At 53.9% G+C, this 273,375-nt stretch overlaps 19 protein-coding genes, 1 non-coding gene and 1 pseudogene across 28 annotated transcripts in view; 10 read left to right on the top strand and 11 right to left on the bottom strand.

Annotated features, from left to right (window-relative positions):
- The window catches only part of CELSR2 (cadherin EGF LAG seven-pass G-type receptor 2), a 19,059-nt gene extending 8,431 nt beyond the window's left edge, over positions 1 to 10,628 (bottom strand). The window contains 9 exon segments of the mRNA XM_067310466.1: positions 131 to 297; positions 375 to 500; positions 1,230 to 1,393; positions 1,479 to 1,636; positions 2,316 to 2,404; positions 2,486 to 2,601; positions 3,347 to 3,569; positions 5,297 to 5,941; positions 7,982 to 10,628. Coding sequence (XP_067166567.1) covers positions 131 to 297; positions 375 to 500; positions 1,230 to 1,393; positions 1,479 to 1,636; positions 2,316 to 2,404; positions 2,486 to 2,601; positions 3,347 to 3,569; positions 5,297 to 5,941; positions 7,982 to 10,628 — 4,335 coding nt within the window.
- Positions 10,629 to 14,047: 3,419 nt separating this feature from the next.
- On the bottom strand, positions 14,048 to 22,407 carry SARS1 (seryl-tRNA synthetase 1). Its single transcript, XM_067310680.1, has 11 exons — positions 22,223 to 22,407; positions 19,900 to 19,970; positions 19,470 to 19,550; positions 18,648 to 18,806; positions 17,790 to 17,933; positions 17,136 to 17,291; positions 16,341 to 16,562; positions 16,116 to 16,245; positions 15,254 to 15,411; positions 14,822 to 14,951; positions 14,048 to 14,570 (listed from the first exon to the last, which is right to left on the bottom strand). Exons 1-11 carry the CDS (start codon positions 22,356 to 22,358, stop codon positions 14,413 to 14,415), a joined length of 1,545 nt encoding a protein of 514 aa, XP_067166781.1. The 5' UTR covers positions 22,359 to 22,407; the 3' UTR covers positions 14,048 to 14,412.
- Positions 22,408 to 24,210: 1,803 nt separating this feature from the next.
- ELAPOR1 (endosome-lysosome associated apoptosis and autophagy regulator 1) lies at positions 24,211 to 33,799 on the bottom strand. Its single transcript, XM_067310489.1, has 22 exons — positions 33,668 to 33,799; positions 31,005 to 31,125; positions 30,723 to 30,915; positions 30,457 to 30,604; positions 29,457 to 29,537; positions 29,242 to 29,347; positions 29,027 to 29,176; positions 28,835 to 28,923; positions 28,580 to 28,757; positions 28,358 to 28,486; positions 28,181 to 28,271; positions 27,996 to 28,101; positions 27,773 to 27,910; positions 27,423 to 27,680; positions 26,182 to 26,355; positions 25,921 to 26,095; positions 25,725 to 25,821; positions 25,539 to 25,640; positions 24,924 to 25,050; positions 24,652 to 24,830; positions 24,408 to 24,573; positions 24,211 to 24,291 (listed from the first exon to the last, which is right to left on the bottom strand). The coding sequence occupies exons 1-22, from the start codon at positions 33,788 to 33,790 to the stop codon at positions 24,223 to 24,225; spliced, it is 3,000 nt and encodes a 999-aa protein (XP_067166590.1). The 5' UTR covers positions 33,791 to 33,799; the 3' UTR covers positions 24,211 to 24,222.
- A 3,093-nt stretch (positions 33,800 to 36,892) lies between these two features.
- Positions 36,893 to 37,223, bottom strand: LOC136994221 (small Cajal body-specific RNA 2). The gene has a single exon (XR_010886351.1). It is a non-coding gene; the product is annotated as a small Cajal body-specific RNA 2 (non-coding RNA).
- Positions 37,224 to 38,105: 882 nt separating this feature from the next.
- TMEM167B (transmembrane protein 167B) lies at positions 38,106 to 39,729 on the bottom strand. The gene is made up of 3 exons (XM_067310516.1): positions 39,668 to 39,729; positions 38,818 to 38,949; positions 38,106 to 38,718 (listed from the first exon to the last, which is right to left on the bottom strand). The coding sequence occupies exons 1-3, from the start codon at positions 39,675 to 39,677 to the stop codon at positions 38,636 to 38,638; spliced, it is 225 nt and encodes a 74-aa protein (XP_067166617.1). The 5' UTR covers positions 39,678 to 39,729; the 3' UTR covers positions 38,106 to 38,635.
- Positions 39,730 to 40,618: 889 nt separating this feature from the next.
- LOC136994170 (protein FAM107B-like) lies at positions 40,619 to 43,003 on the top strand. Its single transcript, XM_067310420.1, has 4 exons — positions 40,619 to 40,833; positions 41,390 to 41,521; positions 41,636 to 41,777; positions 42,542 to 43,003. Exons 1-4 carry the CDS (start codon positions 40,619 to 40,621, stop codon positions 42,656 to 42,658), a joined length of 606 nt encoding a protein of 201 aa, XP_067166521.1. The 3' UTR covers positions 42,659 to 43,003.
- Positions 43,004 to 43,092: 89 nt separating this feature from the next.
- GPR25 (G protein-coupled receptor 25) lies at positions 43,093 to 45,592 on the top strand. Its single transcript, XM_013951099.2, has one exon. The coding sequence runs from the start codon at positions 44,443 to 44,445 to the stop codon at positions 45,514 to 45,516; it is 1,074 nt and encodes a 357-aa protein (XP_013806553.2). The 5' UTR covers positions 43,093 to 44,442; the 3' UTR covers positions 45,517 to 45,592.
- Positions 45,593 to 49,936: 4,344 nt separating this feature from the next.
- Positions 49,937 to 57,053, top strand: LOC136994186 (innate immunity activator protein-like). Its single transcript, XM_067310508.1, is given in 11 exon segments — positions 49,937 to 50,107; positions 50,197 to 50,421; positions 51,395 to 51,458; positions 52,005 to 52,129; positions 52,239 to 52,358; positions 52,613 to 52,812; positions 53,924 to 54,039; positions 54,109 to 54,344; positions 54,346 to 54,500; positions 54,600 to 55,167; positions 56,632 to 57,053. Coding segments are annotated over 9 exon segments (1,659 nt in total). The 5' UTR covers positions 49,937 to 50,107; positions 50,197 to 50,421; positions 51,395 to 51,412; the 3' UTR covers positions 56,725 to 57,053.
- Positions 57,054 to 57,075: 22 nt separating this feature from the next.
- SHISA4 (shisa family member 4) lies at positions 57,076 to 64,279 on the top strand. Its single transcript, XM_067310740.1, is given in 7 exon segments — positions 57,076 to 57,083; positions 58,988 to 59,277; positions 61,938 to 62,109; positions 62,885 to 63,018; positions 63,966 to 64,090; positions 64,092 to 64,146; positions 64,233 to 64,279. Coding segments are annotated over 7 exon segments (831 nt in total).
- Positions 64,280 to 65,734: 1,455 nt separating this feature from the next.
- Positions 65,735 to 68,734, bottom strand: LOC136994206 (myb-related transcription factor, partner of profilin-like). The gene is made up of 2 exons (XM_067310615.1): positions 68,275 to 68,734; positions 65,735 to 66,499 (listed from the first exon to the last, which is right to left on the bottom strand). Exons 1-2 carry the CDS (start codon positions 68,732 to 68,734, stop codon positions 65,931 to 65,933), a joined length of 1,029 nt encoding a protein of 342 aa, XP_067166716.1. The 3' UTR covers positions 65,735 to 65,930.
- Positions 68,735 to 69,705: 971 nt separating this feature from the next.
- LMOD1 (leiomodin 1) lies at positions 69,706 to 92,831 on the bottom strand. Its single transcript, XM_067310614.1, has 3 exons — positions 92,446 to 92,831; positions 72,585 to 74,234; positions 69,706 to 71,970 (listed from the first exon to the last, which is right to left on the bottom strand). The coding sequence occupies exons 1-3, from the start codon at positions 92,704 to 92,706 to the stop codon at positions 71,944 to 71,946; spliced, it is 1,938 nt and encodes a 645-aa protein (XP_067166715.1). The 5' UTR covers positions 92,707 to 92,831; the 3' UTR covers positions 69,706 to 71,943.
- A 4,996-nt stretch (positions 92,832 to 97,827) lies between these two features.
- On the top strand, positions 97,828 to 108,613 carry TIMM17A (translocase of inner mitochondrial membrane 17A). The gene is made up of 6 exons (XM_067310501.1): positions 97,828 to 97,897; positions 102,190 to 102,289; positions 103,462 to 103,525; positions 104,939 to 105,067; positions 105,472 to 105,582; positions 108,268 to 108,613. Exons 1-6 carry the CDS (start codon positions 97,872 to 97,874, stop codon positions 108,336 to 108,338), a joined length of 501 nt encoding a protein of 166 aa, XP_067166602.1. The 5' UTR covers positions 97,828 to 97,871; the 3' UTR covers positions 108,339 to 108,613.
- Positions 108,614 to 111,016: 2,403 nt separating this feature from the next.
- On the bottom strand, positions 111,017 to 119,626 carry ADIPOR1 (adiponectin receptor 1). The gene is made up of 8 exons (XM_067310556.1): positions 119,553 to 119,626; positions 118,967 to 119,196; positions 117,938 to 118,054; positions 116,962 to 117,133; positions 115,269 to 115,455; positions 113,834 to 114,021; positions 112,113 to 112,306; positions 111,017 to 111,914 (listed from the first exon to the last, which is right to left on the bottom strand). Exons 2-8 carry the CDS (start codon positions 119,105 to 119,107, stop codon positions 111,786 to 111,788), a joined length of 1,128 nt encoding a protein of 375 aa, XP_067166657.1. The 5' UTR covers positions 119,108 to 119,196; positions 119,553 to 119,626; the 3' UTR covers positions 111,017 to 111,785.
- A 1,527-nt stretch (positions 119,627 to 121,153) lies between these two features.
- LOC106485626 (tetraspanin-18-like) lies at positions 121,154 to 124,446 on the top strand. Its single transcript, XM_067310810.1, has 7 exons — positions 121,154 to 121,285; positions 121,531 to 121,725; positions 122,090 to 122,164; positions 122,511 to 122,609; positions 122,851 to 123,030; positions 123,313 to 123,396; positions 124,004 to 124,446. Exons 1-7 carry the CDS (start codon positions 121,229 to 121,231, stop codon positions 124,049 to 124,051), a joined length of 738 nt encoding a protein of 245 aa, XP_067166911.1. The 5' UTR covers positions 121,154 to 121,228; the 3' UTR covers positions 124,052 to 124,446.
- A 95-nt stretch (positions 124,447 to 124,541) lies between these two features.
- On the bottom strand, positions 124,542 to 130,104 carry UBE2T (ubiquitin conjugating enzyme E2 T). Of its 3 annotated transcripts, none has more exons than XM_067310811.1 (7): positions 130,040 to 130,104; positions 129,162 to 129,274; positions 128,255 to 128,324; positions 127,546 to 127,651; positions 126,955 to 127,053; positions 126,406 to 126,489; positions 124,542 to 124,803 (listed from the first exon to the last, which is right to left on the bottom strand). In XM_067310811.1, exons 2-7 carry the CDS (start codon positions 129,268 to 129,270, stop codon positions 124,690 to 124,692), a joined length of 582 nt encoding a protein of 193 aa, XP_067166912.1. In that variant the 5' UTR covers positions 129,271 to 129,274; positions 130,040 to 130,104; the 3' UTR covers positions 124,542 to 124,689. The 3 variants fall into 3 exon arrangements, with proteins under 3 accessions (XP_067166912.1, XP_013799523.2, XP_067166913.1); XM_013944069.2 differs by lacking the exon at positions 130,040 to 130,104 and adding an exon at positions 129,430 to 129,449; XM_067310812.1 differs by lacking the exon at positions 126,406 to 126,489.
- Positions 130,105 to 135,229: 5,125 nt separating this feature from the next.
- LOC106485637 (cryptochrome-1-like) lies at positions 135,230 to 144,806 on the top strand (annotated as a pseudogene).
- A 10,734-nt stretch (positions 144,807 to 155,540) lies between these two features.
- On the top strand, positions 155,541 to 168,213 carry LRIF1 (ligand dependent nuclear receptor interacting factor 1). Of its 3 annotated transcripts, none has more exons than XM_067310641.1 (4): positions 155,541 to 155,624; positions 161,882 to 163,397; positions 164,976 to 165,254; positions 166,642 to 168,213. In XM_067310641.1, exons 1-4 carry the CDS (start codon positions 155,560 to 155,562, stop codon positions 167,107 to 167,109), a joined length of 2,328 nt encoding a protein of 775 aa, XP_067166742.1. In that variant the 5' UTR covers positions 155,541 to 155,559; the 3' UTR covers positions 167,110 to 168,213. The 3 variants fall into 3 exon arrangements, with proteins under 3 accessions (XP_067166742.1, XP_067166743.1, XP_013799496.2); XM_067310642.1 differs by lacking the exon at positions 155,541 to 155,624 and adding an exon at positions 155,692 to 155,806; XM_013944042.2 differs by lacking the exon at positions 155,541 to 155,624 and adding an exon at positions 160,721 to 160,756.
- A 10,421-nt stretch (positions 168,214 to 178,634) lies between these two features.
- Positions 178,635 to 195,201, bottom strand: DRAM2 (DNA damage regulated autophagy modulator 2). The gene is made up of 9 exons (XM_013944062.2): positions 195,151 to 195,201; positions 191,056 to 191,144; positions 188,673 to 188,830; positions 187,912 to 187,979; positions 187,213 to 187,352; positions 184,467 to 184,644; positions 181,443 to 181,525; positions 180,231 to 180,323; positions 178,635 to 179,790 (listed from the first exon to the last, which is right to left on the bottom strand). Exons 3-9 carry the CDS (start codon positions 188,801 to 188,803, stop codon positions 179,683 to 179,685), a joined length of 801 nt encoding a protein of 266 aa, XP_013799516.2. The 5' UTR covers positions 188,804 to 188,830; positions 191,056 to 191,144; positions 195,151 to 195,201; the 3' UTR covers positions 178,635 to 179,682.
- Positions 195,202 to 195,240: 39 nt separating this feature from the next.
- On the top strand, positions 195,241 to 226,420 carry CEPT1 (choline/ethanolamine phosphotransferase 1). 4 transcript variants are annotated; one of them, XM_067310795.1, is made up of 9 exons: positions 195,241 to 195,281; positions 197,083 to 197,484; positions 200,873 to 201,020; positions 202,079 to 202,220; positions 217,495 to 217,579; positions 222,205 to 222,336; positions 223,253 to 223,411; positions 224,705 to 224,830; positions 225,611 to 226,420. In XM_067310795.1, the coding sequence occupies exons 2-9, from the start codon at positions 197,089 to 197,091 to the stop codon at positions 225,728 to 225,730; spliced, it is 1,308 nt and encodes a 435-aa protein (XP_067166896.1). In that variant the 5' UTR covers positions 195,241 to 195,281; positions 197,083 to 197,088; the 3' UTR covers positions 225,731 to 226,420. The 4 variants fall into 4 exon arrangements, with proteins under 4 accessions (XP_067166896.1, XP_067166899.1, XP_067166898.1 ...); XM_067310798.1 differs by lacking the exon at positions 217,495 to 217,579 and adding an exon at positions 209,337 to 209,421; XM_067310797.1 differs by lacking the exon at positions 195,241 to 195,281 and adding an exon at positions 195,542 to 195,717.
- Positions 226,421 to 232,583: 6,163 nt separating this feature from the next.
- DENND2D (DENN domain containing 2D) lies at positions 232,584 to 243,341 on the bottom strand. 2 transcript variants are annotated; one of them, XM_067310808.1, is made up of 12 exons: positions 243,282 to 243,341; positions 239,322 to 239,512; positions 238,561 to 238,673; positions 238,382 to 238,451; positions 237,328 to 237,405; positions 237,093 to 237,233; positions 234,985 to 235,133; positions 234,617 to 234,794; positions 234,297 to 234,338; positions 233,846 to 233,936; positions 233,162 to 233,401; positions 232,584 to 232,652 (listed from the first exon to the last, which is right to left on the bottom strand). In XM_067310808.1, exons 1-12 carry the CDS (start codon positions 243,334 to 243,336, stop codon positions 232,591 to 232,593), a joined length of 1,410 nt encoding a protein of 469 aa, XP_067166909.1. In that variant the 5' UTR covers positions 243,337 to 243,341; the 3' UTR covers positions 232,584 to 232,590. The 2 variants fall into 2 exon arrangements, with proteins under 2 accessions (XP_067166909.1, XP_067166910.1); XM_067310809.1 differs by having other exon boundaries at positions 237,093 to 237,170.
- A 14,492-nt stretch (positions 243,342 to 257,833) lies between these two features.
- MYBPH (myosin binding protein H) lies at positions 257,834 to 268,102 on the top strand. Its single transcript, XM_067310427.1, has 9 exons — positions 257,834 to 258,068; positions 258,347 to 258,481; positions 260,623 to 260,790; positions 263,621 to 263,709; positions 265,245 to 265,440; positions 265,797 to 265,936; positions 266,105 to 266,264; positions 267,317 to 267,453; positions 267,893 to 268,102. Exons 1-9 carry the CDS (start codon positions 257,834 to 257,836, stop codon positions 268,100 to 268,102), a joined length of 1,470 nt encoding a protein of 489 aa, XP_067166528.1.
- The last annotated feature ends 5,273 nt before the right edge of the window (positions 268,103 to 273,375 follow it).

Raw genomic sequence — 273,375 nt, 5'->3', positions numbered from 1 at the left:
TGCACCCCCCCCACCCCGTGCAATGCCCCCCCCCCCCCGGTGCAATGCACCCCCCCACCCCGTGCAATGCCCCCCACCCGGGTGCAATGCACCCCCCCCCCCCAAGCAATGCCCCCCCCCCCGGCCCAACCTGCAGGGTGACGGCGGCCAGGGGCCCGGCGGCGGCGCGCAGCAGCAAGCCGCGGGGCTGCCGCGTGCGGAACATGAGCGCCAGGTGCCAGGGCAGCGCCAGCGGCAGCGCCAGCCCGCTCCAGGCCACCAGGCTGCTGCCCAGGAAGCGCTGCGCACCGGCCATCTCTGCGGGCAGCCGCAGCGTGAGCCGGGAGCCGTGTGTCCCCGTCCCCCCCCCGTGCCCGTGCCCCCCCCGTGGGTACCTTCCTCGCAGGTGCGGCCGCCGAAGCCCGGCGCGCACTGGCAGCCGAAGCCGTCCCACTCGTGCACGCAGGTGCCGCCGTTGCGGCAGGTGCCCGCGGCGCAGGAGGTTTTCTTGGCGGCGCAGCCTGCGGGCGCGGGCAGCTGCCGGCCCTGCGACCCCCCCACCCCCCCCACGGCACCCACGGCACCCCCCCCTCCCTCTGCCAGACCCCTATCCAGCCCCACGGCTCGGCACCCCCACAGCCCCGTATCCCCCAGCCCCACATACCCCCATGCCCAGGGGCACAGAGACCCCCCCCGGGCACTGCCCTGGCCCTGCACCCCCCAAGACCCCCCCCCCCCAGACCCATGACACCCCCCCCCCAGACCCCTAACTAGTCCCACGGCTCGGCGCCCCCCCAGCCCCATATCCCCCCAGCCCCACACCCACATGCACAGGGGCACAGAGACCCCCAGGCACTGCCCTGGCCCTGCACCCCCCAGACCCCCGACACCCCCCCCAGACTCCCCTATCCAGCCCCATGACCCCCCCCAAACCCCTAACCATCCCCCCGGCTCAGCACTCCCCCAGCCCCATATCCCCCAGCCCCACATGCCCCCATGCACAGGGACACAGAGACCCCCCCCGGGCACTGCCCTGGCCCTGCACCCCCCAGACCCCCCCCAGACCCACGACACCCCCCCAGACCCCCCTCTCCAGCCCCACGACCCCCTCCCAAACCCCTAAGCAGCCCCCCGGCTCAGCGCTCCCCCAGCCCCGTATCCCCCAGCCCCACATGCCCCCACACCCAGGGGCACAGAGACCCCCCCCCCCCCGGGGGAATTAACCCAGCCCCCCCCGCCGCCCCCGCCACCTGGCAGGGTGCCGTTGTTGGCCACGAAGGTGGCCAGGTCGACGGGGCGCTCGTCGACGTGCAGGTGCCGCATGCAGCCCACGAAGTGGCGGCTGCGCACGGGGAAGCTCTCGGGCAGCGTGGGCACGCCGCCCAGCAGCAGCGGCCCCGTCAGGTCCAGCGACCTGCGGGCGGGTGGCCGGCGTCGCGGTGGGCGCCGCATCGTCCCCCCCCCCCCCACCCGCCGCCGCCGCCACCACCCGGCCTCACTTCTTGGTGCCCGACTGGGTGCCCTGCGCGGCGCACGAGTAGTTGCCCAGGACGGCGCCGAACTTGAGGGCCATGCCGGCGTCGCAGTCGTCCACCGTCACCACGGCCACCTTCTGCTCCGAGGGGCCCTGCGGCAGCCCCGACTTCCCCAGCACGGGCTGCGGGCGCCGGCGGGCAGGGTTGAGTCTCCGGCCGCCGTCCCCTCTGGTCGACCGGCCGGCCACCTCTCCATTCCTCCATCTACCCACCCTTCATCCATCCTTCCAGCCCTCCCTCTGTCCTCCGTCCCTCCATCCAGACCTCCATCCCTGCTCCCCTCCACCCCTCCCTCTCTCCATCCACCTATCCTCCATCCATCCATCCTTCCATCCCTCCCTCCACCCCACATCCATCCATCTGGATCTCCATCCCTGCTCCCCTCCCTCTCTCCATCCACCTATCCTCCCTCCATCTTTCCATTCCTCCTTTCCTCCATCCCCCATCCATCCAGACTTCTATCCCTGCTCCCCTCCATCCCTCCCTCTCTTCATCCACCTATCCTCCATCCATCCTTCCATCCCTCCTTCCCCATCCATCCAGATATCCATGCCTCTCTCTCTCCATCCCCCATCCTCCCTCCCTCCAAACCTCCATCCCTGCTCCTCTCCACCATCCTTCCTTCCCTCCATCCATGCCTGTCCCCCATTCCTCCATCCTATTCACTTCTCCATCCCTCTGTCCACCCACCCTCCATCTACCATCTACCATCTCCATTCCTCCATCTACCCTGCTCCATCCATCCTTCCATGCCTCCCTCTCTCCATCCCCCATCCCTGCACCCGGCGCCCCATCCCTCACCTTGTTGTAGTAGTGCAGCTGCACCCGGTGCCACTGCCCGTCGCTCACGCCGCCCGGCACGAACGGCGACACCGTGGTCGTGGACTCGCCTGCGGGCACCGCGCGCGTGAGGCCGCGGCACCGGCCCCGGGAGGGGACCGGGGGGGGTGGGGGGCCAGGCGGGTGGCTACCTGCCGAGAAGGTGAGCTGGACCTGCTCGCCGACGATCTCCAGCGCCACGAAGTCGTGCTTCTCGTTGAAGCGCCCGTTGTAGAGCAGCAGCCCGTCCCGCTCCTTGGTGGCAAACCTGGGGGGGGTCAAGGGGGGGGAGGTGAGGGCCAGCCCCACGGCCCCGACGCCCCCAGGGCCCCGTCCCACGTGCGCCCCGTTGCCCCGTCCCCATTAGACGTCAACCCGTGCCCTGGTGTGTGGTGGCCCCAAGCATGTCCTCCCTGCCCGTTGCCCTGTGCCCCCCAAACGTGTCCTGCTACCCCGGGCCCCCCAGGCACCTCCCCACATGCTGCCACCCTGTCCCCTGTTACCCCGGACCCCCCAGGCATGTCCCCGCACCCTGTGACCCCCAAGGCAAGCCCCATGCCCTGTGTCCCCCCCTGTGCCCCATCACCCCGTGCCCCGCCACCCTGTGCCCCCTAGATGTCCCTTGGTGCCCCCAGGCGTGCCCCACGCCCTGTGTCTCCCCCCCCCATGTGCCCCATGTCCCCCAGGCACGCCTTGTTACCCCCCCCAGCCTTGCCCCATGCCCACTTACCCCGTGCCCCCCAAGGATGCCCCATGTCCCGCTGCCCCGTGCCCACCAGGACGCCCCGTGTCCCATTACCCTGTGCCCGCCGGGATGTCACATGCCCCGTTACCCTGCATGGATTGGGACACCCTGAGCCCCCCCAGGACGCCCCGTACCCCATTGCCCCGCACCCCATCACCCCATGTCCCCCAGGACGCCCCGCGCCCTGTCGCCCTGAGCCCCCCCGGGATGCCCCGCATCCCGTGCCCATCACCGCAGCGTCAGGCCGCATGGGCGGGCGGGCGCTCACGTGAGGGCGAGGGTGAAGTGGAAGCGTTGGCGCAGCCCCCGGTAGGTGACGAAGGAGTGCGGGGGGAAGCTGCGGGTGCTCATGGCGCAGAAGGGCTTCTCGTAGTGCCCGGGGGGGCACTCGCAGCGGAAGCCCCCCACCAGCAGGTTGACGCAGGTGCCCCCGTTGCGGCAGACGCCCGGCGCGCAGCGGCCCAGGCGGGCGTTCAGCTCGCAGCGCTCCCCTGCGCGACGCACCGCCTGGCACCGGCCCCCCCGGGGACTGGGGGGCACCCCCCCCCCCCTCCACGGGTGGGCCCAGGCGTCCTGGCCCCCACCCCCCACGGGGATGCTCCCCCCCCCCCCCCCCCGACGTGGTCTCCAAAGCTGCTTTAGCCCCAGCTCCGTCGCCGTGGCAACCGCCTCCCATCGCCGTGGCAACCAAGAGACAACCCCCCCCCCAAAAAATCTGGGTGCCCCCCCCCCTTGGTGTAAAGCTGAGCCCAGAGGGGCTCATCCCCCCGGGACGGGGTGTGGGGTGCCCAGGAGGCCCAGCGCGGGGCTGCCCCCAGTGTCCCCGTCCCCCCACGTGTGGCCGGGAGCAGATGGCCAAGGACACTGTGGGGGGGGGCAGCTGCTCCATGGGTGAGCCAGGGTCCCACAGGGTGTCCGGCCCCCCCACCCAGGGCATCTCAGCACCCCAGGGTGTCCCCAGCCCCTCCGTGGTGTCCTCGACACTCCAGGGTGTCCCCAGCCCCTCCGTGGTGTCCTCAACACCCCCCCAGCATCCTTGGCACCCCAAGGCGCCTCCAAGCTCCCCCGGGCATCCATGACCCCCCCCCAGGGTTTCCCCAGTCCCCCCAGCATCCTCAGCACCCCAGGGTGTCTCCAACCCCCCCCCACCACGGGGTCCTCGGCACCCCCAGGGTGTCCCCCAAGCTCTGCCCACCCCGAGGTGCCCAGTGGTGCCCATCTCCCCCCAGACCTGCTGCACAAAGCACTTTAGGATGGCGGGGTGGGAGGAGACAGGGATGGAGGGATGACAGAGGGATGATGGAGGGATGACGGAGGGATGACAAGCTAAGGGTGAGAAGGATGCGTAGATGGAGGGATGGAGAGAGAAAGGGATGGAGGGAGGAACAGATGGGATAAGCAGAGGGATGGAGGGAGGGACAGATGGAGGATGAGGGATGGAGCAGGGAATAGATGGAGAAATAGCAGAGGGAAAGGGGGATGGTGGAGAGCTGGACAAAGCTGACGGAAGGAAGTAGAGACAGGGAAGAATGAGTGGAGGAAGATAAAGTTGATGGAGACAAAGAGGGGAACGGATGGAGGGAGGGATAGCAGAGGGATGGGCAGCGGAGAGCTGACGGGGAAGGATGACGGAGGGATGGCAGAGAAGGGGAGAGATGATGGAGGGCTGAAGGGGAGCTGGATGAAGGGATGATGGGACGGATGACAGGGATAGCAGAGAAAGAGAGATGACGGAGGGCTGAAGAGGAGCTGGATGAAGGGATGATGGGAAGGATGATGGAAGGACAGCAGAGGAAGGGACTGACGATGGAGGGCTGAAGAGGAGCTGGATGAAGGGATGACGGGACGGATGATGGAGGGACGGCAGAGGAAGGGACTGACGATGGAGGGCTGAAGAGGAGCTGGATGAAGGGATGACGGGACAGATGATGGAGGGACAGCAGAGGAAGGGACTGACGATGGAGGGCTGAAGAGGAGCTGGATGAAGGGATGACAGGACGGACGATGGAGGGATGGCAGAGGAAGGGACTGATGATGGAGGGCTGAAGAGGAGCTGGATGAAGGGATGACGGGACAGATGATGGAGGGACAGCAGAGGAAGGGACTGACGATGGAGGGCTGAAGAGGAGCTGGATGAAGGGATGACAGGAAGGACGACGGAGGGACAGCGCAGGAGGGGACAGCCGGTGGCGGGTGCCGCCCCGCGCCGGGCTCTCACCGGTGAAGTCCTCGTGGCACTCGCACGTGTAGCCGCCCTCGCGGCTCCGGCACCTCCCGTTGCTCCCGCAGGGGCTGGAATAGCAGAGGTCGATCTCGGTCTCGCAGTAGTCGCCGGTGAAGCCGGGCGGGCAACGGCAGCGCAGGCCCGTCACGGGGTGGATGGGCCGGAAGAGGATGGTGTCGGAGGCGAGGAAGGGCGCCGAGCTGTCGAACTTGAGCACGGAGACGCAGCGCATGTAGTTCTCGCAGGGCTCGCGCAGGCAGACGTTGTCGTCGAAGGGCAGCACCCGCTGCGCCGAGATGGCGGCCAGCAGCGAGCGGTTGAGGTAGAGGCGCTCCTGCAGCTCCTCGGAGGAGAAGAAGCGGGCGCCGCGCGCCGAGGCCGGCAGCAGCACCGAGAGGCTCACGTTGAGGATGCGGGCGGCCCGCACGTCCGTGTCCGTCTGGATGTTGAAGAGGACGACGCGGTGGCGGGGGGCGGCCAGCACCGCCGCCACCCCCTCGAGGAAGAGGCTGAGCAGCGGCGAGAGGAAGCGCTCCTGCGACATGTCGGCCAGGCGCAGCGTGATGCTGTTGCTCAGCATCTCGTCCGTGATCACCGTCACCCGCAGCGTGCACTGGGCCGTCGCGCTGTGGACGCCGTCTGCGGGAGGCCGGAGGACGTTAGGGACGTGGTGGCCCGGCCACCGCTCGCCGGGCGGATGGGTGCCGGCGGGTGGGGGACACCCGTCCCGGTCCCCAGCATTGGGCAGTGCCACCGCTGCTGCCGAGCCCCGGTGCTGGGTGACACGGTGCTGGGGACCCTCCTTGGGTGTCCCCTCCCCAAGGCGGGTGGCCTCCCCCTCCAGGGTCCTGGGTGGGGGGCACAGGGTGCCTGGGATGGGGGGGACGGAGGGAGGATGGAGGGATGGAGAACAGGCGGAGGGAGGGACAGTGGCCGGACAGATGGATGGAGGGAGCACGGGGACAGGCGAGGGGAGGGAGGGGTTGGCGGAGGGATGGAGGGAGCGGGATGGGATGGAGGGATGGAGGGTACCAACGGAGAGAAGGTGGGAAGGAAGAAGGGATAGCGAGGCCATGGAAGGAGGGATGGAGGGATGGAGGATACCAATGGAGAGAAGGCAGGAAGGAAGAAGGGATAGCGAGGCCATGGAAGGAAGGATGGAGGGTACCAACGGAGAGAAGGTGGGAAGGAAGAAGGGATAGCGAGGCCACGGAAGGAGGGATGGAGGGATGGAGGAATGGAGGGATGGAGGGTTCCAATGGAGAGAGGGCGGGAAGGAAGAAGGGATAGCGAGGCCACGGAAGGAGGGATGGAGGGAGGCGAAGGAGGGCAACGCTGGGGCAGGATGGGGGGGATGCAGGGGGCCATGCCGGGGCGGGATGGAGGGGGGGGAATGCAGGGGGCCATGCCGGGGCGGGGGAATGCCGGCAGCGGCAGCGGCGGGACCGGTGGCCCGTGGCGGTGGCCGGGGGGCAGGTTGCCATGGCCGCGGCCGCGGGGGCCCAGCTATGGCCGGAGCTTTTGTTTGCCCCCGGCTCCGGCTCCCTCCCGGCTGCCCCCGCGCCGGCGGGGGGCACAGCCCGCGAATTGGGGGGGGGGGGGGGACACGGATGGGACCCTTTGTGCCCGGACGCCTGGGCTCCTGCCTGCCCGCTGCCTGCCGGGGGCAGAACCCGGCCGCGACGGAGGGGTCGGGGAAGGGAGGGTCCCGTCCCCCCCCCAGGGACAAGCAAGGGGACAACGGGGGGGTCCTTGCCCCCCCCCCCCCACGTGCCCTCGGCGGGGGCAGGTTAAGGGGGAAACTGAGGCAGGGCAGAGTCGGCCCCCGGAGAAAGGGACCCCGGGCGTCCGCTCCGGCCCCACGCGGGGAGGGGGGCCCAGGCGTCCTGCCCCCCCCCCCAACATGGGGCACCCATGGGAGCCCCCTGCTGCCCCGTCACCCCCAGCGCCACGCAGCACCCCCCCGGCAGCACCCATGGGACCAACCCCAAAATGCACCACGCGCCTCCCCCTTGGCCGGCTGCCACCTTCTTCCTGCCGGCGGCCCCCCCAAAACACACATACCGGGACCTGGGACCCCCCCCGAACAGGCACATCGGGGTGCCGGGACCCCTCCAAACCCATGCACCGGGCCTTGCCCCCCCCCCCCAAATAGCAGTGATGGGTCCTGCCCCCCCCCCCGGACACATGCATCTCTGTGCCAGGACCCCCCCCCAAATGCACTGCCGTGGGTCCTGGTGCCCCCCCCCCCAAACATGCATCAGGGTCCTGGATCCCCCCCCCAGAAAACAAGCACTGGGGTCTTGCCCCCCCCCCCAGCCAACACCCTTGAGCCATGGACAGGGATGAGGAAGGAAAAGGGGGTGCTGGGGACCCCAGTTGTCCCCATCCAGGATTTCCAGGCTGGGGGGGGGGGGGGGGGGAACGTCCCCATGGCCTTCCCAGCTGGACACCCACATGGGTGCACCAAAGGGCTGAGCCCCCCCACCCCTATCAGCACCACTGTATCGCGGTGGTGGGACCCCAAAATGAAGCACCCCCCCCACACACACACACACCAGGCAGGAGGCAGCCCCCAAGGTGGGGAGCACCCATACGGAGCTCCCCATCCCCAAACCTTGGGGGCACCCCCCCCAAATCCTCCCCGCCCCCCCCCCCCCGGCCACCCCAGGGCCGTACCTGACACCGAGACCTTCATGACGGCCTCCAGCGGGCGGTTGTTGTCCAGGGCCCGGCTGAGGCGCAGCTCACCCGTGCCGGGGTCCAGCAGCACCAGGTTGAGCTCGTTGCCCTGCTCGAAGGTGTAGGTGAGGGTGTCGGAGACGTCGGGGTCGTGGGCCGGGATGCGGCCGATGACGCCGCTGGGGAAGCTGCCCGAGCGGTTGGTGATGTAGTTGTTGAAGAGGATCTCGAAGTTCCTCAGCTGGGGGCTGTTGTCGTTGGTGTCCCGCAGGCGGACGTGCACGGTGGCCCGGCTCACCAGCGGGGCCGAGGTGGCCTGCACCACGATGATGTACTCCGCCTTGGTCTCGTAGTCCAGGTCGGCCAGCGCCGTGAGCTCGCCGGAGAAGATATCCAGTTGGAAGACCTCAGGGATGTTGCCCTCCACAATCTGGTACATGATCTGGGCGTTCGTGCCCTCGTCAGGGTCGGTGGCCGTGATGCGGGCCACCACCAGCCCGATGGGGCTGTTCTCCTCCACGAAGATGTCGAACTCATCCCGTTCGAAGACGGGTGGGTTGTCGTTGACGTCCAGCACTGTCACCTGGATTTCCACGGGTGTCCGCTTGGCCGGGACGCCCTTGTCCATGGCATAGGCCCGCAGGGTGTAGAGCGGGACGTTCTCCCGGTCCAGGCGCCGCAGCGTGCGGACGATGCCCGAGGTGGACTCAATGATGAAGTCGCCCTCACCATCATCGCCACCCTGGAAGGTGTAGAAGACCCTGCCGTTGAGCCCCGAGTCGCGGTCGGTGGCGGAGACCTGGAGGACGCTGGTGAAGGCTGGCACGTCCTCGTACACGGAGCCCTGGTAGCCATCGTGGAGGAACTGTGGGGCGTTGTCGTTGACATCGCTCACCAGGATCTCCAGGTAGGTGGTGTCGGACTTCTGCGGGATGCCGTTGTCCCGCGCTGTGATGGCCAGCGTGTAGGACACCTGGTCCTCATAGTCCAGTTCCATCTGGGTGGTGACAGCCCCTGTGTCAGGGTCAATCTTGAACTGGGGGATGCTGTCCTCCATCAGGTAGGTGATGCGGGCGTTCTCGCCTGTGTCCTCGTCTGTGGCACTGATGACCACCACCGTGGTGCCCACAGGCCGGTCCTCATTGATGTTGACAGTGTAGTGGGAGCTCTGGAAGACGGGCCGGTGCGTGTTGGCATCCGTGACATTGACGATGACCTGGGCCATGTCCTGGCGGGTGCCGTCGGAGGCAGTGATGGTGAGCAGGTACTGGCGCTCCAGCTTGTAGTCCAGGGGCAGGGCGAGGGAGATGAGGCCGCCGCCGCTCTGGCTGGTGATGGAGAAGCGGTTGCGGGTGTTGCCGCTGGAGATCTGGTAGGTGATGACGCTGTTGGCGTCGCGGTCGATGGCGGAGACGGTGAGCACGCTGGTGCCCACGGCCGCATCCTCGTTGAGGCGGGCGCTGTACTCCCGCTGCGTGAACTCGGGGCTGTTGTCGTTGACGTCGAGGACGGTGATGCTGACGCTGGCCGAGGATGCCATGGGGGGGCTGCCCTGGTCCTGCGCCTCCACCCCGAAGCTGTAGAAATCCACCGCCTCCCGGTCCAGCTCAGAGGCCACCACAATCCACCCGGTGCTGTTGTTGATGGCGAAGGGGAAGCCGGTCCCGGTCTCCAGGAGGCTGTAGACCAGGCGGGAGTTATCTCCCGAGTCGGCGTCGATGGCTTGGATGTGGATGACGGAGTAGCCCACGGGCACGTTCTCCAGCACGGTGGCCTGGAAGGGCGTGCTGACGAAGATGGGCGCGTTGTCGTTGACGTCCAGCACCTGGACGGTCACCAGCCCGCTGATGTTGGAGAGGGGCGGGCGGCCGCCGTCCTGCGCCCGGATGCGCAGGGTGTACTCCTTGCTGGCCTCGTAGTCCAAGGGGCTGACCACGTCGACGGCGCCCGTCTGCGCGTCGATGTAGAAGTGGCCCCGGGTGTTGCCGCTGATGATGCTGTAGTGCACCAGGGCGTTGCTGCCCTTGTCGCGGTCGGTGGCCGTCACCCGCAGCACGGCCGAGTTGGGCGCCACGTCCTCGGGCACCTGGGCCACGTAGCGCTTCTCGCTGAACTGCGGCGCGTTGTCGTTGTCGTCCTCCACGGCGATGCGCACCGTGGCCGTGGCGCTGCGCGGCCCCGGCTCCTGCCCTTGGTCGGCGGCCTCCACCAGCAGCTCGTAGGCTTCCACCGCCTCGCGGTCCACGGGGCCCCGGGTGCGGATGACGCCGGAGCGCGGGTCGATCTCGAAGACCTCGTTGGGGCCGCGGGCGTTGAGGAGGCGGTAGAGGATGTTGGCGTTGGGGCCGGCGTCGCCGTCGGTGGCCCGCACCGTCAGCACCTCGTAGCCCACCTCCAGGTTCTCCCGCACGCTCTCCCGGTACTCGGCCTGCTCGAAGACCGGGTCGTGGTCGTTGGCGTCGCTCACCGTCACCGTCAGCGTGGCCAGCGCCGTGCGCCGCGGCGTGCCGTGGTCCACCGCCGTCACGCGGAAGACGTGGGTACTCTTGCTCTCACGGTCGAGGGGGGCGGCGGTGGTGACGGCGCCGCTGGCCGGGTCCATGGCGAAGAGGGCGTCGGAGCGGCTGTCGAAGAGGGCGGCCATGGCGTAGCGCAGCCGCCCGGCCTCGCCGTCGTCGGGGTCCACCGCTGTCACCCGCGCCACCGCCGTGCCCGCCGGCCGGTTCTCTGCCACCGACGCCTGGTAGCTCGCCGGCTGGAACTGCGGTGCCGTGTTGGCGCCGCGCCGGCGCCGTGTCGTCCGCACCGCGCCGGCGTCCTTGCTGCCATCGGTGTCCCCGGTGCCTCCGGACTCCCTGGTGTCTCCGGTGTCCCCGGGGCTCCCGGGGCTGCCGATGCTGCCGGTGCCTCCGGAAGCCCTGATGCCCCCGGGGCTTCGGCTCCCCCTAAAGCTCCCGGTGCAGCCGGTGCCGCCGCTGCTCCCGGTGCCGCTGCTGCTCCCGGTGTCGCTGTTGTTCCCGATGCCTGGAAAAGTGCCGATGCCGCCGTTGCTCCCGGTGCCTCTGGAAGCGCCGGTGCCGCCGCCGCTCCCGGTGCGTGGGGAAGCGCCGGAGCCTGGGGAGGGCCCGGTGCCGCCGCCGCTCCCGGTGCTGCCGTTGTTCCCGGTGCCGCCGTTGTTCCCGGTGCCCGGGGAAGGCCCGATGCCGGTGCCGCCGCCGCCGCTCCCGATGCTCGTGGAAGCGCCGGTGCCCGGGAAGGGCCCGGTGCCGCCGCTCTCCGCGGTGCCGCCGCTATCCGCGGTGCCGCCGGGGCGCAGGGTCGGGTGCGCCCCCCGCGGCGGCGCGGCCGGCGGGCAGGTGCCGGTGCCGGTGCCGGTGGCGGAGCCGGTGCCGGTGCTGGGCTGCGCCAGCGCGGGCAGCAGGAGGGCGAGCAGGAGCGCGGCGCCGCGGGCGGGCGCAGCGCCCATGGCGGCCGGTGCGGCCCGGTGCGGCCGGTGCCCCCGGTGCGCCCGCGCCGCCGCCGCCGCCGCCGCCGCCGCCGCCGCCGCCCGCGCGCGCCCGCCGGGGCGGGGCGCCTCATTTGCATAGACCTGCTGCGCTCTTAAAGGGGCCGCGCCGCCTCCCCCCCCGCCCCCCCACCCCGCGGGCAGCACCTGGCGCGGCCGCGGCGCCCCCGCCCCGCATGGGGGAGGTGGCGCGGGCACAAGCCCGGGCGCGCGTGGGCGTGGGGCGCGCGCACACTGCCCACGCACTGCATGCGCACGGGGCGCGCACGCTGCCCACGCACACGCATTGCACACGCACGGGGTGCGCACACGCACTGCACACGCACGGGACATGCACACTGCCCACGCACATGCACTGCACACGCACAGGGTGGGCACGCGCACACACGAAGCCTGTACCAGGCACGCACACATGCACACACACAGGGTGCGCACACGCGTGCATACACATGGCAACACACATCACACACGCAGCATGCACGCACAGCCATGCATAGGGCTTGCACGCACGCACACACACACACACACGAAGCACGGGTGTGGGGGGCACGTGCACACACGTATGACCGGCACACGTGCGCACACATAGTGCACACACAGTCGTGCATAGGGTGTGCGCAAACACACGGAGAGCACGCGCGCACACACACACACACACACACACACTGTAACACCCCAGCACACCAGTGGTCACCCTGCAGAAGTGTGGACCCATGGGCCCTGCACCCCCAAACACCCCCCCAGTCTGGCAGCACCAGGAGGAGCCGCTCTTGGGGGCTCCGCGGGATGGGATGGACCTGCTGCACCAGGGCTGGAGGCACTGGGGAGACTGGGATGAACTGGGAAGGGCTGGGAGGCACCAAGGACTGCAGGCACTGGAAGGACTGGGGACACTGAGACAGTTTGGGAGGCACCAGGATAGACTGGGGAAAACTGGAGCCACTGAGTCTTGGGGCACTGGGATGGACTGGGGAGCACTGGAGGCACTGAGCTGGGTGCATGGGAGACTGGGGATGCAGGAGGGCTAGGGGGGACACCCAGGCCACCGCAGCAGCCCCGTCCCCAGGAGTGGGGACAGCAGGGAGATCACCCACCCAGGCCCTGGGGGTCCCTGGGATAGGCTGGCACCAGCAGGGTCCGGTGGCCTCATTGGGGGGGGACACCCTGGGGGCCCATCCCAGCAAGGCCCAGCTGCCCAAACCCCACGGCCACCGCTCACAGCCAATGGAAACGCCGGGATTTGGGGGGGGGGGGGGGCTGAGCAGGGAGCAGCCCTGCTGCACCCACCTTTGCACCCCCCATCGCACTCACGGGAGCACCCACGGTTGCACCCAGCCTTGCACCCAGCATTGCAGCTAGCCGCGCGCCCGGCATCGGACCCAGGGTGTGGGTGCGCGGCAGGAAGGCGCAGAGCCGGGCCCTGGGGCACCGGGAGCAGAACGAGTCGGACGGGTGCGCGGGGGTGGCGGGGGGGGGCCCTGGCAGCCGGGACGGGCGCCGGGGAGCCGGGCAGGGACCCCCAACGCCGGCGAAGGGGCCCCGGAGCTGCGGCTGACTCAGCCGGGGCCTCTCCTCTCCCTCCCTCGCTGGCGGCTCCGGCACCCATCAAAGAGGAGCCGGGCTGGCACTGCCAGGCGGGGAAAGCAGGGCGAGGGTGCGGAGAACCGGCTCATCGGGGTGCTGCGCCGCGGCAGGCCCGGCGAGGGGGTGGGTGGGGGCGGCCCGGACGCCTGGGCTCTTTCCCCGGCTCCCCGCGGGGCCTTGGGTGCAGCTTTGGGTTTCCCATGTGCGGCACGCGGCCGGGCGGGCTGCGGCACCCAAGCGTCGGGTGCAAGGAAGGTGCAACGTGCCGCGACCCTCCTGGGGGAGGGGGGGGTGACAGACACCCCCCGAAACTCCCAGCAGGGCCCCTGCTTGCAAGGTGCTGCACGAAGCCACCCACGGGACCCCCCTTTCACTGGGGGAAACTGAGGCACGCAACAGCCCCCCTCCGGCCGGTCTCTCCCCTGGGACACCCGTATCCCCCTGGCAGGACACGGCACCGAGGCCGGGAGGTGCTGGGGACCGTGGTGGCAGCTGGGCCAAGCGGAGGCCGGTGCGGGGGCCCCCCCGGACGCGCGGAGGGGCCCCCGGCCCCTCTTTGAATTACAAATGGGAGCCGCGGAGCGCGGCCTTTGTCTGGGCCTTTGTGTGGGGCCGGCGGCGGCGCGGAGGCCCCCGCCGCCCCCCGCGCCCAGCTGCTCCGGCAGGCACGAAGAAAGGGAAGAAAAAGGGGGGCGGGAAAACGTGCTAAAAATCCTTCCCCCCCACTCCGGCTAGGCGGATAAAAGCCTCCGTTGAGCAGCTCCTGCCGAGCTTGGTGGGATTCGGGCAAGCGTTTCGCTGGTTCCCAGCGACCACCGAGGGCTCCGGGGTCCCCCGCCACCCCAGGGTGCCCCCCCTTGCTGCAGCCCTCCATCCCAAAAGGAATAACCACCCCTCCAGCGGCGCCCCGCGTCCCCCCCGGCTCTGCCGCGATGGCATCGCGGTCCCCAGCTGGGCACACGCAGCCGAGCGGCTCGCGGAGGTTTTCCTTGCTTTATTGCATTGACTAGGAGAGAACTTTCCGCCCTGCGGGAAGAGCCGATGGTACAATAAATCCGCAGGGGACGGGGGAGCCCAGGCGCACGGTCCCCTCTCACCCTCCCCACCCGCCCCCGCGCAGGGGACGGACGGAGGTGCCGGAGCCCAAATATCATCAGTTCTCCATCCTGTCGGAGCATGATGGAGCGGAGCGGTGCTGAGCCACCGGCTCAGCAACCGGCAGCCCCCCGAAGCGTAGATGATGGGCGCAGCCCGAGGCAGAGCGGGCCGGTGATGAAGCTGAGATGATTCGGGAGGTCCCAAGGGTCCCTGGTGGCCTCGGACACGGCAGGGCCAGGCTCTAGGCGCTGTTCACGCCCATGTTCTTCATCTGCTCCTCCAGCACCCGCTCTCCTCCTGGCGACTTCTTCTTGCCGCCCTCTTGCTGCTTTTTCTGCTTCTTGGAAAGCTCCTGGTCGATGGGGGCTGGTTTCACAAACCGGATCATCTCTCGGAGATCTGAGGGAAGATCAGGCAGGACAGATCACACCCGGCTGCCCAAGGCTCTTCTGGCCCCAGGGGGTCAGGGCTGGTCACCCCCTCTTGCATCCCTGATCCCTCAGCTCCTTCCACTGCCTGCGGCCACAGCCCAGTGGGAAGGACAAGCCAAGGGCAGATCCTCCAGGCTCTGGGTGCCCTGGGATCCAGGCTGCACTGGGAGAGACCGGGAAGAGAAGGAGCATGGGCAGGGCATGGCAGCCAGGCGCTACCTGGGGGCATGAAGTCCCGGAGCCTCTCCGGTATGAGGATACCCTCCTCCGTCTGGTAGTTCTCCAGGATGGCGCAGATGGTCCGGGTCGTGGCGCACATTGTGGCGTTGAGCATATGCACGAACTCCACCTGCAGCGGGGGACAGGGACAGTGACAGGGCAGCCGCAGGGACACAAGCGGACAGGCCCTGGGCACCGGCATGCCCAGAGGGGCATGAGGCTACTGTCCGGCCGCTCCCCTCGGTGCCCTGCAGAGTTTCAGGGTCTGTTTGGCACCAGAATGTCACTGGGCATTCGTATCCTTGTAAAAGCAGCCCTGGATTTGCCCAGAACTGTGGGAAATCCCGCCCCCCCCACTCCCGCTCCCAAAATTTCTGCAGAGCTGAGAGGGAAAAGCCAAGGAACCCCGTGATGCAGGAGCTCGTCCCTCACCTTGTCCATCATCTTCTTGGTCTGCCCATAGCGGATGCGCAAGCGGCGGGCCTGGTAGTCTGTGCAGTTGGAGCAGGACACGAGCTCGCGGAAAGCCCCCGAGCCGGGGAACCAAGCCTCCAGATCCAGCTTCTTACTGGCAGCGTGGTTCAAGGAGCCTGGGAGACAGGAGGGCAACGGTTAGCGGGGCTTCTCCGAGGTTATCCCGAAGGCACCTGTTTGGTCTCATCTTCGATCTCAGAGGCTCGAAGCCTTCAGCGGTGCTGTGCCGGCGTTTTGCGCTTGCTCCCTGGGAAACCACGTTCCTGCTCTGCAGAGGGGAGGCTGGAAAGGGGATTTTAAATGGACGGGTTTTCCTGGGAGAGTTCCCAGGCTCAGCTCAGAGGAGCTGTTCAAACTGCTCTTCCTTTCCAGAGCGGCAGAGCGGGGACAGTCCAGGCACAGCGGGGCACCCGCACCCCCACTGCTGCCCCCCCCCCCTCGCCGGCAGACTCCAAGCAATGCATAGGATCTCGGGAGAAAAACAAATGTTTCTCTCCTCTCTCCCAACCTGAGGCCGCGGTGCCTCCTCCCCCTTGCCAGGCCTGGGGACAGACACCGTGGGAACGTGAGCCAGGGATGCTCTCGGACAAAGGAAGCCATGCTGGGAAGTGGGTCACCATCAGGGTGACACCCGAGGCGCTGGCGATTGTGGCTGGTCTCCTCGTAGGCTGCTGCGGTGCCAACGCGCAGAGACGTGGGCCGGGTGCTGGTCACACACTCCCGCACTGTGAAAAAGCCCTGATCCCAAAAACCTTCCCGGTCTAAGCAGGCAGGAGGAGGGGAACGCCGTGACGCCCAGCGCGGGGAGCCGAGCCCCTACCCGAGACGATGTTGACGATGTGGTAGGGGATGCCCAGGGACTGGTAGAAGTCCTCTGCCGTGGCGATCATCTCATCAAACATCTCCCACGACTTGTTGTCGTGCGGCGAGGCATAGACGAACTGCTCGATCTGCAGAGAAAAGCCCCTGTGTCTGCTCGGGGCTCTCGAAGAGGCCTGAATTCCCCGGAGGGCCCACGTGGATTCCTCGCTCCCGCCTCTCTCACCTTTTCAAATTGGTGCACGCGGAAGATGCCCCGCGTATCCCGGCCGTGCGAGCCGACCTCCTGGCGGAAGCAGGTCGACAGCCCCGCATATTTGATGGGCAGATCCTCCGGCTTCAGCCACTCGTCCCGGTGCAGCGCCGCGATGGGCTGCTCCGAGGTAGCGATGAGATACTTCTCGTCGATGGAGCTGTCGTCGGCCTTCTCGCTGCCCTTGCCGATCACCTGGGGGAGCGAGGAGGGAGCGTGGGGCCGGGGTGCCCGCGAGAGCCACCGTCCCTCGTCCCCGGCTGTTCCTACACCTTTAGGGGCAAAGACTCTTGGTCCCGGCAGATGCTAACGAGGAGGCAGCGCAGACACCCGCTCTCCCTGCCCGGTGCTGCCTGCACGCAGGCAAGCGGAGGACTTCTGGGGCCGGCGCTTAGAGGGGCAGGAGGGAGAGGACGGCTCAGAAATGGGTCGCGGGAAGGGGAGCAGCTGCTGCTTGCTTGGCCTCCTTAAGAGGCCCCCGTGGCCTCCCGCCAGCTCCTGATGGCAAAGCCGGGGACGGCGCTGTCTCCCGTCACGGCATCGCCATGACAACCGGCGGCGTTAGCAACCTCCCAGCGGGGACCGCACGTCCTTTCACGGCAAAAAGATGGACCCCAGATATAGGGAGCAGAAGGGAGGTGACGCGGAGGCATCCGCGGGGCAGAGGGGATCTCAGCCAGCTTCCTCCCTGCGGTGCCTCCACGCCGCGTCCCTGGTGGGACGCAGAAACCCGGCGGCTGTTCGGCGCCTTCCCTCCTCGCCGCTCACCTTGTACAGCTCCTCGTCGAACTGGCTCAGCTGGGCCACCTCCTGCATCACCTCCTTCCGCATGAAGAAGGGGGTGTAGATGGGAGTGTAGCCCTTGGCGCGGAGGGTCTGCAGGGCGTATTGGATCAGGGCCTGCTCCAGGAACACCAGGGGACCCTGCGGGACAAGGGAAGCCACCACTGGTCACACGCACACACCTCACTCCTCTGTCCCCGCTCGCTCAGTGGGTCTGGGAACACACCGAGGATAGGAGAGGGCCCAGGTCAGCTCCAGCCCCAAACTCCCAGTTTAACCCAGTGCAGCGCCCACTCCCCGCAGGCCTGTGCCATTCTGGGGCACGAGTTCAGCACTGGGAGCTGCTCCGGGCAGGATGTCGCCCTCCGACTGTGGCGTGACGTTCAAGCGAGTCTGCAGGGTGCCCGTGTCGGCAGCCCCAGGTCGAGTCTGTCCCACGCAGCGAGCCAGCCCGGCACGAGCTCACGCCTCCGCGGAGGCTCCTGTCTCAGCAGCAAGCTCAGCCCAGGGGACGAGAAGCCACAAACGCTCTGTCTCCCAGGTCCTGCTCCTCATTTTCCACATCACGCTCAACTTTCCCTCTGGCTGCGGTTGTTTCTTTCCCCCGCGCCCTGCAGGGCCGGTGTTCTGGGCTCTCACCTTAAGGAAGTAGCCGCGGCTTCCAGCGACGATGGCTCCCTTCTCTCCCTCGTAACCATCCACCATCACCACCAGGTCCACGTGGGAATACTTCTTCCTGCACGTGCAGTCCCCCCAGATCCGCTCGACCTTGTTGTCCGCGTCCTGCACGGAGAGAAGAGGAGAGGGAGACTGTCATCTCTTCTCCCAGGCCTGCAACAACACCAATCCGCTCCCCTCTGTGTTGCACTGGACCCAGTTTGGGAGTGTCCCACACTCCACCAAAGCGGCTGGCCTCCCTCCTTAACCTTCCCCAGCCCAGAGGAGCCGGTTCCCAGGCTTCCCCCAGCTCCCTCTGAGCCCCAGCAGCTCCAGCCCCAAGTGGATGCTCTCTCCTGGGCCAGGCTTTGCCATATAGACCGAATCCAGGCCCCAAGAGCCAGAGCCTGGAACCCCAACGCTGATCCCTGCTGGTCACGCATTACGTGGTCACTTGGCCACTTTCCCAGCTCGATTGTGTTCCCCCAGCGAAATATCCCCGCCGGATGAATGAAGGCAGCAGAGGGAGATCCCAGCCTTCGGCTCGAAGCGAGTTTCCCATGGATTCCCCGAACAATGGCTGCGCCCCGCGTTGTCTGAGCTGCTCTTTGTGCGCTCCCGGCAGGAAACGCTGTCTTGTCATGCAGATTTCATTCACCGCCTGCCGGATCTCGGAGGGGGACGGACGGACGGACCTCCCTCCAGCGAGCCCCGCTCGCTCGGCGGCAGCCGTCTCGCTTCGACGAACCCGCGCGCGGCTGGCCCCCAGCAGCCCTGCGGCTCCCCACACCTGCCCCACGCACGGCCGGGGAGGGAGGGGGGGGCGCGCTCTGTCCCTACCTCGTCATTGCTGATGGGCACCGAGGGGTGGAGGAGGTTCCCGATCTCCCGGAGGCTCTCGAAGCGCTCGGCCTCCAGCCTCACGCGCTCGGCATCGCACTTGAGGATGGCTTCGTCGATGAGGATGCGGACTTTCTTGATCTGGGATACCTGGAGAGCCTGTTACGGACAGCCGGGTTACGAGGGGAAGGAAAGCAAACCGAAGCGGAGAGGAGGCTGCCAGTTGGGTGCGGGACTGTGATTAACGACACAACTGACACGGGCTCTGGAGCGAAACCGTGAACCGAACACATCAAACAACAGCAAAAGAAGACAAAGGGCCAACTTAAGTCAGGCCCTGAAAGGCCCCGAGCAAGCTAAGGCGTCACACGGGGCCTGACAGCAACAGGGGGGAGCAGTCAGCTCCCCCGGCAGCAAAAGCCGACCGGCTCCATGCTCATTAAACGTCTCAGCTGACGAAGCGGGAAGGGGAACAGACAGGGAGGAAAAGCCTTGTGGAGGATACACCATGACTAAGGCTAGTCAAATCCCCAAGGGAACCGCAGAACAACCCCCCCACCCCGGGTGGGAGAACAGGCCAGGGAACTCGCTGCCGCACACCAAGCCTAAAACAGTTTTCGGATGAATGCCACTGAGCAAGGTCTGATTATTGCTGGCTCAGGACCGGGAGAAATAATCTCCCGGCGTTTCAGGCAGTCATTTATCACTTGGCGTTGGGGCTTTCAAACGCTTTACGCTGCCAACCGGGGCAATTACAGCCGGAGCTCCGGGCAAGCTGGATGGGTTGGTGGCACCCTGAGGGGCAAACAGAGTCGGACTCACCCCTAAAATGTCGGCCGTGAGCTCGTCGAGGTTCTGCACGTTCTCTGGTACAGACTCATCGGTTCCCACCGGCTCTTTTTTCTACAAAGAAGGGAAAAAACCCACCATTAGGTTCAAGGGGAAAAGCCACAGGGTAAAAATGTTCTTGAATGATGCTAGGGAGAGGTGCGGAGAGCGAGGGGAGCCCGCGTGGTCCCCAGCAGAGGCTTGGGAGAAACATCCCTGGTTAGTCACGTCCCACTGGTGGTAAATCCCTGCCAGAGCCGTCTGCCCGCGCGAAGGAGGCTCCACTGCATCGGGCATTTTGGGAGCCCGCTGCGAGCGAAGCCCTCCTCTCCCAGGCCAACTGCGCTGCGGTGGGGCAGCCCAGCGCCTCCTCCGGTTTGGGCACAGGCTCCCAGGATCGGGGCCGTTCCTGGCTCTCCCTTACCTTCATTTTGTCTCCGATGGTTTTGCTGCATAGGTTCTTCAGCTTGTTCAAGTTATCAGCCCGAAACCTGCCTAGAAGGAACAGCAGAGAAAGCCGTGAGCTGGCAGCACAGGCGGGAGGATGCCAGGACACCCAGAGCCGCTGCTCGTGCCGACCCTCCTGCCCTCTCCGTGCCGGTGCCCATTCTGTGCCGTCAGGACTCGTGCGGAGGAAGCCGTCTGCAACAGGGAAGGACCACGAAGGCTCGCGCAGGAGCGGGAGAGGGGAGATCAGCTTTTCCCCACCACCGATTTACTGCGCAAATCCAGGCAGGTGAAACTCGCCTTTCGGAGAGGCGCTGGGCCGCTATCTGCGGATGCCCAACGCCACTGACCCCGGGCATTTCGGAAGGGCAGGTCGAGTGTTCGCGTGGGAGCGTGTTTTGGGCCCGGCTGTGATTCAGGGCAACCACGCACGGAGCGGAGAGCTCCCACACAGAGGTTTCATTAAAAAACCCTGGGGGTGACCCTGCACAGGGACACGGAGACGAGGCCACGGCCACGCAGGGACCCCCACGTGGCAGCTGGGACCGTCAAGGCCTGGGGCTGTGGGCAGGAGCGGTCACAGCAACGAGATTTGGGCTGTTCTCATTCCTCTGCTGTTGCTTGGCAAAGCCCTGCAGCCTGGGCAAGGAGCTGCTCACTGGAGCGAGGCCTGGGGACAACAAAGGACCGGAGAGGACCCCCTTAGTGACCCCAGGGCTGGGCAGGGCAGAGCCTAGGACACGTCCGTCCCCTCCCGGGCAGCCCCGAGGGGCGCAAGAGGGAGGGAGGCAGGGAAGGGCTGAGAGCGCAGCCCAGATCGGAGACACGCTAACGCCAGGGCCGCGTCGCTCCAACATCGGAGCACGGAGGGAAGGTTTCGCGTCTGCTCGGGCGCTGCCCTGTCTCGTCACCGCGCAGGCAGCAGCCCCGGAATGGCCCCGGGTGCGGGGACAACTCTGCAGAGGGAAACCTGCCGGCGCCCTGATGCGAGACGAGTGACGTCCCCGGCTAAGGGCAGCACGAGACGCGCAGCAGGGCGGCTTTGATCCAGAGAGTGAGAAACGAAGGGGTTAAACTCCGAAAGGGTTTAAGGGGTTAAACGCAGGCAGGGAACAGGGAACGGCAAACACAACGCTGGAAGAGGCCCAGCGCCTTCCCCAAGGGCAGCGCGGACCCCACCAGCACCGGGGCAAACCTGCGACAGGATTGCATCAGCTGGCCGCTCGCCCGTGTCCTGCCAGCCCTGCGCCTCTCGGTTACGCACCAGCGCACCCCTCCGCAGCACCCACCACTGCAGGGACCGGAGAGATCCCGCAGGGACAGGGACAGGGCTGCGACCTGCCGCCACCGCCGGCCTTGGAAGCCAGCCGGTCCTGCGGCATGACAGGACCTCTGCTAAAATTAACGCCGCGATGACGGCACGGCCGGAGCCAGGGGAAACACCAGGCGTCATTAAGCTGGGCCGGGCTCTTTCACATCAAGGAGACCGAGTTGAAAGCATGTGGAAAGCTTCCCTTTCATCCCAGGGAACGGCGGCGTCCTGGGAACCGTGTCGCTGCAGGTCCCCGGGGCACCCGCCTCCCCTCCCTCCATGCCGACAGCGCCCAAACCCAGGGATCGACAGCAACTCCCAGCCTGACAGACCGGGCCAAATTCCCGCTCTCCCGCCCGGGCCGAGGGGCTGCTCTGGGGGGCACCGGGCAGCTGGCTTTGCTCCTGCCCCTCCCGACTGCCCCGACGCGGTTTCACCTCACGGCTGCAGAGGTGGCACCGCACAGGGAGCGGCTCCTGCCCTGCCGGATGCCGCAGCAGCACGAGGGCGGCGGGGAAGGGAGCAGATTCCCGGGGGCTGGCTCACCCGTGGGGATCCCCACGCAGGGCAGAGGGGGGCTCCTTGCGGGGGGGGGGCTGAGGGGGATCCACCTGCAGAGCCCGTGCCCGCTACGAGGGCGGCGGGGGAAGAGAGATCCAGCTAGGGACAGGCCCCTGGCCCGGGGGGGAGAGGGATCCAGCTGGGGGTCCCGCAGCCCGGGGAGTGAGGGGGTCCCCAGGAGGATGAGGGGGTCCCCAGGGTCCCCTTCTCCAGGAGGTGGATGAGGGGATCCCCAAGGTCCCCAGCCCAGGGGATAAAGAGGTCCCCAAGGTCCCCCTCTCTGGGGCGGGGGGTGAGGGGGTCCCCAGCCCGGGGGGGGGGTGAGGGGCCCCCAAAGACCCCCACCCCCGGGGGGGGGGGTTCCCCGCCCGGCCGGCAGGGGGCGCTGCCGCCCGCGGGCAGAGCGGCCCCGGCGCCCCGCACGTACACCTCCGCCAGGCGCCGTCCGCCCGCACCAGCGCGTCCACCAGCGCCGGGTCCTTGAAGCGCTTCCGCTGCGTGTCGCGCACCACGGCGGGGTCGCCGCCCTTGTCCACGCGGAACAGGTCCAGGTCCAGCACCATGATGGCGGCGGCGGCGGCGGCGGCGGCGGTAGCAGCAGCGGCGGCGGCGGCTCCTGTCAGCCCGCAGCAGGCGGCGGCACCCTCTCCGCACTGCGCATGCGCGGGCGGGGGGGGGCCCTGCGCGGCGCCTGCGCAGAGCGCGCGGGGTGGGCGCTCTGAGCAAGCGCAGGAGGCAGCGCCGCCCTCGGCCGCACGGGGGCGCTCTGGGCATGCGCGGGCGCCGCCGCGGCAGCGCCTCCTCGTGGCGCGGCGTCGCGCTGCAGGGCCGCTGCACCGCCGCCGGCCGGTACCCCGGGACCCCCCGCGTCCTGGTGCCCCGGGACCCGCCTCCATCCCGGGACCCTCCTGCATCCTGGGACCCTCCTGCATCCCGCTGTCCCGTGCATCATGGGAACACAGCATCACTAAGCATCCGGCATCCCCCGGTACCCTTAGCATCCCTGCATCCCTGAGCATCCCTGCATGTCCCAACATCCCTGGGCATCCCAGTATCCCTGAACATTCCTGTGTATCTCTGCACATGCTGGTATCCCCTTTCATTCCTGGACATCCCATCATCCCCAGGCATCCCAGTATCCTGGGGCATCACAGCATCCCTGAGCGCCCCAGTATCCTGGGGCATCCTGGTGTCCCTGAGCATCCTGCCATCCCCCTGCATCCCAGTATCCCTGAGATCCCATTATCCCCTTGCATCCTCAGGCATCTCAGCAACCCTGGATCCCCCAGACATCCCTGCATCCTTGGGCTTCCCCACATCCCCCTGCAATCCTGGGCATTCGTAGGCATCCCTGAATCCTCCTGCATCCCCACATCCCTGGGCATCCAAGCACATCTCCCTGCATCCCCACATCTCCTGAGCATCCCCAGCCCGGGGACCTGACCCAGCAGGGCCTGTGCCTGCAGGGAACACGGGGCTCCCGGCGCGGTGCGGGGAGCAGGGCCGGGCTCCCGGCTTCACCCCCCCTGCTGCGTCCCTTCGGCTGGTCCCGCCTGCCCCGTCTGTCCCCGCCGGACACCGAGCTGCCATCCGGGAGTCAGAAACGTTTGTCTTTATTGCACTGCCGGGGACGTGCGGTTCCTCCCTAGCACAACCTGGAAAACGCTGGAAACAGTGTAAAAAGGGAGTCTGCGGGGTCAGAAACCGGGGCTGGGGCTCGTCACCGAGCCGGACCACACGGGAATATCCCGCTGGGGCCCCTGGGACACTGAGCTCGCAGGCTGGGGATGGTGCCACAGCTGTGCACGGCGTCCCAGGGCCCCTGGGACCTGGCTGAGCCACTGGATGTGATGCCGGAGCCGCGGGGAAAGGCGGCACGGACACCTGCTCCGGGCGGGCGGTCGCGGCTTGCTGGCCGTGCCGGGGTGACGGGGGGCAGCAGCGGGAACACTGGTCCGACGTCGGGTGTCCCATACGTGTGCACGTATATGTGTGCACGCAAACCCACGGGCCCACCCACGATGCACGCTGCATGCAACACGCTCACGCACACGCGTGCACGGTATCGGCGTGTGCACGCGACGTGCACACGCTTACACACACGTGCCCATGCACACGCGTGCACCCCATCGCCCCGGCGCTGGCGCGGCAATGCCGGGGCACGTCTCCGCCGCCCGGTCCCCTCCGGCGGCGCCGGGCGCGGGATGCACAAACAGGCAAACATGGCATTTAAAAAAAAAAACCACCTGTATTTGGCATTTCTTGGCTTTTCTCTCACTGGGGGGGGGGGAGGCTTTCCGGGCGGGGGTATAGAAAAGCGATACGAAGCTCCGGGTCGCCGTGTATCCGTAAGGCCACGTGGGAGGTTTGGGGCGGGCGGGCGGGCTCGGCCGGGGCGCCGCGGGGTCGCCCCCCCCCCCACCCCGCTCACAGCTCCAGGTCGGTGCTGCCGGACGACGTCTTCAGCGGGACCGAGTCGAAGCCATCCGCCGTCCTCTGCGGAGAGCGCGGGGCGAGAGTGCCACAACCACCGGGTCGCCACGCGGCTGCGGCTTCTCCGGTGTCTACTCTAGGGTTGTGCTCAGCCTCCGGCCTGGGCGAGCGGCGCCTACCTTGGACGTGAACGACTTGATCTTGCCGAAAAGCGACTTCTTGCTGGCGAAGAGGAGATCGTCCTCGGCGTCTTCCCCCTCCATGATGGCGCAGCTATCCGGAGCAGGCAGCTCGCTGTCTTTGGCCGTGGAATTCATCACCAGTTTGGAATATTTGTACTCCAACCTCAGGGATGGAGAGTGGAGGGTGAGCGTCGGCGCGGGGAGCCGGGTGCTGGCGGCCAGCGCCGGCGTGAATACTCACCTCTGGTTCTTCTTCCAGAAGTAGCAGGCGAGGACGGCGAGCAGCACGGCGGCGCACGTGCCCGCCGCGATGCCCACCTTGAGCCAGAAGTCCATGCTCTTGCAGACGCTGACTTGCTGCCGGGGCAGGGCGCTGCCGCCGCGGCACAGCCGGGGCTCGCGCCACACGTACGTGGTCCTCTGCGGGGGCCGGAGGCTCAGCGGTGGCTGGTCCCCCCCCCCAAAACCCGTGGGCCCCCCCCCCCCCACCCGGGGGAGCCCCGGCCGCCCTACCTGGACGCCGCCGAGGCAGGCGCCGACGATGGCGCGGTAGTCGCCGGCGGAGCAGAGCGGACAAGCTTCCGCCGTCTCCCAGAGGAAGTGGAAGGTGCAGCCGTCGCAGGTGCCGTCGGGGCATTTGCTGCGGGAAAAGCCGGCGGCAGCGGCGGTGGAAGGGGGGGTCTGGGCCGGCCCCCCGCCAGGGAGGGGGACAGGGATGGGGACAGGCAGCGCGTGGCAGGTGACAACGCGGTCCAGGGTGAGGGAGACGGATGCTCCGGCTGCGCGGAGCAGGGACAGGGGATGTGGCCATCCCCGGAGCAGGGCGACACTGACCCCCCCCCCCAGATTTAGGGGTCTGCAAGGACCCTGCGGGAAGCACCGGATGGAGCTGAGCCGGAATGGGAGCAGCGCTCCCAGAATGGGGAGCTGGGACATGGATGACCCCAGTGTGTGTGTGGGGGGGATCTCTGCCCCTGTCTGAGCCCGCTCGCAGCTCGGTGCACGTGCCGCGAGGACGCACGGCTGCCGATTTCGGCTACCGGGCAGCGCGAGGACGCTTCCGCCTCCAAAACTGCCCCGGCCCGCGGCGTCCCCGCGGCTCGGCCGGCCACGGCCACGGCCACCTACCTGGGCACGGCCAGCGTCCCGGCGCCCGGCCGCAGCGGGTTGCAGCGCAGGCGGATGGTGGTGGCCCGGCCGGCGCCGCAGGACTGTGTCACCTCGTTGGACCTGCGAGGGGGGACACCGGACGGGGTGGGGGGGTCAGCGGGGCACCGGCGGCCCTGGCATGACCCACCACGGCCCCGCGCCCACCTAAAGAAGAAGACGACGTCGGGCAGCTCGGCGCCGGCGGGGGCGAAGTGCTCGGGGGGCGAGACGATGCCGTCCAGCGCGGGGCCCGCGGTGACGCCTGCAACAACGTGGCCCGGCGGCCGGAATCGGGGTGCAAACGGGGGGGGGACGCACGGATTTTGGCGAGGCGAAGCGCGGTGGCCGCCGGCGGACTCACCCACGAGGCGGTCGGCCAGGCTGACGGGCTGCGAGGACACGGCGCCCCTGTAGCCCACCACGTCGGAGGGCACCACGACGGCCTGGCACACGTAGGACGTCACCAGGCGGGAAGAGCCGGGCTCGGCGGCCCGGGCGTCCGTCACGTTGTCGGCGCACGAAGCCATCTTCCTGCCCTGGCGGAGGGGGCGGAGGCGGGTGACGGTGGGCGCGCGGGTCCACGTGCGTGTGGCCACCGCCGCGTCACCCGCCCCGGACTCACGTGGTTGCCGCAGAGGCTGACGTTGAAGTGATGGAAGTACTTGAGGCCCTTGGAGGTGAAGCTGGGCGCGCTGGTGAAGGTCGTGGCGGTGGCCAGCGCCGAGAAGTCGTAGCGCAGCGCGCGGCCCGGCAGCGCCAGGGAGAAGCTGCAGTCGTTGTAGCAGAGGGAACGCGCCTGCGGACGGGCGACGTTGCAGTCGGCGCCGGTTGCCGGCTGCCGGCGTCCCTCCGGGGTGGCGTGTCGCCCCTTCGGGGTGGCCAGGGGAGCTGGTGTCACCCCCTTGGGGATGACTAGGAGGGGTCAGCATCACCCCTCTGGGGCTGGATGGTGTCACCCATTTGGGATGGTTGAGGGGAGGCTGGTGTCACCCCCTTGGGGATGACTAGGAGGGGCTGGACAGTGTCATCCATTCAGGTTGGCTGAGGAGGGCTGGTGTCACCCCCTTGGGGACCACCAAGAGGAGCTGGCATCACCCCTCTGGGGCTGGAAGGTGTCACCCATCCAGGATGGCCAAGAGGACTGGTGTCACCCCTCTGGGGCTGGATGGTGTCACCCATTCGGGATGGCTGAGGAGGGCTGGTGTCACCCCCTTGGGGACCACCAAGAGGAGCTGGCATCGCCCCTCTGGGGCTGGAAGGTGTCACCCATCCAGGATGGCCAAGAGGACTGGTGTCACCCCTCTGGGGCTGGATGGTGTCACCCATTCGGGATGGCTGAGGAGGGCTGGTGTCACCCCCTTGGGGACCACCAAGAGGAGCTGGCATCGCCCCTCTGGGGCTGGAAGGTGTCACCCATTTCAGGATGGCCAAGAGGACTGGTGTCACCCCTCTGGGGCTGGATGGTGTCGCCCATCCAGGATGGCTGGCAGAGGCTGGTGTCACCCCCTTGGGGACGGCCAGGAGAGGCTGGCATCACTCCTCTGGGGCTGGACGGTGTCACCTACACGGGATGGCCAGGGGGGTGGTGTACCCCCATGGAGGACGGCTGGGAGGGATCGGTGTCACCCCCTCGGGGACAACTTGGGGGGGCCTGGCATCACCCTCTAGGCCTGGACGGTGTCACCACGGGGGATGGCCGGAGGGGCTGCTGCCACCCCCTTGGGGACAGAAGCAAGGTGCCACCATCACCCCTGGGGGGCTGCCGAGCGCCACCCAGCCGGGACGCCGGCTGGCATCCCCTGCCCCGGGAAGCCCGCGCAGCGTCACCCGCCGCGAGGTCACCCGCCACCCCGGGGGGGGCACCTTGTTGCTCTGGGTGCCGGGGCCACAGGGGACGCAGGCCCGGCTGCCGTCGGGTGGGTGACCGCGCAGGTAGGTGCCGGGCGCGCAGGGCCGGCAGGCGCCCGAAGCCGGCTCCACGTAGTGGCCGGGGGGACAGGCGGCGCAGGACGAGCCCGCCGGCTCCAGGGCGCACCGGCGGCAGAAGGAGGCCACGCCGCCCAGCACGTTGGTCACGTTGACGGAGTAGAGCTTGGCCACGTCGCTCGTGTACCGGCGGCCCTGGGCGCGGGGGAAGCCGCCGTGAGCGGCGAGCGCCCCGAGCCCCCGGCGCCCCGTGGGGACGCGTCCCCCCCGCCTCCGCCGGCGCTCACCGCCTCGTGGTAGGGGGTGCGCTGGAAGGCCCAGGTGAAGCTCGTGGTGGCGTTCTTCTCCACCACGTAGGTGTAGGACTGCTTGCCCTTGGCGCCCGTCCAGGTCTCCACCGGCGTGTTGGAGCGCGAGTTGACGCCCTGCGGGCGGCAGGGCGAGGGGCAGCGGCGCGGGCCACCGCTGCCACCCCCCCGGCCCCCCCAAAACGCCCGCCCCGCCGCTCACCACCATGAAGTAGAGCTCGCAGCCGACGCTGCAGACCGTCTCGAAGACGAAGGTGATCCTGGCCACCTCCTTGCTCTCCGCCTCCTCCGGCGCCGGCTGCGGCGGGCTGCGGAGGCAGGCGGACGGCGTCGGGCAGCCGGATGGGCACCGCCGCCCGGACGGGCGCCCGGGCCACCACCGCTCACCTGAAGCCGGGCACCACCAGCGTGAGGATCATGAAGTCGTTATCGGAGGCTCCGGCCACCGTGTAGATGTAGTCGCCGGCCACCTCCCAGCCTGCGGGGACAGAGGCGCCCGCTGAGCCGGACCCGGCCACCCCACCTTGGTCACCCCAGGGCGCCGCGCGGCCTCCCCGCCGCTACCTGCCATCCCCTTGTACTCGAAGTTGACGCCGCTGAGCACCGTGGTCTCCATGTTGGGCGGCAGCGTGTTCCACCACTTGTACTCCAGGCCCAGCGCCGGCTCCGTGCCGGCCGGGCAGCTGGCGCAGCCTGGTGACGAGAGGGGACGGTCCTGCACGGCGGTGCCCCGCCACGCCGAACCCCGAGATGCCACCACCGCCGCCGCCGCGACGCCCTCCTTACCGGAGCCGTTGGAGTAGGATCCGTAGGGACAGGGCTCGCAGGAGCTGGCGTTGCTCTTGAAGAAGCCGGGGTTGCAGGGGGGGCAGGCGGTCTTCGCCCCCGACGGCGGCAGCTTGGCCGCCCGCGGCAGCTCCTCGCTGCAGGTTTTCGGCTCGGCCCACTTGAACAGCAGCCGGGTCTGCGGAGGCGGCGGTGCCTGACGCCTCGGGGGCTGCGTCCCCCTCTGTCCCCCCCCCCCCGTCCCCCCCGCCGTACCTGGCCGTCGCCGTCGCAGGCGGTGTGCGTGTAGAAGTAGTCCTCGGCCGTGCAGGGCGGGCGCAGCTTGCAGGAGGCCGAGCCTGGCTCTGCGGGTGGGTGGGTGGGTGAGCGCGGGTGGCGGCGGTGGCACCCCCGGGGAGGGGGGGGGGGTCACGGTGGTGGCGGGGGGGGGGACGGCAGCGCTCTTACCCGCGTAGGCAGCCGGCTCGCAGGGCTGGCACGCCGCCGCTCCCTTGCCGGAGAAGGTGTCGGCGGGGCAGAGGCGGCAGAAGGACGAGCCGGCGGCGGCGGCGAAGGTGCCCGGTTTGCAGGGGAAGCACTCGGAGGTGTAGGCGACGCCTGGGGGGGGGGGTCAGGGCCGGGTGCCCCCACCGCGGTCCCCCCCCCCCGTGGTGCCCACCTACCCGTGATGCCCACGTTCCTCAGCAGCACGGGCTTGGGCACCTTGGTCCACACGGAGAAGGCGGTGGTGCGCCAGTACAGCACGTTGTTGCCGCGGCTCAGCTCCACCTGGGGACGGTGACGGGGACAAGGCGGGGGTTCAGGGTGGGGGGGACGGGGTGCTGCTGCCACCCCCCCCCCCCCAAAGCGCCGAGGGCCCCCCCGTCCCCGCGCTCACGCTGTGGAACTCCCAGCCCTTCTCCGTGGTGCGCATCCACCGCGACTCCTCCGCCGCCGGCTGGCACTGGTCGTTCTGCACCTGCGGGGACGGGCGGGCAGGGGACGGCCGTGTCCCACCCCCCCGCCGCCCCTCCACCTGGGACGGCTGCGTCCCCCCCCCCCCACCGCCACCATCCCACCCGGGAAGGCTGCAGCCCCCCCCCCCCCGCCGCGTCCCCCCCCCCGTTACCCTCATCTCCCATCACCCCTGTCACCCCTCAGGATGGCCGTGTCCCCCTGCCACCCTCAGCGCCCCCCCGCCATTGCTGCCACCCCCTTCCAGGATGGCCATGTCCCCCCGCCACCCTTTGGCCCCCCCCCCGTTGCCTCCCCAGGATGGCCACGTCCTCCCCACCAGCCTCATCCCCTCCATTGCCCCCTGTCACCCCCCCAGGACAGCCGTGTCCCCCTGCCACCCTCACCCCCCCCATCACCTCCTGTCACCCCCCAGGATAGCCGTGTCCCCCTGCCACCCTCACCCCTCCCATCGCCCCCTGTCACCCCCCAGGACACCCACATACCCCTGCCACCCTCACCCCCCCCATCGCCCCCCGTCATCCCCCAGGACAGCCGTGTCCCCCTGCCACCCTCACCCGCCCCATCGCCCCCCGTCACCCCCCAGGACAGCCGTGTCCCCCTGCCACCCTCACCCGCCCCATCGCCCCCCGTCACCCCCCAGGACAGCCACGTCCCCCTGCACCCTCGCCCCCTGCCAGCCCCTGGGACGGCCACATCTCCTGCCACCCTCGCCCCCCCCATCACCCCTGTCACCCCCTGGGTGGCCACGTCCCCTTGCCACCCCGCAGGACGGCCGTGTCCCCCTGCACCCTCACCCCCCACCAGCCCCTGGGACAGCCGTGTGCCCCCACCACCCTCACCCCTCCATCACCCCCCAGGACGGCCGCGTCCCCCTGCCACCCTGTCACCCCCCCGGGATGGCGGCGCCCCGGGCCACATACGAAGAACTCGAAGACGATGCTGCTGTCGGGGTAGATGTACTCGAAGGAGACGGTGCCCGACTGCTTGAGGTTGACGGCGTACATGAGCGTGGCCGTGCACTCGTCCGTGTTGGAGGCGACGTAGTCGCCCAGCGGCACCCACGTGGACCTGGGCCGGGCGGCAGCGCGGCCGTCGGGCGCCCGCGGGTCCCACGTCCCCACCACGGCACCCGCCGGCGCCCAGTTTCTCGCCGGCGGCGAAAGCGCGGCCGAGCCGGCGCACTCACGCCGTGCAGTTGGCGGGCGAGTCGCCGAAGCCGTCGCCCGCCTCCAGGTTGGCGGCCACGTTGGCGAAGCCGCGCGGCACCTCGTCCCACTCGTCGAAGCGCACGCCGGTGCCCAGCGAGTAGGTGCCCTCGGCGCAGGGCTGGCACGCCTGCGCCTTCATGTCGAGGAACTCGCCCGCCTTGCAGGAGAAGGCTGCCGGGGAGGGGGGGGAGGAAGGGTGCTCAGCGCGCTCAGCGCCCTCGCCGGCTCCTCGCCGCCGCCCGCAAAGCCCCCGCGCTTACAGCACTCGGTGCCCTTGACGGGGTCCGGCAGCCCGGTGCAGAGTCCCGGCGCGTGGGGCACGGCCACTCTCCAGCGCGATCCCGAGCTGTCGCACGCCGTGTACTCGTAGTGGTATTCGGACTGGATGGGAAAAGGTGTCGGGGTTGCCCGAGCTTCCGACGGAGACGTCGGCCTCGCGCTCGGCCCCCCCCCCCCCGCGGCGCGGTTCCCTCCCGGGCGCTCGCCGCGTTGAAATCCGTAGCCGGCGCCGCGGGGCTTGAACGCGGCCCCGCTCCGGGAGGGGATGCTCGGGGCGGCGAGCACCTGCTGGGCGCCCCGGTGGTGGGGACACCCCGCTGGGACACCGGGGTGCCGGGCAGGGAGTGGGTGCCCCCCCCCCACGGTGGGACCCCCCCCCAGGAGCTTTGGGCAGGCTGAAGGCGCCCGTTGCCGGAGGGCAGGGGTTACGCGGGGCCCCGCCGGTGGGAGCGGGGTGCGACGTGGCGCCCCGTGCCGGCGCCGGCCCTGCCGGAAGGGCGCCGCTCGCCGCGGGCGCTGCTCATCCGACAGGTTTCCCGGCGCTCCCGGATGCACCGTCCGGCTCGGAGCAGCCCTGGGATGCCACGTGGGGGGGGGGGGGGGTGCAGCCGGCGATGCCCAGGCCACCCTGGCGCTTGCAGCTCAGCTGCACCCCAGGGTGGGGGCGCGGGCGAGGTGCAAGGGGGGGCTTTTCCACGCCGGGCGCTACGGAACGAGAGGAAAAGGGGGAAGCGGAGCCGGCTCAAGGCCGGCGGCGAAGGCAACACCGTTTTCGATCCCCGCGCGCCCGGGCAAGGCCACCGCGGCTTTAGCGCGGCTGCCGCCCCGCGGAGCCGAGGCCGCGCGTCGGCGGCACGCTGGGGCCCTCGGAGGCAAGGAAGCGGCGTCCCCCCCGTCCCCCCCACCCCAAACTTTGCTCCCTGGAGGCGGCGGCGCTTGGACCATGCTGAGCCGCCCCGGCAAAGCGGCAGCCACCCGGGGCCTGGAGCAAAGCTCGTGCACGGAGGAAACTCGGCGCTCGGCCGTCCCCCCCCCCGGGTGCCGAGCCCGCGGTTACCCCGGCTGCACCCGGGGCGCGACGACCCGCGGCGCCGAGCAGCTACGATGAAAAACGCGGAGCAGCAGCCTGCAGATGTTAAGCGTTTGCACGCTGCAAATGTTTTTAAACCTAAATACAACCCCACGCGTCCCCCGGGGCGGTTTTATTAAGGCAGCGGCTCCGCAAGCTGGGAGACCCCGGCCGGAGCTGCAACCTCGGCTCCGGCATGCGATTGCAAGGCAACGCGGGAACGGAGGGTTCTCCGCGCCCGGCTCCGAGCGAGAAAGGATATAACCTTTCCGGGAACAAGCCCTCTCCGAGGTCGGAGCCAGCCGCAGCCTATTGTTTGGAGCTCTAGACCGTGCAGCGAAAAATGGGATCACGGCACGAATAAATAAATTAAATAAATAATAACGCCCCAGATGAAAAGCGGCATCAAGGCCCTGAGAACGGGCAGGGAGCCGGCAGCTGGCGCGCGGGGACAGCGAAAAGCTGCCACCAGGCCAGGGCTGGGGGGGGGAACCTCCCCCCCCCGAGCGAACCAGCGCAACCCCTCGACCCGAGCCACCGCGGTGCCCGAGAAGCCGTAAAGCCGCCGGGTTTTTCCTTGCCCGAGGACGGTTCGTCCCCGGGGCGGCAGCCGCGGGAGCCCGGACGAGCGGCAAAAGCGTCCCGGGTGGCGGCAGAGCCCGTCTGCACTCGTGTCACTTATTAACGCCTGCCTCCGCCTGCGGGCGGCTTCACGGAGCTGGGGTTTGCTCGGGAAAAACAGGGAGTGATAAAAAGGTGCCAAGAGCTGCCGTCAGCAGGGCGAAGCCGGACCTCGGATGCAGGCGCCTGCGGTTCCCTATAGGACGTTCCCTATGGGGGGGGGGGCGCAGACCCAGCGGGGGACGCGGGCTCGTCCCTATACCCTCCTCCGCGCAGGGAGGACGGCGGCGTCCCGGGGCTCCCATCCCTATAGGGGCCACCTGCGGGTGCAGGGCCGCGAGGGGCATTGCGCAGCCGCCAGCCCCGCTATAGGCACCTTGCGGGGGAGCCAGCCCCCTATTCCCCGTCCATAGGGAACCAGCCCCATATGCCCTGTGCCGTGGGGGTGCCTATATCCCCCCCAATCCCCTCCGTCCCCTAGGGGACCAGTCCCAGTTTTCCCATGCTATAGGGACCGAAGCCACCCCCACATCCCCGATGCCGTGGGAAACCCCCCCCCCCCGGCCCCTAAATCCCATTAGGGGGCCTATGGTATAGGTATGGTATAGGGACCCCTCCGCACTATAGGGACCAGCCCCCTCCCCACACCCTCTATGCCATGGGCCCCCCCTTCCCTATAGTAACCAGTCCCGGCCCCCCTTGCTATAGGAGCCGTTCCCCCCCCCCAGTGCTGACCTATAGGGGACGAGCCCTGTCCCATAGGGCACCAGCCCCGTCCCCTACGCCAGGGGACCTCTGCCCGGTCCCCTCCATCTCACCGGCGACCCCATCCCGCCCCCGGGACAGGGACGAGCCCTCCCCATAGGGGCAGCCCGGGGCTCGCCGTGCTATAGGGGCCCCCGCAGCCCACCGGGTGCCCCCGCCATAGGGCCCAGCCGCCGGTGCCGCCGGTACCTCCTTGCAGACGTGCAGCCGCTCCTCGGCGCGGCGCGGCGCCACCGCGGCCGCCACCCACAGCGCCAGCAGCACCCGCCGCGCCCCGGTCCCGGCCCCGGTCCCGGCCCCGGCCCCGGCCATGGCGCAGCGGCGGCGGCGGCGGCAGCGCTCGGCCCCGCGCACCGGCGGCGGCGGCCCCGCCCCGCCCCGCCCCGCCCCGCCCCGCCCGCCAACGGCCGCGGCCCCGCGCGCGCACCTGCCGCCACCTGCCGCCCCCGCCCCGCCCCCCCGCCGCCGCCGCCGCCACCGCACGGAGCCGGCACGGACCCGCGCGGGGCTCCGCACCGGGCACGGGGACCCGGTAGAGCAGCACCGTGCAGGGCTCCGCACCTTGCACGGCACCGGGCATGGGGTCCCGGTATAACGGCACCGTGCGGGGCTCTGCACCGGGCACGGGGCCCCCGTGCAATGGCACCGTGCAGGGCTCTGCACCGGGCACGGGGTCCCAGTGACACGGCACCGTGCAGGGCTCCGCACCTTGCACGGCACCGGGCATGGGGACCCCCTGCAATGGCACCGTGCGGAGCTCCGCACCGGGCACGGGGTCCCGGTATAACGGCACCGTGCAGGGCTCTGCACCGGGCACGGGGTCCCGATAAAGCAGCACCGTGCAGGGCTCTGCACCTTGCACGGCACCGGGCACGGGGCCCCGTGTACGTCATCGCGCAGGGCCTCCCGGTGCAATGGCACCGTGCATGGCTCGGCACCGGGCACGGCACCGGGCACAGCCCCCCGGGGTGCAATGACACCGTGCAGGGCAATGACACTGGGCGCGGGGCCCCGGTGCAACGGCACCGTGCACGAGGCCCCCCCTACCCCGGTGCAACGGCACCTTGGCCCCCCCCCCCGGCCGGCCCCTCCCGCCCCGTTCCCCGGCAACGGCGCCGCCAAGAGGCGCAGCGCCGAGCACCGGCCCGGCGGCGGATGGCGCCCCCCAAGGACCCGGCCCCGCGGGGCCCCCCCGGCCCGGCCCCCCCGCAGGTAGGAGCGTGGAAATTGGGGTGAAAGAGGCCGGGAGGAGACCGGGCATCACCGCGCTTCCCCCCCCCCCCCCACCCCCGGGGCCTCGCTGCCGGCCGGGCCGTGGGTGTCACGAGCTGGCCGTCCTCAGCCCCGGCCGGGCGCGGAGCCGGGGGGGCCCTGGAGCCGCCTGCACGCCACGGCCACGCTGTGCAGCGCCGCCAAGGCCCGCCGGGCCCCCGATGACGATGACGACGGTGGCCCGGCGCAGCCCCGCGGGTGAGTGGTGGTCGCCCCGCGTCCCTGTCCCCCCCCTCCCCGCACCGGCGGTGCCGGGCTCAGCCCCTGTCCCGGCTGCAGGGCGCCACGTGGGACCCCACCGGCGGAGCAGCACCTGGCGCGGCCCCCGGCGCGCCGCTGGGTCAGCCCCACCAAGGCCTCCGTGCACAGCATCCAGGGCGCCATCGGTAGGGTGCCACACCGGGCGGGCATGGGGGGGGGATGCGAGAGCTGTGGTGGCACGGGGACATGGCTGGGACCATGGGGGCATGGGGACATGGCTGGGACCATGGGGACATGGTTGGGACCACGGGGACATGGTTGGGACCATGGTGGCATGGCTGGGACCATGGGGGTATGTGGACATGGCTGGGACCATGAGGACATGGTTGGGACCATGGGGACATGGCTGGCACCATGGTGGCATGGGGACATGGCTATGGCTGCGGTGCAGGGACATGGCTCCATCCAGGGTGGTGCAGGGACACGGCTGGGACCATGGGGGTATGGGGACATGGCTGGGACCATGGTGGGGGAATATGCTTGGGACCATGGTGACATGGGGACATGGCTATAACTGAAGTGCAGGGACATGGCTCTATCCAGGGTGGTGCGGGGACACAGCTGGGACCATGGGGGTATGCGGACATGGCTGGGATCATGGTGGCACAGGGACAGGATTGGGACCATGGGGACATGGCTGGGACTATGGGGACATGGTTGGGACCATGGTGGCATGGCTGGGACCATGATGGCATGGGGACATAGCTATGGCTGCGGTGCAGGGACATGGCTCTATCCAGGGTGGTGCGGGGACACGGCTGGGACCATGGGGGCATGCGGACATGGCTGGGATCACAGTGGCACAGGGACACAGCTGGCACCATGGTGGCATGGGGACAGGGCTGGGACCATGGGGGCATGGCTGGGACCACGAGGACATGGCTGGGACTATGGGGACATGCTTGGGACCATGGTGGCATGGCTGGGACCATGGTGACATGGGGACATGGCTATGGCTGAGGTGCAGGGACATGGCTCTATCCAGGGTGGTATGGGGACATGGCTGGGACCATGGAGGCATGGAGACGGGACTGGGACCATGGGGGAACAGGGACATGGCTGGGACCATGGGGGCATGGGGACAGGGCTGGGACCACAGGGGCATGGTGCCATCCATGGTGGCATGGAGACATGGCTCCAGCATGGGGACACATCTCCATCCACAATGGCCTGGGGACGCAGCCCACAGTCTCGGCTCTCCGCACGCTCCTGGCCGACCCCATGTCCCCCTCCGGCAGAGCGTCCCCACAACGCCGCCACCAACAGCGGCTACTCCCGCAAGGAGAACGGCGGCTTCTTCTCCTGCTAGGAGCCTCCTCGCCCGCAGTAAACGCCTGAGCGTGGCCAGACCTGGCGTCCTTGCTCCCGCGCCAAGGACAGAGCTGCTCGGGGAGGGGGGGGGACACAGGCTGCGTCACCCCAGGCTCACGCGCCTTGCACCAAGCTTGCGCGCGGCTTGCACGGCCCCATGTCTTGCACAAACGTCGCGTGGCCCCGTGCAAAGCTCCCGCCTGCTGCACAGAGCTCGCGCGGCCCCGTGCAACGCTACTGCGCGTCGCACGGCCCCACACTAACCGCGCCCACGGGGCTTGCAAGGCCCCGTGTCCCATACAAACGTCATGCGCGCCGTGGGGCGCTTACACGGCCCTGTGCACGGCTCACGCTCAGCGCACGACCCTGCGCAAAGCTCCTGCACGTTGCGTGGGGCTTTCGGGGCCCTATGCAAAGCTTGCACGCTGTATAGAGCTTGCATGGCCTTATGCAAAGCTCACATGCGTCGCACGTAGCTTGCACGGGCCTTGTGCAAAGCTCACCCGTTGCACGGCCCCGTGCAAGGCCCCCGCACGCTGCACGGCCCCGTGCAAGGCCCCGGCGGCTGGAGCGGATCAGAATCGCCTCGTACTCAGGGGCCGGGCCCGGGGCACCCGGGGATCCGGCCTCGTCTATCTGATCGACTCATCACGTCCGCGCCGCCGGAGCGGTCTCGCTGCACAGCGCCCCGGGGGGGGGCTTCGCAGGAGGGGTCTTCTCACGCCGGGGGGGGGGGCCGGCCCCCCCCCCCGATCAAATAAGATCAACGTGTAGGGAGGGGGAGCGGCGCCCTCGCACGCGCACACGCACCCCCCTTGCACCCCCCCCCGCACACGCACCCCCTTGCACACACCCCCCCCCGCAATCACACCCCCCCTTGCAAGCGCACCCCCCTTGCACACGCACCCGCGCCGCCGCTCCGCGCGCGCCCCGCCCCGCCTCCCTTCTTATAGCGCGCCCGGGGCCCGCCGGGAAGCGGAGGCGACGCCCCCTCCGAGCGCGCCCCCCCGCGGCCGGAGGACTCGGTTCCGCAACGCGCATGCGCGCCTGGCCCCAGCGCGCCGGATGGTGGGGCCGCACACACGCATGCGCACCTGTCCCCGGGGGTGCACGGGCACGCGCGTGTGCGCTGACGCACGCGCGTGCACGCGGCCCTTGCACACCTGTCCCCGGGCGTGCGCGCACACGCACACGCACCCGGCCCTTGGCAGGGATGCCCAGGGTGCCCGAGGGAGGGGTGTGCACCCACAGACACCCACCCTGCCCTCGCACACCCACCCCTGGCGGTGCACACACAAACGCACACCCACCCCAGGGATGCACGCACACATCCTGCCCTTATACACCCGTCCCTGGGGATGCGCGCACGCGTGCACACCTCGCCCTTGCACACCCACCCACCCACATGCTCCCCCAGCCCTTGCACAACAGCCCCCTGCGTGTGCCTGCGAGCATGGGCACGCACAGCCAGTCCTTACACACCATGCTGTGAGCACACACGCGCATGTGCACAGCCCAGGCGTGCATGTGTGCACCCTCACTTCGCACATTCACTCCCTTGGTGTGTCCCCCCCACCTCAGCTGTACCCTGCCCCCCGGGGGGGGGGGGGGGCATGCCCACAAGCCCTGCCCCAGCACGCCGGTCCGCGTGCACACACACCCGGCCTTGCACGCTCACCCCGGGCGCACGGGCGGGATGGGGCCGCGGCCAGCCTGCGTGCGGCGACGTTCCCGGCCCCTCGCCCCGGGGACGCGCTGGAGCCCCAGGGAAGACGCCGGCAGCGGCAGGGAAACCCCCAGTTTTATTTGCACGTTGGGGTCCAGAGTTTATAAACGGGGGGTTAAAAAACTGCAGCTAGAGGGAGACGGGCGCGTCCCCCCCCCCCCGCCGAGGGACACAGCGCGGTCCCAGCGTAGCGAAGAATTCCTGGAGCTTAAATAAGAGCGTCCCTCCTCGCCGCCTGGCCCTGCACGGCAGAGGTGCCAGGGCGCCGTGCGGGGCTGCGGCTGGGCCGGCATGAGGTGCTCATGGGGCACGGCACGGTTTTCTCTCTCCTTGAGGAGTGGCAGGGCCTGGTGGGCTCTGGCCCCGCTGCGGGGCCGAACCCCTCGCCCGCTGCTCCATCAGGGAATTCCCTTTCCAAGAGCTGAAGCACGGCCCAGTGCCATCCATTGCCGCAGGGCCCCGTCAACGGGGATGAGACGGGCTTGAGCGCGGCACCGGGCCGCGGCGGCTCCCACTCGGGGCGACGAGGCCGAGGGCGGCAGGATCGGTACCGGATGACGCACCACGGTGTCCGGGCTGCTCCGGGATCACTTCACCACGAGGACGTAGAAAGCCATGAGGACGCAGGACACGGCCACAGCAGCGTGGAGCCGGGTACCGATGACGGCGGCTGCAGGGCCGAGGCAGAGGTGTCGGTGGCGGGATGGGCGCGAGGGGCCCCGCACGGGGGCCGGCCCCCCGCCCGTCCTCCCCGGCGCCCCCGGCTCACCCTTGTAGAAGACGCCCCAGACGCCGCGCTTCTCCGACAGCAGCCAGGCCTTGAGGCGCGGCACCTTCCGCAGGTAGGCGCAGGTGCACACGAAGAGCAGCCCGAACACCAGCAGCCCGTCCAGCGAGTACACTGCGGGGGGGGGGCGTCAGCGGGCCCCCCCCCCGGGGGGCACCCAGGCGTCCGAGGCCTCCCCCCCGGGGGGACCCAGATGTCCCAGCCTCCCCTCCCCCCCAATAGGGAGACTCAGGTGTCCCCGTTTCACCCCCCATCCCTCCCCCGGGGCATCCAGGCAGCCCAGGCCTCCTTCCCTTCTCCCCTGCCCGGAGGGGACCCAGGTGTCCGAAGCCTCCTCCCCGGGGGGACCCAGGTGTCCCAGTTTCTCCACCTCCCCCCGCCCCGGAGGGGACCCAGGCGTCCGAGGCCTCTCTCCCCTCCCCTCCCTTCTCCTCCCCTCCCCAGGGGCCCAGGCGTCCGAGCTTTGCCACCCCTCCCCCCCGGGCAACCCCAGTGTCCGAGCTGGCCCCAGCCCAGAGGGTCCCAGGCGTCCGAGCGGCCTGTCTGTCCCCTCCCCCCCAACTAGGGGGCCCAGGCGTCCGAGCCCTCCCTCCCCGGGGGGGCCCAGGCGACCGGCGCCCCCTCCCCCCCGGGGCCCAGGCGTCCGGCCCCCCTTCCCCCCCCCCCAGGACCCAAGTGTCTGGCGCCCCCTCCCCTTCCCCCGAGGATCCAGGCGTCCGGGGCCCAGGCGTCCGGCCCCCCTTCCCCCCCCCCAGGACCCAAGTGTCTGGCGCCCCCTCCCCTTCCCCCGAGGATCCAGGCGTCCGGGGCCCAGGCGTCCGGCGCCCCTCACCGTTGGTCATGGCGGCGGCGGGGTCCCGTCAGCGCCCCCCGCCCCGCGGCCCCGCCCCGCCTCGGCCAACGCGACGGCGGAAATTCCAGGCACGGCCGGTCGAGCGCCGATGGCTCTGGCCAGGCACAGCCAGCCGAGGGCCGAGCCGCAAGGCGAAGGCAGTCGCACCGGCCTGCGGGAGCAGGCGTGCTCAATCGAGCGCCTATGAGGGGATACCCACCCCCAGTAAGGGCCAGTAACGGCCAGCAGCAGGCAGCGCCCCTCCCCCCACCCCCAGTGCGCCCAGTCCCCATAACCCAGTGGGACCACAGTGTCACCGGTGGAGCTGGTGACAGCAGCGGGAGCCCAGTGGTCCCAGTAACACTAGTGACATGGGGCCCAGTGACACCAGCAGAGCCTGGTGACATCAGTGACACCAGTGGGGCCCAGTGACACCAGTGATCCCAGTGACAGCAGTGGGAGCCCTGTGACCCCAGTGCTCCCAGTGGCCCCAATGCTCCCAGTGAGGGCAGGGTCCCGGTGACCCGGGGGGGCAGCAGGGGTCCAGGTGCTGCGGCGGCAGGTGTCGGCGGGGGAGCAGCACCGCCAGCCTGGGACTGCTCGGCCTGGGACCCTCCTCCATGCCGGGGCTCGGAGGGGACAGCACAGGGGGTCCTGTCCATCCACCCCAGGACCTGTCCCCAGGTGCCACACTGATGTCCCGGAGCCCAAAGTCCAGCTATCCCCTTGCCATCCTTAGGTTCCAGAGTTAATGTGGGGGGTGGATGTGGGGAAGGGTGAGGGGAGCACGGGCAGAGGGGCGGCATGAGGCCATCTGCCCGGAGTGGGGCTCCCCCGGGATTGGGATGCCGGAGCGAGACCATGGGGACCCTGGGGGAAATGGGGACCCAAGGGACAATGGGGATATGAGGGGTGATGGAGACCCGAAGGGTGGTGGGGACCTGAGGGGCAATGGGGATCCCAAGGGATGATGGAGACCTGCAGGGTTATGGGGACCCCGAGGGGCCATGGGGACCCCACGGGGCAAGGGGACCTGAAGGGACAATGGGGACCCTGAGGAGTGATGGGGACCTGAGGAGCAATGGGGACCTGAGGGGTGATGAGGACCCAAGGGGCGATGGGGACCACAGGGTGGCCTGGGGACAGGGACAGCACACTGGAGCCAGGTGAGGGGAACCTGGAGGGCACCCGAAGGGGTTTGGAGGGCGCTGGGAGGTAGGTGGCACACGGGGACCTGGGCTGTGACAGCCGAGATGCCAGCCAGGGGACAAGGGGGCTGGCGCCCTGTGCTGGGGTGGGACAGCGTGTCCCAGCACGGGGAGACTGGCGCTCTCTGGAGTGGGACCTGTCCCCTGGGGCAGCCCTGAGCCCCCTCTGACCCTGGTCCTGCAGTGCCCTGGAGGTCACCCCATCCTTTGGTGACCATGTCCCCCTAGTGACCCCATCCCCGGTGACCCTGTCCCTCTAGTGACCCTGGTGACGGGGTTCCCCAGTGACCTCCTCTGTCAGTGACCCCATCTCCTGGTGACCCTGTACCCCTGGTGACCCTGTCCCCTTGGTGACCCCATCCCCTTGATGACCCTGTCCCCCTGGTGACCCCGTCCCCAGGGATGTCATCCCCTGGTGGCCCTGTCGCCTGGTGACCCCATTGCCCTGGTGACCCCATCCCCAGGGACCCTGTCCCCTGGTGACTCCCGCTTTCCACCCCAGAGGGTGATGTAGCCACGGCCTCACCCTGGCCCCAGCTGCTGATGGCCCCGAGGGCCTCATCCAGCCGAGGAAGGTGCCAAACCCTGCGCGGGAGTCCTGGCGCCACTGGGAGTTGCACTGGGAGCTGCTCTTCACTCATGGGAGGTAAGTGGAGCTGGGGCCAGGATGTGGGGCTGGGGTACGGGACGGTCCCTGAGTGGGGCCAGCGGGGTGGTGGGGCCGGCCACCACAGTGAGACCAGTCCCACCATCCCCGCAGGGGGATCCTGCCCCGGCACATGGCCGAGCTCCCACGGGTGCTGGAGAGCCGGCGGCTGAGGCAGCGGCGGCAGGAGGAGCAGCGGGGGCCCACCACGAACTTGGAGCAGCAGCTGAGGAAACGGCAGCAGAGGCTCGAAGAGGTCCGCGCTGTCCTTCTTGCCCCCTCCATCCGTCCCTCCGTCCACATGCCTGCCTGTCTGTCCCTCCTTCCTTCATCCCTCCGTTCTCCATCCACTCCCATCCATCCATCCATCCATCCGCCCATCTATCCATTCCTCTAGCTCAGCCGTCCTTCCTCCCTTCACCCTTGCACAGACCCCTCCATCCATCCCTCCATCCATACCTTTTTTGGCCCTTCATCCATTCATCATTGTCCCAGGGCCAGATCCAGGGGACGGCCGAGGGAGGCTGGATGTGGGGCTTGGCCGAGGGAGGCTGGTTTGAGGAACGGCTGGGAGAGGCTGGGTTGGGAAATGGCCAAGGGAGGCCAGGTTGGGGGATGGCCAAGGGAGCTGGATCTGGGGAACGGCCAAGGGAGGCTCGTTCAGGGATGGCCGAGAGAGGCTGGATGTGGGGCTTGGCAGAGGGAGGCCGGTTTGAGGGAAGGCCGAGGGAGGCTGGGTTGGGGAACGGTCGAGGGAGGCCAGCTCAGGGCATGGCCGAGGGAAGCCGGGTCAGGGGATGGCCGAGGGGGCTGGATTTGGGGAACAGCCGAGGGAGGCTGGATCTTGGGAATGGCCGAGGGAGGCCGGGTCGGAGGACAATCGAGGGAGGCCGTGTTGGGGAATGGCCGAGGGAGGCCGGATCCGGGGAACGGCCGAGGAAGACTGGTTTGCGGAACAGCCGAGGGAGCCGGGCTGGGGGCCGTGGCCACCCCTCACGCCGGCGGCCCCTCTCCCGGCAGCACGAGCGGGAGGCAGCGCTGGGCCAGGAGCCGGAGTGCCGGCCCGAGTTCCTCCGAGTCCGGGAGAGCCTGCGGAGGATCGAGCTGTCACCGGAGCCGGGCATCAGGCAGACGTGAGCGGGGCCGGCGCCGGGACCTCGCCGCGGCACCACTGGCCGCGCCGGGCACCGGCTGCCCCCGGCCTGGGGAGGGGGAATTAGCTCCCCGCAGCTGCACCCTGCCCGCACGCCTGCGCTTAGCTGCCTATAAATAAACCGTCCACGCTTTAAGTCGCTTAAGGACATCGGTAAGCGCGGTGGCACTGGCCGCGGGGCAGGAGGGGGCGTCCCGCGCCCCCCGGCCTCCCGAGAGCGAAAGCAAAAGCAGGGCCCCCGCGGGGGGTGCATGCCTCTCGCCCCGCCGCGGCGGCTGCCGGCACCAGCCGAGCTGCAGAAACCCCCCCGGGGCTAGAAAAACCCCGGGTATTTTTACCCCGCCGCGGGGACCGCCAGCCGTCCTGCCAAGTTGCGGGTTCGCCCCCCCCCCCCCCCCCCGTTTCGGCTCCGGCACGGCGTTCGTTGTAGTGCCGGGGCGCAGCACGGCGATGGAGCGTTGCACGCCCTGCAGCCAGCCGGGATTTGCACGCTCTCGCCCTCCAAAAATGAACCCCGGGGGGCTGCCACCCGGCGCGCGGCGCCCGTGGGTGCTGCACCCGGCATGCCGACCACGGCCCGGGCCGCGGCGGGAGAGCCCGGGCAGGGCGCCGGCTCCCTGCCCCTCCTGCACCGCGAGTGCCTAAGGGCTTCCCGTGCTGCAATCCGGTGGCACTGCCGCCGTGAGCCCCCGGCATCCCGGCGCAGGATGCTGGGAAACGCTTTCCCACCGGCGAGGGTGGTCATGTCATTCCGGGATGGCTTGTGGTTAGAGGCGGCTGCGGGTATGGCGCTTTCGGCGTCTCCAGGCGGTGAGAGCAAGAGCGCCCGGGGGACGCGGGAGACCGTAATGAGCTGGCAGAGCCGGGGGCAACCCCGGGGGCGGCTTCGGGCTCGCGGCGCGCGCCCAAAGGGCAACGGCCTCGCTCCAACCCGTCACGCCTGTGCACCTGGCTTTGCTCTTTTCTTTGAAACAAATAAACACTTTTGTCTGGCTTTCTCGGAGCGAACGTGCCCGGGGCCGCGCCGGGGAGGCTTTGCCTTGGTTTGCGGTGTAAATGCGCCGCGCAGGGCAGGGATCGGGGGGAGGATTTTGAGCTCGCTGGGACAAGGAGAGCTGCAAGGCGGATGCAGAGCGGGAGGTGGCCGGACAGCTTGAGTATGGCCAATTGCCCAAGCACCTATGAGCGCTTTTGGGGAGAAACGGAGCCAGGGTGATGCCCATCCCTGGGAGCCCAGCAGGCCCCACCGCCGTGGGCTCCGGCAGCCCATCCAGCCCCACATCTCACCACCAAAATGAGAAAACCGGGAATCCCTTGGGATTGAACAGCCACTGCCTGCCCCAAACTTCCCTGCATCTTCTCCAGCCCTCCATGAGCCTATGGGGCCTGGGAGAGACCTAGGTTGGGGTGGATTTGGGTCCACCTGGGGCATTTGGCCTTCACCTGCTGGTGAAGAGCCTTTCTCCACCCCCAGACCATCCTTCCCCCCTCCTCTGGGGGTTTCTTTTCTCTCTTTGTTTTTCTTGTTGTTTTTCTGTTTCCAAAATTAAATGCGGCTCACCTCATACCCTCCGGCACCCTTCCACCCTGCAGCTCTTGCCCCTGTACGAAAGGAAGTGCAAAACCGTTTGAGCAGGTTACAGATCAACAACCAAACCACTGGGCGAGGTGAGCACCACCCAGGGCAGCCGGGGAGGGGGCACGGTGCCACGGGGCCGAGTGCTGCCGTCCCTGCCCGCACTTGGGGCGAGACGCTGGGGATGCCGACATGGGTCCCGAAGCAGCCGAGGACCTCACGGTGTCCGCAGACTACTATTACCCAGAGGGGGACAACTCCACGGGGACAGAGGAGCATTCCTCCAGGTGGGAGTCGTCCTACATGACGATCTTTATCCCCATCCTCTACTCCTTCATCTTCCTCCTTGGCTTCGTGGGGAACCTCTTTGTGATTGTGCTGATGGCCAAGAAGAGAGGCAACAAGAGGATGGTGGATACTTTTGTGTTGAACCTGGCCGTGGCCGACATGATCTTCGTCTGCACCCTGCCCCTCTGGGTCGTGGCAGGCGCCTGTGGGAACCGCTGGCAGTTTGGGGAAGGGCTTTGCAAGGTGAGCAGCTATGCCATCAACGTGAACCGCTGCTCCAGCATCCTCTTCCTCACCGCCCTGAGCGTGGAGCGCTACCTGGTCATCAGGAAGGTGCTGGACACCAAGATGACAGGGTCCAAGAGGCACATCTTTGTCACCTGTGGGCTGATCTGGGTCGTGTCCCTCTTCCTGGGTGCACCATCTCTGGAGTACCGGCAGCTAGATGGAGATGACTGTTGGGACAAGGATGGGGAGGATTTCAGCCTGGCTATGGTCTTCCTCACCTTCATCCTGCCCTTGGTGGTCATCTTGTTCTGCTACTGCTCCATCTACTACCAGCTGCACAGGCACATTAGGCTGGGGAAGGGGATGAGGAACTCCCACCGGATCATCTTCACCATCATCGGAGCCTTCATCTGCTCCTGGCTGCCCTTGAATGTCTGCAAGGTGTTGCTCTTCTTCATCGCGAAGGAGATGCTGGTCCTCTCCGAGGTGGAGGAGGAGGCCTTGAGGTGGGTCATCTCCAGCAGCACGTGCTTGGCCTTCATGAATAGCTGCATCAACCCCATCATTTACACCTTGATGGATCGCCACTTCCGGCGCCAGCTGCTGCGCCCGGGTCTCCGGGTGCTCTGCCTTTCCCCGGCGGCGAAGGGGCGCAACGTGGCCACAACGTCCTCCGTGACCGAGTCCAGCCTCATCTTTGGCGTCAGGACCAAGCCGCCCACATCGCCGGGGCACCGTCCAGCAGCGTAAGAGGGGAAGGGCTGGGGGCCAAACCAGCAGGTCGTTTCGGGAAGGCTGAGCTTAAGCAAGCGCCTGGGCTTGTCGCAGGGTGATGGTTTCCCAGCGCCCAGCACCGTCCCTCCACGGCCGCCGTGATTTCAGACCTACCGTGTGATTATGAGCTTGATTAAACAAAGCCATTGCAGGTAGCATCAGCCCTGGCACACGGTGCAATTCCTTGCACCGATTCCGCTAGCTGCTGCACTTGTCTTGCAGCGCTATTGCTGCTCCTGTGCGATTTTTCTGTGCTTCTCAAACACATCGATAATACAGGCAGAACAACCGCAACCGTGTTCCTACAACCCAAAACTGTAGCACTCTCTCTCGGTTAAGTAATCATATGATCAAATGCTCTTAATAAGCTTAGCAAGTTAAAAGAAATAGGTTTGCAAGCAGGAATCTACGTGCCCACTTTGAGCAGTAATTTTAGGCTTATAAACAGCTATTTTTATAACCTGCTGGTGAAATAAATATGTTTTAATGCTCAGCTGTGGTTCAAAGAAACTTTGCCGATGCCGGGGCAGATGTCTGTGCGAACTGCTGCTTTCGGTGGCAGCACTTGGCAGCCCGGCTCCGGGCTGCTTGTGGAAATTTTGAGCCACCGTTACTCGATTAGAAACCATTACTCTGGGCTTTTTGAGACGGCCTTTCTGCAACTGTGCCCTTTCTGCCACGGCTTTCCCGCGCCCGGGCCGATGCGGGACAGCCATCTCCTAACGCGTGCCTCCATTTCACGGAGCCACCTCCAACGCGCGCCTCCAAAGCACGCGCCTTGCAAAACAGGCCGCTGTTTCCCAGTGCACGGACCGCGGGGGACATCGGGGGTCCCCGTGCTCAGGGACACGCACTCGCGGAGGAAGCCAGGACGTCCGGCCACCCCGTACAGGGGATGCGGCGGAGCCGGTGCGTCCCCCAGCACCTCCCCGTTGGCCTTGAGCGTGGGCATTGATGGGGAAGGCAGCAGCACCAAGGCCTCAAGCATTTTCCTTGCCTTCTCGCCCTGAGTTTTCCCCTGCTTGAACGGCTCTAAACCATTTTTCTTCACATTTACTTTCTTTCTACGTGAGGCCCCGCACTGCCGGGATTTCCTGCCTTGCCCCCTGCAGGGTTGCTCGAAGGGGAATAAAATATCGATCATCATACCAATAAAATATCGACATCCACGAGACACCCTTGGAAATGCCACCGTGCACCCAGGACAAGTGTCACTGCTGGCCTACATTTACTGACCAAGACGGAGAGCGGCGTGGGTCTCCCCAGACCTCGGGAGGGGACAAGCCCTGACTGCACGCTGGGGCCATCCTGCACCGTGCTTTCCCCTCTGACCACACTTTCTGGGTGCATTTCTGCTGTTTAAGGTGGTTTTCCCCTGGTCTGTGCCATCAGGGGTGGAAAAACCCAGTGGGGCACAAGGACGCTCTGCGTGCGGCCACCGGCGCCGGCCAGGCAGGGCCGTGCCGTGCCGCCTCCCCAGCGGGGAGAAAGCACCCGCGGTTTGGTTTCTGAACTCTACGTTTGAGTTAAAAACAAACAGAAACGACTCCCCCCACATCAGAAACCCAGGCAGATGCGTGCCAGCCCCGGCCGCACCAACGGCCCCAGGTGACTCTCCCACAGGCAGGCGATGGGCGCTAAATACTCACCCTCCGGCTGGCCTCGGCTGCCCGTTTCCTTCCCCGTTGCCTCCTCATCCCCAACCCCGCGCGCGGCCGTGCCCCGGGGTGTTACCTGCAGCAAGGCTCGGTGGGGGCACCCCGGCCTCGCGGGGCCCGGAGAGCCGTGCGCCTGGTGTTCGGGTCCGGGAAGGACCAGGGGATTGCTATACGGTTCCTGAAGGATTCACTGGTGTCTCAAAGCAGCAAGCGGATAAGAAAACGTGGATTTGCAGGGCACCTCTCCTGCCTGCACCCTGCCTGCATCCTGTCCCACCTGCATGTTCTCTGTTTGCACCCTTGCCTGCACCCTGCCTGTACCCATTTCCCCTGTCTGCAGCCTTGCTTGCACCCCTGCCTGCCCTTCCCCTGCCTGCACCCTCTCCTGCCTGTACCCCCTTACCTGCAACCCTGCCTGCACCTCCTATCTGCACCCTGCCTGCATCCAATGTGTACCTTTAACTGCCTGCACCCCTTACCTGCCCTGCCTGCACCCTGCCTGCACCCTCTCCTGCCTGCACCTCCTGTAGCTCTCCTGCTCACACCTCCCCTGCCTGCACCTCTGCCTGCGCCCCCTTACCTGCACCTCTCCTGCCTGCACCCCTTACCTGCACCCTGCCTGCACCATCCCCTGCCTGCACCTCTGCCTGCACCCCTGCCTGCACCCCCTTACCTGCACCTCTCCTGCCTGCACCCCATACCTGCACCCTGCCTGCACCCTTTCCTGCCTGCACCTCCTGTAGTTCTCCTGCCCACACCTCTCCTGCCTGCACCCCCTTACCTGCAGCCCTGCCCGTGCACCTCCCATCTGCACCCCTTCCTGCATCCAACCTGCACCCTTGCCTGCCTGTACCCCCTACCTGCACCCTGCCCGCATGACGCTGGGAGCTGCGAGGTGGCCCCGGGCAGAAGCAGCCCAGCTCCCCAGCAGTGCCTGGGGCTGCCCTTGGAGCAGCCGGTTCCCGGGGCACCCGCCAGCCCCCATGGCACCACAGAGCTCACTGCCCCCGGCGTCGCGCCCACGAACCGCCAGCATGTTGGAGCAGGCCCCAGTCACACGGGCTCAGCCGGAGAAGAACCTCCCTCCTCCTCCTCCTCCTCCTCTGTGGGCAGCAGCGATGCCGGGAGGCCCCCACGGCTTTCCCCAGAGCCGGCATCATGCTCCTCGCTGCCCTCCTGGCCGTGCCCACCCCCAGCCCAGAGGATCCCTCCCCGGCGTTGCGGATGCACCGGCCGCCGTGCTGGGGTGCCTGTGGTCGCGTGCGGGGCCTCCCCGGGCCGGCGGTGTCGGCGGCAAGCCGGGCTGAGGCAGACTTTCCATCACCTGCCCCAGCTCCCGGCGGCACAGGATGGGGCCAGCGCGACCGCAGCAGCCTGCCATGATTCATCCCGCGTCGGCTGCGAGCCCGCGGCAGCGCTGTTCCCACGGCCCCCGGGCAGAGCCGGCAGCGCTTGCCTGCCCCCTTCTCCTGGTCCTTCTTTCCCTTTTCCCGGCCCCTTTTCCTCTCCGTGTGACACCAGCAGCCCGGACTCTGCTGGTGCCTGTCCCGGCCGTGCCTCAGCCCTTGCTTCGTCGCGATGAAGATGAGGGTACCCGCCCGGCGTCGCCTGTCCCCTCCACCCGCTGCCCACCGCCCTCGCCACCTGGACTGTGATGACAGTGCGGGCACCCAGATGTGTCACTGCCCTGCGCCGGAGCGTTTTGGGGATGCCGGCTCCGGAGGGGATCCCCGCGGGGCTGCGGTGAGTGCAGGGCCATGGCGCAGGGTGGCTGCGCTTGGCCTGGCTGCGGCACCGCATCGAGGAGTGTTTTGGGAAGATGATGGCCCTCACCTGGCCTCCTGGCTGCTGTGGCTGCATTGGGGCTGGCGGCACTCGCTGGTGCCAAAAGGGAGCTGGAGCCGGAGCCGGAGCCAGAGCCGGAGCCGGAGCTGGAGCTGGACCGTGCCTGGTCGCTGCCCGGCTTTGCGGCTCCCTGCTCCTTGCCAGGGAGGAGCGGATGCCGAGATCCGAGCGGTGAGCCGTGGGGATGGCAAGTGTCCAGCGTGCTGTGCTGTGCCGTGCCGTGCCCAGGCCATGTTATGCCATGCCATGCCGTGCTGTGCCTTGCAATGCTGTGCCATGCCGTGCCGTGCTGTGCGGTGCCATGCCGTGCCATGCCATGCTGTGCCGTGCCGTGCCATGCAGTACCATGCCATGCTGTGCTATGCTGTTCTATGCTGTGCCATGCCATGCTGTGCCGTGCCGTGCCATGCAATCCCATGCCATGCTGTGCTATGCTGTGCTGTGCCGTGCCATGCCATGCTGTGCCGTGCCATGCCATGCAATCCCATGCCATGCTGTGCAATGCCTTGCCGTGCTGTGCCATGCAGTCCCATGGCAGGCTGTGCCACGCCGTGCCGTGCAGCGCCGTTCCACGCTGTGCTGTGCCGTGCTGTGCCGTGCCACGCTGTGCCCCCCGACTGCGCATCGGGGCGAAGGGCGGGAGCGCGTGGTGGCCGCGTGGCCCTGGCCCCTGGCAGCCCGGGGTGGGCAGGGAGGTGGCGCGGGCCTGGCAGCTCGGCAGGCCGGCTCGGGAGGGATCCGGCCGGGAAGGTGTTGCTCACCTGCTCCTCCCCTCCGAGTCAAGTCAAAACAAGTCGCCTGCTTTCCCAGGAGCAGGCAGAGCCAGGGAGCGGCGGCAGCGGGAGGCGCCCGGCCGAGCCGGCAGCCCCAGGTGAGGCATCGCCTGCCCGGCCCTGTGCCGGGGGGGTGCCGGGCGCTGCAGAACCGCCCCGGAACCGGTGTGGGGTCTCCGAACCCAACCGGGAGAGCGGCCGTGCCGTGCCGTGCCGGCGGTGCCGACCGGAGAAACCGGGACGCGGCCTGCACCGAGCGCCGCGGAGGACTCGGAGAGCTGCCGGGCCGGGGTGCGTGGGCTGAGCGGCGGCGAACCCGGCGGCGATTTTGGCCGCCGGCGCGGGGGTGACGCTGCCTCTCCTTCCCTCCGATCTCCCAGGCGGAGACGAGGGCCGGCCTCTCGCCAGGAGGAGAGAGAGAACGCCGTCACCCCGCGAGCCGCTGCAGCTGGGTGCCGCCGCCGCCGCCACCCCGAGGGCCGCGCTGGGGAAACCGGAGCGTCTCGCACCCCACTGCCACGAGTTCAGCTCCGAAGAGAGGGGGCGAAGCGGAGGGTGAAGCGGCCCGGCTGGGCTTTTGCCCTCCCGCGCTCGAGGAGCTTCAGGTACTTCCACCGCCGGGATTTTTGGAGGTCCCGCAGGAGAAACGAGGTGCCTCGAGTCCCCAGGCAGCCTGGCGGACCTGCTGTCTGCCCGACGCTGCCCTCCGGCTCGCGCGTTCCCAGGCGGCAGCGTTGCGCATGGGGCCGGGAGCCGCGGCGAGGCCGAGCGCTGCGGCAGCTCCTCCACCCTCGCCCCGGGGGCCCCTGCGGGAAACGGGGCGTCCCCGGGGGGAAGCAGCTTTCCCACGTACCGCTGCTGGGAAAACACCTCGCCCTCCGCGCGGGAGGCAGCCGAGCGCCCGCGCGAACCCCGGGCAGAAACGAAATAAAAACTGGGAGAGGCGCCCAGCAAAACCAGCCCGGCCGGGAACGGCTTCGCGCACGTCTGCCGGGCCCCGGCGCCTGCGGGACCCCCTTTCCCAGGTGGATGCGCCCTGCCGTGGGCGCCCCCGGGCCGCGCCGGGGCGAAGGCTGCCTTTGCACACCTTTGTTTATCGTAGGCCCTAGGAGCAGGCAAAGCAAACACGGACTCGCCTTCCTCCCCCCTCCGGCAACGACGCGCCGCTCGCCTGCTGCCGCGGGCGGGAGGGGGCTCGGCGGCCTCGCGGGACACCAGGTCCGGCCGGGAAAAGGCCAAGCCGTGGGTCGCCACGGATAAACAGGGTGCACGGGGTGGGGGGGTCCCGCAGAGGGAAACTGAGGCACGGTGGGGCCCGGCTGCTCCGCCAGGAGCAAACTTGGCCTCCGGCCCCGGAGAGCTGCTGCCGGCGAGGGGCTAAGGGTGCACGGGGGGTTGCACACGCGTGTGCAAGGCTGGCACGGCAGGTGCGTGGGGGTGTTGCACACGCGTGGGTGAGTCTGGGCACGCCGGGTGCATGGAGGGTTGCACACACGCATGCGAGTCAGCATGCCGGGTGCACAGGGGCTTGCACACGCGCGTGCAAGGCGGGCTGATGGTCTCGGCGTTCCCGCGCAGGTGCCCCCGGGCCCGGGCATGGAGGAGGCGAGCGACACGGACAGCGGCATCATGCTGCACTCGGGTGAGCCCTTCCCCTCGCTGCCAGCCTTTCCCGGCGCGGAGGCTCGAGCCGCGCCGGCGCCGCCGGCCTCCCCACCCCGCGCGCAGGTCGAGACAAGGAGCCGGCCCCGGGCCCTGTGGGAAAATGCAAAAAAAAGCCATTGGGAAAAGCGGGATTGCCCAGGTCGGGGCAAAGCAGTGGGGGGGACGTTCCCGCGCCGCGGGGCTCCCGCACGCCGAGGGCACGGCCGCGCCGTCACCGCCACCGCCAGGTCCCGGCACCGTGTTTGACTCAGCCGGGTTTCGCTCCGGGGCCGGCTGAGTCAGAGCAAAACCTCCCCCCACCTCCACCTCCCGGCTGGCCTTCGCCCTCCTCCTCCTCTTCCTCCTCGCGGGAAAAAATCACAGCTTTTCACAGCCGCGCCGGGCTCGGGGCCGGCTCTCGGCGTGCAAACCCCGCGGGCGCGCGCCCGCCGCCCCCCCGCTGCTCGCTCCGAGGGGAAACTGAGGCACGGGGTTTTGGGGGGGGGGACCGTGTCTCACCCCCCCCCCCCAATTTCGCCCACAGGCCCCGACAGCCCCGTGTCGCCCCTCAAGGACCTGACGCAGGCGGTGCGCAAGCAGCAGCGGGAGCTGGAGGCCCGGCTGGAGGCGTGCGTGCAGGAGCTGCGGCGCCTGTGCCTCCGCGAGGCGGTGAGCCCGGCGGGCGGCTGCGCCCCCCCCCCCCCGACCCCCCTGGACCTTGCGTCGCTCAGCCTCCTGGTGCCCTGTCCCCCCCCCCCCCCGCTTCTCCCTCCGCCAGGAGCTGACGGGGACATTGCCCCGCGAGTTCCCCCTGAAAGCCGGCGAGAAGCCCCCCAAGGTGCGGCGGAGGATCGGCGCCGCCTTCAAGCTGGATGAGACCCTCGTCCTCCGCGGGGCGGTGAGGAACCCCCCCCCCAAACCTCACTTTGCTTTGGCCCTGCTAAAAAATCTGCCCCCCCCCGCCACCCCCCGGGGCGTCCCCACCCCAGGGGCGCAGCCAAGCGGCACCTTGGAGGCAGCGTGATGCCTCCCCCCCAATCTCGCCCGCAAATGCAACCCGCTCCCCCCACCCCATCCCGTGCAGGGCATCCCGGTGCGGTTTGGGGCGGCGGGTGCCGAGCATGTCCCCCCCCTTCCCGTCTCCGTCCCCAGGACCCGCTGAGCACCCTGGAGCGGGACCTGGCGCTGCAGCTGCAGATCGCCAAGGCCGCCCACCGCCTCTACCGGGAGGAGAACATCAGCAAGCAGCTGCGCAAGCGGAGGAAGAGCGCGGCGCTGAAGGAGGAGAGGAAGCTGAAGGAGCTGGAGAACACCCTGAACGAGTGTCGCCTCCTGGCCGGCCGCCGGCCCCTGCCCGCCAGCGGCAGTGGCGACCCCACCGCCGAGGGTGAGCCCGCGCCCCGGCGCTCGCGCGACGTCCGAGCCCGGCCGGTGGCAGCTCCAGGGTTGCCAGCCCTGCTGGTGGCAGGGGGTGGCCCCTTGGGTGGCCGCTCGAGGTCGGGGCGCTCAGCGGTGAGGGGTTGTCCCTGGGGACTGCGCCCGATATGCTGTTCGCCGGGAAGGCACCTGGGACGCCCTGGGTGAATGTGCTCTGATGCACCATCCTGGGTGAGAGCACCCCAAAGCACCCTCCCAGATGGGTGCACCCCGGGATGGCTGGGTGAATGCACCCCGATGCACCCTCCTGGGTGAGAGCACCCCAATGCACCCTCCCAGATGGGTGCACCCCGGGACGCCCTGGGTGAATGCACCCTGATGCACCCTCCTGGGTGAATGCGCCCTGGGACACCCTGGGTGAATGCACCCCAATGCACCCTCCTGGATGAATGCACCCCGATGCACCATCCTGGGTGAGAGCACCCTGATGCACCCTCCCAGACGGGTGCACCCCGGGATGGCTGGGTGAATGCACCCCGATGCACCATCCCGGGTGAGAGCACCCCGATGCACACTCCCAAATGGGTGCACCCCGGGATGGCTGGGTGAATGCACCCCAATGCACCATCCCGGGTGAGAGCACCCCAATGCACCCTCCCAGATGAGTGCACCCCGGGACGCCCTGGGTGAATGCACCCCGATGCACCCTCCTGGGTGAATGCACCTGGGACGCCCCGGGTGAATGCACCCTGTCGGGTGTCCCCAGGGCATGACGCCGTGCCAGGGCACAGCCCAGGCCTCCTGCTTGCACCGGAGAGCGCTTGGCCCAGGCGGCTTTTCCTAGAGTCCCTGCGGCCGCAGGTCGCGCCACCCCCAAATCACCGCTTGGCACGTGCCAACACGCGGACGGGCCATGGGGCCGCAGGGGGACGTGGCGTGGAGGGCACCTCCCTGCTCCCCTCCGCTGCGGCTGCGACAACGCGCCCAGGCCGGGAGCTGCCCGGAGCGGCGGGCACGGACACTCGGCAGAGCCGGCCTGGCCGGTATTGCTGTGGCGGCGGCGGCAGCGCGTGTCGGGGCAGGCAGGGCGCGCGGGCCGAGCTCGCCGGCGGGCACCGCGCTCAGCCCGTCCGCCGTCATCCCCGCAGAGCCGAGCGCCTCGGACGAGAGCTCCCTGTCGGACGCCGTGCTGCCGGAGGAGGGTAAGGGGGCCGCGGGGATGGGCTGCCCCCCGGCACCCTGCCACCCTCATGCCTCCCCGTGCCCCGCAGAGGAGACCTCGCCGCCCCGGCCCATTCCGCCAGCCCCGGACCGAGCCACCGCCACCGAGGGTCGCCCACACTCGCCCGCCCGCTCCTGGAAGGAGACCAGCCTGGACCAACCCTACGAGAAAGCCGGGAAGCCCGGAGCCGACGCCAGGTAGGGGGAAACTGGGCGCCACCGCGGCGGCAGCTCTGCCCGGTCGCCCGCCATCCCCGGCTCACCCGTTCCCCCGCAGCGGCGACGTGGCGGACTCGCCGGCGCCCCGGCCGCCCCGGCCCGGCGAGATGCCCCCCTACCACTCGGTGCCCGTGCGGAGCCTGGTGCTGTGCCGGCGGCTGGGCTCCAGCGCCCCCAGCACGCCGGAGCTGCCGGGCCGGCGAGGACAGTGCCCGTCCCCGAGGTACGAGCGCGGGCTGCCGGCGGGGGCTTTGGCGATGGGCTTCGCCCGGATTTTCGGTGGCGAGGCGGTTGATCCGGCGCCGCGCGGCTTCTCGCCCAGGGCGGACGGGTGCTGGGAACCCGCCGAGCCCCGGGGCCGCGGCGCTTTGCCCCGCCGCCGCCCCACCTGCTACACCGTCACCGTGCCGGCGTACTGCTTCCCGCCGTCCGGCCCCACGTACCGCTCCGGCTCCGACGACAGCAATTCGGACGGCTCCGGCATCTCCCACACCGCCTCTCCCGGAGGCGGCGACGGTGGAGGCAGCCCTGCCGGCTCCTGCCGCCGGCCGCCGGCCGCCGAGCTGCCCCGCGCTGCCTGCTGCTCCCGGGGCGCCCCGCGGCTGCCGGGCGCTTTCCGCTACGAGCAGGATCTGGCCCCGCTGCGCTACCAGCGCCTGGTGCCGTCGCACAGCCGCATCGTGCGCACGCCCTCGCTCAAGGACTACGCGCCGGGCACCGGCCGCGGCCTCTCCAAGGCGGCCGTGTCGGAGGAGCTGCAGTCGTGGCACCAGCGCGCCCGGCTGCGCGGCGCCCGGCCCCACTCGCTCGACCGCCAGGGCGCTCTACGGGGCCGCGGCGGGCCCGGCCGCGAGATGTACCCGGTGCGTGGGAGCCAGCCCCGGACTCAGGTACGGTGCGCCGTGGCCAGCAGGGCAGGATCGGGGTCCCATGAGGGCTCCTGGGGCAGGATCGGGGTCCCATGAAGGTCCCCAGGGTAGGATGGGGGTCCCATGAGGGTTTCTGGGGCAGGATTGGGGTCCCATGAGGGTCCTTGGGGCAGGATGAGGGTCCTATGAAGGTTCCTGGGGCAGGATGAGGGTGCCATGAGGGTCCTTGGGGCAGGATGAGGGTCCCATGAAGGTCCCTGGGGCAGGATTGGGGTCCCATGAGGGTCCCTGGGGCAGGATGAGGGTCCCATAAAGGTCCCCGGGGCAGGATTGGGGTCCTATGAAGGTCCTTGGGGCAGGACAAGGGTCCCATGAGGTTCCTTGGGGCAGGACAAGGGTCCCATGAGGTTCCTTGGGGCAGGACAAGGGTCCCATAAAGGTCCCCAGGGTAGGATTAGGGTCCCATGAGGGTCCTTGGGGCAGGATCAGGGTCCTTGGGGCAGGATGAGGGTCCCATGAGGGTCCTTGGGGCAGGATCAAGGTCCCATGAAGGTCCCCAGGGTAGGATTGGGGTCCCATGAGGGTCCTTGGGGCAGGATCGGGGTCCCATGAGGATCCTTGGGGCAGCAGTGGGATCCCATGAAGGTCCCCAGGGCAGGATCGGGGTCCCATGAAGGTCCCTGGGGCAGGATCAGGGTCCCATGAGGGTCCTTGGGGCAGGATCAGGGTCCCATGAGGGTCCCTGGGGCAGGACAAGGGTCCTATGAAGGTCCTTGGGGCAGGACTGGGGTCCTATGAAGGTCCCTGGGGCAGGATTGGGGTCCCATGAAGGGTCCTGGTGCAGGACCAGAGTCTCATGATGGTCCCCAGGCAGAACTGGGGTCCCATGAGGGTCCTTGGGGCAGCAGTGGGATCCCATGAGGGTCTCTGGGCAGGTCCCTGGGGCAAGACCAGGTTCCCATGAAGGTCTCCGGGCAGGACCAGGGTCTCATGAAGGTCCCTGGGGCAGGAGCAGCATCCCGTGTGGGTCCTTGGGACAGGACTGGGGCCTCACCAGGGTCCCTGTGGGCAAGTCCAGGGTCCCACGAGGGTCTCTGGGGCAGAACCGAGGACACTCTGGGCAGGACCGGGGTCGCTCCGGGCAGGAGGGTCCTGGCACGGCGTTTCGGAGGAGGACGCGCTCGCTCCCCTCCGGACCCCGATGCCGGGGAGGGTGGGGGTCCCGCCGGGATGCGCTTGCGCAAGCGGCCTCCCCGCCTGGCCACATCCGCTCCGGCATGCCGGGACGGCTCGGCGCCCGCGGCGCAGCACCGAGGCCCACGCGATGCAGGCTGGGACCTGCCACCGCCGCTGCCTCCGTGCCGGCCCCTGCCTCTCCCTGCACCCCGGGGTGCTCCCCCCCCCTCCCCTCCAGGCCAGGGTTGGATTTGGGGCGTTTCGCCTTGCCCCGGCACCCGGCACCCGCCGCCCCTCGTCTCCCCGCAGGTGTTCCAGACGCAGGCGCTGAAGCGCTCCCCGGACGGGCTGCCCGCGCAGCTCTACCTGCCTGAGAACGGCGAGATCGTCACACAAGTGTAAGCGATGCCGGGCGGCATCGCCCCCCCCCCCGCTCCTGGCTCCTCCAGCCCGGGATGCCAGGACGCCGCAGCGGCCGGTCCCCACGGCACACGCGGCCTGGCTGGCCCAGGGCACCGGCGGCCGCAGGGATGCGGCCATCCCTAGGCTCGGGAACGTCCCTCCGGCACCGGCACGGGTGGCTGGGGCTGGCCCCTCGTCGCCCGGCCCGGGGCCCCCGCCAGGTCCGACACCTCCGAGACGAGGGAGGCGCCGGATAAAGACCCCGAGATCCGGGATTCGGGGCCGGGCTTTTTGTTTCCCCTCTATAATAAACGTGGTTGTTTTGGGTCCTTCCCTGCTGCTCCGTCGGGGATGCGACGGTGACGCCTCTCCGGACTCGTCACCCCGGCTCCGTGCCCCGGGGTGCTGGCAGGGCGTGGGGCAGGATGTGGCCCTTGCCCGGGGCAGGCACCGCGTGCAGCCTGCGGGAAAGCCGCTTCCTTGGAAAGGGGGGGGGATGAGCCAGGCTTATCCGGGGTCCAGGCGGAGCGGCAGCGAGGTGGGGGGGGGGGGGCTCGGGAGGCGCGAAAATGGGGTTTCAAGGCAGGGGCTGGCAGAGGAAGGGGGCACGGAGCGGTGCCGATGGTGGCTTCCCCCCTGGAGCAGCCGGGATACGGTCAAACCCTGCGGGTTGTGCAGGGATGCAGGGGAGGGATGCGGGTGGCCAGAGCAGGGAGGACCCTGTGGAGCCCCCCGTGCCGGGGCCACGGAGGCCGGGTCGGTGTGGGTGTCCCTGCGACCTGCCACGGTGGCGAGGGGCCGGCACCGTGCCGGGGCTCGGGGATGCCGGCGGCAGCTGATCCCAAGGAGCTCGCTGCTGAGGCCCAGCGTTTCTTCCCAGCCCCCAGGAATCCCTTGTCCCCCCTGCCTGGGAAAGGGGTGCAGGGGATGGCAAGGGAGGGGGTGAGAGGTGTGGGATGGGGTGCAAGGGAAGGGGAAGGGAAAGGGTGCAAGACAAAGGAAGGGGATGGAGGGAGGGGAAGGGATGGAGGGAAGGGAAGGGATGGAGGGAAGGGAAGGGGTGCAGGGAAGGGAAGGGGGTGCAGGGAGGGGAAGGGGGTGCAGGGGGGGAGGGGATGGAGGGAGGGGAAGGGATGGAGGGAAGGGAAGGGATGGAAGGAAGGGAAGGGGGTGGAGGGAAGGGAAGGGGTGCAGGGAAAGGAAGGGGGGGAGCAGGGAAGGGATGGAGGGAAGGGAAGGGGGTGCAGGGAAAGGAAGGGATGGAGGGAAGGGAAGGGGTGCAGGGAAGGGAAGGGGGTGCAGGGAAGGGAAGGGATGGAGGGAAGGGAAGGGGTGCAGGGAAAGGAAGGGGGGAGCAGGGAAGGGATGGAGGGAAGGGAAGGGGTGCAGGGAAGGGAAGGGGGTGCAGGGAAGGGAAGGGATGGAGGGAAGGGAAGGGGTGCAGGGAAAGGAAGGGGGGAGCAGGGAAGGGATGGAGGGAAGGGAAGGGGGGGTGCAGGGAAGGAAGGGATGGAGGGAAGGGAAGGTGTGCAGGGAAAGGAAGGGATGGAGGGAAGGGAAGGGTGCAGGAAGGAAGGGGGGTGCAGGGAAGGGAAGGGATGGAGGGAAGGGAAGGGGTGCAGGGAAAGGAAGGGATGGAGGGAAGGGAAGGGGTGCAGGAAGGGAAGGGGGGTGCAGGGAAGGGGTGCAGGGAAGGGAAGGGAAGGGATGGAGGGAAGGGAAGGGGGGTGCAGGGAAGGGAAAGTGGGTGCAGGGAAGGGATGGAGGGAAGGAAGGGGGGGTGCAGGGAAGGGAAGGGGGGTGCAGGGAAGGGATGGAGGAAGGGAAGGGGGTGCAGGGAAGGAAAGTGGGTGCAGGGAAGGGATGCAGGGATGGGAAGGGGGGTGCAGGGAAGGGAAGGGGCTGCCGGGCGGGGGTGCAGCCAAGGCCGGCACATCCCGGCGCAGGGCGCAGGCTCCGGGGCGGCGGCGGGCGCTGCCCGGGGGCGCAGCGGCGGCAGCGGCGGCGCCGGCGGGGGCGGCGGGCGGGGCGGCTCCGCCCGGGGGGGCGGGCGGGGGCCGGGCCGGGCCGGGGCCTGCGGCTGGAGGCGCCGCCGCGGGGGGGGCCCGGGCAGCCGCCGAGCGCCGCGGGGCTGCGGCGTCACTGCGGGCCTGCGCCGGCCCCGCCGCACCGGGCCGGCACCGGCACCGGCACCGGGCCCCGCCGCACCGGGCCGGGACCGCTGCACCGGGATCGAGACCGGGACCGCTGCACCGGGATCGAGACCGGGACCGCCGCACCCGACCGGGACCGCTGCATCGCGACCGCCCTCCACCGGGGCCGCCGCACCGGGACCGGCACCGGGACCGCCGCGCCGGCGCCGGCGCCGGCGCCTCCCTGAGCACCGGGCACCCCCCGGGCGGAGCGGAGCCCCCAACCCGGCCCGGCTCCCCGGGGGCAGCGGCGCCGCGGGCAGCGGCTCCCCAGGGCCCCGCAGCCAGGATGGGGCCGGCGGCACCGGGACCGGCTGGCCCCTGGCTGGCACCGTGCTGGTGGCCGTGGCCACCTCGCTGGGTAAGAGATGCCCGGGGGGGGCGACGGGGCCCGGTGTCCGCGGAGCGCCTGGCAGGGCTGGGCTGGGGCCCCGCTGCCGCCCCTTGCATCCATGGGGCAGCCTGGGTGCCGTGGGATGGGGCCTGGAGCAGCCGGTTGTGTCCGTGGGGCAGCCTGGGCGATTGGGATGGGGGCCTGGCGCCGCTCGTTGCATCTATGGGGCAACCTGGCTGGTTGGGATTGAGGCCCCGATGCCATTTATTGCATCTGTGGGGCACCCTGCATAGTTGGGACTGAGGCCCGATGCTGCTCATTGCATCAGTGGGGCACCCTGGGCAGTCGGGATTGAGGCCCGATACCATTCATTGCATCTGTGGGGCAAGCTGGGCAGCTGGTATTGAGGCCCAATGCTGCTCGTTGCATCAGTGGGGCACCCTGGGCAGTCGGGATTGAGGCCCGATGCTGCTCGTTGCATCAGTGGGGCACCCTGGGCAGTGGGGATCGAGGCCTGATGCTGCTCGTTGCATCTGTGGGTCACCATGGGTGGTTGCGATAGAGACCCGATACCATTCGTTGCATCGGTGGGGCACCCTGGGCAGTCGGGATCGAGGCCCGATGCTGCTCGTTGCATCGGTGGGGCACCCTGGGCAGTTGGGTTGGGGGCCCAGCGCCGCCTGTTGCGTCCATGGGGCACCTCGGCGATGCCGGGACGGGATCCTGCCACATTGGCTGCCCCCGGCTCCGTCCCCCCCGTGGCGGTGGGGTCGGGGTCCATGTCCCCTCCCCGGCACGGCCACAGCGGTGTCAAGCCGGCGTTCGCGGCCGTGTTGCCGCACCGGCACGGTTGCTCCAGGGGTTTGCGGCAGCCCGTTCCCTGCTGCTCCAGTCGCCGATCCCACTCGCCAAGTCGGGACTGTTTTCCTCCGCCTGGGAATTACCTTTGGCCGGAGCGGTTTTTCGGGTGCCGAGCCGTCTCAGCCCAGCGACCGCGGTGGATCCGGGGTAGGGAGAGCACTTGGAGGTCATGCCAGCTGGGAGACGCTTTCCCCTTTTCCCGGGCCGCCCCGGCTGGATCGTGCCACTTCCAGGCCCAGCCGATTGCCCCGGAGCTGCCTCTTCCCCGAGGGCATTGGGGTGATGTTGGCTTTTCCGGTCGGCGATGGCGGTTTCGGGACCTGGCGGCCCCGGGGGCCTGCGGGGCTCCCTGGGTGCCGGGGAGATGCTCTCTCCCTCCGGGGCCTGGTTGGTTTGGGATCCGCCAGGATGTTCCCAGCCATGTTTTTCCGGCTTTTGGTGCCGCAAAAGCAAAGCGCGGGTGCCGAGGGCATTTCTCCGCATGCCCTATGTGCCTCAGTTCCCCACCTGCGCAAGGGGCTCAGGGTCACGGCAGCCAGCGAGCGGCTCAGCCCCGTATTAGCCCCCAGCGAAGCCACTCGGGGTGCTCCGCGGGGGAATGGGACGCGCCGCCGAGGCTCCCGGCCGCCGCTCCCTGGGTGCCGCGTTTCCTCCTGCCGTTCCCGAAGTCCTCGTCCCCCAGGCTATTTCTGGGCTCGCAGGTGGCACCAGCCAGAAATAGAGCGGGGAGGCGTTCTTGTTCCCGTTCCCATTCCCGGACGGCAGCCGGGCCTGGGCTCGGCGAGGCCCGACAGGGCCACCCGGGGGGCAGGACGCCGTGGGGAATGGGGGGGTGTGGGCAGGATGCAGTGGGGATTTAGGGGGCAGGAGGGTGGGATGCAGTGGGGTGAGGGGCAGGATGCAGTAGGGAATGGGGGACGTGGGGCAGGATGCAGTGGGGAATGGGGGACATGGGGTGGGATGCAGTGTGGAATTAGGGGGCAGGGAGGTGGGATGCAGTGGGGTATTGGGGGCAGGAGGCAGGATGCAGTGGGGAATGGGGGACATGGGGCAGGATGCAGTGGGATATTGGGAGGGCAGCAGGGCAGGATGCAGTGGAACATAGGGGGCAGGAGGCAGGATGCAGTGGGATATTGGGGAGGGCAGAGGGGCAGGATGCAGTGGGGAATTAGGGGCAGGGAGGTGGGATGCAGTGGGGTACTTGGGGGCAAGATGCAGTGGGCAGGGGGGGCAGATACAGTGGGAAATTAGGGGACACGGGGCAGGATGCAGTGGGGAATTAGGGGGCAGGGAGGTGGGATGCAGTGGGGTATTTGGGGGCAGGATACAGTGGAGCAGTGGGGTTGGGGGGCAGGATGCAGTGGGATTGGGGGGCAGAATACAGTGGGAAATTAGGGGAGACGGGGCAGGATGCAGTGGGGAATTGGGGACACGGGGCAGGATGCAGTGGGGAACTGGGGGGCAAGGAGGTGGGATGCAGTGGGGAATTGGGGGGCAGGATGCAGTGGGCGGGGGGGGCAGGTTGCAGTGGAATGGGGGGCATGGGGCAGAATACAGTGGGAAATTAGGGGGCAGGGGAGTAGGATGCAGTGGGAATGGGGGACATGGGGCAGGATGAGGCAGGGATTTAGGGGGGGCAGGAGGGCCGGATGCAGCGGAGGTGGGGGGGGGGGCCGGATGCAGTGGGAACGCGGGCTGTGGGGTGCGTGGAGGGGGGGCTGCCGCGGCTGGCTTTTGGGGGCAGGGTCCCCCGAGAGCTGGCAGGGCTGCAGGCCCGGCGGGAGCGGCGCGCCCCGAGGCGCCGGTGACGGGCGCCTGTCCCCCAGCGGCGGGGGGCGAGGACTGCCTGTGGTACGTGGACCGGAACGGCTCGTGGCACCCCGGCTTCGACTGCGACTTCTTCACCTTCTGCTGCGGCACCTGCCACCAGCGCTACTGCTGCCGCGACCCGCTGCGCCTCATCACCGAGCGCCAGCAGCGGCACTGCCTGGCCTTCAGGTGGGTGCTGGGCGCAGGGTTTTGGGTGCTGGGCGCAGGGTTTTGGGTGCTGGGCGCCAGGTTTTGGGTGCTGGGTGCCGGGTTTTGGGTGCTGGGCGCTGGGTTTTGGGTGCTGGGTGCCAGGTTTTGTGTGCTAGCTGCCAGGTTTTGGGTGCTGGGCGCCAGGTTTTGGGTGCTGGGTGCCGGGTTTTGGGTGCTGGGCGCTGGGTTTTGGTGCTGGGTGCCAGGTTTTGTGTGCTAGCTGCCAGGTTTTGGGTGCTGGGCGCCGGGTTTTGGGTGCCGGGTGCCAGGTTTTGGGTGCTAGCTGCCAGGTTTTGGGTGCTGGGCACCGGGTTTTGGGTGCCGGGTGCCAGGTTTTGGGTGCCGGGTGCCAGGTTTTGGGTGCTGGGTGCCGGGTTTTGGGTGCTGGGTGCCGGGTTTTGGGTGCCGGGTGCCAGGTTTTGGGTGCTGGGTGCCGGGTTTTGGGTGCTAGCTGCCAGGTTTTGGGTGGTGGGTGCCGGGTTTTGGGTGGTGGGCGCCGGGTTTTGGGTGCTAGCTGCCAGGTTTTGGGTGGTGGGTGCTGGCTTTTGGGTGCTAGCTGCCAGGTTTTGGGTGCCGGGCGCCGGCTTTTGGGTGCCGGGCGCCGGCTTTTGGGTGCCGGGCTGCACGGCTCTGCCTCCGGTGCGGGGCTGGATGCACCGGGTGCCCGGCGGGTGCCTAGGTGGGTTTATTTTTTGGGGGGGGGGGTCGCTGCGCTGGCGGTGCCCCCTCCCACGCCCCCGGCGGCGCCCCGCAGCCCCAAGACCATCGCGGGCATCGCCTCGGCCGTGGTGCTCTTCCTCGCCATCGTCACCACCATCGTCTGCTGCTTCATGTGCTCCTGCTGCTACCTGTACCAGCGGCGGCAGCACCTGCGGACGCCCCTGCAAGGTTTGGGGGGGGGGTGTGGGGTGCGGGGGGGGGGGATGTGGGGTGCATGGTGGGGGCTTGGCGGTGCGGGCGGAAGGGTTTGGGGTGCAGGGTGGGGGCCAGCGGGGGTGCAGTTTGGGGGATTGGGGGTGCAGGGGGAAGGATTTGGGGTGCCGGAAGGGATCCTGCAAGAATTAGGGTGGGGGATTGGGGTGCAGGGAGGGAGGGGGCTGCAGGGATTGGGGTGGGGATTGGGGGTTCGGGGGGGTCCTGCAGGGATTGGGGTGAGGGGATTGGGGGTGCAGGGGGGATTTGGGGTGCAGGAGGGTCCTGCAGGGATTGGGGTGGGGGATTGGGGGTGCAGGGGGGGATATGGGGGTGCAGGGGGGTCCTGCAGGGATTGGGGTGGGGGATTGGGGGTGCAGGGGGGGATATGGGGGGTGCAGGGGGGTCCTGCAGGGGTTGGGGTGGGGGATTAGGGTGCAGGGGGGGATTTGGGGTGCAGGGGGATCCTGCAGGGATTGGGGTGGGGGATTGGCGGTGCAGGGGGGGATATGGGGGTGCAGGGGGGGTCCTGCAGGGATTGGGGTGGGGGATTGGGGTGCAGGGGGGGATTTGGGGTGCAGGGGGATCCTGCAGGGATTGGGGTGGGGGATTGGCGGTGCAGGGGGGGTCCTGCAAGAATTGGGGTGGGGGATTGGGGGTTTGGGGGGGAATTGGGGTGCAGAGAGGGTCCTGCAGGGATTGGGGTGGGGTATTGGGGGTGCAGGGAGGGATATGGGGTGCAGGGGAGTCCTGAAGGATTTGGGGTGGGGGGATTGGGGGTGCAGGGGGGGATTTTGGCGTGCAGGTGCACCCCTCGAGGGCCGCAGACACCCGCGGGCGCCTCCCGGGACACGGCGGGCCCCATCCCCAGGGGTGGCAGCACCCAGCCCCGCGTGTCCGTCCGTCCCCCCCCCCCCCGGCAGGCCCGGAGATCCCGCTGTCGAGCTACCCCGTCGCCCCCGGCCCCCCCTACGCCGCCGACCCCAAAGCCGGCCCGGCGCCCCCCCAGCCCGGCTTCGCCCCCATGGCCATGTACCCGCCGGCCGCCCCCCGCCGCCCAGTACCCGCTCTACCCGCCCGGACCCCCCGTGTACAACCCCACAGGTGAGACCCCCCCACCCCCCCCCTCCAAAATCCGCCGCTGGCCCTTCCGGGCTCCATTTGGGGCTAAATCCCAGCTCTTTCCGCAGCGCCGCCGCCCTACGTCCCGGCACAGCCCAGCTACCCGGGGGCCTGAGCACCCCCCCCCCCCCCGGACCCCCCCGGCATCACCCCCCGGCTGCACCCCGGCTGGGCTGGGGGCATGTCGCCCCCCCTCCTTTCCCCATGGCGGCACCGGTAAGGACGAGCCCCCCCAGGACTCCCCCCCCTCCCACCGCGTGCCGGGCCGGAGCCGGAGCCGGCGCCGGCGGCACAAAGCGGCTCTTGTGCGGGCGCCGGGTGCCGGGACACTGGGATCTTTGTGGGCACCTCCGCGGTCGGCAGACGCTGCTCCGGCCGGCGGGCGCCCGAAGGAGACGCTCCGAGGGGCTCCCGTGCATCCCCCCCCCCCCCCCCCGCTATCCCCTCTCCGTTTTGGGATTTGGCCCCTTTCTCCCACCCGCAGGCTCGTTCCCAGCATTAAAACGTCCGTGTCTGCGCCCTCCCGCCGGCGTCCCGTGTCAGTGCCTCGCTCGGCCACGTCTCCGCGCACCGGGAGGGATCCAGGGATGCACCGGGGGCACCGCCTGCATCCGGCCTCCGGCTTGGGAGGGATCGGGAAAGGTGGATTTATTTTCTATTTTAGTCCTTAGATTGGGTAACCACCAGCTCCGTTGCCGTCCCCAAGGGATTCGGTCGGGGGATCGGCCCGCAATCGGGAGCGGAGCCGCAGCGGGGAATCGCTCCGAGCTGCTCCCGGCTGCCAGCTCGGCCCCTGCCACTCGGGATAGAAAAATCAGCCCCGGTTGTAAATCCCAGCTCCGGGGATGCAGGACGGGGAAAAAGATTCACCCGGCCAAATTTAGCCCCCTCCCTGCACCGACGGAGCCAGGAATCGTCTCCCTTTATAGCCGGCGGGGAGAGCCGGGCAATCGGAGAGCGTGATTCACCCGGCCGCTCCGGGCAGCTGTTCGCGGCGTGATTCATCTCGCCCTCCGCCGGCTCCGAGGGGAGACGAGGCAAAACCCGCCGGCATCTAAATTTGGGCCCGGCGGATCCCCTGCTCCCCCCCCCCCCAGCGGCTTGCGCCGCTGCTCCCGCTCCCCTCCGCAGGCTAATCCCCTTCTCGCTGGCCGGCACCGATCCTGCTGCGATGCCCGGGCTGGAGAAAAGCCAGGTGAATCCCTCCAGAGCGGCCATGGAGGAGAGGGCTTCAGGAAAACCGGGAAAGTCCCGGCCCCATCTGCTACGCTCAGCGCGGGACAGCGGGACGCGGCCCCCCCCCCCCCCCCCCGGTCCCCCGGGATCGCAACCACCTGACGCCTCCGAAAAGCAGCCCCGGCACCTCCGGAAAAGCAGCCGCGCCGAGCTGGAAACAAGCCCAGGCGCTTCCCTCTCCTCCAAAAAGTGCCGGGGTTGAGGTCCCGTCTGCCCTGGCAGCTCCTAATTTTGGGCAGCCCCTTCCCAGCCCGGTGGCTTTTTCCAGCAGGATTCGGCCAGGGTGGGAGAGATCCCGGCTCCGAGCGGGAGCAGAGACGGGGGAAACCCCGCGGCCAGTTCAGAGTTTTATTACGGGGTGTGTGTGGGGGGGGAAGGACTAAAAGAAAACCGGGCGCGGGAAAAAGCCAGCCCCGATTCCCGCGCGCCGGGCCGAGCGGGCGCGCGCCATCCTGTGTCCGTGCGTCCCGGTGAGGCCGGAGCAGCCCCCCCCCCCCCCCCCCCAACCCCACAGCCAGCTGCGGGACGGCTCAGGGCTTGGGGGCCGCCTGCTCGCGGAGGTAGAGATCGCGGATTTGGGCCAGGCTGCTGCTGACGCCGCTCAGCGCCTCGGCGATGATGCGCAGGACGGAGGCCGTCTCGCGGCGGCTCTCGGCGTACTCGCGCCGGAAAGCTCGCACCTCCTGCACCAGCTGCTCGTTGGACTGGATGATGCGCTTTTCGGCTAGGCTGAGGCGGGCGCTTTCGGGTCCCCGCTCCGAGAGCGGCACGGTGCCGGCGCCACCCGGCTCGCCCACGCCGCAGTTAGTGAGGTGCTCGACGGCGTCCTGCTCGAAGATGATGCTCGTGAAATCGGAGCCCAGCGGCTCCTGCTGCCCGCCCGGCTCGCTGCCGCCGCCGCCGCCGGAGAGTTCGGGTTGCGAGGGGTGCGGAGGGCTCCGGCTCCAGCCTTCGCGCAGCTCGCCGGGAGCGGGGGCATTGCCGCGCGGCAGCCGTCGCTCCGGAGCCGCCCGCGCGTGGCCGCTCTCCGAGGTGGGCGCGTGGTACGGTTCGGTCTTCACCTCCACCGGCTCCTCCTTCACCGCCTCCTCCTTCACGCCTGGCCGGGGCAGAGAGAGCAGGTCACCACGCGCCGAGAGCGGCACCGGGTCCCCCCCCCCCCCCTGCTATGGGTGCAAATAAACCCCGATCCCTTCGGAGCCCCTGCGGCATCACCCCGGGGGCCGATGCCGAGCGCATCGCTTCGGACCGGCCGCACTGCCTGGGAAACATCCCCGAGCGTCGCCAGCCGTGGTGCAAACCGCAGGCACGGGGACCGTCCCCGAGCAGCTCCGTCCCCAGCGGTGCCGAGGGCATCGGAGCTATTCTGGAAGTGCCGCGAGACATGGAGGGATTAGCAACCCAGGAGTGCCAGGGGTCACGGCTGCGCTGGGACTCATCGCTTCCTCCACCTCCGCTTCTTTCCGGACGGGGGACGCCGAGGACGGCCGGGCGCCCGCGGCCTCCCACCTCCCCCCCCGCCGGGCTTTGCTCCGCGCGGCCCCCAGCGAGGTCCCTCCGGCACCGTCACCGCTGCCGGCCGAGGCTCGGCACGGATCCGCCGCCGGGAGCCGCGGCCTCGCCGCACCTGCGTGACGCCCTCCTGCTTGTCGGGGCGGCGGCGGCTAATTAGCGATTTGGGTCTGATCCCGGTGCCGAAAGACGGACGCTGGCACGGCTTTTTCCTCCCGAAAGCGGGGGCTGCCGAGGGGGGGTTTAACCCTTCGCTCCCCCGCGGGAAGCCCCGGCAGAAATACGTCCCTGAGGGAAGGGGACGAGCCGAGCTGCCCCCGCTGGGACGCTCCTCCCGGCTGGGGGTCCCCGTGTCCACGGAGGTGCTGTCCCGCTCCCAGACCTGCCCCCATCCCCTGTCCTGGTCCCTGTTCCCCCCATCCCAGTGCCGTGTCCCTCCTTCCGGCTCCAGTCCCTGCCCCTGTGCTGCTCCCTGTGCTCCCAAGTGCCTTGTCCCGGACCTGGTTCCCCCCCACGTCCTGGTCTCTGTCCCCCTGCACACCCCTGTGTCCCTTCTCCTGCCCCCCCCCCCCGCATGTCCCTTGTCCCTGTCCTGGTCTTGGTCCCCCCCCCCAGTGCCTGTCCCAGTCCTCCCATGTCACCGTCCCTGTCCTGGTCCTGCTCCCCCCGTGCCCTGTTTTGTCCCCCCCCATCCCTGTCCCAATTCCCCCTGCTCTGGTCCCTGCCCTGGTCCCCCTGTGTCCCTGTCCCAGTCCTGGTTCCTCATGTCCCCATCCCTGTCCTGTCCCAATTCCCCACATCCCAGTCCCTGTCCTGGTTCCCCGTGTCCCACCCCAGTTCTCCCTGTCCCAGTCCCTCATGTCCCTGTCCCCCCATGTCCCGGTCCCTATCCCAGTTCCCGCTGTCCCCCTCCCAGTCCCCCTGTGTCCCCATCCCGGTCATGGTCCCTCATGTCCCTGTCCCCCAATGTCCCGGTCCCAGTTCCCAAAATCCCAGTCCCTGTCCTGGTCTCCCTGTGTCCCTGTCCCAGTCCTGGTCCCTCACGTCCCCGTCCCCCAATGTCCTGGTCCCAGTTCCCAAAATCCCAGTCCCTGTCCTGGTCTGCCTGTGTCCCTGTCCCAGTCCTGGTCCCTCACGTCCCCGTCCCCCAATGTCCTGGTCCCAGTTCCCAAAATCCCAGTCCCTGTCCTGGTCTCCCCGTGTCCCTGTCCCAGTCCTGGTTCCCCTGTGTCCCCGTCCCCCCGGTCCCCATCCCGGTCCCTATCCCGGTCCCCCACGTCCTGTCCCGGTCCCCCCCGTGCCCGTCGCGGTCCCCCCCGCGTCCCGTCCCACTTCCCCCCCCCCCGCCCGCCGCGCACCCACCGTGCGGCGCGACCACCTCGACGGCGGCGAGCGGCGGCTCGAGGCCGGCGGCGGCGCGCAGGGCCCAGCCGGGGCCGGGACCGGGGCCGGGGCCGGGCGCGGCGCGGGGGCCGGCGGCGGCGGCGGCGGCGCGGGGGGGGGCGGCGGCGGCGGGCGCCTGCCGCTCCTGCCGGTGCCGGGTGATCTTGTCGTTGGCGCGGCGGCGCAGGCCCCGCCAGCGGTTCTTCACCTCGCCGATGTCGCGCTGGTTGCGGCCCGCCGCGTTGATCTTGTTGGTGATGCGCCACCAGATCTTCTGCTTCTCGTAGGCGTTGACGGTGCTGGCGGCGGCGCCGAAGAGCAGCTGCTCGTACTTGAGCACCTCGCTCATGAGGATGTCGATCTCCTGCAGCGTGAAGTTGGGCTTCCGCTTCAGCAGCCCCCGCCGCCCCGCGCCGCCGCCGCCGCCCGCCGCGGCCATGCTGCCCCCCGCCGCCGCCGCCGCCGCCGCCTCATGGCGCCGCCCGGCCGCCCATGGCCCCGCCGCCCGCGCCTTTGTCTGCGCCGCCGCCGCCGCCGCCGCCGCCGCCGCCGCTGCCGCCGCCGCTGCCGCCTGCGCCGCCGCCACCGAGCGGCCGCGGCAGCGGGAGCCCGAGCGGCCGCGGCGGCGGCACCGCGCCCCCTGCCGGCCCCGCCGCTGCGTCCCGCTGCTGCCCCCTGCCGGGAGTCCCGGTGCCGCCTCCTGCCGGTGGGTCCCGGTGCCGCCCCCTGCTGGGAGTCCCGGTGCTGCCCCCTGCCGGTGGGTCCCGGTGCCGCCTCCTGCCGGTGGGTCCCGGTGCTGCCCCCTGCCGGGAGTCCCGGTGCCGCCTCCTGCCGGTGGGTCCCGGTGCTGCCCCCTGCCGCCCCCTGCCGGTGGGTCCCGGTGCCGCCTCCTGCCGGTGGGTCCCGGTGCCGCCCCCTGCCGGTGGGTCCCGGTGCCGCTCGGCCCCACTCCGGGGCGGGCGCAGCGGCTCAGCGCCGCGGGGCCCCGGGGCCAGGATGGGGCAGCGTCGCCCCACGGTGCCGCCACCCCGGCAGTGCAGGGTCCCCGCTGCGGCCCCCCCCAGACGCGGCTGCTGAGGGGGCAGCGGCCCGACCGACCCCCCAAATACCCCGACGCACCCCAAAAGGTGCAGCAGCGCTCCGAGCACCCTGGGCCCGGCTGCGCCCATCCCGGCACCCGCCGGGCCCCGCGGCTGCCCGCTGCCCTGCACCTTGGCCACCCGCCCGCGCTTCGGCGGCGCCGAGGACGGAGGCGCCGCTCGGGCCGCCCTCGTGCAGAATGCCCAAATATAGGCATTTCTCCGGGTTTGGAGAAGCGCCTCCGGAGCCCGGCACGCCGCCGCCCTGCCCCGCAGCCACCCCCCCCGGCGGCGCCGTGTCCCCCCCCCCCCGTACAGCACGGCGGACGGGCAGCGTTTGGTGAGCTTTATTACGGATGCAGTGGCCGGACAAGTCGCAAACCGGTTTTGCGCCGGGAAGGCACTGAGAGCGGCAGCACCCGGCCCGGAGCAGCGTGGGAGCTTGGCCTCGCTCGGCCCCGAGAGCCGCTGCTCCCCGTGGAGCCGCTCGGCCCTCCTGTGGCACGTGGCCTGGCTCCGGGACTCTGGCAGTGGGGAGCTGTCGTCCCGGCTCCCCGTCCCCCGTGTCCCCACTCGGCAGCAGCACGGAACGGAGGGACCCTGGGCGCCTCCGCGCTGGCAGTGAGACCTCACACCTGCACCCTGCGGCAGACCCGGAGTGAGATGGTAGCAATAAGGCAGGCAACATCCCTGGCCCACCCCCCCCTTGCCCGCTGATGGATGTGTTGGTGGGGCTGGGGTGACAGTGGTAGCTGCAAAATGCCACCTTTTTGTCACCCCCCCCACCCAGAGAGCTGACCCTCCCAACTAGATCCGCTCTCCCCATGGAGGATTTGGTTTCCACCAGGACGGCTGCGGTCCCTCCACCGCGTGATCAGATCTTCCATCCTGCAGGAGAAGGTGGTGGGTCAGGATGAGGGGGGGGAGCCCAAATTGGGCCAAAAACCCCACACTTCACAAGTGCTCCTGGATGGACAGGGCTGCGACATTTCAGGCCTCCCAGAGGTGCCGTTTGGCCTGTCTGAACTCTTGAAATCCTCTCTGCAACTAACGGTCTTCTCAGAGAGAAAAATCACAGCCTTTGCGCTCCAGAAAGCTCTCAGGAGGGGATGGGCTGGGGCCACTTTGCTTTTTTCTAAAGAAATTGCGTAAAACACCCCGGGGGCTTTGGCTTTCGCTGAAACAAAGCTTGCTGGTGGTAAGCTACTTGGCAGCAAGCCCTGCTGCTTCACCCTGGGCGTAAGGACAGCTTTGGGGACGGGGGACACAGCCTGGCTGGCCCGGGGCTCTGTAGGGGATGGCCATGGGTCCCGGAACTCTGACCTTCCCAGCGATGTCCCAAAGGCACCATGAGTGGTGAAAGGAAGTGAGGAGGCCGCCACCAGCCCCGCGCAGCTGCAGCACCTCCAGCCGCGATGCCCAGAGCCCTCTCTGCTCCAGGCTGTCGCAGCTCGGCTCCATCTCCTGCTCCATCACCCCTGTCTTCTCTCTCTTCCTGGCTGCTCCTTCTCTTAGCCCCTTGCACGCAAGAAACACCTCCTGCCTTCAATCCTAACCTCTGGGACCTGGCAAACTCAATGCCTGTGCTAGAGCCCTGTGATTCTCCTGGCCATTTGGAGACCCTGTGGGAAGCCAAGGTGGGCAGCCAGCAGTGACAATGGTCTAGCTGTCTCCAGCCCCTTTGAAAAACAAGGCTGGCAGCTAGCCGGGAAGATATGTCCACTCTTCCCAGCCTGGACCACTGTGGGTCATGGTGTGAGCAGGGTCCCGCTGGCAAACTGGGCTGGAGGTGGTCACACCCCCTTTGACATGCTCTGAGGGAGCTTCCTATAAAGATTAGCTCTGCAACCCTCTATGCATCATTGCACAGCTATTGGCATCATGTTATACCTCGTTGGCTTCCAGCACTAGCTCCCTTCCACCACATGCTTCCTTTTCCCTCCCCAGGGGACCGGAGATGCTGATGCACAGAGGCAGAGGGAGCTGCCTACATGCCATCCTCCTGGACTACCTCGTCCCCTGTCCCACTGCTGCAGAGCTGGAGGTGGGGGCTCAGCCGAGCCCTTGCTCGCTCCCTCTTGGCAGAGGCTTCCCCGCGCACGTGCTGCTATGCACACGTAGAGCCACACAGGGCTGAGGCCCATGTGTGGACATGGATGTGACAGGGTGCCATCAGCAAAGCTCAGCCGGTGTCTTCTGTTGGATGTCCAACAGCTCTGGGTGGAAGCCGGAGCAACCCACCATGCCCTGGATTTTGCGACCCATCCTCTATCCTCTGCATCTCCAGGTGGCCAGATGGAGCAGGGCACAGTGCTGGCAAAAGAAAGAGCTTTAGGGCTTCACAAATGTAAAAATAATAAATACAACATCTTCCTCACACGCTGCATCAAATGACCGTGCTGGCCCTCCTCGGGCTCGGTCCCTCCTCTGTCAGTCCCAGAGAGATCACTGCTCCTCGGCATCAGTCACTGCAGGGTCCCAAAGGGCTTGTCATGGAAACAGTCACGAGAAAGGTGAGTGTCCTGGGGTCTGCCACACTGGGCTGCATGTGGGAGAGCCATCCCGCTCCCTACTGCAGCAGCTTTGGTACCTCCACCTGCCGGAGAAAATACCCCGTTACTGGGCAGAGCAGGGAGCAATGAAAGGGGTTAGGAGAGACGTAGCCCCTCCTGCCACCCTGGGGTACCCCCCACCACGGTTGCCTCTTGCACTCCAGGGATGCAGGCTCGGCTGCGCCGACGTGACAGCAGAGCCTGAGGACCTGCTGCCCTTGGAGACCTGCTGCGTGCATGCACTGGTCTGCACAGACGTCAGCCACCCGGGTTTGCATAAGACTCCCTCACTGCAACTAAGCTTCCTTTACGCACGGGAAGGTACTGGCTCCCCGTCCACCAGGGTTGTAGGTTAAAAACGGTTTCTTGCTTGTGTCCCAAACCCCAGACCAAAATCTAGCTGCTGGAATAAGGCAGATCTGCCCACTCTGCATGCTCTGCAGAGGGATGGATCTGCTGACCCCGTACACTTTGCAAAGGGATGGATCTGCCTATCCTGTGCTCCGCAAAGGGATTGGGAACGCAGACCCCATGCTCTGTACCCCGCACAGGAGGACAGCCCTCGCTTCTGCAGCACCCAAGTGAGAACGGAGTGACCTCAAATCTCAGTCCCCATGCTAACTGCACGAGTGCTGCCCACACTCGTCCCCATACTTGCCTTCTTGAGCTGTTTGAGGTTGCTGGAGCGGATGGCTGCCAGAAGTTGGTCCCGCGAGTTCTTCTCCTGGGCTGGCAGTGCCCGATCTGCCAGCTTCCTCTGCGTGGCTGGTGATAGCGAGTTCCTCAGGTTCTCATTGATCAGTGGTGGGGCGAGTGGAGGAGGAGGTGGGGGTGGTGCAGCAGGCACTCCCCCTTTCTTCGGAGAGCTTTTGGGGGAAGACTTGGGGGATGGCTGCGGGGAAGGCTTGGGGGATCCCTTTGGCAGAGCTCCGGGCTTGGGCACCTCCAGGAGGTCTTTCTTCTCTGCACGTTCCTGTGCCAGTTTCTGCTCCTGGAGGCGTTTTTGCCTCTGTTTGTCCATATTTCGGCTTAGCAGGTTGGTGACTGTCATGCGAGGCCCAGCCAGCTCAAAATGGTAGCCCAACTTCAGGAGAGTAGTGTTTTCCTTCAGGAGCTTGGCGATCTCCATCTCTGTCTTCCCCCCGCAGATGTGCCGCTGGTTGTGGAAACGCAGCTCCGTCAGTGTGTTGTTCTGCAGCAGTGCCCGGAAAATGGCCAGGATGCCCTTGCCGGTGATGTGGTTCGAGTCCAGGTTGATGCTTGTCAGCACTTTGTTGGCCTTCAGCATGATGGCGATGGCAAAGGCCACGTGGTCGTCAGCACGGGTGTTGGCCAGCGCAAACACTTTGACCACAGTGTTGAACTCCAGGGCCTCGGTGAAGCGCACCAGGGTCTCGTTGTTGATGCAATCTGAGTTGTTCACATTCACTTCCGTGACCTCAGCGTCATTGTTCTTCACTTTCTCGATGAGCTCATCAAAAATGCTGGAGGCCTCATCATCCTTGGCCTGTTCTGGGGGGCTGATGGTGGGCTTGGAGGTGCTGCTCTCAGTTGCTGTGGTTGTCTCAGCTTCCTGTTCTGGAGCAGCCTTCTCCTCCGCTGCTTTTTCTGGCTCTGGCTGGGATTTATTCTTTTCACCGGCCTTTGATTTCTTCAAAGCCAAATTCTTTTCTTCTTCTTTTCTATCCTTTTCTTTCTTATCTTCTCCTTTTGTATCTTTTCCTGCCTCTTTCTTTGATCCCACACCCTTCTCTTCCTTTCTATCCTTCCCTACATCCTTCTTTAATGCTGAAGCCTTCTCCTCTTCCTTTTTGTCCTTCCCTATGTCCTTCTTCAATGCTGAACCCTTCTCTTCCTCCTTTTTGTCCTTCCCTGTGTCCTTCTTCAGTGCTGAACCCTTCTCTTCCTCCTTTTTGTCCTTGCCTATGTCCTTCTTTAATGCTGAAGCTTTCTCCTCTTCCTTTTTGTCTTTCCCCATGTCCTTCTTCAATGCCGAACCCTTCTCTTCCTCCTTTTTGTCCTTCCCTGCCCCCTTCTTTAACACTGAACCCTTCTCTTCCTCCTTCTTGTCCTTCCCCATCAGTTTTTTCTCCATGGCCTTGACTTTGTCATTGATGGCTTTCTCCTCTTTGGGTTTTCTCTCAGGCTCAGCTTTAACTTTTGGGTCTGTTTTCTTAACAATTTCTTCCTTTTTAGAGACTTTCCCTGCTTCTATATTTCGTTTCTGGGCCAGGTCTTTGGAAGGAGCTTCCTTTCCCTTTTCTTCTCCACTCCTGGTTTCCTTATTCTTCTCTGTTGATCTGCTTTCCTAACAACAGAAGAACACAAAGGCGTTACAGAGGCAAATTTCCTTCGACCTCCAGACTTGCTACCCCAGTCCCATCGTCACAAACTCAGCACCTCTCTTGCACGTGGAAGGAGCACGTGAAGAACCACATGCAAGGGGGTCTTCGTCCACTGGCCCTGGTCCTGGGCCCGTGTGGGCAGCACCGCAGCTGGGGAAGGTGCACAGTCAGTCATGGGAGGATGCAGGCCTCAGGAAGGTCTTAGACTATTCCTATGAGGGATGAGCTGCCCTGAAACACAGTGGACACTGTCCTCTCTGCTACGAGGCCATTGAAGGGTTGGGTGAAGGGGAAGCTCTGGGAGGAGATGGGAAAAGCAGAGATTTTTCTCTAGCCCCAGCAGCACTCAGGATGAGAAATGGGTGAGATGAAGCACAAGTGATTTATGTGATAGAAGCCTCCTGGTGAGAGCATCACGCAGGGTGCCCCAGGAGGCAACAGAGAGAGCCTCTGCTCCAATCCAGGCTCTTGTAGAAATGAAAGAGGCAGAGATGTGGCTCTGTCTGTCCTCACTCCATGAGGACAGCTAATGCTGGGTCTGTGCTGGGGCAGGAGGAGAAGATCTGCAGCCTCGTGGTCAGGACTCTTCAGGGAGATAAGCACCCCTGACCTGAATCACAATGGTTTAGCCCCAAATATGGGCCAGGGTCTCGTCTATCCCAGCTGAGTGATTCACTGCTATAAGTTTACACACTGCTACTTTGTGGACGTGCTTTGGAAGAGGGAAGTTTAACCCAGCTGAGGTCCTCAGGTCCAGGGGAGGGCTCAGTGTCTGAGTGCCCTGAATGGAGACGGAGCCTGCAGGGCACAAGGGTGAGGAGGTCCCTTGCAGCTCTCTGAGGCCCCTCTGCTCTTCTTCTGCCACCAGGCCCTTCCCAAAAGGTTCCAGAAGTCTTGGTGATGCCCTCCTTCATCCCCATTGAATGGACAATAACCTAACAGACAATAACAAAATGCAGAACGCATCTCCCTTAGCAGACTGCACTGTTTGATCCCTTCCCATCATACCTCCTAGTTTATCCTCTTTTTAGTCATCTTTTTAACCAGGGGTGGATTTAACACCCATAGTCCGTGATCCCCAGATCCTTTTCTAAAATTTTCTAAATGACTTCCAGGCAGATGCCCTACAAATACGCCTGGTCTGGAGCCTGGAGTGCTCCTTGTGTTGGCCTTGGCATGTGTGCAAGCAGGAGAGCGTCCACAGCCAGTGACACAGGTCACACGCGCTGATCCAGTAGTCTCATCCAACTCCAGGCTTTCTGACATACGGCTCCTTTTAAAGTGAGTTTGCATGTTGAGCTCACAGCTCCCTGTAGAGAACCAGGCAAACTGGGACAGGGTGTTTATTGCTTTTTAATATATGACATTTACTCAGCATATCTTCTGGTGTTTTGTTCTCCAGTGGCAGCATAGGAAGGAAGAGCTTAACTGGGGCAGGCACGGGGAGGGATGCAGATCTGGTCCCCGCAGGGAGGGTGCAAAGGACCATGTGTTGTGTAAGGCAGTGTTACTGCAGCTGGCAGCCCCCTCCCCTGCATATCTGTAGTTGGGATCTCCCCAGCTCTCTGTGCCAAGCAGCTGATGTGAAGAAGTCATGCAGCAATGCCCTGGACCTCCTGACTTTCTTCTTTCAACTCCAGGCCAGCCAAGATGCCCACTCATTCCTTTGTGGGCTGGCAAACATCAGTGCTTTCATTTGGTCTGCAACTTTCTCTATTCACTCTTGAAATGCAAATTTTGCCTTTGCATTTTATGCTTACTGTGATGCTGCTGTTGTGTTTGCTGGACTTTGAAATGCAAGAGGAACTCAGTCTGCGTTTTCAGCTTTCCAGCTCTGACCTTCAGGCAGTGACTACATCTTCCCTTCACACAGAGGGCTGAAAACCCTGAGGCTTGATGACTATTTCCTTGCGGACTGCCTCTTCCAGCTAAGGATTTTCTTCTTTCCCTTCATGCTTGAGGGTTATTCGATCATTTGCCTCCTGTCAGTTAAATCCCCTTTTCTTGAGTTGTCATTAGATGATTTTTTGTACCTTTGCCAAGCAACTGAACCTCATTCTTGGTGCAGCCTCTGTTACTGCTCTAGCGGGTTCCTGCGCATTGCCACTGACTACAACCAGCACCAGCAGCTCCAGGATGCAGCGACAGGGAGTCTGCAAATGTCTTGTGGCAGCCTTCACCCAGGGCCAGCGGGGTGGGTAGAGTCTCCCACCAGCATCCTTCTGACACATGTTCTGCTTCATGTGCCACCAAGGCCTTTGATTGCAGCTCAGTGCAAGCAGCTTTCCAGCCTGCTGTTTTTTTTACAGCACAGGATTTCCCTTAGCTTCCTTGTGTGCCTCGGGAGATGTGGGCACGGGACCTAGATTTTGCACTATGCACTAAGAACTGGGCAAGGGGGCAGGATTCAGCTCCCTTAACATTAGATATAAGACACCTCTGCTCCCACTCATGGAGATTAATCAATACTATAAACAACTAAATTGAGACAGATCGATCCCTTCCAGTGGGGCTATGCAGGGTGAGGTCCAAACATAAAGTCTGCATCTGGTCTTGGTAGCTTAAACCTCCTTCTTGCCACTGCGTGGCCAGGGAGCACACAGCTCTTGCCCCTTGTGGCTGGCCCTGCTCTTCCTTGGTGCCTGGCTTTGGCAGCGCCGCTCGGCTCCGCGTGCCTGCTCGCTCCGGCAGAGGTGCAGAGCAGCCTCAGAGGGCTGTGGTTTTCTGTCTGGAGATAAGCAGAGGGCAATATGTTGTGACACCGCTAGCTGGGAGCCTGGCTGCGGAGCTGTCTGTTAGGTCAGGGCCAGATTTACTGCTCTGTGGGTTAATCTGGGTGTCTTCGGCTTGAACGCAGAGCTGGCAGCAATGCTGGCTGCAGGAGAAGGAAGCACCAAGATGAGGGGGTAGCAGAGCAAATGCTGTCTTTGACTGGGGACTTCAGGACTTCAGGGAAAAGAAGAAAAATGCTCCTGGGAGATGCAGATGTGACCCTTGAGTGAGCTCCCTGGACCTTCCCAGAGCTTCAGCAGCACCATGGCTTCCACCCAGCACCTTGACATCAGAGATAACCCCAAATCAGAGTCCAGAGACCCCATTCTGCAGCCAGGGCAGGCCTCCTCCTCCACATGGGTCTAGCCAGGACCCCACAGTGATGCCCTGGCTGTGGTGTCTTCCCCAGCCCAGACTCATCCCTGTCCTGGTAGCATCCATGCTGGGGCAATGTGCAGATCTGCATTCCCACTGCAAGGCACTGCTGGCCCTGCGGGACTGTTTTTTTGCGGAAAGAACTGGCCGCTCTGAGCGCAGCAGCCGTGGAGACTGTTTGTACCTGGCATATAAACAGATGCCATCTGGGACGAGAGATCTGTTTATTTAGTTAAGAGATTTCTTGGCTCGCTGTCGTGGACCTAAACACGCGACAGAAAGGCATATGCCAGGCTCCTACAGAGTACTACCCATGCTGTCCCCACAGCCCCACAGCGGTGCAAATGCTGAGGACTGTGGCCGGACAGGGCTCCCTGAGCTGCCCCGATCCCAGCCTCCCCCTGCCCGGGATCTGCAGGGGAGCAGGCGATGCCACCTCCTCCAGCATCGAGCAGGGCGGCCCCGCTCACCGAGATAGGCTCTGTTCCTGGAGCCGAGCTGGGACTGTGTGAGGCTGCTCAGCGACATCCTGAACCACCTTGGCAAAGGAGGAGCCACGTCTTTTCCGACAGGAGGCTGAGCAGAAGGCTTGAGGGGGATGGGGGCTCTGCTGCCTCGCTCTGTCCCTACACTGATGTCCCACACGCCATTCAAAGGCATTTGGGGATGTCATGGTCTGGATGTTTCTCCATGTCCCTGCAAGAAAAGACAACATCCCCCAGGGTTCTCCAGCCCTCTCATGTCCAAAGGGAAGGCAAACCCAGCTGAGCAGATAGCCAGCAGCTTCATTTCCATGCCAAGTGTTCTGAAAAGCCTTCTCCTTCCTGGCCTGAGCACGCGCAGTTTGGTAGCCCTGGGTCTCTCTAAGCTCTTGAGGTTGTTCCTGCAGCATCTCCCAGACTGTTTCCTGGCACGTCCAAGACCAAGCAGAGCAAAGGTTTTGGCCAGGATGGAGTAGGTCTTGGGAAAAGGGAGGCAAACCCTAGAGAGAAGGATCTACAGAGAAGGCAGCAGAAGGTTTCTCCAACCAAAATGAAAGCAGAGCAAAATAAGTAGTGTATCAAATCCCTGCTTAGCAAAGCCGCAGCAGCAAGTGCTGGGAATATCCTGTTATCACATGGTTCCTGCTGTTCTCGTTACAGCTGCGTTCAGTCAGGTGTTCCCATGGGCTTCCACATGGTGTCTATGACCAGTGGGGTTCCTGCTTGGTTGCTGTGCGCTTTCCCTCGCCAGGGCTCTGAAGAAGCCCATGACTTCCTCATCCCAGCTGCCTCGAAGCACAAGGCTGGCGAATGCTCGTGGAGAAAGGAGCAGGATAACCTGCTGGCTGGGAAGCCTGAGCATTGGCAGCGCTGGAGCCAGGGGGCTTGGGGTGCTGGAAATGGTGTGATCTCAGAGCAATGTGACCGCAGTGAGCAGAGCCAGCACGGAGCAGGGACCTGTGGCCAGTGGGTCACTCGATACAGCTAACAGCGAGGCCACATGTCCAGGTACTGCGGCATGGGACATGCCTGCGGGAGGGAGGGCACCGGTGCCTGCAGATCAGGGAGTGGGACTTGGAAACAGCACCGATGGAAAACAAGCCAGATGTGTCCCTCAGCAGGGGAAAGGGAAAGCAAGCTATGGATGTCCAGTGATCAGCTGCGGGTGTCACTATCATCCCAGGCAGCGTTTGCGGGATCACGTGTGCCTGGCGCTGCAGTCCAGTTCTGGATGAGCAGGAAGGATCCTGTCAAAGAGCTAGAAGTTACTGCAGGCAGCGCTGACCGGTAGCAAAAGGCAAAAGCCATTCAGGCCGTTTCATTTAACAGACAGGTCAAGAACTGCCTTGATCATGGCACCCTTGTCCCTGTGGGGAAAGCCCTCTGCAAGCGCCTGGCTCTGTCAGACAAGGAAAAGGGGAGAAATCGAGAGTAAAAACTTCCAGGCAAGAAATCAGGTCTGCGTCTCTGACACAGACTCAGTCTTATCCATCCACCACTGCCTACGTGACAGTCCCCATCCCTTGGTGGAGATTTGGGGTGTCTCTAAAGCCAAGTCAGAGGTTTTTTCCCAGAAGCCACGCTCTCCTTTAGGGGCTGCTGGCTGGTTTGCAGTGGGGCTGCTGCAGACAGCAGTAAAAGCTGCTCCTGGCCCTGACATGCCTTCGTCCCCTCCTGTCTTTGCACCCAACCCTAGGTCTTCTGTGAGCTTCTGCCACTTCAGGCCAGCCTGGGGTGGTGACACCAGCCCAAGCTTTGCTCACTGGTGACAGTGCGTCAGTGCTCACCTCCAGGCTGGAAGCACAAGCACACTGCTCCAGCTCTCGGAGCCGCTGGGACACGGCGAAGAAGCTGCGTGACAGGACGATGCGGAGGAGGAGAGAGAAATGCATCCTTCCCCCTGGCCCTGAAATCCTGGACCTCCCTGCAGCCACCAGCGCACCTTCTCCCGCAGCCGGGGCCACTGGCCAGGCTGTCTCCATCTGCGCTGCCCAGGGCCAGCCCTGCACCCTCTCGATTGCCATCTTGAGTCCTGCCTGCTCGCTCCTCTCCGCCGCGTTGACATATTTACCTTGGATACCTAGAAACGAGTGCCACTGCACCCCCTCCTGTGCTATTCCCTCTGCTGCAAGCAAGATTATTAGGGGAATATTTTTACACAGCGTGTCAGACCTTTAAAAATAAGCCTAATGAAAACAGCCTGGTACTTGGCTGATTAATCACCAGTGTTTTGATGAACTGAAATGCCTTCCCCTTTCCTCTAAATAGACTAAAATGAGCATTGCCATTGCTTGTTAGCAAATGTAACCCTCAAACCCACTCAGATGTTTCCTTAAAAGGCAAAGGAGACTGGGAACTTCTTGCCTGGAATCCGAGCGTCCGCAACACCGCTCCCGCCCCGGTGCAAACGCCGCGTCCCCCTGCCCGAGCGCTTCCCCTGCGTGGATGCCGTAGAGCTCCGCAAGCCGGGCGCTGCTCAAGGGCCTTTGCGAAGCCCTGGTGCCGAGCAGGTGTTCGGCATGGATGCAAGGCAAGGGAAGGGGTGAGAGCGGAGGGGCTGCCCAGCTTTGCTGCTCGCTCCCCGGCGGCTGGTGGGGATCGGCCGGCGGAGCAAGGCTCTCTCCTACCGCCCCAAACGCCTTGCAGCCCGTTTCTGCATGGACCGGAGGGCTCGCAGAGACGGCGCGTGGCGAGGCACCGTCACATCTTAAATGCTACAGGTGCAGAAACATGCTGCTAGGTGGTGGATATTAATCCGGCTGTTCACGTGCTGGGAAGGGCACCTGGAGTGGGCTCAGCACGGGGACTGAGAGCTGGCAGAGACAAGGATGACCCTGCCGTGCCCACAAGCAGGTTTCTAAGTGAAATGGGAACATGCTGAGGAGGAAAGGAAAGATGTACCCGGGGCCTCACAGAATCTGTACCCTGGCTGAAGAGAAGGGGCGATTTTGCGGCCTAGATGCTGCTGTTATGTCAGTCCCCGGCAGAGGTGACATATGGAAATGCACTTGCAGAAGAAATGTTTTGTCTTTGGAAGGGGCCAACTTTCACCAGTGTGCAGCTATTTTCAGAGGCAGGTCCTGGGAAGAGTCCCTCATGGCCCAGACTACCCTGCCGAACATACTGCCCTACCACACCAGTCATGTGCACGGGTTCGCTGAAGAACAAAATGCAAGCCTTGGAGGACACGCACTGCCAAGCAGCCAGTTGTTTGCTCTGGGGAACCATCTCCCATCTGGGTTTGAGGAGGGCACAGCTGAAAGGGGGAAAACATCAGAAGAGGCCAGGACCAGCTCCTCCACAAGGTGCGTGGCTGGGGGCACGTGGCCCAAGGAGAAAACAGGACCATCTATCGGCGTCACATCCCTCAGCAAAAGACCTCAGTGCCAAAACTGCACCTGTAGCTCATGTTTAAAATCCAGAAATACTGAACTCAGCTTGCAGGCTTAATACTGTCTCAGTCTCTAATGTCACCTGCAGCTTCTGGGGGCCTCTGAGAAGCTGATTGCAAGACATCATCAGGAGACTGACATCCCTCCCCAGCTCCTGGCCAAGATAAGAGCACCAAGAGCACAAGAGGGGAAGTCTGAGCCAGGCCAGGGTCCTTGGAGATGCTTGTGCTGCTGAGCGAGGACTCTGCTAGGATCAGACCCACCTCAGCCTTCAGCACCACTGGAAAATGAGGAGTTAGCTCCGAAGGGGCTGACGGCTCCAGCTGCTGTTCATTGGTGTTGGCAATAGGGACATGAGCTTCCCAAGCCCCTGAGCAGAGGGGCACCGTCCTCACCTGCATGTAGCTACGGGGACACCTGTTCTCAGGGAATATGAGTGGGGAACATGGACCCACTATGTGGGCAAAGTGAGAGGCAAGTACCTGCACATCCGGAAATTGCCCATGCATGGAAATTGCACCTATTTAGCCACGTTAGTTGAGCTGCACTTGGCCCACTTGGGCCTACAATCTTGCAAGCATCTAGCAAGCAGTTAGCACTGTTTGTTACTGAACTACCCTACACCAGCACACATTCCTCCTCAACCAGGATGTGGGCACCTGTCCAAAAGACAGCTGGACTAGCTGAACTTAATTAATCCAGGAATGATTTCAGTCAGCATGGGTTAATTTCTGCATGTAAACTGGAGCCTGCTAGAGCCCATGGGTCTTCCACTTGTGACTCACTTCTCTCCTCTCCTTTCCAACAACTCAACCAGCAGAGCTGTTTCTGTGGTGCTGGCTGTCTGGCATGTCACTTTTGTCACTTTTGCCACTTTGCCACCAACAGAGACCCTCTACCCAAGGCTGTGCTACTTGCAAACCAAGCAGAATCTCTCCTGCCTGGAGACTGTCAGGATGGGGGATAAAGTTTGGACCAGGAGACCGTCCCTTTCTCCCAGCCTCTGCTGTGCTAACAAATTCCTCCTGCAGGCAACAGGACATTTTCCAGTTTGCCTGTTGCCAGGGCATGGCTTGGGCATCAGGTACCCACCAGCAAAGCTCCATCAGTCCTGCACAAATCCTGAGTGACGGGGAATTTCGAAGAGATGGGAGAGCAGGGAAGTGGGGAACCGCCAGGGACTCTGAGACACAAAGAGACAGCTCTCCAGAGCTGTTGGTCAGCTGGGAGCTCCCAGATCAGACTGCCAAGGGAAGGAAGGTGACGTTGATTACTCTAAGGAAGGGGTTTAGGCACAATTATGGCTCCATAACTAACTGGCCAATCTGGCATCACTGCCTGAGGAGTTTCAGAGTGTCCTACAGATGCTAATTAGCCCTAAAAAGGTCTCCAGAACCACTACGAGACCCTGAGATCCAACCCACAGGTCTAACTTCAGGCATCTGCATCATCCTCTGGAGACATCTACTTAGTTGCATTGGCTCTAAAGGGAGCCCCCAATGACCCCTCCTTCCTGCCCAGTTCACCCGAATCCCATCCCCAGAGGCTGTGAGCAAGACACCAGCACCCCACCATCCCTCGGTGGGACTGTGAGTGAAGGGGGCTGAGGAGGCTGGGCACAAGCCACAGGAGAGCTCCCAGGGGACTGTGATGTCCCCCAAGACTGTTCCACCACGCAGAGAAGTCCCTCGAGATGGCCATTGAGCGAACACAGATTGTTTTGCATTTGACATTCCTGGGTATTTGGGTACCCACTGCTGTTATGCTCTAGGCATGTGGGAGGGCTGCTGGAGCCAAGCTCCATAACAGGGCTGGTCAAGCCGCTCCTTTCCTGCAGTCTTCGGCCAATTTTGAGCAGCCCAGGGACAATTCAGAGCCAAGGACATTCCTGGAGAAATGCTGTGTCCTTGGCTGAGTCCTGCAGGCTACTAAACCCAGACTGCCAGAGACCATCAGAGGAAGTGGGAGCACGAGGCTTCTGCAGACCCTGCTCACCCAGGACAGCCATGTCCGGCTCTACGCAACACCCACCTCAGTCACAAGTGCATCTAGCATTGCTCTACCTGCGTCAGTCCTGAAGCAGCCCTCCCAGCCATTAGCTAAGAGCAAACCTCCTGGGCTGGTGTTGAGTGATACAATGCTTGCACCCTCCTGTACGCCCCACAGAGCTCTTGCCCTGGTGGGCTCCCTGGTAGGACAATTCCCAGGAAGCAACTGGTTTCTCTCTTTGCATGTTTGGACATTTTTGGCAAGAAGCAGAGTGGTTCTAGCCAGGGCAAAAGGACCTCAGCTTCCAGCACTGCTCAGGGACGTCACTGTCATCCTTCAGACCTTGCATGACCCCCTGGCCATGCTCTATGTGCCAAAGCCCAGAGCGATGTAAACAACTTCTTGCCCCATCTGGCCTCATCTATTACTCTGTTATTTTAACGAGGAGCTCAGTTATTCCCCTTCCCTTCTGCTCAGACCCTTCTGACCCCAAATATCACTGTCTCTTTGCACTTCCCAGACCAATGTTTCTTAAAACATTCTTCTTCTGAGATGCAACGCTGTTCTCCAGAGACTGGACAACTTCCAGCCCTGACTCTCGTCTTGCTTTGCCTTCATTGCTGATTTTAAGGCAGATAACAGACGTTTCAGATAGGTTCCTTCTATTAGAATAGCTCCATCTCCTCCTCAGTAACATGAAGCAGTTTTCCAGAGAGCCCTTAAAGCCACTGGATACTTTGCAAATGGAAACTTTTGTTTCTCTATTAAAATCTGTTTTTAGAAATCTGTTTTTTTTTCTTCTACCCGTCATTTTCCCAGCCCCTTCTCCCAGCACAGCCATGGCCGAACTGGACATTTCCAAGCTGAGGCCTTTTCTCTGATCACCTCCTCTTTGGCAGAGGTTGCAAAGGGCAGTAAACTTCAGTGATTCACACCACAGCCACCTCGCGGATGGATTTCTGCCTGGCGAACTTTCTGCAGGCAAACATGAAGAACATTCCTCAGATTTTTTGGAAGAGAAACACTGCAAATCAGACCTAGTGAATCCTAAATCCTATCTCCTGTCCTCTGCAGCACTGGGTACAGGATGCTTGAGAAGCAAGGGTCTGGTTCCCAGTCTCCTGAGACTACATGGGAAGTGTCTTCTGGCCCCTTGATGGTGCAGGTTGCCCACAGATCTGTCCCACATCCCATCAGCCAGCCCATGGGGCCATCACGGCCATGGGCACCCAGTGTGGGAGGATGAATTGAAGTGTTTGAAGCCTATGAGATGAGTTCCAGACCCAGGTGCCTACCTGCCAAAATCTGAGAGCTGATTTGTTGGCCAAAACCCCTAAACAGCTTATGAAAAACAGGAGCATTGGCTCCCGTGTCACTTGGGCTCCTAAGTCACGTGGGGCCTGAAGTGCAGAATTCAGCACTTAATGAAATAAGGCAGGACACACCAGGAGTCATGATCTCTAGTTCTTGGGAACTGAAGATCTTCCCTGAAAGGAAGCAGACTGCATCTCTGGCTGCTCTCATCGCTGTGCAGGCCCACGCCAGTTCCTAGGCCAGCCACATCCACTTCCTGACCTCCCCCCTGCCAGGAGACAAGACCACTCAGGGTCCTTGGCAGCAGCCGGCATATTGCTGTGTGAATCCTGGGCTGCTCATCTCACATCTATAGCAGCAGGGTGGAAGCAAATATTGGGTCTCAGCTCTGGGCTATTCAACACAACGTCAATGGGCTGCATGCACCAAAATGTCTTTGCAACCCTGAGCCATGATCACTCCTGTTGTACTTCTGCAGCTGAGATTCCTGTTTGTTTTCACCCTTGTCACCACGCTTTGAGCAGAGGAAAGGAAGGGCCTGAAAAGACTTCTGTCAATTCATCGTGTGGCTGGTCCACCACAATTGCTGCGATCCATACCATGACCTCAAAACATGTGCCCTGATACTCCTCCCCTGTGGAGCGCTGCACATGAAATACAGAGTGAGATCTGCTCCCTCCACAATGCTGCAATTCCCACCGAGGCAAAGGGTGGGCTTGAGCGATATGACTGGTTAATCCCAGTGTCCTGCTGGGAGCTGAGTCACAGAGACCATTTTAGCACACAAATGATGTCATAACACTGTGAAAGACAGCGATATATAAAGGATTTTAGCTCTTTTCCTGCTCTGTAAGTCAAATTATCAGCTCACCATAAACAGATAATAAACTTTCCCATCTGTGGCAGCTCAGCCCATATAAACTAAACACTACAAGCATTTCCATGGATTTGTCTGCATCCCGGTCGTGGTTTATGTAAATATAGAAATAAGCTTTTCACTGTTGTTTTTTTAGACTGGCTAGAAATTCAGGGTTTTTTTCTGCTTGTGCCCTTAGATGGAACGTGCATCTTCCAGACAGAAAGTTTGCTTCTGGCACAACCTACGAGTTGCTGGGAACGCTTTGTGCTGCAATTCGCTCTGGTCACAGGAAAACATGATTTCCCAACAGCATTAGAAAAAACAGATCTAGCCACGCCATTCTTTCTTGCACTGTTTGTTCGAAAATGCAGTTCAAACCTGAGTGCATTGCCATCTCACTTGCTTCAGCTGTTCGTTAAACTGCAGATCTTTGGTTATCTGTCATTGGATCTTTCTTGCTTTTCTTTTTGCCTTGGAGGCCTGTTTTCTCTTCTCTTGCTAGCTGGGAACTCTTGTTTCTGATGCCTGTCCTTCTCTTTACAGAGTTGATACGTTTCCAGAAATGAAGAACTAAATATCCAAGCTCAGACAACAGCAGTTTTCATTTTTGAACAATAAAAGGTGACAAATAAAAGAGCTCTCCTTCACGGGCTCTTCTGCAGCAGGTTGGAGAAGTCACACAGCAAAATTCATCTGCGGCCTCCCTTAGAGACTACACTAGCACATTCCCTCTGCATCCAAATAGGAGCAACTCAATATCTTTGTTTTCTTCTAAAATATGTGAATATTTTGGATATCCCTAGCTATTGTCTGCTGGAGTAATGCAAAGATCAGAGATCCACCATCTGCAACTCACATTGTGTGTGTTGCTGGAGGGACAACACAGGTGTGACCCACACACCTGCACCCCCTGTCCTCCCCAGCGTGGGCCAGATGTCCCTGGGGAAGAGTGAAGAGGAAGGATACCCCAGTATCACCTACTCTTACACCTCTTCCAGAGGCCAGGAGCTAGACAGAACAGCAACATACTCTGATGAAGGAAGAGCAGGCAGTGAGATTGTTAGAGACCTGCTCAGGACACAGTTAAAAGAAGGGAAAGAACTGGGAATTGGTGATGACACTTTGAGGAGACAAGAGAACAGTCTTGGCATATCTACAGAACCGGCTGATAAACAGAACAGCAGAGTTTAAATACATTTGTGTTAGTCACAGGCTGGTAGGATGCTTAAAGGATGATACAACCATTTCTTTTCCCTCTTTTACGATTTCCCTGGAGTCTGTCTCAGCTATTCAGATATGGAGCTTGTTTTTTCCTCCAAATATTTTCATGAAAAGATGACAAGCTCTGGGCATTGATAGGGAACTAAATAGCTGACTTGGTCTTCCACGGTGTTGATGAAGGATTCACCGGTAGAGATCTTCAGTTTTTATGGTATCTCCCTCCACATACAGCTAGCAATAATACTGGATTAAATACCACCCGGTAGCAAGTGCCCAAGCCTACACACACGGGTAACAAGTTAGAAAGGAAGTCAGCATTTTTTGGAAGACCTTTCCAAGGAATTTTGTAATCCCTGTCAGTGGCATTAGGACCTGTGGGTGTGATGGCCCACTGGTCTCCAAGAAATGTCTGTCAGAGCCTGTGCTTGTCTTCTAACCCTTCCTTTGGCTTTGCTTGGGACGGGTAGGATACACCCACAGGATACACACACTGTATTCACCAGCTGCCCTCTGGCATCGGTATCCCTCAGATATGCTGCATCTGGATTAAGTAAACTCCCTCTGAGTTCACTGCTTTGCCTTTGCATCAAAACACTGCCATGAGGAATGGTGTCCCACCACTGTCAGTTGTATGTAGCCTACAGCAAACAGTGCTGCTTGGGGGCACAAGGACATTCTGAGGAGCACCGTGCCAGGGAAAGCATCCTGCAGGGATAAGGACACATGGATCTCAAACAGGATGGTGGCTTGCCTACGCAGGAGTGTGTGCAGGGAGTGGGAAACCTGAGAGGAAGAGGAAAAGTGTTTGAAAACACTTGCCTGAGCCGCCTCACCTTCTTCTGTTGGAAGGGATGTTTAAACTTCAGGAGACAAAAATATGGGGAACATATGCACTAGGGCTGTGCACATCTGCCCTGGCATCCAACATCCTCTCTTATTCAGAGCCTTCTCCTCCAAGAAGCAGGTCCCTAGGTTCACATATAGAGACATCCACCATGCATGAAAACACTTTGCTAAGGCAAGTATGTTTGTGGCCCTGAAATGAATCCCCTCCAACAGTAGGATGATGCATGCAATTTCCCTGCACTTTCCAAGCAGACCCTGCTCAAAGCAGCATGAAATTGTTACCTGCCTGTTGGGAGGTAGGACTGGGAGCACTGGTGGGACTGCGATGTCCACGTTCCCAGGGAGGGTGTTGGGGCCAGGGAAGGAGAGTACTAGGAGGAACTGCCCCTGCCACCAGGTGGTCAGTGTGTTGGGAGACATCTGGGTCCTGTAGTGAGGCCAGGCACGAGTCCAAGGAGAGCCAAGAATAGCAGCAGGTGGATTTTGTGGCATGCTTTGAAAAGTAAAACCAGTAACTCCTGCTAAGGACATGGCAACTGCTAAAGAGCTCTCATCCACAAAACCACCTGGTCCCACAGGATGTGTGGTTCGTGCTGAGCTATGGTGCTTCCCATGGGGTAACACTTCTTGGCCAGGTTCCTCCATGCAAATGTACTGCTGGGGGCATTTAAAAGTGACTGAATACCAATGGAAAAGACAGGGATATCCCCAGGGCATATATCATAGTGCTATATGCATATATATACATGCCTTTTAAAGCGGACGTCACAAATAGCAGAGGAAGAACTAGAAAAAGCCAACTGAAACAGCTCTCTCAAAACCCATCTCCTCATATAACTCAGCTGTCATTCAGAGAAAACCATCCAGAGATTCCTGCGTAGAGCCCCTATCTTGTGGCACAGCCAGCTTTTCTTCTTTTAAAGAGTAATCCCAGACATGATACAAAGATTTCAAGTCACAGCAAGTCAGCAGTGCCCCCAAGCAAATCATCCCAGTGGTTAATGCCACCGCTACAAATTTACAGCGTATTTCTAACCTGAATTTCTCTCTCATTACGTCCTTGTCTGCCACATTTAAGAGCCACGAGCTATTAGAAATCCTCTCCCCATTTATGTGCTTGTGGGTATTAGTTTCACTTTGGTTCCCTTGATACACGGACCCACGGGAAGGCCTTGTTAAGCGCATCTGAAGAGAGGCACTGTCCCAAGCCCCATCGTCGAACTGGGGCATATTTTCACTCACTAGCAACAGGAAATCAAGGTTAATTAATGCACCAGTAAGACGTGAATTTGGCTCCCCAGCGCGGAGAAGTCAGGGAGAAGCTCACATCTATTTTGGGCTGTTTATAAACAGCTTCCTAGTTACCCAAGTTTGCCCTTTTCGTTACAGAAAAAGAAGACGTGTTATTATGTAGTTACAATATTTCTAAATATACCCGCTCCTCCCAAGATTTAGAAGGGAATTGGGGTGCCTGGAGCTAGTCTGAGAATAGAGAAATGACTGCAAGAGAAACTCTAAGATTGGCAGAAATTGAACTTTTTCCTTTAAAATATCCGACTTTTCCCTTTGGAAAAGTTCCTGCACATCCCCACTAACAGACAACACTCCATGAGCAACTGCACAGAGAAACTAAAAGGGGACAAAGGAGAGAAGGGAAGAACAGGAGGAAAAATAAACGGGGAGACCCAAGTGCAGCAGCTTCCATCAGTGCGCTGCTGGATCAGCCTTGCCTGGACAGCTTCCCCAATCCCAGGCCTGGCAGGAAGGGGTTGAGGGGATCTGGGGCAGCCACTTTATTGCGGGGACTGCAAATTACTTTCTAGTTTTGCAAAATAAGTTTCTTAGGAGTAACAATATCACCAAGGTGCCACTCTGGAGCTTGACTGGGAACTCCTTAAAATTTTCTATCCTCAGTCCTTTTGTGCAAGGCAGCTACAGACCTCTAAACTCTCTATAGTTCAGGGACAAGAATCTAACCTCCTGTTCCTCCCAACTGAAGAGACATCACAGATGCAGGATAAAATCTTCCAGATGTTCAGAGGGCTAGTCCCACTGGGAGGACGTCCCATTCCTTCTGTGCCCTTGCACCCGCGCTTCCCACCCATGCTCACGCTTCCGCTTCTCGCTTGCAACGTTTTCGCCCAATGCACCTAATTGGGGACGCCGTGTGCTGCGTGGATTTGTGATGCACGGAGCCGAGAGCTGTCAAGGGAGACAGGCTGAGACGGACATCGACAAGGGTGATGTTTGCACCTAGCTGGGTGAACGCCGTCTCCTTCGATGCAGGGCCCGCGGGTGCGGTGAGTGAATCCAGACCGCAGCCACACGATGCCTGTTGGCAGTCACAAGTGCACGAGTGCATCTCAGCCCATTGCGACATGAAATCTACTGATAAGAAAGAGGGATTTGTCATCACAGGCCTTAGCGCTCTGAGCAGCTGGGTGAGAGCCCTGGGAGCCACCTGGGATGCTCCAGATGGCTCCATGTTCTCACTCCATCCAACACAGCAAAACACAACACTGCGACTTCCTCAGATGGAGGGAGGGAAGAGACTGACCCGATTCTGGGCTGGTTTCTGTGGTTGCTGCTGCAGTCAGATGATCCCCCTCCTATCCTCTGTGCCCGTGATGGTGCAAAGGCTCTGCTCCAGTATTAGCACAAACTGACCTGCCAGCACTGGGAGCTGGCATTTTCTAGGCGCTAATCCCAGGTCCTAACAATGCCAAGAAGGAAGGGGTTGAGGATATGTTTTTCTTTCCCTCCACGGATTGAAATAGAAGAAGAAAGTCAGTTCTGCAATATCCAGTTACTGCAATATAATCTAACTGGGCCAGTTTCACTGAAGAATTTGACCAGCAGCCAATTTGCTTTGTCTTCCATGGCCTAAAGCTACTAAAGTTCAAACGAGAGCAAAAAGAGCTCTTTTCTCAGGACCTCCATCACTGCACTCCCCGCCAGCCACAGAGCAATATACCCTCTCGCGGGGTACCTGTCCTCGCTGTGCTGTCCCTCGCCACCATCCTGAACCCTCTCCCATGGCATGCAGACACACGCACGCTCTCAGGCACCTCCATCCTTCCAGAACATAATGTTTAACAAGGGAATTTCCCAGCTTTCTTTTCCTGAAAAACATAGATTTCCTTCCTTCCTCCTGATCATGGACACTTTTCTATCCCAACTTGCAGTTGGCTTTTCATCTTCACACGGTCAAAAACAAAGTAGCATCACTAGAGCTGCCAAACTCAAGAGCTCTCCCAGGCTGAAAATGCAGCTTTTTCAGTGTCAGCTCAGCGCTGACTGGGAATCGGGATTACGTGCAAACCAGGGCAAAACCCTGCTACAGTGTCACCAGGATAACTGGTCCCACACGACTGTATTTCCCTTTTCAGGCAGGCCTGTCCTGCGGTGCCCATATTTTCCCAGCATGTGACAGCCAGCCAGTGGGAAAATAGAGCCAGCGCTCTCGTCGCGAGGGGCACGGGACTTTCTGCCAGTGGCAGCTAACCAGCTGGGGTGGGAATTGCTCCCTCAGCCCACGCTGAACGCCGCATATAGAAGGCGAAGGCCGAGAGTGCCTTGTCCTCGCAGTTAGAGGAAAACTCCCAGGCCGTATAAGCCCACACTCCCTGCTGTGGGCGGCCCACATGGAGAGAGGAGGGAAAGAAGTATTTAACCCCTTGTTCAGGTCTCCAAAGAAACGTCATTTATTTCTTCCATAACCGCAATTTTTCTCCTTTTCTCCCTGCTCGGATCCTGGCTGCACCTTGGGCCCCAGCCAAGATAGGACCCTCCTGTAATAACCTCTGTACACATCCATAAAGAGCTATTTCCAAGCGCTCACAGCCTAGTTAGAGCTCGATTACTCAGCTGGGAGATCCAGGGTATTGTCCAGGGTATTGCTGGCGACCTGGAATAGATAAGGAATCAGAGCCAGAACAATCTGTTAAAAGGGGTATTCACATAAGCCTCTGTTCTGCTTACGCTGCTGACGCTCTTCAGTCCTATCCCTTCACAGCAGACGTGAATCAGGCCTGGGATGCAAAATCTGACCGCGACTACAGAGATAAATAGCTTAAGAGTCTCATTCTTTCACTTTCTGGCTCAGCTTTACATGAAAAAGTAGGGAAACCGAATGCTTCCCAGCCTCCCACGCACGAAGCGCATACCAAATATTCTTAGTGCAGAGGTTAATAAATGTTACAGAGAAGTGGGATTGGCTCCCACCAAGGCGATGCACAAAAGACATGCGAGGAACTGGCATGAAGCTTTCTAGACCCAAGGCTCAAAGTGAGCCATTAAAGGACTTGCCGGGTGCAAAGGATATAAATGTATCCAAATCCTAATAAAAGAATGAATTTAAACTGAATAATAAACAACACAAAACAAATGGCTTAGGGCAAAACCTGCTTCTCAGGGCGATTTTCACAAAGCAGCAAACTTTTCTCTCTTTTTATTCCACAAGAGCCAGAGATGTTTTAAACTTTTGCACGAGAGGAACAGAAGGGACCGAGAGTCTGGAGATCTCCAAAGGGAAAAAAACAAGGGAAAAAGAAACACAGCCTGTAGGATTGCTGTCAGTGCACCAGACCCTGCAGCCTTCTCCATCTCCGCTACCAGCCCAGCTAAAGGATGTTAGAGCAGAGGCAAAGACAAAATCCCTGGCAGCAGCACAGATTTTGATTTTCTGAGTAACACCAGGATCTCATGAAATACCCTGTTCCCTCCCAGCGTGCCTGCAGCAGGTCCCTGCCTTATTCCTCTTGTCTCTACATGACAGATATTCTCTTAGCAAGCCCAACACACGTTTCTCAGGCTTCGTGTTTTCCATTTAGTCCCTTAAAATAGCCCAGCGGAGATCACAGGTGTGCCCCTGCCTTTCTCACGGAAGCGCCTTATAGCTCAGAAGTAGGGAGATGTGACTTACATCTATTGAGACGTCCCTCTGAATAGTTTTCTTGGTCTCCTTTTCGCGGTGATTGAGTGTTGCGTTGCAGTTGTGCGGGCCGGTTGGGTGCTTTTCTGTTTGGCTGTTCTGCTTGAGCTCCAGAGGGATGCTTCCATCCGGATCCACCACATCCAGCTCTTTCTCCAGCTCTTCCATCTCCTCTGGAGACAGAGTAGACAACAAACTATCAATATCTGGATCTTCACTAACTTGTCGCCGGTATTTGGCTACCTTGGACATCCTGGTGGCTCGCTGGCGAGACACGGTTGCGGTGATATGTGGTACCAAGGAGGGGGAAAAAAAAAAATCGAAGCCTTGACACGGCTTCCCCCAGCAGCAGCAGGTGCTGAAGCGTTAAATCTCAGCAGCTCTCAATCGCTGCAGCCCGGGATATAGTAGTTATAAAGAGGGGACACCCCTCGGTCCAAGAGTCAGCCAATAACAGGGCCCAGCCGCGATTCGGGTGCTGCGAAGCCAATGGAGCCCAGCGGGAGGCGGGGAATGGTGCTATCAGAGGAGCCTGAAACCCGAGGACATTCCAGGGAACCATGCAGAGCTGCATGACCAAATTTAGTCGGGAGCATTTAGCCTTTTAAAGGCAATGGGCCAACGTAGTGAGAAAACACGCAAAAATGCACAAGCTGGCAGGCTGGGGATCCGGGAGTGGGGGTGGGGAGCAGGGAGAGGCAGATCCCCAGCAGATGACCACCAGCGCTGGAGGGCTAATAAAGAGGTCAGCGTTGCCCCGAAGACATCGGTTGTCTCCTCTGTTACAGAAGGGGAGAGTTTCTGGAGCTCAGTTTTACGTTAGTGACAGCTCTTTGCTGAAATCGGCAATAAAATGCCAACCCCGGAGAAAGTTTTCATCTTTATCCGCCATCCCCTGCACTCTCTAGGCTCTCTGCAGTTAGTCAAAGTGTGCAGCCCTTGGAGAAAGAGATGAGGAGCGGTTATATTTTTGGTGCAGACTGGTTTCTTTGCAAAGGATGCACAAAGTCCAGCGCCTTTGAACCTGGGAGGAATCGGGCAGCGAGTGCCAACCCAGCCCGACGTCTGCTCCTCACTCAGCAAAGGCCAACTCCACCACCGTCCCTGGCTCACTTCATCAGTGCTTCCAAGGATTCCCTGTCCCCTGCAGGGGTGTTTCTGCAGGCGCTCCTCATCGCAGCCCTCCCATCTCCCCTTCGCCAAGCCCCAGAGACGTCCCTTCTTCTGCGCAGTCTAAATTCCCGAATGTCTCTTGCTTTTGTTTCGGGCAGTGCCCCAGGTCTGGGCTTTGGTTGGGGGCACCTACTTTCCTTCAACCTGATCAGAAAGGAAGCTGATTGGCACCTGTCAATTCTCCTGGAGGGAAAGAGGCAGATATGCTCTTCTCTCCAAGTTTCAAGGCAGTTTTGCCCCATGCATAACATTTTGTACCCATTTGTTATGCTGCCAGCTTCTCCCTTTCCCTTCACCCTTTATCATCCTCCTGATATTAACAGCCTACTGTCAGGTCCCTCTCGTTACTAGTCCAAGCAAGCAGCACTTTGCTCTCCTTCAATAAAATAAGCTCTTATAAGATTTTCCTCAACAGTCTAATCACCTTCTCTGCCTGTCTCCATGGCTCAGTTCCTGTCTTGAACGCAGGTACAGGATGCTCCAGGTGAGTCTTCCACTGCTTTATGTTACAGACTAAACATTTTCCACCTCAACGGGAAATGCAGACTCTTGTTGCATTCTAGGATTTCATTTATCCCCAGCATCACAGCACCCAGCTCCAGCTCCTAGCCTTCCTATGATTCACCAGCACAACTGAGATTTTTCCCAGATTGTAGCAGAAACTCTTGTTTTTAGTTTCCAAGTGCATAACCTTAAATGTTGCAGTATTGAATTTTATCCCATTTCACCCCATCACTTCTCTCTCTCTGATATCTGGATTCTCATCTATATTGATCATAGCAGTATCAGGAAACATGGCATGAACAGGAAATGTTATCAGCACACTCCTAATTTCTGTGCCGAGGTCCTAAGTGAAAATGTAAAGGTTGCTCACAAGATCGAACAGTGAGGAACCTTACTGGCAATCTCCTGACACTTCCTCCCTCCCCTCACTTCCCACTGCTGCGCATGGGGGCACACAGCAACAGATGCACTGAAACTGCACGTTGGATTCCCCAAGAAGCTGCGAATGCGATCTGGGAGGCCCTGAGTTTCTCCTAAAGTGTCATACACCCTTCCCTGATTTGAGAGTCCACATGCCCGCTGGGGTCTCCTCCACTGAGTTGCAAAGCTGGCCATACGAAGGTAAAAGAGAGTCAGAGTTCTGCGGAGAAATATTCCCTCATATGTAATAGTAGAGATCTTCGGGCAACAGCAGAAAAGCAAGGGGAGAAGCAGGGTCACCCCAAACTTGTCACAGTGTGTGTGTAACAGTGGATGGTCTCATCGCAATTTATCTTGGCTGCTATATGTCTCTTCTTAAACGGAGATAGCGTAGCTCTGAATGCACCATATTCCACAGAGTACCATAAAAACTCTGCAAACAGTTGACGTGTAAATCGGAAAGACAATTCAGTGTTTGCACCCCATAATATCAGAGGAGCTCTGGATAAGTTTGCACTGACTGCTCTTGCACAGGTCAGCAGCAGCCAGGGGCTGAGGAAGCGTGCGGGGAACGCTCCCCCCGAGCATCGCTCCGCGGCAGGCTCCGGCCCTTTGCGGCTGTGCCGGTCCGGGGAGCGTGGCACGGCGTGGAGAAGCTCCCAGCAGCCTTATGTCTTCACTGAGGTTCTGTCAGTCTCTGCACTTATCAAGATCCTCATCTCCATAGCAACTAGGCACCTCAGAGGCACTAACGAATATTTTTACACAACACTCCTTTGAAATGCGGCAATATTATTAGCCATGTCTAAGAGATGAGGAGAGAAGATAGAGTAAGATTTAGTGCCTTTTCCAGGCGCATGTACCGAGTCTGTGGCAGAGCCGGGAAAGCTTTTCATGCCTCCACCTCTCATTCCACCACCTCTGACCCTCCCTCCTCCCTTACTTTTTCCTGGTAGCTGACAGAGGAGGACTGAAAAATGGATGAATCTCTCCAATCTGTTTTACTTTCCCCTTCCTTCAGAGCCTGTAGGAGGAAAGGAGGTTAAATACACCAATCTTCTCTGTCATTTTATGATAAGATGTTCCTTGGGGAAGCAGGTGACATCTCCGTGGCCCTGCTTGCCTGGCAGTGGCACACAGCTGCCCTGGAACGTGCTGGCACACTTCTCGCCCTTGGCGAGTGAGAGAAACAGCATTTCTCTCCTGAGTCCAACTGAAGCTTCATGCAAAAACCTTCCTCCACAAAATACCTACTCACACGTGAAACGCAAACCCCGGGGCTTGGGTGCGTGGCTGATCCCTCTTTTCCCTCCTCATCTACCTGCTTTTTTGGTCTGAACTGAAAATGTACCCATGCACTGAAATGCAAAGGTTTTGCTCCTCAGCATTATAAATCAGGAAAGTAACCGGCTCCTGGCTGCAGGGCAATTTGGAAAACCCTTCCTCACCTTCCAGCAGCCTGCCAGGGGGATGCCACCGCTGTCCCTGACTGGTCTGCTCGAAGTCATTTTGGAGCCACCTGGGGCACTGCCATGCCCATGAGCTTGGCAGGGCATTTTGGGCCATCTTGAGAGCCCTCCCTCAGCCTGCGGGTTGTTAAAGGGATGACCAGAATTATTGTCCAGCCTGGTCCAATTATCCCATCACTTATTAGGGGAAAGGACAAGGGCTATTGAAAGAAATTGCAACCCTAAGAAGAAGGGTCAGATCAGCATAGAGCCAGTCACAATAACAGTGGAGAGGTCTGTTCCCAGGCTTTACAGGGCAACAAGCAATTGGGACAAGACTGATATTTTCCACTCTTCCTTTCTACTCTTCCCTTCTCTGCTTTTTATTCTTCCCTTCTCCCCCTCCCTTTTCCAAAGCAGAAGTCACAATACCACCTTCTGGTAATCTCCATTACTGCATCCCCATGCTCTTTCACCCACTGCTCCCATCCTGCCTTAAATAAGGACAAACATGCAATTGCTTCCTTCAGACCATGAAGAAACCTTTACTTTTACAAGGACTCTTTAAAAGCCTCCAAATCCAGCAAATTAAAGCAGGAGGAGCATTTCCGTTCCTTTTCATTGCTTCAATCCATGATTTATTTGAGCAATTAAGTGCCCTGTTGGTGCTCACACGCTGCAGCATACCACAATCTACACTGCGTGTTGCGACTGAACGATTTATTGTCCTTACAAAAGAGCAGTGTGTAAGGTTAAATTAGGACTGTGAAAAGGAGTGATTTACAACTTAGAGCGCTTGCAAGCATTTCTGAGAAAGGCTTTGGGGTGCTTCGCAGGCTGCCAGCACAGAGACTTCTTAGGTTTTCACCTATCTCCCTCTGCCTGCCCAGCTCCCTGGAGACACTGTCCTCTCCAAGTCACTGTCTCTTGACAGAGACCTTAAGGCCAAATTCCCTGCTTGCCCCCGCTGCCCAGGCACGGGACCGTGCCCAGGGACGCCTTGAGGTCACCCCAGTTGATTCACCAGCTTCAAGAGCGGTGCAGGAGACACCTGAACAACTCTGAGCGTCTTGGCAGCATTTCTGAGACGGACACGTCACCCTTCGCCACCCTGAGCAGACACGTGGCCCCTCTCCGTTGAGTGGGAAGTGGGCCGGGATGCGAACGGGTGGCCAGAAGGCTCTTTGTCCCCGTTCACATTGCCATTTCCAGGGTGTTCTCAGCATTTTCTGTCAGGACGTGTTCACGGACCGCTCAGCTGCCTGTCCACGGCCTGAAGTCACAAGATGCGGCAAAGCGTTTGTTAACATTTTTACGGCAGACACATCTCGGTCCGGGCACTATTTATTTATTAGATGATGTTAAGGGCTAAGTAAAAGCAGTTTTGTGTTCCCTGCCTTTATCGGAGTAACCTGACCTGGGCCTAGCCCCGACAAGGGCTTTTACGTGCCTTTTTTTCTGCGCCTGAGTCTTTTTTTGTTTTGGCCCTGGGCAGGGAAACCTGCACCTAAGCACACGTGGAGCATGCAGACAGCCCCAGAGCCACGCGTGGGGCACCCCAGCGAGGGCAGCCCCCACGGAAAGGCTCTCTCCCCTCCCCAGGGCAAGGACGGCTCCTGCAGCACCCTTAGCTGGGGGCAGCGTCGAGACAGCAGCAGCGGCGCCTCCCCCCGCCGCGGGGCAGCGCCCTCAGGCCCCTGAGGAGCCGGGGCGGGGGGGGGGGGGGGTGGAACAGAGCCCGCACGCGCACGCGCAGGCACCGCCCCGCGCGGCACGCGCTTCCCGCCGTGCTCCCGCCCTCCGCTCCCCATTGGCCGGCGCCGGGGAGCGGCGAGCCAATGGCGCGGCGGGAGGGCGGTGTAGCGTGCCAAGATGGAGGAGTACGCGCGCGAGCCCTGGTGAGCGGCCGCCGCGCGGCCGGGGAGGGCGGGGGGGGGGGGAGAGCGTGCGGCGACCGTTGGTTTTGGCGGGCTCCGGGGGCGCGCGCGGCGCGGGGGGAGGGGGGCGGCCGCTCCCTGCGCCCTCCTGTGCGCGGCGGCGGCGCGCGGGCGGCGGGTGACCTTGGCGGTGCCGCTGCCATGGCCGCCGCCGCTCGGCACGGGGAGGCGGCCGGGCACCTGCCTCCTCCCCCTCCGGCTCGGCGGGTGCCCGTTTGGCGTCGGGGAGCCAAAGCCCCGCACCGGCGGGGGAAGCTGCGGTGGGGCCCTGCCGGCTGGGAGGAAGGAGCCGAGCAGCGCCTACCTGCAGCCCGGGGCTGGGCTGCGAGCCTTGGCCCTCGGGCCCTTCCGCTGTACCAGCGTGTGGTGCCTCATGCCTATATAAACACACATGTGAATATATACGCGCTCCCCGAGTAGCACAGCCCTGCACGGAACCCTCCGAAGCGCCCCTCGGGGGCAGGGAGGTGCCTTGTGCCGCTCTTACCCTCGCTTTTATTAAGCAGGAAGGTATCAACGTGGACCCAGGCAAAAATTTGCCCACGTGGCTCCACGGGTGTCTTTGCTAATGAATTGGCAGCATTTAAGACCCATCGGCTTTCAGCAGGGTCTCGGCAAGCATTCACAGCTGTGTTTGTTACTATTTAAAGGTTTTATTTGTGATAATAAAGCATTTAAATGGAAGCTTGGGTTCAGAAGTAAGTATGCAGAGATCTGTCTTTCTCTACAAGTATTTATTTGTGCCTGTTCATGAGACTTTTCTCAAAACTTTGGGAAATGCTCTATTGCCACATTCTGAGTTTCTTTATAAACCTCAAGTCTGCATTTCTTGAGTCTACAGCACTAGGTCTGGGATATTAGCAAAAATCTGGTGTTTTTTTTTCTTTTTTCCTCCTCATTGTGAGCTACAGGTGATCTTGTTCTCACCTTAATAAGATCATGTGATGGCAACCTTTTGCTGCTAAGCTGTAGGATGGTTATCTGGGCCCCCAGCTTGCATTTCGTCCTGCTTGCTGCTGCTCTCTCCCCATCCCTCCCGCCCCCAGAGTTCCGGTTTCGGTGACCACCCCCGTTCTGGGACGTGACCTCCTTGGATGACGATGCTGTCTGATTTGGCTGTAATCTGCATCTTGGTCGCCTTCCTTAGCGTGGGTCTTCACGCGTCGTGACAGCGTCAGGCCTGTGCGGTTTGAAGTTACGCTTTGCCCATCTAAGTGAGGGTCCTGGCGTGTGCTGTCTCCAAGACGCAGAGTCAAAGCTGGCTTTTCTCACCCTGCTGGCACTGCCTATCGGACACACATCCTCTCTGCTGCCACGGTCCCTTGTTCACTCACAGTCATAGATTTTTTTTATTTTTAATTTCGCTGTGCTGTCAGTCACTGCAGTTCACTCGGGGTGCGTTACTGCGGTGTATGATATCCTCGGTGTGGACGTGTCCACGCTGGCTGATAACGCGTGGTTGAGCTGGCGTGTAGCTGCTCCCAAGCTCGGTGGCATAAATGAAGCTCTGGCCTTGGCAAGTCCCTTACCCTGAGCCCTCCTGGTCCCGAAACCATTCACAGGTGCTTTCAGTTGCCATCAGGAGCTGGGATTACTATGGGAACCTTGCCTTACCTTGCATGCAGCTGAGAGCATGTCACTTCTCCGTTGTGAGTGGTCTCCATAAAATCAGCGAAGCAACAGTAACATTAAGCATCTGTGTAAGTGCCAAATAAACAGTGGAATCATCTATTTTATTTTCTTCTGATAACTTATGTGAAGTACTGCCAGTGACGGTAGTGTGTTTTTTATATCGGTTTTCAGATACGTATAGCATCTCTGCAGGAGTTCAAAGGAACTTAGGTATGAAACATCAAAGAGATATTCTTATTTAAAAGCTCTTCCTGCAGAAGCTTGGAGGACAGTTTAAAAGCAAAATTAAGAACCCCCTGTTGCTTTACATCTGAAGCAGAGTTAAGATGGGGCGAAAAAAAAAATCTAGGAAATCATTTCATGGCTGAGGTCTAATTACTGAACCCTCTGTGAAAAAGTCGCGTTTTGCTAAATTGGAATTCTTTGACCTTGTGGGTAAATGGAAGATGGCTTGGCATAATCTGTTTATATTTTCAGAAAGCCTTTTAACGAGATCATTCTAATAAGCTAATACAGGAAGGGAGTTGTGATGAGATGTTTTATTCATAACAGAGTGCATCCAAATCTGGATAGGAAATGCGGAAAACAGATGCCTCCCCTCCCTGAAAAGAATGACACAGTAGCTCTTCTTCTTGGCATTGCTGACAGCAATGTGCCTGTAAAGTTCTGTACTTGTTACCTTTTCCTAATCATTAACACATATAAAATAAGGGACTTTGTGGAAAGACAATAAAACATGAAATGGAGCTAATTTATTTTTATTTTTATTTTTTAATTCAGTCAAAACCAGAGAGAATTTGTAAGGAAATGGAGATGAAAGCATATTACAGGTAGAGCAATAAAAATACCCTACCTGTAAAAAAAAAAATGCCGTGGTGGGAAAATTTTAAATCCTTTCACTGTTGCCCGGTTTCTGAATCGGATATGAGCTTGGGAGCAGGCCGTGGTTGTCTTCATGGAAGATCAGTGATGACGTTTGGGTGGGGTGCTGCTGCATTCGGAACAAGAGAGTAATGCCAGGATGCAAAAGTAAAGCAACAAAATAAGGTCACGTGTCCAAACAAGTGATTTATCTTCGTTTAGAAGGTGTGCAGGACTGGTTAGACCATCCCATTAAAGTGCCTGCAGCGTTAGGGAGATCCAGAAATAGGTCATGAAAATAAGTAAAGAGCCTGGGAGGATGTTTAGGTGGAGAGACTGAAAATTTTGGAAGTTTTTGCAGGAAGAAAAAAAGAATTGTGACAAAATCATGCAGTACAACAAGTTGTTTGGAGAAAGGAGATGATGTTTTCCCCCGCTTCCAGGGGAAAGAGCATTAACATGTTCTGTGAAGAAAAAGTGGCAGATTCAAAACTGATGAATGAAAATGTGTTCTCACATGCAGGAGTGTGTGATGACGGTGGAGCTGGATGCTATAGCGAGTTCTCAAGAACAGAAGCATTAAATTCAAAGTGAGATTGAAAAAAACACATCAATATTCATGTCTGCAATTGTTCTAATCGCAAGAGAACGACGTGGACATCGAGCTTGCCGTACCGTTCAGTTTTGTGAACGCACGTGTTATTGTGGTCTAGTTTTTGGTAGGTTGTTGGTTATTGCTAGTGCAGAAGTTGTAATCTGCTAGTAAATATTTAGATACCAGATGAAAGAATCAAAATAACTTTTGTTAGTGCGCCTGCTTTGAAATTAGCAGCAGTGGCAGCAGAGGTAATTGCTGGTTAGTGCTCGCCTAGCTTCGGAAGTTCAGTTTAGCGACAGAGAATTACAAGGTTCTAGCGCCTGGCAACGTTTTCCAAGGGGTTGGTGAACCCCAAATTAAAGCTCATCTGACTGTTGTCGAAAGCGTTTGCCACGAGGGAGGTATTCTCTCCGTCGCAAAGTTTTTCATGCTGTTCCGAAACATTCAGTTGCCCCCTGTTGCTGGAGGCAGGAATCCTGGCCTTTTGGACCTCTAGATAGATCTGTGTGAGCATTCCTGTGTTTCTGTTTTAATGAACTTCAGAGATCCAGGATGCAAGAAAAAGAACCTTTTCAGTTTCACAAAAGATGACTTTGAAGCCTCCCTTTTAAATAACCAGAACTAATGAAAAATATGAGCAATTCAGGACCGCAGAGTTTTACGCTAGCTGCGAACCAAGTCTTGTGTGCATTTGGCCACCTAAGTTTTCTGTAGGTTCAGACAAGAATGAGAACAATGAATTCAATTAGTTATTTAGATTGCGCAAGTAGAGCTGAGCTGATTATTAGCTGGAATTCTGAATAGGTTTTCCATGGTGGAAGCACATTTCTGTATCTTGTGTGAGGAGTTCAAGTAATTCTTTGCTCGATTTGATGTTTACCGTTCTAGGGAGACAAGTTGTTAGACTCTTGGTGAAAGTCGAGTTTGTTTTGCTATAATATTTCCTGTGCTTGCCTTTTGTTGATGTCTGTTCGCCAAGCTGGATGTGAGACACTGCAGCTGGCAGTTTTGATTTTTCACTCCATTTTTGGATGCTGCGACATTCATTCTGGTGGTAAATTTCCAGCTTGAATACATTGGATGTGTGAATGCTGGATCCGTTACAGTGACTTGCGCATTTTAACATGCATTTTAGCGTTTTAATGTTTGTTTTTCTTTGCAGCCCCTGGAGGATAGTAGATGACTGTGGAGGCGCTTTCACAATGGGAGCCATAGGAGGTGGCATCTTCCAAGCTATCAAGGGGTTCAGAAATTCCCCAGTGGTAAGTAGAACAGTTTGACGAGTGCATTAAGAGTGCAATCCTGCTTTCTTTTTCCCTCAACGGTGAAACTTGCTGCAGGAAGGTGAAAGAGAAGAAATCTTTGTGTGTTGAGCAGGAATAATGAATGACCTGCATGCCATAAATCGAAACCAGGAGTCTAAATCTGTGGAAAATATGCGGTAATAATTCTGTGGGGTCTTGGATGAACTCTAGCTGACCGGCAGCAATGCCTTAATGTGGGACAACTGGTGAGGTTGGATGTGTACAGTGCAAGTTAGTGATTATAGTTTTCTGGATTCGATCTTAAAGCCAAATTTCCTCCTGTTTGTGGATTTATGGAAGTGACAGTTATTAAAGAAAGTAATTTAATTGGCATTATCTGTCTCCTGGCTGTTTCTAGCTCAGAGAAGAAAAAACATTTCCCGTTTCTTAGTCGCATTTATTTTCCCTGCTTATGGAAGGCACACAGCAAAAATAGGACAAATCTGTTTCGTGCGTATCTGAGAAATGTTGTGAAAGGGAGAAAACACTTGTTTTTCCTCTCGTATCTGCTGGTTTGAGCTTAGGGAAGTTGCTTATAACTAAAGCAGATAAAATGCTCATAGAAATGTAATATTATAGTATGCAGTTTCCCTCTAGTGCAGTCCCATGGCACTCTTCTGGGTGGATTCCCTGCTCTCCATGGACAGTGTCCTCACTGCAGCTACATGCACCAGTTACCTACCTAGATGCTGCTGTTTGTTCCACTGGTGTCCTGTGCACAAGTTTGGTGAAGTAACCGGACATCAGAAAGGAAGAAATGATATACATGAAAAATAATACGCTTATTTTTCTAAAAGTGTTATTTTAAATGTCTTGTTCCTTAAAAAAAAAAAAAAAGTAACAGAAAAAATAAAAACCCCATACCACCACCACCAAACCAACCTTGAATTTAAATAGTTGAGTGTCATATCTGATGGCTGTAATTTGCACATGTATTATGGGCATGTGATAAATATCAATGTATATGTAAAATGCAGTCTAAAATGACCGTTTCTAACAGCTTCTGGCCACAGCTGTTGAGGATGCTCAGAAATATGTCTGGCCTGTGGCTGGTTTTGGCTATATACAGTCAGACTGCATGCAAGATTTCACTCTGTTTTATTCTAACTGTCATTTCTGGTTTATTGCAGGGTGTAAACCACCGGCTGCGCGGAAGTTTGACAGCTATTAAAACAAGAGCTCCGCAGTTGGGAGGTAAGTGTAATTTTGTATCATAGTTACAGTCACCTTTCCGTTGGCTGTTGATAGATAACCCAGTATGGGAATATAACGTGGCACCAGCGCAGAGGCGCCTGAGATGCTTTCCAGCAGGCCAGCTGTGTTTCAGCAGGGCTTGTGAGTCCAAACACCGCGTAAATATGGTTCTGTTGCATCCAGAGCTAGTTCAGGTCTGGGAGAAACGTGCTTGTATTCATGGGATGATAAGCCCCAGGGTTAATAATTTGACTTTGAACTTGAACCGGGTCTGTGCAGAGCTGCCTGGGAGCCTGTGCACTGTGCGCACGGTCCGGAGTTGACTGATTAGCCCAGGTCCAGCTCTTGCAGTGAGCTTAGACTGTTGAGAGCAAGGAGCACTGCAGGTGCCTAGGGAAGGCAGCCAAATTGCCTTTGCTGGAAGCAGCCCAGGCCTGCAAACTTCAGTGGTACTGTGGACAATGAAAAAAAAATGGATATCCTAGTTTCCCATCAACTCGCATTAGAGAGAGAGAGAGAGGATTTGTTTTAAAATGAAGATATTTGACTCGTTAGGATTTTAGACTAGTTCCCCTGTGGTCAGCTAGGTAAAGTTCACTCATTTTTGTGGAATGTGTAAAAAATTCAGAATCACGAAACTGTGACTTGAGTCAAAATGAAATTCTGACCTCTCAAAGGTGGTTCAGCATCGAAGTGTGCCCAAAGAGCTGCTCGTTTCCCGTTATGCTATTCTGACAGGCAAATTGAATTATGATATTATAAAAGGAGAAAATGGGAGAGTGATGCGGAGCAGGGGAACGTGGTGGCTGCAGCCTATGGTGACTGTGCAAAGAGAGAGGAATTCGCCCTCCTGTTTCTGCATGATTTTTGTCTAGTATTAAGCTTTCAAAGGCATTAAGACACTTTAAAATTTGCGTTCTGAAAACTGTCACATTCTCTTTGTGTCTGGCATATGATACCAACCAATACTAATCTCTTGAGATGCCAGAAACAGTATTAGGATAAGATGCTGAATTGCTGTACCTCATTCTCTGTGAGTAAATATGTTTAAAACATTACTTCAGTTTTTTCTATATGAAAGTTCTCTGGGTGAATGGACCTTCATTAGGATGGAAGTTCCATTATAATCACTGATATTTGGCAAGTTTTCTGTTATTAATTGGAATTAGAGGTTTATATAGGTATGTATGTATGTCATTGGGCAAGTTTTTTCTCAATATAGTTTTTTTTTTTAACCCATGTTTTGTTGATGGCTTTGTCTGGTTCTTTCTGCATTTGAATATACTTTCATGTCTGAGAGCAAGTGTGCTAATATTACGCCATCTCTTTATTATATGGCTCCAGTATAACAATAGCTGGCTTGCCTGCTTTGTCTAAACTGTTCTTTGTTTTTTTTTTCCAACTTTCTAATAGGTAGCTTTGCTGTCTGGGGAGGACTCTTCTCCATGATTGACTGCAGCATGGTAAGAATGAGAGGTAAAGAAGATCCGTGGAATTCGATCACAAGTGGAGCCCTGACTGGAGCCATATTAGCTGCGAGAAGTAAGAAATGAAGCTCTAGGAAGATATTAATTGAAAAAGTTCCATATTCTAAATGTACAGGTCTTGTCATTACAGTGAAGCAAAAGCATATGATATCTGGACTGGAATTTCCTTATAAGCACAGCAGATTGAAAGATAATCTTAAACCTTTGTCCTGTGCTTATGAAAGTAATAATTACGTTCTCAAACATTACCGGTGTTCTTTTGTTTCCTTGAGGCGGGGGGGGAGTTGCCTAGTAATTATCCTTTTATTGGTGATGTTAATGAGGCTTAATGGATGCAAAATTGCTGCTTCTGAGTCTGCTCATAGGAGAGATTATAACTATAAAAAGAGAACTATAATATGCCAAGTAATGCATCAAAAAAAAGAAAAAAAGGATGTGTTTTGTACTTTTTATTTTTAGATGGACCTGTTGCCATGGTTGGATCTGCTGCAATGGGAGGAATTCTCCTAGCTTTAATTGAAGGAGCCGGTATTTTGTTAACAAGATTTGCATCCACACAGTTTCCGAATGGTAAGGAACCATCAGATTATGGTATTGCAAGGCTTTTATAATGCAATTTGAAAATGTGCACGCTGAAGAATAGCCATTTTGAGGAAACAAAGTAAGCAAACGTCCTTTTCCAGTTTTGAAACTCCAGCATCTCTAAGAGCATGTTCCATTATATCTTTAGAGTCCAGTTCTCCAGGTGTATGTACAGTTGAGTTATTAAAAAAATGACTAGATAAATACTATAGGTGTGGATTTGCCTGCTGTGCACTTCCTTCTCTTTCATTTCAACATCTTTTATTTTTTTCTATTCCCCCACTTAACAAGCATTCTTTTAAACACTCAAGCATCCAAAAGAGGTATGGTGATAGCAATTCTACCGCAAAGCATGTGTGGTGCCCTACAAGTAACTTTCTGTTCAGTGGTGCTCTCTGTTTCAGCTTGTCGCCTAAAATAAAAAAGATGCTGATGAGCGTCGTAGGCGTTAACATGGTGTCTCTAACCAATTGTTTGGTCGTATAGCATATATAGAAATTCCTTATATATATTCCCAGGGAAAAAATGCTGAAGGTTTAGTTCAAGCATTATTTGTATCTGCGTGTGATTCATAAGGATGCAAACTGGCCCAAAGACTCTGATCTTTAGTACTGTACTTCTTCCACGCATCAGTCTTATAATGCAGTAAATCTGCTCTGCCAGTTGCTTAGAGAAGCTGCTCCGGAGGAGGAAGCCAGCTCATAAGGTTGGAGAAAGGCAGGAAGGAGCTGCACATGGCTGGTGACACAAAAGGTTTTCTAGTTTTCTGTCTGTGGGATGACGATTCTAGAGAAATCTGCGCATACTTGAACTGACAGACAAGATTGGTTAGCACGCAGCAGCGCAAAGGCATAGAAACGTGGTGTGCTCGAGGGTTTTGAAGGCCCAGTGGGACGCGGGTCAGTTCTGGGGCTTCGGCAGAAGGAGAAGATAATTTGGGATTCATCTGAGCAAAATACGCTGGTGTGGGTGGTGTTAATAGACACCCCAACCCCGTCCTGCTGACTCAAGCCCAGATGGGACTTGCAGATACTTGCCGCTGAGAGCCTGGACCCTGCCTGACAGAGAGCAGGGATGTCCCTGGTATCCACGTGCTGATACGACTGTGCAATCAATCTTCTGCCTTGTCCCCTCATACATCCACACAACCCTGTCGCATGGGGGCAGAAGTATTTTAGTCAGCAGGTGCGTCGTGGGGAACAGAACAGGTTTGAGAGAATAGCGAGCAGCAGGTTGTGGGCAAGACAGATTATTCCGGCAGGCTGGATATGGTCTCTGTGCAAACGTGCGGATGACCCCGGTTTAAATGAAGTGATAAGGATCGGTAGGCAGAGACAAATGAAAGATTTCAAAGAGGGGCAGTCGTCATGGTGATGGTGTTTTTCTTTTTTAAACCATTGCAAAAACTGGAGCCGCTTTTTTTTCTTAAAGTAAAATGCAAGCTGAGACTTCGGTTAGCCAGGTCTGTAACAACTTACATAAATACTTGTCCATGCAAAATACTAAATACTGGAATGGTATTCCTAGCTGCTGGTGTCCCTGCAGCCTAAAAACAGGGGTCTGGTTATGTTTCCAAACTGAATCATAACTGTTTTGCTGAGGAGAGAGTGCTTTTCATATGTATTCTCTAATATTTATACGGTAAGAGTGACCAGTCCTCTTAAAGTTCAGTGCGATGGGAAATCCTAGACTGTACTGACTTCTGCATTGATGGTATTACATTTTGTGTGTATGCACTTTGTGTGTGTTCTTTTGATGAGATTTTCCCATATTTTCCCATATTTTTACCCATATTTTCCAGAATGCAGAGAGGGGAAATAGGAAGTGTGATGGCTCAGGATATGCAAAGCTGGTTGACCTGTGGTTGTGTTGTGATAAAAGCTGTGTAGATACAGCTGTGTTTATTGTAACACCCTGGTTGCAGTAGTGCTGTGCGCTCTTCGGATAGTACGCGTCAAAGTAACGTGCCAGCCTCAGTTGCCCCACCTTATTTTGGAAGGAATATAGACAAAAACACTGGTCTAGAAAGGACTAGTACTAAGCCGCTAATTCCCGATAGAATCCCTCTTTCAGGTTTGTTCACTGGTGTTTTGTGCGGTCTAAATTATTGTAATTTCTTATCTTAATACAAAAACATTTTTAAAATAACCTTCTTTAGTGAAAGGGTATCATCCGAGTGTTACAATTTAATCTCTCTTAAGTTGGCGTACAGTAAAAAGTACGGCTTCCCTCTAGCAGCACGTTAGTAAGATGAGTCGGGAAGCTGACTCCACAGTCATTTGTTCCGTTCCACCGGCTTTCTTTATTGTCGGGCAAGTTACCGTGGGCAGACTTTTACAAGGTGCCCAAGTTCAACTGAAGGGCAGTAAGGCAGAAGTGTCTAGCTCCTTTAGGGGACTGAAAATGTGTACCTCGCCCTGCTCTGTCTCGTTTCCCTATATATAAAGGAGTAAAAATATCTTCCCTATTGGAATGAGACTATCGATGCGTAAAGCTCTTGAAATTCTCTGAATGAAAAAGTCAAATGTAAAGTCTTGTTATTGGCTTCATTAATTTCAGAAGGGATTTATATTAAAAAAAAACAACTGCGGATGTATATCATGCTTTTAGTATGAAGAATCTTTTGTCTTTTTGTATTTCTTATTCGCCTTTTTTCTATTGCCTTCTTCACAGGCCCTCAGTTTTCAGATGACCCCTCCCAGTTGCAGCCCTCTCCATTTGGCGACTACAGACAATACCAGTGATTATCCTCATTCTGCTAGTTCATATTGTTACGTGAGCTGTAATTTAAAATGCTGGAGGACCAAGATGCGGTATGTTGTAACACCAGTTGTAGGCTCTCACACAAACTATGCCAAGAGGACCTTCGGCGCTTTCCAGTGTAAAGCGGCACAGGAGAACTTTTAGAAGATGATCGATATATTTATTCGTAATAGATTCCATTGCTGTAATGTTAATACATGTCTGATAGAATACATGGAGATTTAAGACAAGGACCAAATGGAGTCTTGTAATCCTTTGGACGTGGACTGAAATGAATTTCTTTGGAGTCTTCTCTGAGCTGTGGCATTAACCATCAACGATGAAAGCATCTGGAGTTTAGCCTCTTCTCTGTGAGGTTTAGGTTGCAACACAGATTTCAGCTTAAGGCAAAGAATACATCTACATACAGTCCTGTTTTACACTCCTGAGGCGAATATCATTGGGAGGATATGCAAGCCAGTGAAAGTTACTTCCAGCAATATGTTTTCCACGTTTTTCTGTTTTCTACATTATCGCCATGCAAAATAAGTTCTTCAGTTAAAGCAGAATCTCTCTGTTGCGGATCCACAGGCTGCAGCGTACTTCTGGCCTTCCTGTAAACTGCCAAGGCCCTGAGCCCCTCTTTGCAAGAGGCGGCAGCTTGGTAATTCTGTGCTGAGACCAGAGCTTTGGCTTCAGCTCCGCTGCTGCTTACTGTGGCTCCCGCAACAAGCCCCAAAGGGAACAGCGTAGAAAGCTTCCCCTCCTGAACTCTTCAGTGAGGAGATGGCCGTAGGAGCCCAGAACAAAAGGAGATCAGAAAAAATACGGAGGTCTGTGGGGCCGGAGGGGTGAAGCAAATTCTACCTGTATTCATGCTGTCATTGCAGCCTCTCTTGCCCTGACGTCTTGGATCCTGTCCTCCCGCTGCTCTGGAAAGAAGCGTCAGTACAACATTTACTCCGTGTTTTTGTTCTTAAAACTCCAGGCGTGGAGGCATGTTCCCTTTTGCCAGCGGTTACAAAATTGTATCCAGCGGGGTTTTCTGTTGTACGTCCTAATTAACGCTACTGCTTGCTGGCAGTTTGTGGTAGAATATTCATACTCGCACACTTGCTTTTGTAATATTCTCTGAGCCACTTCGCGGCTTTCCTTCTGCCCGGGAAGGTGCTTAATCTCCGCACCCTCTGCGAAGAAACTAAATCAGACCTGTTTAATAGATGGAGAGGATGAACACAACACAAAAGTGGTCACTGTAATGTTTGGTCAACGGGTGAATTAGGATTGTACGGCGTGTGCATGCAGTAGTAAGATCCTGAATGTAGGGCTCCTATGTCCTGCCGTTCTGTAAAAGTGAGATTTGTCATGCCTGTTTCCATCATCTTGCCTGTCCTAAAACTCCTCCAGGACTACTGTGCCTCGCTTTCTGACCGCCGGGTACCTTAGTGTTTAGTTTAGTTGCTGCTGGTGTGTAATTTTCAAAACTCTTTAGCAAAAAACCACTGTATTGGCGAAGATGTTGTTGTGCTTTGCTGCTTACTTGGTTCCTCAGGTAGACAATTTTTGTGATTGACGGCGCTCAGCCGGAGAGTGCTTGCTTTTGTTCTCGGTTGGGATCCCAGCCATGAGAAGAGGGGGCAAGTCACTGCTACTTGAGAGAGAATTACACTCTCATCAGCGGAGCCTCCCCTGTCTAGCCAAAGCTGCATGTTAATCAGCAGATGTTTTTTCCCTGCGTTCTCTAGGCAGGATTAGCCTCTGGCACTGTTCAGATCCACGTGTCTCCTGGGGGGGCTGGGCAGCAGGAACACACCAGCCTCTGCGTAGCTGTCGTTAAGCCGCAGCTTGAGGATTTTATTCGCCAGCCACTTGCACCGCTGAAACATCCTTTGGGGTTTGCTGGGGAGGGGAAAATATGACGCAACTGAGGCTGTTTCGGGCTGCTGTTGTTGTTACTGCAATGCTCTGTCCGTTCCCCCCGCCCCATGGCACGGGGTTAGCTCATTCTGCCCGAGAGCTGAGCGATTCCCAGGATGGGCCACGTGCTGTTGCCATCCGCCGGGAAGAGCCAGGCCTGGAGGAGCTGTGCTCACAGCGCCTGGCCTTTTCAGCACAGCGTGCTCAGGGCTGGATGGGTGGTGGGGTAGCGGCTCTTTGCCCCTATTTAAGCAGCATCATGGAAACACGCGTGGGCGTCATCTTGCCCCTGGGGCATTTTGTCTGGGAACAGACTTTGGCCAGGTTGTGACCTGGGGGGTGTTGCAGGACTGGTGGTCAGTTGAGCAGCCTTCACGCTTCCCAGAGTCAGGCCCCATCCGAACACCTCCGGAAGGGGTCACCACGCACAGGCCACACAAACCATTGGAGCAGCAGCTGCCTCTCCCTGCCTGGCAGGCAGCAGGGACCTGCTGGGGCCAGGCTGGGACACAGGGGAGGAGGTGGCCCTGCCTGGCTCCTCACCCCTCTGGCCAGTAGCAAGCCCCAGCTGCCTAAGACGAGCTTTAGTCTGCCTCTAGACAGCGCTCAGGGAGACTTTGTGCTGCATCCCATCACCCGGAAGCACAGCCACAGCCATGCTCTTGCTGTACAGCTCCCCACCTCGTTTGTGCAATAGCACAGCTAGAGAGGAGCGTCTTCCAGGCCCCCGGACACCCAATAAACGAGACGGACGCTACCAGCATGACAATAACTATTGACCTTTTTATTTCAATCGGCTACAGCAGCTCTACATTCTCCTAAAACACTGTCCTTCCTTTACTACCACAGACAGCGAGGGAACCGAGTACACTGCAGTGGCAGCAAGTCTTTTTAAAGCTTAGTATTAAATATTAAATATTCTCTCATTTATGTTTACATTACTTTGTCAAGGAAAGGAAAAAAAAAAAAAGACAATTAAAACTTAAGTTACATGAATCTGTGCCCGCGCCCCTGGGCAGCAGCGCTGGGGGCTGCCCCCAGCAAGGCGGCTCTGCTGCAAAGGGATATGCAAAAATCTCCGGCCCTCGGCCTGGTAGTGCGTGACTGCTCGCTCCGGCGGTGAGCTATGGAAGGGGGTGCTCGGCTGTGCCGGGAGTGGGGTATCCGTGCCCTTTGCTTTCGGAAATCGGCAAGCCTGGAAAGGTCGGACAACCCCGGTGCAGCTAAAACACTGTCTGGAGGAGGCGAGGCCTTAGAGCACGCGGCAGGGCTGGCTGCCAGGGGCCTCCGTCGCCTCCCCTCAGCCCCAGCAAAGTGCATGGGAAAGGGGGTGAGGATTTGGTCGACAGGAATTTCGCTAAGAATTTTTCTGTTTCTTTTTCCTCTCTCTCTCTTTCTTTTTTTTTTTTTTAAAAAAAAACAACCCCAAACAGTTTTGAGTCTTCCTTTGACTTTTTTTTTTTTTTTTTTTTTAGCAAAGACAAGAGTTTAAAAAGCACTTAGGAAGCTTGTACTAAAATCACCGGCTGTTCTCAGAGGAGAGAGTCGTCTGTGCACCCCCCTTCGAGTCCGTAACGAAATTCCTGCAAGTTCGAGACGCCGTAGAAGTGGACAAAGGCTGCAGCCACCACAAGGACATGGAAGATCTGATGCGACTGGAACTGTGGGGAAGCAAAAAAGCCCTTTGAGTGAGTTAGACCGAACGGGGACAAAGCAACGCCACGAAGACCTCCTCCATGCTGCTCTCCGCACCACCTCAGAACCGTCCTCCGAGCTGCGCTTCACCCCCAACCTTGCCGCTACTTCCCTGGAACACCCTGCTCCTGCCCAGACTTCATCCTGCCAGGAGCCGCACTCACCCAGATGTCGAACTTGCCCGGGAAGAAGCGCTCGGGGATGCGGGCGGCGTACAGCCCCGCTCCCGTGATGTACATCACGGCCATGAGGAAGAACCAGCCCATCTGGCCCACGGTGGTGGCTTTCACGAACCCTTCGGCGATGGTGAAGTGCATCGTGGGCACGACGCCGCTCAGCCCCAGCCCCAGAAAGACGCCTGGGGCGGAGAGGAGACATCAGCAAACGGGAGCTCAGCGCGGGCAGGGCTCGCCTCCCGCCAGCTCCCCTCGCTCCCTTGTCCTGCGCAAAGGGAAGCTCCCAGAGGAACTAGCAGCTTTTCTTCACTCAGTCCCGAAATATCCAACCCCCACGGTCTCCCTCCTTCACAAAATGAGGGATTTACAGCTCTACGTCCCAGTGAGAACCAGTGCTGACCCCAGTGCCTGCTGGGCAGAGCTTGCCCTGCAGACATGCATTCTCCACCCCGCCGCAGGCTTGCCACAGCTCCGCTCCTGGCCATGGGAACGGCCCTTTCGGAAGGCGTCAGCCCTTTGGATTGCACACAAAGCCTCACAAGTGCCCGGAGCACGGCCCGCAAACAGCCCCAGCCAGCTGTTGGAGGAGAGGCGGCCGCCAGGCATTTGTTCAGCGAAGCTGCACGGAGCTCAAAGGGCAAGTGCTAATTAGCAGCGCTGAAATTTCCAGCTTTCACATCTAATTAATTCAGGAGAAAGCAAGCAGCGCTGCAGCTCGTACTCGCAGCAGGAGGCCGACTCCCCGACTCCCCAGCAGGCGGGCAGGATTTGGCCCAGCCAGCAGTCCTGCTGCACACCTGCGGCGGAAAGCAATCCCTTCCGCAAGCAGGGAGCTGTGATCCCGCCGCGTGCCAACACCAACACCCGAGAGGCCCCGTGCGAGAGTCTGGGCTGCCGTGGGGGTAACGGCAGGGGGCTGGGAGTCCCATCCTGTCCCCTGCCCTCTTCCGAGGGGGTCTCGACACGCTGCGCTCGTGTGGGTCACGAGCCCGTCGCGCTGCCCGGCCTCCTGCTCAGCACGTCTCTCGTCATGTAGCGAGGATGAGGCTACGAGAGACGTTTTGCTGCAGGACCCTCGGGAGGCGAGTGTGGGCAGAGGCGTTTTTCCAGGCTCTCTGGTGCTTAAGCGAAGCTGCTTTAATCCGCCGGGATCCGTTTCAGAGGCTGCAGCAGGGGCAACGCAGGGTGCGAGAACTGCCCCAGGGGCACGGAGCAGCTCTGCTCCCACTGCCCAGCCCCAGCTGCAGCCTCCAGGAAGGCAGGTACGTGCCAGCGCGTAGCTGGCAGGGCGACGGACAAGGGAATCTGTTCCTCCCTGGATGAGCTGCGGCTTGGTGCTGCCAAAGCGCTTCCTGGAGAAGGCGGCTTCGTGCGGCACCGCCCCAGGCCTCCCAACCACCACTTACAGGGCTATTTTTAAACTCTGCCTGCCTGTTCCAAACCTCGGGAGTGCCGAGCGCCAGGTGGAGCTCAGGCCTGCTGCGCCGGCCAGCAGCCGGGCCCTGCTCAGCAACAGATTCGAACCCCCGGCACAGCAAGAGGAGGAAGGAGACCTCTCGCCGCTGGGAGCCACTGCAGGGCAGCGTGATGGTCTGGGGGAACTAAGTCTGCATGTGCAGGTGCTAAGAGCTTTTTGGGGTACCCAGGAGCCTCGCAGGCCCTCTGGGAGCAGCTCTCCGAGTACAGGCGCACGCAGGGGGCTCTCCTACCTGCTCTTGTCTGCCTGTGCTTAGGGGTCGCAAACCGGTCCCACTGGGCAACGATGATCGCGGAGATGCCCAGGACGCAGACGATGGAGAGGTAGATGAGTCTTGGCTGCGGGGAGCAGTAGAACGAATAATAGAGCCACGGGACGAAGCTCCCCATGATCAGCAGTGCAATTCCTGAATAATCCAACCTGCAGCCAGGGTGCAAAGAGAGAGTCAGTCACAGGTGAGCCTGGAAACCCGTCTCCCACCTGTGTCCTCTTGGCAACAATGTGTTGGTACCCTCTACCCTGTCTGCACCCTAACGGAGTCACCACGGCCAGACAGGCAGCCACGGCCGCCTGGCTGAACGCGACTGAGAACTGAAGCAGTGCGTCCAGAGAGGAGAGGGGCACGTTCAGGTCTCATCAATGCAGAGGGGAGATAGGAGAAAGATCCCAGGCTTCCGAGGATGCAAGCGGAGCTTGGCAGGAGAGCAAGAGATGAACGGCAACTTGCTGGATACGCAGAAACCGCCCGGAGAGGATGTGCACTCAAGCAGCCCCAGCAGGATGCAGTGGGCATTAGCCCTTGCGCATACGGATTTGACTGCCGTCCTTCACCGCAAAGTGCTTTCGATCCATCGATCCAGGAAGCGTTTCACCACCAAAACGCAGCCACTCGTGTTACCCCTCGCCACCACGGCAGCTGCGCGAGTGCCCTCCCCGAGTACGCAAGGACGTTTCTGCTAAGGGCGCTGCAGCACTGTCTGCTTGGAAGACACGAGCCCGCAGGATCTCTGGGGTTTGTGCAACGGAGATCGGCAGGATTTCCCAGAAAGCAGCACAGGAGTAAACACCTTTGACAGCTGTGCGTGCGCAAGGTCTTATTTGAAAGCCTTGCTCTGTTCTCCCTGTGCCATGAAGGCTGAAGTGAGCTTAATTCTAAGAGCAGTCTGTGCGCTGACCTCAGAGAGGAGCGTTGGCCGCAGCCCAACGTTTCCACTTTGCTGGGAATTCTGTTTGTTTTGTTTTCTTCCAGTTTGGTTTCAGGCCAAGTTGGACCCGAACCAAAGATTTTTGAAAACATCCAGTAAACTGGAAGCTCCCTGCTCCCATGGCTGACCCGCAAGACTGAGGTCCCTCCTCATTTCACTGCCATGAAAGGCACAAAGGCCTTGGGACCCTTGGGAATCACAGCTTCCCGGGGTCCCTGTCCTCATAGACCCATATTCTCAGGGGGCTTTTGAGTCAGCGGCTTCAAGGTGCCCCAGCACAGGGCAGAGCCATCCAGGATCCAGCTGTGGTTCCCTCTGAACTCCACGCTGGACTCGCTGAACTCTCCCTTCCCCCAAGTATAAGACATGTGGGACTCAGCAGTGCAGCATTTTCCAAGAAGAAATGCTGTGAGAAGTCCAAACCGCCCACAAGACCACTCAACCACACTTTTGCTGACTCACTTTGAAAAAGTCCGCGAGACCTTCTCCGAGTGACAGTAGACAGTGTGGAAAAGCCAGGAGAAGCTGAGACACAGCACTGCTCCGAGGAAGAACATCCCAAACACCACCTTCTCCTGGAGAGGAGCCATGAAATACATGTTGGGCCGCAGCATGGTCAGGATCCCCAAGCAGAGGAACAACACGAAACCTGTGGACAACACACCAAGCCGGCAGACAGTTAGATGAGGTGGAACCAGGGTGGCCCAACGCACCCCGTCCAGCGTCGACATTGGGCGCGTGATGGATGAACCCCTGAAAGATAAGCAGAGCGAACAGAGTGCTGGCAGCAAGGCAGGGTGGGTGACGCGTGATGGACAGGGTGAGTCTCCCACCCAAGCACACAGGAGAAACAGCTCCCTGGGTTTGTCCCGGCACAGGGCTGGCCTGGGAACAGGCCTGTTAGCAGGGACAATTGTTACTGCGGACAAGCAGAGGCAAGAGGAACCTTGTGAGATGGCAGGGTCAGAGGCAGGGTTAGGCTCGGCGTTATTTTAAGGGCCATTAGCCCATTCCTGAGTTTCAGAAGAAAGTGTTATGAGGTACTGTGACACCTAACGTATATTTTTCCTTCCCTAGAGTAGAAACAGTTCACCTGACCTGTGCTGGCAGATCCACCAAGCAGCACCGGCAGAATAGCCACAGCGCGGCCTGGTCTTGCCCTAGCCAGCCCCTAAAGCCTCGGGTCTCTGTGCTGCCCCTCCAGGAAAAGGGTCCTCCGAGTCCTCAGCTCAAGTTGGGGCTCTCCACGGAGAACCAGGCAGGCACGTGTCCAACCAGGCCCCTCTTGCAGCCTGTCAGGCGCCAGCAGAGCCTGATCCTACCCAACCCGGCCGTCAGCTCTTGTGGAGCGTGGGCAAAGCCACAAACCGTCGCCAAGCTCAGACCTCGGGCCCTGCGATGCTGCTGTGGGGAAGTGCCCTCTTCTCCCCACACGGTCCCTTCCCCCAGAGCCCCAGTGCTTGTAGCAACCACACCCACCAGGAATCAAACTGCTTTTCTGGTGGTGCTGAGAGAAGGTGAAGCTGGATCCAAGCTGATTCAGAGCAAGTGGAATTGGCCCTGAAAGGACCTATTCTGAGGCTGTCAGGACTTCTTTAAATACAGTTTTTGGGCAAGAAGGGGGCTGGGAGGTTCTCAGGCATCTCATGACTGAGCTGCTTGTGAGAGCAGGACCAGGTGGGCACAAGCGATCCTGAAAGGGAGGCCCCAGAAAGCCTAAAACAGCAACCAAGGAGGCCTTGAGGCAGGGGTTTAGGACCCCTGGTAAAGCAGGAATTCCTTCTCTGGTGCAACACGCCAACCCCACTAGGACTGGCTGCCTCAACCACACGGGTTTTGCTTCATCAGCTCCGCCCTGCATCGGGAGTGAAGCACAGAGCGATACAACCGCTGTCCCAGCCCAGCAGCAGCCCAGGAACCCACGAGCAAAGCCACCACAAGCCGTGTCTCCTGCTCCTCTGCCAACAGGCTCGTTTGGAGGCAGCGAGGGAGTGAACCAGAAGACCAAGCCAGTCCCAATTCCTAAACAGGCCAGCCTAGAAGCAAACCCGGCCCTGAAAGGCCTCCCTTTGCTGCGTGCATCCAGGGCAAAGCATATCTTCAGCCCCACAGAAGCGCTGCTCAGCCCCACAGCTACCGACCCCGTCTTGGGCACCTAGCAAGTGCGTCCAGATGTTGCCCGTCTCGGTGTGTATTCGGAAGATGCTCTTGAAGCAGGCTCGGAAGGACGGCATCGGAGGTCTGTGTCCGTGCAGGAGGTAATCGTTATCCTTCAGCCAGTCGGGCAGCACGTCGTAGGGGATCACACGCCAGCGTCCTTCCCACACCTGCAACACACCAACCTGCGCTGGTGGCCACCGGGGCTGGCATGAAGGCAGCCCAGAGGCTCAGGTTTACTCGCCCCAGGGAGCTTAAAGTCACACACGGAACAAAACCACCAAGACTTCCCTCCAACCAAAGCTGAAAAGGCCCCTGTAACTCTCCCCTGGAAGAGGAAGTTCAACTTTTGCAACATCAGGCACCCTGTGGGACTCCTTAAATCGCCCACATCCTGCAGAGAACTTGCCACATCCCCCCCGGGGAGTTGGAGATGATCCGCACCGTCGCGTTTAACTCATCAGCACCACGAGCAACCTCTTTATTCTCTGCAGCGGGGAGTTGCCTTCGAGTTTGGTCAAGGAAAAGGGATCTCAGCCTGGGGACAGAACTGCCCTGGGCCTCAGCCTTATGTCACCGCTCACCCAAAATGGGGGGCTGAGAGCGCAGGCACCAGGCAAACCAGCAGCAGTGCTTCAGGCTCCCCTTCCCCACCCGGACGCACACAGAAGCTCTCCAAACCGCTCCTGAGGTTACTGCTTGTCCGAGGGGGCTGGGCTCAACCTCCAGCTGCCGCTCGGGAACGCCGGCGCTTCCCAGCTGCTGCCATCCACTTCCCACATCGCTCCCAGGAGACGCTGCTGGGAGTAGGCCCAGGCGGCGAGCGGAGCCGGAACAGACCGCAGGCAGAGCCGCCCGGCTGCGCAGCGTTCCCCTCACCTGGGGCCAGGCAGAGCGACGCGGACCCGGGGGGGCATTTGGGCTCTTCTCATTCTCCAAAATCAGGGTCAGGGGGTCACTACACACTCCTGTACCTTATACACAAACTCTTCCATCTTCTCCATTGCGTGGTGAGCCTGCAGAGGCAGAGTCAGCACACGGACCACCTCCTCCTCTTCCTCCCGGGTCACTGGGCATGGCGGGTCTTCAGCCTAGAGGGAGAAACGGCAGGAGGAAATCATTCCGGCTCACTGGAGGAACAAGAGCACCCAAGAACAGCAAGTCTTTACTAAGAGCACCCGGGGGCTTCATCCCTCCCTGAGGGGACGGACAGGACCCACCAGTCACCGCTGCTTATGCAACATGTTACTGTCTTAACCATCTCAGGCCGGCTAATCCCAGATTTATTCTTGTTTAAAGGCAGGATTACAGGGAAGGATTTTCATCCTTACAACTGCGCCTGCAGGCTGAAACAGCCACTTGGTCCAGCCAAGCTGACCGGCCCAGGAAATCCAACTGTCTGTCTGGGTAATCATCCTTCCCAGTGCTCTCCCACAACCGCTGGGAACAATCTGCTTGTCCGGTCTTGATTTCCTCTCTCCTCCTTTTCCATTAGCAGGTTTGAGAAGGTGATTTCTAGCCCTAAGGGCCACAAAGCAGCTGAATGACTAAGAACACCCCATTCGCTCCAAGCAGCCGTGCTGGCATGCAAAGACAGCACGTCTGCACAAGGTCTATGCCCGTGCAGTAAGAGAAGTTTCCGGGCCAGATTCTTGGACAGCTTAGAGCACGGCACAGGCAACTTGTCAGCTTTTGGGTGACGAACACCTCACCCCCTCTTTGCACTGACTCAAAGCAACTACTAACTTCAGGGCTTTGAAAAAAAACCCACTACGTTTCCAGCCTGCATCCTTCAAGCTGCTAATGGGATAAGGGACAAAGTTCTAGGTTAATCCTCAAGGACAGCATTGGCGAGCCAGAGCACGGAGGAGCGGATCTGGCTGCGACTCCGGAGCACGTCCCCGCTAAGGCCGCCCGTCGCCCGCCAGGCTCTGGGCCGATCGACGGGGTGAAACGCCGGCGGAGCGGGACGGGGTAGCAGACGCGGGGCGCTCGGGGCTTACGCTGGCCGAGCCGGCGGCTCCCTGGTCCCCCTTCTCCTCCAAGAGTGGCCCCAGCTCGGCCAGCTCCAGGTGGGCTCGCTCCCGCCCGGTGGCGGCCAGCCCGTTGCTCTGCCCGGCGGCGGCAGCTTTGCGGGATGCCATGGGGGCGGCGGGAAGGTCCTGGTGGCCGAGGGCTGGGGCGACGCCGCGGCTGCCGGTGCTGGTCCCCTCCGCGTCCGTGTGCCGCCGCGCTGGCAAGGGAGGAAGAGCAGAGTCACCGCCGGCGGCCCCGGCAGCCCCCCCGGTACCGGGCGCGGGCCCTCAGCGCGGCTCCCCCCGCTCACAAACCGTCCGCGACCGACGGGGACCGGGATCCCCACCCGCACCCGCCCCGGCGCTCCCGGCGGCGGCACCGACCTCCCCGCCGGGCCGGGCCGGGCCGGGCCCGCGCTTGGCCCGGAGCCGCCGCCGCAGCCACGACCGCGGGCGGAGCCGCAGCGGGGGAGCGGGCAGGCCCGGACACACCGCTCAAAGCCCCGCGGGGGCCGCGGCGCCGGTGCCGGCGGAGCCTCCGCGCCACCCCCCCCCGCGCCGTCCGCGCACTCACCGGCCGCTACATCCCGCGCAGGGGCGGCGGCGGCAGCACCGGAAGCGACGCTGAGGGAACGAGCCGCTTCCGGTCCGCGGCGCCCCGCCCCACCGCGCGGAGGAGGACTCCTGCGGGGGCGGGGCTACGCGCTCTCGTATTCTGATTGGCCAGCACCGCCGTCTCTCCCTCTCTTCCCGCCTCGCCGACCGCCGGCCGCGGTGATTGGGCCAGCCGCGGGGGAGCACCGCCCCGCGGGGAGGCGCTCTAGCCCGGCGGCGCGGCTCGCTGGCCGCGCGCGCGGCCGCCCCCCTGCGGGCGGAGGGAGGGGGGGGAGCGAGCGGGGGGCGCCACCTCCGGGAGTCCCGTGATGGCGGCGGGGATGGGGGGGGGGGGGGGGGGGAGCCGGGGCCAGGCGCCGGGAGGGGTCCCCACCCCGCGGCCCGACGGGGGAGCAGGGAGGACAGACACCGGGGGGCACGAGAGCTGGGCCTAGTGCAGCCGTGGGGCCTGCGTTACCGTGACAGTGGGCCCCGTTACCATGGCAACGCCACCCCAGGATGGAGACTACCGAAGCCCGGGCCCGCTCGGTGGCTCGGGCCTGGCGTCGTGGGTGGCGGGTGGCAGCGGCACCCGCTGAATATTGATGAGGCTTCCCCCGGGGAGCGCTGCCGCCGAGCGCCCGCCGCCACTGCCGCCGCCAAAACACCGCGCAAATGTCCCCAGCAATAATTCATGGCAAAGGTCGCCCTCGGCCCGCCGCCACCGGATCGTCTTTCCCCGCTCGCCAAGGGCCAGATTTAATTACCTCCACGCACGACAGCCCGGGGCTGGGCTCCCCTCCTGCCCTACATCCACCTCCCCGCACAATGGCGGATCCTGTTCCCCATCAATCATTCATGGCCCCGTCGGTGGAAGGGGTTTCTCGGGGGGCTGCTCACCTGGGGCAGGGAGGGGGGGATTTTTCCAACCTTTCTAGTGTTGAATAGACACAGTCAGTCCCGGAGCAGGTTGGAGGCAGCTGGGTCACCTGCTGCCGCTGTTGGGTGAGTGATGGTAGGGTGTGGAGGTGATCTAGGGTTCGAACCGTTTTGGGGAGCAGCGGGGTGAGGACAGGCAGATGGACCATGCTATAGGGCTGGGGAGATGTTCTGGGGACTTGGATTTCCGTGGGGCTGTGCCTCATCCCTGGGGAATTCGGGGGGCCCACTGGGCTCACCTCTTTGTGGGGATGCTGCAGCTCAACCCTGTCTGCTCCCGGAAATCTCAAGTGCGGATTTGGGGGCTCTCAGCACCCACACGAGGCACCGGCTGCGTTGGGGTGCTCAGGAAGGGTGCAGCACCTCTCCACGCATGGGGCTGCTGCTGACCAGCTCCCCATGGCTCCTTGGCTATCGCTGCCCCACGTAAGGAGCTGAGGCTGGAAAAGGAGATCTGGTGTGTGCCAGGGCAGAGCTGGGAAGCGTGGAGGACATTCGCAAGGAGCCAGATTCCTCGCAGCCCTTTCCCACTGCCTGTCCCCATCCATCTCCCTGTGGTGGCAAGGGAGGTCTCGCCTCCCACCGGAGCTGGGGCGCAGGATAGGTGTTGGGACCGGCCGCGGGCCAGGGATCTGCTCTCCCCTCTGCAGGGACGAACGCCGCCGCCGCGCTGCTGTGTCTGTGGAGTCGTGACCACCTCATCCCCCCAGCATCCCCATGGGTGTCTTGAGCTGCATGAAATACCTGATGTTCATCTTCAATGTGCTGGTGTTTGTGAGTCCACCTGGGCCCGGTGGGATGGGTGGAGGGGAGCTGGCACCATGCCGCGCCTGGAGCCGGAGATGGCTGGTCCCATCCGAGCAGAGCTGGTGCACGACCGCTCTGCTCTCTGTCAGGCTCAGGAGATGGGTGGCACCACTCTAAGGGAGGTGACCCCAGGAGACGTTAGAGCATCCCCAGTCCCCTGTGGTTTAGCCGGGGCTGGTCCCTGCTCCCCGTGACCGCGGCGTGTCCCACAGGCTGGGGGGACGTGCCTGTCAGGCGTGGGGGTCTGGGTGGCCGTGGACCCGGCTGGTTTCCAGGACATTGTGGCCGCCAAGGCTGTGCTGAACGCAGGCGCCTACCTCCTGCTGGCCGTGGGCATCACCCTCTCGCTACTGGGCTTCCTGGGCTGCTGTGGGGTCCTTCGCCGGAGCCGGCCACTGCTGCTGGTGGTGAGTGAGGGGAGTCGCGAGGGGAACTGCGGGATGTGGGGAGCCGTGCAGGCCGGGTGCTGCTGGACGTAGGATGTTATGGGATGCAGGGAACTGGGGGATATGGGGTGTTGTAGGATGCTGGGCGTCGCAGGACTCAGGGCAGCCCCGGGTGAGCTTAGAAACCCCTTTCTGAGGCAGATGCCACAATTTTTTTGGCCTTCCCTGACTCTGGCCACCGGTGCATATGCCACCGTTGGCCAGTCTCAAGGACGGAGGGGACGTACGCAGGCCAGAATGGCTGCAGAAGCAGGGAGGAACAGCCCGAGCGAGCTGTACTTGGAGTCAGGCTGGTTTCCGACCCCTCTGTCTCTCTGCCTTCCAGTTCTTCATCCTCGTGAGCCTCGTCTTCATCACGCAGCTTGTCGGGGCTGTCCTCTTCCTGGTGCACTGGAAACAGGTATCATCCTCCTGCCCTGCCGCGGTGCCCGGCCTGGCCGGCCCCACTCCTCCCCACGTCATGCCATGGGGCATGGTGCTGAGCCCACCAGCAACCAGACGTGGACGGGGACTAGTTTGGGGATGTCCTGCCTCGCCCTCACCTTCATCACTAGCACCTTGACGCACCTCTGAGCCTGGCTGGCCCAGCCATACGGAGGAGATGGATCCCCGTGTCCCCTTGGAGAGGTGGCGCCCTGGCTGGTGCAGCGCTGGGCGGGGGTGGGTGAAGGCGGGTGCGCGGCCCCCTGCGGCCCCCATCCCCGGTGCTGGTCCCATGGCACCTGCAGACTGCACCGATCCCACAGATCAGGCCGGAGCTCTTCCTGTCCGAGCTGCGGAGGAACTACTGCGGGGACGAGGACGCCGAGGTCTTCTCCACGGCCTGGAACACCCTCATGATCACGGTGAGTTGGCCGGGGGGTGGCCATCAGGCTGCCGAGGGGTGCAAAGCACCTGCAGGCCCTGCTGAGGCCCAGCAGCCCTCACCTCAGGGGCACCCTGAACGTGGGGAACAGGCTCATGGACCCCAGAGAGAAACGGAGCCACCCACTTGGCTTTTCCCCCCACCAGGATGCCCTCCGTCACCTCCGAGTGAAGTCCCTGGCGTTTTGGCAGCATGTTGACGGCATTTCCCTTCCATTTCAGTTCTCGTGCTGTGGCGTTTTAGGGCCTGAGGACTTCGGGAACGGGTCCCAGTTCCAGGAGCTGCACCCAGGGACGCCCTGGCCGCAGGCATGCTGCACCCGGGCCGGGCTCCTGCAGGCGGGCGAGCTGCTGGGCTGGGAGCAGTGCCGGGAGAGGAGCCCTGGCTACATCCATGAGCAGGTAGGGCCACACGGGCACCCGCCCTGCCCTGCCCCGTCCCTGGCCTCCCCAGCGCTTCCCAGGCACGTGCTGATGGGGCACCACCACCCTCTGCCTCCGAGCAGGAGCCTGGTGCATTGCCTGTGCTGCGGGTCCAAAAGCTCCCCACATCTCCAGCTCATCCCATCCCACCGTGGTGCTCTCCCATGTCCTGATCTCTCCCAGACCTTGGTGGCTCTCTAAAGCTCCTTGCAGCAGGCAAGCAGCGCGATGGAGCCCCTGAATCATCTCCCTCCACCCTAGGGCTGCTTCTCCACCATCGGCAGCACCTTCCAGAAGTACACCTCTGTCCCTGGGGCTTGCAGCTTGGCCGTGCTGGGCATCGAGGTACTCGGCGAGGGCTGGCGGGGATGGGGCTGATGGGACCGGTGGACACCCAGGACAGCGTGGGGAAGCAGGTCACCCCCCATGGGCTCTCACCCCCAGGAGAGGTGGCACACGTGGAGGGACCACAGATCTGCTCAGGCAGGACCCACCCTCCAATTCCCATGAGCACAGCCCCAAAGTGAGGCTGTCTCCAGGGTATAAAGCTCTTGCCAAACTCCTGCTTGCTGTGGAAGAGATGGATAAATGGAGGGATGGCTCCAGGATTGAGGGAAGGAGGAGGTTTATCTTGCTCCCCCAGCACAGGTCCAGGAGAGGGGGCGGGTGTGGGGGGGGTTGCTGCTCCGCAGATCTCATGAGAGCTCAGAGGTGCCTCCTCAGTCATGGCTTTCGCTGCGCAGCATACGGACAGCTGGTGCATGGACCTGTGAGGGGGGCACAGCCATCGCCCCCTGCCTTGGTTGGGCCGGGAACAGATGCCCAGCGGGGTCCTGTAGTCCTCCGGCTCTCGGATTCCAGCTGGTGGCCGCCACAAGGGGCTGGAGCGGTTGCAGGCTGCTCTTGCCCTGCAGCAGGGAGATAACCGGCTCCCCCTCTCCTTTTATTCCAGATCTTCGCCATGTTCTTTGCCTTTTGCCTTTATTACAACTTCGACTGAGCAGGACGCTAGGAGCGCTGCTCCACGACCGCTGCGAGCGCAGCGGAGACAGGACAAGTGCTTTGGAAACAGCAGCAGGCCAGCGCACTCCCCTCTCTTGCACATCAGAGCACAGCTCTTTAGTTTAGCACCGCGGTTACTTCCCCAGGCAGGCAGGAGCCTGGAGTCCTGCGTCTGCTCCAGTGGTTAGGTAAGGATGGCCTGACTCGCTTTCCTTGGAGCAGGGACAGGACGCAGGTTAAATTCCTCGCGGACAAACACGCAGACTCACTAGAGAAGAGTTTCCACAGTTTAGCGCTACAAACTAGTTCAAAATGCATCTACCGCTTAGCTTCTGCTTTCAGCTTGCTTTGATGCAGAGACAGCAAACTAGAAACTGCAAAGCTTGATCCCATCCTCCTTCCTCCAAGAGGATGCTGGAGATCAAAAGCTGAATTGGTATTTCCAGTCTTGCTTTCTTCAGCATGACAAACCAGAAAAAAAAGGCATATAAATTAAAGCTGTGTTTTATTTATGAGAACTATTCACAAAAAGCCAGGAAACAGAAAAAATGAAACCTGCTACTGCTACGTAGCCATTAAAAGATTTAGTTATACCTCTGTAAAGAGAAAAGAACAGTGCACAGCCACAAAAACCACTTAAGAATCCAGGCGAGATTTCTTCTCCTTCTTGTTGATATTACTCCCTTTTCTTTTCTGTGGGATAGATTCTTTGGTACTTGTTTCGCTTTGGTTTCTTTCCTCTTCCGAAGCCTGAGATGACAAGAAATAAAACTAATGGGTTTGAATAATTCAGTTTTACAAGCTATTAGCACTGTTGTGTATTCCCAGCGCTGCGTGGGTGTGTACACCTTAGAACATCCTGCACTCCGTGAAGATCAGCATGACTGTGCTTCCAGCGTTTATGCACCCTTAAATATCCTGCTCCCACTGCTGGCAGTTTTGGGAAGGGGAAAATGAATGGCACATCCAGCTCCAGTACTAGAGTCTCCACATGCAGAAGGAAAGCAGAGGGAGAATTTTGACAGGAAAGCAGGATCACAGTTCTGCCTAGAAGCGCTAGACACATTTATGAGCCAGGTCTCTATGGGGTTAAGTGTGTTACCGTAAAGGTCTCTTCACCTTGGGTCTTTCTAACAACCCACAGCAATTAACTTGCAAATGCGCTTGGTGGAGTCGGAGTCAGGGTAGTGAGCACCAGTCATGGAGCTTTCAGGTTAATAAACAAAAAAACTCCACCATTTCTTTCTCAGAAAGCACATTGTCCAAATGAGGTGCAGGGAAAGAAAGCAGCCAGGTCAAGGAGAAGGCCCAAACAGAAGCTTCAAAAGGTTTTTCAGAGCAGGTTTTTTTCTCCTGCTTAAATGCAATTTATTTTTATGCCACCCATCTGTGAGATGGGTCAGGGTGCAGAATGGAGACAAGAAAATAGGAAGTGTGATAGCAGGAGGGCTGCATTCCGCTGGGGATTAGGGAGACTAGTCAGTGCTGGAGAAGATATTTGCAGGAGGAGGAGGAAAACAGCACTAGCTGAGCATAAGGCACAACCACAGCAGAAAATTGAGTTTGGAAGGAACAGAGCTCAGGCAGAAGCAGAGCTGCAGAATCCCAGGGGAAGGGTTTTGTCAGACTTCAATCCCACTCATCCCTCATTCTTCTCGGAAAACACTGCAATTATCTGTGACAGAACAGATCATTTATTTGGAAGGAGGGATAATTTGTCCTCCTCACAGCCTTTCCCCTGCAGCTGCGGCTGCCCAGATATTTATCAAAGAAGCAGATTCTCCAAAGGAGACAGAAATCTTGCCTAGTTGGAGAGTCTGGGGAGCAGAAACACCACTCAGTGGCCAAAGGCAGCAGCTCCACCTGCCGTTACAGCTTACAGGTAATAAGTTGCAGCAGCTCAGCTATTCTCAGCGAGCTGAATATTTGCCTGGCAACAGAAGGCAACACTGCTAGCCAAAACAGAGAGCTGCCTTTGATCAAACTTCCTGAAAAGCTAATACAGGCAAGACATTGTACGAGTGCCACCCTTCGAGTGCTACGAGAACCCCAAGTAAGGATCCCTCCTAGCGGAGAGGGACAGAAAGGAGACAGCTACATCGCCCTCCTCCGTCCACAGACTTCAGGGCTGATGTTTTCAGTCACTACATCAGATATTACAAAGTGAATCTAATAATTTCATTATCCTTAATTTTTTTTTAATTAAGTACAGCATTCAAGAATAGAGGGGGGGGGAAGGAAAGAAAGCTGCTTAAGACAGCCTCAAAGTAATTGTAAGAGAGGCAAATTCAGGCAAGAAACTGTTTGCAAAGATTGAGCTACGCTCGGCAGAGAAAGCATAGTGTTTCTTACCCTCTTTTGCTGGCTTGCGTATTTCTTAGTCCACTCTTTGGCATTTATCAAGAACAGTTGCTTGTTGTACTTATACTCCGAGGACTAAATGTTAACGAGCAAGACAAAGACAGAGACTCGATTTAATACAAGCATCATGCAGCGCAAGATACGGAGAGGCTGAGACTGTGCTCTGGCTTTAGGACTCCTAGAACCATACCCAGAACACTACAACCACCTGACACAAAGCACTGATCCAGCTTAAAAAAATTCATTTTGCCTGTTTTGGTTTGCTTGGAGAATGCACACTACTGTTTGTACCGGCAGGCTTGATGGCAAGACCTTTATGATCTCCTTTCCACTGCTGGCATGAGCTCCCCATCACATGCCCTGGCTACTTTAGGAGAAAGGCAATCATGTGCCCAGGCCTGATCCAGATCAAAGCTGCACCACTGCATAATCCGCTAGCTAATCCCAGGCAAGCAAAGGAAGCACAGCCTAAGTCTAACATGCCGTTCTGCCCCCGTTTGTGCCCACAGCCCCAGGAAGGGAAGAGAGGAGATCACGTACTATGTCTGCCATGAGAGGGTCATCAGGGTTGGGCTCCGCCATCAGCAGCTGTACGGAGGTCAGCAGCGTGGAGATATTCAGGGAAGGCCTCCATGCACCCTTCACCAAAACAGGGCAAAAGAAACAGTTAAACAGGCAGAAACCCACACAAGCTATGCAGAGAAACGTCGGGATTTACAGCATTTACCCACCTCCACACACCCAAAAAAGGTGGGAGCTACCTGTGGGAAGCAGAGCAGTTAAACCCACATGGAAAACACCTGATCTGTTCTCAACACACAAGGTACAGCCTCTCCGAGGAAGCCCAACTGACAACCACAGGTTGCGTCCTACACATCTGTGCTGCATTGGTATTGGGATATCCAGGCTGCTTTTTCAGAGGGCTACTTAACACCCTTTGGCTCCCATCCTTAAAGCCTTTGAAGCTTACGTGGAACAAAGGAGATGCCGCACACAAACTTTACTCGTGTGTTCCTAATGTACATAAGTCAGTAGCAGACAGACATTTAATAAGGCTTTTACAGGCAAAAGATAAGGAGTTCATTATCCTCTTCAGGCTCACTTACCCATGCACAAGTAGCACTATCTTACCTTTGGTGGTAATTTAAGAACATCCAGGCAAATCCTTCCAGCGGAGTCAATGTTAGGGTGATAGATAGGGGTCAGAAAGCGAATCTTCGGGGGCTCAAACGGGTATCTATAAGGGATAAGCGTCAAGAAAAAAAAAGTCTTTTTATATTTGTACCCCATTCGCCACATCACCCATATTGCCATCATTTCTTTCTTTCAGCCTTTTACTAACTGATGTCCTTTCCCACAGATTTTTGGAGGAAGCAGCGCTATGCCTGACCACTCTGCCTTTGATGCTTTCAGCCGTGTCTGACTAGCACTCCCTGGATAGATAGCTTTCCACAAAGAAGCAAACATGATAGGAAGCTTTCTACTCATGACTGAGCTACTTTTCAGAAAGCTTTGAAACGGTACAGTAAGTTAGAGATCTTGTCAAAGCATTTTTGAATTGTTAATCACGCGCTTTGGTGCTTCCAAAGTGAAATAAGCCTATTAGCAAATGGAAACAACGGTTACATTCCATAAATGAAGGGCCTCACCTAAGCTAATCAACGCATTCTTTGCGAGGAGGCTGAAGGAAAGACCCAAGCAGCAGCACTCTGTGTCCGATAAGCTAGTCCTGCTTTTTAGCATGCTTATATCAAACATCTTACATGAGTTAACCTATATTTGAAGGAAAAACACTACACTGCCTACTTGACTAGAGTAACTAGAGTCACTGCCTACTTACCTTTCAGGAACAACTATTTCCAGGTTGAATATTCCCTTCTCATATGGCGTGTCTGCACTTCCTAAAATCTCTTTAAAAAAAAAAAGATTAAAACACAAGCATTACATTCAAAACACTTGAACTTGTCTAACATTTCCAAATACCACCCAGTTATGCAACTGTAACATTGCTCAGATCCACCAAAAAAAGTTGCCACCTTATGATGAAACCACTTCCACTCCAGTGTAGTCAAAACAGTAGCCAGACCTACAGAAGGTCCAAACAACATTTAGTTATAAAAGCAAAATTAAAAGGGATGGGGGGGGGGGGACAGGATAAAAGAAAACCAAGCAATGACAGGACTGCCACAGTCTGCATTACTAGTGCTCAGCTGAGTTATACTCTGTGCAAGCAAGTGAAAGGCTAGGAGGAGATGTGACATTTCACTAACTCCTTCTCTTTGAGCTTTTCTCTTCACACTTTGGCCAACTCTAGATACCCTCTCCCCGTTTGCTGCAACACTTTAAAGCAAGTGCCAATTTCAACTTTTGAAGGAGAGAAAGATCAGGTTCCAGTCTACAAGCCATGATAATAACAACAGCTGGAAGAAACAACAGAGAACAAGCTCAGGACCAAGATGTGACATTTTGCATAAAGGGAGGAAAACGTTTAGGGTAAGGAAGGGTAAAAACATCCAGTACTGCTTCTTTTAATGTTCCTTCTCTAACTCAGAGCTAAAGATGAACTGTTCCTAAGAGCCATAGGCTAAATTATATTAAAAGGAAAACTACAAAAGAGCCTAAGCATTTTCCAAGAACTCCACAACTCCGTGCAACCTATAAAGCATATGCCGCCCCCCAACAAATCCGATCTAGCAGCAAATTCTAGTGTATCCCTTACTTAAAGACCCCACCAGAAAAGTACATACGAGCTCGTAGATCATCTAGCTGGTTTTCATTCTGCCAGCAGGTAATGCCTGGAGGTGGCTCTGTGGACAAGAGAGCGAGCTCCCTCTTCAGTCGCGATGCTCTTTGCATTGTGCTGAAATCGTAAGAGACTGAATTTTATAGTTGGCAATACTGGATCTTCGTAAATAGCGTTTCATACCAAGACATTTTTAGCTACGGAGAATTAACATGGATTTCAAATTTATCCACACTTTAGTAGTTACCCTAACGTGAATACCAGACTCTCACCTCTTTGCAAGGCAAGAGCAGCACAGCTGAGCCTGTTCCTAGTGCTCTTCCCAGCACTTAGTGGGGGGGGGGGGAACCAAATCCCCCTTCCTTTATAATTAGTTCTATCACTTCAGGGTCCAACTGAGTCTAACAGCCCCTCCTAGTCCATGACGGCACTCGACACCCCTGAAGGGACTGTAACGCCCTTTCCCCACCCCGAAGGCGCTGCTCTACCCCTTCCTATGGGAAAGGATTCCCCCTCCCCCCCCCCCAAAAAGATGCCTCAGGGATGGGGATGCTCCCTTCAGGAACACCCCGACACCCCCACAGCCGGGACCTTCCCTCCGCTGTGCGCCCCCCACGGGCAGGGAAACTCTCCCCGGGCAGCGACACCCCCCTGCCCCAAGCTGAAATACCCTGCTGCAGACGTGACCCCCCCCACCGCGGACTGGGAGGCCCCCCCGGCCCGCCCAGCCCCTGGGACTCAGGGGGGCAGGAGCCCACCCTGGCTTAATGCCCCCAGGACTCACCTTTGCCCCCCACGGACTGGAAGCCCCCCTCAGCCTAACCCCCCTCCCCCCAATGGACCCGACCCCCCCCCCGGGACCCCCCACTCCCCCGGCCTCACCCCTCAGCAGGCGGCGGCGGCAGGCGGGAAAGCGAGACTTCCCCCAGCTGCCTGGCAACGGCGGAGCGTCCCACCCCCTCTTACGGCGCAGCCGGCGCTGATTGGGCAACAGCAAACCCCGCCCCCCTCGCGGCGGCCGCTCGAATTCGAAGGGAAGGCGCGCTGCCGTTGGAGGGGCCCTGCCGGTGGGCGCGCTAGCCACGCCCCTAGGGCAGGGCCTCGCCGCGGAGGGGGCGGGGCCCAGATCATCCCCGCCCCCTGTCCGTTGGGTGGGGGCGCGGGCGGGAGTGGTGGTGGCCGCGGGGGCCTGTGGGATACTGGGGGAGCAGGGCCGGCTGAGACCCCTGGGCCACCCCAGCCCTGAGCTGGACCCCGCCACTGGCCCGTCGCCCTGCAGCTCTCCCAGCCCCTGTGCTGCCGAGCCGCCCGCCACCCTCAGCCCCCAAATGCACAAAAACACCCCCCTGCCTAAAAAGGCAGCGAGAAAGCACCCAAAATACACACTAAATAAAGCAAGCGTTGGCCCTGGCGGCCAGCCGAGCCCCCCCAGCTCCGTGACCCCGGCGCTGGGCCGCCTGCTGCCGAGTGTGGTGCTCCCTGTGGAGCGGCAGCGGTGGCGGCCTGGGAGGCCCCTCCTCTGCCATGACAAATGGCCAGCGTTGCATAAGCTCCCGCCGCCGGCCTGGCCCGCTGCCGGCCTGGCCCGCTGCCCTCGGCCGCCAGCTAAGCGGCCTCATGCGGGCAGCTGGGCGGCACATGCGGGCCCCCGCGGCTCGCACGCCTCGGAAGGAGATAAACACGGACAGGGCTTTATCCAGCCGCGAGGAGACAGTTGCCTTCGGCGACGCGGTTGGATCCGCACTGCCTCCTCCGCTGCGAAGGGCAGCACCCACCGCTCCTCCCTGCCCGCTTCCAGCCCCTTCCCCTGCTCCGGCCGGGCCCAGCCCGACCCCTCCTTTCCCCCGTTCCCAACCCCACCATGCCCAACACCCCCGGCCTGCCCGGACGGGCCGCGGTGGGGTCTCCGGCCACCTGAGCCCGTGGCGGGAGCCGTGCACTGCTGAGGAGGGGCTGGGCCAAAATTACAGACGCGTCCCAGGCCCTCGGCGTTGCGGATCCGCTTCCCGGGGAAAGGCGCGACTTGAGGGTTTTCTTTGAGCAAATACGCGCCTGCACTTCAGCATTTCATTTTATCGCCTCATCTGGCGACAATTAATTAATTAAGACAAATAATTTAGAGGTATTAGATCAAAGCCAGCCTCAAGTCTGACTCAGTACTGAGACTGGGATTATATAATCCAATTAATACAGAAATACATTCTGTTTCAGGGCCAATTCAGGAATTGCTCGAAAGCCAGTCAAATTAGAATACAATTTAACAGCTTCATGGTGACAATAATTTAACTTCGAGAGCCCAAACCACAGTTTCAGAAGCCGGTTTGCAAAGCCAGCTGGCTGACACGCGCTTATTTAAAGCTTTATAATTACACTGCTATCACTTCCTCGGTGGACAGGCTGTACTTTAACTGAATAAACCTGGAAACTGAATAAACAAAAAGTGTCCCCAGGGGGGAATTTTATAACTGTTGAAGCTTTCCTTCCTAGAGGAGCCTGCAGGCCTCGGTTTGTACGTGGTCGGGGAGCGCTCTGCAGTCCTTCTCCTCTACCAGCGATTGCACAAAAGCCTCGAGTCGCTCGAAACGTCTCTGACACAGAATCCACCTTGACGCGTGTATTTACGCGCCGGTATTTAGGCGTGTTGAAACCTGGCCGACGAATTTCCCAACTCTTGCAGGAACGGGAGCGGCGAGGCTGGATTCGGCTGGTGACACTCTGGTGACCGCCGTGTCCCTCCGGCCGATCTCTGTGTACAGAGGGAAACGCTTCCCGGCGGGAGAGGCTCTATCGGTTGTCGTGGGGCTTCCCCTCTCCAGAGGAGATCCCAGCGGGTCGGGTGGCCGCCGGGTAACCCGCGAGGTTAGGCTCAGTCTTGCGATCTGGGGTGTTCCCTGCTCCGGGTTGCAGCACGCCTCTCCCAAAGCACGTGGATAAATCCGGTGCGAGGCACGTTTTCTCCGAGTTGGTTGATTTTCAGTTAAACGGAGGTAATGCAGGCACGGCCGAGAATCATCCCGCTCTTGCTGGGTGAGCAGCTGCATTTCACTAGTTCATGGAGAGTTAAAAGAATAACTGGATAAATCCCAGCACGGAGGCGACTGAGGGCATCTGCTCCACCTTCCCCTCCATCACCCCCGTCCCAGGGGATCTTCCCCTTGCTCCTGATGGGGGCAGCCCATTTCCGCGGGCCACATGCCTCTCTGGTGCAGTGTCGCCTCCGGTGTAACAGCCTCGTTTCTGACTGTCGCCTCCGGTGTAACAGCCTCATTTTCTGACTGTTGCCTCCGGTGTAACGAGCCTCGTCTCCGATGCCGCCAGCGGGCCTGCGCCGCTGATCGCTCTCTGTTAACTCCCACTGCTGCACCGGCTCCTAGCTCAGCCCCTTGCCGGTGTGGCCCAGCACGGCCCCTGCCTGGGACCCCCCCTGCCTCGGCTCCTGCACCAGTACCACCCATTACCCCCAGTATCTCCCAGTCCCGGCACTGGTGAGCCCCCGCTGCCCGCGGCTCTACCCCGCCCGCCCCGCAGGGGGCGCCCGCGGGCCGCCGCTGGAGGCCGGAAGGGGCTGCGGCGCCGCCGGGGATGGGCAGGTAGAGCCGCCCCCCCCCCCCGCCGGCGGGTGGAACGGTCCGAGCAGCCCGGCCGGAGCGGCGCGGGCGGCTCCATTCCCACAAGGCGGGGGCGCCCCCGCGGTGGCTCCTACCGGGGGGCCCCGTAGGCTGCGCGGGGCTGCGGCACCCTGGGCTCGGGGTGGCTCCGTACAACGTGTGGGGCCCTGAGCTCAGGGTTGCCCCATAAGCCGCGTGGGGCCGTGGGGCCCTGTGCTCACGGCAGCCCCATAGGTTGTGTGGGGCCCTGGGCTTGGGGTGGCCCGATAGGCTGTGTGGGACCATATAGGCTGCGTGGAGCTTCGAGCATGGGGTTGCCCCATCAGCTACATGGGGCTACAGGGCTACAGGCTTGGGGAGGTCCCATACACGGTGTGGGACCGTAGAGGCCGTGAGCGCAGGGACGCCCCATAAACGACATGGGGCTGTGGGGTCCCAGCCCCGGGCAGCCTCTCTGCGAGGCCAGCTGGTTCAGGCGGGCGGCTGTGCCCCTGCGACAGGACGCTGGGGACCGTTTTAGCGATCTTGCTGTGATTTGCTACCCAAAAGCGCCAGCCGGGTGCTGAGCAGCGGGAGAGTCGCCTCGTTTTTCCTCTTCTTCCACAATGAGCTGGCAGGGTGCTGCCACGGTCTCCTCCCCGGTAGCTTTAATGCCGGAACCAAGGCTCAGCACAGAGCTTCCTGCAAAGCCCAAATCCCCGTGCTTGGCCGTGTGCTGCGCTGCTGAGCTCTCGCAAGCCTGTGCATTTGCAGGTTTAGGTTATTGGGAAGTGGTAACGTGCTGCATCATGGCTCGGGAGCGCAACTGGGTTTGTCTCAATGATGCTGATGGTGTTTTGGGAAGAGGGCAAGTCGCATCATCTTTTATGAGGCTGGTAAAGCTCTTGATTGTGGGCTGAGCAAGTGGCGTAGTCACCTACTCGGGCCATTTAGGCGAGTGTGAATAGAGCAGTTTGGCTGCAGGAGCTGAACTGCATTAGAGAATATTGTTTGTTTCTGTGCTAATCTAATCCCTTAATTCTTGTTTGCCTGGTGAGGCTAAAAGTTAGAAGCAGGTGTGAACACCACCTTGGAGATGGGAAACGTTCTTCACGCCTTGCACACGGCAATAGAGAGAACATGGAAAAGAGCAGGTTGGGAAGGATGTTGTGGGGCTTTGGCCCAAACCCGAGGTGCTGGTTGCGTCTGTTTGCTGCTGTTTGCTCTGACTCCATCACCCTGTGAGCAGAGCAGTGAGCAGCTGTGGGGCAGCTTCTCAGACTGAGAGCCAAGGTGAGCCCTCCTGCAAGTTCCCTAAACTCAGCTGAAACAGTTCAAAGGGAAATTAATGTGTGTTAATTCTTACATCAGCTTTGGCTTAGAAAAGTGGTAGTTTTGTGCAGTTATTGTCATGCAGCTTTGCTATAGGGTGAGGATGGCTTTTCTCCTGAAATGTAGAGGCACAAAGTGATCTCCTGGGGCTAGGAAAGGTAGATAAAACCAGTGGGAAACCAGTGAATTCAGATGTTCTCTTGATTCATGTGTTTGAAGGACTCTTCCTCCAAGTTGCTCATGCAGGTTTTGCAGCCAGTCAGGGTAGCTCTCCTTAAAACAACTTAAAAGCCTTTTGGTGTGATGGAGAACATGATGTGTCACTTGGTGAGACAGTGGCGAACCTGAACTCAGGACAGGACCTTTCTCTCACCTCTTATGTGTTTTCCAACCAGCATCCTGAGTAAGAAAGCAATTTTGTCAGAATAGCAGTATGTGCTCTTGTATCAGTGTTGGGCTGTGCTTTGCTTTCCCTTATTTCACCTTGCAGCCCTACTGCTGTGTAAGTGAGCAGGCGTGTTGTGCCTTTCAGATCTGCCTCCTGTAGAAATCCAGAAGGGCTTTTTGCTCTAGAGCGAGTGCTGCGTCAGGTCTTTGAGGAGATGAAGGCTCCCTGCGAGCCCACTGTGCGCGAAAGGTGGCAGAGCTCCTGCAGCCACGAGGCTCTTTGTTCTTGGACCATCTTGCTGTTGCCTACGGAGGGTTTGCTGACGGATGCTGCAGGCCCTATCAGCGATGATGTTACAAGATGTTATTGCAGTAAATGGAGCTCCAGCGGCTTTGTCTGTTTTAATTCCTTCCTTCTGGCGAGCACTATCGGCATGTAACTTAATATTAGGGTTTTAATTTGGGGGCTTGAGTGATTCATCTGGGGAAGAACTGTTCTCTGTGCGGCTAGGTGGTGATACAGCTGCTGAATGGTGGGACCTAGCATGTAGGTATGTGACGGGGAGGAGCAGCTTGGTCCTATTTCTGCTTTCCTCTCTCATGAAAGCTTATTACAAAGCAGAACAGACTTGCGACGGAAAGGGCTGAGAGTTGTTCAGAGCTCTGTTTCTAACTGTTAATTGACCTTGTTCTCTGATAGAGATCGGGAATCCCAAAAGACAACGGTTTCCTTTCTCTTTTGACAGATCTCAGGAAGATGCCCAGGATGTCACATCACACCATTCATCTTTTCCGCAAGGGGCTCCGGCTTCATGACAACCCAACGCTCTTGGCTGCGCTGGAGTCCTCAGAGGTTGTGTACCCCATCTACATCCTAGACAGACAATTCATGACTCAGTGATGAACCCTGGGGCATTTTCTGCTGCAGTCCCTGGAGAATCTGCAAAAAACATGCTACAGCTGGACTCTTGCTTACTGGTTATTCAAGTAGAGTGTGAGTCTGTTCTTTGAGATCACGTCAAAAAGTGGAACATCACGCAAGTGACTCTGGATGCGGAGGTGGAACCGTTTTACAAAGAGATGGAGGCCAATATACAAAGTCTGGGAGAAGAGTTGGGGTTTGCAGTGCTTTCTTTGATCGGCCACAGTCTTTATGATGCCAAACGGTACGTGATTGCCCCAGACACCAAGGAGGTGTCTCAAGGAAGGTTTATTTTAGATTTAACAACCATAAGGGAGAAAAGGCCAAGCACTTTGGTCCTTCTAGATCCTCATGTGTTCCTTTTGAGAAAACAGGGTAATCTGAGATGAACCTGGTACTGCTTGCAGGAGAACTTTTGTGTGTTGGTCTGCTGGAAGCAAATGTGAGTAGTTTTGGTGGGTTGCACAGATGTTAGGATGTTGGGCTGTGATTTGAGCCTAAAGAGTTTGTTAATTTTCCCATTTTGACAATTTAATTCACATCAAATCCTTACATTAGCTACTCTTTTAAACAGAGTGGAAGGAAGAAATTCTTCAACACATTTAACAGGATTTTATATGAATTTTTGTGTCCAGTTTTTTGGATCTTTCTAAACAACTTTCACTGGGGTCTGGATACACTTGGATCCAAGACGATATTCAGACCTGAATGACTGAAGACACCGGAATTAAGAATAATTGGGAGGTAATCGGTAATAGTTAAAACAGTCTTAACACTCCAGTCCTGGAGAGTCCCTAATTCCTGCAAATGAATGGATGTGTGTGACTCGCTTGTGATTTCAAGCAGCCTGTTTGCACACGTGGTTGTTCGCATGGAAGAGCATTCACAGCCAGGAGCCTGTTCTTTGCGATCCAACTGCTTCTGGCAGCCTCAGACGTGTCGTGCACTGTGTGGGCTGCCGCTCTGGGAATATTTGGCAGAACAAAGCTGCTCAGCCGAGGCTGTGGCTGGGCTCCCAGTCCTGTGTTTGCTGCCTTAAGTCCTGAGAGACTGTCTTGGGATGGGTGTTCATTCACCCGAGGAAGTTTTACTTGTAAAATCTGTGACTTCTGTATTCACACCCACAAAGCGGGGCTGTTCCAGCCTATTCACTGACAGCTCCAGTTTCCTTCTTGGTTTATATTATTGTGAAAAATGATGTTGTTTTATTTAGGATTTTGGACCTGAACGGTGGGACTCCCCCATTAACATACAAGAGGTTTCCTCACATTCTGTCTCGGCTTGGGGACCCTGAGGTGCCTGTCCGAAACCTTGCAGCTGAAGACTTCCAGTAAGTAACACCTAGACAGCAAGAAACAACAGGTCCTTTCTATCTGAAAGAAGAGCTATGGCTAAATGATAATAGGGTGGTTTAGATGTTATGCTGCGTTATTTTTATACATGGTGGGTTGCAGATTTATATGTATAGGGGATATGAATCTACCGCTTATCCTTTAGCCTTCTGCTAGTGGGAGGGGAGAACAGATGAAAGGTGACAAGGTTCAAAAACTTAAGCTTTTGTGAGGCACATTGTTAAACTTCTACATAGCTGTAAATGTTTGTCTAAGAGGAATGACTAATGAACCATGGGTCTCTTTCTTAAAGGCATTCTCTAGCTCCCCGACGAGTCACAGATTCAAGGCAGGAATTGGATGGACGGTTATGGTTTGCTGTATGTGGGAAATTCAGTGGAATAATCATGCTGTTCCATTCCGGCTTTGTCTTCTCTCCTCCCCTCTCCTGTATGGGAAGGAGGGACCCAGCTCATGTCTCCCAGGACTTGAAGAAGCTCTAAGTCAAGGATGTTCTATGTTTAGCTCCGCATGAGGAGAGGTTAGTGATTCAAAGGGAGGAAAGATTGGGGTAGGAGAGAGCTGGCCACTTGGACCGGGACTGCAGACTGGGGACTTCTGTGTCAGGTGCCTCCTGTGCGAAACACCTCAGCTCTGTGTTAGTAACCTAGGCTTAGTTCTTCCAGTCTTGGGGGATCCCATTAATTCCTGAATGTTGCTCCTAGATAGTCCAGTGATAAGAACCATGCAAGTATTGGGATAGATAGGTTTCTGGAATTTCTTGCACTGTTTTTTTCCCCTACTTAGTTTATTCCTTTTTTTTTTTTTAAACTGATGAGAGATAAGTGGTTCACGTGTTTCCTGGCAGGCCTGTGTCATGCCAGTGCTGTGAGAGCTGCACTGACCCCTTCCTCTGTAGGTGTCTGCACCAGAGCTGAGCTCATTTTTTCCAGGTGAGTCTCTGATCTCATTTGTGGTCTTGCTGAGAAGTCTGGATGCTGCCAACACTCTCCTGACCCTCTTTTTCTCTTCTGTCTTTTGCAGGGGGAAAACTACACGTTGGTGCTCTTCCACCCTCACAGGAGGCAGAGGCCTTGGAGAAGCCTCAGCAGCTGTGGCTGCAGAAGAGAAGTGGGGGGACTGCTCTAAGCCACAGGCGTAGGAGAGCAGGAAGCCACTGGCTGGGGCCAGGAGAGCCCCCACCTCGGTTAGGAAGAAGCAGCTGGGGTGGTGGCACAGGGAGCTGCTCTGCCTTCTTCCCTGCGAAACCTCTCCCAGAGCGACCTCTCCCCAGAGACACGGGAGCTGGAGTGGGACAGGCCCTTGGAGGCAGCACCAGTGCCCCATATTTATGTTAAGAGTCTGAGGGGGCTCTTAGCTCCCTCCCAGAGACGGGTGAGGCAGCTGGGGGAAGCTGGAGAGAAGGTGCCTCCGAGCTCCTGCCTTATGTGGCGGATGAGAAGCGAGAGGCAGGTCTGAGCTTTGGAGGCCGAGCTCTGCACAGGCGCCTGCTCTGAGCACTGCCCCATGGTGGGTCTGTTCCTCTTCCTTCAGTTTAGCCTGGGGCCCATCCTGGCACTATGGCCTTTTGTGTCACAGCTTTTCCTCATGCTTGGCCCAGACCCAGCTGCCTCAGAAGGTCTGTCTTGATTCCTGCTCCCCTGGAGCAGTCGCAGAAAGAGCTCTTTCTTCTTCAAGGAAAGTTTCTGGGGTTTCTGGCTGTGTTCTTGTTCCCCTTTGCTCTGGCTGTGCTGTGACAGAGGAGATTTCCTAGGCATGTGGAATGGGCAGGGGTCTACCTCCCTCTTCAGGCTCTGGTTCCCTCTTTGAAAGAAGCCTTTCTTTCACATTAGGAGATGTAGGCCCCCCGATCTGTGCCTGGCTGAGTGTTACAGGGTGCCTCTCCCTGTGGATTTGGAGATCCCCACAAAGAGCCTCTTCCGCTGGAAAGGAGGGGAAACCGAAGGGCTGCTGCGCCTGGAGCAACACTTGTTGAACCAGGTCAATCCGGATTTTGTGGGTGATGCCAGTGGCTCCGGGCTGATTCAGGTTAGTGTCAACCTCCCTCCTACTTGTGGTTGTGTCTGGACCTCAAGAAACCACTCAGCCCTGGAGCCCTTTGTTCCGTCTCTAGCTGAGGTTTTCCCTGCCAGGGCTCAGCTCCTGGCAGGTCAGACCTGCCTTGGCACTGGCTGTTTCTAAGCAGGCGTTTAACCTGCTCCTAATTTCATAAAGTGTAAAAGATCTTCAGGGTGGTGCTGTTGTACCTAGAGAGCTATTCCCTGCCTTACAAAATCACCCAGCTCGCTGGGGAGAACAGAGCTTTACAGCACCCGTGGGTTGGACATAGCCTTGAAGCTGGCCTTGGAGGAGGTTGATGTATTTGGAGATCCTGGAAGAGGATGGCAACCTGGCCTCAAGATTTTGTTATCCTTGAGGGTAGTGTTTGTTGGAGGACCGGGTGATAGGACTATTTTCCATGCACGGCACTGAACAGATCTCCATGACCAAGAAGCCAATAGCTGAGAGCTCTTCGCTGTTTTATTGCTGGATGTGTGCCACCTCGCACTGCGCAAACCTGGATTTGTTTTTGTTTTAGGGCTGGGTGGCAAGTTTTACTAAACTAAGAACAATTCCAAATTCGCTGCTTCCAAGCACCACAGGCCTGAGCCCATATTTCAGTTTGGGCTATTTGTCAGTTCGCACCTTTTTTTATAGGTTGTCAAACATTTACGCTCAGGTAAGAAAACATTTGGTCATAGTCAAGCAAATACAACACTCTTACATGTCTGGCGTGTGATGCTAGGATTTAACACTCAAATCATTTTGGTAGATACCTGGTGCAAACAAAAATGCTGCCCTGCTAATGTCTTCTTGCAATGTCCTATGAAATCTGAAGTGCCTTTATAGGTTTTGTGAAACACCTGTAATTGTATAAGGCTTTTCCTAACTAAGTTCTAGAAATATGATAAATAGGGAGCAACGAGAGCTGGAAACAGCAGGGAATCCCAGGAAAACTGAGCTAGAATAAAAGCAGTTCAAGGTGTCTGCCTGGTGTTTAATGATTTATTTTTTTAAATCAATTTAGCCTGTTCAGCAGCTTTATTTTTAGATAGTGTCTGTTTTCATCTTAGATGTTTTAGCTGTAGCATAAGCCAAAATCAGATTCTGAAAACCTGACTCTTAAGAAGAAAGCATGTTTTGAATCAACCCAAGAAAATGTCACTCTGAACCTCCTTAGGGAATCTCTGAGACATGGCTGAGGCACCTGAATTCAGCTAGTGAAGCAGTTAGCATGTTGATAAATACATGTTTGGTTCAAAAACATTGCAGTATGATTCTGCCTTGGAAGATGGATTGAGAACACTTGAGGAAATACTGAGGTCTAGCAGAGCTCAGCTTTCTTTGCTTTGGTGCATTGCTTCAGATCTTGGGTTCTTTGGCTTTCATGGTGAAGTACTGTAAAGCCTGTGATGTAGTTAGATTCATCTTTATTTTATGGGCTTGGTAGGCACAAAATAAGTGGAATCACAACAATATGAATGAACTAATGCTCTGATCTTGTGCGTCTTTAGCAGTCCAAGCATCGATCTCTGCCCCCAGTGTCACTCCAAGGGCAGCTTCTGTGGAGGGAATTCTTCTACACGGTGGCATCAGCAACACCAAACTTCACCAAAATGGCTGGGAACCCCATCTGCCTTCAGATCAATTGGTACGAGGATGCAGAGAAGCTCCACAAATGGAAAACAGTAACAAGATGCAGTGCCACAACTGCTACATTTTGGTTCAGAGCTTTTCCATTACCCAAGATTGTTCCCTGCTGGCTTTTTGAGATGGTGCTTACAGCAGTGCGCAGGAAACTGGTGTAACGAAGCTCAGTGCAGGAGGGCTGATGTTTCTTTCCTGCCTCAGGCTCAGACAGGGTTTCCATGGATTGACGCGATGATGACCCAGCTGTGCCAGGAAGGCTGGATTCACCACCTTGCTCGGTATGCTGCCGCCTGCTTCCTGACACGGGGGGACCTTTGGATCAGCTGGGAAGAGGGCATGAAGGTTCACATCTGTTCTTTTTTTATTTCTTTGTTTGTTTTCCTCCACCACCTTTTTCATTATGTAATTTTCTATTCTGGCTGGTCTTGAGAAATCCCTGCAAAAATGTGAACCTGGCAGTAGGAAGTAGTACTGTAGAACAGTGCTTTATCACTGTTCCTCCCTAGAAATCTCATGGTTTATAAAACTGATACTTCCAAGTCTTTCACTTGAATGGGAGCCCTGCTGTGCTGGGTGCGGTGGTGAGAGGTCATTCCCGTCCCTAAGGCCCAATGATCTTGGATGACAGTGATATTGGAGACCTGCTCTGTCCATAGCAGGCGTCAGAGCCAGAACTTTGGGATTTGGCTTCCTCTGTCATTGTGTCCTCCCTGACTTCCTTCTGGAAAACTTGTCTCGCTGGAGCGTTCCCTGAGTGACAGGGGTATTCCAGATCAGTGCAGTGCTGTGCTTTTAGCAGCAAGCTTCACCCTTCATCTCCCAGCCTGTGTCTTTTTGCCACATAGGGAGCCATTTCAGGGGTATTTCTCTCTTTCTCTTCCCATCCCCAAAACGCAGGTATTTGAAGAGATGCTTTTAGATGCTGACTACAGCATCAATGCAGGGAACTGGATGTGGCTGTCGGCCAGCGCGTTCTTCCACCAGTACACACGCATCTTCTGCCCTGTCCGTTTTGGGAAACGCACGGACCCTGAGGGGCAGTACATCCGGTAGGGAGATACACAACCGCAGCACCGTCTGCTCCTTTAGTGCCTCCCTCTTACAGCAGGAGCAAACTCCGTCAGCATGAAATGCAAGCCCTTGTGAAACAGGGGTCGTAGCAACAATCTGTTTAACGCATAAGCAAACTGAGGCACAGAAGCGAAGAGACATACCTGTGGTCACCCAGGTGACAACTGAGAAGGGAACTGTATCGACTGGTGAGCGTCTGCTGGCTCCAGCCCCATGTTCAATCACTGGCTGACTCCTTTTCCTAGACGACTTGTGTGAAACTTTTCACAGCTCCCCCTGCTCCAGTTGTTTCCTGGACTTTCATTTAAAAGAAGCTTGGGTTTTATTTCCCACTCTGCTTTTAGCGAGTCACATTTGCTTCTAAGTCACAGTGTCCTTATTTTTAGAATGGGAATAATGTTAGTCTCTTTGAGATGTGGCTGAGCTCTATTGAAAAGATGTGCTATATATGGAATTATTGTGATTATCTTCTTGTTGCTGGTAAAGGTACTGATTAGCCTTTCTCATAAGTAGTGGGTGGTTTTACAGCCTGACTTCAATAGGAGTATGTTGTGTTGATGTCTGTCTGAGGAAATAACTCCTTTTCAACCAAATCTCTTCCTCCTCATGTTGTATCTAGCTGTGCCTCTTACTTGTTAAGATGAAGCCCATGCTGACAGAGTTGGGTGGGAAATGACTCCCATTCTGTAAGAATTTGAGTTTTTGTGGTTTTTTTTGAAATTTAGGCAACTTTAGGACAAAATATTGATGAAAGTGTTGAAAACCAAAAAAATTAGGTAAAGTCAAAATTGAAACAATATTTAAATCAACCACTTTATTCTTTACTGTAAAGTTAACTTTTGGAAGGTATCACCATGAGGAGATTTCAGAACAGAAAAACAGTTCATTTGTGCAAAATGAATCAAAACTTTCCCATGGATTGTAGTATCAATATGATCATCAGGAATTAACATGACTTAGGTTGGTTTATACTTCTCTTAAAAACATGATTATTTGTCTGCAGGGCTGTAGAAAGAAAACACTGTATTATTCCTGTTTTGTAGGAAGTATCTGCCTATACTAAAGAACTTTCCTTCCAAGTACATCTATGAGCCCTGGACAGCATCTGAAGAGGAGCAGAAGGAAGCAGGATGCATCGCAGGTAATTCTGACACCATGCAAATGGTTTTGCTCCTGACTGTCCGAAATAAGTATATACATGAGATGAAAGCTTCGTGCTTCCAATGAGAATCATCCATTTCTCTTCTAAAATGGATTTATCCAACAGTCTAGCTTCCATCAATTCTCCTATAAAGTTGTTTACTGGAGTCTGATCTCAGGGTATATGCTCTTGCCTCTACTTCATGTTCTAAAACTATTAAATCACCTCAAGTTGTTGCCTTTGTGTTTTTCTGTCTCGGACATCGGCTGTCTGTAAATAGTGCCTGAGTACCTAATGCTTTTATGCTTATTCTAACACATCTTTGAGGACAGGGCAGGGCTCTCATCCCTGTTAATGGATGGGAAACCAAGGCCTAGAGCATCTAACATAGGGATTTGTCTTTTATAAGATCATGTTTAAATGGGAGCTAGTTGGCCCTGGCTCTTACAGTTCATGGAGAGAGATAGACAATGTGACTCACCCTTCAGAAATGCCTATCTCGGATGCCTCATATTTTAGGAAAAGCTGCTTGCTTGCTCTGGTGCAAATTCACTGTAGTGGCATTGACTAGTTCTGCAAACACTGCTGTGTCTGTATGTTGTATCAGGTCAAGATTACCCCTTCCCAATGGCGAACCACAAGGAAGTCAGTGATCACAACCTGCAGCTGATGGAACAGGTCAGAGAGGAACAGTACAGAACAGCTCAGCTCACGAGAGGTGAGAGGTGCTGCAGCGCTGTGTGTTCAGCGTGCTGCAGTGCAGAGGCCATCATTGGGGAACTGATGGATTTGGGGTTGGTTTCGTGTTCTGGGACTCGGTTACAAGCACCATGCGCTGTCGTTCTAGTTATTGTTAGAACGTTTCCCCCTTGAGACACCCAGAGGGATCAGTGTCCCTTCTCTTTTGGCTGCCCTTGTAGGATGGGAGCTCGCTTGTGGCTGCTAGAGGAATGCTTTCCCAAAAGCAGACCTTCTCTACAACGCAGACCTTCTGTAGGTCTGCAATTCCTAAACCCCAGTTTTGCTAGGCATATCTCCAACATGCAGAAATCTCTGCAGCCCTGACAGCACCTCTTAAGCTGGACCTGCTGCCCAGGTGAACCAGAGCATCATTGCTTGTCCTTTTTACCACAGTCTGCCCTGCTCTGTGACAGGAGGTATTTGAGATTCCCATTGGCCACAAATGAGTGAAAAGCCTTTAAGAGAGTTGAGTCAAGCTTTGCTCTAAGAATGTCACCTTTTAACCTTATTTTCTAAATGGTTTAAGCATATGCATAGCAAGCAGTAGTTATCAGATAAGGCTGGAATGCTCAGGAACTTTGGGCTAGCCAGAATTGATCAGATATTTCCAGTCCCACAGATGTACCACTTACATGGCACCTATGCTCCTAACATTGAAATCCTAGACCCTCTGAGGAGCTTTTTGCCTAAGAGGAGTCCCATGCAGGAAGAGAAGTGTAAACAATGCTTTTGTATTTAACAGTATGCCACAGCAACCTCCATCTATAGTACAAAAATCCAATGTGCAGCAGTTGATGGGAGTCTCAAGTATTTCTGCATCAATTTGTATGGTCAGATGGAGCTAACTGTTCCCAATTTTGTGCATATTAATGTATCCAGCAGGTTGCGGAGTGGTACCTTCCAGATACAACTAGCATATGCTGACAGTTCTCTCGCAAGTCCTGTGGTGTAGGGAAGTAAATGTTGCTCTGATTGCTCTTGGAGATACAGAAAGTCAAAGTCTGAAAATGAGTCGCCAACTCCCAGCATTGTTCTTGCTGCCTGTAAATAGAAAGCTTTTGTTTGCCTGCTTTGTCACTTCACCTGCTATGTCATTGCTGGCTGTTGCACTGAAGTCAGAGAAAGTGCAAATTTTTATTCTTGCTTCCTTCTTGCCATAGATGATGCAGATGATCCAATGGAAATGAAGATAAAGCGTGACCACTCTGAAGAAAATGTAAAGAAAGGAAAAGTGGCCAGGACCACAGAACAAACCTAGTTCCCTCTGGGAACCAAGGAATGGCAAATGGAGAGCCAGAGACCAGTTCAGGGAACTCATGTATAGTATCCAGTTGACCTCGACTAACTGTACTCAATACTTGGCCTTGCAAATGGTCTCTCTTGTCTGTAAACTGACTCCCAACAGAATAGTTTTTTATCTTGAATGTCATTGTTAGTACACTTATTCTGAAAGAAATTGTTTGTCTGTAAATGGCATTTGTTGTATATGTTAGATAAATGCAAGTGGTAACTAGTTTTCATAAGATATGTTGCTATAGCATCATACAGGATTCAGTTGATGTTCGTGCATCTGTATAAATGGTTTTGATGATAAATACTAGTTTTTCCAAAGTACTAGATGAATGCCAGTTAAAGAATATATGCACATTAATGTTTTCATGCATTAGTGTTAAAGGTATGATTTCACTGTCTTGCATAGACAGAGATTTAGGGATTTTCAAATGTGGTTCTTTAATTTCACGCAGTTTGTGCATGCAGTCCCCAGTTTGGCGAGATATAGAAGAATGCAGCCTGTTATAAGGTTGTGTGTAGTTCCCATGACTTAAATAGGATTCCTCATGTACTTTAAGGGCAATGTTGCAGAGTATCTTGCTGAGTTAGGGCTGATGTACAACTTCTTTCACCATAACTGTCCTTCCTGGCTAGTTCCTCTAGAACTGTAGGATAGTTATTATTTTGATCATGTAATACATGTAAACATCTGCTCTTCCTTTGAAATGTCTTATTGTGAAGTTCCACAAGAGTGGATTAGTCTATTATATTTGTTACGACTGGAGTTTGGGTGGGGGTGGGGGGGAAGGGTGGATTTTTAATCAGTGTGGGATGCTATTTTTGCTTTTAAAAGAAATAAAAATGGTTTCTGACATGAAAAAAGTAAGGTCTCTAGAGCAATCCATTGTCACAACTAGCATCCATCTGTCCTCTTTGGAAACCTGGAAGCAAGACAACTCCAGCAGCAATCCAGTGTGTCCAGAGTCCCTCACTTTGAAAGGGTCTGTGGACCCAGCGTAGAAGCAGCACATAGCCCACGTGAACCAGGAGGAGGCCAAGCACTGCTCCTAACAGCTCATTTTCCAGCGTTGCTGATGAACTGCAGAACCTGTCAGAGAAAAGTGCAATGGCAGCAGAGTGGCGCTGCCTGCTGCTTTTGCAATAAATGTAAAAGATGCAAGGACTCTCACCTGGGTCTGTGTCCTCCCTGCTGTGTCAAGCCTGCATCAAGCTCCTGGAGGTGCTGATGTTCTTGGCATTTTAGTTCCTCTACAGCAAATGTGATGATTGCAACGATGACCAGAAAGAAGGGCAGCTACCCAGGCCCCTGATGTGGGGAAGAAGGCCAAAGCAGTGCTTGCTACTTTGGGGAAGGCGACTGCTGCTCTGCCTGCCGGCATCTGTAATCTGGGAGGTTAACTGGGTTCCTTACTGTGTGTAATGGAATTTATTGCATCAGTGTCTGCAGTGCTGTAGCCCAGTGCAGGTGGCCACAGGAATGCAGAGCTGGTTCTTGCCTCATATTTTAAGGCATAGTCATTACCTTCAAGCCCCAAATGGGCTGGGCTTCGGTTACTTAAAACATCATTAACTTGGAGACCTTTTTGTTGCTTGAGGTTTCACCATGAGTCCTAGGAATTGTCTAGTACAGCAAAAGACAGAGCCGTCAGCAGCAGTTGAACGTCTTTTGGTGTTCAGCGTCACCACTAACCCTGTGACTCAGGAGAAGATTTTTGTGGATGCTTATTTGTCATGAATGTGCATGCAGCCACAGGCGCATCCTCCCTCAGGGAAGAGACTCCTAAATGAGCAGGTGGCACCAGTCAGCCATTAAGGGAGTCAGGAGGTTCAAGCCTTCTTTGGGGCTCCTTCTGTTGCAAAGCAGCTGCACCGACAGCAGATGCCTGATCTCACTCAAAGATTAGCCCTGATCTTGGCTGGAAAGAATAGGGTTCGTGTCTGCTTAGAGATAGGGGTAGGAGCAAAGTTTTGAGCAGGAAGCTGCAAGGGAAACTGAGCTCCAAGACATCTGCTTCTGGGTAACAAGGTAGCAATGATTTTAGGAGAAGTTCTTGTGAAAGAGAAGGACCAATGTCTAGATTATGACCGCCTCTGCTCACAGCAAAAAGACTCTAAGTAAAAATGAATTGCTCGACAAAAATGTTTGTCAGTGTGTCCTGTTCTCTGCTGTTAGGAACCTGACCCGACTTACAGTATTTGCATGTGGAACTGGTCAGATTTTAAGCCAGCAAAATGCATCTGGGCTCTCTGCTGATGCAGGTTTCTGATATCTAGGGCATGGAGACAAGTGACAGCATCTTGGCTGTGCCTGTCTAGTGTGAGGCACAGCTACTCTAATGTGGCGGTGGCAGTATCTCAATCTAGCTCATGTTGAGCGCATTTAATACTGTAGGGAGAGGTGCTTTAAACTGCTGCTGATTGATACTGTTTGAGTTTTGTCATTCCTGCCCCTCCCTTGGCTCCGTCGCTCCTTTCCAATACACAGAAAACCAGCTCTGTATTTCCAGGGGATATTTTTTTCATCCTTCCTTCATTCTTTATGAGGCTTACCTTTTAGATTGGTTTACCTTGTGGGGGTTTGTGAGTTTGGCCAATAGGTGTCTTTGATGTAATTGTCCTTGTTTTGTGTCACAGTTGGTGGAAACAGGCACTTACAGTGTTGTGAATCATGCCATAGGTAGGTATCCAAATTAGGTCATTTGACTGCCTGTGGTGACTTCTGCTTTGGGGAGTCTTTTCCAGCTAGATGCGGGGTTTTTAAAGCTGCTTTAGCCTTTTGACAACAGGGGTTGATAAGACAGCTGCCTTCCTTGTGGTTGGAAAAATTTTCACTGGTAATACTGGTTCACCAGTTCAACCAGCTTCATTGGTTGATTTAAAGGACTGAAATCAGCAGCTGAAAACAGAAGTGACTCTTTAAATTTGCCCTGGAAGACTCATCCCTGGGTGATGATGGGTGGATCTTTGCCAGGAGTGATGGCAGAGGCAGCTTCTCCTCAATAAGGTCATCTCCAAGGCATGGAATCTACTAGAAAGAAGCCTTGCCTGAGAAGTACTGCTGTGATTGACCTTATTGGTCTTGCGCTGCTGGTGCTGAAGCATTTGGATTCCAACATTTTCACTGAAGCAAAGCAATAAGTACAAATACTTCTAGCTGGCTGAGGACTACATGCAGTGAATATCATGGAGATGTTTCACACAAGCCTGCAGCTGACCTTGAACTTGGAGCCATCTGTCTACATTTCCTATGGACAATGCTTTTTGGAAGATACACATTCACTCCAAACCCAATGTACTTCAGTTTCACAGTATGCACTCTCTCACAGCTTCAACTAGCCTGGGTTGGAGTTAAGGGTTAGTTTTGTCTGTGCAGTGTGTGTTTGGAACTTCACAGGCTGTGGAGCATGCAGAACAAAGTGCCTGTTCCCTAGACAACACTGTTTTGTTTTAGATGGATGGCATTGTTTGACTCTTGTGTCCTAAAATAGAGCTGTGCTTAACACGTCTCTGTGGGCAAAGCATAGGCTGATGATGCTGATCAGCCTGGACCTGGAGGCAATTTAGTGAGGAAATGGCTGGTTTCTAGACTGTGGTCAGGTCTTCTGGAGACCTAGGCTATGTTTTCTCCAGCTTCTGCTGATTGGAGCAGTTCTGAGTATTAAAATTTAAATATAAAAACTTAGTCATGATCACAGTTTTGGATTGTGGTGTCTAAGTTTGTTCTAAGTCCTTTCCCAGATCTAGACTCAAGGGATACAGAAATCTGTATCCTAATGACTTTTGTTACATTATACTGATAAGTGATATGTCACTTTTTAAAGTGAGATGTAGAATTCTAACTAGTTTACTTGTTCTTGAATATTTTACTGAGTTTATCAGTTCATTATCCTCGTGTGTGGTGTAGCGACTAGTGGGAGGCAGTGGAGTGCGCACCCTACGGCAGAAAACACTGCTTTCACGCAAGATTTACCGCTTCTGTGCTCTAAATCAAAGTTATAATTCACTCCTCTCTTCTTTCTTACTCAAATATTTTTCTTTAATCTGGAAACTTTCTACACTTGGTCTCATCAGAAAATGTTACTCTTTAAATTAATCAAGTTTTACATGAACCAATTACATACATACATATAAAAATAAATACTTTTTTATATATATATATATAAATATATAAAACTACTGCTTATAAACATGATGCTTGTAGATCCTCAAACTTCCCATTGGAATTTCAAACTTCGGATGAGTTTTGAATTCTTTGTGGTTTAGTTTTGATTGTACAAAAATCAAAATAAGCAATACTAGCCAAGATTTGGTGGCCTGCCAATAAAATTTCAAGCGTTATTTTGTTTAATGTCTAGCAATCAGAACAGTGGAATGCAAAATTCTTATAAAACCCCATGAAGCCCTATTTTGTTTAAAATGATGTTTTACTATGTCTAACACCAAGTTTACAGTTTCAAGCTGTATAATTAGCAGTGAATTTAGAGTCTTACTGCTTTATACCTGCAAATTTGCAATGCATGGTTGAAAACAGTACTTCCATGTGCATTACTGTGGAGGGGAAATCTGCTTTTTGTAGGAGATGCACACATCTGATGACCCTCACTAAAAACTGCATTGAGAACTAGAAGGCAGTTTATAATTCATGTAGCATTGATTGAATAAGGAGTACATAGATAAGCTTTTACACTAATTTAAAATCAGCATCATCTAGCTCTGTCGCAAGTGTTACAAGACTGAAGATATATTAGGGCATCAGTTATATTAGTCAGCTATATTTGTCATCTTGTAAAATCTCAATAGGATCAAGTTTGACACGAGCAAGTGTTTACAATATCCATAGTGACTGGTAGGGGATGCATCCATCTAACTTGATTCCTCTTCTGATTGAGTTGTGAGGCCAACAAGCCGAATAATCTTTTGAAGAGAAGACTGGACTAATAGTTAACAAAGAAATGGCTTCTCAGTTTTTGCACAAGGAACTGTTTTCATTAGGGACATAGTGAACTCATGTCAAAAAGAAGTGATGCTGTACAAACAGTCTGGAGAAGGAGACAATCAGTTGGACTGGTATCCGTCAAAGACCAAAGACTGCATCGAAGTCAATGCTTGTGTGAAGCCAGTGGGTCTGTTTTCCAGCTTACTTGAAGCTGAATTATGCCTGGCTTAACATGTTTGAACTTAACATGAGGAAAAAATTATGACTATGAAAAGCCTTTGAGAAATTTTTAGTCTAGCTTCTTATAAATAAAAAAAGTAAAGTTCTATCTTGCAGTTAACAAAGGCTAGAGTACTTTGCAAATTCAAAGGGAATTTTAAAGGTTTAACAAGAATTGCCTAAATCTGAAGGAGCCATAAATTTTCAGAAGCCTAAGTAGCCTCAATAAAACTTTTAAGGTAAATACTGTTAGGAAATGGAGAACTTGTTGTGGCTAGAATTTTACTGTAGAGAAAACAAGTGGCTCATATCAGCTTCCATTTTAATTGTACAAAGTATCTGTAGAAAAATAGTGTCACTGGATTGATTGGTACATTTTGAGATCACTTTTCGGAGACTGGCTTCCTTTTAAGAAACAAAAAAATCGAGTTAGTCCTAAAGATCTTTGCCTTTGAGATGTTCTAGATTAGAGGCCAGTCTCTGTCTAAAAGTGTGATTTCAAAGTACTGGCCAGAACGTCATTGGTCTGCTGTAAAATAGTAAAAACTTATACAGAGAGATGGAATAGTGCTTTCACCTGGCTGTCCTGGAAGAAATAATGTCCAAAATATGTCCGATGCAATACTTTCAGTTCAGTCAGACACCAGACCTCACTCAACAGGATATCTAGATGGCGAGAGAGGGAAAGGAGGGGAAAAAGCTTTTGACTGGGTAGAGTGGCGATTTGTGTTGAACCCATTTGTGATCAGACATTTGACAAACTCTTCGTTGTTGACATACAGTCACATATAAATCATTGTGAATAGCTTCAGGTGAATTCCTGCTATTTGTATGGCATGGGAAGACAGGAAGAGCCATGAGCTTTGCCCTTTCTTTGGGTTAGAATATGGCCCTCTGTGTAAATATAATCAGAGATGGGGATATTTCCATGTCCACTTGAATGGATATCAAAAGTTTGGGACCTCTTGGGGCTATTTTCTTTAGAGTAGAAAATCAACCTTTTAGGTTAGGTGAGCTCTTAGCACAGTGGTTGTGTTATTTTACAAGAATTGTGCCCTGATTCTTATTCCTCTAAACACATCAAGTTCCTGTTCAAGTGTTTACAAGCTGGCCCCTGGAAAGCTGCATCCAAGACAACAACTTTCATTTCACCCTCCTTTTTTTCTGGCTTCCAGCTGCCAGTCAGTAGCATTGCCTGTGAATTTGGAACCAGAAAGTTTATTCTGTCTAGATTATTTCTTCAGTCTCCTGACGTGGCAGTTATCCCACTGAAGCGGTAGTTATCTTTGAGCAATGAATGAACTGCATTGCTAGTCACCAATATTTAAAAAAGCAAATTCCCCAATAGCATAAAAGCCATTCCCTGCATTTACTTTACACAATTTTAACAATCATAGTTTATATTCTCAGGTCATTCTCAGAAAACAGAAAAGCTCAAAATTAACTTTTGAAGTGAAAACTCAGCTGTAATTTTATGGTTCTGGAGCTTTAAAGAAAACAAACTCAATAAAGACTATAAGACTCGTAACACAACTGCAGGAGATTCACGGGTACTAACCATGGTATAAGGGAACTCAGTTCTTGAGTTCTAACCTACTGGCCCAGGAGCATACATCCCTTGCACAGGCTCCCTTCTGAACTGAAATAATGAGGTCTTTCTCCAAACAACATCCTGAAATGGTTCAGAGGTTAGATCACTTCAAGGCCTTCTCTGAGAGGTGGTATGGACGGATTGTGAAGGTCATGGTGCCTCTGGTGTAATATTCCAATGCTCTTCCAGAAGGTCTCTATCCTCAGATGTTCCCATGCCATGTCTCTCAACACGAGCACACTGTTGTTTTCATGTTATACAATCAAAAGGTGGCAAGTTCCAAAGTCAACCTTCTCACTGTTTTGGACGTGTTATAAAGAAATAATTTTTAAAGATCATGATTTCTCAGGTATAGCAAGAAACCACACAGGGTCAGGAGGTGGTCTAAACCTTTGTGGCAGTGTGCCTTCAGCTAAAGCAGACAAGAAAGTGGCAGGAGAGGAGAGTTTATTTAGAATTTATTTCTAAATATTACCTCAAATGCTGTTTCCTCCATTTTCCAACCCCTTGATAGGTTGCTTCTACTGCTTTGTGAGTCAGGTAAGTCACAGAAGGAAATTTCCATTCTGTGCTGAAGGTGAAGCTGTTTATGGCCATTCTAACAGAGTAATACGATAGTTTAAGTTGGAAGTCCAGCCCTTGCTCAAAGCAGAGTCAAATTCAATGGCAGGTCAGGTTGCTCAGGGCTTTGTTCTGTTGAATTTTGAATATTACCAAGGAAGAAGATGCCACAGCATCCCTGGGCCTCTGTCCCAGTGCTTAGCCACACACAGAGTGAAAGCTTTTTTCTTCTATCCGGCCAGAATTGCCTTTGCTGCACCTTGTGCCTGTTGCCTCTTGCCCTTTCACTGTGCACGTTTGATGAGAGCCTGGGTCTGTCTTACCTATTGCCACCCAATTAGGTAGATGAAGACAGCAATTAGCTCCCCCTTCGCCTTCTCTTCTTGAGGCTGACCAAACCCGGCTTTTCCAGTCTCTCCCTGTATGTTACATGCTCCAGCTCCTGACCATCTTAGTGGCCCTCCCCTGGAATCTCACCAGTTTGCCAATGTCTTTCTTAGGGGAGGGCCCAAAAGTGGATGCAGTGCTCCAGATGGGCTCTCACAAATATAATGCCTGGAGAAACTCTGCCTTCTGATTCACAAATCCTGCCACTTTTGACCCATTCTATTGCTTCAGTGGGAGGGGTGGTAGAGGGAGGAAGTAACAGGAGATTATGGTCATGGAGCAAGGAGAGGAAAGAATACAAGAGGGTCTTATAGTCTGTTCCCAAGAAAAAGTTCAAAATCAGTAACAAGAAATTCCCAAAGAGATTTTTTTTTTAAAAACCTTCATTTGATAGCATGAGGTCAACTACCATGTTTGCCAATACTAGTGATTTTGTCAGCCCTTTGGTTGGGAGCCAGCGAGATGGATGCAGCATTGGAAAGACGGGATTTGGGTTGTCATGAAACAGGCTGTATTTCACACCACTGAGAGCTACACTCCATACGTGAGGGTTTTTTTTGTTTGTTTGTTTTCCAGAGCTGACGAAATACAGATGCCTAGCTCTAAGGTTCTAAATTAGAGGTCAGCCTCTGCCTCACCCAAGGCTCTTCCAATTTCACTGACTGTTGACTATAAAGAGAGTCAAAGTCTTGGGTGTGACTGAGCTAATCTTAGAACGGGTGTCTAAAATAAGTCAGATGAACTATACTTGAAAGGAGTACATTTTTCTCCACTGTCTATAAAGGGCACTGGGGATGATTAGTGCGGATGTGGACATCTACACTGCAGATATCTAGAGACAGATGGGTTGAGGCACTCATGGGTTTTTATATACAAATCATACTAGCTAAGTTCCCATCAAAGAGAGGAAGCAAGTCTGTCAACACAGATGGAAGAAAATAGCTTTGGCAAGCTGTTCATCTACACATGGAGAGGAATCCAACGTGTGCTTGAAGTTGCATGCCACTTTGACAACCTATGGTTGGTAAAAGCAAAATTTCCAGAGATTATTTTGAAAGTTTTTCCCTCCCATGAAATACAAAGAGGGATGCTGCAAATCTTGGAGGCGGTATGAATTGATTTATAAAGACATGCCATATAAAATCATTTATGTGGCAGGATGCCTCTAGGGAAGTGAAGGGGAGATAGATGATAGAGGAAAAAAAGATGAGTGTGAGAATGAAGTGCTGTGGGTAACATGAGGTGGAAGTGAGCGAAGGGGGCAGTGTGTGGATCAAGGACTGAGAGGTAACCTGGTGTGAAAGTTTATTTGGATGAGGTAATTAGATAAGCCAGTGCCTCATGTTGGTGAAAATGAAGCATGAGTGACAAGACAGACAGCATCCCAGGAGAGCTGTGAGTGTTGAGGGAAGGATGTCAGTGGAAGCATGAAGATTCACGAGCAGAAGGAGGCTGGAGAGTCAGAGAAAGTAGAAGTCAGTGATACAGAGGGCTGAAGAAGTCAGTTGAAGGTGATGCAGGGAAAGGATAGGTAGAGAAAGGCAACTGATGTCTTATGGACTTTGGGAGGGTGGTAGGAGGTGAGAGTCATTCAGAGGAACCAATAGGATGAGAGAAGACTCTGTGCATGGTGGAATCCGTGAGGGGATTCCTCAGAGAGAGGTGAGAGATGGCCGGTGAGAGATGGCCAGTGAGAGCCAATGAAACTGGAAAGTCACATACACAGCGAGTGCATGTAATTCCCCTCCTGTAATGGTCTCCCAGATTTTAATGATTTGGAGGTCAGGGATTTCCTGAGGATGCTGTAGTTTGTTTTTCCAGTAATGCCTAACAGAGATTTTGTACAAGTGTGTCTAGTTTCCCCTCAAACCATTCCTGGAAGGAGGGACTGGTGGAACTTATTTAATGGCAGAGGCAGACCTGAAGAGGACAGTAACTGAAGGAAGCCTGTTAATGAGATGACTTCCAAGAAGTAGGTTCAGTATGAGTAAGAAGAGCTAAGTTCAAGGTAATTAGAGAACATCAGAGTAGTAACAAGGAGAAGTGAGGACAGAGGAACAAGCTGAGGAGCTACTAGAGTGATAACTGGGAATAAGAGATACACACACAGCGAAGGGGATTCCTAGTGAGGAAACACTGCAGGGGCCAGCAAGGCAGTCAGTTGGGTGGAGAAACCAGATGGCGCATGTGAGAAGGATGAGGGATGCTGGACCGTGGGGGCTGCCATATCCTTTGCACAGGGCTGCCCATGGCAGGATGGGTGAGTACCATGGACATGGTACAGCTTGAAAGCTCTGCAGTCCCACAGGATCTGAAGTGGCAAGGTGAGCCATGCAGGAACGCCTAGCTTCATGCTGGCCTGGGGGGCAGCCTTGCAGATTTTCTCCTTATGCCAAACGAATCACAGGAAGATATAAAGCAGTGCCTTGGCAGTGCCTCCGGAAAATATGTCAGAGTCCAGCTGAACAGGGACGGCAAGAAAGCAACAGCATTTGTGCCTCGTCGTGAAGGCTGGAGCTTTGCTGAAGAAAGCAATGGCATTGTACTCGCTGTGTCGAGGAGCTACGCTGCGGGTGATGGCAGTCCAGCCCAGCCCAGTGCAGGGGTCTGAGGACTGGGAGGCGGGTTGGGGACAGCGAGGTCCGGCAGAGCCGTGAGGGCGGCCGGGGCGACATGCGAGGCAGGGTGGCTCCGGTGGCTGCGCCTCCTATGAGGATGGGACTGGACCTCCACTCTGCCCCGGGGCCGCCGCTGGGGTGGCCTCGAAGCTTGGCCCCAGTCCGTCCCCGGGGCCGGGCCCCGCGCGGGGCTCCGCTAGGGGGAGCGGGGCCATTTTGAAGGTGAAAGCAGCCGTGCAGGAAGCACTCCCTCGCCGCCGGGAACTACTTCCGGGGGCGGCCGGAAGCGCCGCCGCAGCTCGCCCCGCCATTTACAGCCGCCGGGCGGCGCCGCGCGCGCTTCCTCCCTCCCCCGGAAGTGGGTGGGGCGGAAGTGGTCGCCGATTGGCGGCGGGCGCGGGCGCTCCCCTCCGCTCGGCGGCGGCGGAAGGAAGCGGCGGTGGCCGCGGGGCAGGGGTGGTTGGAGGAGGGGGGCGAGGCGGAAGTGACGTGGCCGCCGCGCCCCGCCCCGGTCGTTGTTCGCGCTCGCGCCCCTCGCGGCGGGGGGCCCCCCCGACCCCCCGCGGCGCCCGCCATGTCCCGCCGCCCGCTGGGGGCCTCGCGGAGCCGAGAGGAGCGGCCGGGCGGCGCCGCGCAGTTGTGAGTACCGGGCCGCGGGCCCTCGGCGCGGCGCGGCTCGGCGCTGCTCTGCCCTGCTCCGCCCCGCCCGCCCGGGGCGCGGCTGGCGGCGGCGGCGGCGGGGGCCTCCGCGCCTCGCTGCCGCCCTCTCCCTGAGCGCGTAGGAGAGCCAGGCCCGGCTAAGCAGGGAGAGACGCGCCCAGGTACGGCACCGCCGTCGCGCCCGCGGCCCGGCCCCGCCACGCGCCTCGCCGCCGCCGCCCCAGCCCCGCTGCTTCCTTCCGGGGGGGGGGGGGGTTCCGCCTTCCTCTCCGCGAGGGGGCCCCGGCGGAGCGGGAGCGGCACCCCGGGGGCGGCAGACCCGCCGGAAGCGTTGCGTCGTGTCGAGGCCCCGGTGCCACGCTGCCCCGTGCCATGTGCCGGGGCCTCTCCTCGCCTAGCTGCGCTCGAGGGTCTGGCTCCGGCTTGGAGGGCTCAAGCTCGGGCGCGGGCGGAATGACCCGAGAGTGTGCAGCTGCTGGGCGATGATCTGGCTGCTCCTGCTCTCTGCCCCCGCCGTGGCCGCGTGCTCGTCCTGCTGCCTTTGTTGCTCTCCTGCTCTTTGCGCCTGAGTGTTGTGTTTGTCCGGTGCACGGTAGGCTGATTCAGCTCCCTGAGCTGGCAGAACGTTGCTCCTTCCTTTGCTATTAGTGTTGTGTGTTTGGGAGTTCAGGGGACTAACGGTGCCGTGAGACTTGTGCCAGAGGCTGCCAAGAAAGGAATAAGGATGGGATGCTTAAGGGATTAACCCCTTTCAGTGGTAGCACGGTTTTACAGTGTTAATTCAGCTATAACGTAAACCCGCAACCATAGACTCTTGATGCTTGTTGGATAATACTTGAGTCCAGTCATGCCAAGGAAATTGAGAATTTTCTAAGCTGCCTAAGACTTGGTGTGGAAGACTTATCTTCCTGGAAATGTACACAAGTGGGTTTTAAATTGGCAGCGTAGCTCAGATGGGCAGACTGCTTGAGTAGCGACTTGGCTTCAGATGGGTTTTGTAGTCTCTCTGGAGTTCTCTACTGCTTCATCTGTTTGGCTAAGAGTTTCCGGTTAGCTCACTCGGGGCTAAATAGCTGAGTGGTTGTTGTGGCTGTGAGATTGCAGCTTTGTCTATCTTGACCTTCTGCGCAATTCTGCCAAAAATGTTGTTGCTGAAAGAAGACCTGGTCTTTGATTGGTAGAGCTGTAGTATATAGCACATAGTCTGTCTCCTGGCAATTAGCAAGTCCCGGGATAATTATCTGTGCTACAAGAAATGATCCACAATGCGTGAAAAGGTTTCCATACAGAATTATTGTCAAGAACAACATGTTATTTCTGCTGCCTGTGAAAGTTACTGCATTATAGTCAAATGTTATGTCTTTAGGAATGTTCTGAACCTAAATTCCGGACAGGATTCCGAGCTTCTGTAGCTGCTTATGCAAGCTCAACATCAGTTTCTAGATTTCATTCAGATAATTATAACAGAACTATTTTATCATAATATTCAGTTAATACATGGATAAAATATGGCTATGTAAAAGGAATAAGGACTCCAATCAATTTATTTTACTTTGTTTACTTTTGTATATGCTTTCAATTTATAATCATTGTTAGTTTGCCACTTCCAGGATTCAACTTTACCCATTAAAATAAAGGAAGTTGATTCTCTGGAGTTTGTAGTGGCTTGATTGTCCCTGTTTGGTTTATTCATAGAAGATAAAAAGTTGCCCCAAAGTATTAGTTGGGAGTAAAGGCAGACTAAAACACATCTGGGCACTACTGAAGGAGAGTGTTTCTTCTGTCAGCTTTGGAGTATAATGGAAGTTTAAGCAAGTGTTTCTGTCTTTTTGTTTTTGATCTCCACTCATATATTTTTAGATGGCTCTCACATTAGCCAAGATCTTGATATCTGTTGCAGTAATGTGTTGGGATGCCTTGGTGGTTGCAATGGATTTGAAGAATTTTTTTATTTTTTTAACTATTCCAAAGCTATTTTTGTTAATGCATATTTAATACATCTGTATGACAAAAATTAGGGACATAAGATTAATTTTTAGATATTTGGCGTTCCGCTCTTTGAGATTACTTCTTAGTAAGAGTAGCAAACAATGTAGAATGGGACCTTCAGGCAACATTGAAATAGGTGTGTCTGATTGTATGAATGAAGAAAATGGGAATTTTGATCCAGTTGGGGGAAACTTGGACTATTCTTTTTATTTATCCAGATTTGTAAAAAAACAAAAAAAAAACAAAAAAACCCTTATTCTTAATTTCTGTAACCTTCTGTTCTCTCTGCTTTTGTAGGTTGCTTAGTGCCACTCCTATTTTTTGAGTAGGAAGCTTTCAATACTGCTATGCCAACTGTCTAGCTAAAGCAAGCCTGACCTTTTTTTTTCCCCAAGAAAAATGTCATCTAGTTGTTGGTCCCTCTGTGAATGTCACAAAACAAGATCTTTTAAAAAAGAAAACCAACTGACTGAATGTGATAGTTAATATGGTGGCATTAGAGAAGAATTTTGACCACTCCATTCCCCTTTTTCTTCCAGGAGTCTGTTGTCCTCAAGTTTTCTTCAGGGGTCTACCTTATACTCAGGCCTTGAGCAATGCTAAAGTATCATGACACTGTAACAATTGAAAGATTTCTAAGTGTGTATAAGTGACATTTGGGAGAGCTTATTAGAAGAAAGAAAAGTTGTACAAAACTCTCTTGCTTTTAATTTTTGGGTGTAGGGAAGGGAGGGAGGATGAAGAGGAGGAAGAAAACTAATTCAGTAATTATGAAAAACATATAGTTTTTTGACAAGAGGATTGCTAAATAATCTGAAATACTATGACATACAATTAAAAGCTGGAACCACCCTTCTGTTTGTTCTTATGCTACCTTAACAGTATTGGAGTTGCTAATCTCTGCACAATTTGTGGGTTTCCTATTAATAATTTTTTAGGAAAAGAGATTAGCCTCATTTAAAATAAATTAATCTCACACTCCTAAGGGGGGAAACTGATGGAAAGATTTTTTCACTCTGCTTGAGGAATTCTTAAAACATACTCTTTTAAAGAAAAAGCCTACTGAGTGGAGAAAAATAGCTTTTTGCTCTCTTCTTCATCACTCAGAAATGTATAAAGAAGGCTGGAAATGCCTTATTTTATGTTGATAATATATGGAATGTCAGTCCTACTTATTTCTTTGCATCACCTGCAGAGGTCTTTAGTGACATGAGATATATATGGCGAAGCATTCTCAACCTGTATCTGATATAACAAAAGCATCTAAAGTCTTTGACGATGACTTCTTTCTTTTTCATAGATGTTTGAGGTAGATATGTATAAACAAGACTTCTCAATATCTCACCTGAATATTTCCTTTCCTTCCTTCCTTTTCTGTCATTTAGCTTTTTGTATTTCTACAATCCTGTAAGTACCTGTTAAAGAATTTGTTGCAAGTAAAAGAATGTTATTGTCTAGAAAACTGTAAATTTGGGTTTTCCTGCTCTTTTTGCATAGAGTGTGAAAATAAAAAGCTACAGTTGTCTTCTGTAATCATGAAAAGTAGAATGAGTCTGGAGTTCAGACTTTTAGGGGAGGTTTCTTCCCAAGCCAGATTACTTAAAAGATCCTGTTCCTAGCACAGCCTCAAAAACAGTTTTGAAAATACCACTGAAAGGGAGGTGTACACTGATGCAGGGCAGAAATGAGAAGAGTGGATATGAGCACCAGAAACTGGCTTTGCGTCTGAAGAAAATGTTTATGTAAAATGCATCCTCCGTCTTTTTTCTCTCTCTCTCTCTCCCTCTTACCTCTTTTTTCCCTCTGCTTCCCAGCTCTTAAATCTGCCACTCCTGCTCCTCCCCCAAAAAGTAGATATCCCCTTGCTATGACAGATGAAGGAGCACGCCTGGTGAAAGGTTTCTTTTGCCCTTTGATACCTTTTTGTAGCGCTAGCTAGTTTGAGTGGAGTTTAAATGCCTGTTTGCTCTTTGGGAAATCAAAAAGGCTGTAGAGGTTCCAGGTCTACAGAGCTTGTTGAAAATTTATATCTGAATTCTCCTTCAGAAAATTAATTCTTATATCTGGAAGAGAAGAAGGGTAGGAATGTAGATCATGAGGTTATGGGAGAAGCATTCAAAGATTCAAAGCATAAAAAGATACAGATGCAAATTACTGTCCAGGAGCTCAGTGCTGATCTTTCAAAGTCTGCATTATCAATAGCACTAGAAGGTTTAAAGTGGCTCCAAAAGTGAGCCTTTTCTGCTTTAATTATGTTCAAACATTCAGATATTTCTAATTGCTGCTTTTTGTTTACGCAAAAAATATTTAGCTGAAGTCATTACCCTCAGTGCTAGTCTTTCTCAACTATCGTTTTTGATTCCAAAACAGTTCTTCTACTAAAACTTCTGATGACTGCTTCCACAAGGAACTATGTGGTATATTGCCCATGTCTTTCAGTTTCAGTGCGTTATTATTTTTGAAACAAGTGTTGCAAAATTTCCTGTTTACTGCACAGATATGTCACATACATGTCTGCTTTGACATGCCGTATGCCTAGAAACAAGGCTTTGTACCAAAGCATTGGACATAGGAGTTAATTCTAAGGTTGAAGCAAGGAAAGCTCTGCGTGTCTAAAGCCTTCCATGTTTTAGACAGACAATAGCATGGTTATGTGTATCAGTCACCTAAGGGAACCTGGCCCCTCAAACTCAAGAGATGTCCTACTCTGGGAGTGAAGAGCACCCTTGTGGCTTCTCATTTGCTGGGAAAAGACAATATCTTGACTGACTTCTTGAGCAGATGCAACGGTTGGACTCATGAATGGTATCTCCTATTCACTCTGTTCCACGCTGAGTTGGAAGCCTTAACCGTTACTACGCTGCCAGAAAAAAATGCCAGTGTTTCAAAAGTACTTGAGAGTAGACAGATCTCAGTATTGTTTTCATCTGGACTGGGATTTGGAAATAATCTCAGGTCCTCATTCTTAATACATTTATTGATGTAGAAAGTCAATAGGACAGAGCTAAAATGCTCTTCGTGACTGAAAATGGAGCTGGCAGCTTTGCATTTTATTCATTCTGGATCTGACAAGATCAAGACAATGAAACCTGCTTCCAGTTCACTGGGTCTCTTCTCTTCTGGTGAGAGAAACCCCATTTTGTTCTTATGTCTCTCAAGCTGCCATGTCACTTCTGCAATGCTTTGGGCATTAGATTGTTCTGCTGAAAATCCAAGAGTTTTGGGGGAAGATACCTTCATTCAGGCAAACTCACTTGAAGCAGGAAAGATTCTCTGTCCCACAATGGACTTGAAAGGTCTTTTGTCATTCCTATCTTGGCATTTGAAACGGTCAAAACTAACTTTTGGATTGACAAAATTGCATCTGTCTGCTGTTTTGAGTCTTTAATCTTCATGTGCAAAAAATCTGTATTTACTCTTCAGATTTTACTGGTGCTGATTCCCTGTAATCCTACTTTATGACGCCCTCTACTTGCTAGAGCTTGACTTCTGTTCTTGTAAGTTCTTTAGAGCTTCCACTTATACCTTGATCACACTTGCTCTTTGTGCCGTCTCTTTGAAGATGACAACCTTCGTAGTCTATATCTGCCTAAAAAATGAGTGAGTAGGTGAGGTGTAGGCATATGAGTTGGTCACCCTATATCTTATTCCATGAAGTAAATGTATTCTGCACCTTAACTTCCTTTTCTGTGTATGTCTGAAGTAATTTCTGTTTCCATCTTTGCCATGCAACTAATCTGCTGGTATTTTCCTAAAGCTTTTCTAAAATTCATACTTCTTAGCACTAAGTAGGAGTATTAATTGTAGCAGGGAGATGGGAAAGCACAAAATACAGCTTGTCTGTGAAATCTAGAGATAATGAACTATTTTCCATTTCAGAAAGAAAGGCCCTGTAAGTAGTAGAGGAGGGTAATTTAAGGTGTTTTTTGGGTCTTTTAAATTATTTTTTTCTGAAAAGGATGCCATTCCTTGCTACTCTGTGATGTAATAGTTGGATATTATTTTCAGTTAGTCTGTGATATTTTGAAATGCTAACTCAAAATGTACAGTAAGTAGGTCAGTATAATTTTTGCCAGTGAAGTTCCTGAAGATTAGATCTGGCATTTTTCACTAGTTAATGTGCTTCTAAGACATAGCGGCACTGGGTGTACAAATCACTGATGCACTTTAATTAAAATATCTGTGCTGTGTTCACTTATGCTATCTTTCTTTTTCTTTTTCTTTTCTCTTTTCTTTGTTTTGTTAAGCATTGCAGGCTGTATGTACCGAGTAGTTCAGACGACGGGACCAGATGGAAAAAACCTTCTGAAATTACTTCCAATTTCTAAATCTTCAGGAAGCTTTGTGCCGATAGTTCAGTCTTCAGCCATGCCAAATAATCCTAAAGCGAATATTTCTAGTCCGGTTCATCTTACTTTTAAGACACAGCTTCCCAATACTACTACACCTTCATCTGTTAAGATACCTGTTTTTCAATCTGCTAATCCTGGAAAGATTATTCTTACAAGGACATTAGACAAACAGGAAAGTGTTAGAGCAGCTTCTGAAAAAGAAAGTTTAACTACAAAATCAGCTGCTAACATCCAGAGCAGTTGTGTTTCAGTTGATAGACTGTCTTTACAGAACATTGCTGTAACGAGTTCATCTAACCAGAGTAACACTGCATACATGTTGGTAAACACAAAAAGTCTTCCAGTGACTGTGAAGTCTCCAGTACTGCCCTCTGGCCACCACCTCCAGATACCAGCTGATGCAGAAGTGAAATCTGTTCCAGCTTCTTTTTTACCACCTGCAATACAGCAAAAAATACTTGCAGCTACAGCAACAAATGCATCTGGCGGAGCTGACAGTACAAAAATGCCAACTGTTATTTACGTGTCGCCAGTGAACACAGTGAAAACAGTACTTCCCAAGCGTCTGCAAGCCATTTGCCCAAAACCTGCCACAGAAGTTTCAAAACCATTAATAATGACAGCTGCACAAAAAGCAAGTAGTTCTCCTCCGGAGGCAGTGACATCTGATGGTCAGCAGTGCCAGCAAACTCCAATGAAATGGATTGTGCAATCACGTTCACAGTCATCAGCGCCTTGTCTTATTCCTGTAAAGTCATCAAATAATATGGCTTCCAAGATCTTGAAAACTTTGGCAGATATGAAGAATGTAGAAGTTAACTCTGCAAATATTTTACCGCTCTGTTCCAGTAGCTCTGGTGGAAGCCAAACAAAAATCACCCCTATTAAAGATAATGCTCTGGTCATGTACAACGGGAAAGTCTATTTGTTGACCAAAAGAGGCTCTGATGTTTTGTCAGCCCAAGCTGACAAACAAGCATCTTCCTCTTCTGATGTTTCACTTAGAAAGGAGACGTCCAAACTAGTTGATTCTAATGCAGTCACTAAAATAACCAGTAAAGTGGTGAATCTGGTATTGTCAAAAAACAAAGGAATGATGCTGTCTCAGAAAGGTCCGAGAACATGTATAAACTCGGAACTTGCTTCACCAACTGGCTTAAGAAAAGACTTAAAGTCTGCGCCTGCAGTTCTGGTGACACCAAGTGTTAATCAGCAGAATTCTACTGTAAACCAGGGAAAGAGTTTGCCCATCACCAAGAGCATTTCAAGTGGAGTGACCCCTATTACAGAAGTAGGGACGCAGGAAAACGTATGCCAAAATGGCAAAGAGAAGAACCATTCTCCCAAAGCAGCAACTGCTGCTTTACCTCAGTCTAAACAAGACTGTGCTTTCAGTGAAGACTGGCAAAAGGTAACTGTCCAATAAAATGTGCCAATCTCAGTCTGTGCTAATTGCTATACATTCCTGGTTCTAGTTGAATAAAATGGCTATCATTAAATTCACAGATTTTTTTTTTTTTTAACCAGGTGTCCTGACACCAAAAATAATGGTCTAAATTGTGGTTCTTGCTTGGAAAAAATGAAAAGATTTTTATTCAATCAGATTGCACTCTGCAAATGAGAACATGCATAAGGAAGAGAAAAGGGCAGGGAGAAGACAATTTGTTTTTCCTCACCGGATAAATTATGTATAGCAAGTGGAAATGTAGGGATGTTGTTCATTCTTTTGAGATCTGGTAGCTAGCTAATCTCTCATGTTGTTGATGTCTAATGTGTTGCCCCATTCTTGCAGCAGAGCAAGTGTTGACTGTGTTGTAGGTGTGATGAAATAACATAAAGGAGTTTGTAGCTAAATGAGAGAGAACAAGGTGGAAGAGCAGGGTTTGTCATTCTGAGACAAACTGCAGTGTTACGCTAAGTCAGCTTCCATTTCTGGTAGCTGGGAGAAACAAAGGCAGGAGTTGCATTTCCTTCCTTTTGTGCTATGATGAGGAGAGATCCACCGCCTTTTCTCATGGTTTGATGACATGCAGAAGAAACCCCCGAGAGCTTTAATGGCAACAGTTGTTTCCACCTTTATGCTGCCTGCCTACTCTTTTTAAATCGTGACCTAGAAAATATCTAGAAAATCCTTGACCTCTCATCCCACAAACTCTGTACTCATGAAGAATTGCAGGTCAGGTTTTCAGTAGCTCAGGAGGCCAGGATGAGTTCACCTCCAGATGAAAAATTGCTCTAAAGACAGTATGTGCTTACTTGTGTTTGACAGACAGAAGAAAACTGTCAGCTAAGCATATTTATGATCATTTTAGACATTTCAGTCATTTCTGTTGTTCCTCACCTGAATCATGGCTCAAATAGGCTTTTTTTCTTTTGTGCTTTGTAGTGCCCAGTGTTAGCATTCTCGTTTGCTTTAACCTCTGTGAAAATAGCATATCAGATATTTGTTGCTTATTTTCCTTTTTCAGTCCATAGACTGGGAAATGCATGGGTGCTAGACATACTGATGTGAGATTGGCCTTGAAGATTAGAAACAGTTCAGGTTACAATGAGGTTAGAGACAAGAGATTACTAATTGTGCTGTGTTAATATTATCAACTACAATGCAAATATGGAATGTTTTCAGCAGTCTGAAAGTGACACTGTAAGGAACATTATCTCTGATCTTTCATCATCTTTCTTTGTTACTTTGAAGCTTTAGGATAAGTGATTCCCTTGTTGCATATTTTACTTCTATGGTTTACTAGCTGATTGTGTATTTTCTGGATGTACTTGGGATTTAAATAACTAGCAACAATGTTAAATCTATGATAATATAGATGTAATTTTTCAAACTTGGCTTACATGTTAAATGTAACTCTTGGAAAATGTCAAAAAAACTTTCCAGCTTTGGTCCAGTGTTTTTAGTAATCTGAGATAGATAGATACATGGAGAGACACAGAGAGACACAGAGAGATTGATGGCTCTCTCACTGTTCATATATTTCAGATCCAGTGTGAGAAGATGGATTCACCAGGAAAGGTTATTCAAATCAAACACCAAGAGAAGCCACATTGGAAACAATACATGGAATTAAGGAAAAAATTTGGCCTCTCTAAGGAGGAGAGAGTATACCTTAAGAGAATACCCTTAAGGACCTCCTGTGAGATATCAGAAGAAAGAGTGTGTTCCAGTAATAGCTTGAAAAGGAGAAATGATTCTTGCAGTTCATCGTCATTAGATATGGAAATAACAAATCAACATCAGGAATGTGTTGAAGAGGAAAAGGTATCTTGAAAATTTTCGGTGATAAAATAAGTGTTCTGCAACACATTTAGAGACTAGCATATGTATGGCCAGAACAGAGCTGCATGTTTATTCTGAACCTTCCCACCCCCTGGATTCATCAGGACAAGTTAGTAATTGTTATGGTCCCTGTGAGAATTGTCCCTAGAACTTGTGTACTACAACAGAGCTCAGAGCTATGTGGTTTCAATACGACTTCAGCACCCTCTGAGAATTTTTCTCCCCTTTTTGGGTTCAGCTGAAGGAAGTTCAGAAAACTCTGAAGAAGTTGCTCTGAAGAAGACTAGACCCTAGTGGTGGCTGAACAGTCAGTCAAAGCCTTTATTCAAGTAGAAACTATACCTCTGTATTCTAGAGTACAGTACCTTATCTATGTTTAGCCTTCTGCAAACAACTGTTTATATTCAGTAGTGCAATGGATATATGAATAATTAATTATTGTAAAGCTTTGCCTTTGAGCAGAGGAGCGTTTGAAATCAGGCACGTGCTATTATTTCAAGGCTCTTCAGTCACTCAGATGACTAGATGTGGCTGACTTCCAAAGTGAGGTATCTACTTCAAGTGTGGTTTTATTGAAAGAAATGGAATTTTGTCTCTTCTACATCTTTAGAGTTATAAATGTCTTTATAAACTTAATCCTTTGTCATTGAGGTTTTCTGGATCTTAAGCTGGGAACTTGCTTGGGTGCTTCTCAAAAGGTTCTCTTGATGTAAGGACTTCCATCTGAATGCATTAAAGTGATTTTATCCATCCACAGCGGTTCTGCTCAGCTCCCCAGTGCTCTAAATTTTCCTCTAAATGTCTCTACTCTACTGAGTCAAAGGCTTTCTCAAGTTTTAATAATTCTATGTTAAGAGCCCAGCTTTGAACAGATCTACTGCCTGTTCTTAGTAAAATACATTACATTTTAAGTAACAAAACAGGTGAGAGGAATGCAGTCTTAGTGGGCAGTATCTCTAATGTTCAAAGCCTTTTTGGAAATGTGAACATGAAGAATTCTTCTAGGTGTTGAATCTCCCTGTCAAGGTAGATACCCTTGATAGGCAAACCTTTTTCTCTTACTCTCCAGTTAAAGAAGTTAAGCGATAGTAGGAGATGATAGTTAGGCACAGAGAAGGCAGAAGTGGACTGTTGACTAGGGAAGGAATTTAATGCTCCGGAATTCTAAACTTGGGAATTTTTGCCAGTAGATGTTACTGAACGTAGAAGTGTGTTTGCTCAAACTGTTAAAGGAAACTACCTCCACATAGTAATCCTAAAAACCTGCAAGAAATAACTCTTGCATTATGTGTTTAATGTACTGTGATGTAATGTAGAATGATGCTCAGTTTAACAGAAGTATGTTTGTGTATGTTTCTTGACCGTACAGATAATTGTGGATCTGGAAGAGGACTTGTCTAAGAAAAGAAAAATGAAATCCTCACCGCTGTCAGACGGTGGAAAAAGAAGGAAAGCATCTGTCAAATCAACCACAAGTCCAAGTTCAGAAAACACCAGCCCAAGTTCTGTATTACTTAACAAGAGCGTTTCACCTCCACCAGTCCTGTCGCAGCAGAGTATTTCCACAGACTCTGTTATATCCCCTCTAGGGAGGGATGCTGAGCAAGACCCATGCTCTCAAAATAGTGATGTTACAGACTCAGATGTTCCGATTTTAGTGTCTTGTGAAAATGATGCTTCAGTTATTGAAGGTTCCTTCAGAGACGATGCTTTCCCTTTGACTCCCCCAGACTTGGATGAAACAATCAGGGATGAAAAAATAAAACGACTTAAACAGCTCTTAAGAGAACGAGAAGCAGCACTAGAAGAGATGCGCAGAAAGATGCAGCAAACCTGAAATACTGAAGCTGGTGATCTGGACCATGTTCATCTTCATTTCAGTGACTGCCACAAGAAATTCAGTGCTTAAATGAACTTAAGTTTTTCTGGTAGATGGAGGATCTTAATGAGATTTACAATATGTGTGTATTTAGGAAAATATAAGTTTCCTCCTAGAGACCAGGAATATAAGAACTGAATTGTCTAGAATTCTGCTTTTGGGACATCTTTATGTTTCAACGAATGCAGAAGATAAGCGCTTTTATTAGTGTATTCTCTATATTTTGAATTGAGAGGTTTCTGTATTAGTCCTAGAAAATAAACTTTCCCACTGTGGAATTTCATGGCCTATCTCTTAGAAACTGAATGTAAATTGCAAACCCCAATTATAGATATTTTTTTGTTTTGCTAATGTTTTATAGTGCATGACAACTTTTGTGAATTTCTGAAAACTGTCAAATTTAATTGTCATAAAAGGTCATTTGTCAGTGTTTAATAAATACTATTTAAGCAATCTGGGGCTTAGATTTTAGGCAGTAATAATGCTGATATTTATAGAAAACCTCTTACAGCTGTGAAGATGGAACCAGAACTAACACCTGCTGAAGTGTGTCAGTGGAGTTATTAGATACAACAATAACTGCAAGAGAGATGTAAGCCTTTGTAAGGCATTTGCCACCTGGGCAATGTAGAAGTTTGGTTGTGTGTGTGTTTTTTTTAATTTTTTCTAAACAGAATTATGTTGAATCGTTACTTGTTGAAGCAGAAAGGGCACATTTCTTTAACCAGGAGTGGTATCTTTAATAACCCTTGATGAATTTCTCTTCCATTAACTTGTTCAGTCTTCATTTGAACCTGTCTCTTGCTACCTAAGTTTCTCATTGTAGGAAAGAATAAGCACTCAAACAGTCTTTGCCATCATGATTTTACATATCTCTATAGTGCATTTTCCATTTACCTTTTTTCCAGGACGATCAGACCCTGTATGTTTTGTCATTTGTTGTATGGAAGCCTTTCCTTACCCTCTGTCATCCTTGTCATTGAACCTTGTAAGGCCTTTCTGCAGTTCTTCAAAGTCAGCCTTTATTGTTACTGCCATGAATAACTTTGTACTGTCTGCAGATTTGTTGCCTTAGACTCAGTTATTTTTTCTTGTCTGTTGCTGGCTGTATTCGAACATCATAGATCCCTGTAGCCCTCCACTGATGAGCTCTGTTCACTTTTCTCTGTAATCGCTTTTTGTCTACAAGGATCTTCTCTATTAGCGTATGTGGATACCTAGTATATGTATAGGATTTTGGTGAAAGGCATTGCTGAAAAACAGCCTACTCGGCTTTCCAAAGTATCAACCATATCTCCCTTATTAATATGCACATTGACTGTTGGGAGAACTCTAGTGGATTAGTGAGGCAGGACAACCTTTTACAAGGGAAGAAAGAGATGGTCCCTGTTCTGAAAAGCATGGGGTAGACCAAATATAGAGGAGATGATACTCCAAACATACACAGTGATGGGTGAAGAAGGAAGGTATATAATGGAACTAAGCTCTTCAATGATTGAAATTACTGTGTAAGAGGCAAGTGTCTGTGATGGAGCAAGCGAGTTTGGGTGATTTAACCATGGGCATCCATGGGGTGAGTGTTTTGTGGGCAGAAATCCCATAGTTTAGCATAGGGAAGCAAACACCAAATGAAGGACCAGTGCACAGTGGAGAAAATAATGTGTATGAATTGGCCCTGCTGGCCTAGGTATCTCATGAAATTCAGCCCCAGTGTCACAGAACTAGGAGCACCTCTTAGACAGCTGAGTGCCTGAGGAAACCACTCTGTTCGCTGGACTAGTGAACTGCAGACTCTGCCAGTGAGGCTGAATTGCTCATGGAGCAGGCGTGTACAGGTGTTCATGCCCTTTATTGGTAAATATGCAAAGCAAAGAGGATAATTTGTGGGAGATGTTTTTTTTTTTCCAGCAGTGAATGGCCTTAGGCCAAGGAAGACATATGTTTGCCATCTCATATGTGCATGTTCCTGAAAGTGTGGAAGAAGCATAATTTATGCTAAGCCTGCCTGTCGAATGCAAGCAATAGTGAGGATGCAATCATTTCATATGGGAAGTGTGATAGTTCCTCATACATGGGATAGCAAGCCAAAAAGGGAGTGACACTGCCTCATGTCTCGTGTCTGGTGCTACAGTCACCAGTTGTGATGTTCTTTCAGCAGATGTCATTCATCTAGCCTGACTGCCTTCTGACAAAAGTCTTTCCTCTTTATTTTCCACCGGTCTCTGAAGAAATTAATGAAGCTGAGTTCATTTGTCCCTTCCTTTGGCATGGAGGATTCCAAGTATAAAGTTCTATGATGCACCACCTTTTTACTTTCAAAACCTCTTTTTCCTTAGCAAAGTGGTCAGTTAGGCCTGAGTTTTCTCTAGAGACAATGATAAGATAGTGAAAACTAGGAGAAGAATCCTCACTGCAAGATTGAAGAAATGTGGCCAGCAAGATTTAGTAGAAAAAAGTGTATGGGCTGTTTCCTTGCGAGCAAAGAATGGAAAGCACTTAGTGCAATTCAGAAAGGCAAAGTAAAGTCATCTGTGGAAGAGAAAGAACGAACTTAGATGTTCCAAGAAAGGCAAAAGGATGACTGAGTGCCAAGAGAAAACCCATCATGTGCTGATGCGGGAAAGTTGTGCTAACAGCAACAGCAAAGGGACTCCAACAGCCAAGGACCTTGCAGGTTGTTGGAACTACTCCTCTTCCATTCACATTACTATCTGTAGCACAAATTATATTTTTCTGCACTGTTATTCCTTGAACTCCTGTGATCTACTATGAGTTTAATTATGCCACAAAGGATAGAGTTCCTTTGGGGACCTTGGCTGCAGCTTCAAGAGTGAAAGTTATTAGCATCCATCATTACTCACAGCCTTGGATGGCAGAAGGTTTTCCAGTTATACACCACGCTTGCTGTGTCAGGTGCATAGCACCATGAAACCCATGGATTTAGGCTATGAATTAAAGCTATCACTTTCAAGCAAACATTCAGGAAGAGTCAGTGAAAGACCTTTAAGGAATTTCTGGGTCCGAAGAGCAGAAGTGGCAGTGAGTGCTAGAAAAAACAGAGTGGGAAGCAAAGAAAATATTGGTCCAGCTGCCAACATCAACCTGACCTGGTGACTTGGGAGTTTCTGGGTAGAAGAACTATTACTGTGCAAAGATGTAATTTTTCAGCTAGAGGACGTCTCACTGAAGCTCTGGCATCTCTGTATGAGGACACAAATTTTGGAAAAGTCTGCACCAGCCATTTAGCTTGAGAGTTCACCTGGAAGCTGTCTACCCTATAATACATCAGGTCCAATTTGGTCCTGGCAAGTCAGCTGCTGGGGTTGGAGATGTGCAGAATAACTGCAAAAAGAGTTAATCTGCAGATATTTATCATCAGGGACGTGCAGATTTGGCTTTCAAACAATGGTGCTTACAAACTGGTTTGGACCATGTCGAAGCGACTCTAAATTTCCTACAGCAAATGTGATTTGAGTGGACAAATTGTGACCAATTTCTGATGGCACGGTTAGCAGTGGGAACAGATACTGAGGCTGAATTTGACATAGCTCTACCTGTCCTCATTCATGGATTTGTGAGGCACAGAGCAGTTACAGTGTGGTCCAAGGAGTGCTTCTGGGAGATGGAAAGGAAGATGGTGCTGCTTTCAATAACAAGACTTAAAAGCATAAGTAGGCTGTACTGGATCAGATCAAAGATACATCCAGCCCATTATCCTGTCTCCAACAGAGACCAATGTGGGAAAGGAAATCAGTAAGAACAGACCAGTAGTGGATGCCTAGGAAAGAGTACAAAGACACAACAATCGTACATGAGACTTCATTTGGAACTTCACTGAGATTCTCATTTTCCAATGACAGTAGCTCTTAACCAGACATGATATGTGTAATACCCCTTGGGTTTTGTTTTTTTTTGGCCTGTGACATTTTCTAATAACAAGGTGAGTATAATCAGTCCTCAAGTCACCATCTCCAAGCAAACAATGATTTAGTAGGCCTTTGTTGCCTCACTCCTCAGTCTTCTCTTTTTCAACTGAGAAATTCTCTATAAGTGTCCTCTGAACAGAAACCAAACCTTTGATATTTTTGTTATCCTTCTCCATAGCTTTTCCAGTTCCATCATGATCTTTTTCAGATGGATGGAGCAGAACTGCTATTCTGATCAAAATCTCATTGCATTGTGGAGTTACACAGTGGCTTGATATTTTCTGTTTTGTTTTCTGTGCCTCCCCTAATCTTCTTATATTCTGTTGCTCTTTACTAGTGAGCTGATATTTTCATGGCCTGATCTACCAAACTTAATGGTTTCTTTGAATAAAGTAGCTCATTCAGAGCTCATTACAGGATATGGAAATACATGATTTTTTTCCTTCACTTGAATTAATTTTTATTTGTCCATTCTGAATGTCTTTTATTGCTCAGTTGTTTGGTATGAGGACCTTCTGCAGCTTAATTGGCTTGAGAATTATGCCATTGTCAAATTTTGTCATCTTGCTCTTCACCTCCTTTCTAGGTAATCTCTGACTGTTGAAGAGCATAGGCTGCAACAGAAATCTCTGGGGCTTGTTCCTTCCATTGATAAACTGACTGTTAAATCCTAGCCTTTATTTCTTCTCTTTAAACCAGCAGAAGGAAGTTCAGGTATATTATCAACCAGAGATCCTTGTTTGTAGGGACACCAATTCTTTCCGTAACACTAATGGACTGGTGAAACAGGTTGTCTCTACTGAACCCAAAGAGACTTTTCTTCAGCTGTAGAGAATTATAATAGAAGAGTGAAGACTGGTCTGAACAGAGCATGAATGGCCATAGGAGCAGCAGAAGCAGCAAGTGGAAGTAGGGCTCCAGGAACAGCTGCTGTTGATGGCACTGATATTAGCAAATCATCAACATCCCAACACATCTACTCCACACAGTTACTGAGGACCTCCAGCTCAGGAAACAAAGGGCAGCCTAAAAGAGGTGACAGCCAGCACTCAGACTAAAATGAAAACTCAGGTCTTTTAATAGGTCATGGTGGGAAGATAGAGAAGAAGGTAGGAGTCACAAAACATCCAGATAGAGGACAGTAAGTAGATCCCAATGGCTCACAGATGTGGGGCAGGATGGACGAACAAAAGATCATAATCTCATCTCCAGAACAGCACAAAAAGGCACATCTAAAGCCAGTTCATGGTTGCTGACCTAAAAAGAACCCAGGAGCTGTGAGGATGACTCAGTAGCTGGTTTCATCCTCCGTGTCATGGCAAGCAATTCTCAGTGAGAATTTACTTCAGCTTGTTCATCTTTTATTCCTTTAGGATTCTTGTATGAACATAATCTCATATGAATATATAATCCCATTCATTCATAATCTCATTACTGTTCATTTTGTCAATTTGTTTTGCAGCTTCTTATCCAACATCTCAGTTTCAGACAGATCCATCAGTGCGTTCACTGTGGAGGAAGGTTCTAGGATGGGAACCTTTCTAAGCTTCTCTGTGGTGATCATGGATACCAGGGGTTTTTTTTGTTTTTTTTTGGTGATAGCCTTATCTTCTCTGAAGGCGCATTTTTATATCTTGGTCTACTATTCTTAGAAACATTTCAGCAGACTTCCTCTTGATGTTTGAAAACAGATTTATTTTCCCTTAAGTCATTTGCTCATTTGGATGCGAGTTCAACTTGTTCAATGCTTTTTTCTTGCAACTAATGGCTGCCTTAACCCAGTCCAACCACGCTGGCTGTCCCCTTCCATCACAGTCTTTTTTAGATAGGTGACACATGTTGGCTCTGAGCCTGGAATATTGTGTCTTGAGACAATCTCCAGTGCCCTGCAAGCATTTTGCCCTTATTCCTTTTAATTCTCTTGCTTTTTTAAAATTGATGATGGCATCAGTTACCTAGTTGTTTTTAAAATAAAAGAGTAAGAATGTAGTAAGAATGTAAACCTTATTTTAGTGCACAATGAGACAGCTAGAAACTGTTTCCCTTCCTACCACTCCGAGCTCTTAGCTAGCATCCTGACCCAATATCTCTTTGTGCTCTCTGAACATAATGCTCCCAGTACTTGTCAGGTCCTTCTCCAGTTTCGTCTTTGCATCTTCACTACATCTTTCTTCTGTGTTCTCTCTTGCTAGAGCAACCCTCAGCAAAGCCATCCAGCCCAATTGGCAGCCTCCCATTTGGCTTAGTTTTGAGTGGAAATAGGTACTTATTTTTGTATTCCTGCTCTCACATGTGAGAAATGATGATTAAGCTTAACACAATATGACAAACAAGTTGTCCAAGTGGAAAGGCAGGATTCACTGAGAATTTGAGTGGCTTCTGGATATTGCCTTCTTAGCAGGCTTTCCTTTCTTTTTAACAGATGTCTGATATTACAATCTTGTTGATCTTAGCAAGAGGGCTGTGACTCCTTGGCACACTCCAGCTCTGGTGCTTAGGTGCCCACAGGTGCCTCCATCCTCAGTATACTTGCAGCAGCTGGTGTGGTGCTCATTTCAGGAGCATGCTTTAGGGCCACCTCACACACCTGCTCAGCAGGTGAGAAAAACAGTCCTGAGTTCAGTTGTGGTCTCACAGAAAGACACTGGGGTCATTTAGGTGGAGATTTCTCTGGCCCAAGCTTGTAGTTCACTGCAGTCAGTTGTGACTGGAGGGAGAGCTAGTTCACAGGTCCTAGCAAGGAAAACAAGTATGAACTCAGCCACTCCATCACAGTAGTCAGCAAGTAAATGCTGGTGAACTCAACGAAGTTGCTGCAAAACCTGTGCTTGTCTACAGAGCAAGTACAACATCTCAAGGCTTGTCCTCATCAAGGAGCAACAAGAGCAGGGCTACTCCCTGAGAGAGGATGAGCTGGGGGCTGAGGGTGACCCCAGCACAGGCAGTGCCTTACCAGCCAGGGCACAGTCCCACAGGAGCTGGACTGGGTGGGTAGAGCAGTGTCTGTGGACAGTCCCAGACAAGGTGAGATGATGAATCAGGTCCAAGGTCCATCCAGGTAGTTCAGTCAGGAGCAGCAGGAGCTAGAGACAGGACTGCAATACATGTCTGAGGTCTGTGCAGAAGATAGGGCTAGAGACAATGTAGGTCTGAGGACCATCCAAAAAAAAAAAAAAAAAAAGAAGAAAAAAAAAAAAAAAAAAAAGCAAAGCTAGAGATAGGTCTGAGTGTACACCTACAACATAGCTCAAGCTAGGAGTGGGTGCTCAGGCCTGAGCTTAAATGGAACTCTGGCACCATGGACATAGGGTGTGGGAGGAGGTCCCAGGTGAGGCTGGTCAGGACAATGAAGGCCTGTAAGTGCCCTCAGGGCCATATAAGTTCTGTAGCAGGGAGGGTAGTAGATTTGGGAGAATCTTGCTTTGACTCTTTGAGTTCTTGGCCTTTTCTCAACCTCTGTCCCTAGCCAGCATCATCTGAACTAGCATGGCCATCTTCCTGTGGGGAGATGTGCTACCAAGGGCCCTCAGCAGATGAGGTAGAATATTGCCTATTGCTTAGCACAGTGCTTGGAGCAGCTGGGCCTTAAGCAGCCCCTGAAGAATGATCTTCTGGACTGATGGCAATGGAAGGGGGGAGGTGAAGGAGGCAATGCTGTGATGGGAGCATGTGACTCAGGAACAGCTTGCTGGGAGTATAAAGGAACCAGAGTGGTGTTTGGGGGCACTACCAAAAGCTATTGCTTTGATGAAGGGTGAGTGAGGAAGAAGAGGTTTTTCTTTCAACATGTGTTAAGGAAGTTGTTAAATGATGGACTGGATCCTGACAAGAGCGTGATGATCTGAAGTTGAACTTCTGTGGATCTGAAAACAAGCAAGAACCCCAGCAAGTGGTACTGAGCTGGCAGGGGGAAACCTGAAGGTGGTTTGGGTGAGCCTGTGGGGTCTTCTGTGTGTATGTTTTTGTTTGTTTGTTTTTTATCTGCAAATTCAAGAGTATGCTGCTTTTCCTTCTGGCTTTAAATGGAACTAAAACACTTCCTAGAGTTTGGACTCAGAAGGTCTCTTTATATTTGATGTATTAGAAGAATAATGTTGTGTCCCTCTGGAGTGGGGTCTTGATAGGATGTTACCCAAGGCTAGAGGCTTGGGGTTTGCTGAGCTTCCAGCTGTGCTGGTCTGTTGTGACCAACTAACCAGAGCAGTGTCACTGCAAAGAGGGCTGGGGCTTTCCAGAGCAAATATACCTCCTCTGGTCAGGTTGGCCAACACTTAGTGTCTGTGTTTGATAGCACTCCATGGGAGAGAGATACCAAACAGAGACAAGGGGAAAGCAATGCTGGACACCAAGGGAAAGGGGAGAAGAGCCCTATGATCAGGTAGAACCCTACTAGAGTCTTTTTGAGAAGCTGAACAAAATCACTGGGCTTTTGTTTCTCTAGTATCAGGAAAAGGGCATCTCCTTTCTTGCAGGGGTCAAGTCTCTGCAGACCCAGGGCAGTAAGAGGCTGTTGTGATGAACTCCTGGTTAAACCTTGTGCTTAATGAGAAGTAAATAAAGGTATGGAAAAAGGGGTTTCTGCTAGCTGAAGTTTCATATTTTATAGGTTGTAATAACTAACCTTACCATAAGGGTTTACATATTGCATCATTAGAGCGCATGTAGCTACATATGCAACTCTTCAGGGGGCCCTTGATCCCTAGGGATTTATCAGCAACTAATACATGATACTTGTGGAAACCTTCCCCAAGCTATGGAGCCCTGAGTGCCTGAGACTCAGTTAATGTTAATGATATCTGCTTGTCTTCTTACTCTAATGGCTTCGGTAGTTCATAAATTTGTTTTGGGTTTTTTTTTGCTTGCAAAACTTGTTTTCACACTGTGAACCATCTGAACTTTGCTGTTAAATAGGGCTTAAGGACAGCTGTTGTTTTTGTACTCTAGGTCTGTGTGTAATCAAATAATTAATCCTTTACATTGGTATAATTAATCCTTTACGTTGGTAGAATTGGATCAAGTATGTTTTGAGGCTTCTGGCTTGAGCTTGATGTGGGAGTGTACAGGTGTGGGAGATTGTTCCTATGAAAACAACTCAGCATAAACACTGATGCACATAGAGCATCTAGTACTGAAAGCTTTGTGGAGCTCAACATCTGGAGCGCACACTGACGAGCTGCAAGAGCAGCTTCAGGGCTGGCAGCACAACGTATGACATCTTTTGGAAGCAGCAAGAGGAATGAGCAGATGGCTTATGGGTTGGTGACTGCCTCGTGGGAGTATAGGCATACCTCATTTTATTGCGCTTCGCAGACACTGTTTTTTTTTTTTTACAAATTGAAGGTTTGTGGCAACCCTGTGTCAAGCAAGGCTATCAGCACCATTTTTCCAACAGCATGTGCTCACTTTGTGTCTCTGTGTCACATTTTGGTAATTCTCGCAATATTTCAAACTTTTTCATTATTATTATATCTGTTATGGTGATCCGTGATCAGTGATCTTTGATGTTACTAGTGTAATTGTTTTGGGGCGCCACGAACTGCGCCCATATAAGACGGCGAACTTAATCGATAAATGTTGTGTGTGCTCTGACTGCTCCACCAACCGGCCATTCCCCCATCTCTCTCCCTCTCCTTGGGCTTCCCTGTTCCCTGAGACACAACAATATGGAAATTAGGGCAATTAATAACCCTACAATGGCCTCTAAGTGTTCAAGTGAAAGGAAGAGTCGCACGTCTCTCACTTTAAATCAAAAGCTAGAAATGATTGAGCTTAGTGAGGAAGACATGTCGAAAGCTGAGATGGGCTGAAAGCTACGCCTCTTGCGCCAAACAGTTTGCCAAGTTGTGAATGTAAAGGAAAAGTTCTTGAAGGAAACTAAAAGTGCTACTCCAGTGAACGCACGAATGATAAGAAAGTGACATGGAGAAAGTTTTAGTGGTCTGGACAGAAGATCAAACCAACCACAACATTCCCTTAAGCCAAAGCCCAATCCAGAGAAAGGTCTGAACTCTCTTCAATTCTATGAAGGCTGAGAGAGGTGAGGAAGCTGCAGAAGAAAAGTTTGAAGCTAGCAGAGGTTGGTTCATGAAGTTTAAGGAAAGAAGCCATCTCCATAACATAAAAGTGCAAGGTGAAGCAGCAAGTGCTGATGTAGAAGCTGCAGCAAGTTATCCAGATGATCTAGCTAAGAGAATTGATGAAGGTGGCTACACTAAACAACAGATTTTCAATGTAGACGAAACAGCCTTCTATTGGAAGAAGATGCCATCTAGGACTCTGATAGCTAGAGAAGAGAAGTCAATGCCTGGCTTCAAAGGACAGGCTGACTCTCTTGTTAGGGGCTAATGCAGCTGGTGACTTTAAGTTGAAGCCAATGCTCATTTACCATTCTGAAAATCCTAGGACCCTTAAGAATTATGCTGAATCTACTCTGCCTGTGCTCTATAAATGGAACAGCAAAGCCTGGATGACAGCACATGTGTTTACAGCATGGTTTACTGAATATTGTAAGCCCACCGTTAAGACGTACTGCTCAGAAAAAAAGATTCCTTTCAAAATATTACTGCTCATTGACAATGCACCTGGTCACCCAAGAGCTCTGATGGAGGTGTACAATGAGATTAATGTTGTTTTCATGCCTGCTAACACAACATCCATTCTGCAGCCCACAGATCAAGGAGGAATTTTGACTTTCAAGTCTTATTATTTAAGAGATACATTTCGTAAGGCTATAGCTGCCATAGATAGCGATTCCTCTGATGGATCTGGGCAAAGTAAACTGAAAACCTTCTGGAAAGGATTCACCATGCTAGATGCTATTAAGAACACTCATGATTCATGGGAGGAGGTCAAAATATCAACATTAACAGGAGTCTGGAAGTTGATTCCAACCCTCATGGATGACTTTGAGAGGTTCAAGACTTCAGTGGAGGAAGTAACTGCAGATGTGGTGGAAATAGCAAGAGAACTAGAACTAGAAGTGGAGCCTGAAGAGGTGACTGAATTGCTGCAATCTCATGATAAAACTTCAATGGATGAGGAGTTGCTTCTCATGGATGAGCAAAGAAAGTGGTTTTTTGAGATGGAATCTACTCCTGGTGAAGATGCTGTGAACATTGCTGAAATGACAACAAAGGATTTAGAATATCACGAACTTAGTTGATAAAGCAGCAGCAGGGTTTGAGAGGATTGACTCCAGTTTTGAAGGAAGTTCTATTGTGGGTAGATTGCTATCAAACAGCATCGCATGCTACAGAGAAATCCTTTGTGAAAGGAAGAGTCAATCGATGCGGCAAAATTCATTGCTGTCTTATTGTAAGAAATTGCCACGGGGGCCCCCCCCCCCCCAACCTTCAGCAGCCATCAACATCGAGGTAAGACCCTCCATCCGCAAAAAAATTATGACTCGCTGAAGGCTCAGATGATGGTTAGCATTTTTTTAGTAATAAAGTATTTTTAAATTAAGGTATGTACATTTTTTTAGACACAATATTATTGCACACTTAATAGACTACAGTATAGTGTAAACTTTTATATGCACTGGGAAACAAAAAAATGTGTGACTCACTTTATTGCAATATTCGCTTTATTGTGGCAGTCTGGAACTGAACCTGCAATATCTCTGAGATATGCCTGTATTAGGGACATCAAGGCTACAAGGGCATATGTCATGCTCTGTGCTCAGTCTGGAGCTGGTTCTTCCCCCTTCCCTCTAGAACATGAGTTGAATGAGCAGGATGAGTGCTACATGCTCTGAATCTTCCTAGACCTGAGCTGTAGGGATGCTCTACATGTGAATTCTTGGACAAACCTGTCCCTCAGCTCAACTTCAGGTGGGCAAGAGAAAGAAGAACAAGTTTGGATTAGAGCAGTTTTATCCTGGAGCAGCCTGTTCAGGTCACTGTTTCCACTGACACTCCTTGTGATTCCTCTCCAGGAGGTACTAAACACCAGAGTTGGAGCATGGCAAGGAGTCACACCCTTTTGCTAAGACTCCTTGCAGTAAGAAGGGGAGCTGCTCAAGCAAATACTACCTGTCATCTCCTGTTCTCTGGAGGAAATTGTGGTGTAAAGAGAGGACTTTCCTCATGGGTGGCTGGAGTTGGCTCTGGTGTCCTTCAGCTGTTCGCAGAGACCTTCAGCTCTGGCATAGTGTATGTGTCATGGGTCAACTCCAGCTACCCAAACAAGGGTGCTACAATCATGGGAAGGATGATGTTGGAGAGCAGCTCTAGGCTGAACTTGGGGGCTATACATATCCAAAAGGCCTTGGCCTAAGAAACACTGGAGAGAACAGGGCAAGGGATTGAGGGGGATAAATTCTGTACTGCTTCTCCATTGGGTGTGGGGGAAGTGATGAGGAGACAACTTTTTAATAACCTTCATTTAATTCTTCCATGACATCTGCATGTGTTGAAATGTTACAGGTTTGTTTAAAATACTGATAACATTTGCATTGCTGAATGGGTAGTAGGTTAATAGCAAAGCCATTTATGTCAAGTTGAATACAATCACTTCATATTTTTTTAATACAAAATAAATGCTTAGAAATATCACTGTTATTGCTGCTAAATTCCTGAGTTATGTTGAGAACATGTTCTCTTCATTAGATACTCCCTGCTACCAGCAGTGTCTGTTCGTCAGTCATAAAGCTCTGCGGTGTGTTATAAAGGGTTTGTCCATGAAGGCTAACGACTGCACGCAAGGAGATTTTCTATATCAGAAAAAGAAAAGCAAATGCAACTTAGACATTTGTCAGTTCTTCAGCATGGACAAACAGTTTCTACAGTCAAACCAAATACCCTGAAATGCAGACCAGTTCCAGAACTATTAACCTGATTACCAAGCTGTTTTCCTAGAGTGACTCCATAACTTGCCATGCCATTTGATGGCAAACTTCCCCTGTGACTGTGATACAGAGCTTGAATTTCAGGAAGGAGGTGACTGTGTTATTCACTGCTGTTAACACATTAGGAGCAGATCCTACTGAGGAAGAAAGGACTGTATTTAATGATGTTCATGCTACAGGTCTTCCAGTGCTGACGACAGGGATATATACTGTTTAGTTTAGAAGCTGGTAAACACAGCCCATCTTGCATAATATCGGGTTATTTAGAGTTTGGTAAAGCGATGTTTAATGCAACTTCATTTTACCTGAAAGTCACGGATATAGGTGAGAAAAAAGCTGAGAAAGGAGAATGCTAATGACCACTCTGAGACAGTACTGATGATGTGAGCTGTGTAGCCCTGTATAAAAGAAGGGAGAAAAATCAGTGTGAGAAGCTACTCTTGAGCCTGCAATGGCACAAATAGGTGTGCTCTGATGACATCTTGCATTCACAACTATTCCCTGTGGAAAAGTAAATTCTCTGGACTATCTGCAGTCTTTAAGAGTGAAGTACTGAATTTGGAGTGAGAATGACCAGGAAAACATGGCTCTGCACAGCTGGGATCACCCTTGCCCAGAACTGAATCTCAAGTGGCTGTAAGTGAAGTGCCATAAAAAGCTTGACGTGGCCAGTAACAGAACTGCTTTACAGGAGTACTATCTTCCTAAAAAGATTGAGGTGCTCCCTTGGAAGTGAGCAGACTTCTGGGAAGCCCCTTGCACTTCAAAGAAGTGGGAGAACTCTCAACTCAGCCTGGAGAGTATTTTCTCCAGTAAATGCCCACCCCTCCAGCAGTGGCTGGAGAGAAGGGGGAAGGCCAGGGAGGTAGGCAGAGCTGTCAAGAAGTGTGTACCCTGCCCCCCCTTCTGCTCCACTTGGGATCCCACCACTGTGGGATACTGGTACTTATCACTTCAAAAGCAGCTATATTGTTTGTATCCTTTGACCTTTTTCTCCTCCTAACTCCACCAGACACCCATCTAACAGCAGTCAGGCACTCCTGCAACCAGCTAGCACATACAATTCATAATTTACAGTTATAACACTGACCGTGAATCTCTGACCAGACAGACCAGTATCTTGACAACAAGTTGAGGCAGTTCAGTTAATGCCCATGAGCTTAATTTAAAATAATGCTAAAAGCTGCAATTGTTTAGCTTCAGGCTGTAGTTACATACTGGCTCAACTGGTAAAGCTCACTGGTCCTGTCCCATGCAAAGTACTGAAAGCACAGAGCTATCTGCAACAGCAGTAAATTCCCAGATGCATTTGTCACTGACCTTGCAAATAATGTACATGTTCCTTCACTGGAGGACCCCAAAAGGCAAGCAAATCTGCACAGTGTGGTTAGGAGCCTTAGCTTACTGAGTGTTAGGTTAGGCTGTATTAAACTTTATCTAATGAACATGTTTTACAGTGCTCGGCATGGAGCTACTCCCATGAATTTGCTTTATTTTCTCCACTCAAAATCACTTACTTTCTCCTGTGGATCCCAGTGCAACTTTTGCACTAAATTAGTTCCATACAGGCCACTATATAAAATAACGGAGGAAATAAACACTGTAAAGGAATATGTTAAGGAAGATTCAAGACAAGCATTAGCAACATAGAAGTATCAAACTCAGCTCTGGATTGTTTCAGCCTGAGGCTGCATGGAGATTTCTGGGCGTTTTTTTCCCAAGGCCTCCTGACCGTAATGAATAGTAATGGTGATGTGAAGCAGACTGTTTCACATCATTCCCTTCAACCTGTAGGTTGTTCCAACAGTCAATTACTGTCACAGTAAAAAATTAATTCTAATCTAAAATCAATCTTTGTATTCTGGATGCTAGATCTTGTTATACCTCCTTGATCAGATATAAGGTCCTTATGAAAGCATTTAGACTATGATCAAATGTGAACCATATTATGCACCTTGAATTTTAAGTGATATTTTTCCAGTTTAATAGTGTCTGCACCTCTTTCTCTGATTGCTTTTCAACTTCTCAACCATCTTGAATTCTTGATGTGTGGATTATGCTCTGGCATTCCATATCCTTTGAAATAGTGCCAAATATAGGGCTATTAACCTTCCTGTTTCCCTTTTAGTCCACTCAGGGTTTGATAACTGGTTTGGTACAGCAGCCAAATAAAAACCAAACAAACACATAACAATGATTCCTTATTTGCTTGGAGATCTGAGGAGTTTCCGCATGTAGGAAAATACAAAATCAGCAGGCTACTCTGAGTTAGTAAGAAGCTGCATTTTCAACACCTTACAGAGGTGAAGATACACCACATCAAATACTACTGCCTTTATAAATGAAATTTATATCTTAATTAACTTCCTCAATCCTTAATGGGATTAAACATCAAGAGCCTCCTGATGTCCAAGATTAACTTTGGTGGTGAACAAGGCTGAACTTGCTGGCATGTTTATGCCTTTGAGCACGCAGACTTCCAAAGCTTATTAAAATTTTGATGTGAATGATCCAGGGAGCTCTTTGGTTAGTGATTTGAACACTGAATGCAAGATACCCAGTTCTGCTAATTAAAATGTCCAGTTTTAGTAGTTGTGTGTTACCTGCCTGAGGTACTAGTGAAAGAATTTAATCATCCAGATACAAAAATATCTGGCTCCCACCCTCTGCCTGCTTACAGAACAGGTAACAAACTGCTTTGCTCTTCCTGTGTTGTAAATTCTGTTGTTTCAGTCCAGCAGTGTGTCAGCAATTCTTAAGATTCCTTCTGTCCTCCAGTACCAGATACAACCATTTCACCCATGGCCATAGATTTCTCCCTCTTATTTTCTTTCCTTAATACATCTAGAGCTGCTAATGTAGAAAATACTCTGACAACTACCCTTTCCTTCCATTTTTACAGCTGTCTCCACTTCCTTCTAATTTTGGTTAGACCACACTGGTTTGAAAACTCTACAGACTTTGGGCTTGTGGCTTTCTTTTTGACATCTGTAAAAGGCTCTTAACTTTCATCTAGTTCATATTGTTCCATTTTAAAGTCTTCTCCTATTGTGTTTGGCTCCTAATTGTTCAAAGCTGAAAAGTGTGTTCTCCTCTAGCATCCAAAATGGCCAACTTGATGCAGGCTGTAATCTGTTTGGAAAAAGGAGAACTATACAACATCACAACTTTATTTCATGCTACCATGTAATTCTGCAGCTAACTCCTTGTTACCCACAATTGTCTTCAGTACTGAAATTCCCCACTGGACTAAACAGTCCTTGAGTTAGGACTATCAACTGGCTCTTCGATGTTTCAAGGACCGGACACGATATTTCTACTGCAGACTGAAATTCTCTGAAGTCATGCAGATGACTTCTTATTCTGTATCAAGACTCCTCAGTAGATAAGGATCCTTCTCTCTTCTTTATGCCTAACTGACAATGCCCAGACTATCACTTCTTGTCTGACTGGAACAGATTATATAATCTTGTAGTAGCAGAAATGGGAGCTCAGTGATCAGCTAGACTCTCTGCCAATGGGAAACTGGGTGTGTGGTTTAGTGTTGGTTTTGGCATTCAGCCTATAAATAAGTGGAATTGGTGGGGATTAAATAGGTGGCCTTGATTCAATTGTGGAAAGACAGCATCTAGTGATGATTTTGGACTCATGCCTTTGGAATGTAAATTCCAATCCTTAAGTTTGAGTCCTGTTTGACACGAACCTGAGTCATAATTTTCAAAATACAGTGTTTAACAGAGGTACTGCTGTGGTTCAGTTTCCTGATATTAAATGACTCTGGACAGAAGAAGGCTCCTCTTTCTGGAAGGGTTTGCCCACATTTCTTTAAAACCTGCAGCTGCTTCCAGCACTCGAGAAATGAAAATTACGGGAGATGATGGATTCCAGAGTCAAGGGAAGGTTGTAGGGAATGCCTGCCAGAAATTTCTTGTCTGTTGAACTACAGGATGGGCAGGGAAGAGATCAGAGGTCAAATTCCACTTCTGACTCAACCTTGGCAGAACGCTCCAGAATCTTCTCCCAAGCAGGCTTGAGGCCATCAAAGGCGTTACAGATAAATGCTAGCACTTTAAAGCTCCTCCGGAAGCCATCTGGCACAGTGCATCACTAATGAGCGCTGATAGGTTAGTGGTATTTTCTCTTCTTTTCTCTTTCCCACTAAACCCACCTGTCTCAAGTACACTTCCTTCTCCCCATCTTCAATAATCTGCGGTCAAGACTCCTTGCAATAAATTTTTATTTTGTCCTTTTCACTCCCTTGTGTGCATGGAGAGGGGAGAGGAGAAGGGTTAACCATCCCTCGTCTTTTACTAGCCAGTGACACACTAGTGGGTTTAACCTGATGATTCCCTTTATGCTAAAGTTCCCAGGTTGCAACACAGAATATGACTACATAGTATAATACAAGCTGTGTATCTAAAGATGGCAGGCCATCCATGGCATATTTTTTTCATACTGGCAGGTTAAACTAACTTATTTGCAAATATTATTGTGTGTAGAAGTTGCTCTATTCTATGGTCACACTTCAGAGCAAAGGATACTGCTTACAATGCTTGAACTACACCACAGTAACACTGTCAGTCGGATCCAAAAGATGTCTTTGCTGTGAATTTCTGGCTGCATCAGGTAGGATAGGATGGTCTGAACCAGCATATAAACAGCCCCTACTCCAAATGTCAGGCAGGCTCCAATCACATGTATGTAGTATAGAATACATTTCTAGGGAAAGAAAGTATTACTAATACATAACCTGTTTTAATTTTAAACTCGGACAACACTTCTATTTTGTAAACCTTTGCTTGGGACTCTACCCACTCAATTATCTTCTTGCATCTGAAGCTAAGCAGTTTTGAAACATGTCAGTACTGAAGATATTTTCTTGGAAATGCCACATAGAGTGAGCTAGAAGCCAGCACCTACCAGCCCTCTATATTGTTGCTTTTGGTAAGTTCTTGTGGCTAAGTTACAGATCACAGTAGTATCTTAACCACAGTAATTTATAAAAGCTGCTCTCATTAGCTGTATTCAAAGAAAAATGGATGGTAACACAGAAATTCGATGAAGGAATCCCTGCAGTTGGGCAGGTAAGAAGCATTATGACAGGCTATCTGTTGAGCTTTTCTGTCTCAAAAATTTGAATGTTTATGAAGGATAACATAATACAAGATAAACACAACACACAATCTAGTCCCCAAAATGATGTGAAAAATGAAATAGTTGGGTTTAGTCCTTTTCTGAATTGCTCGAATTTGAATATGCTTTGTTTGTCAAACTAATATCTTTGAATACTCAGAGAGAACAAGGTTGAATCAGAAAGTAATACTTTTCAAATTTAAAAAATAAATAAATAAACCAACACTTTAGGAGAGTCAAATGTCAAGTAGTAAAAATCCTTAAAACTAGAAATGATTCCAGCAAAAACAACCAAACTCACAATCTCCGCCATCAAAAATTAAGAGTGCGTTCTGTCTGTTCCTCTAATCACTGACTGGGCACAGTACCCAAAGGCAGAAAATTAAGTGCATCTTGCCAATCGTGCAATACAAAGCCTGGCAGCTTCACTGTACTCCCAGTCCTGCAGATGATCATTTTATGCCCTAAAGCATGAGATTATCTTGGTATTTTACCAAGTAACTACTAACATCAGGAATCAGAGTCATGCTTTCTTCACAATCTGAATGTGAACCTTAGAGAGCGCAAATGCATTTTAAGGTGTATCCACAGCAGTACAACAAAGATGGAAATTTAAATTGTATTTATGCTGCCAGTTAATAGCCAAAGGTGTGTGCTCTGAAAGCACGCACTGTTCAGTGATTAGGCTTCAACAGAGAGAAGTCTTCGTCCTGTATGAAAGGGAAATTAACAGCCATAGCTAGACTAGAGCAGTTGCACTGGTTCAACAGCATAAATCAAAATCCTTGCGAGTATGAGCCCTGTGCCATTGCTTTTACTCCCAGCCAGTGAGAATTGTTTGGAGCTCTCTGCTTGATGGTTATGCCCTCCATGTTCATCTTCACACATGTTCTTTCACGTTTTGGTTGTCTTCAGTATCTAGTGGACTTCAGGGATTTTTAGCTCCTTTTGCCTCTGGGATGGCCCCCAACAGAGCTCGAGCACCACTCAGATATGCTAGCGCATCACTAGCAACTTTTGTGTTGCTCAAGATTAAATGTCATACAAACTGGTTAAAAAATTAACCTATATTTTGATTATCTGGAAATCTATAAAAAGTAGACATACCCTCTTCTGATCAGTGGTGGAGGCAAATCATGGAGCAGAACACAACTTGGGCCCTCTTACTTGGTAGAGGAGACTCTGTGACCCCGGCTACAGCTAGGGCTGTAGAAAAGCAAACTGATTGAAGTCTCCAAGAAATGCAAAGATCAATGTGCTGAGCTTCCTAAGATGGGGTGTTGAAGCAATGGAGACCTGTGCTATTGGGAAAAGGGAAGTGAGGAAGGTAGAGCTTTCCTTGCTGCTCTCTGCTTCTAATCCTGGCCCTGATCCAGCAGGAGACTAAGCAGGTGCCACTGCAGCCTCTAGTGGCCGAAGGTACCACCACAGACAAAAATCCCCAAATCCTGAAAAAAATCCAGCTGATAATTAGTACGACAAGGCTGGTAACTGCACAACTTTCTTGCGTGTAACAGCCAGTGAGGCTCTGCTGATGGTGTGAATACTTGAGAGTATCAGGTTTTGGAAAAACAAACAAAAGAGGTATTGTAGAGAAAAATAAAAAAATGGAGATACTGGGAGGCAGAATTTCAAAAGCTGACTGAGATTGCAGTATTTTCAAGAACTGGGCAGGTTTTGAAGGAAAATACACTGAAGAGGCTAGATTTTTTAGAGCTAGACTTTTTGTGGGGTCAGCTGTTTTTGTTGGTGTTATTTCTGGTTATAAAAATTTTCTAATATTTGACATTTGATTCTCCTGAATCAAAATACAATATACTTTATTTGTGGTCTTTTAATCTGGAACTAAAACTTTCAAATGTTCTATGAGAAGGAGACTGAAGATGTTTGCTTTCTGGAAAACTCTTCTATAATGTTTTGGAACTTCATGAATGGCTGCTGACAAGTCCCAGTGGATAAAGCAAATAAGAAATATGTAAGAAATTCGATACTGAAACTTCAAATTTCTAACAGTTTTCTGTAGGGAATCTGACAAAAAAAACAGGTTTCCCCCAAAAAGTTTTGCTTCGAGCCAACCCCCCATATTTTATCAGATAACTTGGTAAACAAATAGAATTCTAGACAGCTTCAGAAAACTGCAAGCAAAGCACAAACCTGGAAATTTGCAATAATGCAAAGTCCAAAACAGCTCATCAGTCCTAGTGTAAGGCCAATCTTATTAAGCTTGGTGATCTTGGATTTTTCTGGATTCAGAGCATGAACTTGTTTATAACGGACATACATGGTAGCCATACCTATGAATGAAGAACCCGAAAGCAGTAAGATCTTAAGCTGACAAGCAGACTGTCCTTTTTAACTGGAAAGATGCTGAGTGACAAAGGCAATTATTTAAAATACAAAAGCTATGTTATTGCGCCCTGAAACAGAAAGTTGAGAACTTGGAAGTCAAAACTGAAATAGTATAATAATAAACACATTGACTTGCTAGATTTTCTGATCTCTTTCATTTGGAAGACCTACTAGGTTGTTCCCCCTGTCCCCCCTATAATTACAGCACAATTAAAGTGGATTGATTGCCTTAAACTTGCATTTCTATTTCTCTTACCAGTCAGGATTTCTTTTGAATGCATTTTTGGCCTTCTGGAATCTGGAACTGTCATGCTGGCTTTGTGGATAACATCCCTGCAAAACGCTTTCCTCTCAATTACTTAAGAGTATTAAGATTGATTCCTCAGAATTTACCTTTTGACTGAGAATTATGGGCTGTTTAATGATCTGAATATGGAAATTGTTTAAAATAGTGTGCATTCCAGAATTGCTTATAGTTCTCCAAGGACAACTTTCTATACTCACCCATGAAAGCTGAAATATTTAGCATGATCCCAAATAAGCATCTTTCAGGAGGTATTGTCCCTGTATCACTGGAAGAAAAAAATAGTGATCTCCATCTATACTAAAAATACTTGCAACACACCTTTATTTCAGTCTACAAAGAAACCATAAGAAATAGGTTTGCAAAACCCTCCCAGCTATTTTTCACTGAATTTTTCATTAAGCTATACTGTGCTAGTTTCCAGAGCTGTAGGAATAAGCATGGTAAGGACATGCTATTCTTAGAACAAGGAAGAACATACTTGGTATAGCTATTCCTTTTATATTTATCTTAATTCCATATAAAAGGTGAATAAAGAGTAATAAGATTGGAAAATGAAGAACTTGTAAAAGTGAAAGGTCAAAATTAAGGTCATATGTGCAGCCTTATTGCTATCCAGTCAGGAATGTAGATTACAGTATAGATTTACTGATGAAACCAAACTTGGTGACAGCAAGAAGCTTTATTCAAAACAGAGGGCTGGAGATGCACCCCCAATTTTCTCATTCACCATCATTTTAAGGATGCGTTCACAGAGCCACAACAACTTAAAGGTTAAACATTTGTGCAAAAATAGGTAGCTTTAAATAGACTTACTAGTTATTTATAATTAAATGTATATAATTTTAATTAAAAAAACCCTGTTGTTTAAAGCTTGGAGTGGGAGAAGAATTGGCAGGAGTGGGAGGGCAACTCAATAGTTAGATACAGTTAACAGTGCAATTGTATGAACTTTACTGACCTGATGTAGGGTACGAAAGGGTCGACATGGTGTAGGATGATTGCAGTAATGTAAGAAAATATAAAAGATGCAGCTGACCACACAACCAAAGCCACAGGCAAGAAAGAGAGGCCTTGCTGAAACCACCACATTTCAGTCTTGTCTTCTAACTCCAAACACTGAAGAATCAAATACATAAGTTTACTAAGACGCATCTCAAAATTTTTGCTTTTCTTGAGGCAAGCTGTCTATTCACAGTCTGCAGTGGTCAAGGATGACTCTTCACTACAAAGGCTATGCTGGGATGAAATGGATTTGATGTTGCTCTCAGTCCTGTCCTCCAAACCTGAAGTAACCACTTGATTTCACAGCACAGAAGCAATCATAAATAAGCAGAAATCACATCTGGAAATGTTTGTCCTGAAACTCTTAGATCATTAGAAAAAAAAACAATAGTGTCACTTTACTGCGCGTCTCACCATTTGTTGCTGCCAGAAGAAGGTCAAGTGGGTCACTGTGAATAATTGACTCCATTTTCTTCTTAACCTGGTGTCGTAACACCATGTTAAAATTAGTGAGGCTGACAGAAAAGGAAACGCTAATAGAGAATATGCTCCAATAGTGACAGTTTAATTGATAGTGGCTGTTGCAGAGCATCTAACTTCCATTAACAACCAACTGGGCAGACATGGGAAAAAAAAGACCTAAAATTACATTAATATTTGCACTCATCTAGGACCTGTCATACTGTGCAACTAAACATCTGTTATAAGTGTTATTCAAATAAGCTCACATATCTATAAGCAAAAGCTGGCTGCTACCAGCCACACTTTCAAAGTCAAGGACTACCTATTCCCGGTGGACAGCAGCTACCATGCTTTTACAGATGGGAGAAATTTCATTTACAATGGAGTTAAACAGCTAACTCAATGTTCATATGCTACCCAGTTTTTTAAGTCCCAGCCTGACAGCAAATCTGTGCCTCTACATCTGGTTCTGTCTGAGCAATAACATGTAACTGTGTCACCCTGACATGATGATATAGAAAGAACTGTGGCTCCTCTGTACTCTTGTTGCTGGAGGGGTGCAATTTTCTATTGGCTTGAAATACAAAGTTTGGCAGAATTTATTTGTTCCGATTCCTACGCTTGGGCCTGTGTTTTACCCACAAAATGATATTCCTCTGACGGAATTCCCTTTAATTCTCCCTGTTGAGAAAAGGGTGCAGAAAGTGTTTAAGTATGGTGAAACGGGAGACCGAATGGAACACGAAACAGGGAAAAGAAGAGAGGAAGAATGAGCAGTAGAGAGGATAGATCCAAGGGCATCCAGACAAAGCTCAAACAACAATAAGTGAGAAAAGCCAAATTCTCTTTGGAGAGAAAATAGGAATGAGCGCAGTACTGAAAGGATTTGAGGCTGATATTGCTTACGGTGTGAACGAGGGACTGAAAGGAAGGAGAAAGAGAAAAGCAAAAAAACCATAGGAAGCGTGAAGACTAGGGAGTCTCACAGGAAGAGAAAAGAATTTAAAACAAAAGTGGGTGAATCCGGCAACAGATCAAAACCGATCACATCTTTGCATCTTGCTCTGGAGACCTCAGTGCTCTTCTGATATGGACCAGCCGCACACTGCAGATTATTTGGTCACCAGCAGACATTTGTCTTTCCATAGCACATCATCTTGCTGACCTCTCCCAGGGTGCGTGTCATGGGGAGCTTGCAGAAGGCCAATTTGGTAGGTTCACCACATAATGCCTAACAGTCAGTACCCCTTGCTCATTTACCAGAAACCGGTCATTCACTCGGGTGCTTGTGCTCCTCCTAGTCTAGAATTTTAGGGGTTCTAACAATAACAGACGAGCTCTGGAATGACCCTGCAATGTGACGAAAGCCAGCTCTGTTACTAATAACTCTAGAAAAGAATATACAGATTATATCTTTGTAAAGTTAAAGGTTCAGCTGCTTGTAAGAAAGATGTTAGGTAGCAGGTAAAGGTATTTAACAGGAGATAGAGTGAATACGAAAAAAATGATTGAATTAAAGTTGCTTAATTTCTGATCTTTAAGATTTAATTTTTAAGGTATGCATAACATAACATTTGCCCTTTAATGCGGACTTTCATTTTAAGATTGTAACGCAGTAAAAATAATAATGAACTTAACTTCACAATCACATCTCTTGTATGAGTAAACTGGGAATCTGTATGAAAGAGAAATACATATTTTGCCTAGCATTATCCATTACAGATATATATCCATGAGAATGTAACTCAAAGCTCCTAGGGGTCAGTCTGATACTTACATTTTATTTTTCCTTTAACATTTTAAAGGTTGTGGTGTCTTAGCTTTTCTTAACTAATATACTTTTGCCTGAAAAAAAAGCATAACAATATGCCACATACCTGAGAATCGAAGAGAAATGTCACCTCAAGGGGAATCCAAAGTCATCTTTCTGGTGAAGTTCCCCACTCCCTTCATTTCTTTTCTACATCTTTGAGATATGAAAGAAAATAATTAAGCCATGATGTATTTCTATACCTTTAACTCTATACTGTTTGTTCTTTATCTGCTATTAGCCATTGCCGCCGACAGGACACTGGTTTAGATGGACCTTTGTCTTGTCTCAAAATGGCTGTTCCTATGTTCCAAGTGGTTTAAGAAATGAAATGCTGTCTTTGCTTAAATATATATGGTGGTATGACAGAAAAACAGAAAAATAGAGGTGTTTAAGACTTTCAGATCCAGAGGACTTGTCTATACCTACAGACTTAACTTGAAATGAGAAGCATACAAGAAAAAATGAAATGCAACTGTTTTAATACAATTAAAACCAGTGCCCATGATGATCACTTTCACCCAACGTGATGCTAGTGCCACACTAAATATGTGGCAGGATGGGTGCTGAAGCACACTAGAATGCAACTTGAATTTAATCACAGTCCCACAACTCCTGTCTCCCTTTCACATGAGCGACTGCCACTTTCATACAACAGAGACTTCATGAGAGATGAGACACTGTGCTGCATTCCTGATGGCTGGTGACATTTATAAGCTTGCAGAGATGTTTGCAATGTCTGGGTGCTGGGCAGATGCAGCTCTAGGGTACCACTGCCATGCAGATGCAACGGGACTGACGCTATGCTGGGGATAGGCTCGCAGACGAAGAAGATTCTCCATCTCCTGGAGTATTTGCATGCATATGCAGATAAACTAATCTGGACTAAGGTGAGGTTAGTCAAGCAGAACAGCTATTCCCAACTGCCCACCGGGAAATCACTCTTATTACTTGATAAATATGTCCGCACAGGCAGTTGATGAGCAGCGTCTATTCTAGAGCGAGCCCTGCTGCAGACAAGCCCTCAGTCAATTAAGATTCAGCATCTCTCTACAAGCTATCCTGTTACTCAGCCAAAACCTATGATCTACAAACAAATTATGAGCATTTTCATGTGGTCAGGTGTAAATAGCAGTGTGGTAGCTTCAATTGCAATCTGAGTGCTTTGGTGAGGCACAACTTTTTAACATGAGTATAGCTGCAGGCTGGTACATTCAAACGGCATGGCGATTAGAGCTGGTTTGTGCCCAGCTGGAAAATTACAGCTCCTGTCCTCTCTTACTTTTGGATTCATACACCCCAGACAAACTCTCCTTATGCTTGAAACTGTTTCCTAAATTTTGTTCACCAAATGCTCTCTCTCAGCTGTGCCAAGTTCTTCCCTGAATTATTCTAATCTCCTTTCATCTTCCTTGCCTTTTAAAATTTGAGTGTAAAGTGTAATTGAGTCCTTTTTCATGCATTATATAGGCAGAGTGTATATACAGGAAGCAGGAATAAGCAAGAACACTCTTTGTCCTATGCAAAGTGCTGCATACATTTATGGCGCTGTCTACCTGAGGCTGTCCAAACTTTCCACTTCTGTGGGTAAGTCATCTCACTGCCAACTCAGGGGGCTCTGAAGGCGGAGTGTCTGGGCAAGCACAAGCACATAAAAAAGCATCTGAAATCATTTGGAGGCAGGATGGAACTGTCTTGCAGCTTGCCAGCTGGACAGTCCTCAGATACAATTATTATTAATGCCTCATCCTGTCCTATTGTTTTCGGCAGTAAAAAGTAAAACAAAACATACTCAGCCTCCTTGTTTTTTCACAAGGTGCTTTGCCAACTGATTATGTAATAGCAATGGCTGGCCTCTCTTTTCAATATAAGTAAACATTTTCTTAAACACTTATCCTGATCTGTAGATATTTTTGTGTCCTCAGGAGTTTTGAAACCACAGATTAATTTCCACAGATCTTTCTTGTGAGATAGACATTATCAAATCATTATCAAGAGCAAGTCAAGGAAGTGCTTCAAAAGCAAAGATTTTAACCATCTTTGAGGTTTTTCTTTAAATGCAGAAGTGTTTAGCAGCATTCTGCACATGCTTGAGTATGAGGAATAGAAACTACAGAAGATGTAAGCAAAAGGTTTCTAAATGTCAATGCCCAGATGAACAATAGAAAAGGTTGCCTCAACCTGCCTCTTTCCTGCTTTCTCAGGAAGACAGGCAGAGATAAAACCATACTAAGGGACACTCGGTTTTTCTCCAGCAAAATAATCCAACAGACACTGTTGAAGGAATAAGACAAATTAATTTGCTGCATGCATTCCTAAGTGAGCACAAAGGTTGGATGGGGATGAGTCATAAAGAGACTGAACATACTCATTTGCGTAACTTACTGTCAGGGTCAAACTGATAACAACGGTTAAAGGTTGCTAGTCCTCAAAGGACTAAAAGTAAGAAAGTAGGAAATGTCATTAATGACAAGCAATTCCTTTTGAGTCTTTCATGGTACTGACACCAAAAAAAGTTTAAGACAGATGGTATTAAATTTTTTGGATATGAGGATCAGCTTCCAGAGAGGTGAAATGAGGCTTTTTATCACCTTGCTAACCCCCTGCTACCCAGAATGGTACGGTGCCAAACCAAACAGAGCCAGGCACAAGATACCATGATGTAAGAGTGTACCAATGCCTGCTTTTAGAAATGCAACACACAGTGATACTGCCCTGTTGCTACAACCGACTGAGGAGCTCAGTGCCCAGGATGAACGCATGCTACCTGTCACTCTGACCTGTCTAATCAGCAAAGAGTAGCTAAAAATACGTGAGTATCTAGAAGCAGAGCAAGGAGAGAGTTTGCCATATTACAGCAGGAGATCAAAGCTGCTGCAAGGTCACGGAGACTGTGCAGGTGCCTGTTGTGCTGGGGGCGGCTCAGAGCAGTGGGAGAGAGGGAGGAGAGAGAGGGCAAGGGAGGACAGAGGAAAGGTTTAAGAGAGGGGCTGGGCAGGAGGAGCAAGGAACGGAGGGGGAAATGGAGGCGCAGGGGAGAGGCCTGGGGGCAGGGGCCTGGGTGTGGGAAGGTAATGGGGTGAGATGAGAGAAGAGGCAGGGGGCTCAATGGGAGTGATAAGGAGCCATGGGGGCACCAAGGGTCGCTATGGGTGTAGGGGGACACTGGGAAGGGTGGCCAGGGTGTTGTTAAGAGTTGTAGGGTGTCACTGGACAGCGGGGAGGGTGACGGGGGGGGTCACGGGGAGGCTAAGGGACACTGGATGAACAAAACTAGATGATGTCTAAAGGTCCCTTCTGAACCTCGATTGCTCTGTGATTCTGTGACCTGGAAGGTCCCTGAGGGGTGACCAAGGAGGCCAAAGGACACCGGGAGGGTCCCTGAGGGGTGACTGAGAGTGAGGGGGGTGACCAGGGAAGTCAAGGGACACTGGGAGTGTCCCAGAGGGGTGACTGGGGAGGTCAAGCACATGGAATGCGTGTGGGCGGTCAATGGGAGGCCAAGGGACGCCAGGAGGGTCTCTGAGGGGGTGACCGGGAGGCCAAAAGACACCGGGAGGGTCCCTGAGGGGTGGCCGGGGAGGTCCAGGGCCACTGGAAGGCCTAGGGACACCCGGAGGGTCCCTGAGAGGTGACCGGGAGGCCAGGAACATCCGGAGGGTCCCTGAGGGGGTGACCGGGAAGGCCAAGGGCCACCGGCAGGTCTAGGGACACCCGGAGGGTCCCTGAGGGGTGACCGAGAGGCCAGGGGATACGGGAGGGTCCCTGAGGGGTGACCGGGAAGCCAGGGACACCCGGAGGGTCCCTGAGGGAGTGACCGGGAGGCCAAAAGACACGGGGAGGGTCCCTGAGGGGGTGACCGGGAGGCCAGGAACATCCGGAGGGTCCCTGAGGGGTGACCGGGAAGCCAGGGACACCCGGAGGGTCCCTGAGGGGGTGACCGGGAGGCCAGGGGACACCGGGAAGGTCCCTGAAGGGTGACGGGGGAGGTCCAGGGACACCCGGAAGGTCCCTGAGGGGGTGACCGGGAGGCCAGGGGACACCGGGAAGGTCCCTGAAGGGTGACGGGGGAGGTCCAGGGACACCCGGAAGGTCCCTGAGGGGTGACAGAGGTGCCCGGGGTCGCGGAGGGGCCGTGCCACCGCCCCCGGCAGACGTTTACCTCAGCCGTTTCCGCGCCGTCGCCATGGCGGCCCGCCCCGGCCCCGCCCCGCCCCGTCGCGCGCCACCGCCGCCTCCTTTCCGGCAGTCGCAAAAGGGGCGTAAAGCGCCGCCCAGTGCGCGGAGGTTGAGGTAAATGCCGGGTGCCCCGCGGTCCCGGAGTGTCCGGGCGGGCTGCGGGACGAGGGGGGGCCTCGCCGTCCCGTTCCGTCCCTCCGCGCTGCCCGGGGCGGGCCGGGGCTCAAGAGAGTGGGGGGCGCCGTCTGTGTGGGCGCGTAGGGGTGGGGGGTCCTGGGGGCCGGGCCTGGGCCTGCGCCGCGGTGCCGGGGCCCCCCGGGCGGGGTGAGGGGCCGCCGCCTCCTGCGCGGCCGGGGCGGCGGGGCCGAGCGGCGCCCTTGCCCGGCCTCCCCTCCCCTCCCTCCCCCGGCTGCTTGCCGGCGAGCAAACAGGCGCGGGTGAAAGTCCTGCGGGCGCTGGGCAGTGCGGGGTTGTTTGCTCTGGAGGACGAGGCAGTGTCTGGCTGCTTTCCCTGCTTGCTCGGGGCAGGGCCGGTGCGAGCAGCCCCTCGGTAAGAGGGAGAAGCGTAGAGTTTAGGGTTCTGTGCTTCAGCTGTTTTTCCTGGTCGTCCTGGACAACACCCACTGAGGCCTCCTAGGTGACTAACTCCCATTCCCTGATAGCAATGGGTGTGAGTCGGCCTGCTCCCAAACTTATCAAGCTCCTGCATAAGTGAGGCCCTGTTTGCTTGCAGTCTCCTCTCTTCCTGCTGGAAGGCTTTTCTGAGTCTGGCTTTCCACGGTCAGGAATTGCCTTAGTCAAGCCATGGAGGAGGGAGATGAGAATACTTATTCTTATGCCAATGTCGACCTTAGATTTATGTAGGTTATTTTCTCTTCCTAGCATGGGCCCTGTCATCTTCCTCTCTCAGGCTTTATTCTGCTGAATTTAAGAGTTATTTATTTTTTTCTTTTTCTGGTTGACTCTTGTAGATAAATAGCAAACCTTCCTTATTAGCAGCCTTTCTCTACTGCTACTTTTTTACTTCATTTGGAGTGCTATGTGTTTCTGGTCGCCTGTCTCCAAGAGAGATGGAACATCACAAGGGTCCCTGTTTATATGGGAAATGCTGCTCCTGACCTGGCTTTTCCTTTTCACAACTGTCTCATGCCAGTGTCATTGGGCTGTCTTTGACCAGCTAAAGCTGTTATTTCATAGCTCCTACATATTTCTTGCCCATCCTGAATGATGTACAGATAATCAGCTTTCACCTGAACCAGGTTAAATTAAAAAACAGAACTGCGAACTTAAAACCACAGCAAAGCAAAATAAGCACTTTTTTTTGCTCATGTTTTGTTTCTTATAACTGCCTTTAGGTGGTTGTTCACCTTGACCAAAGAGGCAAAGCTGCTTTGAGCTTGTTGAACTTGAGACTTTTCCCGAATTTCCCTCTTTCTGATAGTCTTCAGATTTTTCTGTATTTGTAGTATTTTTAGTGTCTTCACTTGGTAAGCTAAGAGGTATGCATCTGTTAGATAGAGGTAGCTCTCCTAGGGGAGAGAGGTGAGGGGTCTGAGTGTGCTTTAGTCTGTAACATAAGTCAGTAGTGTGATATGTTTCAACTGCTGATGAAATGCAGGCTGGTGAACACAGGATATTTGCTTCAGTAGGCAGCAGGAAAGGTAAAAAAAGAAGAGAGAGGAAAAAAAAAAGAGAAGAGCAGCTTACCCTTTTGCAACTACATTGAGGATACTTCTTCCCTATTCTCTCTTCAACAATGCCCTGAATATCTTTCTTTTCTAAGGAAAAACTGTTTTAGCATCTTTTTGGTTTGCTAATGGCAAAGGAAATGCTCTTTAGAGCAGTGCTTAGAAGTTTTGGGTTACTTTAAACCGTACCTGTGTTCTTCAATATGTCTAAACCCTTTATATTGCAGGATCTTATGATTCTTCATAACAGCTGTTACCTGCCAAATAAAAATTCTGAGGCCAACCGATCCATGAGCGGGCATCGAAACATAAAGAGGCGATGTGGGGAGTCACACTTGGAATCCCCTGCGGGCTGCGGTCACGTTCCTGCTGCTGGATGTGTGTTAAGCAAACTAGTTCAGTTGCCTACACCTCCATTGTCAAAGCACCAGCTAAAACGATTGGAAGAACACAAATATCAGAGTGCTGGACGATCCCTGCTTGAACCGCTAATGCAAGGTTACTGGGAATGGTTAGTCGGAAGAGTTCCAGCCTGGATTGCCCCAAACCTGATCACTGTCATTGGACTGTTAATAAATATATTTACAACTCTGCTATTAGTGTATTACTGCCCAACAGCTACAGAACAGGTAAGCATCAGGCCTCTGACAGTTTTAGTTCGTATTTATTGTGATCTAGTAGCAGCTGGCACTGTTCTTCTGTGAATTCTATTTGTGGAGAACTAGTTCTCGCTTAACAGGCCACAATTTTCATGTTTATGCTGTTCTTCGTAAATGTTTGCAATGTACTTCTAATGTGTGCGTGCCTCCATATGAGAACTTGCATGCAAAAAGAGCACGTGTGAATTTTTGGGTTAGCACGCTGCTTGCTGAGTGAAGCAGCTGGGTTCTCCGGGGGGCTGGCGAAAGGGGTGTCACAGGCCAACAAGCACTGTGTGAAACGGGGTCTAGCACCGAAATAGCTGTTCTGGTAGCAGCTGGGAGGGACCTGCTGCAAGAATGCTGCAGCCTCCCAGGATACGCTTGAGTTCGTGTGCAAACAACTAAGAAACGGAGCTGCGACTGTCATAACATGTATGGCCTGTGCAAGTGTTGCCTGTTTACTTTCTCTGTGTGTGACAAGGTTAGTCACCTTTTGGCTTTGTCTGATCTAGAGTTACCACACAAAAAGAAATGCGAGTTGAATCGATTGACGGTTAATTGAGTCTGCCTGTGAACCCAGCTAGAGTTACAGCACAGCAAAGAACTCTAGATCAGGCAGAGGACTGAGCACCAGAGCGGTGCAGCTTGGGAGAGCACGGTAATCTGCTTCCTCCCTGATTTACGTGACTAAACCTAGCTTATTAAAACAAACACACACCTTTCTCTATCCCATCTGGGGCCCTGGCAGATTATATTGCTGGGTAGCCTGTATTAGGACCTTAGATACAACGTGCTGTGAACTGTGGGAACACAAAATTGTTTTCTTGAGCAGTGTGCCACCTGAGTAGTCTGTGATGTGAGAAGGCTGGATGAAAGGCAGAGGATCTGCTCTTTATTCCGAGTGCACTAAAAGCTCATGACCTGTCTGCAGGAGAATTGTGTAACTTCTTGTAAAGTCTGATTTCAAGGGTACAAAAGTCTTTACTAAGCATTTCAAGTTACTAGTTTCAAAGGCTTCTCTTCCTCAATAGAGAAGCCTTGTAAGACGCTTGAAGACTTTCACTTTTGTGCACTGGGAAAGCTTTATCGCTTGAATATTCATAGTCTGAAAAGCTGCTCATGCCTATATGGATTGAAAAGGGGACTTATTTGATGCAGAAAATATTTTACTTATTAAATAGCCTGGGAACATCTTGAGTTCAGGTTCTCAAAATGTTTAAACTCCTACATAACCGAGTCTAGTAGCTGAGGTTGGGGGCATATTTCGTAATCAAGTGACATATGGTTTGTTTCTACCTGGACTCTACAGAAACACATTAGAGGTTGGAACATTCAGCACTGTGCATCCCAGTTGCATATATGACGTAGTAAAGTGATGTTTACCTCTTCTTCTAGAAATCTGTTGAAATAGTTTTGCAATAACTTGTGAGATTTTGCAAGTTTAAAATGAAAAGTAAATATTAAGTTTGAGCGGTGAATACTTCCAGCGGCTCCTTCCTTTTCAGGCTACGGCATCCTTTCTTTTAACTTTCAGTCTACTCAGATAGCAATATTCCCTGGGGTTGGGAGTTTGGGATTCATTTCAGTAGAGAGACTTCAACCTGTCTCTACTTCAGCAACTTAGCAGGTAGTATAGGCTGCTGAACCAGAGCATAATTAACATCTAGAATGCAGTTGTGTTCTGGGTGGTAATTAAACTTCTGAAGTACAGACTAAGCTACGCTCTGTGTCAGAATGTCATGTTGTTAGCTGCAATCTGCTGTATTAAAACACTGTTGTATATTTAACAGTTCGAGAGTTACTTTGTGCTTAGTGAATGGGATTGTTTTCTCACTTCAGCTGAAAAATGACTTTCTGCAGAGGTAGCTTTCAGCCCTATCTGGTTTGCCATATGGTGCTGCAGCCCTGCCTGCTGGCAGGACAGGGAGGATGTCATCGAGGTGGCAGAGCTGCAAGCTTGTGCTTTTAAGTGTCAAGTAGCTGTCTGAGAAGAAAATAGGGCTTCAGGATTCCAGAAACACAGTTTACTTCTGAAAGCACTGTTGCTTTCAGATGTAAATAGCCTCTTTGTAACTTATTCTTAGTTGTACTTTTTTCAAAGGCCAGTTGGCACTTCCAACTGATTGAAGGTATATCTAGGGGAATGGTAGCCACAAAGAAAACAAAATATGGATTCTTCTACTGTCTGCTTAGTTTGGGACAGGGGGGAACCCAGCTAGCAAAGCACTGAGCAATGGAACTGCACTTTCTTTTTTGGTTAAAAAGAACAAAAGATTTGGATAATAGAGGGAGCTGTGAAATCTTATGCAGGTACAAACAACATTTAGTAGAAACACACACTGATAATGAAAGTAGTGTTTAAGAAGAGTCCACAGTCTGATTTTTTTTTTTAAATTTATAGAGAAAAAAATTACATGACCCGAAAAGGTAACTTAAACATTGAGTGTCAAATCTATATGTGAGAAATAGAAATGGTATCACAGGTTGGGATTCCATAGGATCACAACCTCACCTAAGCATGGTCGTGTGGGGTGACATGTTCTCCCTTCTCTTGTGCTAGTTTGTGCGAACACATTGCTAAAAGCAGAGCACGCTGCCAGTTTTCAAGGCAGGATGAACTGAAATCTGTTTTATATAGATAGATTAAAAAAAAAAAAAGTTGCTCTACAGGGTGTGAATATTAAGGGTTATTAAACATAGATTTTTGTGAAGCTCATGTTGTCTGCAAATGGAAGAAAAATCAGTGGTGCTGTACTACGGAGTACCAAAGTTTTAAAAATCTCAGCTGACATAACAGCTAAACCTTAACTCCAACAATCTGAGCACGATGCAATGACACTGCTCTCAAACAAGCGCCCCTGCAGCCTGGTAATACCCTGTATTTGGTAGTGTTTTAGTATGTGACATCTCGTTGAGGTCTTCTCAAGATGAGCGCTGTGCTCCTGAGGCAGTTGTATGTCTTGGGGGCTAAGAAAGCGTTCAAGTTCCTAAATCACTCAGATGGCTTACAAATTCCCCTACAGGAAGCAGAAGCTAGACAAGAGCTTAATTGTGCCCAGCTTTGCATATGCGGTGCTATAAATTTTTCAGATGTACGGTGAAGCTTTTCTTCCTGCTTTAGAAAATTTGCTACGCCTATTAATCTAAAATAGTGCTTTCCGTGTCAGTTTTTTGCATTTCATGTGTCGTAAACCCCCTCTGCCTGCCCCTGTCAGGACTAGCTGTTGAAAGGTGGAGGGTCCGTGCATGTAATTTGTAGATTTTTAGGGGGGAAGTGTGTGCAAATGAACTGTTAAAGGAGGGTGTAAGATAGCCTAAATAAAACAGGCCTTAAGGTTTAAAAATCTTTTACCATCACTGATGATTTCTTTCTTAGGCACCTCCCTGGGCATATATTGCTTGTGCATGTGGCCTTTTCATTTACCAGTCTCTGGATGCTATAGATGGGAAACAAGCAAGAAGGACAAATAGCAGTACTCCGTTAGGAGAACTTTTTGATCATGGCTGTGATTCACTTTCCACAGGTATTGTCATTTTTTAATTGAAGTATGAGGGTTAAGTGACTCTCCTTCTGTATTCCAGATTTGATCCCTGAAAAGTCTTGCTTTACCTGTTGTTGAAGAAATGGACAACTGATATTGCTGACTGTGTAGCTTTTCAGTCAACTCTCCTGTCTGTATACAGTACTCTTAATTAACTGAATACGACCTTTCTTGTATTACGCTGACACTGAATGAATTAAGGATGTAACTAATTCAGTCTGAGCCATCAGTTTTCTCTGTATACTTTCTCAGTGTCAGTTTTGAAAATTTACTATAAGAAGCACACAAAGTGCCTTTCCATTTTGTTTTAGATCTAACTTATGTATAACAGTTGCAAGACCAGATATTGAGCCTGAACAGCGGGACAGTAGAAGTCCAAGTTTAAGACTAGTATGAATAAGATTGGTTCCTTTCACGGTATGCAGAGTTCATTCAGCCAGCTGGAAGTTGAGCCCCATTTCAAAAGAAGGGATCAGATTATTTTGATTACTTAAATTCTAAAGCTCTTATACTTTAAATTTTTATAAATTGTCTTGTGTTTAAAAAAAAAAAAGCATATATACCTTATGAACCTTGAATGACAGACATTGGATTTTCTCAATGTCATGACAGAAATGAAGAAAATGGGGGGGAAAAATGTGTTCAGCAAGCCTTGGATATGTGAGAAAACTCCAAAACTCTGGCCAAAGGCTCTAATTCCATAAATCCCTGAAGTCTCTTGAGATTTCAAATGGCATTAATGTCAGTGAAAATGGAGGGTGCTTCGAAGTCCTCAATACTGAGGACTTCTGACAACTGATAAGAATTTAAATATATTTTTACAGTCTGTGCTTTGTGTTGTTTTTCTTTTTTTTGCTTTTTTAAATGGAAACATTAATTTCTTAACATTTATGAAATAAAATGCATCAGGATAATTTCACGTTGTCTCTCCTTTTCTGGGTCCTTTGTTAGATTTGCTTCTGGTAAGGTTCTTTACATGCGTACGCATTTTATTTTATTTATTTTTTATTTTTTACTATGTGACTGATTTTCTTCTGCAGTCTTTGTGGTTTTGGGAACTTGTATTGCTGTGCAGCTGGGAACGAACCCTGACTGGATGTTCTTTTGTTGTTTTGCTGGAACATTCATGTTTTACTGCGCACATTGGCAGACGTACGTCTCTGGAACGCTGCGCTTTGGAATGTAAGTAACCCGGCTGAAAGTAAAACTGAAAGTTATGCTGCTTTCCGGTCTAGTTCAATTTTGTGTAATTGTAGTTAAGATCTTTAGGGTAGTAGTAAATTGTTTGTATTCATATATATGTGCATATGGCTTGTGATAGCTATTATATGTTGGATCCACAATTAACACAAGCCAAATAACAGTCAGTATTAGGAGTAGAAAAATATTCTTTTGCCATCTTACTTAATCAGGAGCTTATGATTTGAATTAAACCAAAATCAGGGAAAGTACATGATGTTTCTTCCCCAAGAATTGAACGGTTTTATCAGATGGTGGCAATCTGGTTTTAGTTATTCAGTTAAACTCCTACTTATCTCTTTAACAATATTACTTGACTTGTCATGATGTATAATCTTTACTATTGCATACAACTCTTAATATAGTCTGTTAGTTGACATTGTGCCTGCAATTTAAAGTTCTGAATCTCTTTTTAGTTGGGGTAGATTCTAGTTCAGTAATGGGACCAAAATTGCAAATTCCACTCAAATTCCATGTCTTATGGGTTAGCTCTCCAGAACGTATTTCTAAAATGTCTGCTCAAAATAATAAGATATCGTAATGATATTCAGTGTTTACTGGGGGGAGGAAATCTAGAACCGTATTGTAATCCTGATTACACCAAAGCAAAAGTAGTTTCTCTGGTAGTCAATTCTCTGATATTTCAATGTTAGAAGTAAGACATTTGGCTTAATTTATGTACTGTTTTAGGCATCTTACTTTCACACCATACTAAAGGTCTCAATGCTGAGTACTTTTAGCTTCCATTGAACTTTATGGGACCCTAATAATGACACTTTCCCAGTTTTTGGAACCTTGGCATGTGCTTGACTTTACAGGTGCAGGTATCAAAACTACCTGATTTGCCTCTGTGCTCCAGACAGATACATACGTTACTACTGGTATTCACTGTACATTTTTCATTTGATGGTCTCTGGTGAAAAGTCTTTAAAATTGGAGACAATATTTTGCAGCAGAAGCATTGTTATGCATGGGAATATATTATTATGAGAATTTGATGACCCATCAATAAGTAGTTAATGTAGACAAGGTAATAAGGGCACAGAAGTATGCATAGCATTATTTTAGATATCGGACAGCATTGCATAGTAAACACATTTGTTTCATTTGCCCTGTGTCACAAGGTTAATAGACTGCCACAAGCTGACATTCATTTCTGCGGCAAAAACTCTGTGATTACTTAGTATTCCTGTAAATGACTCTGTTTGATATTAGGTTTTTTTGAAGCTTTTGTTTCACCAAACTTAAAACAAAAAAAGCCTGTATTTTTATCTACCCTTTCAGAGCCACGGGGATGTACAGGCTTACGATATTCTTGCTCTTGAATAAGTGCAGCTGAAGACAGCTATTAAAAGGAGCTCATAAGTAGTTAGTGTGCAGTAACTTGTTCCTGTCTCTGTACCCTAAGTAGTCACTGTATGTCAAAAATAGACCAAGGGAGCTATCAAAAGTGGTGATGTTATAGGAAATGTGACAGCATATCTAACTTGCCTTCCCTTCCAAAGAAGCAGGAAAGGGCATGCAGTTGGTGATTGCTTATTGTATGTGATGAGCCAAGAAATTGTATTTCATTATGGAGATCAACTTGATAGGTAAAGTGAAAAGGGCTCAGGGAAGAGCAGCAGACCACTAAAGGGCTTGATGAGATCAATGTTTTAGTCCTTACGCACAGTTCAGACTTGAAGAGTTAAATGTATAATCAGCTTGGCTTGCTGAAAAGTCTGTCATCTTCAAAAACAACCAACCAAATAACAAAAAACCTCTTAGCACGCCACGTTTAGTGCATGCTTGTGGAACTGAATCCCGATTCGTGTGTAATATTGCTTTGCCAGCCTTGACGATTCACTGAGTGCAGATTGCACTTTGTGTCAGACTATCTGCAGAGCAGGAGTGTTCACCCTGACGGAGGAGAAAGTGGGATTGTTTCTGCCAAATTCCTACAGAGTATCGCAGGTGGAGTAGGAAAACTGTTGGTTTAATTGTGCCTGGTTATTGAATACATCAGCTGTTCTGGTTCTTCCCACTGGCAACTGCTGAGCTGTCCTGGGCCACTCTAGGATTGCAAAATAATCACTTGAGATAGTAAGGTCTCGGTGATCTGTCTCCATCTTTAAATGATCATATACTTTTATTAGGTCTTGGCAGCTGATACAGACCTCTTGAAAAGCAACTTGAATTGCTTAAGTAGCTCAAAAATTAGCTAGAGGTCAGTGTTGCTTAAAAATCCACAGTGAGGAAGCCGGAAGTATCACAAAACAAATTGGGTAGGTTACAGGAAAAGTCACTGTAATAATATCAGCAGCGCAAAGACAGCAGGAAACATCAGAGCGAGATATAGAAGTGGGGTTTTTTGTTTTTTTGTTTTTTTTTCTTTTCTCCCTTCTTTTAAAGAAGCAAGCAGCCTACCTGGAAACAGGTTTATGAAAGAGCAGGCATATGCTGCACACTTAAACAAAATGATGATTCTGAATTGCACAAAAGCATTCAATATTGAAGCAGTCCAAATGAGTTGCTTTGTTTTCCTGTCCTGTTTTTCAGTGTAGTAACTGGTTTATCTGGGTTGTGAATTAGCTGGGCCACGTTACAGAATGAGCTGTGCTCAGGCCTAGTTTTATATGGGCGCAGCTGTGCCATAATTGGTGCATCTCTGGTTTGCAAACAGTGCGCTTTCTTTTGCGCAACATAAAAATTGAGCTGTTAAGCCCAACTGGACTTCCACATACCCGTGGGGAAGCAGATCTGTTATTTTAGGAAGACAGTGCAGGATATGAAACACAAACCCTGGAAGGAATTTGCTTGCAGTCAGCTGAGTCCAATTACGATTATTAGCTGTGATATTATTAGTTGTGTTTATTAGTTCTTTCTGGGCCAAGCTTACTCCACTTGGATTCACTGCTTTTGCACCTCCTTGTTGTGCTGGCTTCAAGGAGGATATTAGCAGCTGTCCCTGTGTTTATGCAGGTTCAGTAGTGTAGCCAACCTTAAACTCAGTGCAGAGACAGTCTGACTCTGTGGGAGCTATTTTAAATCCAGTATAGTAAGCAGTGAACCTGGAGCTATTAGTCTTTGTAAGATCTGAACTGGCTTCCACGTTGCATCTTGATCGCTGTCTTAAGAGATGTGACCCACAGCACCCCTGCCACTGTGTTGGAGCTGTGCAGGCACAGTACCTATAGCACAGAAACAGAAATGAAGACATTATAGATGTGGCTGTGCTGGCTTGGGGACAGTGCTAAAATCAGATTTTAAAAAACCCAGGGGCACCCATCAGGGGTCCACGTAGAGACATGAAGAAGTGGCTGCACCATGAACTCCAGCATTTATTTCTCTCATGAGTTATTGCATTATCTTGTTTATTCCAAGCTGCTTTAATTGAGATAATGGAAAGCTGGCAGTCGTAGTAATCAAAGATGTATATAGACAAACAATGAGATGGAAATTGGTTTCTAAGGGTGCTTCATAAAGCTAGCCAATGAGTTACAAAATGTGATCTTGAAGCATTCATAGTTAGAGGTTTGGATAAAGCATATTGGCAAACATTAAGAGGAAAGAACATTTCTTAAGAGCATTCATAGAACTGAAAAGTTACAAATGTTACTTCGCTGTTTGAGTAATAGTCCCTAGTGAGTAACAGTCCCTAGGGAAAGCAAAAGAATTCAGGCTATCTAATGAAACAGCCACTATTGAGGAATGTTGGAGAATCTTGGAACATTCCTGTTAAATGACACTGTAGCAGTTGGACGTGAGCAAGAACCCCCTTGATAACAGAGCGGCTTAGGAAGGGAAGAACATTAAATTGTCTAATGTTTTGAGCCCTCCAGCAGGGGTATAAAAGAGATTAGTAAATGAGGGTGCATGTCAGAAAACAACGAAAACAACTAAAACCCCACCTTTCTCTAGAGCACTTAACAGAAAAGGAGTTAGTGTGTTGTCCTGGATAGGCAATTCACACCGAATCTCAAAATACATCGATGGAAGCCTTCCAAGTCAAGAAAGTTTAGCACAGCAAGTGCTTGCTTTTGGGAGCAGTTTCAAGATCTCAGAATTACAGTAGGTGATAAGGCAGTAATCCCCATAGCTATACGGTTTAACACTTTCCATCTTAGTTCTTCAGCATGTTCTGAAGAACTTTAACACCTCTGTTATTTGCAGAGGAAAGTCTGAAGTTTGATGTAGAGCCTCTCGATGTCGGGGAGGATGTTGTTTCTCTACACTTGCAAAAAGTATGTGTTAAGGTGTAGCCGTGATAGGTGTGAAGTTTGCTGCTTGCAGTCTGTCTTCCTCAGTGTGCTTCAGTTACTCATTGCCACCGGCTGGCATTTCACTAGCGCTTTATGTGTGTGTGTGTATTATGTATAAATATGAATAAGTGCCTTGCTGCAGTATAATACATACAGCTGAAATTAATGAGGGTTGTAGTAAACCATAACGGGTTTTTCCGTCATGATCCTCCTCCGCTTCCTTTCTCTCTCAGAAGTCCTTTGACAAAGTGTTTTAAACTGGGAGCCAAGCAGTCGTGTGCTGAGGTGCTGCTGCTGCTTTTTCTGCTTTTATCGTTGAAGGATGTTCTTACCACTGTGTGAAGCTGAGCTCCAACATGACAGATGCAAGCTTCACCTGTTTATCTCATCTGCAAAATGTTAAATCTACCTTAATGAGCAGCAAAAGGAAAAATTGACATGTCAGCTGAAGTGTATTACAGAAGGGAAGGGAGAACAGCTTCTGGTTGATTTTTTAATTTTGTTTTTATTTAGAGATGAATTTCCTGTAACTGGAAATGGTTCTAATTCAGTGAAGCATTTCTTCCTTCTGTGCAGTTTGCTTTTTGATGCTATTTGTGTATATCATTGCATCCAAGGGAGAATGCTGGTTTGGAATGAGTTAAGATTCAACTTCATAATAACTTTTAAAACTAAAACATTTGAACTTCCAGCTTGTGACTTCTTAGCCTTTTTCTCTCATGTGATGATGAACATTTTCTCCTTGGTGCAACAGTTTCTTTAAGAAAACAATCTTTTGTCTCATGCTCGGATTTGTAGTTCATTGCCCAGCCTGAGTAATCCCACTTGCACCCTTGGTAGATGGGGATAAGGCAGATGGAAGAATCATCATTTCTTGGACCAAAGTGCTGCTGCACAAAGTACTAAATAATATCCATAACCCCTTGAGTTTCCCAGCCTCATAACTTCTGCTCTCTGATGAGGCGAGAGTGTTTTTTCTCATCTGCTTTGTCCTACACCAGAGATGTCACAAGGACTTCTGTGGGTTGGGAAGGAGGAGGATACATACGCACCCTTCATAGTGTCTCAAAGTATTAAAAAAAGAAAAAAAAAATGTTGTCAGCTGTATCAGTAATGATTGACTTGATTTCACAGCAATCTCCAGTGTAAGTATCTGTTTCCTGATGCTTTTGCTTGATTGACTTTCTCAGAAAATCTCTTTGGTTTGAACTAAAGCCTTTTGGTTCAGCCTTTTGGATGAGGAAAGAATTGACTGCAGCTGTCTCTAGGCTTTGCAACTTGATTCAGTGGTAGCCATTTTAAAGTCTAATGTCTTGGCTCGTTTCATCAAACCAGGATGCTTTAAAAATTGCATGTTGAATATGCTCAACAAATTAGTGTTGACAAGTGTATATTCTTCATGCGTGGCTAGCCAGTTGCATGTTGCCTGGTTCAAGGTGCTTACCGACTTGGCAAGGCAACCTAGCAGAGCAAAAAGCAAAGAAAATAAGAGTCGTCACTGGCAATATTTAAATAAAGTTAAGCACATGCCTAGGTTGGTGGTCCCCTCTGAAGTTTTCCTAAATAATGTTAACATTTAGCCACATCTGAATTAGAAATACCACTTTTTGAGTAATGTTGAAAAAGAAAAGAAAATTACAATGTCCAAAAGTAACAAAGCTGGCTGTTGTAAATATATGCAACTTTCTCTTCCTGTAGTCCCTTAAAATATCAAATATTACCTTTTCTAATTATATACTGTATATGTAATAATTAAAATGATTATTGGCCTGAAATTCAGTTTACCATGTCACCAAGCATGGGACTGTACATCATACTACACTTTTTTTAAAGCTCTGACAGTGCAATTATGAACCTTGTTTCTCTTTTTAATCAATTGGCATGTTACTTGATGGCAGTCCGCATGCTTCTGTTAAAAACATTTTGATAAGTACTTGCTTTAAACCGAATTTATTGCTGAATCTTTTTTAAACTAGGTGGTTTGATGCAACTTTAATGAGATCAAGTTTTAAATTACCTTAGTTACAAAATAATCTTACAAACCTGTCCCATAGCAGTCGATGTGTATGGTAGCTGTGTTTGCTACGGCTTATTTTTCATCTGACGGGTGCAAAACAAATGTATACAGGACATATAGTTCAGTTACCACTGAATAGGGGTCTATAGCTCCCTTGGCTTCCTCTTTAACATTATTTGCGGAGAAGTCAAGGAAATGAATGAGCATGGAGGCGTGAGTCCATGTTTTCTCTCAGATGTGGCTCACTGAAGATGCGGCCAGGGAAGCGTGAAGAAGATTGCTTTGTCATGATCTGCGTTTCCATCCTACAAAAAATATGCAGTAGCGTCTTTGTGCAAAAAACTCATATTTCGAGTGTCATTCACAGGCACGAGCATGGGGTAGGAAGATGAGAAATCCCGAGCTGTGTGTTTGATTGTGGCTTTTATTTGCTCCGACTTGGAGCAAGGAATTTCATGCCGTTTGCTTCCTCACACGCAAAACGGCGATTATATTTGCCCACCTGATGGAATTGTACCGTAAAACAGTAAATTAGATAAGCTCTGTATGGAGTTTCAAATGTGCAAAATACTACACAGGTTGCAGTATTTTTATCAATTCTTTAATGCTCTAATTTTTTTTTCCTGGTCATTAATTCCCTTATTCTGCCCTTTAAATCGTCTCAGTGGTGAATTTGTGATGCTCTAAAGGAGTTGTCTGTATTTTGTTTTTCATGCTGCAATTGAAAATCGGTTCTCCTGGGTTAAATTAGCTGCAGCGCTCAGTAAAATGTTTTGCAATGTTTCTTTCCCTCACGCGTAGATTTGATGTTACGGAGTCTATGCTCTGTACAATAGTAATCCAGCTTCTCACAGGAACCCTGGGGACCTGGTTCTGGAACTACACGGTAAAGCGAGCGTTAATGCTATCCAGCAAACAACGGCATGGACTAAGAGACAGCACCTTTGTCATGCACATAACTGGTATATGAGAAGCATCTTGCTAAGGGTATTTCACAAGTGCTCCGATATGAGGGGGGGGGAAAAATGTTTGCAAAGTATGAATGAACATCCAGTCCGACTGAAAATTGGTTTTTGAAAGCATCACGTTTTACTTGAAAACAAAGCAGGAGGCTGCCCATTAAACAGAAAAGTTTGCTTTGAATATTTTTATTCTGCACCAATTCTGGCATCACCTAAAAGATAGCCAGGGTTGTGGAAGCAGCTCTGTAACTGTGGGTCTAAAATAATGCTGTTGGAACTGCTTTTTAAAATTGGAGAGATTTTTTTTTTCTTAATTCAAATACCTTTCCACCAGAAAAAAGAATTGCTTGGCTAGTTCACGGAATTGCATGCCATGCAATCGCTTAAAAAGTTGCCAGTTATCGATTAGAAATAGCTGTTTTGACCTATGTCACTTTGTCCTCATAGTCCAGTCACTTAACTGTGCTTACAGCTTCATTAAGTAACTTCATTTCCTGGTTGTCTTTATTTTCCGAATGCTTTTCCTTATGTCTGTGCTAGAGGTATCCTTTTCCACTCTGGTTTACCACTCTTCAGAAAGGACTTTCTCTTCCTTATTTCAGCTTTTTAAATATGGTGTATATAGATTTTCTTCTTTTTCCCAGTAAAGTGGTATCATTAAAAGTGAATGGTTTGGGTTCCTTGAAATTTCTCATATTTGTTGAATGATTATCCCTGAATATTTCAAGGAAAACCCCTGGCTATAAGAATAGCTTTTTAATAGCCTACTTAAAACTGCAGCACACTTTAAGTAAAACTATCATGAGATTTTTGTGGCAAGCAGTTTGTTTCAATATCTTTTATTAAACCTGCATTGATGCAAATTATGCTGTTCTTTTTGTCTTGCATTTAATATTTCAGCATAATCTCTGCTTTCACGAGGCTATTAAAAAGATTCTTTAATTACTAGTTCTAATTTAGATTGAACAGTATTAGCAATCCAGTATATCGTGTTACATCCACTGGCTGCATCTGACACTAGGCGAAATGTCAGTTAAGCCTGCTCTGAAGGTAGTCAAATGACATGATTTTTTTTTTTAAATACTTTGTTGACAGTATATGAAAGCCTGGAAATACTTAGTTTCGGGAAATGGTGATGCATCAAGCAATGACTTGAAGGAAGGAAGGAAGAGTTTAATCAAGATTTTAGCCTGTTGTGATAACTTTATGACTATTCCTGAAAAGACTTAGTTTTAAAATGTTTTTCCTTAACTGCTAAAACATTTTATGTCTTTAAGTCACAGTTTGTGTGTGGAGTTTTTTTTTGGTGATGGGAAGAAACTCAAATTCTATAATGACAGTGAATCAAATAACAGTTTATTCTCATCCATTTTAGGCAAGAGGGAGAGGAAAGTTCCAATTCTTTGCATAGGTAACCTGGAACCGATAGGCTCATCACGGTCTCCACCCTCGGAAAGGATGCTTTTGCCTTTCGTGAAGAAAGTTAGTTTTACAAATAAATAAAATTGCTGTGTGTAGTGGATGAGCCGGGCATAAGCGTTTTGTCACTTTTCCTCCAGCAGCAGAATGCTAAAAGTTTGCTTATGACAATTTTCCTCACACGCACAAATTTTTACCAGTTTTTAAGCGTACTGAAATACAGAATAGACTTAATTTTCTCAAACGCTTGCATATGTGGCTTCGTGTTCTCTAGCACTTTTAATTTCAGTCTTGACTTCTAAATGAAGATACTAGCACTTCCAAGTCGTTTACTCAGAACAAAAAGCCTCATGCTTATTTTACACAGTTTGAGGTCAGGTGGTATAGAATTTATTTCAGTATTGCTTTGTTTCTGAGATGGAAAAGCTACAGGAAATATATATTCACACTATTCTTTATCTGATAACCGTTTCATATAACAAATGCATTTCTAATGAGGAAAGTGTAACAATAAATCCCCATTTTAAAAATTCTAGATGACCCGGCAAAACACGAAGCGACTAGATTACAGTTCTTGCAAAATCAGTAAACCTTGTACTTGCACGTGTTGGGTACTAAGGCTTTTGTAAAGCCAGCAAGGGAAAAAAAAAGGAGGTTCTTTAACAAGCTCTTTTATTTTTTTAATTAATGAAGCTTGCTTATGCCTTTAGCCTATGGAGAAATTATTTAAAAGAACACTTAAGTTTTAAACAATAGTATGCTTGAAGATTTTGGAATCAAAACAGCTTTACTGTATTTTGAAGTGTAAATGTGCAGAATTCTAAATAGCTGCAGTTCTGCATACCTCCTCTTGCAGCTTTGCAATGTCACCCTTCGTTACTTGTAATGGTGTAATTTGGCTTTTGCTTGTGAAGTTTTACCTCAAATTTTGGTGTTTGTTTCATAGACCAGAAGTGGGCAGTTTTAACGATGTGCTAATATGGTTTAGCACTGTATATATTGCATAAAGAGGAATCACAAATGAGGGAGCTGATGTATGAACTTGTAAAATGGTCAGACTTTGCTAGAAAATGAAAGGTAAAAACAATAATTATGCTGCCAGTGTCTTCTATTATTATAGAAAACGTAAGTGTGAAAGCTAGCAGGTAATCTATACTCACGTTGTGCATGACCAGAAAGCACATACATACAATAAAATAACAAAATACAATAAAAATAGAGTAAAACATGTTGCAATGCATATAGTGCAATGCTTGCAGTCTCACTGCAAGAATTGGAGAATGCCTTTTGAAGATGCGTATGAGCATACTGCTGTCTTGTGAATTCAAACAGCCGGGGAGTAAGGGATAAAATGTGCATTTAAAAACGCACAGCTCCCTTGCTTCCCCAGCTTTATTCGAATGCAAATACTTCGTGTCCTCATTTACAATCCCTAGTTCACAACAGTAGCTGGTGCAACATGAACATTTTTTGACCAAGTCCCTGCTTGCCAGCTTCAGTTCCGCAGAACTATCATTTGTTATTCTTTCTTAACATCGGTTTGCTGCAGAATTGGTGTTTTCAAGGTTGCGGTTTAAATGTTTTTCTTAGCCTTGCAATTAAATGTTCCGTCTACACGTTTTTAGTTTGTTAAACTACCGAGTCAAGGGTCTTTGTAGCTTTGTCTTCAGTGTCTAATCTGTCTTTGCTCCTTGATTCTTTGCCTGGATGCTGCTGGTGGTCTTAACTTGACTCCAGGTCTTCTATTTATTTTCTAAAGGATGAAAAAGTCCCCGGTTTATTTGAAGAAGAGCTCTTTGGGACTAAGCGGCTTTGTGTCTTTTGAGGAACTGCTGCAATAAGTTTACGTCCATCTATTGTGGTGCAGGCATGGCTCAGGAAAACGGCTTGTTTCATTTTTCTTCATTTCTTAGGTATTAGAGATCCGCCGCATGTTGTGCATTATGTCTCCACATCATCCTAGCAACGTAAACTGTTTGGGCAATGCTGACATGACTCAATTCGTCAGGAAACGTCGGGCAAAAAATAACCTCTCAGGTTAGGGGAAGTGTGGCCTAAGTGATTGCTGAAAATATCCCCGTTAAGAAGCTTTGAGAAACCTCCTTAATTTAGCTGTAAAACTTTAGGCTGCTAGCCTTGCCCATTTGTTTTTCTTAGGATGTCCACTGCAGCATTAAAGCAAGCAAATAAATAAAAGCACGAGAAGAAAATGGAATCAGACTTTGAACTGGCTGATTCCCATCTTACTTTGAAATATTTCTGCTTTCCTGCAGGTCTGCTTATGGTACCAGGCTTTTAGCCATGTTTATTTGACGTGCTGACTTCCCCAATAATAAAAAAAATGGGACCTGCAGTACCAAAGGCTTCTTCCCCGCTTTTGATTCCCGAATGCTGTGGTTTTTTTGCACCACCTATCTTTATCATTCTAGTAAAAATATTTTTCACTGTTAGTCAATAAATGATCTGCTTCTCAAGCTTGATTTCTACAGTCCTTAGCATAAGATGTGCTTTAATGTACAACAGAATTCTGTATAAAAATGTAATTTACTCCCTGGAATATTTCAGAAGGTGTTTTTATCCCCCTACGTCGTGAATAATTTCCCTAATCACTAAAGCAAACTAGATATTTTTCCCCCAAAGGTGCGTGTGGGCGATACGGAAGGGCTTTAGCCAGTCTAGGTTCAAACTGATCAAGCAGCTTTTTCCTGTTGCCCAGGTTTTTGCTTTGTCGTTTTTAGGCACCTTCCCAGTTCTCCCCAAACTTAAAACCGGTAAGGTGACTGAGGCAGTTTATGGATCTTTTTATTACTACCACGTTTTATCCTGAAGTTACTTACGCATACGAGTTAATCATTAAAGCCGAGGAATGAATGTCCTCTAGATTGCCTGATATATGTTAACGTTTTCCGGGTAATGCTGTACGTTACCTTTTCATCTGAGCAAAGCCACTGTTGCATTGCTTTTTAGTTAGTATCCTTTCATTTTATTACTGCATTGCATTTTAAGGGCTGGCTAGCACTTCTGTGAAACCTAGTAGCAGTCTGCTTGCCTTGCATTTGGAGGCCTTAATTTTCTTCCCTTTTATTCCTCCTTTTACTCCCTTGTTTTCCACGTCTGTAGCTACGCAGCCGCTTTAGCTTAGCACAGTTTTGCTCTGCTGCCAAAAGAGGCAGTACAGACCTTTCGCTGCCCTCTCTGTGGTGCTTGCATCGTTCCCGAGGCCACTCGAAATGGATTAAAAAAAGCCGATCTGCTGGAAACTGGGGCAGGAACTGTCTTCCCCCTCCCCCCCCCTTTTTTTCATTGAGTCATTTTAGCTGAGCCAATTTCCTGATGCAGCCGGTGGCATGAGACTAATGCACAAGGGAGAAGGGACTGAGCAGTTGGGTTTGGGGGGAGGCGAAAATGGTTGGAGAAATGGAGAGGCCGGGATAACCGCTCCTTTTTAGCAGCAGCATGGATTTATTCCAGTTTACGATGACGGCGCCGCTACAGCAGAAACTGCAGCTAAACGGAGAGAGGAACAGCGAGCCGCCTCCCCCTTTCGCCCAGCTTCTCTTTCCAAGCGTTGTTCCCTTTTTGTGGTCTGGCTTCGAGGAGTTGCCCATCCGGATTCCTGTAGTCGCGGATTTCTAAGGACAGAAGTGCCCGTTTGGCAGTCGAATCCTGCAATAAAATTTCCCTGGGTAATTGCAGCTTCAGGCCTGTGCTCCGCTGGCGTAGAGCTTATCTTTTACAAAGTCATCCAACGGCGATTTTAATGCGTATGGGGACAGAGTCCCCTGTAGGTAATATGTTCCAGTCATTTTTCACCCCCGCTATTAAGAACTTGCACCTTATTTATAGTAGCAGTTTAGGTGGCCCATTTCTTGCCAACAGATCTTACATCTTTGCCTTCTGGCTTAAGGAGCGCTTTAGTGTCCAACACCTTCTCTTTATGCAGAAATTGAAGTTAAACCTTAACTCTTTTGTTGTTGTGCGACGTGAAATTCTTATTATACGTCAAGAAGGAGTTTCTGACCAAACATCATCCTCATGGTTCATTTCTGAACCCTTTCCAGCTGCCTTGTCCCTGTTTTTTTTCCTTTTTTTTTTTTCTTTAATAGTGGAGGGCAGAACTAAGGGCAGTGTAGTGAAGGCTGTTACCACAGCTGTGTCTAAAGACGATAGCCCTAGCTTCCTAATCTGAATCCAGACACTGCACCCATGGATTTGGTTATTGCCTTCAGTGGGCTGCCAATTTCATCTAAGAGTCTGTTTTTTGGAAACCTCGTCTTGAAAACCTTTCATACCTCGTTTTGAATGATCTGAGTATGTGATCTTGTTTTTTTTTTCATTAAGATTAGTGCTGCCAAAAGAAACCTGTTCTGCTGTCCAAGTAAAGCTATAAACTTGAGTTGCCTACACTAGTTACTAGTCAGTGTTTCGGTGAGTTTTTTTCTAGCTACTTTATGTTCTTCTAGATCACCGACAGTTGCAAAATACACTTGTGTTAAACCCGTGTGGACTTACTGAGCTTCTTCAGCCCTTCCTCAATTGGACGCCCAGAAAACACATTTCCGTACTAATTGTAAAAGCTAAGAGGAAGCAACTTGCATTTAATCAGGTGTTTTGTCGCTCACTCTTCTCACGTGTCCTGAGCATCCGTAGCTTTTTCTTGCAAGGTATTTTAAATGCTCCATCTGTTTGGGTGAGGACTGTTTGGGTGAGGACTGAAAATACAGATTTTTTTTTTTTAAGAACTTTTTTACTTTTTCTGGGAATTGATTTTTTTTTTTCCCTCCTCCCACCAAACCGGTTTCGGTTGCCTTACAAGATTGTTGTCGATGAAATCAGGATATAGGAGGACCCCTGAAGCTATTTCCTGTGTATTTCATAGCTGCATGCTTGACGTAGTGAAAAGACAAATTACAGAGCAAAAGCGTGTAAAGGAAATTATCTTTATTGGAATCTTCTCTAGCTTTACTCTGACAGCCCCACCCTCCCAAGCCAAACTCTTTCGCATTACAGAAGCCGGCTAGTACATGGCTATTGCTGCTCTCCTCTCTTCTTTCTTGCCTTTTATACTCTCCTCTGCTGCCTGCTGCTTCGCTGCTCATTTGCTTTATGACTTTGGGAGGCAGCAGCAGGAGTTTGCAATAGCGACAGCCATAGGGTTGGGCGCCTCGTATCCTGTTTGCGTGCTGTCGGCAGTGCCGCCACGTGCCGATTCTGCTATTTGTTCCCTAGGTGCCTGTCCTGCTCTTAGGGAGCTGTTCAGAAAGTCTCCGGGCTGGTGGAAAGGTGACGTTGTACAGTGGGAGCTGGATGCGGTGGTTTTTTAGTCTGCTGCAAGCAGCAGCCAACGTGTGGAGAATTCATAGTAGGAAAAGAGATCGCATTGAATCCCATGTACACTTGCCCTTTTGCTTTCTTCTGCTTTGGGGGATGTTCTACATGGAAATTAGATGCAGCCTCATAATTATCACTTGTTCATCTCGCTCCGCTGCTAAAGTGGAAATCCATTTTGGCTAGACTGGAGGATCTACTCCAAAACTGGAGCAAAGGCTAAAGAAAGAATTTGAGGTGGTACGCACTGATCTGATATTAAATTGCTTATATGGTCTTGTAGGTCATTTGGCAAAAAAAAAAGAAGTTCGTTATTCCCGATGCCTATGCAGTTGTGCTTAATATCATTAGAGTCTTTACAACAGCCAAAGAACTGGTTTTGAGTATTTTAGGAAGAGCTTTATGATTAGAGCTAATGCATATGCCATAAATATTTGGAACCGACCCAAAGGATTACTTTTGGTACAGTATTGCCATATAAGACAGTATTATACGGCTTCCTATTATACACCAGAAAGTTCCTCCTCTTTATGTTTTACTTACATTTTTCTTTAATTGTGTTTCTGGAATCGATTTGTATGGCCTTGGTTTTTCCCTCTTGCTAGCACTGAGACTTTTGCCTGATCTTTAAAACAAAGTCTTAACTTGAGTCGTTTTTGTAAACTTTTTCTTCCTGCCTTTCTACAAAAGCTATGCTAGAACCAGAAGTGGTTTCTCTTCTTGCTGCATGCTAGATACTGAATTGCGTAATCTTTAGCAATGCAGCTGACTCTACAGTTTACGTACGCATAAGCTCTTCAGAGATTCAAGTTTCTTTGAGTTTGGTGCTTCTCGGAAAGAATTCATTTAAAAAAAATAGTAGAATAGGAGGAAAAAAGTGGGGACTAAAAATCCTTCCTGAATTTTATCATCTGAAATCGATTCATTTTTCTTGGTGGGCAAGGTTAAAACTGAATATTTATTTCTGTAACTGATATTGGTCAGTTAAAAGAAAAGTTCCAACTGTTCCTTTTGACAAAATGGATTTTTATCGCACTGTGAAATTAGGAAAAAAAACCATGGCACGGCTCTTTTAACAAAGAAACTAAAATATATTTTGCTTTCTAAATTATCAATGCCTCTTTTGTTTTCCTGAGTATTTTTGAATTTTTATACTGTGCATGATAGAGGAGTGCTGCTGAGCTTGCAAATAATTGACTTGAAATTGCTTTGAATAATTCTGGCTTTTTTGGCTTTTTATACCTAATCAGAATTGATGTGACTGAAGTGCAAATCTTCATAATAATCATGCATTTACTGGCGGTGATCGGAGGACCACCTTTTTGGCAATCTCTGGTAATTTTGTTGTATATCCTATTTAATGCCTGTTTCTATTAAGCAGTATAAAATAAGAATGATCTAGGAGAAAGCTGGAAGAACTACCTGTGTAGAAAATTAGTTTCATTTGTGAGGGAAAGCTCTCGTATTTCCTCATAAATGGAAATACATATTCTTAAGTATGGATTAAATGGCAATCATTGTGCATTCTGGTTTTACCAGAGTTATTTAAAGAAGCCATTATTTTGTATTCTGCAGGTAGAAAGATATCAAACATTTCATGGACTTAAGTGCGCTATTTGGATATTATTTTGTCCTTTTCTGAAGTCCAGCTGCTTTTGAGTGATCTAGCCAAAGCTTGAATGAACAGCGACCCACAGAATACTGAATTGGGTTGAAGCCATGGGGGAAATTTTTGGAGAGCAGCTGGTAACCCTCAGTAGCTAATTTGGTCTGAATGTGGAAAAATTGCCTCTATCTATATAAGATATATATTTTTAAATGATGGCGATCCTATTTGTGTACGCTGTCTGCCGTGGGCTGATTACATATAGATCCCGCAGACTTTAATGAGGCTCACCAGGCCCTGTCAGTTGGCAGATTTATGGGATATCACAATTTAATTTTATATTAGCGTTACTGAAGTCCCCCCTGCCCGTGGCTATTGAAACAGCATTGCCCAGAGAGAAGCATCGACACAACAAATTAAGAGAGAACTACTGAAGTATTGATTTCATGGAAGGTTTTCCTTCCTGAGTGGTTGTTGTGTATCTGATGAAAGCACTTTCCAAGGTGGATAAGGCGATCTTGGTCTATAAGAAAACCAAGAGATAGTCAAAAATTACTGAAATGCTCTAACCCGAATCACTGAATTTCTAATCTGCTCCATAAAAGTAGATAAATGAACCCTCTAATGTTTTAGAGTTAATCCTGATTACTCCAATTTTGCTACATGTGCTTCCAGGTTTAAAAGGAAAAAAAAAATACAAAAAAAAGAGACCCTCTCCCGCCCCAGCTGTTACATAACCTGCAAAGTAAATACCACCTATACAATTATGCATGTGGACAGAATTATTTCTAAAAAATGATCCTACAAGTCAGCTTACTGGTGCCAAACTTCTCCAAAGACATTAACGTGGTCAACATCCACAAAGCTATTCTGCATTAGAAATAGGGATTCCCCAATTCATGTTCGCAGTTTCCTTTTTCCCTTAAAAAGATAAAATAATTGCTGCCACAGCAGCTTCTGGCATGATTCAGTGCAAGATAATGTTTGCATGAGAAAATTTAAAGTTCTTCCCTTTTATTATTTAATAACTTTACCCTTTTCAGCCAAATGCTGCTGCAACAAAGAACTCTTATTAAATTTCGAGACTTTGCTTAGACAGCTCCCAAAAGATTAAAATATTTTGAAATCTAGTGTTGGATTTATGGATGCATTTCTCTAGAGAGCAAACTTCAGCCTGTTTCCCATGACAATTAGGAATTTCCCTTTTTCATTCCACTTGTGAGTTGTTTTTGTTTACGGAGGTAAACATTGCTTACTGCTTGCAGAGCAAAATATAACTCAAAGAGAAAAAAACTCTTTTCCTTTAACATTTCATGTGACAGCAAAATTGGTGGTTTGTTGTTTTGGTTTGTTTTTATAAGGAAAAAGAAATTAATGGAATAAAATACGTGGTTGTATGCTCAAACATTCCACTTTCTTATGCTAACTTGTGAAAAGCAAAACAATCTGAATTTACCGAATGCAGAATTGTGTATTTTGTCAATTGTCGCTTTCATTAGCTTGCTTCTTTTTCCCCACAAAACAGCGTATACCTGTGCTGGCTTCCTTCTTTCTGTCAGTGTAGGTTCTCTTTAAAGCTTTTTAAAATGCCATTCTGCAAGGCTCCTGGCATCCAGTAACTTCTGGTGGATGGTGAGTACTATTTCAGCCGCGATCCTCATTTGGCAAACGTGAGTAAAGTGAGCAAGCTTAGGTGCAACGTGTTTGATTTATTTATCACTATTTTTGAAGTGAGAAGTGCTAGAATTGCTCCTATTTTATCCCACAGTGGAATTTTTCAAAGAATAAAGATTTCATGAATAGGAAGCGAGCTTGGTTTTGACCCTTTATGAGTTGTTATCCCTGTTGCAGATGTGATAGAACTGCATGTAGACACAGCTCTGCGCTACAGGTGGGATCCAGCCTTGCCTGAAGGACCAGCAGAATACTCTGACTTGCTCAGCTGGTTGAGCTTTTTCTAACTGTGAGTTAGCCAGGAAGAGTTTCTGGAGGGAGAGCGTCTGTGTGTCCGCTTACAGATGTCCTAGGTGCTCTTCAGCGTTGCTCCACTGAGCCCTCAGTTGTGCTCTTTTCCTATCTATTTCCCAGTCCTTTTTATTCCCCATTCATTGTTGCTCAAAGCTTTGATTGCACCTAGCAGAATCCAGAACGGGTCTGGAGATCTCAAATTGATTTTTCTGGTGTATGATTCTGGATTCGCTTTAATCCATTCTTTGCCTGCTGCCACTTGTTTTTATTAACGTAGAATTGGCCTGTGATACTTTTTTCAACATTATCATAGTCTTCAGAAGTTCTGCTGGTGTTTGACTTCTAGTGAAGCCTGTGTGAATTACCAGCAACATCAGAATAATTGCATGGACTTTAGTGATATGTGGAACACCAGACAAGGAAATCCTGTGGTTCACCCTGTGGTCTCCCCTTTTTAAAAAAGGCAGGGACTGAAATGTCACTTTGTAGGAAGATCTCTGGGTACAACTCCATCTCTCCCTCTACTCAGGGTTTTTTGCCATGCTATTTGCTTGCGTTTGCTGCTCTTAACTCCTGGCCCTGCTGCATCCATTTCATATGCAAAGCAATTTAGCAGACACTGCCTTTTTATACCTCTCTTCTGACTTCATCTCTGCCAAACTTTTGCAAGTAGCTTGGTTTCCTGTTATTTATTTCTGCCAGATAAGTGCAGTCTAAGACCTATCACTCACTGCTGATGCAGCTATCAGTGGAAGCAAGAAAGAGTGTTAATAAGGCTCTAGCAAAGATGGATGTTATCAGTGTGGTCTCATCCTTTTCCCTTTCCTCAGCATCACTCTCGGAGCCATGTTAGAAGTGGTTTGGAGATCCTGGGGGTTTTTTTGCTCCCCCCCCCCCAACCTGCTCACTTCCCTTCTCTTTGGGAAGCTTCAGGTTTAATCTCTTCCTGTAGGTGCAGAGAGCTGCCCTTGTGTTCCTCTTCCTGTAGAAGAGCAAATTCACCCCACTCTTTAAATACCAAAGTATCTTTATTGAAGCAGGTGGCAGCAGAGATGCCCTCACTTATAACATTGAGATGAGACCTTCAGAGCTCCTGTTCCTAGTAATATTAATGCATGTTTGACTTCAGCTAGCACTCTTCAGTCTATGCCTTTTTATTTACTTGTCATTATTCTCCCTTTAGCATCTTTCTGAAAACATTTTCTTTGACTAACAGTGCAGCCTGAGCAAGGGAGAAGTATGCTGAAGAGTGAGTGTCATGGAGCTATGCCACCTGGGAACCCTGCAGGACAGTGATTTGGAGAGATGGTCTGTCTGCTCCTCTGTAGGCTCTGTAAGAGCAAAGCATGAAGAGGCAGAGCTTGCTCTGTCTCTTGTCATGTATAGTCCTGAAAACACCGAGTGGTTATTAAGCTGTTAAACACAACAGAGAGCTAAGAATCTGTATCTGCTAAAAGCTATGCTGAGAGTGTGATTCAGGATACTAAAATAGAAACAACTTGACCTCATCTGAGCTTCTGTATGTAGTTGGACTCTTTGCTGTTTGGGAGCCAAGTGTGTTTATTCAGTAGGGAGTGGCATGACTGCAAATATTGAATTAAGAGACCAAGAAGACTTTTAGTAGTTGCATAGATAAATCTAGAAAGTTCTTTTTTTTTTTTTTTTTTTTTCTGGGAAGTTTTCTCTCAACACCTGGTTCCATAACATATTTGCTGTGGTTTGTCACGAACTTTTTCTTCTTCATTTCTAATTTCCTCTGTTCTGCTCAAAACACTGCTGTTAAATGAAGATGACTACTGCCTTTCTTTCAAAGTTGCCTGTGCTCATTTTTCACTTCTCTAGCAACCCCATCGCTTGCTCTCTTAAGCTGGGTGACTCTCTGAGATGACCTAACTGATCGCTGTCCGCTTTCCTTGTATGGCCCATAGGGTAGAATCTGGTTTTTAAGGATCTTTGTTTAATTATCTCCAATAGCTCTTGCTTTGCCCAACTTGGTTTTGAGCTGCAGCTGTAAATTTTTATGACAGGCTCAGGAAAAGATCATCGATACACTTCTCCGCTTGATAGGTGCGAGACTTAGCTAGTGAGTTCTCAGTGTTTGGAAGGGTAGTACTGGGAGAAGGTTTCTGCTCGTTTCTCTGCTTTTGATAATTCTTTTCAGGTAATCAAAGAAAAGTCCCACTGATCAGGGAAGTTTGATGGAAGGATCATTGGGAAAAATACATACTTCTCTGATATGCTTCCTAGAAATTTAAATCTCTGTATACCAGAGAGAGAAAAGCAAATGTGTTGTTGGAAAGTGGAGTGTTTGAGTGCACCAGAAGTATGTAAATCCAATTTTAGTTTGCTTGTGCATACTTTAACTTCTTATCTCTCTACCATTAAGATTCCAGTGCTGAATATTCAGATGAAAATATTCCCAGCTCTCTGTACTGTTGCTGGAACCATATTCTCCTGTACAAACTACTTTGGTGTAATCTTCACAGGCGGAGTTGGCAAAAATGGATCCACTATAGCAGTGAGTACTTGGTTCTGCTGCTTTTACTTCTTCTTCAGCACCCTGTGGCTTTCCAGACATGCCTTCAATTTTGATTTAACTTAAGATCTCCTACATGTAAAATAGTCTCCTTTCACCTCTCCTTGCTGACTTGGAAAAAAGGTAAATACTGTCTGCATGAGAGTTTTAAAATTTGAGTGATTAAAAATTCTTATGGTACTTTGATATTTGCTTTTGAGTTAATCATAGAAAACAAGTTATGCAAACGCAGACTCCCCGAGAGAGTTCACAAAAAAGCCCAGTGCAAAAATCCATTCAGAAGGAAGTTTGTCAAGAAGGCTGGCTGTGGTTTTCATCCTTCTAGAAGACTTGTAATGTTCATATTATCGGTGAAAGCACAAGTGAGGGGAACTGGACAAGTCTCTTCTGCTTCAGTAGAGAAGATGATTTTGGAGCTCAAGGAGTTTTCCGAGAACCATTCTACACCAGCTTAATAATTATTTGCTTCCTAAAAAAGTGTTTTAGTTAAATTTGTCTAGCTGGCACAGAAAAACAGACGGTAGTACTGTCTTCTGTCACTTGCTAACAGAATCGGCCCCTACCTGTTAGACAAGTGTCAAAACTGTGAGTTTTTTGCTGTCTAAAGCCTCTTCTCCCCCTCATCTTGTTTTTGAGACTATGACTTAAACTAATTTATAACCCGTACATGAGGCATGTAGTAGGATGCCAGCACCAGAAAGGCTCAACCACACCATCAAACAACGCTCGCACAGGTTTCACCACATTTTGTTCCTGCTGGTATGTGTGTTCTGAAAGACATGTTTTTAATGTGACGTTAGTTACAAACCACCTGTTTGCATACCACACAAATACTTGGTTTACTGAGGTTTTTTGCAATGCGTATGTTTTGTTAATTTAACACTTTATCTTACTGTAGGGAACGAGCGTCCTTTCACCTTTTCTTCATATTGGGTCAGTGATCGCATTAGCTGCAATGATCTACAAGAAGTCTGCTGTGCAGCTCTTTGAAAAGCATCCCTGCTTGTATATACTTACTTTTGGTTTTGTATCTGCTAAGATAACAAATAAGCTAGTGGTAAGTGCCTCCGAATCGTTGAGTCCCTTTTGTTATTGCGGTAGAACTTTTTTGTAGCTTTTAAAGTTCTCTGCGTATTTCATCAGCTAAATTTATTCTGGTTTGTGTACTAAAATGATACAATACTTGCACTTCCCTCATTAAAGAAGTTGTGAAGTGCAGGGAATAGAACATGAGTCTGCCTTTGTATTTGAAATGGGAGTAGGAAACTTCAAGCTCAGGCTGTGGTTACACAGCTAGTGCCAGTACAGTTTACAGTTCCTTAGGCTCTGTTCCTCTTCCCCAGCAGCTCATCCACATTTCTGCGATGTGTTTGTGCATGTGGATGATGAACTGGGCTGGGAACAGAGCTCACTGAAGCTCTCCCCATGTGCAGGTGCAGAAGGGAGGAGAGCCTGTTGGGGAAGGAGCGGAGGTAGAACTGCTGAAGCCAGCTGAAGAGTTCTGACAAAAGTTATTTGTCAAGTTTAGAACAACTGCTTTGGGGTTCACCTTAATAATTGTAACCGCTATTTCTCTCCAGTCGTTTAACTGGTTTGTACCAAAAAATGGACAGCAATGCTGTCAAGAGAGGAGGGGAACCTCTGTTGAATGGAGAGCTGCTGCCCCACACCACCTCCTTAGCTCTGAAGGCATACCTTGTATTGCCAGATGAGTTGGATCAGTGCTGGACATAACTCACATGGAAAGAAGAGGTTGTTTTTAATGAAGGCCTGCTCACCACACGGTCGCGTAAACGGTTGTGTTGCTAAAAGTGAGGATGTGGTGCAGGAACGGCCTCTGTGCAGTGCATGTGCACATGGGGGAGGGCAGGAACACTGTGCTCGGGCACGAAAAGGCACGGTTACCGAACTTATACCAGAGAGATATGGTTATCCTCATCAGACAGCAATCAGTTGGTGAAGTGTCAGGAACACAAAATGTTTCTTTAAGATCTAGCAGTTGTGAATTTTTGTTTCCAGGCTCAACTAAACCTAAAACTCGCTATTCTGCTTGCAGTTTACTGTTTTGTTTCTGGCAGGAGGAAAAGCTTGTGGGCTAGAGAAATGCTATTTTTTCTCCTGTAGCTAAACTTTTTGTCCTAATGAGAGAGATTTCTTCTCTGCAAACCTTACATCTTGTGTAGCTGTAGACTCTCATAGCTAAAACAGGATTACTGCTGCTACTTTACTTAAGTACTTGATGTGTCTCATAGTAAAAGTGGCTTGAATGAAAACTTTTTTTGGCTGTGCATTCTGAAATCACTCTACCTTTGCTGGAGTATGTTTACTACTTAAACTTTTTTTTATGTAGGTTGCACACATGACCAAGAGTGAAATGCACCTGCACGACACAGCATTCATAGGCCCAGCACTCTTGTTTCTGGACCAGTATTTCAACAGCTTTATCGATGAGTATATTGTACTTTGGATTGCCCTGGTAAGTATGGGTTCACTTTCTGTTTGCCAGCAGTCATTACAAGCATGTTGCGCTCTTTCACAAACGCTGTTTCCCTTGGCTGAGGCTAGCTGACTCGCCTAGAGGACGATGGGCTGGGAACTTATTTTTCTGAGCCAATTTTAAATTTTAGGCCTCATGCAAACTGAGGTAAACAGGGTTTGCTTGGTGGTGTGGACTCTCTGCATAGTGTAAATGGACTTTTAAAGCCATGTAGCAAGTCTTCAAAGCTTAGAATAGAGTATTTTGAAGATCTGTGATGCCTTGTTAGCAAGGGAATACAGTACATGTGAAGTGTATGGCTATGCCTGAATCTCTTGAAGACATATACATCTGTCATTACTAGCTGCAAACTTTAAGCACACGTTTACCTTAAAAAGATTTTTCTTACAGAGCACTCAAGCTTACTCTGCTAAAACAGTGCAAAGCTTTTAATAAACAGAACTGATATGTATTGTTATCGCTATTCAGAGTTAATGGGGCATTTCATTGTATTACATTTCATTGTAAAGTTGTAGTTACAACTTTTTTTACCTCCCTCTCTGATGCTAGAAGTAAAATCTGTATGTTTTTATAAAGCTGGAAGAAAATGCAGTATCTTTAGAAACTATAAGGAATAAACATTCAGTAAAGACAGAGCTGGAGATTTAGTTCTTGAAAAGCAGATCCCGAGTGCTTTTATTCTGAAGAATAGGGGCCATGTGATACTTTTGTGTCATGGAGACATGGATCTAAACACGCGTGATTTTTTTCCCTTGGCAGATCTTTTCTCTCTTTGATTTGCTTCGATACTGTGTCAGCGTGTGCAATCAGATTGCTGCCCATCTGCACATCCACGTATTCCGGATCAAGTCCTCCTCCACACATTCTAATCACCATTAGTAAATGGGGGTCACCATAAGGAGAAATAAGAAAGAGTTGGTTTTCTACGTGAAAGGATATGAAGATAAGTAGGAGACTAAGGCAAAAGCAGATAAGAACAAATTAATTTATGATAATCAATGTTGTATAACTTTTATTCTTTGTTATCAGTAACACTCCTTAACTAGTCTCCTGCCTGAGAGAGTGAATTCCAAGTACACCCTAGTCAACTCTACATGTAGTCAACTCTATTGGTTCAATGCCCAGGAAAGCATGCAGGGAGTAACGCTCTGTCTTTGTAACTACCTTGATTACAAAATAATCTATATATGGTGAATGGATCCCCAAACAACTCAAGTTTCTAATGTAGTATAATTACAAGCTGCAATACAACTTGCTTTTAATTTTAATATTTCATCATCTCTTAGTGAAATACTTGTTTAGTGTCCACTTGGAATTTATTTACTAAAGACCCGAGCTGATAAAAACAGAGATATCGCACTAGCTTGTGTAGCTGAAGTAGCTGACAAGGTTTGAGTCCAGATTGATGTGGTTCATTTGCTTACGCGTTGCTGATAAAAGTGGTTTGTTGCTAAAGAACAATACATTGAGCAGGGTTCTGCAAGTCGAAGGGATGACTGGCATGCAAAATAGTGTGGTATCTTTGTCAATTAATTTTATTTTTTTAAATAAACATTATCTAAAAGACAACTTATTTCTCAATTTTCTTCAGTGGAAAGACTTTAAAAAAAATTTTACTGTTTACTTTTTTATGTATAAAACTTAAGCAAAATTTCCTTTCTGCTCTTAATAAATAAGACTTCTGAGAGCAACAGTTGTCTTTATGTGTCTGCTGCTCTGTCCTGCTGGGTGAAGTACTTAGACTTATGAAGAGCAATCCTGCCCGCTGTTTAGAAAGCAATTTTCTAATGCTTTACTTGCGTATAGTGCTGTTATCCCAGGGTTTCTAAGAGCTTTCTCTACTACATAGCACAGTAAGTTTTTATGCCATTTTAAATGTGGTGGACTGAGTCAAGGTGGCTAAGTTAAACTTAATAGAGGGTTTAACAAGTGAAGTGCTGCAGCATGTGCCACAGGCCCTGGCATTCAGAGGGACATTTCAAACCCTGAATAAAGTGCCTGGGCTTGCTGTGCAGAGCACAGGGAGCGCTTCCAGAGCATGTTCTGCTGTGGCCATCAGGCAGCTGCTCGGGGACAGTCGGCGGGAAACGCTATGAACCCGGTGGCATCTCGGGATGGTAGGAAGATGCTTCTGTCTGCGGCTCTGCGTTCCCAACAACAGTCCTGAAGACACTTGTTTATGTCTCTCCTTTCAAGGAACTGAGCACAACTCACTTCTATTAAAGTATAACAACAATAAATCAAAACACCACTTGGCCACGGGAAGTGGTGACATGTATTTCCTGTAATACCCTAGCGATTAGAAAACATGCTCAGGAAGTGGGAGAGAAAATGCAGTTCCTTCCTTAACCTAGAGAGCTTTTAAACCCCTCTTTCCCTTTCCCCAGGAGAGTACCCGGTGCTAGGATTATCATGGACAGAGAGAGGAGTTTTCCAGGAGCTGTGTCCTTGGAGAGAGCACAGGAGTGCTAGCACAGGGCTAGAGAGAGAACACAAAAGGAGCGTGGCTTTAGCTGCTGAAATGTTTCCCTCTGAGGGGGAAGAACTGGGTCTGGTCCCCATTAGAGGTGTTGCAGGAAGCAGAATGAAGATACTGACTTCCCCAGCTGAGCCTTTAGTGCCTGGATGTGTTTGGTCTTACAGTTTCTCTGGCCCAAGGAGTCTTGGGTTTTTTCCTGAAGAGTGATGCTGTTTCAACAGAAGCAAGTTGGAGATCTGCTCTTATCACCCTTCAGGGCACACTTGGAAAATGGGGCACTAGGGAAGGGGGAAACTTCTGCAGGATGAGGAGGAAATCTCATGAAGGCCTCTCCGCTTCATGGCGGAGCCCTTGAGCTCCTGACCATTTACAAGCCTGCGAGCAGCTATTTTAGGGCGAGGGCTCTTTTGGGGACCTGATGGGTATGTATTGGGGGTGCCCAAAGCCTTTGGGAGAGTTTGGTTTCTGTACCGTGACTGTGACTGTTCTGAGCATACCTGGGGCACAGCTCTTAAGTGTCCCAGAAATGTTAAAGTCCAAGTGCCTCTATAATGTGAGCACCTCCAGCACAAGGTGGCAGGTGACTCTTCCATATCACAGTTTTCTATATAAGTGGAATTTAGATAACTGCCATATTTAGTCTTGAACAGCTGTATTCAGCTGGGTGAAGGGTTGATTTGGATAGTCCAGCCTCTCTTGCTGCCCTTCAAGGGGTGAGCAAGGCAAAGTGCAAGACTGGAATAATTTTAAGGCTCTCAGGACTTGCCTTCTTTCATGATCCATTTGTTTCTTTTCAGCAGCACAAAGGGGTTGCAAATCCAGGAGCTCGAAGTCCGTCCCTAGAGTATAAATGGTTGTCCAAGATGCAGGCAAGGAGAACCATGCTCTCAGTCTTCAGGGTTTTAAGATTAAGCTGCTCCAAATAATTTATCACTGATACTTGAGACTGTGGTATGGTGAAGAATTAAAATTGTCAAAGGGTTGTTTAGGACCAAACTTTCTCAGGAAACATGTCTAAACTAAAGCCTATTGATGTTCCCAAAATGCAACATGATAACACCTTTTCTTGAGCTTTTTACTGCCTGGAAGTTTGACTGCCCGTGGTATTCAGCCAGCCAGGAACCATTTCCTATTTCTGTCCTGATTCAAGTTTCAGTGTTATCAGGGGATAGTCCCCTGTTCTGAAATGTTGCTGCTTGTAATCCAAGCCATGTAAAGTGTTACTATGGATATAGGTATTGTATAAATGCCTGTAATAAAATAATGGAATAAATGAACTTTACCCCTGGCGCTTGCACGTTACACTACTATCTTGTTTGTAACTGGAGGTTATCTTAGATATGCGTGTAGACCTAAGGCTGTCCAAGGAGTTGGGAAAGGGAACAGAATTACTGAGTGAATTGTGCCGTATTTTGTATGCTCAGCCTGATCTTGTGACGAGATTCTTTTTTATTATTTATTTTTTTTACTTTCTCTTGCATTCGACAGGCGTGGTACAAGGAAAAGCTTTTGCAGCAGTGGCCTGTTGAACTTCCTGGAATACCTGAGTCTGAGTATAAACCTTCAAAAAAATGCAACCTGCTCTCCTTTGAGCAAATTTTCCCCTAAAACCACCCGGACAAGGTGAAAGTTTCCACATGGTGTTGGAGCATTGCCTCTTTTTTGAAGAACTGATAAAGGCGTTCCCTTGCTTAGGCAAGGAGCATACAGGAGAGAGACAGGCAGCAATACCTCCAAAAGGCCCTGTTTTTGTTTAATCTGAGTGTCTCAAACTTTATTTCATACAACTATTTTTCTCTTCATGCCTTCCTACCCTGCTTGCACCAGGTATGTCCAAGTGCTGCTATGCCACACGTTCGAGTTTGGAATGGAGTTGCAGAGAAGTTTAATCACTTCCAGAGAGCAGGAGATGAAGACTGCAGCAATTTTCAGAAGTTATAGCCAGGTGGAGAAATGATTTGAGGTAGGAGCTACGTCTGTTATTGCAACTGGAGCAATCTGAAAGCACTTAGCAATAATGACTGCATTGACCCTGGTAGGTTAAATATGCCCAGGACTATTTGCTGGCACTGAGGCCAGCTGGCACAGGCCGTAACGTGAAACTTATCTCCCAAACAGGGCAGCTGCATAGCAGGGACCAAACTGCGAATCAGAAATGATTCCTGAGCTGACTCCCAAACTGCGCCTGGGAATTGTTTATGTGAGTGTTAGTTGGCTAATACTATGCTGGGAAGTATGTTAACGATTTAGCAGAATACATGAGCACTTTCCAGTTCCGGGAAACATTCCCTGGCGCTGTTTTATTTACTATTCCAGACTTAGATCAAGTGTTAGACAGATCCTGAGCAGGGGGAATTGGAAGAAGGGCTTAAAAATATGCTATGAGATTTGTTAGTACACTAAAATGTGACCTGAACCCAGCTGGATGTGTCCCTGCTGCTAACAAACAGCAACCGACTGTAACAGCAAACACAACATGCTCAGCTACAAGCAGCTGGTTTAAGAGAAGCAGACTGAGCTCAAAGAAGAAATAAATAGGGTAGTTTTTCTTCAGCATCTGCCCTGACTTTCAGTACGGTGTCCTCTTTCTTCGCCGATCTGAATCGATCGCTGGGCTGTGCGTGCTGCTTGCAATATCCAGCCTGTTTGCCCTCTGTGCAGGAAACGGAGGGCGTTAAGAGCTCTTGCCGGATGGCACCAGCCAGATGAGTAAGCAAATGTGGCAATATCAGGGTGCTTTCCAATGTCAGGCCAACCCAACTCATGGAGCCCTTAAAAATTGCTGCTCCAGAGCAACATCAGTCACACAGGGCTTAGGAAACAAGGACAGAGCCCTCACAAAGAGTAAAAATGTACCGAAGAGGAAAAGACATCGTAGGGGTTGGGGGGTCCTGGGGCAGATTTGGGGCCTGGGCTTGTTTTATTTTTCCACCCAGCATCCTGAGGCACTTGCAGCTGTGAAGCTGCTGCTGGGTGGGGGAAAAAAGTCGTGCCAGAAAGCCCCCTTGCTGCTCCCCTCGCTGTGTACGTGTCCCTGCTGTCCCCATTCGTCTTCCCTTAGCCGACTGAGAAACTGAGCTAGGAACTGATACGCTTCACAGATCTCTGGGAACGGGTCTGGTTGCCTTTCTTGATTACAATGGTAAAAGGAAATGTGCTTTAAGTAACGTAAGGTTGTATTTCAGCCTATTCTTTGATCGACAGTCATGCAAGTTGGTGCCAACCCTTCTACCTCACTGTAGCTAACCCTTGCTGAAATCTCTAGCACTGAACATTTGAACAATATTTTTTTTTAAACTTAATCAGTTTTTGCACATCTTCCTTGCTTTCTTCAGCAGCTAAGGAATAACCTATAAAGCTTTTCTCGTGCAAAGCTTAAGCAACCACAGATCATAAAATCCAGTCCCTTATGTGACTTCCAGTTCTTCATTACTAAGGAGCTACCTTCAAAGCCAGGACTTTTTCTTGACGAGATGTTTTGTGCTTCACAACCAAAGAGGCCATCATCTTCTCTGAAGGGCAATGAACAAGCAGGAGAAAGGGGACAAACAGCCTTTTCAGAAGGGACAATTCTTGAGGGGTGCCCTTGACTTCCTTTGCTGTTCCCTGTTGGCAGGTAAACTTTTTTTTTTTTAAATGAAAAAAGCACAGAAAAAAAACAACTAATCTTTAATTTCCTGTAAACTACCTGTAGCATTCTCTCTACACAGGAGGGGAAACTTGTGGAACCAGGGAAGATATCTACAGTGCCAAAACCCTCTATTTTTTAACAAGTAGTTCCCCTCCTCCCCCCCAACACACATGGGGTTTGTGCAAAAAATAAACAATTTTCTTTCACCGTGGCTAGAAAGTTTCATTTTTGTTCACAGTTTCTACACTCTGCGCAGCTCTTTTTTTTTTCCATCACCCCCGTGCATGACTGCACATACACAGTTACTTTTAAAGTAAATACCCTCACATCTGTCTTGTTTTCATTAATCAGATGCTCAACAGCTCTGAAATCGAAAGCTGTCTGGCAACCAGCCTGCTAATTTTTTTGCACAAAAATCTCTCACTGTGACGCTCGATGGCAACTCAACGCTATGGCAAAGCCTGTAGCAACCCCTGCTTTTGATAAACATCCAAACGCGAGCGCGCGTCCAGCAGGGACCGAGCAACTTGGTGGGTCGGTGATGCAATCCAAGCTAGGAGGATGAAGCTACGTCTTCCATCCCGGCCCTTGCTGGGGAGAAGCATCTGGCCCCAGCTTGGCCGGGAAGAACCAGGCAGGTCTGCAGCCAGCTTTCCGTGCTGCAATATTCGTTGCCCAGATGAACGCATTAGGAAAGGGAGCGGACCATAATCTTTAAATCCACTGCAGGCATCGCCTTTCTGAGATGAACTGTCAGGTTTTAAGGGCAGTTGGCACCGAAGCCAGGAAAAAGCAGAATGTCAACATGGTTTGCTGTTGAATTTTAACAAATACTTCCTCCCTACCCAGGGCTGCTGCTCTGCCGTTTCCCTCCGCTACCAAACGCAGCCCTGTGGCCTTCACAGTTTGATTACAGCACAAATAAATAAACCTGCTGGAGGAGAATATTTTCGTTTCTTCAAAGAGCTAAACTGGGAGAGCGTTGCTCACAGTGGTAACAGCGAAGCAGGCAGCTGCCGCAGAGGAAACGGCGCTAAAATCCACTGAGACTTTCGAGTTCCTGCTGCTACGGAGCATATCTTGATAGAAAATAAAGTGAAACAAGTGTTAATAATAGAAACCTTGGAAACGCATGTGATGGGCCGTAACTTATTTGCAAAATCTAGCTTTGTTTTAATCAGAAGTAATTTCCTACTCCTTTTTTTCTTTTTTTCTTTAACATTTACTCTCCAAGCCTTGACCTGTGGCCAGCAGGCACCTGCTCCCTGACTCCCCTCCGTGTCCGCGTGAGGTCCCGATGGCTCCGTGCGGGGCCGGACACCGCGAGAGCTGCGGTTTGTCCCTGTTGCTAGCAAGATTGGAAAAGAAATCACAGCCTGCTCGCTAGCTCTGTGCAAAAGAGTTTTCCAGTGCAATTGGGCCCTGAGGGAAAATAAAAAAAAAAAGAAAGGGTAGAAACTGGTGTCCGGGGCCGCCCGCACGGCTCACAGGACGCGGGCGGACGGGCAGGCACCAGCGGATGGATCCGACGGAGTCCGGTGCGCTCTGCCCACCGACGGGACGTGGGCCGGGTCTGCTGGCGGAGACCTGCTTGGCCCCAGCCCTGCTCCTCGCTTCCCGGGCCAGGCTTCAGGAGTCCCTTCGGTGCTTTTTTTGCTCGTGGTATTCTGCTATTTTCTGCTGGAAATACGCTGCAAGAAAAGGGCGTTGGGTGAATGTGGGCCCTGGGGCCATTCGTTCCTGGTCAACTTTTGCGTTTCTGTGCACCCAGCAAGGGAGCGAGAAAGTGGGATGAGGATCTGAGGATGCAAATACCCACAGAACTGCCGTAGGCTGAGACTACACCAGAAAGCTGGGATCGTGCCAGTCCTCTCTCCTAACCCCAGGCAGATCCTGGTCTGTGCCTGCCCTATGAAGTCTGCCCCCAAAAAGGGCAGAGAAGGCAGCAGCCAAGCTTGTGCCTGTCCTTGAGCACCCAGGCAGGTCGCAGAGAGGGACCCACCGTGGGCACCGGGCTGGCAGGAGGCTCCGCTCTGCCCGGTGCCCCCTAAACCCCCGGGAAGGAGGAAGGACCCACGGAGCCAGCACAGACCCACGCCACAGCCGGGGGCAGAGATGCATCAGCACCCGCTGCCCTGAGCATCCTCCGGGGCTGAGGAGCTGCAGTTTCAGGATGGGAAAGAGAGACGGAGCCATTTACCTTCCTGGGGGATCCTGCTCTTCTCCGCTTCCTCAATAAATAGGGAAAACATGTTGGTCTTGACAAACTTCTTCACAAACTTGCGGTTGGTCTTGGAGGCGATGGCTTTGCAGAACGCCCGCTCCTGGAAGGTGCCCTGGCCGCTCTTGCCCCACTTGATGTGCGAGGCGTAGTGGCCGACCACCCGGACGAAGAACTGCACGAAGGCCTCAGAGACGAGCGCGTTCACTTGCTCAGATGCTGGAAGAAGACACAGAGCATGAGAGATGGTGGTGGGACCACTAAACACCAGAAGGATGGACTGGGTTCACCCTGGCTGGTTCGCGGTCTGTGTTTGTATTCCCAGAAAGGGTTATTTGCTTAAAATCTCCATCTGCCAGTGAACGAAGACCAACCCGTAGCTAATTTTGCCCAGAGAGCACGGGCTGCGTTTGCTTTTCAGGGCGGCAACATCTTTGCATCTTTTGCATTGGCACAAACTGAGTTTTTTGGCAAAATTGGTTGCTCCTGCTCACCCGTTTCTCAGAGCAGGAAAAAGGCCAAGGGATTTCCTACTGGGGCTGCATTTTGTTACAAATTAGGGCAAAACCAGGCGTGTTTAGGAAAGCCGCTTTGCTGAATGCTCCAGCCGTTGGCGGAGGGCAGCTCGCGCGCGCCAGGCCGGCTATCGAGCCATCGCCTTACTCTGCACGTTGTTGTTGTTGTTGTGCCGGTTCAGGGATGTCAGCACCTCGTTCTGCAGCTTGGCAGGCAGGATCTCCTCCTCGTCGCCCACCTGCAAGGCAACAGACCGCTGAAGCACCCAGCCCCACCGGGCGCCGCGGGAACCTGGCTGCGTGCGCTCATTAGCGGGGCTTTCCGTGGCACCCGTTAATTATTGTGGCTGTGGTGGCAACACCGGGAATGGGCTGCCCAGGTTCCCACGGGTCGCGTGTCCCGCGTGGACGCTGCTGCCTGATTTTCTCAGCGGAGAAATCCCTTTGCGGGAAATTCCCCCTGGATGGCTGACACCAAGATGTGACACCATGATGCCATGGTGTGAAAGCCACCGTGCAAGGGGAAAGGATGGGGAAAGGGGCCCTTCCTAGGGACACCCAGGCCAGGCAAACCCACGCGTTGCCCAGCGGGGACCTACCGCCTGGATGATCTTCCCTTCGCACAGGTCAACCATCAGAGCCTAAAAGAAACCAGAGAGCAGCTGGCTTTAGCCCTCCCAAGGCTAAAGTGTCCAGGCTGCAGGTCCTGCCTGATGCAAGGGCACCCGGCAGCACCCAGCAGGACGGAGGTGCTGCCCCAGGTGCCGACAGAGGGGACATGCAAGGAACCTCAACCTCCGTCCTCCCTGGCTGGGAAAAGGGCCCGGCCAGAGCTTTCAACCCTGGAACGAGCGGAAATCCAGGGTGATGGATTCACTGGTGGCTCCTTCCAGACGCCTTCCCCACCATGATGCAATACCTCTTCCATCGGCTGATCCAGGACCCGCTCCAGGTGACGCCTCTGGATGCCCACCATGAAGGGCGTGGGGCAGCAGACGGTGTCGAGCAAGCACTCGGGCACCACGGGGATGTAGGTGTGAGCCCACGTGAAGGGGTAGAGGAGAGCGGCCACCGCGTGGATGCACTGCAACAGGACGCTGCGGGACAAAGAGGTGTCATGGGGAAGCCCAGCGCCTTCGCTCTGGTCGCGCCGGCGTTGCATGAGGAAGGGGGGGATTTCACGGCTCCGAGGAGGAGCATCCCCCCTGTGCATCCCGTGCTTCATCAAGAAGTTTTTTTTTTCCCTTATTTTTTTTTCTTTCCTCCCCTAAACATGTCGGGACTCACCTGAGCTCCTCTGCCAGGAAAATGAGCCGCCGCTCCAGGACGGCAGAGGCGAAGATGTGCAGGATGAGGTGGGGGCTGAGCCGCTGCAGCAGCGCCTGGAACTCCACGTGCTCCAGGTGGGCATCCACAGGCCGCGTGAGCTCGATGAGCTGGGGAGGGAGAGCGGGACCCCTCACGCACCCGGCTGCCGGCCCTCCCCGGCACGGGATGAGGCCCCGCGGCGGTGGCCTTTGAGGAACCGCTCTGCAACATTGCCATTAATGACCGCGAGGGCCCCCGACGCTGCCCAAATCTGCCCCGAGAGTCTGCAGCATCCTTAGTAAGTCCCTCCTGCAAGGGATAACCTGGTCTTGTCCTGCCTGGAGATTCCCCCGGAAAAAGGGATGCGCAAAGCTGAGGATGCAGGGGAAGCTAGCAGGGATCTGTGCTGTGGGGTTTAGCGAGTGGATTTTTAACCAAAACGCCTCTTTTCTCCTGAGTCACTGCTAAGAGACCAGCAGGGACATGCCAGGATCCGAGCGGCTGGCAGCTCGCCTGAAAGCAACAGCAAAGAACGTCCCCCGGGAAAGGGGAGGAGGGATTAGGGCAAGATTTCTGCCAGAAAAGCTGTACAAGCTCCCTCCAAAGGCTCTCGCCACGTTGCTAGCAAGGACGTCCCAAAGGCCAGTTCTCTAACGGGTGTTTGCAGGTGGCCCCGGCCAGCAGGCTGCTAAGTCCAGCCCGAGCCTCTCCCTGCTGCTGCTCCGAGACGGCGGCCAGCGAAGGGTTAACAGGACTGCCCAGCTCCTCGCACAGCCCTGGCCCCTCTCCCAAACTTCTCCTGGGTGGGAATTTCCCCTCCTCCACATGGGTGGGAATTTCCCCTCCTCCACGCACCGCCGCAACGCCCTTGCAGCGAAGCGGCACCGTCCCAGCCACCAGCACGGAGCTCGGCTGGGACCTTTCCAGCCCCGATCCTGCAGGATGCCTTGTTCCCGGTACCCAGCGCTTGCGTTCCCCCTAGTTTCCCATTTATCTCCCGCGCCTTGCTCCTGCCCAGCACCCCGAGGTGCAGCTCTTTCGAAGAACTGCCCCGCGCACCCTCCTTCTCCCTCGCCCCCAGGCGCGCTCCCGGCAGCCTGGCCCACTGCCAGAGCGTTGAGCAAGGGGCAAAGCCCTTGCACAAGCCTTCCTGGATGAAGAAATCGCCTGCACTTTGATAGCCAGCTGGCAAAACACGCTCAGCGGCAGGGTCCACGCTCGTGGACGCATCCCCGCGCTCAGCGTTGAGCCTCATCTACCCACGCGTGGGCCTGGTGCCAGGGCAGATCCCCCCACCCTGCTCTTTCCCACCCTGGCTTCATCGCTAGAGAAAGGAAAAGAAAGGAAAAGCAAAAGGAAAGCTTCTGCCTGTGCCTGCCTGGCGCAGCACCTGGCTGGGAGGGCCATGCGTGGGCGCGATGAGCCCTACGGGCACCGTGCCCTCATCAGAGCTGCTCTTCCCAGCAGCGTGGTGGGTAAGGGCCAGGCTTGCTAGACGCTTGCACGGTGGCAATTGCAAGCCCTCGGTGCTAAGCTGGAGCGGGGCGGGTGCCGAGGCTGCGCTGAGCATCGAGGTAGGAAGAGGAAGCTGCTGCAGAGGCGAGAGCTGCTCCGGACCCGGCAGGAGGGGGTAAAAGTCGTGCTGGGGTTGCTCATGGTGGAGCATGCAACGTTCTCCTCCACTCTGGAGAAAGGTCTTGGGACCTTCTGGGGCAAAACACAAGTGCTCGAGGTGCCATTTCAGAAACCCAGATGTGGGAAATGCACCTCTGGCTCCAGCTCGAGGCCAATGCAGCAGCCATCCTGGGGCGGCATCACGTGTCCCTTCCTGATCTGGCTGGGAGCACTGCTGGGTCCCATCCTCATCCTCACTGCTTGCCACCCTCTTCCTGTCCCAGACGGGAGGTAGCACCTGTGTCCCCCAGGCCAAAAGGCTCCGGGCAGCCCAACCCACCACCCACAGCTCCGGCAAGCACCCGAGGGTGCTGCGGACACCGAGGGTGCTCCCGGAGATGGCCCTGGCTCCCCTTGTCGGAGCAGCCCAGGAGCTGCCGTGGAGCATCGAGCCCCCCAACCCCCCCACCAACCTCCGTGCCCGACTCGGGGATGAAGCTTTTAATGGTGACGGTTTTCCCTGGAGCCGGGAAGGGCGATTCCCGCAGACCCTGCATGAAGGGGTAAATGACTGCCATGGAGATCTGGCGCCTCTTCTCCACCTCGTCCAAGATCTGGTGGAGGCAAAAAGGGGCCGTCAAACCCCAGCAGGCAGCGGGCACGGCTCCTGGGCCACCACCATGATGGACGGAGCCGCCGTGTCCCTACCTTGGAGAAGAGCCCGAAGCATCCCAGGCAACTGATGATGCAGAAGACCTCAGGGAGGCGAGTGCCGCGGCCGGCCGGCTGGAAGAGAAAAGAAGGGAAAAAGGGTTTTAGCATCTCCACAGCACATGTGCCAGCCCCACTGCACCAGGTGAAGGGAAGTGGTTCTCAGTTCCCAGCCATGGAGGCAGCCCCAGGTGCCCCGGCTCCAGCGCGTCCCTGAGGCCGCTGGAAGCAGCTCGGAAAGGAGCTGGCTTGCCCACAATAGGTGTTTCAACACGAAACTCAAAATGCAAACAAAGCACCAGTTTTGGGCCCCGTCTCCAGTTCCTTCGCGCGGGCATGACCGGTGCGGCAGCTGGAAAGGCGTTTCTGCTGGCGCCCGGGGCAAACCTGCCGCACAGGCTGCTGGTGGATCCTGCCTGCAGTCTCGGGGAATTTACGGGAAAGCGCCGCGTGCCAGGAAGGAACCGGGGACCACAGTAAGCCCTGCTTCACAGGGGCACGGACGGCTCTGACATTTCGACAGGGAAGAAAACACCAATCACCTGCCAGGGGATTTTCAGAGCTGGGGCTCAGGCCAAGGACGCAGACGGTGCCATAAAAGCAGAGGGTGCCCAGGTCCCAGGTAAAGCAATTTAGATGTCAAAGTTATTAGTCATTTTGGTGCAAAGCCCTTTGGCACATTCCCGAACTTTTCTCCCCCAGACACGTGTCCTCCAAGACCTCCTGCACTGCTCGCCACCATCTCCTGGGCTTATCCTACCTCCTACTGAAACGGGGACCAGCGGGACGAGTTCCCAGTCTGTTGTTTTCCTTTCCAACTGGATTATCCTGGGCTCCTTTCCCCAGCCTTCCTCCTGCTCCTCCTTACACTGCCTTGGCCCCACGCTGCTGATTTGGGGCATTTGGGCCAGCCCTGGACTACGCAAACACCGCAAACGTTGCTTTCCTCCATCCAGCATCAGGCTGGATTTGGGCATGGGAGAAGGGACCATGTCCCCACCACGGGGACAGGGCGGCGCGGGGACGGGGGCGCCAACGGCAGGACGCTCACCAGCAGCCGCCTGCAGTAGCCGATCTTCCGGCTGCCGTCCACGTTCGTCAGGACGAAAGAAAAGGTTTCGCTGCAAGGGGAGAAGGGGTCTGGTTTCAGGGCGCTGCCGGGGGAAAGGGGTCCCCAGGGGCGGCCGTCTCTCCTGGAAAACCCCGAGCCCCCGGCAGCGGGGCAGGTACCTGGCGAACTCGGTGACGGGGGCCCAGTTGTTCCCGTCGGGGAAGCAGAAGAGGGGGATGGCTTGCAAGAGACGTTCCTCCTCCTCCTTCTGGCCCTTGAGCAAGTTCTCGCGCTGGAACAAAGCGACGCCCTGGGTCAGGGTGGCAGAGGGTGCTCGCGGCGTCCCCTGCACCCCGGGGCACGTCTGGTGGCCCAAAGCCACCCCCGGCTCAGGAGGAAGCAGAGGGCATCTGCACAGCCCTGGGCGAGCACCTCCAAAAGTCCCAGTTCCTGGTGTTTTTACCCCATGGATAATGGGGCAAAGCAGAGGCACCCAGGGCTCCTGCCATGGACCTCTCTGCAAGCCGGGGCTCTGCCACACGTGCTGCCACTCTGAGATGTGATTTTGCTGCCAGAGTTCCCAGGACCGGGAATGGGGTCTCCCTTTGGGGAAACATGAGACTGGGGAGCACCAAGGGGCTTTTTCTCTCGGGGTTCGTGGCCCTGGGCTGGGGCAGCAGGGAGGAACCATCAGAGCAACCTCAGCCCGTGGCAGGCAAAGCCCTGAGGTTTGGATGTGCAGCTCCAGGGCGCAGGGGTATTTCCCCTTCTCCCCGGCTCTAGGGATGGGGAAGAAGCAACCTCCCCGTTTCCTCAAGCTCAGAAGACCCATCTCCTGGTCTCCTGCAAGCTGAAAAAGCCTCATGGCTCCTGCAAAAGTCCCTGCGGCTTGCGGCTAACTTCTTACACCTCCCACGCCTGGAAACGTGGGGCTAGATACCTTTGGGAACTGGTACGATATCTTGGGTTCGTAACGGCCGTCCGACATCTTCTTTAGCGACACCACCACCAGGTACTCGAAGAAGAACTGGCCGGCTGAATAGAGGACAGAGCTGCGGTCTCCGGCCTTCGCCTGGGTCCCCTGCGAGGGTTTTTTTTCTGCAGCCGGGGGCTCCTCTTTTGCTTCTGTAGCTGAAAGAAAAGAAAAGAAAAGAAAAGGGTGCCTGAGAAAGCTTTTGTGGGTCTGTCGGATGAAATCGAAGAGCCCCGTTGCCTGGGTGGCACCGGACACCTCTGAGCCCTCCTTCACCCCGACCCAAGTGAGGGCACAGAGCGAAGCCGGAACGCGGGATCCCAGAGAGCAGAAGGTCTCTGGAGAAGACACCTGAGGCAAAGGTGTGGGAATGGCTTTAGAGCTGTTAAATCCATTTCCTTCAGTCAAAAACCCAGGAAACAAACAGTCCAGGTCTTGTTCGAACGCCTCCAGAGGCTCCAGTGAAATGAATCCAAACCTCTCCCTGCCAGATGCCCTCAGTCCTGGGAACTCTGCTGCTTGCAAATGAGGGACTTGAGAGTTTTCCTTAAGCCACAGTTCCCAAAGCGATGCGATTCCCCGAGATTACATCGTATTTCTTGTTCTGCTGGTCGGGGAGAACAGCTGGGAAGCCTCAGCTGCCACAACCCGAAAAGCTAGAAACCAGAATGCAAAGAGCTCCCATCGGACATCTCGGAGGGTCCCATGATGACCGCGGCTGGGCAGCGCGATGCGAGGGCTGGGAAGGATATGAGTTAAATCGCCAGCGCGCGACCCGCGGCTGGGCAGCCAGGCCTCGCCGCAGCACTTCTCTCTCCCGGCAGCTGCCTGCGACTTTCTAAATCTCCAGTTCCCAGCACTGAGTACGTCCCAGGCTCGGTCTCTGCTCTGGTTACGGCCAGGAGTTGGAACGGGAATGCTTGAGCTGTTTCTAGGAATAACCAGCAGGGAAATAAACTGTGGCTGGGTTAAACATCCATCTCTTGCAATTTGTCCTGGCATCCTGGAGTTTGACCCTGGCCTCTTCTGGCTGTGCCGTGGCTCGGCCGCAGCGGGCTGCCTGTTTGGGCTCAGTGATGCTCGGCTCATCCCTCTCCCTTCCCAGTGCAACATTCTCCTCCGAAAGCTGCGCTGGCATCCTCTAACTATATGGGCTACATGGGCGATGGACACCCCCCCCTCGCATTTCCAGCTCTCTAGCCAACCCCTCTAGTCTGGAAACACGTTCCCACCCTTCGCTCCGGGTTATCGGGTGCCAATAGGGGCAGGAAAGGTCCACGTGAGCCCGGCTGGAGGAGCCACGGCGTCCATCCCGCCAGGCACCCTGCCAGCCAGGAGGTCCCTTTCCAAGGAACAGAAACACATTTCCCAGTCCAGGGCAGCACACGAAGCCGCCCACGGCACAGCTTCGCCCCGAGGCCGTGCCACCTCCGCAGTCAAAGTCGTTCCTCTTGGCAAGGCAAAACTCATCCTGATGAGCTGCCTCCTCTGCCCCGCCATGCAGCAGTGAGAAGCACATGGGAGAAAGTCCAGAAGCACCTTGAGGAGGAGACAGGGATGTAGATGCCTTCCCGGTTTGTCCTCGGCATGCAAACACCCGGGCGACAGCAGAGCAAGATGCTCCAACTTAGCGCTCGGCATTTGCCTTGCTTCATCCAGCTGCCAGGGTAAAGTGAAAGTCCAGCTAGATCCCATCTACCCCATCCCTCACGTGCCCAGCATGGGATTTTTAGCAGCAGGAATACAAGACCCACTGCCAAGCGATAGCTGGGTTTGAATCCTATCAACTGGATTTTCAAAAATCCACATGACCCCCCGACTCCGTGGAGGGTTGTCACGCTGGGCTGCAGGTCTGCCCTTGCAGGTGGATCTGTGCTGCCACCCGAAGCACGGATCAGTGCAGCAAGCCTTGCCAGGACTGATACCTGGCAGGCCTCCTCCTCCAAGCCACGAGCTAGCACAGGTCTGTTTGCAAAGCCTTCGCGGGCATATCCTAATTCCTTACAAGAGTATACCACATCCCTGGGCTGGAAGATGGGCTCTGGGGACATATGGGGCCATGCAATGTCCTGCAGTGTTGGACTGGTTTAATATAGCATCAGTACTCAGAGCTCCCAGTGACCGGCAGGGTTACCAGTCCCTCACGTGGCCGGTGATGCCCAGGGACATGGGCCATGTGCACCTGCGTGGTGAGACCATGCGAGCTGCTCTACCGACTGTTGTGCCTTAGCCCAAGTGGGGAAGACTTGAGGATCACCCCCACAGTCCCCCCCGGTGGAGGCAGCATCTCCTGGACATGGTCCTCCTGCACCAGACCACAGCACTGAGACTGCTGTGATCCTGCCCTCATCCCTGCAACAAGGGGAACGTCCTCGGCTGACCCGGCCCGCGGGGGTGGGGACGTGGGTCCTGGGAGCGGGAAGACAAGAGGCTGCAGCTGCGCGGTGGATTTTCACCTCTCCCTCCCACCGCAGGTGGCACGGCGAGAGCAAAGGCTGCCGTGCCCGCACGCGCCCCAGGATCGCCCGCAAAGTTTCGCGGCACAAACAGCGCCTGCCTGCACCCCATCGGCTTCCCAGCTGAGAGGGGGGAGTTTCTTTGAGAGCCGAGGGCAGCGCTGGGACCTGCTTCGTGGCGTGGCAGAACCTGTTTGCTTCTGCCTGAAGAGCTCCCAGGCTGTCACGCGGCGTCGACATCTCCCAACCCCGTGTGGCGATTTGCATAGGGCCGCTGCAGCCGGCTCTGCTGCAGCGGGCGGGAGCTTTGCTCCGCGTCCCGGGCGCCCCGTGCAGGCACCCGCCTGCCCCCAGCAGAGAGGAAACGGCTTTGGCTTCGGCGAACCGTTTCTGCCGAGCTCGAAAACCGGGTGAGATATTGCACCCGCCTCGGGGTGGGAGCCAGCCGGCCCAAAACAGACCCCAAGGGGGGCTCGCGGCGAACTCCAAAGAGCCACCGGCTGCTCCAGCCTACTCTGCTGTGGGTCCTGGTTTCTCCTTGTGGCTGAATCCAGATCTGGCTTGAAGCCAGGCTGGTACCCACCGCTGCCACGTGAACTACAGTCGGGCAAGCCAGAAAACCCGACTGTCGGTCCCCTACTGCCAAAATGCTCACAAATGACCCATTTCCGTCTCGGTCTCCGAAGGCTCCTGCCTGCGCCGCAGCTCTGCCCTGTGCTTGGGGGCACTGTGCCCTTCGGGATGCCCAGACCCAGCTCAGGCTGGATGTGGCGCGTCCCAGCCAGGTTCGCGGTGGCCTGCGTGGCCGCCTTGCTCGCGGGCCGTGACGCCGCCCCGGCGTGCCCTGCCTGCCAGGCTCCCGCGCGCTCAGCGGGCGATGGGCTACGTGCCGAGAGGGAGCCTGCGGGCGCTGCTGCCCCAGGGATGGGGTAAATTCCCAGGGGATGGGGTAAACTCGTTTGGGATGGGGTACGCTCCCAGGGGATGGGGTGCATCCCTAGGAGATGGGGTAACCTCCCAGGGGATGGGGTAAACCCGTTTGGGATGGGGTATGCTCCCAGGGGATGCGGTATGCTCCCGGGGTGGGGTGCCCCCCCCCAGGGGACGGGGTGCCCCCCCCCAGGGGACGGGGTGCTGCCCCGGCGCCGGAGCGGAGCAGGGCTCCGCGGGGGACCACACGCGGGTGGCAGGGCTGAGGGTGGCCGAGTCGGTGCGAGCTAGGCGGCGCGGATCGCCCCCCGCCCGGCGGCTTGCGGAGCCCGGTGCCGGTGCCGGTGCCCAGCGGTGCGGTGCCGACGTGCCCGGAGCGCGCTGCCCGGGAAAGTCCCCGCTCCGCCCGCCAGCAGCCCGCCGCTCCCGCAGCCGCGGCGCCGGGGCTGGCACCGGGCACCGGGCACCGGCACCGGCACCGGCAGCGGCGTCCCCCGGCTCCCCCGCGGTGCGCGGCGCGGCGGCCCCTCCCGGCGCTCACCTCTGCGCCCCGAGCGCCGCAGGCTCCGTCGGAAGAAGGCGCCGATGGAGGCCATGGCGGCCCCGGCGCGGCGCGGCGCGGTGCGGCGCGATCCCGGCACGGTGCGGCCCCGACGGGGAGGGCACAGCCCGACCCGGCTTCCGCCCGCCGCGCTTTCGCTTTCCCTGGGAGGAGGGACGGAACGGGACGGGACGGGACGGGACGGGGCGGAGAGGAGAGGAGGAGCGGCGGGGCCGGGCCGCACCTGGCACCGGGCTGGGGGCACGGCGGGGCCGGCACCGGGGGGCACCGGGAGCTGGGGTGCTGGGGGCGCACCTGGCTATAGGGGTCCCGGGAGCACCGGGCACGGGGGAGCCGGGAGCACCTGGGCACGGCGGTCCCGGGAGCACCGGGCACAGGAGAGCCTGGAGCACCGGGCACGGGGGTCTCGGGAGCACCGGAGAAAGCAAAGCCGGGAGCGCATCGGGGTATAGGGGTCCCGGGAGCACCTGGGCACGGGGGAGCCGGGAGCGGGGAAGCCGGGAGCACCTGGGCACGGCGGTCCCGGGAGCACCGGGCACGTGTGTCTCGGGGTCACCGGGGAAGGCAAAGCCGGGAGCGCATCTGGGTATAGGGGTCCCGGGAGCACCGGGCACAGAGGAACTGGGAGCACCTGGGCACGGGGGGTCCCGGGAGAACCGGCAACAGAGGAACCCGGAGGACCGGGTGCAGGGGAGCACGGAACACATCTGGCTATAGGGGTCCTGGGAGCACCGGGCACAGAGCAGCTGGGAACATCTGGGTACGGGGGTCCCGGGAGCACTGGAAAAGGGGTATGGGAAGCACCGGGCACGGGGGTACGAGGAAGGCACCCCCCCAGGCCCAGGGGGAGCAGGGCAAACCAGGGGACGGGGGCAGCCTGGCAGCCCCACCCTGGCACTGAGACACGGTCCCTGCTGTCCGCGGCACCCCGGTGTCAGGGACTGTGCCCAGGGCGGTAGGGCCAGGGGGTGACACTGAACTGTCCCTTCCAGGGGACGGAGGTTTGGGGGTCTCCTGCTCTGAGGCAGGTTCCCCTAAGTTGGGTCGCTCTGACAGTGACTTCCAGATCCTTCCTGGCTCTGGGACATGATGGGGGGAATTGGTGGAGCTGCCCTTTATTTATTATACTGCTGCGCTTTCATTTTCATGAATATCAGCCTCCTCACAAGCTTCCCAGGCTGGAAACGCGGCTGCAAATCTCTTCCTGGCTCCTCTCGGAAACGCCAACCCAGGCTGTGCTTCCACCCATGCTGGCGTTGCTCCATCAGGTGGAGATTTATTCCACATCAGGTGACTCGGAGGCGCCTCGGCCGACTCTTTGGCTCGTCTTGCCTGTAGGTGCCTGTTGCCCTCCTTGCTCCCTAGGGGAAGAGAGGGCGGTTCGTTATCGTTGTGAATATGCCAACCAGCCCTTTCCAGACACGTGGCAGAAACATCTATGGAGCTGCTCTGCTTTGCTGGGCCATTGCTCACTGTTTTACCTCTTCAGACCCATCAATGGGGAAAGTCTCTTGAAGACCAGTGATATCTTTAAAAATCCCTTCTTCTTGCCCAGAACCTTAATGTTTTCTCTACTGCTTTTAGGTTCTGCCAATACCATAAATAAAACACATGAAAGGCGCTTTGGGCACAGCCATGGGTTAGGAGGATTTTAAGTGTAATGAGTTGTGGGCAGTCCTTAGCCTTAGTGTCAGAGTATGGCTGTTTTCTTCGGTGGGACAGATGTGGATTAGATGCCCTATGTCAAATAGCCTCATTTTATAGTTTGTAATACCTCCCATCAGCTTCCTCTTGCGCAACTATAATACATATATTTATTGCCATTTCCGCTTAGCCGGTCTGTTTTTTTCTTTTAATTGATTTTTTTTTAATTGAAGCTTTTTTAAATTTATTTTTTAATTGAAGAGATCAGCCTCAAGCAAGCCAGCCTTGCAGCTAGAAGCGGGGTGGCCCCGCATAAGCTGCCTGCTGGGCGTCAGCCCCAGCTCAGGGCTGAATTTGCAGCCGGAAAAAATTGCCTTTGCCAACTCGCAGGGGCGGCGGATGCTTTCAAACCACATCTCCGCCCGGACGCAGGACTATGAACTGGAGCATCGCAGGTGTGCTGCTGGTGAATCATTAGGATTGCTGGGTAATTACTGGTTTGGGGGATGGCAGGATCTGTCTCATGCTGGACTCAAGCTGGTGGAAGAGCACTTGCGCTGTCCGGAGAAAAGAGCAGCTTATTTGTATGCACGGGCTGTGTTGCACAGAGGAGAAATTTCACGTTGGCACAAAGCGAAGACAAAAATTTAGGGTTTTTCCTCTCGATTTTGGAGAAAACTCCCTAAATTCCTGGAAACCGGAGCTACCTTGAGAGTGGCTCCCTTGCCCGGAAGAAATCCCCAAATTCTTTTTTTTTTTCCCATATGAACAAACCTTTTCTGCCTTCTCCCTTTAAGGCAAGTCTCTGACCGTGATCCTGCTTCGATAACGCCTCGAATCTGCTCACGCGGCTTCTGTCTGCAGAAGAAAAGAGCCGTGTTTCCAGCCACAAAACCTCCCTGCTCCCGGGGAAACACTGTCCCTTTGTGCCCATAGCACAATCGAGCTAAACCTTGCGTCGCTAGAAGAGTTTGAACTTTTGAATATTTCCACTGAAAGCTCCTTTCTGCGGGAATCCAGCCACCCACTGTGACAACAAATGGGCGCATTGTGGGATTCTCAGGGTTTCTGGCCACCGCCGATGCAAACTTTGCCGTCGTGCTGCTTTGTGACCGCTGCCAAAGTTGTTCCGCTTTGTCGAACCAAGCCCAGGAAGCTTTTTTTTTTTTTCTTTCTCTCTTTGCTTTCAGCCCCAGTGCTGATAAATAGAGGCTGGAATTTGCATTTCTGCAAACATCGTGTTTTCCCATGTATTTATACTGCAAACATCCAGCTGCTGGGAGACACCGCTGCGAGCTGGAGCTCTCGCCGTGGAGCCGGGGCCGACTGCGGCCGCCTGCCGGCGCTGAGCCCCGCGGATTCTCTGGATCGCGGCGGCTCCGCGACAGGGGACCGGGGTGTCCCCACCACCTCGACCCTGTTTGCGCTGGGGTGCAGGGGCTGCGCAGCTCCTCACCTTCCTCTTCCTCCCGGGAGAAGGCGCAGCCTGCAGCCCCTCCACTCTGCTCCGACCCCGAGGGCCTCCTTTTCCACGCCAGGGCGTTTCTCCCACTGGATGGCAGCATTAAAGCAAATAAGCCTCTCTGGGGAGGCCAGTGGGCATTTTGGAGCCCAGTTGGGTCCTGCAGTGGCTGCCCACCTTGCTGTAGAGGGGACCTTCCTCCAGGGAGACTTCTCTTTCTCGCCTGGTTGTCCTGCTCCGGGGAGCTGAGGACGTGCGGGCTCAGCTCACTTGTGCTTATACTGGTTCTGTCGCTGACATTTCGCTCTCCTCCCTGTTCGGTTCCTTGTGACGAGTCCCGGCTCCCAAAACCAAGGTGCCACGTGACATGCTCCGCCTGCCCCTCTTCCACCTGATGCCCATGGGTGCACCGGGACCTGCTGGGACAGGGAGGCTGAGGGCAAGCTGGGACGCTCCAGCCTGTGACTGTAAGTGAAGCAATCAGGAACTGGGCAAGGAGGAGAGATGCCAGCCCTCATGGGACAGCAGAATCAGGACTTCTTAGCAAGGTGCATCTCCTAACCCCAAAAGGCCCCTGCTCCAGTGGCCAGGGTGCAGATAGCTCAGTATCCAAGTCACAGACCCCAGGGATTGAAGGTTGTTCCCTAAAAAAAAATCTCTTTTAGTTTTAGGAACCGTTTCTGGCCCTGGCAGTTGCAGAGGGGAGTGCCAAGCTCCCGGGGATTAGAAAGCAAAGTAGACCCAACCGCTTTTTCTTGCGCTGAACTGGCTTTAATCTCAGGCGTTTCAATCCAGCTTTAGGATTTCTTGGAGCTGGTGTTTGGCAGAGGGGCTTGGGCAGTGCTGAGCTGCCTGCAATGACTGGTGCTGGTCCTCAACCTCCTTTTCAAATAGAGGACAGGGAAACCGTCCTTTTCTGGGGCCATTTGACAGTCAGGAGGTGCTAAGACATCTCAGCTTACAGGCTAACGGCCCGGCTGGCATCGCTGTGTGCGAGGGGCATCCGTAGATGGAAGGGTCGAGCTGCACAGCCCAACCGCAGGTGTAACGCGGGATCATCCCCAGTCCCTCCCGTACAGAGCCAGTAACTGATTTTGGGTTAAAATGCCTCTGAGAGCCAAGTCCCGTCTGAGTTGGCCCTTGGGAGCATCAGGCCCTTGGTCAGGGGTTAATCACCTGCCCCGTGCAAAGCATACAGCTGATTTCCCGGCTGGATGCACCCAATTTTGACCTCCAGGTGCTTGCTGTCCCTTTCTCCGCTCAGTTCAAAGCGCTTCCCCCTTCTTTGCCCCCAGTCAGGTCCGTGGTGCAGAATTAGCCCTTGGCTGAGCCCGAGGAACTCATGGCACAAGTGGATGGAGGCAGTGGGGTTTGACCTCCCGGGTGCCCTTTTTAAGGGTCTCGGGAGTCCCCGCTCCAAAGTTTCGTGGTTGAGCCGACCTGCCAGCACCAGGGATGCTGGGGACAACGGAGACCACGGGCTGCGGCCGAGCTCAGGCGGTGACGCTGGGTCCCCCCTGCTCCCGCAGTGCCTGTGCCAGGCACTGCAGCCTCGGCAGCTTGCCCTGTCCCTGGGCACAGATCAGGGAGAGCTGCAGGGCGATGCCGGAGAGGGCCGGGGTGGCTGGCGGGGAGCTTAATTCACTGCTTGATAAATAAAAGGAGGAAACCGGGGATTTTCCAAGCTGGGCTGAGTGATCCGGGAAGGGGAGGGCAGGAGCAGCGGTAGCGCCTGTGCCTGCTGGGGAAGGGAAATCTGAAGGTGAGTCCTGCTCCTCCGTGGACTGGGGTGGGCACCTGTGTGCACGCGGGGGTCCTACATCCCCAGGCACGGTGGCAAGCCCACGGCCTGGCCCCATCTCCTCCAAGGAGCGAGAAGCATTTGCAGCTCGGCATCATCCCCAGGGGGACAGGGGCGGCAAGAGCCTCCCCCCAAGTTTGCAGGGCTGCAAACCTCAACCCCGAACAGGCCTGAGCTTTCACCCAAGGAGTCCTGTAAGTTTTGCTAATTTCGAAATATTGTTGGCATCCAGAGCCAGTGATTTACTGCATGTTCTGCCACAGCAAGTACTTTCCAAAAGGCCATGCTAAGTTTACACTGGAGCTGACGGGATCAGATAACCGGCTGCTGGCTGCTGCCTCCATCCCTGCTGGCTGCCGTGCCGGGGTGCAGAAGGACATCGGCTTCCCCGCGGGGAAGAGGTGACCACAGTCACAAGCAGCAGGAAAAAGGGAACCCCAAGGGCGTTTTTCATCGGCCAGGCGGCAGGGTGGGATGTAGGTCATGACTTGGCTTGCAGGAAGTCGTCAACTCAAAGGGGGCCCTGGAATTTCCCTTTGCAAGTCGCGCTGCCAGGGACAGAAAATAACCAGTCCTGGTGTGCACGACCCGGCTGTATTCACCTCCCCAAGGGATTTGCAGGTCGTGAAATTAAATTGGCTTCTCACCTTCAGTGGCACCCAGGGCCCGTTTCCAGGCTGGGCAAGAACCCAGCATGTTGCTTTGCATTCCCAGTGCATCGTGGCCCTGCAGGATCCCTGGGGGTTTTACAGGTGCCGGGGAGGAATGAATCCTCTGGTGGGATCCTGGGGCATTTCCAGCCTGTGGAAAGGGTCAGATCCCTCTGTGCGTTGGGTCTGTCATGGAGCAGGTGGTGGGAATGGTCCATCCATCCATCTTGTTGCTTGCTTAGGGTGTCCTCCTCCTTCCACAGGGCCTGCTTACGGGGGTGCCCAGCTCTTGAGATGCATGGGACCCCCGATCTCTCCTCCTTGTACACATGGGATCCCCAATCTCGCCTCCTTGTGCACTGATCCCCTTGGGATCTCTTCCATCGCCTAACCCCCAGTAGAGGGGAGCCAGCCTGGCACACATGGCCGTGGCGAAAGCCCTGCAAAAATGCAGAAACATCCGTGCTGTGTTGGTGTGTGCATGGGTGAGGAGGAGGATGAGGATGGAGCATCCTCTTCCTCTGTTTTATCCTCGCAGGGCCTGCATTGCTGGCCAATGGATCAAAGCCTATTTGCTCTTCGAACTCCATGTCCTGGCCTAGCTGCTCTGGAGGTGCTTTGGGGCGATGCCTGCTCCAGGGAAGTCACAGGGCCATTGCAGATGGGGACGGGCAGGAGAGCGGTGGCTGGGCCCCTCCATCCATGGTAGCAGGGCACCCTGTGGCTGGTCGTTCGCCTACATCCAAAGCGGGGCTGGGCCACATCTGACTGCAGGGGTGTCGTCGCTGTCTTGAGGACCAGGCAAAAAGGGACAGCATCATCCCAAAGCCTGGCACAATATTTGGAAGTTTCAGATCAGCTCAGGGTGAGAAAAGCTTTTTTAGGTGTCCCCATGATGCTCTCTGGTGGCAGCAGGGAAGCGTGCAGCCGGGACAGGGCAGGGCTCTGAGCGCGCCCCAAATTGGGGGGGTTTCACAGTTAAACAGGACATGGAGCGAATCACAGGGATTTGGGATAAGGACCTGTCCCCCCACTTCTGGTCTGGGGGAACAAGAAAAACCCTGGCTGATGAGGCTGAGCAGGAATTGCCTTCCCTCCTGCACTGGAAGGATGGAGATAGGGGTGAGGCTGGGAGGCGATTCTGCTCCCAGCTGCCACCAGTCACTGTTCCACTCCCAAAACAGCTCAGGTCCCCTCTGCCCAGGCTGTGCACATCGGGCAGCAACCAAAGGCAGTGGAATCAAGCTGATCCAGCACCTCTGGAGCAAGACACTTGGTTTTCCTGCACACTTCTTGCTGTGTGAACCCTCTCACAAGACTGCCACATGGCCACAGACCCCTTGATGGTCCAGACTGCCCTCCAGCCTTTCCAAACTCCACTCCACGCTGGCCAAACAGGCTGTTAGCTGCTCCAGTTGCAGCTGTGTCTGGGGTGGAGCATGGCAGGTGTTTGGCAGGTGCTCTGCATTGGGGTATGAAGGGGAGGTGGAGGAGGTTGGAAGGCAAAGAAGAAGGAGGGAATGGGGAGGGAACAGGGAGAGGAAGCAGAAAGGGGCCAGGAGGCAGGTGAGGGTACAAGTGAAAGCATTTAAAGCAAGGAAATTGGGGGTGTGGATGTGAGAAAACTTGGGAGGAGAAGTGAAGACATCAGTCCCTAGTGCTGGCCCTGTGAGAGGGAATGGAGACCAGGGAGGAGCCTTGAAGGCACTTAAGAAGGTCCTTGATGGAGGTAATGCTGGGAATCCAAGGAGACTGTGAAAGTCAGATGAGCTTGGAAGCATGTGCCTGTCCACAGGTGTGTCACTGGCCAATGGGACAATGCACCTTGGCAGGGATTTTTAGAACCTTGAACTCTTTACATCAGGGCTAGACACCTTGCTGGGCACCAGCTGTTAGTGGACTGACTGGGAGACAGCGGGTGCTACCTGGGACCATGGGCACAGAGGTGAGCAAAGGGGGGCTCTGGGCAATGGTGCCTGCCCCTGTGTAATGAAGAGCTTGGAGACCATGCATCTAAGATTCCTGCTGAAACAAGATGACAAAGAAATGGGATGTTTTCTCCCCCCTGTCTTGCAGAGCTTCCCAGTTTGCTGGCCAAAGGATTGTATTTTTATTTGGCATTTGTACAGTGTGTTGCATGGCTGGGGGAGAGTCAGGTGTGTGTCCCTTGGACACAACCAAGGTGCATAAAGCCTGCTAAATAAAGCAGTAAGGTGGCATATCAACATTTTGTGGCTTCATGGGCTCTTGACTTTTAATGTGGAAGAGAAAACAAAGTCACCGCTTGCAGCCTTTCCCTGTCCCACAGCAGGGCCAGGCAGGGCAGGTGGTGTCAGAGCCTTATTGGTGTCTCCAGCTGCTGACCCCAGGCCTTGGGTAGAGGTGACCCCCAGCAGGCTGAGGACAGCGGTATTGGCAGGGGCTCAGCCCCTCTGGGCTTTTTGCCTGCTTGTCCTAGGTAAACTCAATCTGGCAGCCCCAGGCATAGAGCGAGATTGGAAAAAATGTCAAAGGTGGAGCAATGTCCAGGGTTTGACGTTGCTTCTTGGGGCTTGAGGCACAGGAGGTGACTGACATGGTGCCAAGGTGTGTGAGTGGTCCTGCTGTCCTATCATGTCTCATCCCAGCTGGCCCCCAGGTGCAGCTGCTGGAGGTCACCAGTCCTGCCCTGTGTGGCTGCTGGTTTGGAGGATGCTGTTGACCTTGCTCTGCAACTGTGATGTGTGACAGTCCTGTGGATAGTACTACAGGGGCTGTTTTGGCTGGGGGCATGGGCAATGCTGCTCTGGTTGCCCCCTGTGGTGCCGTACCCAGGCTGGAGGAGACTTGATATTGGTGCTGAGCTCCCTGGCTCAACTCCTAGTGATATGCTGGGCAAAACCAGGGCATCCCTGTGTGGGTTTCCCTGGTTGTCTCCACCTGCCAGCTCAGAGGAAAGTTATCCCATCACAGCCCCAAAATAACAAACTAAAGAGGCTGATGGCCAGACAGGGCTGGGTGTTTGCAACTATGAGCCCTGCCTGAATCTGGCAGCACTTTTCCACCCCCATCCCAGGGAGAGGATTCAGCTCCAGGTTCCCATTTGTGCTGCTTCATGAGCCAGTGCTGGCTGTTGACATGGGAGCACCTGGTGGTGGGCAAATCCATTTATCCCTGACTGCTGAATCAAGGTGTTGATGCCAAGAACACCTCATGTGAGCTAATGTGTTTCCTCATGCAATGAGGATGACTTGGTGCATGCACTGCTGCTCTCCTTGCCTGGCCGTACAGGATGTGCTGCATGAACCATATTGTGAGCTTGGCAGAGATGACCAGTGGTAACTTGGAGATGCCCAGAATTGCACCAAAGTCATCTTTCTTATTGCCTGGCTGTGTTTTCTAGACCAGACAAAGAAATCTTAAGGCAATGCTTGTTTAAAACTAATGCCCCAGAGCAGCACTGCTAACAGGTGCTGCCCCGGGGGCTTTGGGAGAGGGACCAAGCTGTGATGAGTGGAGCCTGCGTCACAGCTCGGCCCTGGGAGACCCTGCCTGCCGTCGCTGCTTCGTGGTGGAGTAAGCATCTGCTTGCGTGTGGTGCACAAAATGGAAAGCTTGCCTATGTCCCAACCCACCTGTCGCCTGCCCTGGCCGTTTGACTCAGCGTGCTGCGAATATCACAGTGACATGGAGCCTGGAAAAACTTCTGCTTGGAGCCGAGGGAGACATGGTGTGGCAGCAGGGTGCTGAGCCTGCCCAAGCCTCAGCCCTGCAGCCCTGTCTGTGGCTGGCTGCTGTGCACTTTCCCCCTGAGCTCCCTGGTTTTCTTGAGGTCTGACTTCACTGTTGAGGAGAGGGGACAGTCAAGGTCAAGGAGGGGGGAAAAGCAGCCAAAGGCATGGGGCTCCACAGGCTGTGAGGGCAGGAGACAGCCCATCATGGGAACCGTCTCAATTGCATCCGTAACTGCGAATGGCCAGCAGCAATATTCTCTGCCTAAAAGGATTTAGGTGCCTCTTCTCTGCTGAAATTCAAGGGATTTGGGCATGTCCTGGGCCTTTTGTGGTGGCCCCTGAGGACTGTGAATACAGCGTACCCAGAGCTGGATGTGGCTGCAGGGAGATGGGAGAGTGTGGAAGCCAACCCCATCAGGTGGTTTTGAATATGCCCCTCTGAGGGGTGGCAATGGGGGGGCCCTGGCAGTCCTGGGTGTTCCCCCCACATTTCCCCACCCTGAAACAGGTTATGGGTGATTTCTGCTTGTTGACACTGATGATACAACCCCTTGGAGCTGGGCTCTGTCCTCCGCCCTGGTAAAGCACCAACCATGTCACTTGCACTAGAGACCTGGTGACACCACACCTGAAACTGGTGGTGGCCACCCAAGTGGCAGTGCGTGATAGCTGTGCTGCTGTTTTTGCAGTCCTCCTGGGGTGCAAAGGACCCATCCAGGCTGTCCAGTGATATTCACTGAAAGGGGGGCAAGACAGGAAAAGTGTGGAGGATGTTACGGCTTCAAGGAGCCCTATCCACCAGGAGGACAAGAGCCCTTCATTTATTCTGGGTCTTTGGTGTCTTTGCTTTGCTTTATGGTATACAAATGGAAAGGCCTCATCACCTTCTGTCTAATCCTGGAGCCCTGTCTAGGCACTGGTTCTAATATTTGAAGCCTCCAGGATTTGTCTCAGCTGTCTGAGGCATCATCCATCTTCTCACACCAACACATCAGCTGTTGGGAACAGCCATGCCTGGGCTTTCCTGTGGCAGGTCCCCCACTACCGTGATTTCCCAGCTTGGCAAGTCTGGGTGAAGAGGAACCTGGCTGTTTTGGGGTGTAGCCACACTTCCAAGTGAAATATCTCATTTTACAGTCTGTTCCTGAGAGGTTCCTGTTTGCAGAGGAATGAATGGAAGCACAAAGTGTTTCGGGTATTTGTCCAAAGCCATTTGGTAAATCCAGTGTCAGAAGAGACCCTAGAAGACCAGACTTCCCAAGCAGTATTTTAACGTTCAACCCCTCAGCTGCCCATGGGAACAGCTAGTACAGGTCACTGGATGTATTCTTAGTCCTGCTCATTTGTTATCGTGTCAAGCATCAGAGGAATCGCACTAGGGGGCACTTCCTTTCGTTTCCTTCATAAGACTATTTTTAGCTTGCCCTGATGGAGGGGCTTTAACTGAGACACCCTGCTCTCATCTGTCATTGCTGAAGTGACTCCGCAGGAGCAATTTTCCCCTCCCTGTCTAGCTCCTGTGTCGCACCCCATGAGCGTGTCCATCCACAGTGCGTAACCAAACCTTCCACAGCTTGTCCCCCCGGTGAAGCGCTGACTTTGGACTTGGGCAACTTGCCACGGATGCCTGTTGCGATCTACGGCAGGGAGCGTAGTGTTTCTGTGTTTGAGTTTATTCAACATACGGCGGTCTTGCTGGCGATGTGCGAATAAATAAGATGCCAATATACTACAGTAACCTGGCCAGATAAGTCTTGATGATAAACCATGTTGATTCACTTGCTCTTAACCTATGAGTCATCCTGTGAGTCAACAGGGAAAACAGCACCTAAACGTCATTGATACGGTTTAAAAACCTGAGTTTTGTTCAAATCAAAAACTTCAAGTGTAATAATTACATTGATGTTCTTTTCCAGAGGAAGTGTTTAATTTTCAACTGTACTCACCGAAATTGAAATGGGAGAGAAACTTGAGTGTGCATTTCCTTATGAGCTGGAGTTTCAATATTGATTTCTTTCTGAGGTCTTTAAATTGTTTTTCTTGCATGGAATCGAAAGAAATCTTTTACAAAGCGCTTCAGTTTAGATTAAACAACGTGATCACTTTCAAAAAAAATGCAGGGAAGACTTCTGAACAGAGTTTATGCTGCTGTGGGAGTCAAGATGACCACCTGGGAGCTGATGGAAAAAAAGCTATCAGACATGAGTGAAGTGAATGCTAAAGTCTCCCATGAGAAAGTTTGTGTGTTTATCTCCTGAAGTCCCCACAGAGATGTCAGTTGTCTGATAATCATATGGCCAGTACTGTGGCCAACACTTGCTCTGGACAGAGGTTTGGGCAGATCTGTCTACCTCCCTCCAGACCAAGGAGATGCCAATATCGTCCAAGACAGGCTGAAATCCCCGTATGTCAAGACATGGAGAAACCAGAGTTTCACCATCCCTCACCTCCAGGTTCCAGACCCTTTAGGGAGCCAAAGGTGGCTCAGAGAGGCGCTTGGATAGAGGAGGACAGATGGTCTCTTCTAACCCTATTTTGCTGTTGCACTGGGGGGTGGGACTGTCTTCTCTTTTGCTGGAGCAGCTGCAGAAAATTTTCTGGATTGTGACCCACTTGGCAAATTTGAGCTGCTTCAAGCTGCTCCAGAGAACAGGGAGGAGCTGCCAGCACCTGTCCATGGTTGCCTGGCTCCCTGCAGGCACTGAAAATCGTGGGACCCCCACTTCTCCCCTCCTTTTGCAGAGATCTGGGCCCTCTGGCACCCCAAAGGTATTTTGGGAAGGGGAAGCCTTTATTGGTCATATTCCTCCCTACTGACAAAAATAATTAAGGAACACTTGGGTTATTACATGGTTTTGAAGGAAAAGCACCCTCTCCTGAGGCACTGATACCTTCTCTTGGTGTCCTGGTTCTGTCCTGCTGCCAAATGTGGTCACTGAAATAACCAAGAGAGGAAAAATCCTTCCGTGGACCAGGAGGGTAGTGCTGCCAGGCTGTAGCCGCCAGGCTGTAGCCTCCCGGCTGCGCTTGGACTCTGAGGGGCAACCAGGGCAGCAGGAGGGTGTGCACACATGTTACTTGATCTCCCTGTGACTTGTGAGGCTGGTGGCTCTGATGAACTTCTCTCTCAGCTCACAGGGGGAGCAGGGCTAGCAGAAAGTGCAGGCCTCCTTTGCGCTGCTCCTGGGGAATGGCGGTCACCTCCTTTACACCCGCTCCTTCTCTTCTGCTGTCTGACGTTTGCGTAGAGCATCAGGTGCAGGGGTCCTCAGGGCAGTGCCTTCATGCCTCTGTACAACCATCAGTGCTTCACAGCCAGGAGCTGAGCTTGGGGTCCCAGGCCTGGCTGAATTCAGCACCCAGGCGACAGACTTCTGAGCCAAATAATCTGCAGAGCTGCCCTGGTGTCCTCTCCCCATCCCTTCTCGCCAGGTCCGTTCCGTGTGTGAGGGTCCTCCACCTGGGATGTGTCCCTCGGAGCACTGTGCCTCTTCTTGGGATGTTGACATCCCGTTTAACATTAACCTGGCCATGAGATTTTGCTTTTTCTTCTCTTCCTCCCCTTCCTGGGTTGCCACAACTCTCCCCACCCCTTGTTAGCAAAGCTCAATCCTTTGGCCCTGTTGGAGCACGTAGCTTCATACTCTGGCTCTCTCAGAGTTATTGCTTGACCTTGATGCCCCTGTTTGGAGGTGCTTTCTTGGGACCACAAAGCAATGAGCCCTTGGAGCAAAGCCCAGGAGAGCTGGCCTGCTTTGCTCCTTCATAGCAGCATCACTGGAAGCAGGCACGTAGCTGGGGAACAGGAGAAAACGCTCTGTCAACCTGAATTTGAGGAAGGTTAAGGAATTAGATCATAGGTTACAGAGACATGCACAGCATGACAAGTGAGGGAGCATGGACAGGTGGGGGCCGAGGAGGGATATGTCTTGTAAGGCTAATGGGGCTTCCCTGGGCCAGTGTAGGACGTCAGGGTGAATCTGAGTTTGGGGGCTGGCAGAAGGGTGGCTGGAAATGAGTCCTGGGGTGACCTGACCCCATGGACAGGTAGCTGTTCCTGCTTTGCACATGCAGGACCAGGCTGGAGGATATGGAGCAGGGCTGGCCCATGACTAAGCTTCTCCAGGAGCATGAGTCAGCAGAGCTGGTGTACATGTGCAGCGGGTGTCTGGGAGGGGTCTGTGTTGAAGATTGGAAGGCATTGCTGTGGTGCAACCCATTGCATCAAGGTTGAGGGGCTATGGTGAGGACATGGGGGACAGGTGGGTCTGCAGTTGAGTTAGTAGTTAGGGAGCACCTGGGGAGCCTGGGATTCAGGTAGAGCTAGGGGAGGACCTGGGGGGCAGAGGTCTGGACAAGGTCCTGAGCAACCTGCTCTAGCTGGCACTGCTTTGAGCAAGGGGGTTGAACTAGGTGATATCCAGGGGTTCCTTCCAACCCCAGAGATGCTGCAATTCCATTGGTCTGGGGTTGAGGTAGAGGCCAGAGGAGGACATGAGGGGCAGAGGGGTCTGGGGTTGCAATAGGGGCTAGGGGAGGACTTGGGGGTGCAGGTGGGATTGGGGGTCAATGCAGGATTCATGGGGAGGACCTGGGTGTAGGGGAAGTCTGGGGTCAGTGGAGGGGGCTGGAGAAAGGCATGGAGGGGGGGAAATCTGGAGTCAATGGAGAGGTTGGGGAGGACTGGGGGGTTCGGGGTGGCTGGCATAGTGGCAGTGAGTGTGGGAGTCAGGAAGCCCTTAGCTAGAGGTTGGTCCTGGGCACAGGAGCCGTCAGCCATGTCCCCAGGGAAAGGTGACCTGGCCCTGGTCTGCCTGGTCCCGTGCGGGGTGTGTGTGTGTGGGGGGGGGGGGGGGGGCAGAGCCATATGGTCCGTCCCCATGGGAGGGGGTAGGGGTGTGCTGCTGAATATGCAGGTCCTGGGTGGCTATTCCTGGAGGCCTCCGCCTGCGCAAGCAGATTGGTTTGCAGGGAGGTGACAAGTGCCAGCCGAAGCCTATAAAAAATCTTCCAGCTCCTGTCCTGGCTCAGTGACCTGGTTCCCCCCTCCCAGCACAGCCAACCCAGAGCGGAGACCGTCAGTCCGGAGCAGAGACCCCAGACCTAGAGTAGAGACGCCTGGTCCAGAGCGAGGACACCAGATTTGGAGTCGAGATCCCAGGTCCAGAGGAGAGATCATTAGTCTGGACTAGGGACCCCAACCCAGACTAGAGATCTGAGGACAGAAATACCCCCTTCTCCAGCCCCCAGGCTTTGCAGCAATGACTGGCAAAACCACAGCTCCAGCCGCAGACCCAGCTCCAGTGGCCCCGAAGGAAGAACCAGCTCCGGCCCCGGAGCAGCCCCCTGCCAAGGAGCAGCCCACAGCCCCCACGGGTGAGCCAGCTTCCATCCCAACGGCAGAAGCAACTCCAGCCCCTGAAGAAGGTTCCCCGGCTCCCCCAGCTGAACCCCAAGTCTCGGCTGCTGAACCCGAGCCTGAGGAGCCTAAAGCAGGTGAGGAGGGGGATAGAAATCAAGGTGGGGGGAGTCTTCAAGGCTGGGAGGGCATATGCAGGGGCATTGGGGGTAGGGAGAGAGACGGTGGGGTGCTGTTGTAGAGGAGAAGGATGCCGGGATGAAGTTGGCAGGGATATATTTGGAGTGGGAGAGGGTTGGGGGATTAGGCAGGAAGGGGTGACAGGGGCCCGCAGAAGGCTGAAGACCAGCCTGGCGGTTGTGTGATTGCCCTAAGACCCTGGGAGCCTGCCCTCACTGCTGTTGGTTTGTTACAGAGCCCCCCAGCCCCCCCTTGTCCTTGGCTGTGGAAGAAGTGAGTGAAAATTCGGTTACGCTGACCTGGAAAGCCCCGGAGCAGACTGGCCGCTTGGGCCTGGATGGATACGTGGTGGAGTTCTGCAAAGATGGAAGTAGGCTTGGGCTTTCCTGCCTCGTAAGCATGAAGAGCTGGTGCATTATTGTGGAGGGCAGGGGACAGCCCCACGAGGGCAGTTTACCCTGGGATGGAGCTGTGTGTAATCCCACCGTGCATTTCTCGGGCATGATTTCCCTTTCTTTGCCCAGACAAGTTGATTTCAAATGGTCATTTCTTTTCTTGGAGGAGAGCTATGAAGAGCAGAGCGCTACCTTTAGTGTGGGGCTGGACTGTGGGGGTTCTACACCACTGATGTGTCCAGCATAGAGGGTGGGGGAGAGACACTGGCATGCTCACGGGTGATGGTCTCTGATAAACTCCAGCTGCCCACAGAGCTGGGGTTGGGGTGGTGATTCAAGACCTCAGGAGGAAAAAGATGCGATTCTCCCATGTTTGCCCAAAGAGAAACACAGAGGGGATGGGGGTAAGGTGGGAGAAAGAGGGAAGAATAGGCCCTGCTGGGTAATGCAAGAGCGACTGGCAGGCAGAAGTAGTGGGTGAGCCCTGCGCTGTGGAGATGGGGACTCAAGATGCCTGGAAGAAGGAGAGCTGCAGGCTGCTAGAGGATGGAGGTAGGCTGGTGGGTAGCAGTAATTATCTGTGGTTCTTCACTGGCATTGCTTGTTGGTGGAATGAGGTAGGTGAATGAGACTTGACTTTTTTGGGGGGGGCACTTTTGTGAAGTCCAGCCTGGCTTTGGGGTGAGAGACACCCACCTTGTGAAGTTGTGGAGGAGGGATCTGCAAGGTGAGGCTAGGGCTGGTGGGCTGGGTGTGTGGGTGCTGGGTGAGGCTGGAACAGTTTGACAGACCCAAGTGCTTGGTAGGTCTTGGGAACATGAGCCATGATCCTTAGCTGTTTGCTTGTAGCAGGCATGATCAACACTTGCTTGGCCGTGGGAGGCTTTCACCATGGGGGTTGATGGGTTTGGGAGGTAACCACATATGGACTCTGTGTGAGGAGGCCATTGCATGGGAAAAGGAAAGATGCAGCCCTTCCTGGAGGGAGCTGGCTGACAGCAACTCAAAGGTCACAGTTTTGGATGCTCTCCTAGCTTGCTTTGGGTTTGGCTGGGTGACAAGAGAGTACTAGTCATTCAGTGATGACCACATGGGCTCCATAGCTGCTGAATTTGGGCTGCTGCAAATCTGGCCCTGGTTGGCTAAAATATGGTGAGGTTTGTCTGAGGGGAGGGTTGGTTTCCTTGGTTTGAGTAATGCAGGTGGGGAAGGGGCAGAGGAGCTGGTGGGACTTGGCTGGTCTGCTGGCATTCGACAGGAAAAACTTCAGATTGAAGGTGTGGATAGTGGCCTAGCAAACCCTGGCACACATGGGTTGCTCTGGTTGCCTGCATGGGTCACCTAGTCCTGTGGTGACTGCATTGTCCATTTTTTAGCTGAGAAACCTTAAGAGGCTCAGCAGAGGTTGCAAGACCTTGTTGGCTGATGTGGGACAACTCCTGTGTCTTGGCTGTGGGGTGAGTTTGAGACACCCTCTCTAAGCAAGGGAAGCTGCTTGGGAGCTGGGGAGCATGGTGAACCCCTAAGAGTCTGGGTCAGCAGGAGAAGCAGATTGGCTTGTTGGGTGATAAGACAACTTTTGTGAACTCCAAAAATGCACTTGGATGATCATTAGAGACCATGAGAGCTGTTCTTGTTCTGCAGACCTGCTGGTCTGACCCTTGCAAATCCCTTTTGCAGACTGGCTGGTGGGATGGAGAGACCAGCTCTGGTCTTGTTTGCTGGTGAGTACAGGCTTACTGGCAGCTAATGGTGGCTCTGTGAGCCCTGTTTGTTGGTTTAATCCATTTTTTTTACTTGCAGATAGCATGCTACTCAAAAGTAGTTGATGAATATTTTAATGGAGGAAAGTTCAGGATCTGCCAGTGTTTGGTACCCCGCAGTCCTTGACAGGGCTGGGTGTCTGGCCTCCAGGACGATGTGGGATCGCATCCAATCCCTGGTGGCCAGCCTCACTTCTAAAATGCCTTTTTCTGCTGGTGCCTTGAATCACTTGGTCTTTGCAGGGAAGTTGTTTTGGATTTCACCTCCTGAAGCTTGATCCAGGTGTATGGGGGGTGTGCATGTGTGTGACCAGCCATATTGTGCCTGAAGTGCTCTTTTGTTTTCGTTCTAGGTACAGACTGGATCGCTGTGAACCAGGAGCCTTTTCTTTCCATGCGGTACGCAATCCAGAACCTTGGCTCAGGAGAGAAGATCCATGTCCGTGTGAAGGCAGTGAACGCCAATGGAGCCAGTGTCCCAGCCACCTTGGAGCAGCCAGTCCTCATCAAGGAGATCCTCCGTAAGTAGTGCTCCTGCCATGCAGGATCCAGATTGTACCACTTGAACCGCCCCCCCCCCCACCTTCACTCTGCCCACTTGCATGTGACAATCCAGCCTTTGACTTCCTCATTATTCTCAATAACTGGGTCCAATTCCCTTGGGGTGGGATGGAGCAGCTTCATGACCTCAAGACTATACATCTATCTTTTAAACAGCAAGGCTTTAGGGATGAAGGGTTGCAACCAAAATGCTCTTAGACCTGTGGTCTGGGAGAGCAGACCCATGTTTTCCCATTCCACTGCAAGAACTCAGAAATAGTTGCATGCTCAGCACATCTTCTGTCCTCTCCTTGGGCATGCTTACATCTTTAACACGATCACATACGTGTCGGGTGGTTGGGCCAGAGGCAGCCTTGTTTATTTAGATGAGGAAAGTTGACCTGATTGTCTAGAGCATGGGAACTTTAATCATGCCGAACTCGCTAATAAATAACTTGCTCCCATGCTTAGCAAGACTTGCATTCCTCCTTGAGTGCTGCGAACATGCTGAGGCTGATATGTGATTGCAAGGCTGGTTTTCATTTATTCAAGGGCAAATACAGACTTATTTTCCTGTTCTGTGGAACTATTAATGTGCAAGTTTTTCTATTACTCAAAGAATGCAGCGGATTTCTCAGCTGCTTAAAAATAGTAATAATATTAAAAATTATTCTGGGAACCATCAGCCTTTAATAGAAGAAGACCTGGAGAAAGCTTTCAGCCTCTGGAAAGAGGCTCTGGAGGGTCCATCCTTGGACTCTGCTCAGAAGAGATGAACCCGGCTAGGTAGTTAGTGTGTCTGCTGCCCTGTCCAAACTCCCACTCTGCCTAGCAAGGCTGACTCCTTTGGTGATTTAAGCAGAAATGTCAGTGGAAGAAAGTTTTGTCTGACAGCTAGTATCTCTCTCTCAGCCATACTCACCTCCAGGTCTCAAAGGCATTGTTATTTTCATTGTGGGGCTGAGGAAACTGAGTCATGGGGGGACTACGGCAGGGTGCCAAACGCACAGCTCAGGTCTCCCGCTTCTAGACCCAGGGAGCACCCGCTAAGCTGAACTACCCCTCCGGGCTGCCTGAGGTTGGTCCCAGCTGTTTGCACTGTTTGAGAGGCATAAAAATCAGGGACCTGAAAGACCCATGCAAAACTTGCTCTTATTCCACACTAAGTGACTGAGTTTTTTTTGTTTTGTTTTAATCTTTTGCTAACTGAAACTCTTAATCAGCAAATGGCACTTACCTAGTTCTGCATTTCACTTGAAATACATCCGCGCATGTAATATCTGGCTTTGCTGAGAAACAAATTGCCCCTCAGTGCCTCGCTAGCACCCTGCAGCAACCCCACTGGCACCGATGTGCGTCAGACACGCACGTCCATCCCTCTCCACCCCGTCTGTAACCTTCTGGTTTTCACATGTTATTAAGAAACACATTTTATACCTCCCAACAGATCATTTATACTTTTACAAGGGGAGCAGCAGGGATTTTAAATAGCAACAATACAGAAGGCAGACAGATTGAAAACAGGTGGCATGAGAGAAGGCAAGTGGATTTGGGAGGTGGAGAGAGGGAGAAAACAGCCATGCTTTCAGCACGGGAGTCAGATTTTTCAGGGAAATGGGGCAGGAAAAATGCCTTCCCACACGCGGCAATGCTTCACTTGGGACACTGGTCTTGGCCAGCACTCTGCAGCTAAGCAAGGCACGTGTGTGCAGGAACTGGGGAAAATACTCATGAATTAACATTCCTCCTTGGAGGCCAGGTTCCTCTGCTCCGCTCAGACTGATAAGACCAAGTGTCCGCATCAATGTATGGATTCCTGGAGTGAATAGCAGTGTGCGTGGAGGAGAGACCGTCTCAGCTGTCGACGGGGCCATCTGGGACCGTTGGGCATCTCTCTGCCCTCCCCAGCCCATGCCTGCGTTTTACTCACAGCTGTTTCGGCATCACTCACTTCTGGTTTAATTCTGGCCATCGCCCACCCCCTCCTCATGCCATCCCTCCCCAGAGCTAAGCTCCGGCACGTTTAATCTGGGCAGAGACACACGATTCTTTTATGAGGGACTCACGTAAACCCGATGCCTCCCCAGAAGGACTGCTAAGCAGAGCAGAGCCGGTAGGGTTACACGGCTGCTATTTTCACCCTGGGAAGGAGAGAGAAGCTCCATCAGCATTCTCTGGTGGTTTTTTTGGCTTATCTTTGTTATGTTCCCTTGGGGACGTTAGCCCTCATTTTCCAGCCTGGGGCTTTCACAGCTCTGCTCTGAGGAATCGTGCGCCACCTCAGCCTCTTGGCTGCCTTGACCACACAGCTAAGGAGGAGGCCTGGTGAGCCTTGTCCTTGATGGAAATTGGATTGTGTGTCTTAGAAAGATCTGCTTTTTGAGTTGGGAGGAAGTATTTCCCAACGAGGAGATGCTGTCCTCAGCTTCAGTACCATGAGGGCCATGCTGTGGTTGCGCTGCTGTGATGCCTCTTCCAGTTAAGCCCATGTGGGTCACCATGGACTGGCTATAACAAAGGGGGTGAATGGTCCATTGGGGTGGTGTCATTGGGTTGATTCCCATGGTCAAGGACAAATGGGGACATAATTTTGGGCTTCTGGTGAAGGGGTCGGCTGGCAGGGCCCTGCAGGGAAGCACGGTCTGGGAGACAAGAGGGAAGAGGTGGCTGTGTTTCTGGGCTGGATGTCCTGATGGCCAAGCAGGGGGAAGCGTGAGGTGGGTCAGCCTGTGTGGGATCTCTCAGGCTGCAAGAGATTTCCCAGAGCCGCATGATGACGCTGGCCCTGCGGCATGACTTCTGCTCCCCCAGAGCTCCCGAGGATCCGCGTGCCCCGTCACCTGCGGCAGACTCATGTCAGGCGCGTTGGGGATGCAGTGAACCTGATGATCCCTTTCCAGGTAGGTGGGCGATGGTCCCCATAGAGGTGCATGCTTGGGTGACCATTTTCTGCCTGTCGCAGGGGAGGGATGGAGGGGACTGTGCCTGGATGGAGGCTGTGAGAGCAGAAGGGGCCACTTGCCCCCTGCGTATCCCTGTCCAGCCCCTGGGCTGAGTGAGTCAGAAGGAGTGGTCTGGGGGCTGCTGGCACCGCAGTGCCCGGTGATGGGCTGAGCTGGGAGCCAGGGCTGACCTCTTCCACCCTCTGTTTTGCCGATTCCCATTGTGACAAGTCCCAGCTCCTCCACGCTTGATTCTGTAGGTGACCCTGGGGCGAGGGGGTTTACTCTCCCCATATCTCCCGTGGGGAAAGCACACTAGGGGCACAGGCTACATCATCTGGGCCCCTCCGTTAGCCAAAGCAGGGTGACCCCTGAATCTTCCCTCATGGCTGTTGGTGGGCACAGGAGAGCATGTGCACCTCCCTGTGCCTCAGGAGAGGTGGCTGCCTTCCCTTGGGATTTAATCCCTCAGACTGTTTCGCTGCAGGTTGATTTTTGCAGTGTTTTTTTCTAGCTAGCATGAGGTGCCTGGGGCCAGCTGTGGTCTGGCTTCTCCTCTCCCCCCAGCTCATGTGGGCTGCAGGGTGGCAGCCATGCAGGAGCCAGGGTGCAAACCCCTCTCTTGTTCCTGCCCAGTGCCCATCTCTGCTCACGCAGGGTCAATACTGATGGTGTTGGCAATAGGAAAACCTCAAAAGAACGAAGACATGGGCTAAATAATGCTGCAGTTTCAGCTGATGAGCCCCGCTCAGCTCATATTCCTCTGGTTCAGCCTTGCAGGGGTCTGGCCACACGCTGCTGGACCCTGCAGCATGATGGTTGGGCTCCCCTCAGAGAGAACAGCTGCGTTTGGAGCAGGGCAGCCCCAGCTTCTGAATGATGGGGAGAGAGAAGCTGGTGCTGGTGGGTCAAACTGGAGTTCATCTGCTTGGCTGATTTATTGCACATTCTCTGGAGAAGCCCCAAAGTGTTTCCACCACAGCATCTGGGGTTGAACAGCTCCAGCTCTGAAACACCCAGGTATAGAGCAAGGGAAAGGAAGCGAGAGGCAGAAAGCTGCCACTACAATGAGGGATGTGTCTATGCCATGTCTGGCTGGCAGTTGGGAGGCAGCGCTGGTCAAGCTCCAGGCATGAATCGCCCCTGGACACCGAACACAAGCCCCTACTGCCAGACTTGAACCTGGGCTCAGAGCCTGGGCAGTGTGAGCTCAGGTCTGCAAAGCCCTGGGCAGGCAGAGGTGGGCTTACTCTGGGGCATCTTCAGAGACCAGCGCAAGAGCATCAGCCCTGGAGCCTGACAGCTTCCCTGCAGTGGGGCCTGCAGGGATCAGCTGTAGTTTCTTCCTGGGGGACTGTGGGATGAGAGAGGCTCCACCGTGCCACAACTGTCTGGGCAAAGTTGGGTGGCTCTGCTCACCCATCTTTCTAGCAGGACTGGTTGGGACCATGCTCTTGAGCAGCTCCTAACCTGCCTGCTCTGGGTTGTTCCAGGGAAAGCCACAACCCCAGGTGATCTGGACCAAGGATGGCCAGCCCCTAGATACCAAGCGCATCAACATCCGCAGTGGGGAGAAGGACACAATCTTTTTCATCCGTGAGGCACAACGCAGTGACTCTGGCAAGTACCAGCTCACCATTCGAATAAATGGAGCAGAGGACAAAGCCACCGTGGAGATCCAAGTGATTGGTAAGATGGGGGATGGGGCCCTGCAAGGTCACTCCTGTTTGCCTATGGTGACATGTCCTGGGGTCTCATTTCTGGGGGCAGCTCCTGTCCTGGGTGGGAAGGGACAGGGCCAGCAACAGGGCAGGGGACTGTGGGGTCACTCTTCCAGTGTCTGGAGGACTTTGGTGCTGATTTGCTCTGGCTGGGGATGCAGGGTTTCTGCTAGTCCATGTCCTTGTGCAGAACTCAGCTTCTTGTCCCTTGCGTGTTGCAATAGGACAAGAAGAGAGTAGAAGCAGGGCACAGGGGATGGTCAAGGTGCAGAATTTGGGGGGGAGCAAATTAGGATGCCACCCTGTGAGGGTTTGTAATTGCAGAGCCACCAGGCCCCCCCCAGAACTTGAAGCTGGTGGATGTGTGGGGCTTTAATGTGGCCCTGGAGTGGACTCCCCCAGCAGACAATGGGAACTCCGAGATCAAAGGCTACGTGGTGCAGAAGTCAGACAAGAAGAGCGGGGTGAGTCTGGGCACTCCTGGGAATCACAGCACCAAGTGCCCTGGTGCTGGCAGTGCCCTGATGGGCTTTGCAGTGGGAAGGGGAGGCATGAGTTGCTGTTGTCTCCCCATCACCTTCTTCTTTCTTTGGACAGTCTGGCTTTCCTTACCGCTCTCCCTTTCCTCCCAGAAATGGTTCACGGTGCTGGAGCGCTGCACTCGCACCAGCTGCACCATCTCCGACCTCATCATGGGCAATACCTATTCCTTCCGGGTGTTTGCGGAGAATGCCAGTGGGCTGAGCGAGAAAGCAGCCGTCACCTCCAGCTCAGCCCACATCAAAAAGACAAGTGAGGACAGGGACCTGACTCTGGGAGGGGTGGTGGGAAGTGTCCTGTCCCCCTTTGGACTGGTCAGGGACTTCCAGAGCCCTTGGCATTGTCAGCAGTAATGCTGCCATGCTGGTCCCCAGGATGAGCCCTGTGGGAATGAGGCAGTGCATTCCTGGGGCAGAGGTACAGAAGTCCCCTGTCTTTCCTCTGCACCTCCTTTCACTTTTGGGGAAGGCTGGTGCCATGGCCAGACTCCTGGGAGGGGTCAGGACATGAACATCCTGGAGCCCAGTCCATGGACTGGTCAACCCCACTTGCAGGAGGACCCAAATGGGTCATGGGGTCCCTGGCACCACGTTTGCTTCCTACTGGATGGGAGTCTGGGGGGCAGAGTGTGGGGCTGGCCTGGGCAGGGGAGATGCCCCAAGACTGGAGTAGGAGGCAAGGATTCAGACCTAGACTACCTTCCCCCCTTTCTCCAGGGTGAGGTTGAAGCAGGAGTAAGAAAGGGTGAGGAACAGCCCCAGCTTTGCCCCACCACTCAAGGCAAGTAGAGGAAGAGACCCTTGCAATGGTCCATCTCAGAACCATGGCTCAAATCCAGCATCCCTCAGCCCTGCTCTCCCCCCATCTATTTCCGTCCTGCTCCCTGGTAACATGTAGTGAGTTGGGAACCTTGGCCACCCTGCAGAGCCTGCATCCAGCTCCTGTTTCTGTCCACTGTATTTTGTGGGTGGAGTAGGAGACTGAGAGCTGTCTGGTCTGGATGTCACCTGCCGCACAAAGCATGCATCCCACAGTTGGTTTAAAGATGGGTATCCTCCCATTGCAAGGACCCTGTACTGTCCCCACCAGCACTAATGTGGCATGGTTGGATGAGAATGTATTTTTAGACAGGGCTGGTGAGAGCTGAAGACGAGGTCCTGGAGTTGGGCTAGGTGCTGTTTGGCTTATTCTGTGAGGGAGCAGAAATATTTTGGGGTACCCTGGGCTGAGTTCCCCTGACCAGGCAGTTAGTCAACCCAGGAGACCCAGCTCTGCTGCAGCCAGCTGTTGCCCTAATTTCCTAGAAACTGTTTACCAGCCTGAGAAGATCCCCCAGCGAGACATGATGGAGCCTCCAAAGTTCACCCAGCCCCTGACAGACCGAACCACCACCCGGGGCTACAGCACACACCTCTTCTGCTCTGTCCGGGGCTTCCCCCAGGTAAGTAGCTGGATCTCTCCTCCACGAACGACATCGTCTATGCATGTGGAGAGTCACCGGCTGGGTTTTGCAAAGTGACTGGAGATGCTGGGTGATGGCTGCTGATGTTGGGTTAGGGTTTGACTGTGGTTAAGGGGTTGCAGCTGCCCTCTGACACAAATCGGAGCGAGTCAGGTCCTGCACAGTGGAAGCGAGAGTCTGGCTTCACTTCTAGCCATGTTGTTTCCTCCTGCACTGGGGAAGAAGTGTGGGGCAGTGGTTAGAGCTCAGGACCGGAAGATTTGGCCCTTCACATTGCCCCTCACTATGGATCCTACTGCAGCCACCAGCTTCAGGCAGGGCCTGGACAAGGCAAGGAACAACTTTGGGAGGTGGCTGTGTTTTGGGGTTTATTTGTCTGTCTGCCTCAGAATGAATGAAAAACCCTGCTGCCTTCCAGCCCAAAATCATCTGGATGAAAAATCAGATGGAAATACGGGAAGACCCCAAGTACATAGCGATGATTGAGCAGGGCGTCTGCTCCCTGGAAATCCGCAAGCCCAGCCCTTTTGATGGGGGCGTCTACACCTGCAAAGCTGTGAACCCCTTAGGGGAAGCCTCGGTAGACTGCAAACTTGATGTGAAAGGTAAGAAGGGCTGGGGAAACTGAGGAGCAGGTCCAGGAATCTCCCTGCCTGCCTTTCACTGTTCTCCCTTTTGCAGAGACATGGTTTGTCCCTGTTTTATATCGAGAGTCCAGATGATGGAGGAGTCTCAGGGCTCTGGGCAACCCTGTAGAGCTGGATCTTTGGGCTTCTTGGTTTATGGTCTTGCAGCATGCCTTGGTCCTGAAATCCCCTTCTCTTTTATGGCCAAAAAGTAGGGAGGAAACCAGAAACTGCAGAGTTAAAGGACCAGAGATGCTGGTGAAGGCCAGGACAGTCATCTGCACTTCACTGAATCCACCAAGACTGTGCTGTGCCCCAAGTCACCTGCAAGCCATGTGTATGGGGGCTGTGCCAAAACTGCCCCAAAGCCAAGAAGTGCCTGCCTCATGGCCAGGACAGCTGGCTTGAGAGGGACAGTCCCAACACCTTGTCTAAGATGGCAAGGTGACCATCCACAGCTGTTCAGAGGGGCTGGATGACACAGGAGGCTGGTGTCCCTTGCCTGGCTGGTGCTGGTGTGCACGACAACCAGGGAAGATCCCACTGGGCTCTTTCATTTCAGGAGGTCCTGTCTATTCCAGCAGCCTGTGGGTGCTGTGTCCCTCACTGTCCTTGTCTGTAGTGCCAGGACAGCTGGAGGACAGACAAGGAAAGGTCCTAAGCCCTCACCACCCCGCAGCATGACCAACAAGCACCACATCCGTCAGTTGTGTGAACGTCTAAATCTGTTTGTAGATGGATTTTTCTTGTGACTGCAAACCGTATCTGCCAAACCTGGACTGGGTCATATCCCTGTTCCACAGCATCCTGGGCTGACCGTTTGGGGTTAATTCCTCCTTTGTGTCCCCTCCACTTCCCATATCCTTCCCCAGTGAGAGTCGGGGATACACTGATCACCTTGCTGCAAAATGTCTGTGTTTCCAGGACAAACTCCCTTCTGGCACCCTGTGCACCTTCACTACAGCCCTGACACTGTGGTGATGGGCTCAAGGGTGCTGGAAAGGATTTGTGCCTGGCTCCCCCAGGTCATCCTCAGTGTCTGGAAGGAGGAAATACCACATGGAGACCCCAGTCGGGTTCCCTCCTGCAGGGATCCCGCAGCTTTTCAGTGTTTCCCTAATACCATCTCCTTAAGCCGGGTGTTGTAGCTGCCACATTAAATGTCCCCGGGCAGAACTATCAATGGCAAAGAGCCATGGCTTGGCTGGGTGACTGACCTGCTCCACTCACAGCCAGGTTGCCCTGATTTATGTCTTGGGGTCCTGCCCAGACTTTCCAGCTCACATTTCCCTGCTTCAGCAGAGTATCCAGGCCAGTCCTGTGTGAAGGTGCCCTGCTTGCTTTACCTACTCCTCAGACACCTCTTTTGTGCCCTGCAGACCCACCTGAGGATGCAGGAGGTTGCATGCCAACCCCCACTTGCTGCATCAATGTTTCTCAAGTCAGTGTCATTAGACGTGTTATTTTTTATTGCTTCTGCTGTGGCTTCCCAGCACACAGGACAGGTTGTGTCTTGGGACAACTATCTCCTGCGCATGCAGGGTTGTGATGTGGCTGATGTCTAGCACCCTCAGTCCCTGCTGAAGCCACAGTGATTTCCAGCATGTCACGGGGTCCATGTTTGACTTTGCAACAGCTGGTGCCAGGGCTTCCAGCTGGTGTGGTGAGCAACGACCCAGCCAGCCCTGGCCACGCTACCCTGCAGGCAGGGCTGTAAGTGCAGCCATGTGGGCAGCACAACAAAGTCAGCAAGGAGGCTGAGGGCAGCTTGTTTTTTCACTGGGGACATAAGGCTCTTGGGAATTGCCCAGACTGAGGTTCAGACTGGGACTGGGGGGTCTTGGAGACAAACTGGCTGGGAGCAGGCAATGATGATAGAGTACATGGCCACTCAGAGGATGTGTGCATGGGGGTGGTGTGTGTAGGTGCATGTTGGTGTGTGCACACGAGCAGATTTGTCATGCCCTGGCTCACTTTTAGAAGGGGAGTGGGGTGAGGGGAGTTCAGGGGTTTATCATCTGCTGTGCTTTCCCACAGTGCCCCAATGAGGATAATTCAGAGAATGAGATGAAGAGTGAGGTAGGTCTCGGTTGTAGCTGCGAGATGGAGGGAGGATGGATTAGTCCATCAGGGACGGAGCGTATTGAGTGTCCTGGATTAGCCCTTGTCAGCTGCTGACAGGCCCAGCCAAGGGCTGCCTTGACCAACAGCTGGAGATGTGCTGGTGGGGTGGGATGCTTCAGGGCCTGAGACAAACCTGCCCCTTTTCAAGATGAAGGGAGGGTAGTAATTGTGGTCAGGAGAAGGAGATGTATGGGGAGACTGGTGGGCCTGGCAGGCACCTGGGCAGCGGGATTGCAGGGGGACAGAGCCTGGGGTTTGCAGACAGAGGCTGGAGACATAGGGTGGCAGGAATTAATGGGGGGCAAGTGCTGGAACTGGGGGCAGGTAAAAAGGAGTGCAGGGTGGGTCTGGTGGAAAAACAGAGCTAAAGACTGGACCTGAACTTTGTGGGGTGGGAGAGGACAGAGAAGCTGGGCCAGGCTTTTCTTGTGTTGGAGACATGGCTGGGACCAGATTTTCCATCTGATCCCAGACCACCAGTCTGCTGGCCCATGGGTGGCAGCAGTGCCCTTGTCGGGACTCAAGTCTCATTCCTTTTTGCTATAGGTGGATGCTGCAGCTCACAGCCCAGTCGCCGTTTGGTATTGTAGCACGAGGAGATGCTCCCGGCCATCGTCTCTGTGGCCTGCAGGCCTGCCCCCTCCCTGGCAGTGCCCCTGGGTGGTCTGTGTGTCCACCCTGCCATGACACATTCCTCTCTGGACGTGTCCTTAGCTGTGACAATAAATCCATTGGAGGAGATGCTGGTCCTCATTAAAAACACTGTCCTGTCTGTTGTGGGTTTAGCATGGGGGGGCTGGAATGGGGTGGGAGGACACAGCTGTTGGGGGTGCTGTAGGCTCATGATAGCATCCCACTGAACCATGGGTGGAGGGGACAGTTTTCAGACTGGGGAAGAAAGGTCTTGCTTTGGAAAATGCGTATGAAGATGGCTAAACCAGAGGCAGTTCAACCAGGAGGAGGAAGAGGAAAAGTTTCTTGCTGGAGCTAGGCAATGCTTCTGGCTGGGGGGAAAAAATAGCAACATCAAAAGGTCTCATGTTGATGTTCCCTCATCAAAGCAGAATATCTTCATCCTCATCACGATGAAAGGAGAAGTAGCAATCCAGCAACTCATCACTACCTTGGTGCTAGCATCCCCTTCCCCATGGCAAGAGACAGCGGGAACAGGACATGTCGATTTGTTTTCTGGAGGTGTGATTGGCCCTGTTAGCTATCAATAGCTCAGATGCAGAAAGGAAGCCTTATTCCTTCCAGCTCTGAGATGGTTCAGATCAGATGCTGTTTATTAACAGAAAGCTCAGACAGATCCATCAGGTTGACTGAATACACTGTTAACCGGGGCTCGGCATCGTGATTTAGCTCCTCCATCAGCACAGTTGTCCTTCTCGGACTGATGGGCCGGCATGTTGACGAAGGCAGGAGCTCTCAGGGCCGTGTGCCAGCTCTGCTGTGGTGATGCATCCCTCAGCCTGAGCAAAAAGGCTGCCTGCCCTGAAATAGCCAGCTCCTGGCTATCCTGAGCCCTGGCAGCACATGAACAGGTGTGTGTCCAGCCAAGGTCCCCCTGGCTCCCACACCTGGCACTGGCAGCTCTGAGCCCACCACCCTCATGCCCCAGGAGAGCAAACCCAGGCAGTGCCAAGGGCCAAAATAACCAACCCTCCCCTGCAGTGGGGAACCTCCTCTCTGACTCTGCCTTCCCCAGATCACCCACTCCTGGTGCCCAACAGCCAGGCCAAGGCGAAGCCCTGTGTGGTGTCACCCATGCCCAGCCAGAGCAACCTGTCTCAGGGTTCACTCAGTGTTCATGGGCAGTTCACTCAGTGTGGTCATGGCATTGCCTGCACTAGACATCATTTCCACCATCAGAGGGCATTGTCGTATTAATTTTTTTATCCTGGTTGATGGTCAGGCTGGCTCATTGAGCAGGTTTGGGTTAGTGATGCTGCCCGGGTCGAGGGTTGCAGTCCGGCTGCCCAGGCAGTGGACCAGGCAGCCATGTCTGGCAGGGTGAGAGCTGGCATCCTCCAGCATGCTCACACACAGCCTTGGATACCAACAGGGCTGTCCTGGCCCCCTTGTCATCCCTGGCATCTTGGCTCATGGCTTTGACCAGCTGGAGCCTCAGGGGAAGAGGGGCTGCAAACTGGTTGCGTTAGCAGGGGATTTACAGTCCCACCAAACTGGTGGGAGAAGCAGCATTTCCAAGACTGTTCAGTGCTGCACACTGTGCCCTTTTCAGATGGTTGTTACAGTCCTACAGGGTGAAGAGTGTGTTTGTAACCCCACAGGGGACTGGGGAGGGTAGCAGCATCCACATATAGTGAGCTCTCCCCGGGAAAGGGCCAGAGGGCACAGAGCGGAAAAATCCACTAGATTTTTTTCTGAAAGCAATCATCTAAATGCCTTTTAATTTATGAGCATCCCAGTCCTTATGTTTCTGGGCACCTTAGCAAGAAGCAGGAAAAGACATCATTTCCAGGAAAGCAGCCTCCTGCAAAAAGGAGATGCAAGTGGGAGTCAGACCTGCCCTTGGTAAACAGCAGCCCTAACCCATGTCCAAGCCATGTCTGCGTGAAGGGACCAGGCGTACAAGGTGTGAGTGTGGGGTCCTCTCTGCATTAGCCCAGGATTGAAGGCTTGGACAAGAGCACTGGGTGGGCAGCGCTCAGGATCCCCGAGGATGTCCCCTCTCTTTTGGTGTGTGGCGGTGAATGTGCTGGGAGTGTTGGAGAGGCTGCCTGGTCCCTGCATGCTGCTCAGGGAGGGCTGCAAATGGCTGGGGTGCACTGGGAGGCCGTGCGGGATGGTCAACTTGGGCTCCTGCGATGGAGCAGCCCCTGCCCATGAGGGACTCACCTCCAGCACAGCCAGGGGTGGTGTGAGCCACTGAGCTGGGGGGCTGTGGGCTTCCTCTGCACCAAGCCTTTGGGCCCTCGTGAGTTAGGGTCTGCTCAGAAATTGGATGAACTTGCGCGGGACCAGGCCAGCTGCCCCCAGGACTCTCCATGATGGGGACAGACAGCCCACCCTCCTGCCCTGCAGGTCCCTGGGAGCCACATCCCCCTCTGCGTGTGTGTGTTAGTGCACGCTGTACCTCGAACATCCTTGGGCACTACCGATGCAGGTTTTCCAGTCCTTCGGCTGA

The sequence above is a fragment of the Apteryx mantelli genome, chromosome 25 (assembly GCF_036417845.1).
Source record: "Apteryx mantelli isolate bAptMan1 chromosome 25, bAptMan1.hap1, whole genome shotgun sequence".
In the NCBI taxonomy this organism is placed as follows: domain Eukaryota; kingdom Metazoa; phylum Chordata; class Aves; order Apterygiformes; family Apterygidae; genus Apteryx; species Apteryx mantelli.
The sequence above is the reverse complement of the archived record's forward strand: the minus strand, read 5'-3'. Positions and strand labels throughout refer to the sequence as shown.

Coding starts and splice junctions, on each gene's coding strand:
- SARS1 (XM_067310680.1), bottom strand. CDS start 22,358: ATGGTGCTGGACCTGGACCTGTTCCGCGTGGACAAGGGCGGCGACCCC. Junction 19,551..19,899: donor CCATCGGAGACAAAATGAAG/GTAAGGGAGAGC, acceptor CCTTCTTTGTAG/AAAAAAGAGCCGGTGGGAAC. Junction 14,571..14,821: donor CCGGGACTTCATGCCCCCAG/GTAGCGCCTGGC, acceptor ATCTTCCCTCAG/ATCTCCGAGAGATGATCCGG.
- ELAPOR1 (XM_067310489.1), bottom strand. CDS start 33,790: ATGGCCGGGGCCGGGGCCGGGACCGGGGCCGGGACCGGGGCGCGGCGG. Junction 29,348..29,456: donor AGGGCTGGGAGTTCCACAGC/GTGAGCGCGGGG, acceptor CACCGTCCCCAG/GTGGAGCTGAGCCGCGGCAA. Junction 29,177..29,241: donor GAGGAACGTGGGCATCACGG/GTAGGTGGGCAC, acceptor CCCCCCCCCCAG/GCGTCGCCTACACCTCCGAG.
- TMEM167B (XM_067310516.1), bottom strand. Junction 38,719..38,817: donor CTGGGGCGTCTTCTACAAGG/GTGAGCCGGGGG, acceptor TCGGCCCTGCAG/CCGCCGTCATCGGTACCCGG.
- LOC136994170 (XM_067310420.1), top strand. CDS start 40,619: ATGGGGATCCCAAGGGATGATGGAGACCTGCAGGGTTATGGGGACCCC. Junction 40,834..41,389: donor GGACAGCACACTGGAGCCAG/GTGAGGGGAACC, acceptor AGGGTGATGTAG/CCACGGCCTCACCCTGGCCC. Junction 41,522..41,635: donor CTGCTCTTCACTCATGGGAG/GTAAGTGGAGCT, acceptor CCATCCCCGCAG/GGGGATCCTGCCCCGGCACA.
- GPR25 (XM_013951099.2), top strand. CDS start 44,443: ATGGGTCCCGAAGCAGCCGAGGACCTCACGGTGTCCGCAGACTACTAT.
- LOC136994206 (XM_067310615.1), bottom strand. CDS start 68,734: ATGGCCGCGGCGGGCGGCGGCGGCGGCGCGGGGCGGCGGGGGCTGCTG. Junction 66,500..68,274: donor CGAGGTGGTCGCGCCGCACG/GTGGGTGCGCGG, acceptor TGCCCCGGCCAG/GCGTGAAGGAGGAGGCGGTG.
- LMOD1 (XM_067310614.1), bottom strand. CDS start 92,706: ATGTCCAAGGTAGCCAAATACCGGCGACAAGTTAGTGAAGATCCAGAT. Junction 74,235..92,445: donor AGAGGGACGTCTCAATAGAT/GTAAGTCACATC, acceptor TTCTGTTGTTAG/GAAAGCAGATCAACAGAGAA. Junction 71,971..72,584: donor ACCTCAAACAGCTCAAGAAG/GCAAGTATGGGG, acceptor TTTCTCCGGCAG/GTGGAGGTACCAAAGCTGCT.
- TIMM17A (XM_067310501.1), top strand. CDS start 97,872: ATGGAGGAGTACGCGCGCGAGCCCTG. Junction 97,898..102,189: donor GAGTACGCGCGCGAGCCCTG/GTGAGCGGCCGC, acceptor TTTTCTTTGCAG/CCCCTGGAGGATAGTAGATG. Junction 105,583..108,267: donor ATCCACACAGTTTCCGAATG/GTAAGGAACCAT, acceptor CCTTCTTCACAG/GCCCTCAGTTTTCAGATGAC.
- ADIPOR1 (XM_067310556.1), bottom strand. CDS start 119,107: ATGGCATCCCGCAAAGCTGCCGCCGCCGGGCAGAGCAACGGGCTGGCC. Junction 118,055..118,966: donor GAGCCGCCGGCTCGGCCAGC/GTAAGCCCCGAG, acceptor TTCTCCCTCTAG/GCTGAAGACCCGCCATGCCC. Junction 117,134..117,937: donor TGGAAGAGTTTGTGTATAAG/GTACAGGAGTGT, acceptor GGTGTGTTGCAG/GTGTGGGAAGGACGCTGGCG.
- LOC106485626 (XM_067310810.1), top strand. CDS start 121,229: ATGGGTGTCTTGAGCTGCATGAAATACCTGATGTTCATCTTCAATGTG. Junction 121,726..122,089: donor GCCGGCCACTGCTGCTGGTG/GTGAGTGAGGGG, acceptor TCTGCCTTCCAG/TTCTTCATCCTCGTGAGCCT. Junction 122,165..122,510: donor TCCTGGTGCACTGGAAACAG/GTATCATCCTCC, acceptor CCGATCCCACAG/ATCAGGCCGGAGCTCTTCCT.
- UBE2T (XM_067310811.1), bottom strand. CDS start 129,270: ATGCAAAGAGCATCGCGACTGAAGAGGGAGCTCGCTCTCTTGTCCACA. Junction 128,325..129,161: donor GCTAGATGATCTACGAGCTC/GTATGTACTTTT, acceptor TTTTTTTTAAAG/AGATTTTAGGAAGTGCAGAC. Junction 124,804..126,405: donor ACGCAAGCCAGCAAAAGAGG/GTAAGAAACACT, acceptor TTGTCATCTCAG/GCTTCGGAAGAGGAAAGAAA.
- LRIF1 (XM_067310641.1), top strand. CDS start 155,560: ATGTCCCGCCGCCCGCTGGGGGCCTCGCGGAGCCGAGAGGAGCGGCCG. Junction 155,625..161,881: donor CCGGGCGGCGCCGCGCAGTT/GTGAGTACCGGG, acceptor TGTTTTGTTAAG/CATTGCAGGCTGTATGTACC. Junction 165,255..166,641: donor AATGTGTTGAAGAGGAAAAG/GTATCTTGAAAA, acceptor TTGACCGTACAG/ATAATTGTGGATCTGGAAGA.
- DRAM2 (XM_013944062.2), bottom strand. CDS start 188,803: ATGTGGTGGTTTCAGCAAGGCCTCTCTTTCTTGCCTGTGGCTTTGGTT. Junction 187,980..188,672: donor CCTTTCGTACCCTACATCAG/GTCAGTAAAGTT, acceptor TTTTTCTTCCAG/TGATACAGGGACAATACCTC. Junction 181,526..184,466: donor TAGTTCAAGCATTGTAAGCA/GTATCCTTTGCT, acceptor ATTCCTTTACAG/TGTTTATTTCCTCCGTTATT.
- CEPT1 (XM_067310795.1), top strand. CDS start 197,089: ATGATTCTTCATAACAGCTGTTACCTGCCAAATAAAAATTCTGAGGCC. Junction 217,580..222,204: donor CACCTTTTTGGCAATCTCTG/GTAATTTTGTTG, acceptor TCTACCATTAAG/ATTCCAGTGCTGAATATTCA. Junction 224,831..225,610: donor TTGTACTTTGGATTGCCCTG/GTAAGTATGGGT, acceptor TTCCCTTGGCAG/ATCTTTTCTCTCTTTGATTT.
- DENND2D (XM_067310808.1), bottom strand. CDS start 243,336: ATGGCCTCCATCGGCGCCTTCTTCCGACGGAGCCTGCGGCGCTCGGGG. Junction 238,674..239,321: donor TATCGTACCAGTTCCCAAAG/GTATCTAGCCCC, acceptor GCTTTGTTCCAG/CGCGAGAACTTGCTCAAGGG. Junction 234,339..234,616: donor TGGATCAGCCGATGGAAGAG/GTATTGCATCAT, acceptor GGTTTCTTTTAG/GCTCTGATGGTTGACCTGTG.
- MYBPH (XM_067310427.1), top strand. CDS start 257,834: ATGACTGGCAAAACCACAGCTCCAGCCGCAGACCCAGCTCCAGTGGCC. Junction 263,710..265,244: donor ACCTGATGATCCCTTTCCAG/GTAGGTGGGCGA, acceptor GGGTTGTTCCAG/GGAAAGCCACAACCCCAGGT. Junction 266,265..267,316: donor AGCCCACATCAAAAAGACAA/GTGAGGACAGGG, acceptor CTAATTTCCTAG/AAACTGTTTACCAGCCTGAG.